This window comes from Patagioenas fasciata, chromosome 11 (assembly GCF_037038585.1).
Source record: "Patagioenas fasciata isolate bPatFas1 chromosome 11, bPatFas1.hap1, whole genome shotgun sequence".
In the NCBI taxonomy this organism is placed as follows: Eukaryota; Metazoa; Chordata; class Aves; order Columbiformes; family Columbidae; genus Patagioenas; species Patagioenas fasciata.
In genome coordinates, this window is record NC_092530.1 from 7,862,404 (window position 1) to 8,100,961 (window position 238,558).

General features: G+C 48.0%; 6 protein-coding genes and 1 long non-coding RNA gene across 18 annotated transcripts in view; 3 read left to right on the top strand and 4 right to left on the bottom strand.

Moving 5' to 3' along the window:
- The window catches only part of LOC136106455 (brain-specific homeobox/POU domain protein 3), a 2,882-nt gene extending 287 nt beyond the window's left edge, over window positions 1-2,595 (top strand). Inside the window, exon 2 of the mRNA XM_065846789.2 lies at window positions 441-2,595. Within this exon, the coding sequence (XP_065702861.1) occupies window positions 441-1,346 (906 nt within the window). The 3' untranslated portion in view covers window positions 1,347-2,595. The remainder of the gene's footprint in view (window positions 1-440) is intronic.
- A 95,230-nt stretch (window positions 2,596-97,825) lies between these two features.
- On the top strand, window positions 97,826-112,367 carry LOC136106203 (endothelin receptor type B-like). The gene is made up of 8 exons (XM_065846396.2): window positions 97,826-98,137; window positions 102,677-103,204; window positions 106,357-106,469; window positions 106,964-107,168; window positions 107,831-107,980; window positions 108,720-108,853; window positions 109,487-109,595; window positions 110,560-112,367. Exons 2-8 carry the CDS (start codon window positions 102,755-102,757, stop codon window positions 110,707-110,709), a joined length of 1,311 nt encoding a protein of 436 aa, XP_065702468.1. The 5' UTR covers window positions 97,826-98,137; window positions 102,677-102,754; the 3' UTR covers window positions 110,710-112,367.
- Window positions 108,298-116,980, bottom strand: LOC139828831 (uncharacterized). Its single transcript, XR_011740829.1, has 2 exons — window positions 116,011-116,980; window positions 108,298-109,727 (listed from the first exon to the last, which is right to left on the bottom strand). It is a non-coding gene; the product is annotated as an uncharacterized lncRNA (long non-coding RNA).
- Window positions 116,981-117,292: 312 nt separating this feature from the next.
- LOC136106247 (DNA-directed RNA polymerases I and III subunit RPAC2-like) lies at window positions 117,293-126,235 on the bottom strand. Its single transcript, XM_065846500.2, has 5 exons — window positions 126,112-126,235; window positions 121,448-121,545; window positions 119,493-119,569; window positions 117,836-117,918; window positions 117,293-117,497 (listed from the first exon to the last, which is right to left on the bottom strand). The coding sequence occupies exons 1-5, from the start codon at window positions 126,148-126,150 to the stop codon at window positions 117,450-117,452; spliced, it is 345 nt and encodes a 114-aa protein (XP_065702572.1). The 5' UTR covers window positions 126,151-126,235; the 3' UTR covers window positions 117,293-117,449.
- Window positions 126,236-126,249: 14 nt separating this feature from the next.
- On the top strand, window positions 126,250-148,339 carry VAMP7 (vesicle associated membrane protein 7). Of its 4 annotated transcripts, XM_065846497.2 has the most exons (10): window positions 126,272-126,369; window positions 128,693-128,811; window positions 129,913-130,060; window positions 132,993-133,151; window positions 136,125-136,182; window positions 136,746-136,883; window positions 141,032-141,122; window positions 142,690-142,757; window positions 145,218-145,310; window positions 146,456-148,339. In XM_065846497.2, the coding sequence occupies exons 4-10, from the start codon at window positions 133,006-133,008 to the stop codon at window positions 146,522-146,524; spliced, it is 663 nt and encodes a 220-aa protein (XP_065702569.1). In that variant the 5' UTR covers window positions 126,272-126,369; window positions 128,693-128,811; window positions 129,913-130,060; window positions 132,993-133,005; the 3' UTR covers window positions 146,525-148,339. The 4 variants fall into 4 exon arrangements, with proteins under 4 accessions (XP_065702567.1, XP_065702569.1, XP_065702570.1 ...); XM_065846498.2 differs by lacking the exon at window positions 129,913-130,060; XM_065846495.2 differs by lacking the exons at window positions 128,693-128,811; window positions 129,913-130,060 and having other exon boundaries at window positions 126,250-126,369.
- Window positions 148,340-150,504: 2,165 nt separating this feature from the next.
- On the bottom strand, window positions 150,505-177,484 carry LOC136106554 (SLAIN motif-containing protein-like). Of its 3 annotated transcripts, none has more exons than XM_065846927.2 (9): window positions 177,335-177,484; window positions 174,096-174,817; window positions 163,412-163,548; window positions 160,242-160,391; window positions 156,844-156,984; window positions 154,094-154,411; window positions 153,760-153,897; window positions 153,327-153,645; window positions 150,505-151,567 (listed from the first exon to the last, which is right to left on the bottom strand). In XM_065846927.2, the coding sequence occupies exons 2-9, from the start codon at window positions 174,794-174,796 to the stop codon at window positions 151,501-151,503; spliced, it is 1,971 nt and encodes a 656-aa protein (XP_065702999.1). In that variant the 5' UTR covers window positions 174,797-174,817; window positions 177,335-177,484; the 3' UTR covers window positions 150,505-151,500. The 3 variants fall into 3 exon arrangements, with proteins under 3 accessions (XP_065702999.1, XP_065702998.1, XP_065703000.1); XM_065846926.2 differs by having other exon boundaries at window positions 150,505-151,570; window positions 177,335-177,483; XM_065846928.2 differs by lacking the exon at window positions 160,242-160,391 and having other exon boundaries at window positions 150,505-151,570.
- Window positions 177,485-178,915: 1,431 nt separating this feature from the next.
- On the bottom strand, window positions 178,916-215,700 carry ZNF185 (zinc finger protein 185 with LIM domain). 7 transcript variants are annotated; one of them, XM_065846622.2, is made up of 30 exons: window positions 215,622-215,700; window positions 212,901-213,039; window positions 212,268-212,327; window positions 210,390-210,428; window positions 208,874-208,948; window positions 208,012-208,086; window positions 207,316-207,396; window positions 205,751-205,834; window positions 204,727-204,765; window positions 203,853-203,936; window positions 202,196-202,270; window positions 201,485-201,565; window positions 200,985-201,053; window positions 199,051-199,134; window positions 196,621-196,665; window positions 196,168-196,254; window positions 195,249-195,332; window positions 194,647-194,745; window positions 192,997-193,095; window positions 192,239-192,352; window positions 191,246-191,326; window positions 190,934-191,035; window positions 189,809-189,967; window positions 188,060-188,149; window positions 186,784-186,885; window positions 185,292-185,360; window positions 182,577-182,657; window positions 182,115-182,217; window positions 181,439-181,537; window positions 178,916-180,647 (listed from the first exon to the last, which is right to left on the bottom strand). In XM_065846622.2, the coding sequence occupies exons 1-29, from the start codon at window positions 215,644-215,646 to the stop codon at window positions 181,439-181,441; spliced, it is 2,424 nt and encodes an 807-aa protein (XP_065702694.1). In that variant the 5' UTR covers window positions 215,647-215,700; the 3' UTR covers window positions 178,916-180,647. The 7 variants fall into 7 exon arrangements, with proteins under 7 accessions (XP_065702694.1, XP_065702695.1, XP_065702693.1 ...); XM_065846623.2 differs by having other exon boundaries at window positions 182,577-182,654; window positions 189,809-189,970; XM_065846621.2 differs by having other exon boundaries at window positions 189,809-189,970.
- Between the last annotated feature and the right edge of the window lie 22,858 nt (window positions 215,701-238,558).

A 238,558-nucleotide genomic window follows, 5' to 3' on the forward strand; every position in this document is an offset into this window, starting at 1 on the left:
GTCGGTCCGGCGGGCTGGGGGCTGTCCCTGTCGCCGAGGGTGCTCGGAGCTGGGAGAGGGAAGGCGGGGGAAGAACCGGGGGCCCCGTCCCTGGCTGGGGGGGAACAGCCGTCCTGCCCGCTGCCATCCGGTGAGCAGGGGCTCTGCGGTACTCCCGCCGGCTCCCTTCCCTGCTGCGGCTGCTCTCTTTTTTGGGAAGGTGATCCCGGAGGGACGGGTGGGTGCCCAGGGACTGACATCCTGCTCCTGGTCCTCTTATTTAGGGGGAGGGGAGAAGCGGGTTGAACTCCGTTCATTTTACCTGTCCCAGGCACTGCTGGAGGGGCAGAGCGGAATCTCTGTTAACACTGCCTTCCTTTTAATCCTCTTCCACTTTTCTGGTTTGTTTTTGCTCCCACTTTTATTCCACCCCCCTCCCCCTTCCCCCTGGCCCCATCCAGATCCAGGGTAACATTTTTGCGGGCTTTGATGAGACCTTGCTGCGGGGTGCTGAGGCTCTGGCCGCTGTGGATATAGTATCGCAGAAAACCCACCCCTTCAAGCCAGATGCCACCTACCACACCATGAGCAGCGTGTCCTGCACTCCTACCTCATCCTCCGTCCACCTGCACCACCCGTCCGTGCTGACCACTCACCATCCCCACCACCACCACCACCAGCCCTCCCAGGGCCTGGATGGCGAGCTGCTGGACCACCTCAACTCTGCCCTCCCGCTCGGAGGGGTGCCGGGCCCGGACGTGGGCTCCACACCTTCACACCCTCACTCCCACATGTCGGCCATCAACCACATGGCCCACCACTCCCAGCCTATGAACATGTCCCACCCCCATGGCCTCGCTTCCCACGCTGTCATCTCCGGCCCTGAGACGGAGACGGACCCCCGGGAGCTGGAGTCCTTCGCCGAGCGGTTCAAGCAGCGGAGGATCAAGCTGGGGGTGACCCAGGCAGACGTGGGCTCCGCGTTGGCCAACTTGAAGATCCCCGGGGTGGGCTGCCTTAGCCAAAGCACAATCTGCAGGTTTGAGTCCCTCACCTTGTCCCACAACAACATGGTGGCCCTCAAGCCCATCCTAGAAGCGTGGCTGGAGGAGGCTGAGAGGGCTCAGAGGGAGAAAATGACCAAACCAGAGATCTACACAGGGGGTGACAAGAAACGCAAGCGCACCTCCATCGCTGCCCCTGAAAAGCGCTCACTGGAGGCTTATTTTGCTGTGCAGCCGCGACCTTCCTCAGAGAAAATCGCTGCCATCGCTGAGAAGTTAGACTTGAAGAAGAACGTGGTGCGGGTCTGGTTTTGCAATCAGAGACAGAAGCAGAAAAGGATGAAATTTTCTGCCACCTACTGAAGAAGGAGCTGGGAGGGCGGTGCGGGGAGTGCCTGTTTCCCCGGCTGACCTGCCACAGTCCTGGCCCCCAGCCCCTCCGAAATGGACAGGGTTTGGGGTTGTTGGCTTCTTTTTTTGTGTGTGTTTTAAAAAAAAAATTGGAAAGAAAAAAAAAAAAGAAAAAGAAACCTAAAAAGGGGAAACCTGCCCAAAACGAAGCAAGCAGTTCGGTGCCTGCTCCTCACCCACGGGCAAAGCGGCCCTGCTGTTATGACTGATACAGACTGCTTTTGTAGATAAAACTGGAAAAGAAAAAAAGATGGAGAAAAATGAAAAGACAAAATGAAAGGCCGAGGGGGAGTTGTGGGGTGCCCGGAGTCAGGGCAGCGGCAACAAGAGCCTGGTGGGTCTTTGTTGCAGCTCCTCACCCCTTCCCGGCTTGGCTGGGGGGCAGGTGGGGGCTGTGGCACCACTCTCTCCTTGGTACCTGATCCTCTTCTCTCCAAAAATTAAGAATAAAAATTAAACAAAAAAGAAAGCAAGCCAGCTCGAAGCTGCCCTGGATGGCTGTAAATACAGAGGTGCTGGTCTGTTCCCCCGCGCTCGCTGCCAGGGTCCCCACGCACACACATGCACACACACGCACTTGCATGGTTTTGTTCGCTCTCCCCCGTCCCCAGCAAACCCATCGCATTTTTGCAATAACCTTTCTGTTTCTACCTCATCGGCTGAATTAAAAAAAAAAAATAAAATAAAATAAAAAAGAGGAGAAAATAATTTAAAAAAAGATAAAATAATAATAAAAAAAAAAAAAGGAAAGAAAAGAAAAGAATTGGCGCGTCCCTGGAGTCGCGGTTTGTTCGGGGAAAACGGAGATTTATTTTGCTTTGGTTTCACTCCAACTGTTGGCTATCCGTATTATTTCACTGTAAAATATCCTACGCTTCGACAATCATGTCATTCGGGCTCACAGGAGCGGCGGGACCGGCCTGGGGCCGCGGGGGTGCCCGAGCATCCCGGCCTCAGCGCTCCGCGGGGGCAGCCGCCTTTGCAAATAGTGAACTCTGCACTTTCTAAGGCAAGAATACTTTTTTTTTTTAATTATTTTTTTCCTTTGCGTATTTAATAGAGAAATTTACCTTCGTTTCCTTTTTTTTTTTTTAAATTTTTAATTAAACGATACTTCGTTTCGCTGTGTGTGTGCTGAACGAAATTTGGTGTCTGTGTACGCTGCAGCATTTCAAAAATAAATCATGCACGTTTTACCTCACCCTCCTGCCTCCTACAGTTACTGGGTCCGCCGGACACGGCTCCGGGGACCCCTCCGGCCCGGGGTCCCCCTTTCCCGGGGTGGCTCCAGACCATCCCCGCCGGTTCCCGTCGGGGTGGGGGACTCGGCCCTTCCTCTTCCGTGGGGAAAGAAACGAAATTCAACTAAAGACAACGAAACTCGGGGCAGAGCTGCTCTTCCCCACTCGGGACGCAGCGGGAGGTTCTCCCCGAGCGAGAGCACCGTGTTTCGGCCACACCGGCCGTTCAAGCGGGGTCTGCAGCAGCAGGTTGGGGGGTTTCTCCCTTTCCCCGCCCGGGACTAAACCAAACTCTGTGTATTTTGACGCCACACGTGTCGGACCCGGGGTGGGTTTTGCTTTGAAGCCCGGACCGTGCTCTCAGGGGCTAAATTCGTTGGCCGGGCTCGGGGCGAGCGCAGCCGCAGCGCCCCGGCTCTCCCGCAAACGACTGCGGGGACGGGATGTGCCCTTCGCCCCCCATTCCGCCTTCCCCGGGGGTGTCCCCCCAGGCAGCCTCTGTCACCTCCCCGGCCCTGACCGAGCTGCCACTTGAGACGGCTGAGACGGGATATTTTAACGCACGGCTCAGCTCATCCTTGAGTTTCATCTCCCGCAGCCGCTCGCATCGAAATCTCTCCCGAAACAAATTTAAGCTGTTCCGCAGCGGGTGTGTGTGGGGGACACGGTTCCTCGTGCTGTCCTCTCTGTCCCGGGGGAAGGAGTGGGTTTTGGTTTGCTTTGTTTTTCTATAACTTCTTCGAGGGGGAAAAAAAAAAACAAACATCAAAACGCAGGGATCCGGGGGGAATGGGAGTGCGATGCTGCACCCCGATAACCGGGGCCCTGCAGCGAGACGGAGCCGCTCCCGAATCGGCGGATCTTACTGGGCGGGGGGGGACGACGACGGCGATAAATAGACTGAAAAGAGGGGAAAATTGCGCAGAGACTGAAATAACTGTCGGAGGAGCCGCTTCGCCTGAGCTGGCGGGGCAGGTTCTTCGGTGACGGGCAGAGCCCTGCCTGCCCTGCCTGCACCATGGGACCGGGACCAGGACCGTGTCCCGGGCGGCGGCGACTCCCGGGGCGACCCGGCCCGGCCCCCCCGGCCCGCACATCTGCGACCGCACGGTTCTATTCCTGGGCTCTTCGCAAACCCCATGCCCGCCTTTGTTCCTTCGCTCCGTTCCTGTTTTTTCCATGAAGCGAAAAGCGCATTTTCATAAATAGACCTTGGCCAAGTGCTGGCGATGAAATTTTAATGAAGGCTGGATGCTGAGTGCTGCCCGGGGGGGCCTTGGAGAATCAGCTCCGCACAGCATTAGCAGGGCCCTGCTCGCTCTTCCCCCTGCTTTTCCCCAGCTCTCCCTCGCAGACATAACACACTCCGGTCTGCCGCTACTCCTGCCTCGCAGCGTCCCCCCCAGCCGCCCCCTCCTCAAAGCAGAGACCCCGAGCCGTGCCCGGGGTGCAGCGATGGGTGGCAGAGTCTCTGCACCGGGCAGTGGTCGGTGCCCAGTGCCGGCGTCTCGCAGGTCCTATTTTGCCTCTGCTTTTAAAAAAAAAGTTTGCAAAGACAAGCGATGCAATATTTATCACCCGCGATCATAAAAAGGCGAGTCGGTATTTCCCAGGCACAAATGCAAAGCACTGGGCTCAGGAGCTGGAGCGGGACTGGGCCGCCCGGGGCTCCTCCGCAGGCGGGGGGCAAAGCCCTGGTCCCCTGATGGCGCTGCAGCCGCCAGGTAAGGGGGGGATGGGGAGATCCGGCTGGGAACTAGAGCAGAGGATGGGGCAGCCCTGGACAATGAGCTGCTGGAGCCATGGCCAGCGGCTCCGGGGGCTGGGAACGGGGGGCAGTGGCTCTGGGAGCGGTGATGAGACCTGATGAACTCATCACACACGGGGGACTGGGTAGGAGGGTGGCCTGGGGATTCATCTTGCTCCTGCTCCTGGGGATTCATCTTGCTCCTGTTCCTGCTTCAGCAGCACCTGCTGTGCCCAGGTCAGGTGTGAGGCTCTGGAAGGCCCGAGGGGATAGTCCAGGAGGATGTTGAGAAGGGCCCCTTTTGCATCCCAGTCCCTGCTCCTGAATAGCCACCTCCTGGGCACAGGTCTGGGAAAAGCTGCTGCTCCTTCCCAGTAGAAGGTCCAGGGGCCATGGCAGCCCAGCGACAGGTGCCAGCCCTGGTCTTGCGTCTCGGTTTCTGTGTCCAGCTCCTGCTGCTGCTCACCAAGTTGCCATGGTCGGGGAAAGGTTGGGGGGCCAGGGTGGCGAGGGAGCCCATGCCAGCAGCTGAGGGGCTTCCCAGGTGTCCCTCCTCTGGGGCAGCACATGTGGATCTTACCCTGAGCACTCAGGCACAGGCTGGATACCTAAAGGGAACCCAAACCTCTCCAAATTCAGACTCTGCAGTGCATTTTGCACAGACCGATGTTGGAGGAAAGTGCTGGACAAGGAAAACAGGCAGAGCTTCAGAAAATGGAAAAGAAATACACACACAGAGGTGTCATGGGCACATGCACACTCCCTGTTCCTGGAGTGCAAAAGACATCCCCAAACCATGACCCTACAGCCAAAATATCATTAAAAGAAAGGAATATTGATTAGACTGGATATTCAGCTCTCACATTTTTTTTTTTTTCATTTGAGGTTTGATATATGAGCTAATCTTGAGATTTATCAAACCTGTCACTTTGGCAGCAGATCCACCTCTAAGGTTGCCTGTTCACCCACCACTGCTGCGGGCCCAGAGCTCAATGAGGAGGTGACAGCCACCCCAGAGGACTTGGTTCCTAATCTACCTCCAAACTGGTGGAATGGATGGGGTGGGCCAGGTCTTCTCCCTTCCCCCAATACTCCAGATGATTCATCCTGGCAATTCAAAAACATCACACACAGCTAATTCAGCAGGGACTTGAGCCTTGCTACAGAGGCACTTGGGATTTTCAAAGTAGGGGTGCACAGGTGAGTGTAAACCTCTAGGCTCCAGTTGTGGTCAATGAAGAGGAACCAAGGAGTCTACAGTGCAATTCTAACATCAATTTCTGAAGCGGGGCAGGTGAATAGTACTCTGGAGGCATCTTACTTTCCCTAAAGACTGTAAAGATGTTGAACGACCTGCTCAGATGGAGACATGTATAAATGGGGATGTGGTAGCTTAGCAGAGATGAGTCCTAGCCCTGGTGCTGCAAAACCTTCCTGAGAAAAGTTGCCCACCAGTTCTGAGCTGCTGAAGCTCTTAGACATCGGTTCTTGGAGCTCTGCCCAGTGAGCCCCAGGAGCTGGTGTGTGACCCTTTTACAATACAGTGCTTACTTCCAGGCTGTTTAGCTCCATGCCATGCTCTTGTATACATATATATATATATATATATATATATATATATTTTCTGCTACAAAAGCCAAGACTCTCCAAGAATTTGGGCATCTAAGCCCTTGAGCATATAGATAAACGATCCAGGCTGGTGTGTCCCTGCCACCACCCACCAAAGTGCGCAGGAATATGATTTAAGTCACCCATGCTCTGCTGAACTGAGTCTTGTCATTCCAGGCAAATGCAGACATGTTTGCAGAAATCTTGGGGGATGTACTGTTCCTCCTTTATGTTTTAGAATAGAGTCATTTAGGATGGAGTATGGCTGTAACATCGCACCAGATCCCTTTCGCTCCACTTTGTTTCACAGGCATAGGGGCCAATTTTAACTCCCAAACTGCAGGCTGACAGTAAACAGTGCCAGCACAGCTCTTGTGTCAGCACCAAACCACAGGGCCAAGGTACTCACTTCCCCACTGGGAAGGGAAACAAGGCAAAGAAGGTTGTTGTTGATAACTGGATTGTCTGGGGCCCATCAATAGGTCCCATCTCTCCATTCATGGAGCTTACAGCTCTAGTCCTCATGCAGAGATTTAAAGGATGTGACCACCACCACCAGCCATCCCCAGCAACAGCAAACAGGCATTACCTGACCCCAGAGGAATAACTCCCGACGGCACATGTGTCACTGAAACCAGCCCATAAAAGAGAGGAGGGATACATGCACCCCTTTGTTCAAATATTGCCAGCACGTCACAGCTTTGCACTCAGCTTTGGGTCTGGAGGAGAGAAAATGCTCCATGTTCTTTAAAAGATTCCTGCCTTTGAAAGCTGTACAGGTAAAGGGTGCCCCTGCTGACGGACTCTCTTCTATTATTCTATGTGTTTTAGTGCACTGCAGAGCAGATGTATTTTTAAAGAGGCCAGTGCTTGAAGTAGGTTCTGTTCCACTACAGGGGAAAAAGGAGTAAAGCAGTAATTACAGCCTTCGTAGACACCCGAGCAGAGTGGAGGACAGTCGGGCTTGAGGGAGAACCCAGAAAGAAGGCTGGCAATTAGCTGTCTTTGGAAAGAGGTTGGGAAATGGGGCAGGGTACTGCATAGAGCAAAGCCCATGGTGGACTGCAGGGTAGGGGAGGAGGCAGAACAATTTTCTCCATCCCCAACAGATCAGTTTCTCTTCACAAGTAACAAGTCCCGTGTCCAGCCATAGGTTTCTCACCTGTGCTCTCTGCTCTCTGCTACCAAACCCTTCACCCAGCTTGTGGAAGTTGCTGGGGATTTTGGTTGAACAGGAGGTGCAGGATCAGGTGCCCCTGTTGTATGTTCCCACCAGAGCTCAGCTATACCAGGTGAGGAAAGGTCTTTCTGTGCTGTTGGATCAGGTCAGGGTATAGGGGCAGGGCTAAATGTGGTGACCTGTTCTGAGGAGAAGATGAAACATCTCAGTGGGCCGAGGAGATGCACAGGGGAAGCCTGGGGAGAGCTCCTGGTGTGGGGGAAAGCTAAGATTGAGAGGCTGGGCTGTGTTACTGTAGCCTGACACTCAAATGTACGTCAATATTCACAGACCTCAACTTTTGGTCCCTCATATCACATTCTGCACTGCAGAAATTGGGCCATTTTCCACTCACTCGGGCTGGTCAGAAGAGGGTAGGAGCTTCAGAAAGCAGCAGAAAAAGCTGGTTGACGTACACCCTTGAGATATCTCCCACTCTCCATTTCCAAGGACTAAATTCTGAGTTTCCTCCTCTTGCTACCAAAACGAACAGTTGGAGTGCTCAATCTGCCTGCAATGTGAGCAGTTTTAACACTTGACTGTAGTGTGCAAAAACAGAGCTCCATCTTCACACACTCATCTCAGTGTCAATAAGGGATCCTAGGGAAGACATAAGTGGTGTTTGGTTTGTTGTTGTTGTTTGGTTGGTTTTGTTTCATTTGTTTTTGTAGTTGTTGTTTGTGGCATGGGGTTTTGTTTGTTTGTTTTTGTTAAAGAAATACTTCCAGAAATTTAATCTGGTGTTTTTCTCATGCAAAGACTGAGGTCTTGATTTCACCAGTCCTCACCTACAGGAACAGCCCTCTGCTTACCAGCAGTCCTACTGAAGTCCTGTGGGAACAGTCCCTCATTTTTAGCTATAAGGTCTAAGGAAGGGCTGTGAGATTTGGCTTTGAATCATCGGGTAGATCAGAAAGTAAAGAAGCTCACCGGGGATTTTAGAAGCTTTGGGATCCTGGAGATGGAGACATCAGAGACAAAATCTGTATTTCATCTGCAGCATCTCACCAACATTTCCAGCACCTATAGGAAGATAAGAGCTCTCTGAGAAATATTAAAATGTCAACTAAGAATGATGTTTTATTTATACCAAGCAAGGAAGATATTTGTTTTGCACAAGCAAAAAAGCATATGTTTTTGTATAAAATCTTGTTCAGCTATTACAGAATCACAGACTGGTTGGGGTTGGAAGGGACCTCTGGAGAACATCCAGTCCAACCCCCTGCAAAAGCAGGTTCAACAGAGCACATTGCGCAGGGATGTGTCCAGGTGGGTTTTAAGTGTCTCCAGTGGAGGAGACTCCACACCCGCTCTGGGTAGCCTGTCACCCTCAGAGTAAAGAGGGTTTAGATGGAACCTCCTATTCTGTGACTGCCGAGTTGTGACCTGTGCACCAGAGGGAGTTTGTTTCGCAGAGCGTGTTATCAGTGGTCATACACCACAACCCTTGTCTCAAGCCACTCAGCAGAAACTCTGCCTCATGCATCCCCAGCCCCAGGAAAGCACTTCCCTGCCTCTCAGCACATTACTGTTGGCTGAGCAGTAGGGCAAAGCCATGTCTGTTTCTTCCATAAAACAGAGAAACCAGCTCAGGAGGAAATGTCTATTGGCCTTGCAATATGATGGGGGAGTATCCACTGCACATATTTGTCCACTGGATCTTGTGGTCTATCCAGACTTTGAACCAGCTCCTAACACCAAGATTAACATTCAGCGCAGAATTTTTCCTGTTGTTGATCAATATTTGTGCTTCATACCTTAGGGTCCCAAGTGAGAACAGCGTTGAGGATCCTCAGATTAGAAGGACAAAGCCATTGTCCCATTTTGCTGACAGAGACGAATGCAGGGCTGGGTCAGGGTCCCACTGGTGGCAGTGGAAGTTCAGGGCAAGAGTGTTGTTTCATACAGTCACCAAAATCAGTCAATATAATTTTGGAGGCCTGTTTCCTCACTCTGGATCACATCACAAATTAATCTGTTCCTTGTCATACCTGCCTTTTGAAATTCTGTCTTCCCTCTTGATCTTCTCCCTCCACCCCCTCCATCGTCTCTTCTGCTCTTCATCTTTCCCATCCAGGACTCTCAATCTTGATCATAGAATCACAGAATAGAATCAGAGAATAATTTTGTTTGGAAAAGACTTTTAAGATTGTTGAGTCCAACCATTAACCCAGTGCTGCACAGTCCACCTCTAAACCACATCCCCAATAACCTAATCTATGCATTTTTTAAACCCCTCCAAGGATGGTGACTCCACCACTGCCCTGGGCAGCCTGTTCCAATGCCCAACAGCCCTTTCCATGCGTTTGTTTTTCCTAATATCCAGTCTAAACCTTCGCTGCCCTCTCACATGTGGTCCAGTCCACTTGTTATAACACCAAGGATCTTGACTGGCACATCCCACGGGAAATGGTGGCAGCATGTCCCAGGCTGAGCGCAGCTCCTGTCGTGTCATGGTCTGTGGCAGCTGAGCTAAGAGGGGAGGCAGTGTTTCCTTCCCAAACCCACCCAAACTTCCTGGTGTGGGGGATACTCACATTTGGGGGGTTTCACTTCTGCTGTGAGGACCACTTGCTCCTTCAGAAGGACCCTTGAGTGCAGACCTGCTCACACCTCCCTGCGCAGAGGGAGCAGGCACTGGACAAGCCCAGTCTCTGCTCTGGTCCCCCCTCTCCTGCAGGAGAACCTAAGCTGGTCCTCAAATCAGGACCGACTCAACAGCAGAGGCTCACCAAGGGAGTCCCAGGCTCCAGTCCCTCCCATTAGAGACCCAAATCTCCCCGCAGGGAGCTGGGGTGGCAGTACAGCCTTCCCTGCACAGAATAACAGCTTCTGATGGCTCTTCCCGGAGATGCAAATTGTCATTGCCCAGGTTTCTCGCTCGCAGGCTCCGCTCAGCATCTCTTATGTAGTGTTTCAGCATGATACATCTCTCCTGCAGCCAGAGTATGGGAAAGCTCACTACCTCCGGGTTCTCGCATGGATTTTTTCTTACCCTGGCTGTGCTGTTTGGTTCAGATCTAAGTGAGCTTTTCAAGCGCGCTGCCTGTATGTCTTTATTAAAAGACACAGCTTAAGGAGGGGGGCTGAGGGGAATGGATCAGCTCTAGATGCACTCCATAGCCAAAACCATGGGAATCTTCTACTCTACAACTGTTCACAGCCCACAACAGCTGCGCGGTACAGCCAGTCGGAGCAGCAGGACACGGGGTCAGTTCTCTGGCCCATGACTAATTCATCACGAAGTGCAGCCCCTCTGCTTGTTACCTTTGTGCTGCTGTCTTCTCTGGTGTAAAGGCAGGTGGACAGACAGGGACACGTCCCTGAGGGGTGTGAATCAGCCAGGGGAGCAAGGGGGTGATGGGCAAGCTGATTGAAATGCTGAGTTGTGTTCCCCATGGCTCATGGAGGAGCCCAGCTCTGTTGGTATGACAAGTGGTCAGTCTATTCATGACACCAGCTTATGCAGCATAGATTTCCCTTGGGAAATGTTGTGCCCTGAGTCAAATTTTGTTCTCAGCTACCTTGAAATCAAGGTGATCATTTCAGGCAGTACTGACATTGCTGAAAGCCAAGTGTCTGGGAGTCCCTCTGCCTGTCCCTGAGATCTACAGGTATCTCTGGAGCTCAGGGACCAGCACACAACGCTGCCTGGTCCCTGGGAGGAGGGAGTGAGCAGGGTCCCAATGGCTGGGCACGGACCTCCAGCCTTGGCTTCTTGCAGAAGTTGCCAGGAGCTGTTAGTGACTGCAAGCAATCAGAAAAGCAGGCTTGCCTTTCACCAGAGAGCTGATGTCCCGTCAAAACAATACTGCTGCACCAGTCTGGAGGAGGACACGGACTCTGACACAATTATGGACTTATCACCATACATCGACGCTCAAACCCTGCCAAAAGGCTCTTGACCTTCTGCCACTCCAGATTGACCCTGAAGTCCAGTTCAGACATAATGTTTTCCATTGCTTGTTGTTTGGAAGAGTGCTGTTAAGCAGCTGCTATGCTCTGCACCAGAAGCAGCTGCATTAAGTGCTTCTCTTGCTGGGGAAAGTGGCTGATTTTTGCCATGGTGGCTGCGCATCCCCCCTGTGAATGACTGGTTGTTGTAAGATACTAACTGAGCCAGCCACATGCTTCATAATGTCAATTGTAGTTCAGTGTTAATTATTTATGATAAAACTTCATAATGTGTTGTTAAATGGGCTGCAGGATATTTTGGTTAAATTAAGGAAACCTTAAAGCTCCCTCTGTAGGGCCTTGCTCTTTGTGCCTTGCTGAGAGCAAAGGTTCAATTAAAGCTTAGGCGTTGTGGCCTCTGCCTACGGCCTCCAATTATTGAAATCATGGGAGTGTGGACATCAGTTCAACAGCTCAGCTCCATTGTTTTCAGCAGTAAACTTCTAGATGAAGTGTTTACTAAGATGACCTCAAAGCCAGGCCTGCAGAGGGCCTGAAACACCAGTTGTGCTGCCTCCTGGGCTTGGGTTTGCCCCATGCACACACCACATGGCCATGCAGCTGTGCTTCAGGGTGCCTGAGGACACTGCTGAGGGGACAATGCTCTCATAGACTTTGCAGTGCCTTTGCATGGTCACATCTGGGTAGGCAAGTTGTCCTTGGTCTCCTACGTGGACTGGTCCAGCAGCCTGATCTCTGTCTGCTCCTACAGCTTGTGGATGCAGGGAGCTGAGCCAACCTGGCAGTGACAGCCCTGCTGCTGAAGAGAACTGGCCTCCAGGCCACTTGTCCTGTCCTTCTTGGGACACCAGTCCTCCATCAATCTCCCCAGAGCCACCTCTGCCAAACAAGGGAGTGAACACTCGTTCTACATGGCCCTGTGAAGCTTGGATGCGTGCAGTGGCCCTTGCACAGAGGTGGGGATGGATCATGCTTCCACCAGCCCTGAGAAGCTACTTAATCAATACACTTATTCATTAAAATCCTTAAGTGATCTGGAGTCCTTTTGAAGCAAAAGACACCAAGATGTGTCCTCCTCTCACCACTCCTTAGGTAAGGGGATGCTCAAGCAGATCAAGCAGATCACAGGGGCCTCACTGAGCCCCAAGAGGGGACTTTGTTCTTACTGTAAGGAAAATTGCAAAGAACAGGGAAAGCAGACCTGTGATCAAAACCAGCACTCAGGGACCAGACCCTGCACTCAGGTGGCCACTCTTATACTGGCTTTACTTCAGTGCCTGCTTGCTTTAAATAAGGCTTGACTATTTCTAACCAGAGTGGACAAGAGCTCCAAAGAGGAAGGAGAGGTCCTGGGTGCCTGTGTCTCCTTCCTCTGCAGTCTTGCTTTCCCAGAAGGATGAGGTTCACACCTTACACCCCTAAACAACCCTGGACCAAGGCACATTGACTTGCATGGAGTGGGAGATAGTGGTCTGGGAAGGTCTGAGCATCGGCCAGCTCTGCTAGGGCAACTCTTCTTGACCAGCACTTTCTGCACAGCTCTAACAAAGAAATGCCACTCAGGTTGAAGTCAGGTCCCCACAAGCCTCTCCACACTCCTTATCCCAGCTTTCATCCCCTCTCAAACCACCGCGATTGCTTCCTCAGCAGCACTCGCACCCTGGACCTGCCGGCCCGCACCCCTCAGGTTCTGCACAGCTCTTGCAGCAGCTGCTTTGGGGACCAGAACTGCCCCCTGGATGGTCCCTGAGACAACGTGGATGTTTAAGCTTGGCTCTAACACCCTGCCATGCTCTAATTGCTGTGCTAGTGGGTAACAGGGGATGGCCCCTGTGCTTTCTAAAAGCAAAGGGGTCCTGCTCAACCCTACCAGATAATGTTAGCTGGTGTGTATGCAGTAAGGAGTCATAGCTGGGCAGACTTAGCAGTGTCCCTGACTGATGCTCTGCTGGACGTGGAGTTCACTTACCACCCTGGGATGGGGTTTCTTCTCCACTGTGTCTTATCCTGCCACCTTGCCAGGAGCACCCTTCTCAAGTACCGGAATTGCTGCACATATTCAGGAGTCCAACATGCATTTGGGATCTGTCTGGAAATCAGACGCCTCAGGGTGAGGTGTTGTGTGGTAACTTGAAGTTAAGTGTTTAATGGGTCCATACACCCCAAAGTTGCATGGGGAACTTGAACGTAAGCAGGGACTTGAGGCCAACTCTCCTGCTTCCAGCCTTGCTTTCACCTCATTGTTTGGGTTTTTACTGGGGCTATAGCTTAGCAGGACAACGTGTTGCATCATACCCTCTGTGACTCCTGCAAAGCCCTTTGCAGGCTTTGCAGACGGGCCACTTTGCTCCCAGACCATCTTCTCTTCCTCATTCATGTACAGATGTGCTGGATTTTACTCTCACCTGATCAAGTGCTTCTCAGTGAATGTCTAAGGAGCTGCCTGCAGGGCCTGTAGCTCTGTTCGTTTGTTAACAGTGCTTTGCTCACCAATGGGTTAGACCAAGCTGTTCCATCTCCCTGCCTGGAAAGGGGCCAAAGCCACAAAGTCCTCTCAGGCTGGCTGGGTGAATGCACCTTTCATCGATCCCCCTGCAAACAGGTTCAAGCACAAGTGCTCCCTCTGCTCGCTGGAAAGCCTATGGGGATGCAAATGAAAACTGAAGTGAATCCCATGGTGGGCTTCACCTCTGCAAATACCTTCACATTTTCACAGTGGCCTATTTGCTCTAACAGAGCACGGTATCTAGACTTGGCTTTAAGATACCCTAAAGCCTCCCGTAGGCAATCACCTGCAGCTCCCAAACTTATCTCGGCTCCCACAGCACCCTCCATGTTGAGCACCTTCATGACATTTTGCTTTTCCCCCTGTTTGCCCCCTGGTCCTGTCGTATGTTCAGTACTTGTGCCGCTGTGTGAGGCTCAAAGAAAGGAGGTGCTCTGGTAGTTGCACCAAATTCCCTGCATCCCTCATCTCTCCACAGCCCACAGCTGAGCACAAACTCATCTTTGATATCACGTAGTGCCAAGGGATGTACCTGTGCAAGGTGTAAGTACTTTGTGGGTGGCTTTGGGTCCCCATGGGCTGTAAGAGAGATGAAGATGGTTCTTGTAGCTCAGTTTGGGAGAAGGATGACTCAAACCAAATTAGGCTTCTCCAGTATCAGAGTTCTGACACTGAGAGTGTGAGGGAGGAGTGAAATTTCTAGGACCAGGAGATGAAAGGCTTTTCTTGCTTTCGGTATTTTTGAACGATAGTTTAAATAAGTCACTTCCACTCACAAGGCCATTGCCATCCAAATCTCACATCCTGCAAACAACATGTCCCTGCAAACCTGATCAGCTGACTGTATATACCGAGTATACACCAAGCCTTGAATTTCCTTCATTGCACCAGACAAAATCATGTCATTTTGCATCAAATTTTAATGCCTTCTGCTCTGTGTGTGCATGAGAATAGGAGAAATGGACTGCTGTGGTGCCTCCTCGGCAAAATCAGGCCTTGGGAAAACCCCAGTCTGCAAAGACATGGACCGGCTGATGCGCTTTCTACTTTCAGGTCTTCCACAGCATCCCTCCTTTTATGACCCTTCAGATGCTTCTTAAGCCACCATCTCATTTCTCTCCAATTTTGTGCTTTCAGAGGTGATGCCAAGTCCGCTGTGGCTGGCTCTGTGGAGTCCAACTCTGTAAGCATCCTTTATCCTGCCAATACAATGAACCAATGTTAATTTTCAGGGTCTGCTTGTGCCTCTCCCCTGTGCGGAAGGAGTTGAGCTGGCACACAGGGAAGTCAGAAAGGAGCGTGAAAAAGAAGACAGCTTCTGTCTTCCTACGAGGGTCTTGGTCCAATTAGAACCATACTGCGCTGGCACATATTTATGAGGGGATGGAGTCCAGGCATTGAAAAGGAGAGCGGATATTTTCCTGGATTTGTGATGGAGCACCACGGAAGACCATTTCTTCCTGTAGCTGTTCCCAGTGTGGTAGCCTTCCTTGTAAGCACCATTTTGCTCACCTGATAGCCTTGGCCTTCTCCTGCTGCAGGTTACACCCACAAGGTTCCCAATATCTTGAATCCTTTGCCATAGGTTTTCCGTGGGAGCAGAAACTAACCCAGTAAAGCATACCATGTTCCCAGCTGGAGAGCAGGGAAGGAGATACGGTGGGGTGGAAGGACCGCAAAGGAGTCTCTCATCAGGTCAGTCTCACACTCTTTCTCCAATTGTTTAATGTCTTGGAGCATCTCAAAGCTTCTATGAAGCAGTGGAGGAGGGGTTCCTGCAGACTTCTGTCAGCAGAGTAATCTCTTGACCCTGGAGGTGAGACCTTTCTAAGGCTGACATTGCTGCCCTGGCACACCCAGGTCTGCAGTCACAGACTTGTCAGTGTTTGTGCTCCTGGGTCCTCAGCAAGACATGGTGTTACCACAGGACCGAATCTGGCTGGTGATGCAGAAATAACCCCCCACCTGTAGTGCACTTGCTGTAAGGGCCGCAGCGATCCACAGTGATTTTTAGATGCTCTGGAGACTTTTTTTGAAGCCTCATTAAAGAAGCCAATTGACACAGCTCTGACGGAAGAGGCATTTTGAACTCTTACTTGAGTATCCCCTTCAGCCATGCTGCTTCTTTCTGTTCTCCCACTATTTATTGCTAATGTATTGTATCGACATGGCTTGCTATACTGCTCATGAATGAGGGAACGTCTCTCTCTCCCCTGACTGATGGATCAATGTCTTTCCAGACCAACATTCATGCTTACTATTTTTGCCAGTCTTGCTGTTTCCCTGTTCTTCCTACTGCCAAGAAAAAGCCCTTGATAGTAGAGATTTGGGTCAACACCATGAGATGAGACCTCCCCTGTGTGGATGAGAGCATCTTCTGCAAAAGACATTGATCGTAGCATGATGAATTTGCCCATGGAGCCACTACAGTGTCTGCTGGGGTCCCAGTCCCACAGTGATGACCACATTTCTACCTTCCCCGCTTTTTGTTGTGCCATTTAGTACTGGCACCATTAGCAATTAGTCAGCTGAACCTGAATATCCCTGATTTATAAAGTATATGAAATTGCAGATAGTAGCAGCAAACCTAAACAAGTTATCACCTCTTCTGCTATTACTAGAGTACTTGCATCCAAAGCATCAACTCTAACCACAGCTACTGGCTGAAAAAACTCCCTGTAGGAGGTATATAGCTATCACCAGCAGACTGACTTGAAATGCCTAGGGCCAGCTAGTTTAAGTGTCCAAAACAGCTGAGCACTCAACTGCTTGAGCACCAAAGTTTCTGGGAATAACAACCCCCAGAAGTGTGGGTAGGGTGGGTGCCGGTGGTGAGTTTCAGTGTTGAATCAGTCATGAGTCTAGTTGTTATCAGACAAGAGCATCTCTAGATCATCTGTGCTCCCTTTGTCACATCAGCCTTCATATACGTCCTGCAAGGACAAAGTCCCTTGTGCATGGCACCCTATTTTCACATTAAGTAGCCTCACAATGCAAAGACAGTCTCTTCTGACAGGCCATAAACATAAATAAGCCAGTTGCAGAATGATGACCCTTTGGTGTTACCACGTTTATCTATCTGACCCTAGCAAACATCTTCAGGCCATCCCTGTGGAAACCACTGTTTAGCTCTGCTTCAGCTATTTTTTTCCTCCATCCTTTCCTCCCTCAAATCTCCATTCATCTCTTGCCTGATTTGGCAGGTCCACCGTAGTATTCCCCAAGATAACACAAGAGCATCTCCTCCGCCACTGCTATTTACCCACCTGATTTGTTTGTAGTCAGCATCAGGAGAGCGGGTGATGTGGTGGCATCACTCTGGGACAGTGCCTGGGTCTGACCTGGGGGCTGTGGCTTGGGGAGGACAGGGAGAGAGGGGAGATCACCCCGCGAGGGGTGGAAGGGAAGCTGCCTGCCTTTTTCTAAGCACTGATGACACACAGGTGTTTGCTGGCTGGGTACAGGTCACAGTATATCCGACTCTTTGCTGGACGAGCTTGGAGTCAAGGCAGTCACTTGCATGTTGCGGACCATGATCACCTGCGTAGAGGATTTGCTAAAAAGCTGGTCCTGGGCATCTTTCCAACGGTGGGTGCACAGAGGAGTGAGGACTTGGGATGAATGGCAAGGAGTTGCTTTCTGCTCTCAACGCAGCCCTCCACTCAGCACAAGGCAGCTCGCTCGTTAAAAGCAACCAGCACCTGGAAACTGAGCACAGATACAAGAATCCACTTAAAACAAACGGAGAGGGAGTTGTGAACGAGTGACTGTGCACTTTGCAGGGAATGGAAATGCAGCTTGCCTCTGCGCCAAGCCTTGATGGCTTCATTCTGCTTCGTAAGGCTCTTAGCTCCTGCGGGCTGGAGCCAGCCTCCCTCTGGGGGCTGGAAAAGGAGGAAGGTGGCCTCCTGTAAACCATTCCGAATATCTAACTCAGTAAAAAACTCTCGTGTTCAGGGGTTTAAGTTCTGCTGTAGGTTATGACAGCCCTTGGAGGGATTCAAGTGAAGCTAAACGCTGCCAAAAAGCAAATACCTCGCCAGTGCTCCAAGCCCCACTGCAAAAGCACAGTCGCTGCCTCCGTATTAACTTTTTACAGAAAGAATAAAGGATCCAGCAAACATTTCCATACGAAGGTCTTCCGCCTGCATGGCTCCCTTTGCTAAAATCTTCATTAGATAGAAATTTTCCCTGATGGCCTTAATTTGTCAGCTCTGAAACCTTCCCATTAATAAAAGGAGATCTCCTGGATGCCAGGGAAAGAGGGTTGGGTATGAGGAGTGCTGCAGAATTCGGGCTGCTAGTTTTAATTACTGCATGGTGCCCCAAATTAGGGCACTCACTGGCCCTAGGGAGTTTTGGCATGAAAGCAGCCCCCTGAAATCACCCTGCTAAGTCCCTCCTGTCCTCACTGCAACTCCAGTGGGGGGACATACCCCTGGAGATGTGTCTTCAGTGTATCTACACTACTGTGACCATGGTTTCCTCCACCGAGCCTGAGCCCAGCTGCAGGCTGAGGTCGCAGTATCAGGAAAAAAAGCGTGGTCATGGAGGCTGCCTCAGCACAGGAGGAGGTTTGTGGATGCTCCAGCTCTGTCCAAGCCTGGGACATAAGCTCTATCCCTTTCCTTTATCACAGAAATGCTCCTGGTCCAGCACCTGAAGTCCTGGTTTATCCCTCTTAATCATGAACCTCAACATATATGGATAATTGGGGAAGGAAAGGCTCAAAGCATCCTCAGAACACTGCAAAAGAAGGGTTCCTGTCTTCACTCTTATCTAGAAGAGGGTGGGGGCCTGGGCAGTTGCCAATCTGTGCTTCTGTGATGGACAAATCTTTCCCTCAAACCCTCACCTTGGAGCAAAAGGACACAATCCTGGTGATGTTTTAGCACCTCTGAGCGCAGTCCAGCCCTGTCCGACAGGGACACCTTCTTTTCCTACCATCCTCAACTACAGACCACTCCTGCTTCCTTCCCACTGAGAACATTTACATGGCCTCTGTAAGATGAGCCTGGAGAACGGCAAAGGCAGCACAGCAGCTGCCTGATTTTGACTCTGGTCGGAGAGTAGAAAATGGCAACGACTCCAGCAATGGCCCCTGGTCAGTTCCCTGCGTGCCCCACTGCGACCACGGAAGATAAAACATTGCCACTGCCAGTCTCAGCCCCCACCCTGTCAGAGGTGTCAGCCTCTTCTGATTTTGGAGGGCTCTTTCCTTTCTTTTTCTCTTGCCTTTCTCTTTTTTCCCTCAAGCTTTTCTCTTCCTCTTTTTTTTTTTTTTCTATTTTTCTCTTTTTTTCTTACCCCCCACCCCCTTTGCAGCCTCTGTTCTTCATCCATTATTTAGGCTTTTCTGACTGTAACAGCAACATTCGCCTTGTATACCTTGTGTGGGGTTTAAAATATAGATAAAAGCAGAAGGTCAGACTTGAAACACAGATTCTGACGGTTGCTGCTGACTTTGTCTGGAAGCTACAAAATCTGGAGCTGTCTGTGCCCAGTGATGGTATCGGTACAGTTCGTTGTTGTTTGTTTGGGTTTTTTATTTTCCTCTGGTTGATATTCCTGCAAACTGTCTTTGCATTTGATGTTTTCATTCAGCCTTTCAGTTTGTAAAAGTTCTGGGGCCTGGCTTGGCTTCAGGATGGGGGAGCTGGACTCATACAACTTCTGATTCGAGGCTGTGGGTCTAATCTTGACCCAGCATGGCAGTGCCTGCAAGTGCCTTTTGCTCCCCTGTCCTAAATGAGCTGGAGAGGAATAGGCAGGTGTCTCCATCCAGGATCCAGCAGTCTCTAATTGGGACCTCCGGTAGGAGATTCAACAAAGCTAAGGACTTTCCCTTTCAATTATAAATGCCCATGTTTCTTTTATGTCTGCTTTCTTCAGCCGTCGAAGCAATTGGATTTCGAGGACAAATGTTTGCCGGAAACAAATTTCAAAGTCGATGCGTGAGCAGTTCCAGAAAACATACTTTCTATTTGAACACGCAACAGTGCAGCCAAGGCATCCTTCCAACCAGGAGACAGAGATGTGCCATGTGGGATAGCCAGCCAACTGCAAATGAGCTCCAATTTTGAATATTCATGATGGATACGAAGATCTGCTAATGAGACTGAGTACAAGTGCCGAACAAGGAAATTGCTCACTGGCTAGAGATATTCCTCAAGCGTAGGGAAAGAGGTGAAAATCAGTGAACAAGACATGATGATGCATTATTCACTATAGTCGCAGTTCAAAAATACACAACATTAGGAACCAGGAGGTCCATCCTCCTAGAGCCTAATATCTTTAAGTTGCTTGTATGTGATTCCTTTATTCACTTTACTGATGCCTGAATGTGAAAGCTTCATGGAAGACATCTGTTCTGCAGACGGATCTCAGTGAAGAGTCTCCATCTTTTGATGGCTAGGAGTCCGAGGGAAGAAATCGCCTGTTAAGCACTATCAGATGTCACAGCACAGAGCAGCTTTTAAGGGCAAGAACAGCCCACTGTCTCCAACAAATAGTCCCCAACAGGGACCATCCAAAGGAAGAACTGCAGTTAAACCACCAAATATGATGGGTTTGCTCTATAAACTTAGTGAGAACGGGATGAGCAAACCCTCAGCTGGGTTGCTGGTAAGTAGTAGATGTCTGGCTGCTTGGTCTTTGAGGCATTGCTTCTTCTCCGGGATGGGGCAGCAGGTGAAGAGGATCCTCAAAAAAGATGCTCATTTTTCATGTCAGTGAGATCTATGCAGGTAGAGAAACTCACTGAATAAGAGTTTGAACTGCTCCCAGGATTGACTGAGTGCTATTTTAAATTAACAAGACACTGATGGAGGAATGTCAGTCATGCCAGCCAGCACTCACCAGGACCAGGGCAGGAGAGTGATATCCTACATTTTGCTTGCTGTGAGGTTAATGGGGTATGTTCTCCCTCTACACAGTGTATTTATAGAAAACAATAGGATTGGATCACTTAAAAACGGGCCCAAGACTTCCAGTCACCAGCCAAAACAGGAGGTCTCTCAAGAGCTGTCTCTCTCCATGACCAAGACCCACACCCTTTATTATCCCTATTAGTTGGCTTAGGCAGCACTTGACTTTGTAGGGCTCTGCAGCTTGGGTGCAAGTTTCAGCCTGCTGTGTGCCAGCAATCATGTAATAGAGCTAGATATTTTAATGGCAGGTATTGTTAAGATGTCTCCGTAGCCCATCTGGCACTCTCAAAATAACTTTTTTTCACTCTAGCCCAAGGGAAAATGTATCTGTCAGGATAAGGGCGGCTGTGGTTTCCTTCCAGGCATTGTCATTATCCAAACAGGATTTAGAAGGAAACAGAGAAATACTCATCAGTTTTGATGGTCATTAGATGTTATGGGGTACCCTTGGCCCCAGTGAGACTACGACAGTTGGGGTGAGTGAAAAAGGCTGGATAGTCTTGTTCCTCAAAGCTAGTGACTACAATCTTTGTGTCTGAAGAGTATCACTCAGCACCCTCTAAAAGTCAAACTGTGCAGTAGATGGGGGATATTTGGAGGACAGATTGGTCTGTGCTGAGTGGTTATAGCAGCTCTGGGAATGGTTGATGAGACACGATCCATGAACGAGCCCATCACCAAGGAGTCATGCTCCTCATCTCAGCTTCCTGAACGTGGACTGTTGCCTTCACTGTGCCTACAACTACAAGTCATCTGGCAGAGGCATTACACAGAACACGAGGGAGAAGATGCACGAATACAAATATAATAATTTACAAGAAAAATAGACAAAAAATTGCATTATGTACCCCCAAGAGCAGCAGTTGCTGGCGAGACAGCATCTCTGAACTGGGGGTCCACAACAGCACTACATGGATTGAAAATAGCCTCTTATGGGTTTATGGGGCTTTAAGAAAGCCATTGTGGAGTGTCTCTAAAATCCTTAAGATGGTATCTTGAGTGGGGATTGAGTGGGGATTTTCTTAACAGGTTGGTGAAGCCCATCAACAGGCTGGTGAAGCCAGTTCTACGATTTACTCTTCCCAGGATCTTAAACATCAAAAGGAAATAAAGGCATTAGAGTTTCAATAAATCCAGGAATCACAGTACTGCTAATCAGAACTCATTAAACTGACAACACCAAACTCAGAAAGTTTGGATTAAGAATACAAGACTCTCTTTATCTATACAAACGTCTCCTTTCAGATCTTACTGAATTCCTGGCCTCAGTGACAGGCTGGCACTGAATAAGTATCCATTTTTAAAGTGTCCTCTTTCACCAATGTTCAGAACATTTGGGAATCCATTTCCATTCTGCTTCTTTGAATGTTCACTTTCTGACACCTAAAGCTAGGTGACTATCCTCTTGCTTAAACACCGACATATAAAAACCACTGAATATCCTACTGCTCCTGACAAGACCGGAACTGCAAGTGCCCAGTGCTCTGGGAAGGCAACCTAGAATTTTTACCAAGAGGACTTTCCTCTAGGTTTTGGTGACAAATGTCCCAAGCTCAGCCTCACGCTTTTCTCCTGCTCCAAATCCTGACAGGTACCAAGCGCTCAGTGCTCCTGCTGGTGGCTGTGGCGACTGAAGACACCACGGTTTTCCAAGATCAGGTTCTCCGCATGCAGTAATCTCTCAGAAGCCCGATAGTTACTTTTGTTTTCTTCCACTGGTCCTGTCCATTTTGCCTTTGGCAAGCATTGATTTTCCACAATTCCCCGAAGCCCTTATAAAGCAGCTGCCAACACGGGTTCCCTCGTGGGCCACTTCTTTTATTTGTTGAACAAAAGAATCGTCAACATTATTGTCTTCAGTGATGTTTGGCGAGTGCAGTCTGGGACTAGGATGCCGAGCTCCCTCTCCTGGCTGCCGGATCAAAAAGAATAGCTGAAAAGCCCTTCGTACCTAGCAAATCTGAATTGCCGCACTCCGGCTGAAGAAGGAAGAGCCCTTCCAGCTGTTTTGCAGATTTTCAGATTTTGACACTTTTCCTCCCCATGAAACATGTTGGAAAAATGTTCAGGTGGAACATTTTGGAGAGAAGTATTAAGTATCTGTGTGCTGAGCCTGCGTCCCCTTTGCTCTCATCCATCACTGTAAGCAAACAGAGCCCCGTGGGCAAATAGCACTGATGGTTTCTGCAGGAAAACCACTCTTGTCTCTCACTGTCAATTGTTGGTGAAATTCTAGTCCGCAAGGAGAGTGTGGAAAAGGACACCCACATGTTGCTTGTACTGGTTTGTCAGGCAGAGAAAATCCCTACTTTTCTTCCAAAGGGAGTTAACTGACCTCTTAAGTTCCTGCCCAAAATCACACCAGCTCTCATGTGCACAATGGAGAGTGAGCAGAGCAGAAGTTGGGATGAAGGGTCTGAACCATCACGAAATATGGCCAGTGAAGGTCAGATCAAGGTGGCCCTACTGGGTGCTGAAGGAAGCTACAGCAGAGACATGGTGTCTGCAGGACCAGCACAACCTAATGGGAGGCAAGGAGCAGGGAGCTCAGCTGGCTCAAATGCTCAAAATCTTTGAATTAGTGTCACAGCACAGGTGGTAGACACAACTGAGTTCTATGAGACCACTAAATATCACCAGCTGACCTTTGCTGTCTCCAAATCATGACTGTTTTCCTCTCCCTCTAGCAACATGTAGTAGTCCAGCACAAGCTGCAGACTCAGGAAGGAGTCTGGTTTTAGACTTGAGCTGGGATCCTACAGGAATTTGGACTGAAAAGCTCATGGCTCTGCTTTTACAATGAGGGGTGAAAGTACTGATGTCTTTGTCTCCCCACAGTTCAATTACATGACCCTCCAGGTAGGTTCAGGTCTAGGGAGAACAACAATACTTGCTGTCTTTAGAAGTGGTAGAAGTTTCCTTTGGTGACACAGGTCTAGCAGTTCCCTGGGACACCATATGGGTTTGCCCAACCACTCAGCAGTCTCCATGAATTATGTTTCAGCTGTCTCCCCTCTCCAGCCTCCACACCCAAGCAAAATTAAGGAGCAAGTAAGCTGTGACCATGCTCCAAGAACAAGTGCCATCATCCTGAGAGCTGTTTAGAAAAAAGTTCAGGCCAGGACACTGCCCAGATATTCCATGGCATAGAAATGAACTGCTCTCATCCACAAACACAGGTGAGACACTCAATCTATGTGTTCCAGACCATTTGTCATCATTGACCACAAGGCATCAGTCTTAGCATAGCCAGAGGATGGGCCAGTGCTCTGCTGGACTCCTCACATGCATCAACATACCCATGAGTAGAGAGTACCATGTACACCTTAGGTAAACCCATGATCACCACCTTATTTGCCACAATCTTCTATTTCTTTGAAGCAACTTCATTGCTTCAACCATGTTCTCAAATAGGACCTGGAAGAATAAGGAGAGGTACAGACAGAGGTAACAAAGATGGCTAGAGGTACACAGTTGTCTGCACTTTAGAGCGATCAAGCTGCCATCCTTCTTCCATCAGTTTTGCTAACCTTGTGGCATATAATGGCCATAAATCCTCCCACTCCTCTCCTGCAGCTGTCCAATACCCTACACCTCTCAACCCTTCTCCTTCCACTGCGACAGCTCACCCTTATCCACCTGCTTTATCCTCTGTCGCCCACCTTAGGGGGTTTTGGGCAGAAAGGACCCAATGAGAGGTGTGTGAACGAGCTGGAGGCAGGTGGATGTTTAGGAGGGGAATATGTGCTGGTCCTGGAGCTGGGCTCAGCCATGGCAGACTATGGCTCACTTTCTCCATCTTCAAGACAGATCCAGGTCAGGCAGATCAAATGGTGGGTGCTGATAGCACAAGATGCAACACACTCTCACTGATGTCTTTCATGGCCAAATCGTACCTGGGTGAGACTTGTTCTGACAAGATGGGAAAATGAGCTTCACAGCGTGGTGACGAGCAGCTCAAAGGAAGAAGAGGTTTCCTATGAAAAAGGAAAACGAAAGCTCAGCAACAAGGTCACCTCCACTGCCTCAGGCAATCTGAGGGATGACAAAAGTTGAGACATGTAGCACATTGGCAGAAGACAAAAGCTATCCCTGGAGGGTAGAAAGACAGGGGTAATGCACAGCATACAAGAAATTTAATGTAGGGAAAGCCATAACGATTGCTGCCATTTAAAGGACACACTCCTGTGTGGATAATGTAGCATAACAGTTCACAGGAACCTTGACTGGGATTCTTCAGGGTCATTTGTGCTCCAGACCTGGCACTGAATGCTTGTGACTACTGCTGGTGGGCAGGTGGCCATGGGGCACCCAGGAACACAAATAATTGTGGGAATTTGAATCTTGTCTCCAGGTCTGCGCCTTGTTTCCACTCTGCCCACACCATCCAAGTCCATTGAGGATGGATGGGAATTCGTAGCGAACCAAAACCAAAGGCTCAAGGGGCCTTTCCCAGCATCTGAGATGCATCAACAAGTACACAGTGAAATAGCTTGGCTTTGTCCAGGCTCTAGATTATTTATCTTTCCTGAGGGCTTGCGACTGTCCCTTTCCGCAGATCTAACAGTTTCTAAGACCAGAAGGGTCAGGGCAACTGCTGTCTTGCTTGGCCTAGGAGAAGTGCAAATGGCCTTAAAGCAAACAGCACGTGAGATGCAGATGGCTCTAACACGAGAGAACAGCTGGGTTGTGCACAGGTTTTCCAGAGCCATGGGGAAAAACTGAATGAAGGGTGTTTAGATCCATGCTGCAAGTTTTAGCAGAGCAGAAACCAGGACATTATTCAGTGCAAAGTGCTTGGCACAGACAGAGTATGTAGGAATATGTTTCAGGGCAGTGTCGCGGACCGCACCAAGATGGTGCATCTGGAGTTGGAGTCCTGAGAGAACAGGGTGGCCCTCATGATTTTATTGCTGGGAGACAGACTCACCCGAGCGCTGCTCCAGAGCAATGAAGACAAGCAGTCTCACAAGCGCTGGTTCAGTGCTTCACAGCCGCGGGTGCTCTGAGTGCGCTGGTGCCAGTGCCTTTCTCCAGCCTCCCGGGGCTGCGCTGGCTGCAGGCTCACCCAGCAGCACCCGCTGAGCACCCTTCATCCTGCAGCCTGTCAGCACAAATGTGCCTGCAAAGAGAAGTAGCTTTGTGTTTCTGATGGAAACTCGGGAATGGAGGATCTCACCTCACAACTGTCTGAGGACAACGGTAAAGGCAAGATTTGCACAAGGGAGGTGGGTTCTGAACAGCTGTAGCATTTCAGGGGAATTTGTTCAGGCGCCTGGATGACTAAGCAGCACTAAAATCTTCCCTTATCAACCACATTCTTCTGAAATCCCTCTCGCGGGTGCCTGTTTCACTTGGGATCCTTGAAGATCCCATCACAAACAAAGGTGTCTTTCAGCTTCAAATAAAAGAAGAGTTAAAGTTATGTGTGGGCAGCTTGGAAGCTGGTACCACAGCAATATCTCTCAGTGAGGCAGCTGTATTTCCCCTTTCTATCACATGCATTTAAAAGCTTTTAAGAGAACAATCTATCCCTTCTGCTGGCAAACCCAGTGCTGGGCTGTTCTTTGGGTTCTTAAATCATTTTAAAATACAGAGCAATATTGTTTTAAAAGCCTTTGCTCTCTCCCGGCTGCAGGAAACCCCAGTGCACCTCAGCAGAGCTCCTTGCACTTGTGAGACACCAGCTCAGGGGCTTTTCTGGGGATCCATTACAAGCCAGGAAAGGGCTGGGCACTGCCTGACAATGACAATGCATTGGTACAAACAAGGATTTTCTTGCTACGTCATTTCTAGACACTTAACAGGACTGCATATGTAGCCCAGACATTCCTATTTTTTGTTGTTTAATATATTAGACCTCTGCTCAAGGTAATATTTTACATTTAAGCTGCTGAAGCACAAGAGTAGGTGGCTCAGCTGCAAAATTCACCTGCAGAATGTGTGTGCCTGAATTCCTGGTTGTTCAGACAGAGGTTGGGTTGCCACGTCCTTTATCCTGCCATTCTCACACAGATTTTGATTTCAAGCCCAGGTAATTCCATTCTCACACTTTATCCTTTGCGCAATACCTTGCTGTGTACTCTCAGATAGAGGAGCAGGGGAACAGGGGTGGTGAAACGGGAACACTGGGAAGACCCAGAGGGCAGTACCCCCTTTGCAGGGAATGGGAGTGCATCTCCTATTTCTCCTTCCACTTGCCAACATCTGAAACTCGTGGCCATTTCCAGTCCCTTTGGCAGAGCTCAGCAGTGCAGAAGCCTGTACTCTCCTCCCCAGCAGAGTCAGACACCCCCTCCTACTGCCAGAGGTAGAGTCAAAGTTCAGTCACTGGAAAAAACAACAACAGCCACCATTTTGCAGACTTCTAGATAAATTTACTTTTTGCAGACTTGTTGTAGGCAAGTTTGGGACCTGCTGCTGGTCAGTTTAAACAGCAGGCACAATGTCTATGGAAGGAAGAGGCTGGAGCCAAGGACATTGGCCTGCACAGCCAGAGCAGAATTGCCCCTGGCTGCTATCCCTCACACAGAGTCACAGCATCCCAGAATGTCAGGGGTTGGAAGGGACCTGGAAAGCTCATCCAGTGCAATCCCCCCATGGAGCAGGAACACCCAGCTGAGGTTCCACAGGAAGGTGTCCAGGCGGGTTTGAATGTCTGCAGAGAAGGAGACTCCACAACCTCCCTGGGCAGCCTGGGCCAGGCTCTGACACCCTCACCCCAAACAAGTTTCTTCTCAGATTTAAGTGGAACCTCCTGTGTTCCAGTTTGCACCCATTGCCCCTTGTCCTGTCACTGGTTATCACCGAGAAGAGCCTGGCTCCATCCTCCTGACACTGCCCCTTTCCATATTGATCCCCAGGAATGAGTCCCCCCTCAGTCTCCTCTCCTCCAGCTCCAGAGCCCCAGCTCCCTCAGCCTTTCCTCACACGGGAGATGCTCCACTCCCTTCAGCATCTTGGTGGCTGCACTGGACTCTCTCCAGCAGTTCCTCAGTGGCTGTCCATGCCAGACCATCCAAGAGATGTCATCCTTGTGTTTTTCTGACATTTCCCTTATTCTTGCTACACAAGATACATGGGAAGGTGACGGAAGCTGGTCCCCAGTGCAACACAGACACCACGTCCTCATCTGCCCAGTACATCCCTTACAGGGGAGTCAAGTCCTTTGCCTACTCACCACCCAGATGAGGAGAAAAAATGCTGGCTGTTTTCCCACCAGGCTGTCAAACAGCCTTGGACTCAGCTCAGGAAGGAGGGAAAGGAAAATGTGGCCTTTGATTTTTTATATATTTTTAAAATTTTTTTTAGAGTTCTGGGTTCCCGGGACAGGCCCGCACGGCTGCTGCCTCCCGGGGAGCCAGGATGCCTGCGCAGGGCAACAAGTGACCCTCAGAGCAGGACGGCTGAGGCACAGGAGCCTCTGTTTCCATTTTGTTTCCAAAATCACAGCCTCCTTGTCTCATAGAGGTCAAAGCTCTGTCACCAGCTCGGGCTGGAAAGGAGGCAGGAGGAGCCCTGAAGGTTAACAAGGGAGAGGAGCAAGAGCACGTTTCTGCCAAGTGTGGTCCTTTGCAGGGAGTGAGGAGTCTACTGCAAACACAGCACAGCTGAGGGCCTCTCCTGCTTGGCCCTGGGCTTTCCCGCACCCCAGGTTGTTTGCTGCGTGACGTAAGGGCCCCCTGTCCCTCCTGCTCCCCTCCGAAAGGGCTTTGAGCTGGTCCATCTCTGCCCGAGCCCATCTCTGAGCTGCTGAACTTTCTCTGGGCTCAGCCCCGCCGCTGCCAGGGATCCTCCCTCTCGTCAGCGCTCGCCACTTCATTTATCTGCAGGATCAGTTGTAGCCGTATTGATTTTTCCTCTCTCCCTCTCCTCACTGTGTTTGCTTTTTGAATTATGCAGCGGTGCAGTTTTTCCTCCTTGCGAAGAGCGAGTGAATTGCGGAGGATCAATTGAGCCCTGCCATAGTTTAGTCAGGAATCCCCAGTAGGGGCCAGAAGAGAGAAAGGAGAAGGGAAGATAATGAAGACAGGGTCGATCAATCCAATCGTGGTGCAAAGGAAAGAAAGGAAAAGAAGAGAGAAAGGGGTTTGAATAATCAGTCAGTTTTCCTCATGCAGTTCTCAGATCCCTCAGTCTCAATCAATAATCAACTTTGACACTTATTGCTTCAGAGACAAACACAAAAAAATCCCCCTAAACTCAAATAATGTTGTGCTTTATAGCATGAGAATAGCCAATGATGCCCTGGTAAAGATGAGGATAGGGATAAGATTTCTTCCCCTTCTTCGTCTTCCCTTTTAAAAGGACATATTATGAAGGCTGGCTGGATCTTGACTGAGCCAAGATGAAAGGAGTGCAAACAGGGCTTTTAGTAGTTTTGTTGTTGCAATTATTTTGCCAATAGTAATGATTTCAAGACAGGACGGAGGATCTTTGATGCTGTGCTGGTGATGTGGAGAGGTGGCCAGAGAGTTGCTGGGTTTGTTCCGGCGCTGCATGCAAATCTAGAATGAGTCGAAACCTCCCAGGTGTAACCAGACATTAGCTTTGCTTAGCTTAGGGTGTGCAAATGAAACACAAGAAAGTGCCTTAATGAGGCACAGTGACCACAGTTACCATCTGCACGGTGGGACAGCACACAGCAAGAGATACCCTTGACCATTTCCCTCGGTGCTGTGCCTGGAAAGCTTCACCGGATCCCTTTGGGGGACCAAACCTCTGAGTTCTCCAGGCTTTGGAAATCAAATCTCCCCAAAGTCCTGCTAAGTGACCTGTGGGAGACCTTGCCTGTCTTGGGGCTGCCTTATTTCTAGAAGGACAGGCTGGTTCTGTTTTTAATTTCAAACAGCACAGCACAGGTCAAATTGTAAAACCATGGGAAAACTTTGGAGGACCACCAACATGCAGGCTGTGGGATGTTCATCTCCGCAGCTCCACTCCCAGCTTTTCAGTCCCATTGAGAGTAACACTCTGGTTTGAATCCATATGGGCAGGACAGAGCAGCTAGCTTGAGCTCACAGTGGCATCAAAAAGTTGGGTAAGCATGGGTAGGAAGCCTGAATTATTGACCATGGATGCTTGGTCTTTATATCAGAGACTCCTGGCAGAAGACAACTGAAATTCCTACACTCAAATGCATGAAATTGGGCCAAGCTTTTCTTTCCACGAAACAATTTTAGCCAAACAGAATTTTTTTTTGGGGGGGGAGGGGTGTGTGTGTAAAAATGCTGGGAGAAGACCTTTTGCAATTTTCATAAGAAACACTGATAGAGGTAGTTATTCTTCCCCTAGTCATCCATACTAGACTTGACAACCAGGAGTTATACTACCCATCCCATTCAGTGTTTCCCATGATGTGGAAGCTAATTTAGTCCCTCTTTTCTATATTCACCTGTGCTCTGTAGGAACATTATAATCCCTGGGACTCCTCACCCCGGCAGCCTGACTTCACCCAACCAGTTCAGAAGTTGCTAATGAGAAAGGCAGAGCCTGGCAGACGCGAGGTCAAAGCTATTGATGGGAGGTCAGGACCGGAAAGAGAGTGGAGTTAGCAGAAAAATAGTTCAAATTCAATGGCCTCTCTAATTAGACTCAGATTAATCTAAAAAAAAAGAATTCATTTTTAAGATCTGTGTTTCCACCACCATTTGCCCCATCATTTTACTGAAGGATCAGCACACGGATCAGTCTACTGTAACAAATTAACCCTTGGGCTAATAGGGATGGAGGTGCAGCTCAGTGCTCCCCAACCCCATCACGATGCAGGGGAGATCTCCGCCTGTCTGCTACCCCTGCACAGGGACACCCCTCACTGACCACACAGCACCATGAACCTCCATGGAGCACCTCCTACCACAGCATCCCTGGCACTTCTACTCTGTGTCCTGCAGCCCACACAAACTGAATCACACCGGTGTCTGTAAGGTCTTGACACACCATATGGCTTTGCTGGTCCTTCCCACCCTGCGTATGAATAGTGCATGGACACAGCTGACCAGACGGGTGTCACGTATAAAGGTAAGACAGACATCCTTGATGCTTTGTTCAAATACAAATGGAAAATGAAGCTGTTGAAAGATTCACCAACAGTTTGCACACAAGTGTCTGCAGGGGGGGCTACATCCATGGAGCTATTTGCTAAAGTTTGCCATTGCTGCCCACTGCACCCTCAGAAAGGCCTGCTTTCCCATAGTGCCAGAATCAGGGTGCAGACAGGGAAGACTGAATCTTTCCCTTTCACCAGTTTAGGCACAGAGATGTTTCCTTGGATGTCTTCTGTCACATTTGGCTGCTCCTTTCCCAGCTGGTGGTGACCCCTGGCATGCAAGATGGCTCAGTCTATAGGGATACGTAGCTTCAACAGGCTTTTCCAAGTCAACCTTCCCTCTTAGCTTATTGCCCAGTCCCTCCACTGAAGGAAGGTCACCTCCAGCCCATCCTGGGAACGTTAATCACTGGATTACAGACATGGGAGGAAGGCAGGAGGCCAGGCTGGTCCTTGAGCAACATTACGGAAGTAGCTCCTTCCTCGCCTCCTCCCAGAAGTTGTTCCACATTTTCTGCTAATAAGGGCACAGGGAGAGAGAGAGACAGAGAGAGAAGAGGAGAAAAACTGCTCTAAATTATTCATCGACAATATCATTATGTGTCATAACAGTGTGTCTGTGATGGGAAAGAGTGAGTGTGGCAGGGGCTGGGGTAGCACAGTCCAGGCTGCACAATAGCGAGATCTGATTAAATATTGATGTGCACTAATTGGCTACAGGGTTTCAGGACAGCTTGGGCTTTGTTGGGATCATTTGTATTCTTGCTTTGGAAATGGACCCCCCCACACACATAAACCCAACATTTTCATGTGCAAGTCTTCTCCCTCCTCCTCTTCCTCCTCCTCCTCTTTTCACCCACCCTTGCTCTATCCCTTCCCCGCTTCCAGTCTTCCTGATCCCCCTGTGTGTGTACAAATTAACATGATCTTAACCTCTCCTGATTTTGTACAGCACTGACATGCTGCCAACACCTCTGTGCAATTAGGCTAAGCTTGCAGAACTGCTTTTCGGTGCAGAAAACAGACCTTGCCCTTGTGGACTGTCCTCTCTCTCCATCTGTGTCTGGCTGCTTCTTTTAGTACTTCTCTTGCTCTTGCCCTCAGAGCAGGTGGAAAGCCCTTCCCAGGCATTTTTTCCTTCTGAAATGCTCCAGACCTTGAAGTGGAGCCTCCTATGGCTTGAACCCATAATCTGAGTGCAAGCCTGGGAGATCTGTGCACTGTGAGAGAGAGCAGCTTGAAATTTATAGGCCAGGTCATTTCAGGGTTTAACTTAAACATCACAAAGTCTCCAGAGTTTGGGCTGCTCTGCCCACAACTCCAGCTGTTCTAAATGTCTCCAACAGATCCGTCAACCGGTGGTATAACAGTAGGTTCCTTCTGTCTCTCCTTTCGCATCTAATAAGCAGGTTCCTGCAGCCTCAGTCCTCTGCCCATGAGCTGTTCCAAGCCAAGAGCTCCCAACCACACATCAGCTTTTCAGCCACCGGGACCCTCCCTTCAGGATGCCCCACTGAGCCTCATGATCAGCCTGAGGTCCCTTCACCCTATGGTGTCTCGATAAGAGACTGGCTGAGCTGTCTGGAGCCAGTGACTGCTCCCAGCAGAACAACCCCAAAGACAGGGATACTTCCTGCAGTGCTTCATGCTCTGCTAAACACCTTTATCCGGGATTTTGGCATTTTAACAATGTTGTTTGCAAAGAAGAACATCAAAGTGAACATGCCCAGCATCAGATCAGATGAGCCAGAGACATAGCTATGGAATTAACTTGAGCTGGTGACTTTTTGTTTAGCTCTTTAAGCTCCTATTTTTCGATAGGTGTTATTAAAATTTTAAAGAAAGAATGACATGCATGATCTACGCCACCTTTCAGCTGAATGGCTGAGAGGTATAGTTCGGGGCAAGGTATTTGCTAAAGGTATTTCCCAAGCTGCTTTTAAATAAATCAGATGGCACAGAGTGAGGTGAGGACTGGACGAGGCACCTTGGAGTTCACGTTCATTTTCACTGAGGACTTGCTTCCACCAAGATGAACGAGCTGGCTCGCTTTGACAAGTAACATTGGAATAGGATTTGAGAGGTGTGGGCCCGATTCTTAGCTTTGTCACTGACTTGTTGGGTGACTTGGGCATATGTCAATATTCCTTAGTTCCCTTAGGATTTAGCTACTTTGTAAAATCTGGACTATCTGCAACCCAAAGCTATCCTGCATCTGATCGACGGAGGAGTAACAATCTGAACCAGCCAGACACAGTAACTGGGGAGAATTTCCCCATGCTTTGTGTTGTTATCCATTTCCCATGCTTCCCAAGGAGAATAATTCTATTGAAATGTCTGTATTCCACAGAAACCTTCACTCAAAAATCTTATTAGAATTGTTACCACTTACCCCCAGAACTGTGCAGTTGCCTGCGCAGGAGATGTACCAAAAACTGAGAGGTGTACCCCAAAACAGCCGTTCACTCTGACTGTTTCAGCCCCTGCCTGGAAAGCCAAGGGCTCCAGCTTCAGCTCCAGCTTGTGTTTGTTGGAATATGCAAGAATCTTGTACATAGCCCAGATGAACCATAGAGAACTGATAATTTGTTAACACCCCCATAGTGTCTTGGAGACTGCCAGGCACTAAACGAAAGACTTTAATGGTGCCTGCAAATCTGAACAAGGACCCAGAAATATCTCCTCTCCAGTAAGAGCTAATTAAGGATTCTCTGAGAAATGTTTTTTGCACAGACAGTCTGAGATTATCTTGAGAAAATGAGTAGTGACTACATTGGTCTGAAAAACACCAGCTCTGCTTTGGAAACATCATCCTTTCCCTCAAAATCTCACATGTTGTTAATTTTAGGGTCACCCTCTGCAAAATGCTTGCCCTTTCTGTGGTCATGTGTGGTTCTGAAGGAGCAGGATGCAGTGTTTCAGACCAAGACAAACCAAAATATTTTCTGAGCGGTATCTCTGGTAGATTTTTCACCTCTGATTTTCCTATAGAGAACAGAAGATTTGAGAAACAGAAACTCTCATTCGAATAAAGAGAAAACTCTGGAGAAGAAGAATCCAGTCCAAGTACTTGCATGGTGAGGTATTTTTTTCCCCTCGTTGAAGAGCAAAAGAGACGAACTGCTAAAAAGCCATGATAATCCTGGCTGGATTTTCAATCCTGATTCCCACCGTTGTATCCTCGCCCAGTACATCCAATGGAAGGACACAGGTTTAAGCTGGTCTCTGTGGAAGGACACAGAGTCCTTCCACTGATGTTAGTGCAAGCTGGACTGGTGGAGAAGTTGGTGTTTCCACCTACTTAGAGAGAATTTTCCCCTTCCTTACACACATGCACAGGCACCCTGTAGGCACTACAAAGCCCAAGTCTTTTTGGTCAGAAGTCACTTTTGATTCTGCCCTAACTGAAGAAGTATGATTCATTAAGAACTGTCTTACCAGGAGATAAAGTCACTTCCCATTCTGTTGAACAGAGAGGAGTAGTCACATTTATAAATGTAGGAGTAGTTACATTTATACAGTCCTAAAACTACATTTGGCCCTTTGAAGGCAACTGCAAAGGTGATGTGAAAATGAGTTTGACACCCCTGCTCTTGAATGTCTTGTTCATCTCTGTGCCTTAAGTGACTCCTGCTCCAAAGCCATGAGTTTGAAGTGTATCTAAACAGACATGGGAAGTGGTGGATTCTCCATCTCACAAGGTCTTCAAATCTGCCACAGTGCTCTGCAGAAAGATATGTCAGAGCCCGATGAACAATCAGGCCCTGAGGAGCATCTTCTTTGGTTCTGCTGAGTCCAGGACCAGACACAGGACCTAGGGAGGTACCAGAGAAGGCAGGCAGAGATACCTCCCCATGGCACTTTCCCTGCCTGCAGCAACATTTGGCTTGGGCATTTTCTCAGGAAGAAGTAGTATCTTTACATTTAATTCTCCCTGGTGAATCTCCATTGCCTGATTTGACAAATCACCTTCTGAACCCATGTGTCGAGGGTTAAGATTGCGGGGTGACAATCAAACCCTGGCAGATGTATCGTTAACCTCCTCTCCCCGCCACTTCCCCCTTTTGCCCCTCCCTCTCCCCCCTTCCCACTCAGGACAGGCGATCGGGAGGGAAAGAAGGACAGAGAGGAGAGAGTTGGAAAAGTTAAAGATGTTTTACTAATGCTACTAATAAGAATAGGGAAAATAACACAAAATAACGAAACCAATCTTGTAAGTCTCAGCAACTGCAGAGCCAGCACCCAAAGTCCTGGACTGGACTCTGTAGCCAACCGGAGCTGGATTCAGTCTGTCACTGGCCTCAGTTCACAGGGACGACCAGCAAGGTCCTCTCCTAATGTCAGCCATGAGGAAAAAAGGGAAGGAAAAAGGGGCGAAATCCTTGTGATCTCCCACTTTTATATGAAGTATTCACGTGAATGGGATGTTATACACAGTTGGTCAGTCTCTCGGTCATCAGTTTCTCGTTGCCCCTCTTGCGAGATGTCCATCCGTGCTTATCAATAAGTTTGCATTCCATTGCTAGGTTTAACCAAAACATGTGTTGGGTTCTCCAGGAAAATGCAGCTAACATGAAGGCTTTAGCTGACAGGCAAATTCACCAAAAGAGAAACCTGGTTTTAACAAAACCAGGACACAATGCTGACCTGTACCGTGAGTGTTGCAGCTTCACCCTGCCACACGAGTTACCATGTCCTCTTGTTTTGAACCTGCTGGCTGCACGTGGAGGGTCCCTCAGGGAGCTGGTGGACAGCTATTGCCGTGTCCAACCTGCAGCTCTGGTGGTTAGCGTGGAAAAGGAGAAGGTGGGTGATGTGCACGTGAGGGACTTGGCCAGCCACCGGCTGACCTGGGTGAAAGCTGAAGTGCCTGCACTCTTGGCTTGGCCTGTTTGTTCTCTTTGCTTTAATGATCCTTCTCCCTCTTCTTTGAAACCCTTTGCATTATTCCTTATAGGAATAAAACAAAAAAGAGTTTAGTTAGTTGGTTTGTTTATTTATTTAGGACTAACCCTTCCCTCCTTTCCCATGTTCAGTAGCGCCCACTTCAAAAGTGGCCACGTGTAAGAGTCTCTGGTGGATCCCACGATGTGGAGGAGATGGAGAAAGTGCCTGATTGATTATCAGAAAGGAGCTAAGCGAGATGAAAAATAGAGTGATGGGATTCTTTTTAAAGGGGAACAGGCCTAGCGCAGAGACTAAAATGTCATCAATTTTTTATTAAACAGAATCTTTTCAATAGACAAAATGAGCTCTTCTGTCCTCACTCATTCACTTGTGGGTTTTTTTCCCCTATTTCTGCTTGCCAGCGTTGTCCCCCACATGGGGAGATTCTGCTTTTCCTCTTTCCTTCATGGTCCTGAGTTGGGTAAGAGGCACAGGGTTGAATGGAGATCTGGACTCCAGATTTCCGAATGTGTGTTTAAGGCTATTACTGGTCCACCAAGCATTGAAATGTCCCTAAAGCTACGGTGATGGCTTCTTATCAAAATCCCCGTACTCTTTTCTTCTGGAAGTGTTTTCCCTGATCAACACAAAAAGCCACCAGCAAGGACAGGGCTGGGGAAAGCAAGGTCTGCTCTCCACATCTTCTGAAGAGCTCCTGGGTGTCCATGACCCACTGTTTCCTGCTCCTGCTGGTGGTGAATGAGATTTTCTGTCTCTTGTCTCCTACACCTCCTGCCCACTAATTTAACAAGACCAAGGCCCCTAGGAGAACTTTCAGTTAAAAAAAAACTTTTGAGATGTAATTTTTTTTTTTTCCTATGGCATCTTGCTACCTAGCATGGTAGAGCTCTGGGGTGTTGAAAACTTCTTTATTATAAATATCTAAATTTGTAGCTATTCCCATCCCTTTACTCTGGAGCAAGCACATCTTGAGGATGGAAAGAAGGATGTGCCACATGGTGCTGCTCCTAAGAAGGTGGGGGATACCAGGTTGGCACTGGTAGGTCTGTGTCTGATAGGGGAGTGTAAGAACAGCAGGAGCTGCTGCTGCACTGGAGAGCACTCAAGAAAAGCCACAGGAATGATTAGAAAACATAAAGACTGGACTCCCAGTGTTCAGGCTGGATCATCAGAGAGATATTGCCAAGATGAGCTGACCAGGTACAGCAAGTGCCAATAGCAGAAAAGAAATGCCTTGGCAGAGAGGTGTAAGTTATAGCTGTGGAGTGTGCACAGGTCAGGAAGTGACGGCTGATGCAGAGATTAGTCAAAATACCCTGACACCGATGTGAGTGACAGCTGGAATCCTAGAATTCATCATCAGGGAATATTGTGTGCCTTAGTGCTGGTATAGAAGTCAGAGGAGTAAGAAGAAATGCAAGGTCCTGCTGTAGGAAGGAAGAAATCCCTGCGGCAACACAGACATGTTCTACTGGAAATGTCCTGGGGTCCTGGTATATGGCAAGCTGGACACGAGGCACCAGTGTGCCCAGGTGGTATGAAAAGGCCAGCAAATCAAGGGAAGCATTTTTCCTTCTCTACTCAGCACTTGTTAGACACTCCAGGACAGGAAAGACCACACACTGGACTGGATTCAGTGGAGGAACACCAAGATGGTTGAGACCTGGAGTATTTGCTCTCTGAGGAGGTGTTAAGGCTTCAGCCATCTCAGAAGCTGCCATGCTTCTGATAGAAGCTTTCTGATGCTTACAGGGAGGTCATCGAAAAGATGGAGCCAGGCTCTTCACAGTGGTGCACGGTGGGAAGGTGAGAGACAATGGGCATAAGATGAAATGAGAAGTTCAGACTGGATAAAAGTAAAAAAAATCCACCATAAGGTTGCCCAGAGAAGTTGGACAATCATGCAAGGCCTGATTGGATCAAGTCCTGAGGGTCATAACTGACCCTACATCAAGCAGGAGTTTGGATTAGAGACCTCGTGAGGTTCCTTCCAGCCTGAATTGTTCTGTGATCCTGTGGCATAAAGCTATGAAATCCCCGTGTGCATCAATAGCAGCGAGGTGGGGTTGCATGGCTGCTGTATGGACTGAGGTCATACTTCTCCAGGGCAGTTGTTTGGTCAGTGTGGCAGAGACCACAGCTTCTGCGGGGGATTTGGTCTGAGGAGGAGGAGAGGAAGGAAGAGGCTGGTGTTTGGTCTGGGGTGTAGTTAGGTAGGGAGAAATGGATTGTGGCATGGAAGGGGGAAGGAACTGTTGGGGCAAGCTTCAAGATGGGAGAGGAGCAAGGAACATTTTCTCCATCAAGAGTAATTTGGAGGTTTGCTGCTGACTCTTGCTGAAGGCTTCCTTCGGCCTCAAGGCAGCGCTGCCTGGGAACCCGGGAGCTGCAGGCACGTGGGGAAAGCAGTTCCACTGCATGATGCTTCCCAGGCCATAGGGAGACAGCAAGTGTGACGTGTTTGTGTCAGAGGTTCAGAGCAAAAGCTGCAGCCAGACACAAGATCCAGCAAGAGAGATGACCCTGAAAAGTAAAGCAGAAGGCTGGAAGGAAGTAGACAGCAAACAGAGGTAGTAGAGGCATGGGAGGCGATGAGAGAAGGGGATGGAGAAATCAGAGGGAGGCAAGCAGGATGAACCCATCTATTTCCAAGCAACCCAAGGTAAGACTGACTGGGATTCAGAGCGGCTTTGTGCTCAGCTGGCATCACAACATCGCTGGAGATGCTTTAAAAGTCACTTCCCATGTACTATAAAATATACATATAGTGCAGTTCCCCCACTTTACTTGTCACCACGTTACAACCTGTACAACAACTGCTTCTCCTCCCAACCTCTGCCTTGCTTTCCAGTGGGAATTCTTTACTTGCAGGTTTAGAAGCAGGTCCCATCACCTGGGCAGCTCAAACATCGCTCTGTGCATGTGCTAAAAGGTTAGCAGAGTGGTACAGGCTAAGAGGGGTTTTGGTAAGCACCTCCATCGAGGCACGTCAGAAGAGCTCAATGCTTCTCTGTCCATCTGCAGAGACAGCTGTCTGTCTGCAGCAGCTGGCATCTCAATGGATGGCTGCATCCCGGCCGGTGTCTCTCTGTCTGTCCTAGGCGGGTGGGCAGAAGACAGCTCCTTCAGTAAAAAGGCCTATGTGGGTGACCACGATTTATTCTAACACATGCTTTAATTTATAAACCATCCCACTGGTTTTCTGATGCTCGTGCATGATAAGGTGCAGCCCAGCCTCTGAGTCAGATCCGCCTCTGCAACCACCAGCACAGCATTTGCTGCAAGTTGCACAGATCAACACTGCATTTATACGCTTCGTTCAGTACTAATTGCCACTTAGCAAGGGATTTAATAAGAAAGTGTCATGCACTTGTGTTAAAATCACCGTAGTGTGAGGAAAGCTGCTTAGTGGCAGATACGTGTATATGTATGTGAGACTGGTTTGGAATATTTGCACTTGTTGCTGGGGAAAGCCTCTGTAGATGTGAATACAGGTTTCTGGTCCTTTATCCGTGTGTGCTGGTGCACTGAGGGGGTGTATAAGTGTGTGTGTGTTTGTGTGCATGTCTTTGTGACTCTGAGTGCTGCTTCCCAAGCTGTGGGGAGACAGGGACACTACCAATTTCAGCTGTGCACTGTATGTTTGTGTGCATGCAAGTGCTGGGCTTCCATATCGGGGAATATATGCGTGAGTAGTGGGTATTTGTGTGCCTGTGCAAGAGATGCGACACTCAAGGAGGCTGGTATTTCTCACAGGGGCTGCCTCTCGTTTGCTACGTTACAGCTTTATCCATGAGCTCCCAGCATGGAAACCTTGCTACGACTCCAGAATGTACCAGAGAAAAAAGCTCACTGACAACAATGCGTGTTTAGGATCCATTTACCAGGGGGATTTTTTCCCCCCTTCTCTTAATCCCTCTTGAGCTGAGCGAACGTGAGCAAAAGAATAAAAAAAAACCAAAAAACACCACATACAATAAAGAAAGAGCAAGAATGAGGCAGAAAGAGGATTTCCTTCAAATCTGCTCTTTCTGCCCATGATGGAGTCTCATTCCCATAATCATTTTGACAGGTGTGCAATGGTTGAAAAGTTGGGGGGTACAAGGGCGAGGCGGGGAGGGGGAGCACCAGAAACCCTCTTTCTTGGCGCAGGCGGCCCAGTGCGCCCAGCGCGCTGATTAGAGATGACAAGCACACCTGCCGTCTCCGCCGCCCTGCAATTAAAGCCTCTTTGAGGTCCCAGGAAGTGACCGCATTAGAAAAGCCCCTCGCAGCCAGCTCCTTAGCATATTTCCAGTGTCATTAGCGAAGCGGCAAAGGCAAGGCACATCGGCGGAGGGCTCTGACATGACCCGTGCTCCCTTCCCGCTTGGGGAGGGGATGCAAAGTGACTTTTAAAGAGGAGTCTCTTTTTTTTTTTTCCTTTTTTTTTCCTTTTTTTTCCCTTTAAATTTTATTTCCAAGCCCCTCTCACTGCTCCCTCCCTCCTGCTCTTGGAAATGTTCCATCTTCTCCAGGGTCGGCAGGGGGAAGGAAGCCAGAATTCATTAAAGACAGAAAAGGACTTTGCTAAAACTGGGCGGCTTCTGGGAGGAAAAACAATTCTGGATTCCAGTGTGTATTCTTGTTCTGCTCCCTGCTTTCCCTTCTTCCTCCTCTTTTCTACGTCCTCTTCCTCCCCTCTGTTAGCGCCCTGTCCTTCTGTCCTCTCCCACATTCTGCTCTTTACATCACCCCCCCAGGGTGTCCCTTGTCCGGCTGGTTGTGGCCATTGTGAGTGGGGGGGAACAGATGGTGACTGCCCAGTGCACAGCATGGAGACCTCATTGGGAGCCAGCTTGCAGCACCACGTGAGGCCAGCGCCACGGGCACCCACAGCAGGCACCCAGTCCATCCACCCATCCTCCAAGGGTAGCCCAGCCTTGCAGCTTCTCTCCAAGAAAGGAGAAGTCCCCAGGGCCAGACCCCTTTCCCCTCAGACACAGGCGATGGGCAGGACTTTCCCTGAATGTCCCATGGGCTCACATGGCTATGAAGGTCTAAAGGAGCTTTATGAGCTTGTTGTGCCCCCAGGCCCTGTTTCCACATGAGCTGGGAGGTCCCCAGGAGGAATTTGTCATTGGTCCTCAACCTCCATAAGACTTCTGGGGAAGGGAGACTGTGTCCCTTGAAATTTCTCTAGTCTTCGTCACAAGTGAACTCTTAAACCCATCTCAGTTCTGAGTTCCAAACCCATTTCTGTCCTTACTCCTTTTGCCTTCTCTCCTTGCACCTCCTGAGCTTGCTCTGGAGACAAGAATCTCTTGCTGTCCTTCAGACCGAGCATTTTTTGCCATTATGTGGAAGATGCTTGGGAGAAGGTGCTTTCCCTTCCCTCTGCAAGCCTACTGTCCCTCTTCAGCCTTTGGCCTCGCTGAATGTCTTCCTCGTGTCCCTCCTAAAGCAGCGCTGACTGCAGCATCTCTTGCTTGTGTAGGCACCCAGACCTTTGGCCAAAGAGGACCCACCACGGCCTTCTACAGTCACACCTACCCCTCCAACACTGAAGGATGGGGCTGTGCCTCAGCAGCACCAGAGCTGCGAAAGCATCGAATCACTCGACAGCATGCAGCGGGCAGGTGAGTGTGACTATAAAGTGTAACAATCCTGACAATAATAAATAATGCACACGGAGCTTTCCTGCGAAAGCATTCAGGGTTGTTAGACTCAGCTAAGTAGCCTAGGCCTTGACAGCAGAACAAAAGGGTCCCTCAGGGACCATTGCTGATTCCTTTGTGAACAGTGGGGATTAGCAAAGCCATTTTAGCAAGGTGCTGATAGGTTCTGCAGCTCCGGAGTATCGGAGCACTGTGCAGACTTTAATGGATTCATGCACGCAGCACTGCAGACGTGGGGTAGGGGCTGCCTCCGTTTTGCACAGGCAAAAAGAAACCATGCGGCAGATTAAATAACTTCAAGAGCAGAGCCCCAGCGCCGTACCCTGGCATGACTCAGGGCCAAAGCAGCAGCTGATAGAACTCTACCCAAGCACACTTCTTCAGCAGGTAGCACTCACTGTGGAGCAGCATCCAAGGCAGCTCCACCTCGGTGGTCCCCAGCCCTCTGATGATTAACATCAACACAGCCATGCCTCTTGGTGGCACCTGAGCAGTAAGACAGGACTGTACAGTGCTGTGACATCTCCCCAGTGCCACCAACTCCTTAACCTAAATTAAGCACGTTATCTGGGGGTAATTATTTTGGTAAATGATGTGTCTGGCTCTGCTAACATCCCCTTTGGTGTACCACTCTGCTTCCAAATATCACTAGCAATCCTCTTGGACCTTTTCCCATCCAAGACTGAAGGTGGGCTCAGAGCAAACTGGTCCATTGTTGGGGTGGGAATGAGGGGTGAGGAGATTCCCTGGCCCTTGTCTGCAATGGAGATCATAACAGGGAAATAGAATAATAAAAACTGATTTATTGAAAAGCTTCAAGTTTAAATATTCTTCACCATTATTTCTCAATTCCTTCTGAGCATATTTGAGGAAATAATGAAAATAAAATACTTCAAGCACGTGCCTTGAGGATTTCCCTTTGCAACACTATTGCATTGAGGACAGCAAGCACTAGCTCCAAGACTAACAGACCCAAACTGTACTGAGTGAAAGAAGTGGAGGGAAAGCAATAGCTGTGAAAAGGAACACGACCATGTCCCTAAAATAATGGCACCAGATGGCTGGTTTTCATTAGTTTTAGCTGTCCCACAGACATGTACAACAAACACTTTGTACCCACTTTGAGTGCAAAGGTCTGTATTGTGTCCTTCATAATACTAGTGACAATATCCATAATATGACAACCCCACCAGCCAGCTAGTAAACCTCCTGATCCTCCATCCTGGATGGTCTCTGAGTTACAGGGTGCCTGAAGAAAGTTTTCTAGGAAGGACACGGAGGGGTGTTTTACGGGTACAGGGAGGTACAGAGAGGAAGGTGGCCCTCAGAGCAGATATAACTCTACAAACACCCTATGTGATGATATTGAGCTTCTGAGAGCTTTCCCCAACCCACGGTATGCGGTTTTCAGCCTTCTAATGGGATCTGACTCCCAGTCCAGGCTCCTCTGAGAGCAGAGCAGTGCCCAGGTGCTCTGTGTCCCACGGCCGCGGGTGGGACTGGAGGCCAGCACAGCAGGTCCCCTAGGGTGGCTTCAGCTCATCTCCCTCCAATGGTTCATAGTGAGGGCTCTAAGTCTAAGCTGGCTGGTTCCCTTGCCAGGGAACCTTCTTAGGGTGTCCCTGCAGTGACTGCTCTCTCCTTAGATGATCCAAAAAAACAGAAGGTTCAGCTGCTCACACGCCTTTGGAAGAGAAGAGGTGAATCCCACCCTCCCAGGTCCACAGACACCCCCGTTTACAGCCACCTCTTGTCACCACTATTGCTTCTGCAGGAAAGCTCCCTAGGGAGCATCCTTCACACACAGGCAGGAGGGGATGCAGGGATGTGTGTCCAGCAGAGCCTGCTGGTGTGCAGCTGAAAGCAATGGGTGATACCTGGAGCTGCTGCCGTGTCTGCGGAGCCTGAGGCTGGGCAGCAGATGTGCTTGTCCTTTGCCTGCTACTGAGTACACTGGCAGAAGCAAAGGGGACAGAAAGCTGAGTGAGAGTGGGAGATGGAGCATAAGGTGAGCAGAGAGTAAAGAAGAGGAAAGAAAGAGGTGAGCAGAAAAAAAGAGAGGCTAGAGGAGGGGCAAACACTGCATAAGGAGTGAAGCAGAGCCCAAGGAAGAGCTCTGAGCCCACTTCGTCACTCCAGGTCCCCCCAGGGGACAGGTATCTAGACTGCGGAGCAGGCGAGTGCTGTTCCAAAGTAATGGTTAAATCAATGTGTTTACGGATGATGACACTAGAGTGACACACAGTGGAGAAGCCTCATGAAAAAATAAACAGGTAATAATCACACTGCAATGTGCACACTCTACTTCTCATTATTGCAGAAAAAAAAAGCCCACCAGGGTTCAGTGCTTCAGGAGATTAACCATTCCCTCGCTGGAAGGGACCTCCCCAGGGAGTGCTTGTTCTCAGAGAGGTCTCCAGCTCCTGACCCCCCCATCACAGAGCAAAGGGGTGCAGCAGCACTTGCAGTCAGTCAGAGCTCACTAAGCACAAGTTGAGGGATGCGACTTATGGGAAAGTGCAGAGAGGAGGTGCTCACAGCCTGGACAGGCAGCAGAAAGGCTGCAGCTCCAGAAAGGGAAGGCAGCTCCAGTAAGAGCTTGCTGGCCTCACACAAGAGGAGCTTCCACCACTGTTTCTGCGCAAGACAGCTGCTGCTGTGGGCATCGCTGACCTCCACATCTCCCCCAAAGCCCATTTCTGTAGCCATGGCTTCCCATGCACACACGGGCTGGCCCTGGGGACCTGCTCCCACACATCTCAGTGCAAGTACAGACCCTCTGAGTCAACTTGTTTCCTCAGATCCTCCTCTCTGCCCTCCTGCCCCAGCTGCCCCCAAGGTCACAGAGGTCCTCTGGCCAAGTGAAACAGAAGGGGGATCAACTTTTTACATGTGCTATTCAATATACTCATTTGCAGACAACTTGAGGAGGAACTTCCAATGAGCAAATGGTGAATAACACCACTTGGCTGAGTCAGCAGGAGCAGTGATTCACCTGTGAGAACCTGGAGGCAGCTGGGGAGAGCTGGTGAGGGCTCTGTGAGACCTCCAGCACCAGCGACAGACTCTCTCCATAAAGCAGTGGTCAATTTAGATCATCTCCTCATCCAGACCTACCAGACCACGGCCACCTCTGTGGCCGGGGAGAGAAGCAGGAGTGTTGACTTGAGGTTGTGAATTGATCACCCATAGAAAACAGATTGACCTGTTGGATCGTGGTGCCTTTTCTTGACAGTAACGTGGACACAGAGCCTCTGGGTGGATTGTTGTTTGTTTGAAGCCTTGGTGGAAGTAGGTGGTCCAACCACAGCCCTCACTGTTTCTCCTGCTTCAACCCCAATAGGGAAATTACAGCAACAAATATGTTCTATGCTCTTCTTCCTGGGAAATGAATTCCTGGGCAAAGTGTTGCTGCCACTGCCCTGGACTGCTCATTCATTCAAAATTCGCTTGATATATAGAGAAAAGGTGGGAAGGGAGTGCTTGCACCCGTGTGTGCCTCGGTGTCCTTCACAAGTCCCTTCACTGGGGTGTGCTGGCAGGAAAAGAGAGTTGCTTTGATTCCCTTGCTGTTCAAATCTCCACAGCAAGAGACAGAAAAGCCCCTAGAGATACTAAGTGAGTGTTTAACGAGTTCTGTGGAGACTCCACCTTTCCTAAAGCTGTTCCGAGAGCAGCCAAACTCTTCTTTGCTGTATACTTTAATTGCCTACTCTTCCTGTGTTTAAGTGAGTAAATGTTATATATCCCCTGTATGTATTTCCCATTAGTGTCAGCAGGAGACACGTAAAGTTGCTCCGAGTGAAGGAAAAGCCCTAGAGGACTCTATGAAGTGAACATGATACAGGAAAAATATTCCTGGGCAAACAGAACTAAACTCGTCCCTTCTTTGCCACAGGAAAGCTTGAAAGGAACCGCTCCTCATAGGAGCAAGAGATCTCCCTCCTCCTTTCCAGCTGCAAATCTCCTAATCTGTTTTCTAGAACCTCCTTATCTCCATTGTCAGATATGTTTAGGGGTCAAAAAGTGCACAGAGAAGATGGAAGCTGGTGTTACATCAGTGGGCAAAAGCAGCCCAAGCTCAGCTGGAGGAGAACCCAGTATTCAGTAGCTGGGAGGGCAATTTTCTATGACTGTGCACCAGATTTACCCACCACCATTCAGAGGTGAGGTCTCTGAAAACAGCTCAGCACCTTGCTAGGGTGGGAACTGCAAACCAGAAGTTGTCAGAGAGGAGGAGAGGACAGAATATATGTCCATGTCAAAGAGCTGGCTGCAGCTACGAGGTGTATCAATCCATTTCTGGTGCAGCCAGAAGGAACAGGAAATCACCATCACCTACTTTACAGTACACAAACAAGGGACACTTGATAAAATTATCACGTATTTGAAGAAAAATAGTTGTTTTCATGCAAGAATGGAACTCACTGCTGCAGGCTTCCAGTGAGGCTGGAAGCACAAATGAACTCAACTATGTGGTTGGTATGTTGGAGAGAACTACTGTCACAGGGCAGAGTTTGTCCGTCCCCTGCTTAGTCTTGCCAACACGACTGCTTTTGTTCTGAGTGTACGTATCTGTGAAGATGCTGGCTGTGATGGTTTTGCACCTGGGGCAACAGCCAGCTTACTCAGGGTTGCGGTTCTCTGTGGGCACACCGACAGAGTGGGGTATGGAGACAGCAGTGGGAAGGGACAGCCAGCATGGTTCAGCCTCGTTTGGTTGCAAGCAGCCACGTAACAGGTCTTGCAAGCATCAGAAAAGACCACGGAGCACATCTCTACACCCACAACAAAACCCACCTATTCTGCAGGCTCCCCAACACTGTCACACACTCCAACAAGCTTAAAACTTGTATAAAATAGTACAAGTCAGCACATCTGTGTTCCATGAGGAGAGAACAGGAACCTGTGGGCACCACAGTTACCTCAGGGTGAGACAAAAGCTGATGTTTCTTGCACTGCCCACTCCCAACTCTCTGCCTGCTGTGACTTCAGGATATGAGATCTTTACTGTGCCAGGGAACATTTAGGTCTTAAACATTTAGAGGAAAACATGGAAAAGCCACCCAAGCTACATAGTGAAAAGGGGAAAAAGCCTTCCTACACTTAAAAAAAAGATCAACAGAAACACTGAAACAAAAACACTGAAACACGGTTTGAATTCAGTGTAAACGGGATGTGAAAAGGCAGCAGTCTCCGCTTCATTTCCCCATGGTGCTCTTTCCTCCTTCATAACCTGTTATTACCAGCTTTACTGCAAGGGGTTGAGATTCAGACAGCATAAGAGGGAGCTCCCATCCCTACCTCCTCCATCCCCTGCTTTGGCAGGGCAGGACCTCAGTTCGGTGGCTGACAGAGAGGGCAGGAGGCAGGGGGTGACAGCAGCAAGGTGACAGTGCAAGCAGGGACAGCACTGAGAAGGGAAAGGGGATTTCTCTGCACTCAGTCTGTCCAGGCATTTTCACTTCAGCCTTTCAAGAAAGAGTGGTGAGGGTGCTGAAAGGTGGGTGCTGTCTTCCAAGTGCTGTCTCCAGAGGGCCTTCAAGCACCAGATGTGTCCCCTGCCCACACAGCAGTTTTTCAAACAGGTGTGTTGAGCTAGGGAAGGGCATCACACCAGCCTCAGGAGAGCCTGTGTCCTGTACCTCCCGTAAGGATCGTCTGGACAGCATGGACAGGGGCAGTGAACCGTTACCTCCATTGCATGCAGTCCAGTCTTTGCCTCCACCCAGAGTAAGCCCTGCATGGCTATGAGCAAGGGCAGAAATGGTCTCTGCAGTTCACCAATGCAATCCCCAGTGCCATCATCAAGGCTGAAGGACACCGTCTCTTCCCCTGCCTGCAGCTGGGAAGCTGTGTGCCCATCTCTTTCCGCTAGTCTCATTTCTTGCATCTGTTGACTCTGGAACAGCTTCAAAGTGTCAGGGCTGGCTGTTCCCCAGGGAGAAGGAGCGTTTTGTAAAATGTTAACCGTGTCCCTATTCATTACGAAGCTGTGAAAGGTGCACAGCACAGAACAATTGCTTTGCTCCTGCATGAAGGGAACAGTTTCTCAGGTTGGTTGGCCAGGACAGGCAGCTTGGGCTGATCTGAGGGACACGTAGCCCTTTCCCTGCAGCACACACACCGCCCTGGGCACTGCTCCCCAGCCCCTTGGCTCCCATGGGGTTGCTCTTGGCATGGAAGGATGGATGGAGAAAGCAGCTGAGCTGCTTCTCCTCCACCCAGCAGCATGTGGGTGGTGAGGGAAGGGAAAGGGAACAGAGGAGGAGGTTGAACTACAGCTCCTTGTTAGTTTAACCAAGATAACCAATATTAGACACAATACTATATTTTTGCGCAAACCATCAGCCCTTGCATCTAAGAAGTTCAAATACCACCATGGTGTATGAGGGCTTGGGGTGCACCCCTAGGTCCATGCATGGGCCACACTTAAACTTCCGCTTGCCAGCAAAAACACGTATGCAGAAGTGTGCCCTCTGCTTGCTTGGCTCTGAGCTCTGCTCACACTCCCAACAAGCACATGAGCAGGTTGGCTTCATGCAAATTCTCAAGACAGGCATGTTTTGCCCCAAATCACTGACAGTTTCCACCGACAGGCAGCAGAACTGGCTGTAGTTCTTGGTTGCAATAGAAAAGCATTTTTCATGAGGAATTCAGATCTTGCCCTAAATCTGTCCAGAAGAGAGCCCGGATGTGAGCATGGGGTTGCACTCCTGCATGGCTGCAGTCTAGGCTGTGTGATGCCTGAGAGGACACACACTATTGCCCACTCCAAACCATTCTGAAGGGTTGATCTCATTGCCTGAGGTTCCCTCTGCTCACTGCATGGGATCCTTTGACTCCAGCCTCAGACTTAGATATGGTGGGGGAGCTCTGAAGCCTATGGAGAGGCCTATGAGCCACTGAAAAGCAATGGAAATCCAACCACACCGTGCCCTGGAGCACCTATGTGAGCTCCTTCGGGAAGGATTTTGTTAATGCAGGAGGGATTACATCAGCAGCTCTCCTCTGCAGCACTACTTTGTTTGGGATGTTGGACAAGCAGATCAATCAGCCTCAATCCAACCCTGAGGAGTGGATAAATGTTTCTCACCTTTACTGTGAAGACTGGGAAACTGAGGCACATAGGGATTTAAGTGGCTTTAAAAGAAATAAGAGGGGGAAAAAAAAACAAGAAGATAATCACAGAGCAAGTCAGCCACAGAGAGAGGGGATTAAATGCAAACCTCCCGGGTGCCAGCCATCATCCTGAACAACTTTTATCTGCTGCACGGGGCTCCTTGTTTCTGCCACAGTTGCAGAGCATCGCTGGTCCACAGGCTGAGCACAGCTCCTTGAAAGATGGGCTGAGTCATGGGCAAGTGGGCAGAGGACTCTGGGACAAGGACACACGGATGGGCAAGACAGATGGACAGAAGAGCTAAACTCCATCTCTGCCCAGGCAGGAAGGGGAAAGCGGGGAGGGAAGACAAGGTTTTGTTAAGACAGTGGCTGGACCCTCAGGACTGAGAGCTCATTCATATTTCAAATACCAGTTAGACAAACAAAACAAGAACCAGAGAGGCAAGCAAGGAGCCCGTTTGTCATATCAAAAGGGGTTTCAGTGGTACCTTCCTTGCCCTCCTGTCCCCTTGAAGTTTGTAGCTGGGGGGGAGAAGGGACAGCTCCCTCTCCAGCCGAACGGCTCCCTGCCACAGCTGGAGACGGCCTGTGTGTAATTAACCTCCAAGCCAATCCCCCAGTGGTGGCTGCCAGGCAGATCAAAGAACTCACACATCTTTGTCTGAAACCGGCAGCCAAGGGGAGCTGGGAGGAAAGCAGAGTAGGGGTGGGAGAGGGAGCGAGAGCGCGCGCGTGTGTGCTCCTAATTGATAAAAAGGGAAAAGCGTCTTCCTCCGAGAGATCTCAAGCCCCATCAAAATGCAGGAGAAGAAGAAGAAGGGGAAAGAAAAAAAATATTTCCTCTCCCTTACAGAAGCATGCCAAAATCCAGCTGCTTTCAACAGAAGAGGTGGTCACTGCTATGGGGCCAGGGCTGTATGGAGGGGGCATTGCTGGTTGTGTCGTTGCTACTGCTCGGCAGGCACACGAGCTGGGCTGCCGGCTTCCAGATTTGCACATGGTGGGAAGGATGGAGGGTATTGATCTCTTCTCCCAAATAACAAGGAACAGGATGGGAGGAAATGGCCTCAGGTTGTCCCAGGGAAGGTTCAGATTGAATATTAGGGAAAATTTCTCCCTGGAAAGGGTTGTGAAGCATTGGAACAGGCTGCCCAGGGCAGTGGTGGAGTCACCATCCCTGGAGGGGTTGAACAGACGTGGAGACGAGGTTCTCAGGGACATGGGCTAGTGCCAGAGTTAGGTTAATGGTTGGACTCGATGATCTTGAGGATATCTTCTGAACAAAATGATTCTATGGTTCTATTTCAGGTTTGCTGTGGGGATCCTTTGCAAAGCAAGGATCTGCAGGAGCACTCAAAGGGATGAGGTCAGCCATCTGCCTCATCTTCTCTTGCAGCACCAGTAAAAAGAAAGATGAAAACTAGCAGTCTGTACCCAACCTTGCATGTTTTGCCATGGAGCTTGTTCAATTTGTTTACCACCTAACTGCATGTTTTGGAGAGTGGCCACCGATGAGCTCCTGGCTGAAGCTCCAACTATGGTTCTTGACAGAAGGAATCACCAGATGTGACAGATGCCAGTGTCTGAATATGACAAAAGAAAAATGGTGGAGTGAAGGATAGCTGGATTTTACAGGTGATTAAAAGGGGGCAGGTGTGAGAAATGGTTGGACTTCGCAGATAACTGGAGGGAAGTATTGGGGGACTTCCTGGGTTGGACTTAGGACAACAACCCAAAACTCTTGTTCTGACCACAGCACGAGTGTCTAAGTTGCTTCTGCAGTCAGAATGACCAGGAGGGAGCAGGTTGTCTTCACCTGCTGGCAGGACAACATATGATGGGACAGACTGAGCATCCTGGGGTCACCAGGCATCTTCCTAATAAAATCTAACACAGAGACTCTAGACCAGAGGTCTTTCCTAGAGATTCACAGGCAAAATACACCTCACATTGCTTCACCCAGCCAAAAACGAGGCATCTGAGTCTGAGCATCCTTTTGCAACCAGTGGAGGAGGGACAGCAGTGCTGCCCAAAGCTGATTCACCCTGTATTGGGAGTGCGAGACCAATGGATAAAAACACCTGCCAAAGGGACTGTTCTTTTTACATCAATTGAAAAAAAAAAACCTGGACTCACCCAGAACTGGAAGATACACGATACATCTGTACCATAGACCGCGGGGTTTCATCAGGTTGCTCCTGAACTTGGTCCAACAGTTTGTATTTGGCTAAGCCACAATTTTAATAAATAGCATATTCCTTGATCCACAGGGTTCATTGAGGTTGGCCTTTTCTTTACAAAATGCCAAGGGCATTTTACGAATGTCCACACCAGTGTGTAGAGATGTAGACACAAAAATGCAAGAGCCTCCATATGGCACCTCCTCAAGTGCAGAGAAGCTCTGTAGCTATCGGCATCTTAGATGGTGCATGTATTTACCTCAATAACTACTCACATTGTTATTACACTTTGTTATTTTGCTGTGTGCAAAGTCTCACTTGAGAATAAAGCAACTATTTTGGTTAAGTTTTTAGTTGTATTTTTTAAAATGCACTAAATAAAGGAGTTGAAGTAAAAATCCAAATTTTTTACTGCAATGAGAATTGGGGTGAGCATCAGCCCAGTGTCAACTCTTTTCAGGCAAGTGAAAGTCAGTTCTCAAAGACGAAGAGGCCAGATTTATCATTTTGGTTGGCTGTGATTTCCAGAGCAGGAGTCTCGTTGTGGAAACCTCACATTTTGCTTTGTTTTGGTTTTAATTCAAGAACACACAAGTCAAAGGAGGAACTTGCTGCTGATCAGGAGATGCAGTATTTAGATTGTCAACATGGGCATGACTGAGAGGGGAGGAAGCAGGAGTTTTTTTGTAGATATTGTGCTCTGGAAATACACAAAGAACTTTCAAAGGGACTACGTGACCTGATAAAAGATCATATTAAAACTGGGCAACATGTCAGGTTATGTGCACAATGTGTTAATCAGAGTCCTTCCACTCCTGGACTGTGGCAGTCAATGCTGAAGAAGGCGATGCCAACACACTTCAAAACAAAAGCAGCAGTCCGAAGATTACGCAGCCTTTATCACTTGGATCTGAAAAGATGGAGAGCCTGAAACCAAAAGATGTTGCTTACAGAAATACACAAATGAGTCCTCAGCATGTCCCTGTGCATGTCTGGGGGGGACAGGACTCAGCTTGGGGACAGTACCTCTTCCTCTGGTGCTTGGCTTTCCAGCTGGAGGAACTCACAGGTCCATTCTGCATCTTGCAGCAGGGTGAGGAAAAATGGTGAAACCCCAACATGCATGGAAGATACGTGGTTTGATGGCACCCAGGAGCATGCTTCGGCTTGTCAATATTTGACAAGATCCAAACTCCTGGCTTGATCTAGAAGAAAATGTATTTCCCAGCTCAAAGTTCTCCAAAGCATGGCAGCTGAGCCTGGGTGTAGTGCAGCTATCCGGTGTGATAGCCATGTCTCAGCCCAGAGGAAACCAGGAAACTAAATCCATTTCTTGGTAAAAATAAGAGTTTTTCTGCTCATAGTTTTAGGACAGAAACCGTTGAGGTAATAAAAGCAAACAGAGGTTGGCTGGGGTTTTAATTATTCCTCAAGCCAAATCACTGTAAGGCTTCCTATCAGAGGCTGGCTCACTACAGGAAAAGTCAGATTATAAAGAGGAAAAGGCAGACCAATGGGATAGTTCAAATTCATTTAAAAACTTAAAGACTCTGGAAGGCCACTTGATTTTAGCAAATCAAGTCCTGAGGTTTCAAAAAAATAGTATCTGTCCCCAGGAGCACAGTGGCTCCCCAAACCCATGCTGTCACAGGTGGAAATCTGAGGTTGCTCTGGCTGACCAAGGGATAAAAGCTGCCTTCAGAGCTGTGGGCAGCACAGGATGCACAGCTTCGCTCCCCCAGAGCATGAGATATCCTTGCTGTGCCCTGTGCACTGCAGGATATAGGGGGGCACCCCAGAAATACCTCACTTAGACCATGGGCCAAGATGATACTCACAGGTGGGACAAAGCATTTGGGACCCAGAGTCCAGTGTGAATGTCATGGATCAGCCGCATCTCCAGTGTCTGCAGGACGCACCAAGAGAAAGGAGATGGGTAATAGACACAATCAGTGGGAACTGCTTTTAGCCATAAGAATTCTGGAGACCTTGCTTTTGCTGTCAAAAAGTCTTTTTAGACTTAGTCAGGTTTGGGTTAAGCTAATACTCTTGTTCCTTTGAGCCCAGAGCAGCTAATGAGGCTGTGATCCTGCTGCTTTTTTTCCTCCTGTGCTCATCCTGCTGGTGTCTCAGCCCCTATTCAGTTATACTGCAATAATATATACCGTAAGGCTTTCCTAAGCCTGCGATTCCCCCAGGCAGATTTTGTAGAGTATCCATTTAAAATTATATTAATAAAATAACTTTTACTTAATTAAATCAATTATTGACTAACCCATATGCTCAGCGATGCTCACCGGCTGACCGGTCTAAAATGATTGGATTTTCCGGCTTACCATCTGACACTGAGCGAGGATTTCAGATATTAGCTGGCTTTCTGAAAATCAGTGCTCTTAAGTGGTGAGCAGCCAGGCTGGTGGTGAGACAGTAGCTCGTGCCTATTCGGATGACTTTTCCTGGGCATTTCAATGGACGTACTGGGGTCAGGTAACAGAAGGTTTTTGCAGGTCCTAGAATTCAGGGCTGCAGTTCTTTCACTTTATGGTAATTCTGCAGTAAATTCATTATAAAGCTTTCTATTGAACTTCATAGAGCTGATTTTTGGTCTGAAGACATGTCCATGGACGACAAGAAAACCAGGAGGCAAGCAGTCTGCAGGTTATTGCAGCATGTAAGAGACTGGGGTTTTTTGGGTGTTGTTTTTGGTTTGTTTGGTTTTATTTTCCAGAAGTAATTTTCATGCCCTAAACTAGCAAATTCCAGGGGTTCCTTAGCATTTGCACCATGGAGTTATTTTGGCTGATCATTTAATCTCTTTTCTTCCCACGAACAAGACTCATACTGCCCAAATGTCTCATTTCAGGATTTCTGTTCAAAAAGAGCGTTTGTATTTCTAGATTCACAAGATGTCCCTCCCCAGACACCCTGAGCGTCACCTCCCTTGTCTACCCCGAGGGCTCAGCACCCATCCATGCAGCCGTGACTCAGATCCCACACCCACCGGCTTCCAGCAGGGTCACCAGATAAAAGACCACTCTTGCTCCCACCATTTTGTAACAGCACCCTAAATTCTGTCATGAATCCAGCCCTTTGTTTCTGCAGCTCATGCCTGCAAAGAGATGAAAGATGCTCCAAGAAAACAAGTTTCTCTGTAAGCAGAGGGACTAATGAAGCCAAATTCCCCGCAGGTTTGCCTCTTGTAGTTGGAATCTCTGATGTCTGGGTGGTGTGAACTCAGACTACAAGATACCCCACACCCAGGGCTTTCCGACTGTCTTTCTTCTCCCAGGTGGATTCTCCAGTGTCTCATTAAGGTTGAACACGTTCTGCAGGCTTGCCCTCTCTCAGGCTGTTAGCAGGGTTTTGGTGTTACATCTGATTGCTATATTTCATTTTATCTTTTTAGACCACATTTATCAGCCACAGCTAAATGTGGTCAAAGCTGGCCAATGAGCTCAAGTGGCACCAGGTGGAAAGACGTGGTAGATGCACACACAAAACTGTGTGTTTGCAGACACCTTTTTTCTTTGAAAAACAAATTAAAAGTAAGCATTCTGTTTATATGTGCCACAAACTTGCATATGATTCCTGTTTCAGGGTGGCCCAAAACCAAATGGACACAAATTTTCAGCTCACTAAATTAATATAAGACTCAATATAGTTCAAAGCACGCTCCTCTCACTCCCTCCAGCTCACCAAGGATTGCAGCTCAAGCAGGACATAAAGACAACAGTACCCAGAGCCCCATCTCAGCACCAGCATCTGCAGTCACATCTGGTAAAACAAAAACATGGACTTGGGAGAGCAGAATAGATGAAGATAGTGAAGAAAAGATCTGTATGTGTGAGCATGTTTGCACAAACCAGCACACACGCACAAGGTGGATCAAAGCTGATATTCACCCATACACCTCATGCAGTGGATAGTGCGAAGTCAGCGTGGGTCTACCCGGGTTCACAGTGTCCAGAAACACTACTTGTTGCACTCTCACGAGAAACCAATGCTGAATTGTAAACCTGGCTGAATCTTCTGGTGAGAAAACAGAAGTGCACACAGGTTTCAGCAGCAGTGTCGGTTCCACTGGAGAGCTGTCCCTGTTGCTAGAGCAGAGCAACGTGGCTGATGTGTGCGATGTGTGCAGATCAGGAGGGAGTTCACTGTCACAGGCAGCGATGGTGGGGTGTAGCCCTTCCACTGGGGAGGAAGGCATCAGTATCAAAATCAATACCTCTTCTTCTCAGGGAGGAGGATTATCTAAGCAGGGAGAAGTGGTTCCCTTGCAGCTGGTTGATTTTGGTAATCCATTATTAATGCTTGAGTTACAAGCCTGGTACTCTGAAAGGTCATGTTGGTATAAGAGCACATCAATTGTTTCCAAACATTTCACCCTGCAGCACCTTTGCTGTGGCCAGGGGAGTTAACATGGCAATTCTTGTTAACCTTTGTCTGTGGTTTCTCTCTATCAGGGTCTCCAAGAAGCTTTCTTCAATATGCCATGATAAAATCTTGATAAAAGAGCAAATATCAAGACTCAGTCCATCCCTTTGGGGCTGCATTTCATCCCTGTCAGAGGGAAGAACCTGCCGAGCAGAATTTTGTTGTCCTTGCCACACTGAAGTGTTGGTTACTGAGCAATCTCAGAGGGAACCAATGGCATTAAAGACAGGAAACCTGAATGAAAAACCTAAGGATGCAATCAAAAGGAAGAGGAGACTGAGGGGTGACCTTATTAATGTTTAAAAAGATATATGGAAAGGGTGAGTGTCAGGAGGATGGAGCCAGGCTCTTCTGGGTGACAACCAATGATAGGACAAGGGGCAATGGGTGCAAACTGGAACACAGGAGGTTCCACTTAAATATGAGAAGAAACTTGTTCGGGGTGAGCGTGTCAGAGCCTGGCCCAGGCTGCCCAGGGAGGCTGTGGAGTCTCCTTCTCTGCAGACATTCAAACCCGCCTGGACACCTTCCTGTGGAACCTCAGCTGGGTGTTCCTGCTCCATGGGGGGATTGCACTGGATGAGCTTTCCAGGGCCCTTCCAACCCCTCACATTCTGGGATTCTGGGATTCTGTGCTGAATTTGGATGAGGTTGTGGTTTGGTTTAGGAGTTGTGATACTGTTTAGATCCAGACTCAGCAGTCTTGACATCTAGAATTCATGTGGCTTTGAAACAGATGGGTGAAGCTATCTTGCATCATTTACTCCCATAAGTTTTCCACCCCTTTGAAAGTATGTCTCCCAAGAACATCTAACATTTTCTGAGAACAGCCTGTATCACAGCATGGAATAGCTCCACACCAAAATCCCAAACCCAGATCCAATCTGGGAGCTCAACTTTGAGCCTGCAGCTCAAACCTGTCTTTACTATTGGCCAGTCCCAAGGAACCTGAGCTCTGAGAAAGGTTATCTGAAATTTAGTTGAGAAAGTGATGCAGACCTCAAAGGAGCCCTCGACTGATAAATAAATAAATGAAATCAGTCAATAGTCTAAGGAACTCTTTAGAGTCAAGCCTGGAGCCACAATGGGATACTAGAGAAGTTCCTTCACTATGTTTTATGCTGGTGAAAGATTGCCCTAAGCTGTAAGACTCAGCATAGGACAGAAAATACTTGCTATTTGATGGTGTGTCAGAACAAAATGTTCTCCTCTAGGCAGACAATTTCCCCTTGGCAAGCACAGGGCAAGGCTTGCTTTAGTACTCAAGCTACATGCAGGACAAGTGCCTCACCTGAGAAGGACACTAAATAGGTGTTAACATATTCAAGGGGAGCAAGTGGTCCTCTGAGTCACCAGGTGGATGAAGACTTCTCTCCAATGGATTTGTGTTGTGTGACGAGACTCTCTAATATCTAATTAACTAGAAGGAAGGCATTTGGGGTATTCAGAGCCTCTGCTGGGTAAATATTCAGGTGTCTCCTGAGGGCTGGGCACAGACTGTAGTCCTTTCCCCAGTAAGTTAATTCATGAGACGTTTTTCTCCGTATGGCTGCTAGTTTCCATGAAACCTGTGAGAACATAATATTGTTAAGATCTGCATACTTATGCCAAATCTGTAAATCTGCCATGTAATAACTGTTGTTATGGTGGGGCAGATGTATGTGCATCCACACAGAGAGATAACATCATGACACGGGCAACATTCTCACAAAATAAAGATAAAACTAGCACACTTCTTGCAGGAATGTTTGCAAAGACGAAAATTACTCACTCCAAAGCACATTTACAAAGTACATCATTCTGTGGCTGGCCTTCCACTCAGTCAGGGTGTGTGTATGTTCCTCTGGCAGGAGAACCTTCTCAGGGCATGGAGTTGAGTCCCTCATCCAGTTCCATCTGAAACAGGCAATGTGAAGGTCATGTCCTGGTGGAGAATTCATTTCAGACAAAGCGATGTTCAGCCAGTTTATTTCAGAAGGGTGCAGGCTGGCAGCTGAGACCCGACTTGCACACACTTGAAGATGCTGAATGGTGGACATGCAATAAGGATTTGCACCACCACAGAGCTCCTAGGGCTTACTCTGTCCATAGGTAAGCTTGAAACTCTCTTGGCTTAAACTGCGCCTCTCTACATCTCCTCCACAAATGTTTCCATTATGCTAGAAGCCATCTCACTCCCTCCTTAGCCAAGGAAGGCAAGGTCTGAGTGGTGCAGCATCTTATGCTGGTATCATCAAGCTGAACACCTAATAAAGGGCAAACCAACCAACACTGAGCTAAATTGGGCACCAATGATGGGCAAGGTCACCTCTGGGAAATGCTGAAAAACAGGCAAGACAGACTTTTAGCTGGGTGTGTTATAGGCTTGATCCAGCTTCACAACAAAGGACAAACTTTTTGCAGTCTCCAATCAGCATAATTCGCTAGAATTTTATTGAGTTACTAAGTTCTCCCTCTACAAAAGCTGTGGACAAATTCCATCTCCATCGACATTTCATGCTTTATGCTGAACCTTGTGAAGACAAGAGTCTTTGCTCCAGGAAGTGATGAGTGGACTTTGCCTATGGAATCCATATGGGATGGGGAGATGATCTGAAGAGAGACACCAACAAAGCCCCCTTTTTCCATGGAGAAATAGAAAACACAGGTGAGAATAAATTCCAGCAAACTATATGAGCAAGAGGGCCTGTCTCCATTTTAGCGGAGGGGCTGGTCACTTTACCAATAGCTATGCTGAGAAATATGCTTTTATCAATAGCTGAATATACTCAAGCCAGCATTTAAATGACTCACATTAGTGTCTCTCTTGCCCCTGCACCATGTCACGAGGTCACCTGTCGCACATGTTAATGACCCCGAGGGTGAGAGAGTGGTTTCTGGTGTCTAGCCCACACTCCTCTTTATTCAGTCCCTGTGCATGCCCCAGGTTTTCGCCCTTGTCACTTATTTTATTCTGAATCCAAACACTGCCACACAATGCACTTGACCTTTGCCCTGGAGGGAACACACTTGGGATGAAGGAAGAATTTACTCTTTATTCCTTTCTAATTCTCGTTGTTACTATACCATCACAGACAAATCCCCACTTACACAATAGAAATCAAGTCGTCTGTTCTCACTAGTTCTGGGACTTTCGACAGGGGTTCCTTCTCCTGCCACAGACGGTCCAGCTTTCACCCATGTCCGGTTTTAACATTCTACATCTGTCCCGATTAACCCTCGTCACAATGTGGCAGCAGCTGCAGAAGGGATGAGCAGGATGGCTTTTCTGTCCCCACCACCCTGGTTGTGAACCACAAGAACCTGGCAGAGCCAGAGCTGCCTTGCACTGCATGCGTGGCACATTTCACAGCCCAGCACACGACTCTTTGTTTTTTGCAGGGGTTTCCTGGGACTGTTCATTTGCTGTGGATGTGTGGCCAGTCTAGGGCGAGCTCTGGGCTGCAAAGATGGTGTGGAGGACATCCAGCTTTCAAAACAGGCACTGGTCTGCACAAGGCATCCATCTAACCAAAGTGCATGGTGACCTAAGGAAAAATGGCAGGTCCAGGCTCTGCCAGAAAATGGCCATCACATCCTATTTCCTCAACAGTCCTGACTCCTCCTGCTTTAAATTATGACTTAACTGAGGAACCCACGTTACCTGAGGCTTCCTTTCTGGTTGGAAGTTGATTCTGTCCCTCTAAGATACACCTTGGAAGGTGCTCCTATTTTTCAGAGTCTCTAGCAGGATCTCCAGGGCATCCTTCTTGCTCTTCTTTGGGTGATATGCTGAGACGCAGACTGGAAAAAGTCAGTCATTTCACTGAAACCAGAAGAGATCCTCTAGGATGATGCTGTTCTGAGAGAGTGAAGGCAATGGGCTAGATGATGGTGCTTTTTTAATTGGCTTCAACGCTTGAAAACTGGCACGGGAACTGATGACAAACAGAATGTTTCAAACTGTTTTTTCGATGGAGGTGAGTTCCCAGCATTTGAAAAATGGAGAAGGATGTGAGGGGAAATAAAAGAGATTTTCCTCACATGCTCTTTTATTTTTCTTCAGCTTTCAACAGTGCACTGAAACCTTCAGGTTTCCTTACTAGTGGGACCCTCCCTCCCTGATTTCATGGAGAGAGCTGGATTAGACCAGCATTTCTACAACACACCTTGATCTCAAACTAGTACTAATCTGTATGGAGTCCACACAGTGATAGACTCATATTTACTCACTTTGAAATTAACCTGCTCCCAGAAGTAGTAGCTGTACAGATGCAGAAGGTTCAGGTCAGGCTTGGCTCATCCTTCCAAGTCCCCAGTGCACCTTCAGACATTCATCTGCTTTAGGTCATCAGCAATTCCACCAGGTAACTGGACTTCACATCTTCTTGTTATCTATTTGTGTTACCACCTTGAAGTTGTATAGGTGGACTAAAACCTACCTGTACCAAGAGTGTCGCAAATCCTGAGTGCCAGAGATGACTCCTAAATCAACGAGCATCTACCTAAATGCATAACAAAAGGCAGAAGATGGAAGAAAACTGATTGGAAAAAAGCTCAACCCATGAAGACGGTACCCAGTCTGGTGAGCACAATAACAGCACGATCACTGTCACAGTGTCTGAGCAAACAAGAGTTTGCAAGAAGACAAGGAGGCAGCTACAGTGATGTTTATAGAGAGCTCCTCCAATCTGCTGGGACTCATCAGTCTCCACATCAGATGGAGGGGTGGGTGGGAATGTCCCAAATATCAGCCCATACCTGCACCAAACCAGCTGATGAAGGGACTTATGGACTCCCTGAATTCTTAGCTGCCCATCATCTACACAGGAGACCCCAAGGGAGACTCAGTTGGAGCCAAAACACTTAACCCCCTGAAAGACCAGTGCCTGTTTTCCCAGGGAACCAGAGAACAGCCTTCTACAACTAACAAGCATTTACTCATCCTTTCTTTTTCTTTTTTTTTTTCCTTTCTGTTGTGTTAACAGAGCATCTAATGTGACTAAATAGGACAACCTGCTCTCCTTTCCCCATGAAAAAGAAATGATGTGCTTTCTCTTGACTACCTTCCCCCTCCTCCTGGCACTTTTCCCACCACGCAACTCTTGGACCTCTCCTCCCACGGGCAGACCTCATGGAGGGGCCTGGGAACCTCCTCCAGCCACACCACGGTGGCGGTGGCCGTTGCCTTGAGCCAGTGGAACACAGTGGAGGCAGCAGTTTGGGGGAATCAGAGGAGGGTGGGAAGAAGGATGAAGGGGGTGTGTGTGTATGTAGGGGTGGAATCTATGTGCAGAAAGCAGCCAAGTGGCAGCTTACCCTGTTAAATATTAATCATCTCTGCTTCTGCAATTTCGGCAATGCGTCTAGGCCCACCACTGCTGAATATTTCATTAACATCACTCACTTCCAACTGCACTTCTCCCACTTTTCTTTCTCCCATAGACCCCTCTCCCATCCCTGCCCCCCCACTCCTTCCCCTCCCATTGCCAGTGCCGGCCATGGCCATGACATCCATCCTCTGACCGACATCCTTGGGTTCCCAGCGCTGAGCACCTGCTCTGTCCACAGTCCACCGATCACGGTGTCTACGTGGGGAGAGAGCGGCCGTTCAGGGGAAGGAAGATCATCAACTCCTCCGGGAGAAAAATATAAGTGCGCATCAACAAGTCCCGTGCTAATACATGAGGCAGGTCAGGGCAGAAATGCTGACTCTGGGCTGGGAGCTTTTTAAACCACGTAGTCTGTGTTTCTTCATCACTGGCTTGCTTTGAGTACTTTGGGAGTGCAATCAAATGTGCCAGGGTGAGCTTTGTTTGGCCTGTGCAATTTTCAGCTCAAGTCCTCACTGCAGCTTCCCCCTGCCTGCTTTTGGCCACTGATGGAGAAGAGCCCACATGGTGTGCAGTGCTTTGGGTGGCTGCAACCAGCGAGGGCACTGGCAAGAACTGGGACTGGAGAAGGACCATGCAGGAGATAGAAGGGTCTGTCAGGGAAACCAAAGCAAGACAGTTTGCTGATGCTCTAATCCAGGCCTCATGGCTCAGCGTGCAAGTTTACCTCTCTATTTTCCCCAGACATAGGTGACTCTTACTAAAACCAGCTGCAAATCTCTGTCTCTCCCTGCTCCAAACCCTTCTTTTCCATCCATTATTTTCTTCTGTTCCACTCTTTCTCTTTTCTTCATCCCAAATCCTTACTCTTTTTCCTGTCTATCATTAAATTACTTTTAAAACATAAACCAAATCAGTGATTTGAAAGTGCAGCTTGACCTTTCAACATTACATGTTTGAACAATTATCTCCTCCCACTAATTCAGATTTAATAGTTCACATGATTCCAATGTGATTATGAGGAGGCGGGATAAACAAAACAGGCTAATCGGGGTCCAAACTACCTCTCCCCCTGGCACACATTGGCACCTAACCCTCTGGTGGAGACTTCTTATGCTGATAGGGAGAACTGCAATAGGTATGGACTCACAGCCTGCCCACTGAAACATCCAGATGGGAAGCATTAAAGTCTGGGCTGGTCCTCTCTCCTTCACTACCATCCTTTATTATGAGTACATAGAAAAAAAATGACTTGTAGCTTGTTACCTGTGCCAGTCAAAAGCCAGGCATCTAAGTCACGTTACATGAGTCCCATTTCTCTCCACTGGCTTGGGATGTCTAACTTGGACTCGGACATCTAGTTTTCAGTAATCTCACGAGAGGGGACATAAACCATCCCAAGATCTAGCCTGGGTGAAAAGAGACAAACAGGAACAGATCATTATATCTGAGGTGAGTGAAAGGCTCTCTGCCTGCCATTGCTTCTATGGAGTCAAAGATCAGCTGGAAACAAAGCCGGGTTAGCCACCGCGTGACGTGTATTGACGTCATTGCTGATGCTATATGACAGTTGACTACTTGCTCGGAAAAAGACATGCAGGCATCAGTCAGCATTAGATGCTCGTCTTCCAATTACAGAAAGTACAAATCCCAGGCAGGTTTTAATGTATTATCTGTCAAGAACAAAAATATAAGTTTTTTGATAAATAGCAGAAGGAATGCCTCAAGCCAATGGTATGTTGCAGGAGAGGGTTTTCTATGCAAATTTCATTAGGGGATCAAGATATTCCTTTTGTGTAATATATGAAATAAAATGCGCACTAGAGAAGCCACTTGAAAATACTGAATGAGATAACTCGATCTGATTAATGTAGCATGCTTTCTTTCCCCCTTTTTATTAAAAATTCACAAGGCTTCCCATCCCTTATCTCAATTAAGCAACTTGTTTGTCAGGATTATTTGTTACGCATTTTCATAAACATTTGATGAATTATATGCAAACATCTCACTAATGTATTAACAAGGCTGAGGTTTTAATTACACAACACTCAAGGAAAGAGGGCTCAAGGCTCCTCCAGTGAAGTTAATTGTGCTTCCTTGTGTGTCTGTGCATTGCAAAGGGTATTTTCCTCTGGGGGAAATCACATTACAGTCTGCAGTGGCAACATACCCGCCCAGACTCTCTGCTAGCACCAGCTGGCCGAGCACCATTGAATTCATCCAATTCAAGAGCTTCACTAGCTTTTGCTAAAAGGCTTCACCTTCAGCTCAGACTTTGACAGTGAGAAGTTGGGAGTTGAAACAATCAGTTTTACATCAGTTCTTATTCATTGTTTGTCACACGGAGATGACATTTTTAAGGGACTTCCAATACAACAGAAGAAGAGACGTGCTTGGTCCATCCCCTTGAACTTCTCAGTTTATGAAGACAATGGAAGTTTCGGGCCATCTGCTGTCCTGGTCTGCTACATAGTCAGTGTAGAGATTCAGGCATAACATCAAAGATGGTCAGACTTAGGTCACCCCTCTGGACTGTCTGTGGAGCTGGGATATTTTGATGTTAAGGATAACTCACAACCTGCCCGAACTGAGCTACTGTTGTGAGTGTCTGAGTGTTTCACAGCCAATCCAGCTGTCAGCTTGGGTGAAGTTCACAGCCAGGCAGGCAATGCAAAAGTGGCTGTCCAGGTCTGACATGCCAAGCGGTGAACAAGAGAAGCCAGGTCATGGGACAAGAGACTGACTGTGGAATCACAATTCGTGTATCTTGGAGTATCCAGACCTGGTGCTGATGATTAATCCTTACTTTGCCTTTCTGTACACTGAGATTGATTTAAGAACTGTGAATGGAAACCTGGACCTGTTCAAGTCAGTGTTAGCTTCAGCTCTAAATCTATGTTGCGCTCAACTGCTCTGAGCCCACTTTAACCCTGATTTTCTTCATTTTCTTGAGACTTGATGACTAGTGCCTTCCACAGCTTTTCAGCAAGGGACACCCAAGCTGTTCAATTTATATCCATTCTGCTGAAAAGCAAAATATTGTCATCTTCATGGTTTCCTCTGTCTTATATCTGTCACCAGAATTAGGTGAATCTGCAGTTCCTGAGATGGGTCTAAGAGCTTTTCCTACTCACTGAGATATGGAAGGTTAGAGGCATGGTAACTCCTCTCCCTCAGTCCCAGTTACCACTGCCTGATACAGCATCTGCTCCACGTTACTGGACAAAAGAGGCTGAACAGTGCACTGTCCTCCTGTTGTCACTGCAGCTTCATCCGTCCATGGTCTTGGATCAGTCTAAGACAGAGCAGAGAGTCAGGCTTTTGGTCACAGTTAGTCTTTGGAAGGTTTAACAGACCTCGTGTCAAAGAGTGGTCATCACGTCACCTGCCACAATAGACATCAAGCTCTTATTTTACATTTTCGTTTATTGATGACAACTCAAGCAAGGAGAAAGAAGGAGAGGGTATTTTGAAGGAAGGAAGGAAAGCCATGGAGTAACTCAGTCCTGGGCGATGCCTGGAGGGTTGCCTGGTACATGCTCAGAAGAGAGGATTTCCCCCTTAGCTCCCATCGTAGTCAAACTCATCTTTCCTTAGTCCACACTTAAGAGGAACTCCTGCAGAAACCTTTTCTTGCATTGTGTCACCTCCTTTCTGTGTTTGAACAGCACTTCTTATTTCGATGGATGTCTCTAAATAGCTCATCCTTGCCTACAAGGCAGCTATTCATTAAAGGCTTCAATATCTATTGAGTTTTTTTCTGGGATCTGGGCTTCTACAAAACCTTGGCACTGAGGTTTTCACTCTAAAAAATCCTAAGTCAAAACTGAAACATTCTTGCAAAATCATTTGATTTTGATTTCCACTGGCTTTAGAATATTTCATTTTCTAAAATTAGTTTAGAAGTCCCTGAAATTCCACTTAGAAATTAAATATTAGCTTTGGACTAATACTCATGACAGCATTACTTGTTCAATATAATTTCTTTCTGTTTCTGTTGGAGTCGTGCTTACCTCATTACTTGTTAGGACTAATGACATGTCATGACATAGTATGATATGATAACATGGCCAACCATATTATTTCTTCTATTTTTAACATTATTTTAAAGCTTCTGATCCTATTTTCTGTTCTTTTCATTTTGCAAATTGGAATATTTGCAGTGTTTGATATCCTTATTTTAGCCAGACAACAATTTCAGACACTTTTTCTAAAATCAACTGCTATCCTAATTAGTACTGAGCCCTTATCGCTTTTTCTCTTTCAGAAGTATTAAAACATCAAACTGTTTCATTAGGCCAGTGAATGTTACTGCTTTTGATTAATAAAGTGAGCATGTAATGCTAATTAGAGTATTAGCCATTCATTATTGTGTTATTTATTTTGTGACACATAACCAATAATGGGTTTTGCAGGACTTGCTCTAGACATCACTCAATTCTCCTGCAGTTTTGTCACGATAACACATGCATTTAATTCAATTACAACATTAAACCAAAGGAGCAAAAATTTTCAGCGGTGTTTGAGACAAAATTAAAAAGTAATAAGTTGTTTCAAGAATCTTATTCTGCAGACAAGGAATTCCCTTTTTTGAGCACAACCAAACCAAGTTTTGAAATGCCTGTATTCCCCGCAAAAGGACATTGAGTTTTAACCGCACTGATGGTGATGCCACCAGTTTTGCCAGCACAGAGACACCTTCAAAAGGCCTCATCCTTCTCATGGCTGGGATTAAAAGATGGAGAGGGGCAAAACGGGTCCCTGCATCTTCCACATCCCCCTCCGTTCCCTCCATCACCTGGGCACTGGGCCTGGTCAGTCCCGACCGAGAGCAACAGCTTCTGCCTGGGCGCGAGCTCCGGTTCTCTTCCCCACTCCCAAAGAATATCTGTGGTAGCCAGTGAATACAAATCAAGGCAGTAGTGTTAATATTCTCATTACATTTAGATCTAATGGGCTTTTTTAACATTCAGAATCAAAGGCACTTCGCCACTAATAGATATTTTTATACTTCCTAAAAAAAAAATTAAAATAAGCTGTGCATCTCCTTCTACTCTTCCTACTTTTTTTTCATTATTATTTTTAATTATTTTTTTTTATTTTATTTTAAGCCAGGCTAAACCACCAGGGAAGGGCCGTGCCTATAAACAGATGCCACTCACAGAGTGTCTGGGAGCCCTTCACATCATTAGATGATGGTGAACTTTGAACTTGTGATTTGGAGGCTGCGTTTGCAAGAGAGGAGGAGGAGGAGGCGGGGAGGAGGCCGGGGTGGAGGCTGGGGGGAGCTTGATGGGGCCTCTCTGGTGAATTACTGGCCTACCCAGCACAGGAACGCTCAGGACTTCAAATCGGCTCCAGTCACTTTGAAGCTCCTCTCTCTTAATCTCTCTCTCTTTCTCTCCCTCTCTCTCTCTGTCTTTTCCCCCCCTTGCATCTATGAATCATTCATGTCTTTTTTTTTTTACTTTTTTTTTTCCTCCGTGGTTCCTCTAGGAAAAAAAAAAAAAGAAAAAGAAAAAGAAGAAAAAAAGAGAGAAAAAAAGTATGCACACGCACTCACACAAAGCCCTGCCTGTGTTTATGTTCTTATTGCTCTGAGTAGCTTATTATCACCAATGTTGAACAAATTACTTACATGATGTTTGCAATGTGCTGCCATCCCTCAGAGTGATGCTCGTGATGGGGCCGACTATTTTGTTTTAAATGTTAATGTGCAGCGGGGCACCACGTTCAATATAAATACGCGGTGAATAGTATTTACACAGTGCATGGAGAGGAGCCCGGCCCCAGCACTGGAGCTGCCAAATGCCAAGATGAGTTTGCACACGTGTTTGCCAAAGCCAAGGACCCAGCGACTTGGTGCACACACAGCGACCACAGTCATAGAATCATAGAATCATAGAATGCCAGGGATTGGAAGGGACCTGGAAAGCTCATCCAGTGCAATCCCCCCATGGAGCAGGAACACCCAGCTGAGGTTCCACAGGAAGGTGTCCAGGCGGGTTTGAATGTCTGCACAGAAGGAGACTCCACAGCCTCCCTGGGCAGCCTGGGCCAGGCTCTGACACCCTCACCCCCAACAAGTTTCTTCTCAAGTTTAAGTGCAACTTCTTATGTTCCAGCTTAAACCCATTGCCCCTTGTCCTGTCACTGGTTGTCACCGAGAAGAGCCTGGCTCCATCCTCCTGACACTGCCCCTTTCCATATTGATCCCCATGAATGAGTCCCCCCTCAGTCTCCTCTTCTCCAAGCTCCAGAGCCCCAGCTCCCTCAGCCTTTCCTCACACGGGAGATGCTCCACTCCCTTCAGCATCTTGGTGGCTGCGCTGGACTCTCTCCAGCAGTTCCCTGTCCTTCTGGAACTGAGGGGCCACAACTGGACACAATATTCCAGGTGTGGTCTCCCCAGGTGCAGAGCAGAGGGGCAGGAGAACCTCTCTGACCTACTGACCACCCCCTTCTAACCCACCCCAGGTACCATTGGCCTTCCTGGCCACAAGGGCCCAGTGCTGGCTCATGGTCACCCTGCTGTCCCCAGGACCCCCAGGTCCCTTTCCCCTACACTGCTCTCTGATGGATCATTCCCCAACTTACACTGGAACCTGGGGTTGTTCCTGCCCAGATGCAATACGCTACATTTGCCCGTGTTATATTTCATTAAATTTTTCCCCGCCCAGCTCTCCAGCCTGTCCAGGTCACGCTGGATGGCAGCACAGCCCTCTGGCGTGTCAGCCACAGTCATGTGGGAAAAGTACTTTTTACTTTATGTAGGTACATATGTCCCTGGGGGAGGGGCTTGATAGACCTTGGGGAAGTACCCGAGTTTCACTGCAAGCAATCAATGTGATACCTCATCCTGAAAATTAAAAACCTGGACTTGTATAACATCTCTTTGCTTCCAGACAAACCCAGGAAGGGGTTGATCCCATGTCTGGGCTTGGTCCCATGTTTGTGATTGCACCTATGTTCACCTTTAGTCTTTGCTAATAGAATGGTTGAAGGTGTTCTGTCAATGGGAGCAGTTCCTGGCCTGGGCCACCCCAAATGCTGCTTGGACCTGACCTTGGAGAGCACCAGCATGCACGAGGCCAAACCAGGCCAGTAAGTGTGCCAACACATGCAGTCTGACTTTGGGTACAAATTGGAACAAGTGAGAATCCACCATGTCTTCACCAGGACAAAGGTCCACATGCACATCCTATGAGTATTGCACCCCTTTGATAGACACAAGAAGCATAGGACTGGCTCCTGCACCGAAACCGGGGTCAAGTAGAAGGGGGAATGAGAAACAGTAAAGACCTTTTGCAGAGGGACTTTCACAGGGAGGGATGGAAAGCCCATGGTTCCCACAGGAGGAAGAGGGGTTGGTAGGTGGGATCAGGGGGATGGATCACCCCTGAGTAGGCAAGCAGCAGTGTGACTACAGCAGCAAGGGAGCCTTAAGGAACCAACACTGTTTTTTTCAGAAGGATCCCTTGGGTCTTGGCCACTCCAGCACCTGTAGATTTCACTTGTTCCCTTCTTGTGGTTGCAACCGACACGTTTGTAGCAAATGGCAATAACAGTCCCACCACAGCAAGCCTGAGCCTGGCAGCTCACAGAGCTGAATCAGAGAGAGACCTGCTCAGCAGCTCAGCGCCCTGAAGAACGTGAACAAATAGGATCTGCTGGAAATAGCTGACTTTCAGAAACCCCACCACCTGGTTGAAGTCATCAAACTAAACACAACTGCTCATCACCATCCTCCAAGGCTTGTTCAAACGTCCGTATGTTGCTCACATCTCTCATACTCCCCTTCTCTGCTCTCTTACAAGTCTAATCCTGAACTTGAAAGAGACTGGTCATGCAACATCATGTTTGACTCCTGGAGCACATCTCAGGTCCTCAAAGCAAAAAGACACCCCAGAGAAAGAGGACAAAGGACACCTCATTTGGAAGCAGAGGAAACTGAGGCATGAAGGGTGGATGTGGGTTGGTCAACACCACCCAGCTGGCTAGCGGGGTCGGGAAAGAGTTAGCCCTGGAGCCTGGTGTTGTACTGCATGCCGCTGTGAGGCTTGGAATGGGGGCTTCACTGCATTTGGAAGGAAATTCAAGAGGATACGCAGCTTTCCTTAGCTCCTGGAAGGCCTAAGTAGATTGATGTGGGGTTAATATCATTGGATGGAGACTTTAAAATGCAGGGGGCTTTGTAAAACACTTGTTTCCCCCCGACACCTGGACTTGGCAGCAACTAGGTCCTGATGCACTTAAGCATCCAGTTGACTTTGAGATTTCAGCCTCTGAAGCCCAGGAAGCTTTGTAGATATTTGCTTAATGATGTCTCTGAAGGGGGGAAAGAGCATTTGCTGTCACCATGTGCCTCCCAGTCACTTCTAGGATCCCCAAGGGCTGGTTGGTGCGATCCTATTTCTAGAATGAAGCCCAGTCTAGATTAAGTGGTTTATCCATCTTGACACCGGGAATCCCTGGATGGGCTGAGATCTGAACCTGCATCCCCTGCTCCAAGGACACCTCTTGGTCATATTTCTAGACCACATCCCGAGAGATGTCAGTAAAGGCCACACAGTTATACATGCCCTTCCAGTCCTCCTGCAATCTCACCAAAGGTTTTTGGTAGCACAATTTACCCAGCCCCAGAAGGGATTCCTATGTTCCCGCTCTCTGTTCAGAACTCAAAAGGAAAAATCTTTCTCCAGCCCAGCAGAGCCAGTAACATACACAGAGGTTTTATTAGAGGAGATATATGACCTATTTAATATGAAAAAAATAAACAGCTTTGGTATTAATAATAAATATTTAGGGCTCATTCCAGCTGTTCTTGTATAGCTCTGCAATATACTGTTTACCATTGATTTTGTTTCCCAGGAAAGTATTTCTACTGATGCCATGGTGTACTGATGTACACCCCCCATGTCTTTATTCTGTCTTTATTATATATATTTTTTGTTACATTTAACATAATAAGTTTTCTAAGAAGTTTAGGGCAATAAGTGTTATCACAAAAACTGTTAGAGGCCACCCACCATGCGTGGATAATTTATCTCCATCTTGCTGGCTGAATCTCAAGCACAAGATCCAGGCTCACCAGACTACACAGCCCAGAGAAGCCAATATGAGGATGTAAGGGGGTGATTTGATCAGCAGCAGATTTAGTTAAGGCCAAGGCAGCGCTTCCCCACACCACAAGCACACTGACTGCGGAGCTCTGTCACGGGATGTGACAAAGTCATGAATGGAGAGAGGACACACACATTCGGGGCAGAGACTTGTAATGTCCCAAGAAAACCTGCTGGCACAGGACACCCTAAACTCTCTGTTGCTGGAAGCTAGAAAAACATCAGGAGGATTGCCTTTAAATACACAGTTTTCTTTTACTCTTCTCTACACAGCTGTGACCCGTAGCAAGTATGGGGAGACATGCACGGGGATGCACACACCAGGGGCACGGCAGGAAAGTGGGCAGACCACTTACTCTGCCTGGGGATGGGCACAGAGAGCTTAACAGAGCAGACATTGTTTGGTCTGTGCTTCTGGATCAGGAAACAGCTCCTGTCCTGTGCAGGTGAGGCTTTGAGAAGAGACAAGGAGGCTCCTGGAGGCACAGGACAGAGTCGTTTGAAGTAAACTCAGAGCCTGCCATAGCTACTGACATGTCCCCAGTCTCCCCAGCACTGTCATCAGCCACCTGCCTGCTGCCTTCAGCCTGTAATCCAGCAGGCAGAGCTTTCCTCTGATGCCTGTCCTCTTCTCCAGCACCTTCTCTAGTGAGGTGGCTGCAGAGCAGCGGATGGTCAGCCTAGAGCTGTATGACCCCTCATGCTGCTGTGGTAGAGCCTGGGGCCAGGAACCCATTTCTCCCCTCTCCCAACCTGCCCATCCTTGGGAGAGGGCTCGAGCATCCTGTACAAATACACAGGGCACAACGCCATGGCAAGGCTCACAGTGGTAGAAGATGCTACACCTACATCTCCCCATATAATTTGCGATCGGAGCTCGACAGATCACTGGGAGAAACAGCCTGCAGAGCATCACTCAAGAGCTTTTAATCACAGCTTCGGAAAAGAAAGCTCTGTTCTCCCCATGCTTACAAGGATGGGCAGCTACCCCCAAGCCATCTGGTCTACTGCTGGGCATGGGGAAGGAGGGAGGGACAGACGGACACCTCCCGCCGAGCCGCTTCGGGCAGAGCCGGCTGTGGGTCCCCGGCCAAGCAGAGGGCACCAGCTGCAGAGCCGGCTCTGCAGAGCGGGGGCAGGGAGAACAGCAGTGCTGTTTGTCCCCACCCCAAAAACCAACAGAAAAAGGGTTTTCCCTGAGAGCACTGGAAGAAAAGTGTTCGAGTGCTGGGCCTGAATACCAGCACCTCCAGCATTAAAGAGTTATTACATTTCCTAGCCCTTCGCACTCCAGTCGCTTTAACCTAGATGGAAATTTTTGGACAACTCGAGCTTAGTTCCTGTTTGAGCACCAGATTGAGAAAAACTACTTTCCTTAAACTTACCTATTTACATGAGAGCCAGGCACATACCTCCACAGGATGCCTTTTCGGGAGAAAATGTGATGCCCTGGGAGGATGCACAGAATGCGAATCACACCCACATCTTGGGAGAGAAAACTGGACTGGGAGAGAGAATACACAAGGGTTAAACACCTGACTGCAGGGGAGGCTCCTAAAACTTCCCCGCTCTCTGCACAGTCGGTAAATACATGAATGGCACGTGGGAAAGCATCAGATCTTCCCAGGCTATTGATTTTTGACTTCTATTCCCTTGGCTGTCGCCCGACTCATTAGCTTTGGATCAGGCAGCCTAATCTGACCTGATTCTTGGATCTTAGGCTGAGCTGTCTGAATAAAAGTCTTCTGCTGAGCCCTAATGCACTGTCTAATGGGCCATCTGCAGCCTCCAGGACCGGGGGATTGCTGGAGGCTGATTTAGGGCTCTGTGATATTGGTGTCTGAGGGTTTCTTGGGCTGGGGAACAGGTTCCCCACACACATTTGCAGCAAGGCACAAGTTTGGGTCAAGGTTAAAAACAGGCTTTGGAAATAAAGCTTCAAGTGCAGAAGGGACCCTGAGCTCATACCCTGGTGTCCAGAAGCCACTAAGAGGCTGGTGCCAAATCCTGCGAACACCCAGCATCGCTGGGCTGACCTGGGCTCTGGCACACAGCTACAAACCTGCCACAAACCTCAGCTTTTGGTTCCGCTTATCTTTAGGCAGAACCAAACCAGACTGGTAGACTTTTTTGGCAATTGGATTAAAAAAAAAAAAAAAAGAGAGAAGGAAATATGCTGAAAGGAGCTTTGATGTACAAAAGATGAACAGCATTGGTTTAGACCAAGCCTAAGCTCCATGTCCCAGCTTGCTGAACTTTCAGGCAAGTAATGTTCAGATCACCTGCCCTTTTTACAGGTAATTCATTTCTACAATTTGTGCCTCAATTTCCCCACCGACCAAACAGAGGTTACGCTCCTCAGGTCTCCTTTTGCTTTGAGATCTTGAGAAACACTCTGTGAGGGTCTTACTGCAAGTTTCCATCAGCAAGCCATGCTCTTTGCATGGCTCTGGGCCACCAAGTCTGTCCTGCATAGGTTTGCGGGCAGCACTGTGGTCTCCAGCCTTGCTCACCCCTTTGCTTTGTTGGTAGCTGCTGCACGGGAAGTTTATCAACCAGCAGGTGCTGCCAGCAAGATTGCCTGAAAATTTGGACCAGGACTGGAAAATTTGCTCATTGCTATTAATGAAAGCATTCCAGAAACAGGGAGCTGGGGGCAACAGCCGGAGGCCAAGGCAGAGAAAGGAGAGGAGGGAAGGGCAGTCTGGTGCAGCCAAGGCAATCATGTCCCACCAAGGTATTAGGGCCAGAGGGCAGAGGATCCTCTGTCCTACTTGGGCCAGACCTTTTGCCCTCGTTATTCAGCTGTGCTGAGCATCAGCCATCTGCAGAGAAACCTCTTGGTGCACCCACCTCAGCCCACCCCTGGCCCCATCTCTGGGACACGCTCTGACCCTACATGGACATGAGGAAGATTTTCCTTGAGTCTTGGGTTTTAAGTCTTCATCTGTGCAACTGACGCAGATGAGCCAAAACACTTCTGGATCATGAGAAACTCTTGTCCTTTCCCTCTATCCAGGGCTCTCTCCTTTTCCTTCTCCACTAGCTTTCAATTATTTAATTTCCCCTCCCCCCCACCAGCATCTGAAAGCCAAGCGTCTTAAATACAAATCACCTCCAAATCATTACGTGCAGGACCTTTCAGCCCTCTTCAGAGCAATGGGCTCTGAGTAATGAGCTCTGCTGAGAGTTTGCTGGATTTCACATACAACAGATGTAAAAGATGGGGCTGGAGAAGGGGGAGGAAAGGGGGAAGGAAGCCAAATGCAGATGGGGAGATGAAATATTTGCCACTCACCTTTCCCTTCATCTGCAGCAGGCAGAGGAGGTTCAGGTCCTTCTGCACTTCTGTGATCTGGCTCCTGAGCTGGGACGCAGCAAACAGGCAGGGTGAAGCTTGAGATTTAAACCCTGAGCAACCCAGGTACTCGAGCATCCTTCTGGGGATTGGGGTCCCACTCGGGACCTTGTGACCAGCAGACCATGAGCAAGCTGTCATCTCCCAGGAGTTGTCTTCCGCTTCCTGCTGCTGCAGAAGGAGATGTTGAGGCATGGGGTTGTCCAAGATGCCAGGACGGGGGCTTGGGTCCAGCTCCTCTTGCTTTTTCCAGGTGATGCCCAGGGTGACAAAGCCTGCACAGAAACCTCACTGCTGAGACACTGTGGACAGGGAGGAGAAATGGCCACAGGCCAGGCTGATTCCAGAAAAAGCTCAATGCAGAGATAGACAATCCCTGAGCTCACCCAAATCAGTCAACTCCATCCACTCATGGGACTGCCACAGACACCTCTGATAGCTGGGTGCCTCTCACAGGTCTCCATCCCCGGTTTCTTTGGTGCAAATCCAGGTATTTTGGGTGGAAAAAAACCTGGTGGAAGAGACTCACGTTATACCATCCTGCCCTCTCAGACTGCATCTACACCTCTCTTGCCATGAACTTTCCAGGTGGGCATTACTCCGTGGGCACTACCTTCCACAGCGCTCCACAAACCCAGGGAGCAGGATGGCATGGGGGTCAAGGTCACCTGGGTCAAAAGAGGCTTTGCACCCAGATCTAGGATGCCACAGGCTCAGGTTCTGAAGATATCAAACGATGCGTGGGGTGGTTCCACCTCCATGCACCAGCCTTCGGCTGCCAGGAGAGAGCAGCGTATACGACAGCCAACATGGGCCTCTCTGCCATGAAAGCCGGCTGTCCCCATGTCCCTCAGCTCCTGGGGCTCCCAGGACACCAGCAGGGACCTGCTGTCCCCATGGAGGAGGGGGAGTGTGGCTCTGCTGCCATCCCAGCCCCTCCACTGCTCATTTTAACACCCAGAGCACACGGTTTTCTCCCTCCAAGGGGTCTCCTGGCCCCTGCTGTCAGCAACCAGAGCTTTCCTCCTGCTCCAGCAGCACCGAGCACCAGCAAGCTCCCACACACAGACCAAAACACCCTCCATCACCTCACGTGAGACCCCAGTCCCTGGGGCTGGGAGAGCCAGACCTGGCCAGGGCTCACCCTCCCCTTCCTGCCTGTGGAAAATTGGGGATGGGGGGGGAGGAAACGAGAGCAAACCCTTTCACCACAGACTTCAAAGTCATCGTCAGCAGGAGCCTTCGGAACAGTTTAAGTACAAAATGAATTGTTTTAATATTTAATCAGCCTATAATAGGCCCGGGGATCCCAGTGGAGACAGTTTGCAGTTGAAAGGATGTCCAAACTGTGTATCACCCTCCAGAAGGGACAATGGTCCTGTAGGAGCCCCTGCCCCCCAGACACATGTAAGGACAATGTCCTCTCTACCAGCTCCCCTTGATGTGGCACAGCACCTGGGACCGACTCCCACCCACTCACTTTACGTATCCTGTGGTCTTGGGAGCCATAACCATAAATCCTCATCCTGGAGGATAACGATTTAACTCTCTGATGAGCTCAGAATAAATTCCAGCCCGCTCTCCTCCCACTCTGTAGGACCCTTCCAGAAGAGTCAGACCCCCTTAGCACTCCCTCTTCCCTGTGGGTTTGTGGGTGCACCCAGGCATTCAAAGGGCAGAGTCCCAAATGCTGGCATTACTCAGGCTGGGAAGAAACCCTTTGACTTTCTCAGAATTGGGGTTCTTGGATGTGCAGGGAATATAAACCAGATTTGGCTCAGCTCTGCCTTTCATTTCCAAGATCAAGTTGTGGTCACTGCCGGGGTGTTGTTACTGCAGCAAGTCCAGCTCCCACAAGTGGGGCTCAGCTCTGGTCCTGCTGCATGCCCTGCCATAGCCTCACCTGAAAGGAGGGATGCCAAAGGACAGGCAACACCAGAAAGGTCCTTTCATTGCCAGTGTGAGCAGCCAGGCTGCACACCAGTCCCCCTCTCCCTTGCTGGAGTCAGAGCAACACCTTCTAGCCCTAGAGATCAGCGGTCACCGTGCGTGGGATTGCTTTGTCCCCTACAAGCCTTTTGCGTGGTTCAGGCACAGAGCATCCTGCTCCTTTTGCAGGCTGGGAGCCTCCCAGCAACCTCTCCAGGGCCCTGAGGCAGATCTGAGCCCCGGTCCCAAACCCTTCCTCAGTGACGTGCACAGGAGGGACACAGGGTGCTTCTGCCACTTTCAGCTGCCTCTTTTTCCCTTGGGAAACAGGAAAAGCTTCTATACCCACCAGAAAGCCCAAGTAATTTGCTCAGTGCCAAGTCCCTGATCCACCATCACACTCGCAGACAGAGGCTCCTCCATTCCTCGTTAGCACTCGAGTGTGATCCTAAGGCAGGTCTTCGTGGTTGTGCGATTCACCTGCTCGCTCCAGGAAACTGAAATTGTCGCTCCTAACTTTCTGGAAATCTCTAATTTAAATCGTCCCAGCTTGGAAGTCTGGAGTAAAACACCCAACATAAAAATCACCTCCTGTGCAGCAGCTCTCAATATGCAGCTCCAAATGCAGCAAGCTCTGCTTTTGATAGGGGACGCTAGATATTCACATAAACGTCAGTAGCAGTCTGTGGATGTGAGCAAAACGGTACTCAGACCCTAGCAGAGCTCTGCTCATTGCTATAAACATAACTGTTTGCATCTGACAAGGACTGTGACAGTGAGAAACATGTGCCATCTCCAGCAGGCTTAAGGGCTGTGTGCTGGCATCTGGCAGAGGAGTGCAGGGAAAGGTGTTGTTTTCATCCCAAGCAGATTTCAGGAGTCAGCAGGATCGTAGGCTCAGTCCCTGCTGCCCAGCTGACCGAGGCCATAAGGGGTTGCCACCATCTCAGGCTCCCAGAAAGCCCATGTAGGTGCATAGATTGGAGGAGGAAAGGAGCCTACACTGCAATAACTGATGAATTTACTGCTTCTTACCTTGGCAGGGGGGCAGGTTATGCCCTGACACCAGGATCTGGGATCCCTGCAGGCACTGCCAGACAGAATGGGCCTGAGAATCAGGGAGCAGCCACGGCACGAGCAGCAGCAACTGGGGGGACCAGACCGGCTGGTGCGGCCCTGCAGCCCATTGCAGAGGTGATCTGTCCCCAGGAGGACAGTGCAGCACAGGTGTGCCCAAAGCTGCAGCAGAAAGAAACAATGCCTGCATTTTCACAGCCTTCTCGGGAGGGACACCTCCACCTCAAAAAAGAGCATTCCCCAGGATGCGGTGTCCCCTCACCAAATGATACTTTTGGGGGGAATCCCTCGTGTTACCCCACTCCAGGGCACCCTGCTGGCCCAATCATTCAGGAGGATGCTATGAGAAGGATTCTGGGGACAAATAAATAAGACTAAAACCATTATCAATCAGGGTTATGCTTCCATTAGTTGCCCAGAGAATCCTCTGCCCAGAAGCAGCCGTCACCTCACAGGTTTCAAGTTACTGCCGTTTAGCTCTCAGTAACCTGCTGGATGTAATAAATAACTCTGTGTGCCCTAGATGGTATATATGGGACCATAAAACATGCAGAGTTATTTTTACGGTGTTTCTTGTAGGAAGGAGGAGTCAAAAAAAAGAAAGAATACAACTAAACTCTCATCTACCGGCAGAAGTGGATTGGAATAAGCGCTTTAATCACCTTCCTACCAGCACCATCTTCTGGCCAACACCAGCCCCTTGCCCTGAGGCTGGAGGCAGCTGGAAGAGTTGTCCCCGCTCCCACTGCTTTGGTGGCACACAGGATTCCAGACCTTCTCCCCCTGGGCTGGGGACCTGGGGCACGGCCCCAGCAACCAACACTGGGGCAAAGCAAAGCCTCCCACCGCGGTTCCTCCAAGCCACTGCGTGGGTTTCTAACTCAGAGGTGCAGTCGCTCCACCCTGGTAAAAATCCTGGTGAGGTCAGTCAGGGTGGCCAGAGGAGATGCCCGGCTGTGCTCACCTCCACATGCTTGGCCATGGAAGGTTTCCTCACCAGCAGGAGCCAAACACCAGATGTGTCCATCTGCCATGGCGGGGGAAGGAGCAGACGCCGGTGATGCTGGTGCTGCTCCCTGCACGCCAACAGCTGGAGCCCAGGTAACGGGTGCATTTGGAAAAGGCTGTTTATTACCAGTCTATCTTGGACTCATTTAGGATAAAGGGAGCAGGGGATCACTTCGACAGCTGTGAGGTGGTCAGATACTGATGTGTACCAAAATATTTTTTTAATGCCTTCAGGTTTAATCAAGTTGCCAACCAAACCACAGTTTTGATTTAATTTTTGCCTTCTAACCCTCTGTGTTCTGTCTCAAACCAAACAGAATATTCCATGAAGTCCACCCATTTCCTCCTTGCTTTCAGTAAGTTCTTACATTTCTCACTGTCTTGCAGAGCTGCAGGGTCACAGAATCCCAGAATCCCAGAATGTCAGGGGTTGGAAGGGCCCTGTAAAGCTCATCCAGTGCAATCCCCCCATGGAGCAGGAACACCCAGCTGAGGTTCCACAGGAAGGTGTCCAGGCGGGTTTGAATGTCTGCAGAGAAGGAGACTCCACAACCTCTCTGGGCAGCCTGGGCCAGTGTTCTGTTACCCTCATTGAGAAGAAGTTTCTTCTCAAGTTTAAGTGGAACCTCTTACGTTCCAGCTTAAACCCACTACCCCTTGTCCTACCATTGTTTGTCACCGAGAAAAGCCTGGCTCCATCCTCCTGACACTCACCCTTTCCGTATTGATCCCCATGAATGAGTCCCCCCTCAGTCTCCTCTTCTCCAGCTCCAGAGCCCCAGCTCCCTCAGCCTTTCCTCACACGGGAGATGCTCCACTCCCTTCAGCATCTTGGTGGCTGCGCTGGACTCTCTCCAGCAGTTCCCTGTCCTTCTGGAGCTGAGGGGCCACAACTGGACACAAGATTCCAGGTGTGGTCTCCCCAGGGCAGAGCAGAGGGGCAGGGGAACCTCTCTGACCTACTGACCACCCCCTTCTAATCCACCCCAGGTACCATTGGCCTTCCTGGCCACAAGAGTCAGCACATTACTGCAGCAACCTCCCTTTCCACCTGCACACAGGGCTGGATCTACTGTATCACAGCATCACTGCCCTCCAGCCCTCCTCAATCACAAGGGTTTAACTGCAATTAGCTGATTGTGTTTTTCTTCCATCAGCCCTGCCCTTCAGGAATGAAAAAGAGGTAATTTTGTTGGGGAAGTACTCACTACTCACATACTTTCATGTTCCTGGGACATTGCTCAACAGCTCACAGTAAGATCTTGCTTCAGCAGACAGGAGGGCAGATCTTCCAGGGGTGAGTTCAGCCACCAATGGAGGTGGCTCTTTTCTTTGAGGAGTAGTAGAAGGTGTAGATGGGCTTCCACCATCCAGAGCCAGCCACAGAGGGACCCTAATCTGAATGGCCAGTTATAAGACCAGGACAGAAAGGGCATTGGCAACACCAATAAGATATGGAGCTTAGTGAGCTCTGCCCACTCAAACATGGCTCCATATGCTTGGAGTCTTACATGTGACAAGTGTGGACACAACAAGAAGAGCCAAGCAAGAGGCTGGTGGCAAAAATGAAGCTGCTTGACCTCATTTTTCCTCCTGAGAAATCCCACTGATGAGACAACTTTTTCCTCACCCCTCCACACCAGTGGGTTCTGGGGTTTCACCCTTTGTCACATCCCAGATGCTTTTGCTTTAAATCCTGATGCCATCAGAAGTATGAAGCAGACCAGCATCACTTGAGGGCACCAGGAAGGCATCCAGCCCCTTCCTGAGCAAGCTGTAGGACTGAGGCTTCAAGAGAGCCCCACCAGGCCAAGTCCATCCCACATTCCCCAATCAAAGGACCGTGGTGGTCACCATCAAGTGATACTGCACTCCTGCTGCTGAAATGCTCCATGGGACAAGGACACCCTCTCTCCACCTCCTGTGCCCATGTTCCCGGACACCACTCCCCCTGGGAAAATCCAAGGAGCACCCAGTGATCTTTTTAGGGTTCAGAAACACAAAGTCAAGTCTCCTTTCCCTCCTACATAATTTTTCCCTTCAGGAAGTAAATTCCTGGCAAGACCAAAAATAACTACCTGAGCGAGGTGATGACCAAAGCAGTCGAGTCAGGGCCAAAACAAGCAGCACTTGTCTCAAAATAGCTCCAGCAGCATCCCATTTCCTGAGGGGGAGGGAATGGCTCCTTGCACAACCATCGCTTTTGTTCCCACCATGGCAATCACAGAGCAGCTCTTCCAGCTTCATGGGAAAGGGAGAGGAGGAGTCTTCCCATGTGCTCCCCTTTGGCTTGATGCTTGGTACTCCTGGCACAGCAGCTGGTCTCTCAGGGACCCCATCAGTCACCACACACCCTCCAGACCTACTGTCCTTTAGCTTGAAACTGGGTCTAGAAGGCACCAGCTTCAGCCTTGTGTCTTGGCCTCACTGTCAAGCCAAGGACATAGATACAAGGGATCTTTGCCAGGTTCTTGGTGGCCTCTCTGCAGAGGTGCCCAAGGTGGTTCAGCAGCCCAGATGACACCAGGCAACAGCAGTGGCCAGTCTCAGCTTCTCACCATGCCCACACAGGGTTCATTGCAGCTGGACCAAGTAGCTCTGTCACATTGCAGCAGCAGCCACTGGCAGGTTTAGAAGGTTCCAGACTGCCTCATTCACAGAGAGGACCTAGAGATGCCCTCATTCCCAGTCCCACCTGCCACAAGTGCTATCAAACTTTACAGATACACACACAGTAACAGGCTGGTGCCAGAGACATTTCCCCAACCCTGAAAAGCAGTATGGCCTGATCTATACAACTAAACCCTCCACAGCAAAGTCCATATCTAAGCTGCATATTGAGACCCTCCCAGACCCCCACCAGCTCACAAAGAACACCTGGCAATTGTTTGGATGCTGCTATTTGACCCAGGTGGAAATCAGGCCAAGCATGGTTTTCACTAATTTAACAGGCCAAACAGTTGCCTTTTAGCACCTAGAAGCATTCATTAGCACCAGGATTTGTTTGTACAGACACAGCCAAATTCTGCAGTTCTGGGAAACAGAAAAGACCATAGATTCATTTTAACAGCTGAAGCATCTCTAAATTTCAAGCTGTCCAATAGCAAAGGGAATTTGAACTCAAAACATTCAGTTTAGCTTTGTTTTGCCTGGAAGCACAAATGCTCCAGTCCATCAGTGTTTTCATGGTGAGGACAGGGCTAGGACTGGCTCTTCTCTTTGGAGATCCTGGCCAGCACCTGCTCTGCTTTTGGTACAAAACGTGCAAAATTTCGTTCCCTGCAGCCCTCTTTGGTCATGCCTGGCCCTGGTTCAGGGTCCAATGAGCTCTCTTTGCACTCCAACAGAAGTGAATGAAGGGATTCAATTCATCTCACCCAAGGCAGACTCCAGGGCATGGGGAATGAGTTGCAGTCAGGACTTAGAAGTCTCCCCTTAACCAGAGTACAAGAAAAATTCACACTGCCTAATAGAAAGGAAAAAATGGGTACAAGTTGCATACAAAGTCCTGTGGGTGTGTGATTGTTCAGCATGTTTGGGATGGACCTTACACCCACCTCCCTGAAAGACAAAGCCGGAGGGCTGTTAGAAACTCCTGCAGCCTCCTTGCTTGGCTAGCACAGACTGGTTTCATGGGATAGACAAGCAGCTCTTGACCCGTACATAGGCTGTCTTTAGCCTTTGCAGACCAGCTTTGAGAGGAGCCAGAGCCAAAGGATTTCAGCCCAGTATGGTGTCCAATAAGTCCAGCAGCCTCCAACCACCAGGTGGACATGGTCCTTCTTCCCCTCAAAGACCCCCACAGCAGGCAGCCCTCCAGTGAACCATCAGCTGCAGAGCTGAGGACAAAACAACTCCACAATTTCCAGGGGATGTCCTAGAATCATAGAATCATTTTGGTTGGAAGACACCCTTAAGATCATTAAGTCCAACCATAACCTAACTCTAGAACTAAACCATGTCCCTAAGAGCCTCATCTAGATGTCTTTTAAACCCCTTCAGGGAAGGTGACTCCATGACTTCCCTGGGCAGCCTGTTCCAATGCCTGACAACCCTTTCCAGGAATAAATTTTTCCTAATATCCAATCTGAACCTCCCCTGGTACAACTTGAAGCCATTTCCTCTTGTTCTATCACTTGTTGTTTGGGAGAAGAAACCAACAACCTCCACGTTACAATTTCCTTTCAGGTAGTTGTAGAGAGTGAGAAGGTCTCTCCTCAGCCTCCTTTTCTCCAGACATAAAGGGTCACACTGAGAACAGGGCAGCTCCATAGACCACAGCAGGGCTGTCACACCCCACCACAGCATCACACCTGACACACACCTGCACTCCCACTGTACCACCTCCTGATGCTACGGTGCCACATCCGTAAGTTACACAGACACAAACATAAGGGGAAAGGCCAAGCACTCACAGCTGGATGGACACAGAAGACAGCTAAGCCATGTCAGGACACCAAAAAAAGCACAGTCAGAAACTATGCTGTCCTGCACTCTGCTACCGGTGTTCTCTCCTGCCACCAGAGCACATGGGAAGGAATCAGGGGTGTGTGGGGCTGGGATCCCACTAACTCATGTACAGTGCAGCTTGCCAGGACCCCTTTAGCTTGTTGCCATTGTCACCACCCCTCCACCCCAAGCAGTTGGACCTCATTGTTCGTTAGTAACAACATCAATAATTTCCAGGAACAGAGAGAGAAGAAAGGCACAAGGAGTTGTTGCGCCACCTTTCTCGTGCACCCCATGTGTGGGCTCTGTCCCAGTCCAACAAACACACACATGAACATACCAGACAGACACTGGGACTTACAGCAATCCGGGTCAGGCTGTGGCAATGACCCCATATCTCTCCATACAGACAGGCAGGATATGAGCAAACCAGAGGCTTGGAAAGAAGCTAAACTCTGGGCAAATGTTCTGGAGAATGAATTCCAAACAGTCCTTTCTTCTCTCCAGTTCAATGACACATCAAAAGAAGAGACTCATGTACTGCCAATAAAGCTGAGATAAGCCTAGCAGACCATTGCACTTTCAAGGAGGGCTTGGGGTGACATTATCTCACTTGAGTTTTAGCTTCTGCATTTTTCTCCCATCACGTGGCTGTGACCCACTGAGATGCTTCTGCTCCTGCCCATTGTCTCTCCACTGCCAATATTTTGCCCAAAGTTTCCATGGCTGCTCCTAGAAGGAGAGCTAATGTGAACCAAGGTGTTCAACAGTCCTGCTGGAGACTATGGGCCCAGGGTCACATGCTCTCTGTCCATACTTCTCCCAGGCTGGGATATCAAGTAAAAACCCCTGTGATTCCTGTAACAAAAGCCAAAAAGACACTGACTGGTCTGATGTTAGATGGCTCAGCTTTCTCACAGGAGACACAACCTTCACCCCTCAGAGGCAGGGCCAGACCCCACAAAGCAATGGCAGCTCCCAACAGCTCTGTTGGAAGTGTGGGTCTCTGCACCTTGCCCACAATTTGAAATGCCCATGCAGTCCGCACTTGGTTGTCGTCACCTTGACTGTCATGGGAAAACAGATACCAGAGACGTCTCTGTCCGCAATGTGACTCCCATGGAAATCATCTCATGGAACAACCAGCTCACATTGAAGCTCAGTCTCCTCCCTGGCCCCATGCAGTGGAAGAAGCAGGAGGAGGTATTAATGCCCCATGAACTGCTGACTACAGATTGGGTGTTGTTTGTGGGCACAGCTTATATTATGTTATATCTGAAGAACTGACTTACAGTGATTTATTTGATGGGGCTTGCAAATTAGTTTAGTTATACCCAAAATAGTTGTAGCTATAGGTTTGATCCCCAAAGGCATGACAACCCAACAAACTGATGTTTGCAAACCTAATGCCCAGCATCAGGCAGCAAGGAGGTGAAATCGAGGAGGCAGCCCTTGATTTCACCTGAAATCAGCATTTGAGGTAAGCAGGGAAACAAAAGCCAATCCAGCAAAAGCAATGGGTAACGTTTTTTGCTCTGTTAACCAGGACAACTGGCAGCTGCCTGATACCTGACAGGACAATCCGAGGCATCTGGAGCGACAGGTGCCAGCAGAGGGTCACTGCCAGGGAGAGCAGACACTGCCTCTGCTCCTTCACCCCATGATGGTGGGTGCAGGGGAGCAGCTCTCCAGGTTTCTGCCCTCCCTAACCCATCTCTCTGACCCTCACCCAACCCTCACCTCTGGCGTGAGCATCCTTACCATGACAAATTCATGATGGGCAGACTGATTGCCCTGCAGCCACCATCGCTAGCTGCCACAGGGCCATCGCACTGCGAAGGGACACCAACCATTGCCCTTCTTCTCTGTTTAATGGGAATCATTTGGAAGCCACACAGGGATTTGAGGCTGGCAATGCTTGACATGCTTCCTTTATCAGTGGGGGCGTCTGGCAGGAGAGGTTCCTGGGCAGGGAGGTTCTTTTTTAGATTCTCTATGTTTCAGGGCAGAAGGCTAATTAGGTAGTAGGGTAATGAGCAGTCATTAAATCTGCCTGCACCATGCTGTCAGCATAACAAGGGCAGACCAAGAAGGTTAAAGCTGGGATTCTTGTGTTCCCATTGCCTTCAATTAACCTTTCCATGTCTTTGCAACATTCTGGGCCCCAGAGATAGGTTCTGGGTGCCGCTCAGAGGCTGTTAATTAGCAGAACACAGAAACAAACTTTTCTTTCAAGTAACTAGCATGATCGTTTTGGCTTTCAGCTTAAAATAAACAGGCAGGACCCAGCTTACCCTTCAAGCAATGCCCCATCAAAGTTAGGGAGGGTGAATTAGGTTTCTGGGGTTTATTTCAAATTGCTATTCTACTCTTGCTTTCACCTCCTCCAGTGGAAAGTGCTGGCCACCCATCTCAGCCCTCCAGCAGTGAGGTCCCTTTACTCTGCATCCTGCAGCACTGCATCTGTCCCCTAAAACTGGAGGGTAGATGGGTTGTGGTAGGAAGGTGTTCCCACCACTTCCTCCTACATCCCTGAAACTGTTGGTCAATCAGCCTTCCAGAGTCTTTAGGGTGTCCGCAGGGCAATTCAGAGCCAGTAGATTCAGAGCTCCCATTAATTACCAAGCAGGGGTAGGATCTTAATTCAGTTACCTAAAAACAGGTGATGACAATGACAAACATGTCTGCGGGATATACATGAATAGCAGACACATCCCAGGGAGTCATGATATGAAAGCTCTCACTTATCCACAAACCGTGGAGAATTACCCATCCAGTATTGACACCACCTCCATGATTGGGACAACACGTTAGGTGTACCAAACTGCACAGGACTGGGAAAAAGCACCTGGCTACAGAATTCAGTTGCTCTAATGTTTACTTTTGCTTAATCTTATGCAGAGTATCTCCTCCTGGGTTATTCAAAGAGGGAATGGCAGAAGATGTGCCAGGGAGGGTCAGTGGGACATGAGGAAAAGGTTCTTCCCCCAGAGGTGCTGGACACTGAACAGGCTCCCAGGGAGGTGTCACGGCCCAACCTGACAGTGTTCAAGAAGAGACTGGACAACGTCCTCAGGCACACGGGGTGACCTGTGGGGTGTCCTGTGCAGGGACAGGAGTTGGACTCCATGACCCTTGTGGGTCCCTTCCAACTCAGGACATTCTGTGATTCTGTGACTTCATTCTGGAAGAAGCTGCTCCAGAACAGATAAACTACTTTTTAAAGTTTGGCAGGCTGCACCCTGCCATAGCAAAAACTTTGAATGAAAAGAATTGCAAAGCATTTGGATGCAACCCTTGTATGTCAAGACATCTTCATCCTAGCAGGTTGTAAGAACAAGATGGACTAAATATCAAGTGAGTTAGGTAGAGCTGATTGTGCATGGAGGCAATCTGGTGGAGTAGATGCTTTCTGGGATTCCCTGTTGCATAAAATTTCCTGCATGTGAGGAAGAGCAGGTGAGGAAGATCAGAGAAGACTGGTGGTGATTTACAGTGAAGGAAACAGAAAAGAGCCAGGAAAGGTCCAGGTACTTTCTTACAGTGATAAAGTTCATGGCTCAGTGTAGGAAGTGCTGTTTTCTCCTACAGCTTTTTATCACAGCACCAAAGCAACTTTCTTCCACTTGACTTTGACTTCACCTGCTCACTGTTGGTGCTCTTTCCTTCCCCATCTTCAATCTACTTACAAATGGGTGGTGAGACTCCCATGGCATCCCAGCTCTCTGAACGAGGTTCTTCCTTCTAGAGGCTGCCAAAAGAACCCATAGAGATGTCTCACCTGCTAGCAAAGTGAGTATTTTCAGGGTCCATGGAACATTCATTAGTGGAGAGACATCACAGCATGAAGGAACCTCCCATCATTGTACGTTTAGCAGCCAGAGGGCATGAACTATTGCCCACATGCTGCTTTCCTATCTTAAATCCCAAAGGAGATCTGTAGGCAACAAATGAGAAGTGTACGCAAGAAAAGCCTCTCCTCATCAGTGTGTAGCAGCAATAACCTCGTTGCACAGCTCCTGAGCACAGGAGCTCACAAAGCTCCCCAGAAAATAACATTTTAAAAGCCTAAAGATGGAACATTGGGAGCATTTTCAAGATGAAACCTTCCAAAAAAGAAAGACATTTCCTTTCCCTGTTTAACTCTCCTGGTTGTGGGAGTCAACGGAGCGCGAAGAGGCTTCCTGAGACGGGATGTCCCCACACAGACTGTATTTAACTCCACCATCAAGATGGATCGGCCATGCTGAGGCCCCACGCTGGGGTACATCTACAGTCACATGCATTGCTTGTGACCCAGCAGCTCTCCTGGGACGTGCCCCCATCCACAGAGGGCCAGTGTCTCGCCACACAGAGACACTATTGAGAAGCCTCACATGAAACCAGTCAGTCCTAACACGCATGACTAGGTTTTGTCTCCAGGCCTTCCTTGATTTGCAAGGCAATTCCTTTTTTTGTATTTTTTTATTTCTTTCTTCCGTTAGTTTTACTCCAGCAGGATGAAAACCTCCTCTGAGCCCCTCCATACACCCGTGTCACTTGACTCACCCTGGACTCTGGAGGAGAGTTTCACGTTGCTTCTCTCAGCACGTCCCCTCCAGAACAAAGCCAGCAGGGACAAGTTGGCCACTCTGGTTGGAGTAGGTACTCGTAAACATAATGAGTGGGATACATAGGAGAGCTACCAGGGTTACCAAATGGACTTGGATGTTAGGAATGGAACTGAGGACTGCAGTCAGCATGAAGATGACCTTGGGACATTTAAATGGGATGTCTACTTCTGCGGATGAATGGTTTTTGACTGATGGCTCATTTATGAAGCCAGCTTTGTGCAGGTGCACTGAATGCTTTTCCCACCTCTCCCTTCAGGATAACCTTGCACCAGCAAGGTAATTACTAGTGGGGATGAATAGGTTCATGCCAACTCTCTTCTTTCTCAGACTGTTTTGGATACACTAATTTCAAGTACCCAGTGCCTGGCCCAGAAAAGACTGTCACAGGCTGTGGCACAGGGCTGCTTACCTTCAAGGCTCTCCCCAGCAGCTGGAGACGTCCCAGTGGCACAATTCAGCTGGTGGTGTGATCCCCTCACAAGGCTCCTGATCCATTTTCCATCCCTGATCTACTTGCCTCTCTGGGGTGGCTCTGTAACTGACAAGCCAATAAAACTCAGCTGGTGTTACACAAAGCCTAACACTCCTCCAGATCCCTGCCAGAGGGGCACTGCAGACCTCTTAATGTAAGGCCAGATCTTCTTTAGGCAGTGGGGACTTCCAGGGGCAGAGATTTATCAATTTTCCTTGATGGTATTCATGAACTTGCTTTTCTTCTAGCAGGGTTCGGTTTCAAAGGGTGAGTTTAAAGCCAGCACATGTTGGAACAGGCCATTTGTAAGTTACTCACAACGTACATTAAATTCTGGTTATTCATGGCTCATCCCTGAGCTGGCTACCAAGCTGCTGAAAGTTATCAGTCATCAGCAAAGCCCAAAGTGAAGAAGGCCTTCAGTTCCTCACTGTGTCTTTGGCTTTTACTCACTTTCCCCAGGGAAAACCAAAGCTTAGATTATAGGAAAAAATTGTCCCCTATCAGATATTAGAGGAAGTGATAGATATTTGTGTTTTCTTCTGCCTTCTCTTACTTCAAATACATTTTTCCGCTCACTTTGAGGCATTTTGCACTTTACCCTTTCTGACTTCATTGCTGGTAAACAGCCAACTAACACTGTTTGTCTGCACGCTGCAGCAAGGGGGGTGGCATGAGTTCAGTGTGGGGAATCACATCAGTCTTGCTCTCCCCATAATTTTAAAGAGTTTAAATTATATATTGTTTACTTGATCCATCTCCTACTGTGTTTCCTCATTCCTGTTTCCTGGAGAGGTCAATGGCACTTGAAAATGAAGCCTTGGAGGCTCTTCAAGAGGAGCCAATTATCTTGATATAATTATCTGCAATTAGTTCAGGAGCAATAACCCATTTGTCCAAACTTTTCTCAGAAGCTTGTTAAGCAGAGTGAGGGAATGGAAGGTAGGAGGGACTGGGATATAGCCCAGAAAAGTTACCACTGAGCTTCTGTGTCCCGTGGCTGTTGTTGCTCCTCTGCTGGGATTGTCCTGCCAAAGTCAACGAGGATTTACACCAGCTCCAATTCTCATGCTGGCAACACCACAGGAGGATCTGGTGATCTCCCCAGGTTCTTTGTGGGCTTTACATGAAGTGGCTGGATCTATGGTTGTACTGACAGTGATGGGATTTATTTTAACTGACTTCTAATACCCCAGGAAGATTGGTCCTAAAGTCAAAACTTTCATATCTTTCACTTCTCAATCTGAACTACTTAGATGAAACAGATACTCAAAAATATATGAAGGTAATAAACAACACTCAGATATAAAATTGAAACTCAAATCCACTTTTGTTTTCTAGCAAACCGATAAAGTTACTGTATAAGTACACAAAGGATTACTTAAAGGCTATAGCGACTACACAGGGCAGGACAGTTTGCTCAGCTCTATAGAGCCCTATAATATCATCAGTTTTAAAGCCAACAATATTTAGAATTCAATCAAAGAGCTGGTAAAGGGAAATGAATACACTGTTTACAGTCATGGTAGCCTACCTTTAATCAGGTTTGTTAGCTCACAGCATCAGTGCTTCCAATGGAGGTTCATATGAGATGTCTCCAAAACAGCTCAGGGAAATGCACCTTGTGACATAAAAAACCCAAAGGAAAGAATGCTGACAAAAATAATCTTTCTGTGTTAATGTACTAAATTTCACTCCTTTTCTTACACTTCCAAGTAGCATATTTGCAACAAGGTAGCCAAGGTGATCTGGCAGATGTAATTTGGCAGTACCCTCTCTACTCACAGACAAAACATCATTCTGTTGTTTCATTGAATAAGACATCCAGAGCTCCCGGGTTCCCCAGTAGGAAATGCTTCTGAATCCACAGACCTGATTAATGCACAGTCATTAAGGTAGCACAGCTATTTAGGCTCAGTCTGCAGAGGTTACACAGCCACACATGAAAAGAATTAATCCTCTAGTATATGTTATAATATCGGTTCACGCATACACAGTCAGCATCATCTCCTGTTTGTACCTCACTGTGAAGCCCCACGCATGGATCAGAAGCCCACCTGGCCAACCTGGAAGAGCTCAGAAGCTGCATCTCAAATCATGGCTGTGCCAACCTTGCATCTCCAGACTGTCCACCAGATGAGCTATGGACCAATCTATGAACCCCTAAAGGCACCACGGTCCCACATCTGCCCAGGAGAGCGGGGACCTCCTCGATGTGGGAGCTGTAGCTGAGGCCTGGCTGAAGAGGGGTGTTCCTCAGACAGCACCAGCACTTCGAGGGATGCTCAAGCTGAAGTCACCTCCCATTTTGACAGCAGCGACGCTGCCCCTGAGGTCCTAAAGGGTGGGACTGCACTTGCAAATTGGTACTGCTTCACCAGGAGGACCCAAAATTCTCCTTTCCATCTACCTACACACACTTTTAAAACAAACAAACAACAAAAGAAACTTGGTAAAATGTGTTGTGTCATCTGGCGTAGGATTTCACCAGTCTCTTCAGCTCTACTCATCCCACAGTCAGACACAACAGGAGAGTAAACATTTAGGGGGACCCAGAGAAGATGCTGCCATGGGCTACTTTTGAAATGCATTAAAACAGACCAGCCTTATGAATGGCTTTTAACCTGAAACAATCACACTCAAAATGAGCTGAAAGGCTCCCTCTGCTTTCTCAGGGTGGAGAAGAAAGATCAAAGTTCTCCGACTGTTTACTTTTATTGATAGGGTGCAACTACCATCATTAGAGGTGTGTGGGAGGGGGTTGTTCGTTTGGTTTATTTTTGGTTGGCTGGCTGGTTGATTTTTTTGTCTCACACTTTTGTTTGGTTGGCCACCATCCATTACCTGTCCCAGCCTGACACAGGCCAAAGCTGGTTGAGAGAACAGGTTGGCACAGAAGCCTCCATTCAGTTGCAGGGCTCCATTATCAGGGCAAACCTTGACAAGACTTGAGGATTTCTTGTTACTGGATATCAGAGGATGTTTTATCTTCTTTCATACTGTGACTTTTGTCTTTTTTCCACAGACTTTTCCAAACTAAGCACCACTTACCTGTCCCCCTGCACTGGGCTCAGCCAGCCATTTTAGTTTTGTGTTCTTCACTTTGTAGGAACATCAAAACTACAATGACAACTCTCCCAGATGAAGAACAAGTGTCCTGAGTCCTGCTTGTTCACTGGCTACCGTGTTCGCCAGTAAAACCAGTCAATTCCATGAGTTAGACCAAAGACCTGGACCTCAGTCCCCCAGGTCTGGGCATACCTGATCACCAGACTGTTTCAAATAGGCCTTTCTCCTCCTACTAGCACATCTCCTCTTCATACAGATAACTAAATACTAAGTCCATCAGAGAGCCAGGCTCACAGCAGGAAGATGCAAGTTCAAACCCACAGCCTAAGTTCAGCAGAGGACTCAATGGTGGGTGCTCTGCTGCATGCACAAGGCTACTGGGTTTGCTCTCGCTGAAGATCACAAATCCCTATGGGGACAAGAGAAGACTTGTCACCAGACCTGGAGGACTTTCACAGAGGGTTCCAATTTTGATGAAAACCAAGGCAAGGGGTTGGGGGAATCATCATAAAAAACCAGGTTAACCCATATATTCTAATGGATCTAACCGAAAAGCCCTAGTAGAAGCAATGCAGAGAGGATACTGTTCTCACATTATTTCCTACCCAGAACCTTACTACGTCCCTACCTACAGACCTGCAAGGCAGGACCAAAGGTTGGATGGTTCTCAGCCCTTTGCCTCTCACTGACAATGCCAAGTTGGCTTGAACACCAGCCTAATGCCTGTTAGATGCTTCCCCTCTGTCTCTAGAGAATCCTTAGGATTTGTGGGGTTTCTGGAAAAACAAGTCCTCTTTCTACCAAGGTTGGGATCAATATCCTCCCATCACACTGGTTTCAACAACATCTTTGGACTACAGAGATGTCCACAGTTTCTGGGACTTCCTTAAAGGCTCCCTTCACCCATGAGGAGTGCAGTTATCCTGAATCCTGATGGCTCGCAATCAGGGCCTGCTTTTCAGGCATCTGAAGAAGAAAAGAGGCTTCTGCTCATCGCAAGCCCCGCTTTATCAAATGTCAAGCAGGAAGTCACATACACACATGCAAAATCAGACTTGACACTAGGACATTGGAGACAACCTTCAAAGGGAAGAAGCTGGCAAGCATCGCTATCTTCTTTTGACTACCATCATGAAACTCCCCATGCCTCACAAATCAGGGCTGCAAATGCCCTGTCAACCCCAACTAGCTTGACTTCGGCTGGCCCCAGCTGATAAGAAAGTTATGAGCAAAAATACATGAAGTGCAGGGTCAGCGTGGGCTCGTGGGAACAGCAGTGATCTGGCTCTGCAGCGCAGAGATGCTTTCTGAGACAGCCCCCCCTCCAACGCGAAGGAAGGGTCCCAGCACCTCACAAGCTTTAAACAAGTCTGTTCTTCCACCCACCCATCCTGACGGGTGGGAAGGGACTTGGCTGCAAATAAGCACATACACACAGGCAGACCAAAATACTCAAACCATAACTATTTTCTAGCCCTTTGCAAAGGAGCACAGCAGCAGAGTTTGGTGGGACCCAGCCTCGAATCGCTGGAGATTTTGTAGTGTGGGGTCCACGCAAGATTACCTGTAGTTCCTCTTGGGCTACAGGCCAGGGGTGGGGATTATTGACAAAATTATGGGGGAAGTGGGTCTTTTCATCCCACTGCTGCAAAGCTATCCCAAGCTAATAGAGCATCTCCTTAGACTATCTATTAAGCACACACACACAAAAAATAAATTAGTAGAGGGCAGAGTAGGTGTGGGCACCATTGTTTGCTCTATTTACTGCCCGTTGCTACAGCTGGTTGCACCAGGGGTTAAACCTGGGATATATCAGCCTGGAGAGGGTCAAGGGTACGACAAAGTTCAGAGATCAGCAGCACCAGAGAGGTTGACAAGAATGAAAATATTTGCTGCAAAAAGGCACTGCTGGGAGGATGCCAGAGCTGTGCTCCAGGACTCCAGATCTCTCCAGCAAAAGAGGCAGGGTAAAGTGAATGCTGGCAGCAAGATTTAAGCAGTATGACCAGAAATGCAGGCACAACTTTTTCTCCTTTTTCTTCTTCTTCTTCTTCTTCAAATAATGCTAGCGAAGATGTCAGTTTGGGAGTCAGTTTCTGAGCTTTTGAAACCAGCATTCCTAGTATCCCAGAACTAACCCCGAGCCTTCCTGGAGGATCACTGAACAAAAATACACTGAGCGTTTGCCCAGTCACAACCCCAGAGCAGCATATTCCCAAAAGGGTTTGGTTGTGCAGGTCCCCAGCAGTCTCCTCTCCAGAAAGTTTTACCTGTCTGAACTCCTGAGGGACTGTCTCAGAGTTTTTGTATCCAAGTGCCAGAGGACAGCCACTGTACCTGACATCTGCACAAACATCCTCTCATCCCACGCATCCCTGCTTTAGCGCTTGTTGCTTCCTACAGCGCAATCCCTGCATTTGGGGTAATGCAGACTCACATTCTGGGAGATACAGGAGCAGGGAAAAAGGGTACCCCCTGGGTAATTAACAGGATTAATTTAAGTCAGGCTCAAAGCGATGTTGACTGAATTATATTGCTTCCCATGAGCACCATAACTTTTCATCATATTGTGTTTCAGAGTGGAGCACAGAGCAGACTGGAGCGAGCAAGGGAGGGCAGGATCTGCAGGAGGACATGTGGATGTACCTGTGGCAGGGCAGGAGAGCAAAGGAGGTGGAGGAGGAGAGATGATGGAAAGGAGCTGGAACGGGCAACAAGATGGTCACTGGCAGATTCCCATTGCTTCCTCAAGGTGAGCTCAGGAGGCCAACTTGGATGTAGCTTCTTTCTCTAGAGATAAATTTCCCCACTCCCCACAAAGTCCTCTTCTCCATCCCTGCTCCTAGAGGCCCACCTTTACCACAGGGCATCGTGCCATCACCAGGGCACCACAAGGACCAGCAGGTCCCTCAAAGAGAGAGAGCCAAGGGGATACCCCAGGCAGCAAGGCAGAGCCTCACCACCCAGGGACTGTCTTACAGCACCTGAGCAAAGTGAGTGTAGCTGGGCTGGAGAAGGCAGCCAGGTCCAACCAAGAGTTGATATCATTAGGTAAGCTTGTGATGACAAAACACAGTTTGAGATCAAGCCACACACGGGTCAGGGTATGGCTCAACAGAGCCCATGGCTGAGCACAGGCATAGCTAGGACTGAGCTAGAGATTAGGGCTCCTACAGCTGGACTGAAATAGGGCTCCAGGGCCCATGGGTGGGGGTGGAGGTCTCAGGTGAAGCTGTTCAGGGTCAGTAAGACCAATTAGTGTCCTAATGGTCCTGACAAACAAGTCCACCTCAGGCCTGAATATATTTTAGGGTGAACAGCTGCATTCATTTTGCAGGCAGCTGAAGGGTGTGTTTGTCTCCATATGTTAGGTGGGTGTAAGAGGAACCTCTTAATGATATTTTCAGCTATTTCTCTGCTGTATGACCATACCTGTATGATCTGATCACTCCACATGATCACACACAAAAAAACAGAGCACAACTGACTCTTTGAGGGACAATTCCAAACTGATTTATCTGCAGGTTAAATCCAGTGATTCAGGCTCAAAGCAGAAGTCATTATTGTTCTTTACCAATGCTTTAAGGACTGCTGTTCCAGTGGCTTTGATTAGAACACCCTCAACATGTTCCCATAATTGGCAAAGCTATGAGGGATGGATGCCCTGGTCTGTGCCTCTCTACAAACTACAAAGATATGCTGATCACACCAGTAAGATGACTTCTTGCTGTGACACAATATCATGGGACTTGGCTTTACTTTGGTGTTGCAGCTTTAAACAGTTGAAAGTTAGCTCCCAGGCAAGGCCATGCAGTGGGATGACTGACTCCAAGATGAGCAGGACAGCTGCAGATCAAAAGCCAGGAACAAACTCCATTTTAGACCAGAGCTCTAGAGAACTACTTCCTGTGAGTATCTCAAACTGGGAATGCTAGACCTGAAGTTACTGGTCAAAGACAGTCCCAGAGTGCACAAACAGCCCAATACTTGGTTGCCATTCACTTTATCTTGGGCTCACTTCTATAATAGTAGCACTCTTTTGGTTAAACTCACAAGACCTTTGCTATGATCTAAGAAATTCATGCTCCTTAGGTTTTACCTATTAGGCCTTTTGTCTTGTGATATTCAAGTACCGTACGGACAGGAATAGGTCAGGTAGGAATAGAAAAGAGCAGGAGGCTGATGAGGTAGGTGGCCACTGGCTGATCCAAAGCCTGTGCTAAGAGGAACAAGGGATGTAAGAGGATGAACACTTGCCAAATCAAAGACATGAATCAGGTACTTGAGACATCTACACTCAGTGCAAAAATGTGATTGTTCCACACCTTAGCTTCTTGCATAGAAAATAAATTGTAGAAGCCTTTAAAGTTTAGCTGCAGAGGTAAGTTTTCAGAGCACATCCTTCCAGCAGCTCGCTAAGTTAAAAGCAAAAGGTATGTGCTCTTTCTCATGATACGATAAGGCTGTGGCATTTGTTTCGTTTCAACACAGATCTGTCTTTCTTCTCAACGAATACGATAAGCATTAGTAGGAACACTGATGGATGATGGTCTTTAGCAGGATCTCAGGCAGATGCTCTCCCAAGGACTTGAGAGTATGTCTGATTTCCAAATGAAATCTTAGCTCCAGGCTGCAAGTCAATTGACCAGGCTTAAAGGTAGCATGAAGACAAAGTATCAGTCTCCTTCACATCTAAAATATCAATGAGGAGTTGGTGTTTTCCTCAGTTTGCCATGCACAGCACTAGCCAATCTTGCCAAGCCACTTTCTGTGCTGCTTGCATGGGAATCAGTTAAGCGCAAGTGGCAGCAGAAGGACAAATAAATTACACTGGACATGTCATCATTAAAATGGAAGGGCACTCTGTGCAAAATGGATGCCATGAAGCTGTTCTTTGCCTGCACAGTACTGCATTGCTGTTGGATTGCACCATGGCTTAATTCAGATGCAGTTTCTTCATTCTGATAATTTAAGTGACCCTTAACATCAGCCTTGAAAGTGAATTGGGTTTCGAGGACACTAGCTGACTGTACAAGAAGATTGCTGTTTTCCTGGGGGTCTCTGAAGGGGGCTGGAGCCATCCTTTGTCTCCAGCAGAACAGAAAGGCCCATTCAGTCCCCCTGTCACATGCAGAAACATGACTGTCCCAGAATAGGGCTGCAGGATACCTCCCCAGTGGGGTCAAGAGGAGAGGTGCCATGTGTGCTCTGGGAAGGGAGCCACGGAAAAGCCACGGCCCTCCAAACAAGCCAAAGGGTTAAAGGAGGCATCGACGGATACGCCGCGACTTCTGCCTTTGGGGGAAGTGAGCTATTTGGGGTGTGTGGTTCCTGATCTGTGTGGGCAGTGTGAGTGTGCAGAGGGGCAGACTCAGTGGAAGATGGAGGTCACCTCCTGATGCCCTTCAAAGACACCACCCGGTCATGAACTTGTTTGCTCCCGCCCTGGTCCAGACCAAAGTCTCAGCCTCCATGTCACAGGCATCCACCAAGGTATAGAAATGCTTCGTTGCAGTCCAGAGTTAACTCCAGGACATGTGCTTGCAAGTTGGAGACATCTACAAGCATTACTGAGCAAAATGGAGGGAGTACCAGCTGACTGACCCTGAAGCAAGGCCAGACATTGGGTGTACCCATCCAGTCCAGACCACTACCCTATGTTTCCATCCTCAGAGGCTCATGTGGTCTGTCACTTGCTGAGATGTGACGGGCAATGAAGACTGAAGCTGGAGAAAAGAAAGAAAATGGCCAAGGCTAATCACTACGTGGGAACATCAGCAAAGAAAGTGAGAAACAGGATCCTCAAGCAGACTCCATAAGCAGCCTTCTACCCACCCCTCCCAACCCCCCTCCGAAAAAAAGCGTGACAATTACAAATACAACATTCAACTCAAAAAGAAAAAAATCAGATCCCTCAACACCTGCCTATCACATGTGTTGCTTCTGGCACCTGAGCTGGTTAGACCAAAGTGCTGTTGGGGACATGTCTGTCCACATGCTGTCACATCTCTCTCTACAGAGCAAGCGTGTGCCAGGACTTCAGAAGCCACGGAGAGACAGGAGGGTGACAGATCCCTAAGATGGAGTCTCCAATTTCGGATGCTTAGTAGGATGAAGAGAAAAGAGTCTGAATGGAGATTTTGTCCTCTGCTCCTCTCAGTGAAGAGTTGTCTCTTATAAATAAGGGTATGCAGTAAATAAAGACATGAGAGTTCCATGGATTATCCACAGCTCCGATTCATCAAATCTTTAAGGAATCATGGAAGTGGTTCATTGGAGAAACACATAATCTGCTTTCACACGAAGAAGAAAGAAACTTCCCAAACAAGCAATACAGACTATCTCCACCCTATTTACACATCCTGACCACTGAGAAAAGCTAGGCTGGCCAAATTCTCTTTGGCCCAATCTCAAGTTGAGAGGGAGCCTAATCCATTCTTGTGCCTGGATCCGCTCAGGAGAAAGGCTGTAACAGGGTATACATCAAACAGTATTTTATTGTGAGCTTCTGCAGTTTTCCCACAGGCAGCAGAGATTCTGCACAAGTTCACCCATGATCCCCATAAAAAGGGCTGAAAAAGGATAGTCACAAATTGGAATGCGCTGGAATCAATTATAAACCAAAGCAAATGTAGCTCCCCGTGTGCAGCTATGCAGCCAGCCCCAGTGTCCCCCAGCCTCAGGGCGATGGCAGCCACTCGTTTCCCTCTGAGTTTTGATGAATCTAAATTGTTTGGCAGTTTTGTATTTGTTGTTGTCATGTCACACATGCCTAAGTGGTCTGTAGCTGGTCACACAAAATAAGCATATAGCACAGAAGGCTGTCTCCAGAAGCAAATTGCAGCAGATTTGCTACAAAAATCCTTCTACAGGATAATCAAGGGCAGAGGAGTACCTTTACATGACTCTGTTGGTTTTTGAACTTACTAGGTTATTATAAAAAGTGACCCTTTTCTCTTTTTAATTACCACGTCCAGAGAGTGGACTGGATGTGCATGTGCTCCAAAGGCTAAAACTTTCAGGCAGAGGTAAGCAAAAAGAAGAACAGAGTAGAAAATAATAAACATTTCACCTGACATTTCCAATATCAGGCATATTTAATTGGCAGGTACATTTTGAAGATTGGTAATGAAAAGCACAGCAAGAAAAGCAATTAGACGAGATCATGGCTTGAAGAGAAAACAATATACAAATAATATGATACAAGTAGGAAAAGTTCAGAGATGGACAATGAGGGTGAGCAAGGCTGTGAGATGGCTGCCTACAAGAGATCTACATTATTCCCAGACAGGGGCAGGACTTGGCATTTCCCTCTGCTGAACTTCATGAGGTTCCTGTCAGCCCATTGCTACAGGCTGTTGAGAACCCTATGGATAGCAGCACAACCTCCTAAAGTATCTGAGAAACGTGATCTCGTTCCACTTGAGACGACTTCAGTCTGGGAAGGAGTCTGAACCTATTCTTTCTGTCCCTGTTTTGGGGCTAAAAGGGCACAGGGATTCCAGCATCAAAGTGAAGTTGCCTTGACTTAGTAGAGGTTGCACCATGACAACAGGTTTCTGAGCCATCAAGGACCCCAGAGCAAGGTGGTTTGGCATTATTCTAAATAAATAGCCTGCCACACACCAAATACATCTCCCATTCCTGAGAACAGTGAGGTTCACAGCATGGTGAGGAAAGAAACTCTCGTCTGTAAATGGATGAGCCAAGGAGGCTGGGAGCGGCTTTGTCCACAGGGAAAGAGGCTGTGCAACAGCATGAATTGTCTACAGGTTCATACAGTCTGGAGAAAGACAGGAGGAGTCTAGTGAAAGCATTGCTTGTGAACTTATGCTCAAAGGCAGGCGGAGAGCAGATGGGAGTCTTTGAGCCAGAACCACGTCCAGAGACCAGACTGGATGTGTGGCTGATGGAGGAGGCAGGTGTGACCCTAAGGCAGCTCAGCCATGGAGAGTTCTGCTCTGTGTCTTGAGCAACCAGATGCTGCTTTTCAGGCAGCTCAGAATGCTCAGAAACCACAGCAAAATAAAACCAGCGCTGGCATGTGAAAAGGCACCAGTGCAACTTCTGGTCTGAAACCTGTTCCCAGCCTGCTTCACATAGAGCAGGGCTCGGGGAGACTGCGTTAGAGGGAAAAGTGGGGCTTGTCCTTCCCCAGCACCTCAGTGAGGGCTTCTTAATGTCTGTCCTCTGGAAGGGAAACCGCAGGTCCCCTCTGCCTTGTACTCATCCTGCTCCTGAACATTGCCTCCGAAGCTCTGTGTGGAGCTGGCTTTGCATAGCCTGGGCAGAGAAGGCTTTGATGACTCTTTTCCCCAAATGTGGTTGGAGCTTCAGCCTCCTTCACCAGAGCACAGCCACGGGGCTCCTCCGAGCCCTTCACTACAACACGCTGAGCAGGCACGTAGCGCTAGGGTCAGCAGCTTCCCCCAGCTTCCTCCCTCCCCCTCCAGCTTTATTTGTTTATTATTTTCATCTCCTTCTCAGAGCTCTCCTGTGTTCCTCCTGCTTTGCTCTCCTCCTCCATCCCTGTCCCGCGCTTCGCCTATTGGTTGCAGGGGCTGCGCTCAGAGGGAGCCCTGTGATTTTCTATATAACCAACTGCTCCATTCACAGAGACCTCGGCAAGTCACGAGAGGGACGAAACATTCCCCTGAGCACGGGTCCAGACACAAAAGCAAACTCCAGGATCTACAACGCTGCAGTTCTCCCAGGGCCTGCAGGACATACCCAGCTGCCCAGGCAGTGGGAAGGAGCCGTGAGAGGGAAAGAAACTGATCCCAGGAGTATCCAAAGTTCACGGTCACGACGAAGGTAACTTAACTCCAATGAAAAGCTTTGCTGCTGTGCACTAATTTGCAAACAATATGATTTCTTGCTTCAGGGTGAGTTTTTGCACGTTTTTTCAGATCCCCCCCCACCAGCCCCCACTCTGGGGGAGGTATTGAAGGGACAATGGTGCCTGAGCAAGTTATAACGGATGGGCAGGGAGAGGGTGCATGAGAAGAAATCCGACACACCTCTGGGGGGAAGGTGCCTCTGCTTATGGACCAGAGTGGGTTCAGGTCAGGGAAGCAGCTGGGGATATGGTGTTATCATCTGCCTTTCTACCTCCTTTCCCCTACCCATGGCATTTTTGCTGCAAGAGATGTTTATCTGCAGAAAGGGTCTGTTTTGCATTTGGCGGAAGAATGCAAGCAGAGCTGCTCTTGGAGGCAGCCTGCTCTGCTACGGGCAGGACAGCAGGCAGCACGTGGTGGTGGGAGAGGTTGGCTTGAGATGAGGATACCAACTGGGTTGTGGTGGGCTCTCCTGGGCAAGAGGAGTCCCAAGCCCCCTGGCACCTTTCAATCGGGAGCAGGCTGTGCAGGGTTATGGCAATGCTTTTCTGTCTTGTCTCCTCTCTGGGAATCACTCTTCGATGTCCACATCATGACTCCAATGGTTTCAGCTGTGATTTGGACTCAGCATAACATAAGGGGCATTTGCACTTTCATGCATCCAAGCTATTTGCAAACAGAAGAGCCCCAGCAGGCAGGTGGGATGAGGATGGTCCCTTCAGGCATCGAGTCATTTACCCAGATAATCAGCAACATGATCGAAGCTCAAAGGATTTGCAGTCAAGCAATGCTGTCTTTGGCTTCACCCCTGCTGAGCACTGCATGAGCTTCTTGGCTCTCCCATGCCTCAGTTTCCCCCACAAGTGCAAAAGGGTTATGCTTTCAAGCACTCTGAGATGTGAGAGGCAGCATGGAGGGCAAGAAGTAAATAAGTTGTTCAACAAGAGAAAACAATGCTGCTCTTTTACTGAATTGCTGGATTTTTAGGCAAGATCAGGAGAAGTGAGGTTTTTTTCTTCAGTGCTTTGCAGCTGCTCTGTGGAGAAGATGGGCAGGATCTAGTGAGCCATGTCCTGTGATCCTTACTCACATGAGTTCTTCTGCCAAATACCCAGGGGCTGAACAGCCCGCACCAGGCTCTGTAGTCGTGGGTTGGAGAGAGCAGATAAGATCAGCCCCCTGCTGCAGAGGGCACAGCAAACAGCTTTCCAGGGGTGCTCTGGTACCATCTGTCTTTCTCCAAGCCCCCAGGCAGCCCTGCGGGGCAGACGCTTGTCTGTGCCACCCAAACTGCTCCCCGTGAGCCGCTCAGACCCTCAAACAGCATCTGAGAATTCTGAGCTGGGTCTGCCCTCCCCTCTGAGCTGCATTCTATGGGCATAATGGGAAGGTGAGGAGGGCACTGGTCAGGGCACCCACCCATGGGATAACTGCCCCTGGTGTAGCCTGGGGCAGGACAGAGAGACGAGGACCTTAGCAAGGGTGCAAGCTAGTGTTCCTGCACCAAGCCAGAGCAGAGATTTGCACTCAGGTGTCCAATGAGTCAGGTTTGTGCTCCTCCATATTATTTATCCATTCTCTCCCTTCCCATCTTCTCTCACTTCCCAACACAGCTGGGTGCCCAGCACCTGATCAGGAGTCACAGCTGAGAACGACATCAAAAAAGGTCAGAGCAAAGTCCACCGGGGTCATCTGTCTCCAGGAGAGCAGGCGGAGCAGATGCTCAAGTAAATATCAGGAAGAAGGTGGTGTTTGAGAAGTTTGTCTGGTCATAAGGTCCCAGATTTGGGAATCAGCTGATTAGGGATGTGCTGAGACAAGGGAGGATACGAGGACTTTTGTAGCCACCGAGGACCAAGATTGTTCCAGCAAACAGGTGGTAAGATTCCTCTCCACACACTGACTGGTGACAACTTTGTGAGACCTCAGCTCTGACCAATGCATCTCCAAAGGGTCTTTTGTGGAAGGAGGTTCCCCCTTGTCCAGGCTCCTTAATAACCAGCTGTTCTGCTGCATAGCTTAGTCCCTTCCCATAGCATTTTATACTGGTTATCCAAGGTGACAAGCTGGCATCAGCAGGTGGGACAGTACCGGGACGTAGCCCCCAGTGATGGACCCACGTGCCTCCCAGAGCAGGGCTTTTACAGGCCGGATATGGATTGTTTCCTAACTGTCATATGTATACTCTTCTCTAAATGCTCTTCAAGTCATTGAAAATTGCTCTTTTTTTTCTTTTTCTTTTTCTTTTTTTTTTTTTTATTTTTTTCAGCCAGAGGAAGGCAGATAACTTCATAATGCCTGTTCTGGCTCACACCAATGCAGCTTATCTGCAAGATAAATTTGCAAAGCTATTTGAGTCTGCACAGATAAAAGGCACAGAGAACACACAAGACTGCTGGGCACCAGGCGTGAATATTTTATCAGATAGAAGCATGATTATAGTGACCTGAAAAGCAATGGGATCTTTAACTTTCTTGTGATGAAACTGTATCCAAGGTGCCATTAAAAGGATTCAAACCAGAAATGAAACATCTTTAAAACATGGTTGTTTTAACAAAACTGTTAACTGTTTGTTAACTGTTGACTCTATATTTCATGAATTCTAAACTGTGACTGAAGGGATTTTGTTATTTTATTGCCTATATTTGAAAAGTAACTGGGAATAAATTTGAAGCTTCCTCCTAACATTGCTTGTTTACAGTTTAAAGTACTGAGAAAGGACATAAGAGGGTCAGGAAGGACTAAGCCTGATTTGGACTTTGTGTCAAGAGCAGTGGGGTGAAACTGAGAAAAGAGTAGGTCTGGCTAAGCTGGTTTGTTGAGAAAGAGTTCAACTTCATGCTCATTATGCTTGGAGTCTTCCAAACAAGCAGAAAGGCACAGGCGTTTCTACAAAGCCTGGTCTGAGCCTATGACACATGAGGAATGCACAGCTGTATCTGAAGAAGATGTGGCTGTCCCTGGTGGGACTCGTGGTTGGCTTGGCCATGCTTTCCCAGTGGGAACACCGTGCTCCCACCGTATATGCATTGCTGGTCCTGAGGTCCCCCTGGTCCTGGGCAGGGGGAACTGCGCTGCAGCCCAGGCGTGTTGTGGCTGAAGGGTCCTGGGGAGCAGATCCCCGGGGTGCAGCTGGTTTAGGCTCAGATCCCAACTCTGCCTGGTGGAGTCAGAGTGCAGAACGAAGTGCCACCCCAGGCAGACACCCCAATCCCTGCCTAACTGACTTCCCTGGGGCAGAGCAAGTCCCAGGGAAGCCCCAAAAGGCTCCTGTCTCTGGTCTAGGCACAGCAATCTTTCCTCCCTTCAAAGCTATAAAGTTTCATAGTTTGAGAAACATGTTCTTCTCTGAGAAACATGTTCTTCACCCACTCTAACCAGGAGACCCAAGATCTGTTAGTCAGTGGCACAGTCAGTGCTGGGACACAGACTGGCAGGGTGCTGACTTCTTCCACCCCTCTCTGGGCTCTCTTCCCACTGGTGGCCGTATCTGGATCATCCAGAAGCCCCTTGCACAGACTCACATCATGCCAGGACACTGCTTTCTCATGTGGTTGTAGAGCAACAGCATAGCTAGTCCTGCCTGAAAGCATTGCCTGAGATTTGCAAAGCAAAACTCACTCTGGTGATATTTATTAGTAGTTCTCCAGCCTTGGTGAGCTTGAGAGACCTTTTACCGTGCTCAGCAGTCAAAACTGCAAACAGTACAGGGAGATTTATATGCCTGAATATTGAGCTGAATGGGCACAGTGGATTTGGAAAGGAAGTGGTTCAATTAACGACAATAAGGATGGGGAAGGACGGGCTGTACCGCTTGCACATAAATTGGAATAAGATATCAGGTATCAATACGGCATTTCTGGAAAAACCCTTGTAGTATTTTCCCATCATAGTTCCCAGCAAGGCTGTCCCGAGTCTTTTCACTTTGCAGTGAAAGCTGGTGTACAGCAGCCCACAGGATCCGCTGCAGAGTGGGATGGTAGCGTTGCTCCAGTTTCCCCATGTCATGAACTGGGAAAAAAGGCCCACTTGTTCTGTGGACCCTGAGACAGGGTTTGCAGAATCGCCCAGGTGTGCAGGCATCAATAGGGCAGGTGCCCCAAAACTGCTGCTTGAAACGGCTGGCAACTAAAAGAGAAGTGTGGTGTGGGCATGAAAGAAAAGTCCAATTTGCCATGTGAGCAGCTATAGCAAGTTCAGAAGGTGCAATAGCTCATTCAACACACCTATTTGATGAAAAGCAAGTGCCCTCATTTGCTGAAATGCTGTGTAAAAGGCATAAGATACTGTTTGTTTTCCTTTTAGTTTGTTTTACTGAACAGGTTTGTTTAATTTTAGCAGCAAAGATTCCCACCCACAGTGGTCAGGTGTTTTGACCAAATGGGATCTAATCTGGCATTATTTCTGATTGTGATGACAGACTTTGTCCAGCCATTGATTTCATTTAGTCTTGTCTCATCCCTCCTTCCTCTGCTGACCAAGTTCTCTCCCTTGTCCCTTTCTCCACCTGCAGACCCAACCAAGACCCAACCAAGGACATCCCGTAAGCGTTGCAAGGACTTCTGCACCCAGCTTTGCCATTTGGTCCTCAATGGCGAGAATCCCGGCTCCCACCACTCTTGCCATTTTCCTGACTTGCCTCTTCTCCAGGGCCCACAGCCAGACCCCACAGGCCTTCCAGGAGAGCACCGTCCCCTTCGAGGTGCTTAGCCAGGAGCAGGCTTATAGTCTGGTCCAGCCAAGCCTGTTCCAGGATGCCAAGCTATCAAACATCTCAGAGAGCCTCCCCAGGAGTACCAGCTCTGAGCCACCCCTGCTGCCCGTGTGCCTGAAACCTGCAGATATCAGACACATCTTCAAGTACATCAATACCATTGTGTCCTGCACCATCTTCATAGTGGGAATCATCGGGAACTCCACGCTCCTAAGGATCATCTACAAGAACAAGTGCATGAGGAATGGGCCAAATGTCCTCATTGCTAGCTTGGCACTCGGAGACCTTCTCTACATCCTCATTGCTCTGCCCATCAACGTGTATAAGGTAGGTTCCATGAACAAGTGCCGCGGCAGCCTGCCTTGGTGCTCTGGGGAATATCTATCCTCTGCTCTCTATTGTAGGCTCCATTTTTGCAAGGGAGAGGGGGAAAGTGTTCTTGTTCTCCAAAGGAAGAGAAAAACATAAACAGACAAAACTCTGAGATCACATTACTGGGAAAGCAGAGGTGTTCTCAGCTACAGCTGTCTTGCGCACACACACACACACACACACAAGCACGCAGCCTCCCAGATCTTTTAAATCGCATTTAGAATCACAAGAAAGTAATCACTTGCAGTCTCCTGACATTACAATCCAGCTGAGCAAAAATCATTGCTCTTGTGCACTGGGGACACTTCTCCCAGCACAGTTCAGTCAATCAGCCTCAAGCAAATATCTTTTCTATTTTAGCTAAACGAGAAGACTCACCCAGGAACAAGGAAGATGACTGTATTATGAAACAGGGGCTTTTTTCAGAGACACTGACCCCTAAACTAGAAAGAAGACCCTAAACTAGAGAGAAGAGGCACAACAAATACTCAGGGGAACCTGAGCTCTGCATGGTGTGGAGGCAGAGAGGATGGGGCAGATGTGGGCAGTGGACCTGAGACCCCAGCTAAGAGCAGAAGATGTGTCAGATCTGTGAGATGTGTCTGGGCTATCACAGCTCTTTCCTGTCTATTGTTTGACACAGGTTTTGGTGGGCTGGAGCCAGAGGTTACTATGAAGGGTTGGAAAGGATGCCATGGGGTGAAGGACTTGAAACTTGGACAGATTTGTTCGTCAAAGGGAAGTTTTAGCCTGAAAAGGGGAAACTGAGTAGCAGAAGGGTCCTGAATGGAGCAGGCTGAGTGGCAGGGGAAGAGGGCAGAGAAATTTGCAGTGGGAAGAAGTTGGATATAATCTGACAGTGAGAACAACCAGATGTGACTTGCAGAGAATCTCAAATCACTGTGAGTAGACACCCTTCAAGTGAAAATGGATTGAAAACTATAAAGGTTTTTTAGCTCAAAACAAACAGGTTCTCCATGATGCCCACTGTAACAAGAATATGGAACCACGCAGAGCGTTTCACTCATGTGCAATAAAACAGAGTAGCTTGGGGCCAGTAGCACAGACCCAGGGGAAGGTTTCACCCCACGGGATGCAGCACATCTCCGTTTTCACCCCATGGGTACCCTTTGCTTTGAATAAGGCATGATCTGTTCTGCCCAAGCGGGGAGACACGCTCTGCGGAATGTGGCTGCAGCGCCAGCAGCTTTCCCAGGGATCACCTCTGCCTTGCATGCATTGCACAGGCAGAGGCTGTGGAGGCAGCCCAACAAACATGGTCACAGCTGAGCCCCCCAAAAACCTGAACAGCAAAGCCCCTCCAGTACTTGTCCCCTGTCAAAACAAAGGGAGGGAAGATATACATTTTAATTCTGCCTTTGCCACACTTGATGGGAAATGCACTATCTGGCCAGGGAAAGAATTTGGGTCGTGCAACGTACATTTAACAAGAACAGAGTAACAGCAAAATATATGACAGGCCTGCCTCCGTGGGACACAAATGCTCCTCACCTTTGGGAGATCTGGACTGCAAAGTCCATCCATCATGGTTACATCACCCACAATATCAGGGCAGTTGGGTTGGTTTTAGCATGCGTTCCCAAAGAAACAAGGCTTGTACAACGGGACTGTAAGAACATGGGTCTGACAGCCCATCCCTTCAGGAGCTGTTTGCCCCATTCTAACAAATTTCACAAGTCTCTGTTGTAGGAAGGTCCTACATATTAAAAAAACAAGGGGGAATGTGGGACCAGGTGGAGGCTGTAGGAATGACCCCACGGAGGAAATCTGGCAGATAAATGGGTCACAGCCTCTATAAGCAGCTCTGCATCTTGGCCAGCCAAGAGCTGGGGTTGCACTGAGCTTTGTGCAGAGTTCATGGCTTAGACCAAAGACCTCATCTACAGCACACCTCCTGTTCACGGAAGCTGCTGGCTTGGAGACACACGTGGTTGTCTCTTGGAGCTGCAACTAGCACAGCTTGCAGCCAACACAAAGAAGAGTCAAGACATTTTGTCCAGGCTAAGGACAGCACCTTGCATTGGTGTTGCCTGATTTGTAACAGGAAAACTGGGTCAAATCTCCAGGGCTGGGACTCCCTGCTCTGACCACATCTATACTGACATTTCCTAACTGATGTTCAGGATTTCCCTAGGCCACCTGAGCCACCCTTCTGTCTCTCTTGCTTCCAAACACCTCCTGGAGGAGAAACTGTTGCTTGTTTAAGAAGGCCAAACTGACTTTGAGCAACCTGGTTCTAAGAGTAGCCCAGTTCCTTCGTGCTGTGTCTTCCTCACGACATGGTGACAGATGAGATGGGTGGACAACCCGAGCTTGCAGACCAAAGGAAAGGGGAGGGTTGGCTGGTTGCCTTCACCTGAGACTCTGATTTCCAGGAAAGCTTCTGGATCGATTTGTCTTCTTGCTGAGACCAGACTCAAGAGCTTATACGGGGGAATGGTTCTGAGTAGGGGTAAGCTTAGGATGGGCTCCAGGTGTCACGGGGACATAAGGGTTGTGAACCCTGGCTCAGTCTCATTCTCATGAGTGAGTGACCTGGATTTTTGCTGCCTTCAGGATATTTTGTCCCCACTGCTACCCTCTGCTTGCCCCAGCTGAGCCTGGGATCACAGAGTATGTGTTCTATAAGGAATCTAAGTGTGGTAGAGGGTCAGAGTATGATAAGGGCGTAAGACTATTTTACACAGCTTTGAAAGCCACCTGAAAGAAGCTGTCCTTGCTAGATTTTGGCTCTTTCAGAGAATTAACCTATTTTCCCTCTGAAAGCAACCCAAAGCCCATTGTGGCATTTAGGATTCAGATTCATCCCAAAACACTCAGGGTATGGATTCAGAACCTGGTATCTGGATCATCCTTCCATCCGTGTGAGAACTCCTCTCACCATGAGCCCTTTGGGAAACAAGCGGTTCCCAGTACAACACAGAATACTGGAGAGTGCACACAGTGTAATCCCAGTGGAGGTAACCTCAGAGTGCTTTCAGCTGTTCTTTGTGGGCTTCTCACACCTTGTGGGTAACCACCTGCTATCACGGGAAGCCGGACACGCTTTGCCGAATCAGGCTGTTAACCCTGTGGTTCTTCCCCAGCTCTTGGCAAAGAACTGGCCCTTTGGTGTGCAGGTGTGCAAGCTGGTCCCCTTCATCCAGAAAGCCTCGGTGGGCATCACGGTCCTCAGCCTTTGTGCTCTCAGCATCGACAGGTAAGAAACAACTTCTACACCTGCACTGCCCGGCCTGACCCATATTTGACTATAGCATGTCCCTTCTTTGTAACCAAAAGGCAGACTGCAGGGTGGCTTTGTCCCAGGCCAGGTTCAGAGATGGGGACAGGGTGCTGTCATGTAGAGCTGAAATCCAAAAGGAACTGACTCTGGTGACAGAGTAAATCCTGTGGGAAAATGTTGAGGGGAGGATCATGATGTGCTGAAGCAACTGCTGAGGTGGTGGGGAATGGTGACACCTCCCCGACGGCAAGTAGACATTGGCCAAGGGTAGCCTACCATCACATCCATCCATTGAGACCCTTTCTCTTGTCTTTCCCATTCCACTGAAGGGGAAAGTTCAGAGGTGGAGGAGGAAGGTGTAAGGGAAAGGGCCTTTGGGGTCATTTCTGATCTGCACTTTCTCAGCCCCTTCCTGATGGTTTCTTTCCTCACTCCAATCTGCTCCTGTTGTATTCCCATGCGTTGGGCAGGTACCGAGCAGTAGCGTCCTGGAGTCGGATCCAGGGGATAGGAATCCCCATGTGGAAGGCAGTGGAGGTGGTGTTGATCTGGGCAGTGGCCATTGTGCTTGCAGTCCCCGAAGCTATCGCCTTTGACATGGTGGAGCTCAGCTACTGGGAGCAGCACCTGTGGGTGTGCATGCTGGCCTCCGAACAGAAATCCAGCTTCATGATGGTAGGTACTCTGTCCCACCGCAGCTGCAGTGCAAGGGAGCGGGGGACACAGGCAACCATTCTGCTTCTGTAGGTGGCTTCTCCTAATCATCGGGGTGAACACAGGGAGAGCAACATCAGACAAAGCACAGAATGCCCAGCATTGTAGTGACATGGGGCAGACTTGCTTTGAATATGGGGCCAGAAAACAGGCAGCTGGTCCTCAGGCAGTGTCTTGTCTTCACCATCCACAATGGAAGGTCATGACACATCTTGGGAAGTTTCAGAACCTGCCACACTGTCCCAGAAGGCCAAAGAGCATCTCTACAACCAGTCTGCATGGGTAACATTTATCACAGGGTCAGCTAAGGGTGAGCAAGGGAATGAAGACCCTTACAAAGCATCATAACTTATCCCACCATGTCTATCAAATAAGCTCCTTGCCACTGTCTCTTGCCCAAGAGTGCTAGATTGGGCTGGCAGCCAGATGTAAACCGGCCTTTAATTCTTAGGTTAAACATGTGTTCCAGCCTTGGGGTAAGATAATCCCGTGTGCCCTTAGCATGTTACACCTTCACACATCAGAAGAGTCTGATACAGATCAGCATCAGGGACCGGGTCAGTTCATGCCCCGGTTACCCCTTTCCTTCTCCAGCTTCCAGTTGCTTTTTCTTTCATATGCAGTTCTACCGTGATGTGAAGGACTGGTGGCTTTTCGGCTTCTATTTCTGCCTCCCTTTGGTATGCACTGGCATCTTCTACACCCTCATGTCATGCGAGATGTTGAGCAAGAGAAATGGCATGAGAATTGCTCTGAATGACCACATGAAACGGGTAAGAAATCCAGGAAGGCTTTTTTTCTCCCAAACAGGAGGGATGCTGTTAAAGGAGAGAACACATACGAGCTGACACAGGCTGACAGTGGTCAGTGGATATTGGCACGTGGATGTAGATTCATGGATTAAAGCAGGGAGATGGGCCTTCAGCTCTACAATCTCCAGTCTCAGGGACAACCCAAACCACCAGCCTTATGGCCATGGGCCAGCTCGATTTTCGATTTCTTGTGGTCACTTATCTCTGGCTGTGCTGTGCCAGCCCAGATCAAAACAAACTGGACCAAATACTGAATGCGCCACATCACAGAGAAGGGATGCAGGGAAAAGAATAGTTTATTGTCCCCCCACACACTCTGCAGAACAATCCCTTGAGGCAGACCAGCCAGTTGTCACAATAATACGGTGTGAAGGGTGGATGGATGAGGCTCCCATGTCCCAGGGAGTATCACCCCAGCAAAGTCACCAGGAGCACTGGTGGTAAGGGGTGTAAAGGCATCTGGTCCATGTTGTGCTGCCTGTACCCTACCACCTTCTACAGCCTGGATCTGAGAGTCCTCCGCATGATGCAGGATTTGACAGCTGCAGGTTTGGACTCAAAAGGGGTGCCCAGCCCACATCAGATTACAGAAATTACTTGAAGGGCTTTTGCTCATCATGGGGAGATGGTGCTTTGCTCCACCCGCTTTCCAACACTCAGCCAGACCATCCCTTCTCTCCTGCCCACCTTCTCCTTGCAGCGCCGGGAGGTGGCCAAGACCGTGTTCTGCCTTGTGGTGATCTTTGCGCTCTGCTGGCTGCCGCTCCACCTCAGCCGCATCCTCAAAAAGACCATCTATGACCAGACGGACCCCAACAGATGTGAACTGCTCAGGTAGGGGCAGCAACAGGAGGGCACAGTGCTGGGAGCCCCCGTGGGCACCAGCAGAGGTTCTGCTGGGCTCATCGCGGGCTGGTGGAGTTGCCTTCCAAACACCTTTCAATAGCTCCTTTCTAGGTGGCGTTGCTCTCCTGAGGGGCACAGAGAAAGGGTGCGGGGAACCGTAAGAAGAGAAGAAATTATATTTTGATATGTCTCTATAAAGCTATGGTTTAAAGAGGTCTGCTGGGCAGAGAAACCTTCCCTGCAGGGCTGAAGGGACTGCCGCACACCTGAGGGCTGTGCACACTTGGTGGCTGCCTGTCTTCGTCATCTTTCGCTGTCATGCCAAAATCCAGTTCAGGCCAGCCGCCGCTGCTGTGCTTGAGCTTGAGAACATCAGGGTCACAGAGGAAATCGGATCCCATCCTCTGGGTTTCCTCAGGAAATGCTCTTCTCAAGAAAAATATTGCACAATTTGCCCAACCACAGGAGGCGCTGCCTTGTGTTCACCTCTATGGTGTCAGTCACTGTCCCTCCATGGCAGCAGGTTCCCAGGCCAGGGAGCTGGCAGCATTTTGGAAACCTTCCCTCAGTTCTCCATGAGCTTCCAACACATCCACCCTCTTCTCTCCCCTCCCTCCTCAGTTTCCTCCTAGTGATGGATTACTTTGGGATCAACATGGCCTCTCTCAACTCCTGCATCAACCCTGTGGCTCTCTACTTCGTCAGTCGGAAATTCAAGAACTGCTTCCAGGTAGGCTGACCCCTCCAGAGCTCCTGGCAGTGGTGAACATTCCCAGACGCTGGTCCCAGGGGCACGAGCTCTCACAGACCAGGCACGGCACAGCCAGGGGCACCTCCATCACACCTCTGTGGACTTCTGTGCCTATGAGATGAGGAGAAAGGTGGACAGTGGTTTGGCAAACACATCCAGCAAGCAGCAGCAGAGAAGCAGAGATGGGTCTGGACCTTGCAGTTCCTGGCTGCCACACAAATGCCCCATCAGGGACATGCAGGGGCTGCCAGCAGCCCACAGCCTTCCCCTATTTGCTCATACACTGATAATATTTCTCCTTCCAAATTTTCCCCCTGCCAGGTGCTTCTCTTCCCAGCTTCAAGTACACTAGAGCTTGCTGCCCTGCTTTGAGGAGGCTTTTGCCCATGCAGGACCTAGGACAAGCCAAAAAAGTCCCTGTCATTCTGAATCAGAAACTTCCCCACAAACCAGGGACTGAGCCTGCTTAAAACTTCAAGCACAAGTTATTTGGAGATAACTTTCAGGAGTAGTAAAGCCTTGAGAAAGGAAGAGGATGGGATGGGATGGGATGGGATGGGATGGGATGGGATGGGATGGGATGGGATGGGATGGGATGGGATGGGATGGGATGGGATGGGATGGGATGGGATGGGAGTCACCTCCCAGCTGCTGTGGCAAAAAGTTGAGCCCAGCTAAGCATTACCCGTATTTTCTGTCCCTCAAGGACAAGGAAGCACAACTGCAAAAGGTACCAAAGATTTTGGTATCTTCATTCCCAATCCACACCATCAGAAAACCTGCTCCCAGTAGGTCTAGCAAGGCTCAGAAGTGCAGGCTGCAATTCTCAGCCTGTGGCATCGCGCAGGTTGACTTGCCAACATCAGGAATGGAAGGTTTCCTCCTCTATTACTCTGTAGCCCACACTTGTAAATCCTCTCTCCACCTTCTTGTCTCCTTGCAGTCCTGCCTGTGCTGCTGGTGCCAGCGGCCAGCTCTGAGCATCACACCGACAGATGAGAAGGGCTCTGTTGGGAAGTGGAAAGCCAACGGGCAGGAGTTCGGGCTGGACCAGAGCAGCTCCCGCTTGAGTAACAAGTACAGTTCCTCCTAAAGCGATGCCACCCGCGGGGTGAGAGGAGAAGGCACTGTGCCAAGACGGCAGGACCCCTCCATTTCTCTCGCCCGGCCGTTTCCTGGCTGGGCCTGAATCATTTTTGCCTTCGTGTCGTAACCCACCTGGAAGAAGCTGCAGCATCTCATGGACCCCTGGGACTAGCTCTGAATGCAGCCTCTGAACCACGTCGATCTGTCCTCTGGTCAGGGGGGGAAGGGGGTCCAGATCCTTATAGGACTTTTCATTTCCTTGTAGGAAAACCAAGTGACTTACAGCCATTTGTCTTGGGTGGAAGTGTAGGGTGGGGAGATTTATGTGAAAAGGGAAGGAAAGTTGAGATGTGGTCATTTTTAGATGGATATCAGATAAGGAGGAGAGGGAGAGGACCCTAAGCAACAATTTCCAGCTCAAAAAGCTAAAGAAAATCTTTGATAATGTCCCGTATCTTCTCCTTCCGTTGCTGGGACAGTTTGTCCCTGGGCAGAGAGCCAGGATAAGATCCAGGCACCATGTAGGTCTCATAGATCATAAATGTCCTGAAATCTCATTCTGTTCCTGGTAGTAAGAGACGGGCAGTAATTTGGCTTCATTGTGTGACCAACATGACCTGGGGAGCCCTAAAATCCCCTCGTCTCTTCACCTTTCCCTTGGAAACCCACCCCAGGCTCCCCATTTGGAGATGATGTTCATCCCTCCTGTGCATGGCACAAGAAAATGATTGTGTGTGACTGCGGCTTAGGGGACCTTGGCAGGAGGTAGTGGCAGCGTCCAGCCAAGCCATCGGCTCCAGCTTTGTCCCCGCAGGGACAGGTGAGCTCCTGGATAGCCAAGTGCCATTGCTGGCCCAAGAGGCTGCTCTTCCAGGGAAAATCTGCAAGGCCAGGCAAGGGAAGGCAGAGGTGGCTCAAACCCGGATAAGTCTGGGACCAAGGAACCAGCCCTCCTCTTTCCACTCCCCCCCATAATCTGGAAGCAGCTAATTCTCTCCCTGACACAAGGGAGAGGATCCAGATGTGCCCTTCCTGAAGAGCATCCAGCCTTGATCTGCAGTCTTTGGCAGCTGGGACGTCCTCAGCTGGCTCCTGGGAGGGGGAACACCTGCAAGGCCACGACTTTGAAGTGAAAAAAGGGTGTTCTGCATTTTGGTACCTATAGTTCATCTTCCTGCTGCCCACAAGGCTGAGCTCCAATGGGGCAGTGGGGCTGGACCCCAATGTGCCTTCACCACAGCACCACAACACCAAGGTTCATGCCATTTGTAAGGGGGACAGAGATGCTCATCCTCGTGGTCAAACTGAGGTGGAAAAAGCAATGGGAAAGGTCCGATCCCAGCTGAAAGAGCTGCTGGAGCCAACCGAAATATGGCAAAGAGCTTTCACAAATTTACTGTTTCAAATAATTAATCCCCAGATGCTTTTCCAGTATGTTTTGTACAAAATCGTGCTTGCGTCTCTTGGCAAAGCTTAAAGAAAACCTGTATGAGAAAGTTTTAGTTACTACTTTTTTAATGATTTTTCATTTTTTCTTCCTCTCTTTTACTTCTCCTTCTTCTTTCCCATTTTCATCTTCTCATAGAGGAAAAAAAAATAAAATAAAATAAAGAGGGGAAAAAGGAAGAAGAAAAAAGACCTGCAAATAAAGCAAAACATTTTCCAGGTGTTGGGGTTTTTCTTAGCTTGGCTTTCACAAGTGCAAATGTTTTACAAACAAATCACATCTCTGAAAGACAAAAGGGTTCCAACGCAAACAGAAAGACTGAGGAATATCCAGAACAGCACATTTTCTACGAGCTTACCTACCCGCTAGAGCAGATTTGTCTGTATCAACTTGGCAGTGCTGCTGCGCTCTGCCCTAGAGCTGGCTGCGTTTTGTTGGTGGACAAATCGACCCAACAGAGAAACCTGACAAAGGCCGAAATGTTCCAGCGCAGACATCTCCGCAGAAGGACATTTTTAAATGATTGTTCTTATAAAAGCAACCTGAACCCTACGTATTTCTATACTTGTCCACATTTACACGCAAACAGATTCTGTGACTCCAACACTTCATACCACTCCAAGGATGTGGCAGTACATCAAGCCTAATGCAATGTCCCACTCGAATTCTGCCCTACCCCAAATTGTGGCAAATTCAGTTCCAGATGGCCCAGCTGCTTGGTTGTCTTGAATGAAGCTTGTCTTCTTCTACCCACCAGCGCCTGCTCTTCCAGGTTGCAAGCAGCTGGTATGGAGGGATCTGCTTCAGGTTAACATCCCCACCACTGCATCTCTGTTGGTACTACCTAAAATCCATGTACTCATGGGGGTGCCACTAATTACAAACATCTCATCACTTCAAACTGCTTGTGGGGCCACACACCATGGAGGTGGCAGATCAGTTGTCAGGGCAAGAAGTCCCATAACAGGCAGTATTTTGGATGCTAACAGCTAACTGGGATGCTCTGACCCTGTGGCTACAGTTTCCCCACACACATCTGAAATGGCTGGTGGGAAATGGTTATGGGTTGAGCCACCATCTTTCTCCCTTGGGATCTGCACTGGGTTACACAGGCCTGGAGCGTAGCCCCGGCTTGTGGGGACCCCACTGTGGGAGTCACACAGATGAGAAACACCGTGTGAGCAGGGGACTTGCTTGCTGGGGATTCATTCAGTCAGTGCCCTTATAGCCTGGACAACCTGGTGAAGGTTCTTCACCCAGAGGTGCTGGACACTGAACAGGCTCCCAGGGAGGTGTCACGGCCCCAACCTGACAGTGTTCAAGAAGAGACTGGACAACGTCCTCAGACACATGGGGTGACCTGTGGGGTGTCCTGTGCAGGGACAGGACCTGGACTCCATGATCCTGTGGGTCCCAACTCAGGACATTCTATGTTTCTGTGAATTCTGTAAGACTGACAACTCCAGCAAGCAGAGGATGCTGTGGGTCAGGTCTGGAGATCTGTCAGGTGAAGCTGGTAAGTCTGGGTCACAGTAGGTAATTCAAGGCCAATAGACGTGCTGAGCAGGGCCAGCTCCGGCCCCAAATCAGCACCAGAGACAGGCTGATGAGTACACACACATGCAATGAACGTGGCTTCCTCTGTCCTGCCCGTCTCTGCCTCCTGGCACACACATTGCCCCTCTGCAAGCCCAGGTGCCAGTTTTCAGGTGGCTCGTTCCAACCTGACCCTGTCACATGGTTGTCCTTAATTAAAAAGAAATAATGACAAATGAACCGGAGGTGCCAGAAGACAGGATCCCTTGGGCAGAGAGGCGGGAGAAGCAGCTTTCTTTAAAAACAAGATCGTTCCAGACCCAGGAGAAGCGCAGACACCAGCTCATTGTACCAGGACATGGGGGAAGGAGATACCATTCTCCAGAGGACGGGGTTACCTTGAGGACACAGGTGCCGGCTAAAATGCACTCAGTACCTCAAAGAAGCACAAGAGAGCATCAAGCTCTGCATGTCCTCCTGGTTAAGAAGCCACAAGTGCCCAAAAGATGAAATAGCAAAGAAAAAAACAGAAGCTTAGGAGTTTACAGCTAGAGAGCTGTCCCTGGCTGTTGCCACCCTTCTTGCTGCAAAATAAAGTCAGTCCCAACTGGTACAAGTCAGTCTTATAATGTTAAAACAGGAGCAAAACATGCAGTCATTGAGTTTAGTGCCTACCAGCAGCCAGGCAAGGGTTGTTCTGCCTTTTCCTTGCACCACACGTGGGAACAAGTATATTTAAATGCACAGCGCCCATTCATCTCTGTGAAGACTGAAGCATCTTGACAATCAAAGTGACCTTTGGTAATGCCATAAGGAGCAGCATCTCAGGCTCCAAAGAGCCATAATCCTCTCCTAAGGACAGGCAGAACAGCCAGGACCTGCTAATATTCACAAGACAGATACCAATTACAGGCACACAGGGGAATCCCTTTACCTTACTTAACCTTCTGGGCCCTAAGTGGCTAACATCTCTTTATATGCTCCAAGAGCAGATTTAATCATATCTACATTAGCAGCTACACTTAGATCAACAATTTAGCCTTAAATGGTTCAAAACCAACCAGGCTCAGATCTGCACATTATTAATATTGCAACAAACAGACTGCCATGAATTCATCCCATTGCTATCACTTGCTGCACGTCTGTTTAACAGTGACTCCAGCCTCCTTTGGTATCGCTTCCCCCCCTGTGTTTTCCTCCCAGATGTCTCCTGTTAAAACCAATGTCATAAAATATGACCAAGCATGACAGTGGAGAGAGATGAGAGAGCTGAGATACCAGCTAGAAACTGCACCTTTTAAAATCTCTTACATTGCGTTGGCATCCAAAGAGCACTTTTCCAGCCCTAAAAGGTCTCCCTTAGGCTACAACCAAGACCAGGACCAGCTCTTATTGCCCATTCCTGGGGAAGAGCTGTATGGCTGTGGGCTCCCTCTTCCTTTGCTTCCTCAGGCAGAGCACATCCAGGAACAGACTAATCCTTGCAGCTCAGCTCAGGGAACATGGAGATGACCCACACTGAATCCTGGGCTCAGTTTTAGGCCCCAAATGCCAAGAAAGGCCTTGAGGTGCTGAAGTGAGTTGAGAGAAGGGAACGGAGCTGGTGAGGGGCTGGAGCACAAGTGTGATGGGAGCGGCTGAGGGACCTGGGGGGTTCAGCTGGAGAACAGGAGCTGAGGGGAGACCTTCTGATCTCTGAACTGCCTGAAAGGAGCTTGGAGCATCGAGAGTGTTGGTCTCTTCTCCCAAGTATCAAGTGATAGGACAAGAGGAAATGGCCTCAAGTTGCACCAGGGGAGGTTTAAGTTGGATCTTGGGAAAAATTTATTCCTGGAAAGGGCTGTGGGGCATTGGAACAGGCTGCCCAGGGCAGTGGTGGAGTCACCATCCCTGGAGGGGTTTAAAAGGTGTTTAGATGAGGTTTAGTGCTAGAGTTGGGTTGTGGTTGGACTTGATGATCCTGAGGGTGTCTTACAACCAAAATGATCCTACAATCCCTTGGGTGTCGAAGGCAGTGACCAGCAGGTCAATGACCAGCTGGGTTTCAAGACCTGATAAATATTTTCCATGACACCTGGGCTGACCCAGCTCCTGGCTTCTCCACCCCCTGACCAGGGAAACTGCTTCCGTCCTTTTTGATGTCTCCCTCTTGCTTAGGCTGGGGGTTTTTCCAAGCAGAAGGTCCCCAGGCCTATGCTTGCACCCATACCGGGAGGTGTGACAGACACCGGGCTCAGCCCCCGCTTCCCCACGTGCCCTGTGTGAAACTGCGCTTTAACCACTCCCGGGTTCCAGCACACAGCAACCAGCCCACACAGGACTCACCAAAAGCAAAGCCACAGAGCTGCCCACTACGGATGTGGGACCACGGGCACGATGGATCCATTGCGGCAAACTGAGAGGCAAAGAAGCCTGATGATGAAATGTAGGGTTCAGCTGCCTTCTTGGCCTAATCCCTGTGAACACAAACCCACCGCCAGCCTGCCAAAGAGACCAGATCTGTCAATTCGTATTTGAAAGGATGAATTTTATAGAGAAAACCTGACATTTTACATCCTCTCTCTTATTCTGCTGTATGTTAATAAAACATGTCAGTGTTTGAAATAAAAAGCCCTGGGTGTTTCTTATTAAGCAGCTGGGGGGCTGCAAAATCCGCTAAATACTTAATTGAGTGTCAGCAGGTTCCTTTGGTAGCCGCAGACCTCCACCGAAGAGACCAGCGGCGTCCCCCCTGCGCAGAGCAAACCAGAAAGGTTCACAATCTGCACGGAGCAGAAAAACTCCTGCAATTTCATGCCACATTACGCCCAACAAAAGGCTTTCGCTTGGCTTTCCGCCAGCGGATCCCAGCAAGGCCGAAGCTTCAGCGTTGGGGTCTGCACTTGCCTTTGTCTGCGTTCTTTAGAGGGTTAAAAAAGGCAAGCGTTTTTTTACTCATCTCGCCCCCAAATGAGCAGAGTATCATTTTATAATGATCTGTTTAAAAAGGAAGGTTGGCTGTATCTGTTGAAGTCAACTGCGCTGGTGCCAGCGGCACCAGGACTAAAGTCGGGAGAGGGTGCTGTCTCTCTAAGAGCCTGAAGTCACACAGCACTGAACCCCTTTGCTCCGTGTGGACTCTGGGGCAGAGTAATTCTGTGCACCAGATTACCTGCAAAATCTGTGATCTGAAAAACCCGGGCAGGAAACAGCAACAACACAGGGGAGGAAAAAGAGGGAAAAGGAAGGAAAAGGAAGGAAAAGGAAGGAAAAGGAAGGAAAAGGAAGGGAGGCAGGAAGGGAGGGAGGAAAGAAAAGGGGGAGGGAGGAAAGAAAAGGGGGAGGGAGGAAAGAAAAGGGGGAGGGAGGAAAGAAAAGGGGGAGGGAGGAAGGGGGGAAGGGAGAGAGGAAGGGAGAAAGGGAGGGAAGGAAGGAGGGAGGGAAGGAGGGAAGGAGGGAGGGAGGGAGGGAGGGAGGGAGGGAGGGAGGAAGGAAGGAAGGAAGGAAGGAAGGAAGGAAGGAAGGAAGGAAGGAAGGAAGGAAGGAAGGAAGGAAGGAAGGGCAAAAAAGCTGCCTCTTAGATACCACTTTGCAAACCCATGTTGAGCTGGACACAGTGTCACCTCTGTGGCATCAAACTTCATAAACTTTATTATCACAGAAAATAGAGGTTTGCATCAAGGCAGTCATTAAAAAACAAACAAACAAACAAACAAAAACTCTTGACACGGGGAATTTGACACACAGACGTCACACACATCCACGGGGACTGTCATCCCCAAATGCTATTGCATCTCTTCTTCCCTCTGGGCCCTGAATTCTTTCATGCTCCTCTGCAAACAAGACCAAAGGACAAATGTTAACTGCATATATATCTGAGTGACTCACATACCACAGTGCAACCACCCTGGTCTGAGCTGTGACTTCTCTGTCCAGTGCCTGGAAAGGCTGACGGACCTGAGAAGCTCCAGGTAGTTTCAGAAGTGACTGAGCTTGACGGTCACTCCAAGGGAAAAGAAGCCAGGCCAGGCCGCAGGGCAGCCAGAGAATGTCTGAAAATACTACCTGGTTTTTCATGTCAAAATACCCACAACACAGGTCCCAGCCCACTCTTCTCCCCACTGAGACCAAGAGATACAAAAACCCCTGAGCTCTTCGGCAACAGTCTCACCTCAAAGGTGTTGAGGACGTGTTGGCAAACACCCATCAGGTCATTCAGCCCTTTCCGGAACGGCTCAACAGCAGGAAGGGTCCCTGGGGGAAAGATGTGTTAGTGAAATGGGTTAGTAGCTGTTACCACCACGTCCAAGGGCAGTCCCTGTGATGGAGAGAGGCTCTTACAGCCCATATTTGTCCACACACTTCCCTCCTCCCAGCCCATCACCAGCAGCCTGCGAGCTGAGCTCAGTGTGGTGGCCCAGGCTAGAGCAGACAGCTTGAGCACTAATTCTTTTTATGGAATTAAAGAGTCAGCAAGCCAGCACTGGGCCCTTGTAGCCAGGAAGGCCAATGGTACCTGGGGTGGGTTAGAAGGGGGTGGTCAGTAGGTCAGAGAGGTTCTCCTGCCCCTCTACTCTGCCCTGGGGAGACCACACCTGGAATATTGTGTCCAGTTGTGGCCCCTCAGTTCCAGAAGGACAGGGAACTGCTGGAGAGAGTCCAGCGCAGCCACCAAGATGCTGAAGGGAGTGGAGCATCTCCCGTGTGAGGAAAGGCTGAGGGAGCTGGGGCTCTGGAGCTGGAGAAGAGGAGACTGAGGGGGGACTCATTCATGGGGATCAATATGGAAAGGGGGAGTGTCAGGAGGATGGAGCCAGGCTCTTCTCGGTGACAACCAGTGATAGGACAAGGGGCAATGGGTTTAAGCTGGAACACAGGAGGTTCCACTTGGATATGAGAAGAAACTTGTTGGGGGTGAGGGTGTCAGAGCCTGGCCCAGGCTGCCCAGGGAGGTTGTGGAGTCTCCTTCTCTGCAGACATTCAAACCCGCCTGGACACCTTCCTGTGGAACCTCAGCTGGGTGTTCCTGCTCCATGGGGGGATTGCACTGGATGAGCTTTCCAGGGCCCTTCCAACCCCTCACATTCTGGAATTCTGTGATAAAGTAGTTCCTTGCTTCCAGAAAGTGGCTTCTACATACCTGATGCTCAAGTGAACAGCCCCAGGAGGGAAGGAATGAAATAAAACTGTCCCCCTGGGCAGCAGACAAAGCTGTGGAGCCTGGACGGAGGGCAGGGCACTGAGCTGAAGGTTGGTATGCTGGGGGGAGTGAGCGACTGCAAGAGGCTCAGAGTTGTCAGTGTCTAAAATCAGGGAACAAAGTCCTCTTTGGGAGGCAAGTCAAAAGACAGCACAGACTCATGAGGCTCTTCAAAAGAGCTGCGGCTCACAGGCTGATGAGCAAAGCTGCAAGACAGCTGAGAAGAAGCAGTAACAAATTCTCTTATTGCAGAGATATATATATATGTATGCCAGTGCACTTTGGCTTTGCTTTCCAATCCCTGTGGCTGATTTAGGGGCAGATGGAGCACCCATCACCTCTGACAGCTCCATCCCAGCACTGCAGTTCAGTGCCTGCTCCAGTCAACCCAGGTACCTGGGACCAGAAGAGGTTGTGGTCTCCTCCAGCCTCCACTGGCTCAGCCCTACTGTTGGGAAACAGATCTGTAGCATAATGGCTCAGAGCAGCCTCTCCAGCTGAGCAACAGGGCCCAGCAGCTCCAGGTGGGCAGCAGAGAAGGAGGAGAAAAGCGCCTTTCTTTATTTCAATGACTCATGGTGGAAAACTGACATGAGCAGGGGGAATCACACAAAGGAAACGCACACACCTCTGGTCTGGATGCGGAAGTTGATCTTGCTTTCAGAGGGGTGTGTGATGCAGTAGCCACAGAACTCCACATCAGGGCTGCAGAAAGGGAGAGAGAAGAAGAGAGCAGTGAAACCCAGGCCAGTCCACAGCAAATCTCAGGAAAGTCAGAGGCTCAGGATGTTCCTAAAATGACTGAGTGTCTCACAGAAGGGATATGCTGAAGGGAAACTACCTGTGTAACCTTATTCACACACCCCTGTCTGTCTCTGAGCTGTAGCTGGAGCTTCCCAGGGGAAGGACATGGCTGGCAGGACCACAGGTACCATCCTGGCACCTGCAGAGTCTGACCAGGGGATCCTGGCTGCTTGGAAACCTCCCTGCACACAAACCTGCTGCAGTTCTGCTGGGCGAAAGATGCTGATGGGTCTAGGGCACTGCAGCAATTTAGGGAGATGGTCTGCAGACTGCACGGCATCTGCCTTCATAAGCTGAGGCGGTTGGTAGAACCTTTGTGCACCCAGCAGAAAGAACAGTGGCAGGAAGGCTGCTGTTCTTGTCGTGGTGATTTCTCAGAGGAATTCACACAACATTTGCAACGCAACTGTCATTTGAGGTGATGCATTGAACTTCCTGCTGTAATTCTTCCGAGGCTTACCAGTGATCTTCACAAGCCCTCAGCGCTGCCCAGTTCGATAAAAGTGTGCAACCAGGGTAAAACTATTTGTATATTTCGATGGGGGCAGCAGGATAATTAATTCCCAGCATCAATTCCCGCTTAATACTGGCTGTTCCTACCCTCTTTTCTGACTGTGCTTGTCCCAGAAGGAGACATAGATACTGCCTGATCACATGTATTTGAATGGAGATGCACATCATCTTACCCAGAGCCAAATAAGACGTTCGGAAGTCTTTCACATGTCAGACATTACGTTTCCTTCATAACTAACCATCCAGGAGCAGCAAGGGCTGGCTGTTTCCTAAGGGCTGGTGAGCTGGGAGCCATGGATAGTAAGGCAGAGGAGATGGCTTGAGGCCGTTTCCTCTGCTCCTGGCGTTTGTTCCTGGGGAGCAGAGCCCGACCCCCCTGGCTCCAAGCTCCTTTCAGGCAGTTCAGAGATCAGAAGGTCTCCCCTCAGCTCCTGTTCTCCAGCTGAACCCCCCAGGTCCCTCAGCCATTCCCATCACACTTGTGCTCCAGCCCCTCACCAGCTCCATTCCCTTCTCTCCACTCGCTCCAGCACCTCAAGGTCTGTCATGTCATGAGGGGCCTAAAACTGAACCCAGGATTTGAGGTTTGGCCTCCCCAGTGCCCAGCACAGGGGATGGTCACTGCCTTGGGCCTGCTGGCCACACCAGTGCTCGTACAAGCCAGGATGTTGGTGGCCTTTTGGCCACCAGGGCACACACTGGCTCATGTTCAGCCGCTGTCGACCCACATCCCCAGGTCCTTTTCTGCCAGGCAGCTTTCCAGCCGCTCTTCCCTGAGCCTGTAGCATTGCCTGGGGTTGGATGATGAGGAAGAGCTGAGATCAGGTCAGGAAGTCAGTCTGTGCATCAGCACCCAGGTAAATGGAGTCTAAAGCCCAGTACAGGCTGAGCTAGAGACCCATACTCCTAGAACATAGCTCAGGAGGGACTGCAAGCCCTGAGTTGAGCTCAAATGGGGCTCTGGGACCCATGGGCAGGGTGTGGGTGGAGGTCCCAGGTATGGCTGGTCAGGCCCATTAAGGGCGATCAGTGCTCTCAGGGTCCTGACACTAACAGCAGAAGGGAAAAGATAATCCTGTGAAGAGAGGCAGTAGGTAAGGAGTCTTTGGCACCGTGTCTGGTATAAAGACCCTAACAGAGGTGCACAGAGGTAATTACTGATCATTTCCCTCGTTCCAGTAACAACTAAGATGCAGATGAGTAAAGAGAAGGTTAAAGTAAGAGAAGAGGTACCCTCGGCGATGCCAGGCCAGAGGCTCCACTTACTTCTTCATGACCATGTATCGGAGGGAGTTGCCGAGCGTGTGGTCCTCGTCGTGCAACACAAATGTGACGCAGTTTCCGTCTGTCCCATCTGCCTGGACCTGTCACAAATGGGGAAAGAAGAAATGCTCTAAGGCTCTCTGAGGTAAGGAACGCCAGTCTCAGGGTGAATACAGTGTTGTGCTCAGCTTCACCAAGCAATGGGGGGAGTGGCAGGTCTAGCTGGGCCACCTCTGTGTCTCACATCTCAGCTGCTGTGGTGTGAGCAAAAGCACCATTGCAGCGGAGGGAAAGGTGCAAAAATTACAGACCTCAGAGAAACCTCTCCCCAGTTACCAAAGTGCCTGTGCACCCCTCCTCTTCACAGGAGAGGAGTCCAAAGCAAGCTGTGGCTTCTGCACCCATGGTAGAAAGAAGCTGGGAGTGACAGTTCAGGTTGGTGTCGCCCCACGTCCCATCACCTGTGGCTAGACAGGAACGAGAGGGAAGGACAGCCAAAAAATCCCTGGGGAGGAATTCTGCCTGTCAGCAGGGAAATCTTATCCCAGCTCAAAACCAAACGGAGCTCTAAGCCCAAATTCACATGCTCACGATGAGCCCACCGGTGAGCCCCCCATGTAATGAACCCTGCAATGCTGGCAGCCAGCCCCTCATCCTCCTGCTGCTTTTGGCTCAGGCGCCTGAAAAGAGCTTTACCAGCTAACGCTTCCTGAGAAGACCGGTTTGGGATCCCCTCCAAAGCCAACAAGTCACTTAATCACTTAGCTGTCAGAGGGCTGCTGAGCCTCTGACCTCTCCCCGGGCTCACGTAGCCACCGTGGAGCCTGTCATGCCCAGACACCCCCAAATCGCTTCCTCTGCTGGCAGCAGAGAGAGGTTTCGAGGTGAAGTGCGGAGCCAGGCTAAGACAGCGCTGATCCCTTCACATCCTGCCTGTGGCCAAATCCTCAACTGCTCCAGGGGTTTTATAACCCCCCACATTTCCCCTGGGGTAGCAGCTGTCCCCTAGCAGTCCTGTCCCTCTTTTTACAGGCACAGTCGCCATGGGGAATTGACTCAGCAGTTCAGAAGGGAGATGCAGACTGATTTCTGCGGAGATTGCCCGGACCTGCAGAACGATGCAAGGGCAGGTGTGACGCAGCAACATCACATCAGCATCACATCAGCATCACATCAACATCACATCAACACGGGGGATGCTGGACTGACAGGGTCTGACTCGCCTCCCAGCACATCACAATCCACAAATGAAGTGGTGGGTCTTGCTGGTGATTAAAATAAGACACAAAAAAAACAAAACAAAACCAACAAAACCAAAACACCACCTTGCCTTGGCATGGAATGAAAACGTGAGATTTGATACAGGTCACTCGGGCAACCAGCGGCACTGGTGAGACACCTTGTCTGCTCTCCTGCCTGTGAGACCCAGCACCCTCCTCCATCTTCCCAGAAGCAGCTACGGGCCACAGTTTCTCCTATTGTGAGGCTTTGCAAGGAAATATTTATTAAATTTATTAGCACCAGTCACACCCAAGAGTTTGTTTTGTCCAAAGACTACAGGCTCAAACAAGAGCAGACTAACTCGGGAGGCACGTGTGTGCCAGGACAGGCCACCTGGTCCCAGTCTGCTCCCTGGATCCAGGCACAGGGTTGGGAGGGTGCCCGGGTGCCACTATCCCAAGTGCACCTCTCGCCCCCATGAGACAGCTCTGTTCACTGGGACAGTGACGCTCCTGCAATCTGGTCACGCTAGGGGAGTGAAACTGTAGCTCTGGTGTAGCTCTGCACACTTTGAGGCAAAAAGATGCTTTTTCAAATATTTCCAGCTGAGTTACAAATGTTGCATAAAAACGATTTGAAAAATAGGATAACTGGGAGTTTAACACACGGTGCTGAGAGTTGCACTGACTTCAAACTGCTTTGCAGAGCTGAAGGAACATGCGGGCGTAGGAAGGAAGGGACAGGATGCTTCTCTCACACAGCTGGGCCAGCTTGTGGGGCTGCAGCAAGTGCCTCAGAGCAGCAACCCGCTGAATTTAAGCTGCCCCTGGCTCCTTAGGGCAGCGCAAGTACCCAGCACGTTGATCCGGCAGATGAAAGCCATAAGGAACGCAGCCATAAGGAACACGTTGTGTTGAACCTGTTGGCTTCACAGGGACTCAATGCCTCTCTCCTTGTTCCTGTGGAGAGTCCTTGGATACAATTCTGGATCTCAGCAGGACCATAAGCTTCACTGCTTCTCAACAAGCCCACCTGGTCAGGTATCTTGTCCCTGGTGCAGGTGCTGCCTGATGCTTCCAAGAAAACCAACACATTCCCCTGAAGGACATATTCCTCCCCAGTCCCTGTAGCAATGGGGTCTGTGCCCTGAAGCAGGTGGCTCTTGGGGTGTTTCTGACTCTTAGATAAGAGGTGTCCAGGTATTCCTCACAAGAAAACTTGTTTTCATGTGAGCCAAAAGCCCTGATGCCCTGGAAAAAAGGCCTTCTGCTTATCTGGTGTTTTTCTTCTTTGGGCACACAATGATTTGCTTTTTACCAAATTGTCTGCATTCTTGGATTACGATAGAGGCAGAAGGAAAAGCTGATGAGATCTCAAGGCTATGCAAGCCTAAGAGCTGCAATCTCATGTCACCCAGAACCTCTCCTGCTTGGAGGGGCTGTGATTTACATAGGTGAATTATTTAATGTTGTATTTGGTGCTGAGGTGGACACATTAGCACAACACAGATCGATGGGATCAGCCAAACATGAAGTGGGTGTGCAACAGTCCTACAACTCCCTTGTTCCTACACTCACTGCAGTTTATGCATAACTTATCTTTTACATCAGAATATACAGCCCTTTGCTGGTCTTCATGAGCCAGTGTTGCTTTCTACGTGCCTTCCTCTTTTGTCACGTACTGCATTCCTCGTCAGGGAATCGCCGGTTTGTTGCCAACTGCAGCTCTTCAAAGATCCATTCCATTCATCACATCAGACTTGCAGGATTAGGATTGGGCTTCCTGGTGCAATCATGACTTTCAGCCTGTGCCCTGCACAACTGTGGAGAAGAATAAGGCTCTACAGAGCCTGAAAAAAGTAACTAGCAGGAGCCAGACTATTGCTAAGAGACTCTAGGGTCTGTTGTGCTGTTAGGAAAAGTTTAGGGGCTATAGATTGAAAGATTATGGAAAACCACTGTATTAAGCCTTCCCTAAAGGCAACTTGTAAAATCAGGCAACTTACAGAGCCCACTTTTTTCTCCTGTACAGCTGTCCTGGTGCTCAGGTCTCCCTACCTCCCACTGACAGACAGACAGACCAGTGCACAGAGCACCCGATGATCCTGTGTCACAGAATCCCAGAATGCCAGGGGTTGGAAGGGACCTGGAAAGCTCATCCAGTGCAATCCCCCCATGGAGCAGGAACACCCAGCTGAGGTTCCACAGGAAGGTGTCCAGGCGGGTTTGAATGTCTGCAGAGAAGGAGACTCCACAACCTCCCTGGGCAGCATGGGCCAGGCTCTGCCACCCTCACCAGGAACAAGTTTCTTCTCATATCCAAGTGGAACCTCCTGTGTTCCAGTTTGCACCCATTGCCCCTTGTCCTGTCACTGGTTGTCACCCAGAAGAGCCTGGCTCCATCCTCCTGACACTCCCCCTTTCCATATTGATCCCCATGGATGAGTCCCCCCTCAGTCTCCTCTTCTCCAGCTCCAGAGCCCCAGCTCCCTCAGCCTTTCCTCACACGGGAGATGCTCCACTCCCTTCAGCATCTTGGTGGCTGCGCTGGACTCTCTGCAGCAGTTCCCTGTCCTTCTGGAACTGAGGGGCCACAACTGGACACAATACTCCAGGTGTGGTCTCAATTCCAGATGTGGTCTTCCAGATGCGGTGTCAGCTCTCCCTGTCGCCGGGACACGGTGTAAGCCCAGCTGGGAGCCTGCAGCCCTGTTAGCGTGAAGTGCAGTGCCATCTACTGCCTTCAGCCGCCTGCAGCCGGTGCTGGGCATGGAGAGAGGGGGCAGGAACTCCTGCCACAAAGCCCAGCAACATCGAACGGGTGAAGGTGGAGACAGGACACGCTGCTGGCTGCGGCTGGTGGTTAAAGCCATCCAGGGCCCCATGTTACACAAGGCTGAGTAGTTAATCTTCAAAAGGCAAGGTTTGTTTTAGAAAGCGTTAGCCCTAACTAGCTTTAAAATAGGTTAGTCCTGGCCTCTGCCTGCTTCTGCACCCTCCAGGACAACCTCAAACACCTAAACCTCAAGAAATTCGACTAAAAGGTGCGTCCCCTTCTGTTCCAGGGACACCACTCGTATGCTCAGCTCCTTCCTCGCCCTGCTGTTCGCAGACGCTGAAAAGAGCGGCTGCTCCAGCCAGGGAAACCCGAACGGCTTCGCGTCTCGGAACGGGCCGGGTGGGTCTGAGGGCCCAGCCCCGGACCGGCCGCTCCCCGCCGGGCTCAGCGGGCTCTTCGCCGCTTCCCGCTGCCGGGACGAAGCTCCACCGCGGGGATGCGGCGGGGGACGACCCGCTGCGGCAGCTTTCCCATGCATCTGCCTTCGCTAGCATGATTTATTGCGACGCCAAACCACCCCCCTCCGCCCCATCGCACTCAGCGGGCCCCGGCTGCCGCTGCCCGGGGGGATCAGCGATTCGCCGGGCCCCTCAGCCGCCCGCACCCACCGTTTCCAGCGCCGCCTTCCTCTCTCCCTCCTCCGCCATGGCCGCCCCGCAGCTCCCGGCGGGCCCCGCGCGGCGGTACTACAGCTCCCGGCGGCCCTACAGCTCCCGGCGGTACTACAGCTCCCGGCGGTACTACAGCTCCCGGCGGCCCCGCCGCGGTTCCGCCGGAAGCGTCGCGGCTGCCGGTGTCGGGGTGGTACCTGCGCGGTACCGAGCGCGGCTGCGCTCAGCGGGCGCTCCCTCCTGCCGCGGCGGCCGGTGAGCGGCGGCGGGGCCCTGCGGGGCGGCCGGGCCCCTCGGGGAGCCGCTTGTTGACCTCAAGCGAGTGGCGATGTCTCCGGTTCCCCCGGGGCGGGCATAGGGCCGGGCCGGGCCGAGCGGGCCGGGGGGCGGTGAGGCCGGGCCCACAAGGCCGCGTCGGTGTGGGGAGGCCTTGGCCGGTATCAGTACCGGTGTGGGGCTGGGCTTGGGGGCCCGGGAGCGGTTTACGGGGGAAAGGCCGTGGCTGCGGTGCTGTGGTGAGCCCCGGGGCGTCGTGGTGCCCGTGTAACGCGGGGTGAGGGCTTGTGTGGGTTTTAGTGATGAGTGATTCCAGTTACGCTTGTTGAGGGGGGATGCTGTGGTCGTGCTTTGGGGCGTGCGTGTTACCTCTACACAGATGCTTATTCAGTGACTGCCGTGTTCTGTTTCTTTACACCCCTCCTAAAACATATTACACTGTCCTCCAGAAAACTGTTGGGCCTGGCGGAGAAACTGGATTAATTTTATCAGGTTGTTTGTTTCTGTAGTGATGGAGCAGGGACACTTGAATTAAGCGGTGCAGGCAGAGAGGCAGCTGAACTTCTGTGAAGTTGCTGCACAAATGGCATCCTTCTCCAGCTTAAAATGAACATATAAACCACAGGGCTGAATGTTGGAATATACTTTAAAGCAATAATAACTTTGCCAAGGAGGGGAAAAGGGAAGTCTGGGCGACTTTCTGTTGAAGTCACCATGCTTAAACGATCTTCTTATTGCACTCGGGCAGTTTGCAATGTGCAGGGTTGCAACATCTGCACTACTTTCATATGTAAAGCCAGTAACAGTGTGATGTCCTTTGTTTTCTGTAAAAAGAATTGCTTTAAATATAAGAAGTATCTTCTTGCATTGCTCGTTGGTGCTGAGGCTGTGACTCTTCTGGAGAAGAAGGACTGACGAGCTGCCCTTGGCTGGTGAGGGCAGTGCTGCTGACAGAGGATGGGTGCAGTTTTCTGGGTTCACTTCTTGCTCCAGCTGTCCCAACTGCCATCTGGCAGTTTATTCTAGATCTTCAGTGAAGTCAGAGCAACAAACAAGTTGTTTTGTGTGCACTTCAAAATAACACATCATCCTTCCTGAAAGTTTTAGGTACCACATTGGAGTTTGAATCTGTCTCTCCGTCTCTCTTTAAGATGCTGCAGGCTTTTCTGTGCCCATCTGTCAGCACAAGGCCTCGCAGACAGCAGCAGACTGCATCTTGCAGCGTGACTTGCAATGAGTAAATAGTCATTGCGACGCAAATGCAATACTCGGCTCACCTTTGCGCTTCATCTCCATTAGCTGCCAAATGCTGCAGGCACTGCTTGAGGAGCTCTTGGGATCCGTGGTGTGTTTGGGGTGGCTGAGGGATGCAGCCTTCTCCCCCCATCCCTCCTGATCTGGAACCTTTCCAGGCAAGACCTACCTGATATCTCTACATGAGTTTTTCTTTTAAAAAGGTTTGGTTGTTGCTACTTCCAGCCATTCAATTTTGTAAGCTTACATAGAAAACTGTTGTGGTCTCTCAGTTGTACAAAGAGATTGATTTTAGTGGGTTTAGTTTCTGATTATTTTGTAACTTCTGAGGTGGGATGTTCTCTAGCGGTTTAATAGATTTGTATTACCGACAAAAATAATACATGGATTCTACAGGGCTGCATGAAACACTGCTTAGAGAGACAAATATGCTCCTTGTTAAGCTGTTTTACTTCATTTAATCTGTTCTGCTGGAGACAAGTGTCATGGCCAAATACATGGCTGTTGTCTCCTAATTTAGAGGGCTGTGAATTCAGTGAGTTGATTTCCTCCTGTCACAGGACTGTGGGGTCCTACGGTGTCACCTTCCTTGGGGCACTATTGAACTCTCACCTCACTGATGCAAGTTCTGCAAATACCTGATATTAAAAGAACTGAGATTTTTAGAAGTTGTCTAAACCGCTTTATAATCCTCAGTTTGAACCTGGAGTTCTCCTGCTCTGGGAATTAAGGTGTTTCTTTGCTTGTGGGCTTTGTAGTTCTGAGCTTAGTCGCTCACTACCTCGCAGGCTGCTGGTCTTTGGCAGGAAGAGGATTTGTGGGTGGTTTTTCTTTTACAACTGTTCCTTTATACTGATCCTGTTCCCTGAGTGACTGCAATGAGGAGAGATTGGTTTCTTGATGCTTGACAGTCACCTGATTGATTGCTCAAGAGGCTTAATTGTGTTTATTGTTGACTGCGACCCGGTGTTGTACCGCGCACCGACACTGCAGACAACTGTATGGATCTGAATGGATGTGATTTTCTAATAAGTTTCTCTTGCTTTAGTTCCTGTTGTTGCAGATCAGTGTGCGGTTGTAACTGTTCACAAATTCCTTGACTTGTGCTGCTCAGCAGTTCCTCATTGTTCGGAAAACTAGGACTGGGAGCACCTGAAGAGATCGGGAGTAAGTAGAAAGCAGAATCAAGTGCAGTTTGCATCTTCTTGCTAAATTAGTCAAGCTAAGGTGTAGTACAGGAGATGAGTCTAAGCTTGTAGAGAATCACTTGGGAAGGACTGGACAGTTCAATTTTTTAATTGAAAAAGAGCTGCTGGCTCTTTGATCCGGAGAAACTGGGAACAGTTGGAGGGCAGTTAATCATTTATTTTTACAAGATCAGAATCAGCCGTGTGGCTGCCATTGGCCATGGTGTGATAAGCAGGTAAATTGAATTATCCGAGGTTTAGCTTTGTTTCATCTTTGTCTGTAAATACGTTGGGTCTGTGTTTTTTGCTTGGCTTCTCTTCTGCTTCAGCTTCTGCAGGTGAAGGTGGTGGCTCCTGCAGGAAGGTTCCAAGGAGTTACTCATTCTTTTTTGTTTTAGCTCTGAGGAATCCCCATTTCTGCTCAATCTCATGTCCAGGTGCTCCTATCTTAGTGATGCTGTGAGCATCAGGCTAAACCTTTTGGTCTCTTCAGGTCTGTGGAGGGGAGACTTAATGATTAGTAACTTACTCAGGTTGTGTTTAACTAGAGGCAGGCAAGCCTCGATTTAGAGCACTAGAGTCCCACATTGTGACCCTCAGACTCACACATCTGTGGCGCTGTGCTTTGAAGAGCTGCGAGCAGCTTTTAAAGGCCAGAGGCAGCAAAATATCACTTGAATCTATGGCTACTTTTCTGCTCTAAAGCAGGAAGACATCTGGTTGATGCAACAATTTAAGGCTGGCTTTAAAAAAAAATATATATATAAAAGCAAGCTCTGCTAGTTAGCAGGCTGACCAGCCTGTGGGCTCTTCTAGATGCAGCTCTCAGGAAGGAAGTTTGAGTTTTCTGTAGTGGGACGGCTCTAAAATGCCGCGATGTGATCTGACAGGCGGGGTCGGCGATGCTGGAAGGAAAAGGTTGTGGTCGGGCTTCTAAGAGGCTTTGCAAATGACTTGGCTCTCTGCTCGTCATGTGATGTTCTTGGTAGTTCAAGTGTTGCAAGGGACGATGGAAGCGTGTTTTTAAACTGCTTTATGGTCTAAACGGGCCTTTGTGTAACTCTGAATTGTTCTGTACCAGAGGCACAGTGTGGTGGGCAAGAGCAGCCCTAAAGCTGAAGCCATAACCTGGGCTGGACTCTGGATCTGACTTGGGCCACCTGCTCTGCTGCTTGAAGATAATACTTGTTCTTCATAGTATATCTCCCTGGAAAACAAAAAATCCTGAAGTAAGTGGTTGTCAGTGTTGTGGCTGCACTGAGGCCCAAGGAGGGTCCAGCTCTGTGGTGACTGGTGGATGCCTGGGGAAGAGTGCAAGAGCAGAAGCAGCCCATGATAAATTCTTAGGCTCCAGCGAGTGGCTGCTTGGTGATATTTAATAGTAATTATTTTCCTCTGTCAACTTGCCAGTTACTTTCTGAACTCATGTGAACTCTTTTCCTCCACAATAACATGTGGGAACGAGCTTCAGAGGGTGCATTGTGTGAAGAACCGGTTCTGGAACTTCATGTTCATTTTTATGGTGCAGATAGTGAGTGATCATGACTTTCTTCTCTGCTTTATGTTCTTTCTCCCCGGGTATCTTTGCGCTGAGGAATTTCCCTAGAAAGTGTGTTAGGTGAAAAACTGTTACCCTTGCTTCCCATATTCTGTGACTTTCATGATGTTCTTCAGGTGGACATGGACACTACTTAATTGAGTGTAATAAGCACCACCTGTCCTTATGTTTAAAGGTCATCTCCTCTTAGGCGTAAATTTTATGTTTGTTTCTGCAATGCTGACAGATTTGATGTTAGAGGACAGTTGTGAGCCTGCAAGCCAGCACACCCGCATCTGTGGGAGGCGACAAACCCAAACCTCGCTGCCTGTTGTCTCTTTGCACTGATATTTATAAATAAACCAGAGCTGGCTTCAGTCTGGAAGGGAGGGGGACAAACCCCAGTTCCTTCACCAGTGAAGTCCGTTGCCTTCTGTTCCCTTCAGCTCTGAATCCCTCAGTGCTCCTGGGTGGTTGTGTATTCTCTGAATAAATCCACCGTTTTATTCTTTTTTCCCCCTCCAGTGTTGAGCTCTTAAACCTGTGGGATATGGCCTGAGTGTTGCTGGCCAAGCCTGTTGAGCTCCGACTGACCAAGTGTCAAGGTGTTGATTGCGGAGTGACAATCAAACCCTGGCAGATGTATTGTTAACCCCCTCTCCTCCCCCTTCACCCTTTTGCCCCTCCCTCTCCCCGCTTCCCACTCAGCACAGGCAATCGGGAGGGAAAGAAGGACAGAGAGAAGAGAGCTGGAAAAATTAAAAATGTTTTACTAATGCTACTGATAAAATAGAGAAAATAATACAAAATATACAAAACCAATCTGGGAAGTCCCAGCAACTGCAGAGCCGGCACCCAAAGTCCTGGACTGGACTCTGCAGCAACCGGAGCTGGATTCAGTCTGTCACTGGCCTCAGTTCGCAGGGACGACTCACAAGGTCCTCTCCTAATGTCGCCATAAGGAAAAGGGAAAAAGGCACGAGATCCTCGTGATCTCCCACTTTTATATGAAGTATTCACATGAATGGGATGTTATACACAGTTGGTCAGTTTCTTGGTCACCTGTTTCTCATTGCCCCTCTCGCGAGATGCACATCAATCCTTATCAATAACCTCGCATTCCATTGCTGTGTTTACCAAAACATGTGTCTGGTTCTCCAGGAAAATGCAGCTGATATGAAGCTTTAGCTGACAGGCAAATTCACTAAAAGAGAAACCTGTTTTTTAACAAAACCAGGACACCAAGTGAGCCCTGATGCGATGGGGCAGCGATTGTATCAGCGTGTTAACGGCGCTGCCTCCTCTGCCACCTCTTCCACTGCTGCGTGACCGTTTGTGCATCAGTTCAAATGGAAACAGCAGCTCTTCAGGGCAAGTCTGTCTGTGCGGTATCCAGCAGGACCAACCCACGATACAAAAGAGATCAATCTGTCACTTCAGTCGGTGCCAGAGGGGTGGAAAGTCTGGCTGTTCGTAGCTTATGTTTGGTCTTCAGATCCTGAAGCTAAACCACTGCTTCTCTGCTCTTGTACCTATTTCTACAGAGATCTCCAAGCTACTTGATTGCATTGATGTAGGTGTGGGATATTTCCAGCTGGAATGCAGATGTTTCTAGACACAGGCAATATTAAGGGCAGTCAAGTGCAAAGTGAAAAATAAGATTTTTTTGATGTTTGCAGGGTCAAAAGTCTTCCTAAGTCTTTCCCGGGTAGAAAAGAGGCTTATGGATGTACTGGATCAGCTGAGCAGATGTCACAGCTGTGGTCTCACATGTTAAATCTTGGGTCTGTCAGTAGGTTAATGTGATGATACTTGAACTGATTAAGCACGTCCCTTTATATGACAGCAGGCAGGTTTTCCAGCTCTGGAGACTTCACAGAAGTCTGGCCCTCAAACACTTGCACGCTGTAACCTGTCCGATTTGATACATAGGCAAGAAGGTTGATTTGTAGAAAGGGTGTGTAGCTGAGGATAATTGGTTTGCAAATGCACCGTCTCGCTTTGAGAAGCACAGATTATTTGCTTTTACAGAGGTCTGGGGACAACATATGCTCAGTGAGCGTCCCTGGACTATAAAAAGGGGACATGTGTGATGTGACTGTAACAAGGGGCAGTTTATCTGCTTCGGTTCGATAGCAATCAGAGCTGAGGCCTCACCCCCGAGCAGTCATGTGTTGGGATGGTGGGCTTGGTCTGTATAATCAGCTGCTGTTAACGAAGCTGCAAGACAGTGCCTTCCTTTCTGGACTGGAGCGTGGTGCCCACAGGCTGTTCTTTCAATCACAAGCAATAAAAACCTTAAGGGTCAGTTGAAGAGCAAAATAAGAGTACTAATAGCTAGAAATCTAGGTGGAAACAAGGCAGGCAAAACTCTTCATGGGGTGACTTGACTGTAGGAGACCAAGCAGTTGCAATAAGAAAAACCTTCTGGAGGTTATTGTAGTCGCGGTGATGAACAGAACCTAAAAGGGGAAATGAGAGCAGCTTTCTGATAACAGTATCCTGTCAAAGTATCGAACGAGTTTATGCCTCCCGTGCTGTTGAGGGCTGAGAGAACAGTTTAGATGATGGTGCTTTATCTGCCAAGGAACACAAGGCTAATTCCACGGTGCTTTTATTCGCAGGTAGCGCGGAGCCATGGCTATCCTGTTCGCTGTGGTGGCGAGGGGCACAACCATCCTCGCCAAACATGCTTGGTGTGGGGGAAACTTCCTGGAGGTGACGGAGCAGATCCTGGCGAAAATACCGTCTGAAAACAACAAGCTGACCTATTCACATGGGAAGTGAGTAATGCTCCTCTGCTGGGTATGGGAGGAGAGAGCAGTGAACGTGCGCGAGGATGGGAATAAATGGTGTGTAGCCAAACTCATACTTGGATGTGTTCGTGTGCTGCTACATACACAGTCAGCTCAATAGCTGCTTTTTTCCCCCAGAACTTTGCAGCATAACCGTGATTTGAATTTAGCTTAAGCAATAAGTACCAAGGCAGCTGGTATGAAATGAAGTTTTATTTTCCTACATTCCAAAGTGAGCTGCAGGGTGCACAGCTGTGGATATCAAACTGTTGAAGTCTTTGGTGTTTGGGTTGTGGAGCCTTTTGCTGGCTTTTCTCAGGCTTGAACATGGCTTTAGGTAAAAGTGTCACCCTTCGCAGATCACTTGTGGATCCTGGTTGCTTTAAGATAAGTTGTGCTGGCAGATGTTATAGAGTCATCCTGAGCTACCGCAAATCCAGTCCCAGACTCGTACAGATCCCAGAACAGCCCTTGGTTGGTATAGACAAGATAGAGGGATTAGATGTTACATCAGTTGGAACTATGCTGATTTATTGCACGGCTGAAGTAGGGAAGTCAGCGTGCTGGCGTGCAAACTAAAGGAAGAACCGTGGACAAAGTGAATTTAGAAGTATTAGACCCCATATCAGCTCTGTTTTGGACTTGGCAGCGTGGCTGGATTCTCAATACTGCCCAAGCTGTTGTGTTAAAGCTGTTTTAGCTGCATGAGGATTCGAGAGAGAAGAATTGGGGTAGTCTTCCCACATCCTTCCCTGGCTTGCGAGTAGAACCTGCCTGCACTGTGCTCTGCAGTACTTTGGATCCTGAATATTCTTTTTATTATTATTTTTTTTACTACTGTAATTTTAAGAGTACGGTCCCGTTCTTTTGTTTTAACTTTGCTGTTCAACCATGTACAAAACTGAGTTTTAGGAGTGCTGTGGTGCATTTTTATAAATGAACAGTTGAATTGTGGTAGAGATGGGCTTGCTCTTTGCTGGGAAGCCCTGATAGGTGACTTGTGAAGCATGCTGCGAAGTGTAGTCTTTTGCTCATTAATCTCTGTTTCCTTAATGAGGATTTAACAAACGTGGCAGAAGTTGGCTGCAGTTTGTGCTTGTTCTGCTTTGCGTTGTGCTGTTAAAACACCCAGGTGCCATTTTGCAGCTCTGGGCGTCTCTGCTGAATTTAGTTCCTTCTGACAAGTCTTACATTGGCTTTTTTCTGTGATTTGAACAGCCACCTCTTCGGTCAGCATCTCCCAAACCTGCCGGCCCTCTGGGAGAGTGGAAGGAAGAGTTTCCAGCCCTCGTGTTTGTGGGGGGATTCCATATTTTCACACACACGTGCTTGGAGCTGGCAACTTCTTCCTCCTGTCAAAAAGCAAGGCCTTTGGTTTGTGGTGATACAGAATAGCCTCTTTTTTTCCTAGGCCACAATAAATGGGCAGAACATTAAAGCTGTGAAGCTGAAGGAGTCTGAGGAGTTATCGTCCTTCCTGGCTCTAGGGTTTTGGGGACCCTTCTGCGTGGCAAGGGTCCCAGCCTGTGAGCTGGAGAATTGCCCTGGTGTCTGTCTGTCTGGGATCATTTCTCCTCTTCTGAAACAGCTGCTTTTAACTTTGAACTTCTTAAACTCACTTAACGAATTCTTTCTGTTTTTAAGAAGAACTTGTGTGTCTTTTATACAATCTCTAAGGAAAAACAGCCCTCTAGCATGAGGAGTTCTTGGGGTTATTCTGTCTCTGCTGTTAAGATTCTAGAAGCCACTGGGGAGCTTCCAGGTTAGTACCAGACAAGCTTTGTCTCACAATAGGTGTAGCTATGCAGGGATTATTATTTTTTTAATGAGAACAGACCTTCAGGACAGTGAACTAAACCCAAGTTTGAAAGCGACTGAGCTGTGCCCTTAGAGCTGTACAAGAGCTGTGCAGCGTGTGCATTAACTTGCTTTTATTCTGGAGTTTGTACAAGCTCAGTGGGGAAACCTTTGCAAATACAGATATCAAAGTGATATGGAGTTTTTAATGAGAAAAGAAGAAGTATTCATGTGGCCTTTTTGCAGCTCTGTTCCTATTTTCTCCTGCCATACACATCAGAAGAAAACACCACCTAATGGAACATCAGTTGGTGGTGTGGGGGCAATGCAATATAAAAGCAACAGTTGAAGCCAGTGAGTTGGACCAGAGCACTCTGATCAGTTCTGGTTTGGGTTTAGCTGTGCACAGGCTAAGGGGCTTTTTTTCTGGTGGGCCTAAAATAACAGCTTGGTTTAATTTTGATAGGAAAATATTGCTTTGAATTGGTTTGCACTGTTTTTCAGGATGCCAAGGGTTGCATTTAACTGACATCTGTGTTTGCTTAGCACCACCGAAGGCATCTTTTCATGAACAGTTAACCCAGCCACATGATTCAAGCCTGTTTAGCCTGATTATTGTTCTATCTAATTCATTTTCTGCTGTGGTTGCTTTTGTCTCAGCCTTCGCGATGAAAACCAAAGGCAGCATGACCCAATGGTCGTACGAACAAGGCTAAAGAAAAGAAGCAAGTCACTGTGTCATCGTATGTGAACTAGTGCATGGATGCTTGTATGCACCTTAGACATAGATCTTCCCCCTGGGTATCCCATCAAGGTTTTGTTTCTACAAGTAACCACTTGAAGAATGTGGAACTGAAGTTGTTTGGTAACTAAATGTCCCACAAAGTTCTTGCCAGGCACAGGAGCGCTGTGAAGTGTGTGAGGCCAGGGGTTCTTTAACATGTAGATGGTTTCAAATTCAACGTAGCTCATAGGAATGGAGACACACGTACCTCAACAAAGGTGTCTGGGATGTGTTGGAATCTGTGTGATTTCCTGTAGAGTAACTGGAATTTGTTCTTCTACTTCTCCAGCCCTCGGAGGCCATGCAGGCACTAGTGTCTTCTAGAAGATTAGTCCTATGGCCGCTCCAAAATTGACCTTTTTCGTTTTTCTTTTCTGCAGTTATCTGTTCCATTACATCTGCCAAGACAGGATCATATACCTCTGTATCACAGATGATGTAAGTATTTCGGTTACAGCTATTGCCAGACAGGCTTTTTGCGGGTTTTGTCTCTCTTCTGTATCTGTATGTCAGAGAACATCAATAGTGGGTGCTAATCTGAGATGCCTTTTTTTCCCGTTGGAGCTACAGCTTTGTGTTCTCATCCACATCAGTTACAGCTTGGAGCTCTAATGCATTTGAATAGTTAGTTCTTGGGTTTGCCCAGTTTCCCTCTGAGCATCCCCAGTGCAGTAAAATCCAACCCTTAACTGTCAGTGAAATACACATCATTGTCCTCAATTCTGGAAGTGTTGAAGCAAAACCTTCTCTCTCACTGGGAAGAGGTACCAGGCGCAGAATTAGAACTGTGGATACCTCAGTCAAGTCTGCTACCAACCAGGAAGCCGAGACTGAAATCCGGCTGCTGTTCAAACCCCGGGATAACCAGTCAAATCCCACCGTGTTACACGCCTGTTAAGAACTCATAATTACAGTTTCTCTGCCACTGGCTATGTGCACCATAGACTTCATTGTTCCCACCATGCCACAGGTCTGGACATGGTCTGCTCTCTTCCTTCTAGGACTTTGAACGATCCAGAGCCTTCAGCTTCCTGAACGAAATCAAGAAGAGGTTTCAGACCACGTATGGCTCAAGAGCACAGACAGCCCTTCCCTATGCAATGAACAGCGAGTTCTCCAGTGTCCTAGCCGCACAGCTGGTAAGATCTGTTGCTAATTGGGCTTTCCCTAACAAGCCCAACTTCTCCCCAGAAATTCTCCTCGTGTTTTCTCACTGGGAGCTGAAGCGCCGTGCTGAGCCTGGGTGCAAAGCCAGGGGAGCTGGTTGTTCTCCCAGCGCTTGCTCTGCAGCTGGTTTGCTTCACTGTTTGAGTGGTAAAAAGTGGGATAATAGTGATGCTTTAACTGTTTGTACCACGTAGCTGCACTGGAGATTAGATCTTAATGGTCATGTTTGAAATGTCAAACCCAGTGCAAGCTGACATCACTTCCACTGAAAGCAAAACAAACACGTTACTCTGTTTCTCTTAAACTAAACTTTAGAACTTGAGTATCTAGTAATCCCTGACTGCCTCTCACTTCCCTCGTCTTCACGGTGCGTCAGTGTCACACTCCTGGAGAGAGATGGGGCATTCGCTTACGGATTACAGTCGAGTGTTATACACAGAATCTTGCACAGAGCTCCAAGGACCTCATTCCCAACACAGACAGGAGGTTCAAGAGCAGGATAAATGACTCGTCAAAGGTCCCACATTCTCTTCAGTTGAGATTTGCCTTGGGACCTTTCCAGCCTCCAAATTAAAAGTGTCAGGGCGTTACAAAATTGACGGGGGTATCCTTTTCGCTCTCAACTTGCACTTCTCGGCAGAGGCTGTAGTGATGTTCAGGGCGATGCTGGATTCCAGGTCTAGGGACTGGTGGCACTGCAGTCCTTGCCAAAAGAGTTTCTCCAACACTAAAACCAAGTTCCAGATGTTGTTAGGGAACACAGAGAACACTGACGGTCTCCTTTTTTTGAGGAATTTCCAGGTTTCAGAAGCTACTCTGGCTCTGTTCTTGAACTCCTGAAGGGAAATGTTGGGCTGGAACCTGCTTCCCTCTTGGATCACAGACGAGTTACATGCTGGTTTTGCCCACCCCAGGAATCTGACGCAGCCTCGATGCCACCGTCCTGTTTTCACAGAAGTGCTTTGTGTGTTGTATTTGAGATGTGGCAAAGCCCACAGCTGCCAGAAAGATCTGAAGTGGTTGTATGGCTTTATCCGTTTGATTCACAGCAGTATGTGGATCTAATTTCTGCGGCATTTAAGTGCACAGCATAACGTTTGTATTTCCCTTCAGCCATCTAAGGAATGAGATGCATTTCACAGGGCACTTTTTCTTAACACAGTGCTGGCTTGATGTGTAACCTGGGTTTGCAAGCAACACCCTGCTGTGCTTCAGGGGGTGGTTTGTGGGGGAGAGGAGGAGAAAAATGTGTATGATTGGGCTGTTCTTAAAAATATGAGCTGTTAATGTGGTGGGAATGTTGGAGTTCCGCTCCTGCCTGGTGTTTGGTCTGCAGTGGTAAACGTCCACGTGCAGAGAAAATGGGCCTGGGGAAGACACAGCCCTGTGCTAGATGGAATATCAAATTAAATGAACAAAGTCAGATGGAGAATAGAGAAGGAATAAACGACTGCCCTGTGACTCATATGATCAATAGCCCTATTAGTGCACAAAACCCCAGGCTATATGTTCTCCTGCCAGGAAAGTGTTTTAAATCTTCTGTTGAAGACTCTTAAGAGTCCTTATTTGACTACAAACAAGTTCATAACCTGAGCAATGTTGTTTTGGGGTTGTTTTTTTTTTTTTGTTTGAGACCTCCCTTGAATTAAAGATGAGATGTTCTGGGAATATTGGCTTTCAGAGATTGTACACAGTCTGTATCTGGGGCAACTGCAACCGGTGCAGGTGTTATGGTGCAGGAGGACAGGTGCTTTGCTGCTGACCCAGGAGCACAGCTCTCGTCCGTATGTGCAGAAACTGGGTGAGTTCTGTAACACTCTCCAGCAGTTGTGGTGGTGTGTTGAGGTGCAGGGTGAAGGTGAAGCAAGGATTTATTTAAATGAATGAATGAATGAAATTTAATGAAATATAACAAGGGCAAGTGTAGAGTCTTGCATCTGGGTGGGAACAACCTGTCGTGGTTGAGACGGACAAACGACATGGACCAAGTTCTTCCAGGATGAAAGTAGTAGATGCCATTTATTGCCACAAGTGCATTTTTATACAGTTTTACCAATTCATGTGTCTCTTCACTATTGGTTACAAGTTACAGCAGTAACATCTCATTGGCTAATTTTGCTATCATCAGTGTTACTCTTCTATTCCCTTCTCTCTCACGGGTACATCCTTAACATCTCCGGATACTCCTTTACTCCCATCTTTCTCATGGGTAGGCCTTCATATCTTCAAGGCTAATTTCTGTTCCCATGCCCTCCGTCAGGGAATCCACGGACCCACCGTAGTCCCCCACAACAACCCTAGGTTCCAGTATAAGTTGGGGAACAACCTGCTGGAGAGCAGTGTAGGGGAAAGGGACCTGGGGGTCCTGGGGACAGCAGGATGAGCATGAGCCAGCACTGGGCCCTTGTGGCCAGGAAGGCCAATGGTACCTGGGGGTGGTCAGTAGGTCAGAGAGGTTCTCCTGCCCCTCTGCTCTGCCCTGGGGAGACCACACCTGGAATATTGTGTCCAGTTGTGGCCCCTCAGCTCCAGAAGGACAGGGAACTGCTGCAGAGAGTCCAGCGCAGCCACCAAGATGCTGAAGGGAGCGGAGCATCTCCTGTGTGAGGAAAGGCTGAGGGAGCTGGGGCTCTGGAGCTGGAGAAGAGGAGACTGAGGGGGGACTCATTCATGGGGATCAATATGGAAAGGGGGAGTGTCAGGAGGATGGAGCCAGGCTCTTCTGGGTGACAACCAGTGACAGGACAAGGGACAATGGGTGCAAACTGGAACACAGGAGGTTCCGCTTAAATTTGAGAAGAAACTTGTTCCCAGTGAGGGTGTCAGAGCCTGGCCCAGGCTGCCCAGGGAGGCTGTGGAGTCTCCTTCTGTGCAGACATTCAAACCCGCCTGGACACCTTCCTGTGGAACCTCAGCTGGGTGTTCCTGCTCCATGGGGGGATTGCACTGGATGAGCTTTCCAGGTCCCTTCCAACCTCGACACTCTGGGATTCTGTGATGTGCACTTGCACTGTTGCTGCCTGATGTTTGTGTAGGAGTTAAAGGAGCCGCTTGTGCCCTCGGTGATGGGCTGAGGTGATGTGGAGCATGGAGACTGGCACAAAGTTCGTTGCAGAAACTGTTCCTTGGCTTATGCAGCAGAGGGGAAGCAAGAGGTAATAATGCCGGTGTGGCTTCAGAAGGTCCCAGTGCGTTGTCTGTAATAAATTAGATTAACTTTCTACATGTGATGACACTGAGTTTTTCCTTTGGAGAATGGAACTGTATCAAGTGATGACTCATCAAATCGTAAGCTCTTCGTGGCTGGAAAAAGCTTAATGAGTCGCCTTATCGGAAGAGCCAGGCTGTCTTCAGATATTCCTCTCCAAATCCCAGCCTTTCCGTTTCTCTGAAGCATGAGAGGAGCTGCCTACTGATAGAAACCCAGGCATCAGCTAATAGCAGCTCGGTGAGGACGGAAAGCTCTTTCCTCACGTGGCTCTAAAACTGGCTGAGCTGAGCGCCCCATGGATCAAACCCTCCCCGTGGTGCGAGGGCAGAACTGTTCTGCACCCTTCTTCTAGAAAACTGAACTCTGAGAGGATGCAAAGGAGCTGTCGCATTCGGCACTATAGCCATTAATTATCACCTGAGCGTGTGGATGCTGTTAGTGGTAGAGACTCTTGCTTCTCATGTTGTCAGAAATGGATGCAAATCGAACACATATTCAGAAGAAAATTGGGGTTTAAGTAGCCACGTGAGTGGTCATGAAGCAGAGCAATTGTGGTCAGGTCCTGGCCCCTGCTGTCAGTCTCCTTAGATGGTCTCTATCTAAAATAGAGGGTTTTTTGTGAAGGTCTCCAGATGTGAGTGAAATGGCTACAAGTGTAGAGGAAAGCAACAGTTTATCTGTGATTTTTGCTATAGAGACCTGTTTCCCTGGGCAGAGGTGACTTACAGGGAGTGGGACAACAGAAACCGTGGCTGACGGTTTGATTGCAGAGGACCTGTGATGAGAGCAGGGACTTCAGACTGATCCAGAAACAGCAGAACTGATTTGACTTCACCTCAGTTTCCCTCCTTCGGTTCTGCAAACACCGTGGGACTCCTTTAACCTGCTTTCACTATTCCTTTGTTACAGAAATACCACTCGGAGAGCAAGGGCACTGACCAGGTGGCAGAGACGCAAGCTCAAATCGATGAACTTAAAGGAATCATGGTTCGAAACATAGGTACGTGGCTTCCCACGGCCCCTCGCCTGCACAGGCCCCCGGGTGGTTCTGCAGGAGCCACCGACAGTGAAGCTGATGGTGGGGTGGCCATTTGTGACAGAACGAGCTGATGAACAAGGGGCTGGGGGAGCATGGAGGTTGCAGCTTGTGTTGAGCGTGGCTGAGGTGGCCCATGGGCGTGAGGAGCACTGTTGGAGATGAACTTGCCATGGGGTGAAGCTGAGGGTTTGGCCAGTTTGTCACTGTGGCTTTCCTGCAGCTGCCATGATGAAAATCCTCCTCAGTAGCTTGTATTCTTTTTGTGTGTGTGTCAGACTCTGGTTTGGGTTTTGACAAGTCTGACTGTTTAAAAATAGAGGGTTAGATCTGGAATTGACCATAATTGAGCCGGGTCTATCTGAAAACGTAGCCTGTGTGATGTGAGACTGTTTGTCACCAAGGCACCCTGAGGTTGGTTAGGGGACAGCATGGTCCAAAACAAACTATTATTGGGTAAAAAAAAGGTACAGCAGATTGACCGGTGGAAGATGGGGTTTTAGCTCTCCAAAGTGACTTGAATACAGGTTCGGATATCAGTTGAGGAAATTATTAAGGGGCAGCAACTAATACAGCAGGAGATCCACAGAGTGCATGCACGTGGCTTCACCAAAACAATGCCGGAGCCGGCCCTGAGTCCTGGAGTGAGGTTATTGTAAAGGGATACACATATTCGTATTGAGTATGGAAAGTGTACACTCGCAATCCTCCGAGGAGAAATACACGTGCAAATGTGCATGGAATATTACACCTGCTTATGTGGAAGCACGGGAGGAAAATACACTCCTGATTATGGGAGGAAATAATTTATACACGTGCTCATATTGAGCATGGAGAGTATGCGTGCAAATGTGCACGGAAAGTATAAATACACATGCAAATGTGCACGGAAAGTGGGTACACTGGCAATCCTGCGAGGGTTAATTTACTCATACCCATGGTGGCGAGGCAAGCGGAGTCTCCATCCGGGGCGGGGGGGGGGGGGGGGGGGGCAGTGGCTCCTGGCGCAGTGGCTAAGGTTGTAACTCCAAGAGATCGGGCGCAAGGGGCGGAGTCTCGACGAGGACCCAGTTTTTATAGCCTGATCAGACCTGACTGTGGGCATTCCAGAAGCTTCTCTGCACCCCCACACTGGCTGTGGGTGCCCCTGAAGCTTCCAAGCATCCCCCAAACTGGCCATGGGCGCCCAGCAGCTCCTGGCGCCTCAGCACTGCCTCCTTCTCTCTCCTCACGGCCCTGGCCAGGGGCTCTGGGGTCAAACAAAAGAAGCTGTTGGCCTCAAGCAGCAGAGAGAAGGAGATGGGTCTGCACCTTCCATATCGAAGGAGGGAGGGGGAGAGAGGGGGGTTTGCATCCTGCCACACTGTTCCTTAAGTCCCATTGCATGGCAATCTCTGAAAGGCTGAGAAATACTTGATGGCTGAGAAGCCACTGCTAAGAGCTCCTGGTTTGCAGTTGGACTTGGGGACTGGAAGCAGCTTTTTGCACTGAGATTCCACCTACAGATTTGGATTTTTGTTTCTTTCTCCAGACCTTGTGGCACAAAGAGGAGAGAAGCTGGAGTTGCTGATTGATAAAACAGAGAATCTTGTGGATTCGGTAAGTCTGGGGAGGAACTTAGAAATGGGGAAATGCTGTTACTGCATCCGTTGTGCTTGTCAGGGAGTGATGGAGGTGACAACCAGGATCTAGAGCCACTTCTAAACAGACACCGAAGCATCTAGATTTGCAGGTACTCCTTCCCTGTGCTAGACACAAATCCTGTCTTATTACCTGCTTTCCATATAGCTGTTTCACAAGCTGCACCCCAGCCTTGGAGCTCTGTTTAAGAGAATTAAGGTGTCCTGTGCACCTCAGTTCTTTATCTTGCCCATACCAGTGGGGTTTAGGGGTGACTGCTGAATACCAGGATGCACTGATGGCCCAGGGCCGCCCCGTCCTGGTAAAGAACCGTCATGGACTTGCTCCTGTTTGCCACAACCAACGCTCAGGCTAACGCGCTGCCAGCACAAGTGCTCGTGTTTCTTGTCTTCATCTCTTGTGCCCAAGGCGCAGAAAATCCACTCTTTATGTGGAGCAATAGGAAGGTTAAAGATCATAATTAAAATTCTCTTGCAGCCTGGTCTGAAGTCAACTTGATGCAGGTAAACTGGCAAAATGTTAATCACAGAATCCCAGAGTGTCAGGGGTTAGAAGGGCCCTGGAAAGCTCATCCAGTGCAATCCCCCATGGAGCAGGAACACCCAGCTGAGGTTCCACAGGAAGGTGTCCAGGCGGGTTTGAATGTCTGCACAGAAGGAGACTCCACAACCTCCCTGGGCAGCCTGGGCCAGGCTCTGACACCCTCACCAGGAACAAGTTTCTTCTCCTCTTTCAGTGGAACCTCCTGTGTTCCAGTTTGCACCCATTGCCCCTTGTCCTGTCCCTGGTTGTCACCGAGAAGAGCCTGGCTCCATCCTCCTGACACTCCCCCTTTATGTATTAATCTCCATGAATGAGTCACCCCTTAGTTTCCTGTCCTCCAAGCTCCAGAGCCCCAGCTCCCTCAGCCTCCTTCAGCTCGGGAAGTGTTTTGTCTTTCTTCTGGGAATCCCTAGACCTGGCTCAGCATGTCCCTCAACCCAGAGGAGCGCCAGGATCTCCTGTATGGGACTTGTGGAGATCCAAATGTCTCTAAGGTGACAAAAAGTATTCACGCTTTAGAGAGGTTGTAAAGATGCTTGGAGCTTACCCAGTCAGAAGTTCTGTCCTCCAGTTTAAACCTTCCTGGCAAGACCTGGTCTGACCTCAGGTAATGGTTTAGACAAATGGGCTGGGATTCCTTCAGCAGTTAGGCTGAATTCAGGTACAAGCCCTCCCAGGGAACACTGGTTCTTTGAAACCACGCAGAAAATGAAGGAGTGGGATACGCCTCTGATGTGGTGAATGTTGCAGGAGATCCAGGGCTGAAGTCCTCCACCTTCAGTAATGGTCTGTGTTCTACCACTCCTGTGGGAGCCTTCACCACCAGAATCTTGTAGATAAACCAAATGTGTTAGAACCCTCCTATGGGTTCTAGGGCCCTGTTTTGGGAGGGAGGTCTGAGGAAGCTGGTGGTCAGTGTAGCCCTGTCCTCCAGAGAATGTGTGTGGGCTGAGGTGTGTTGGTACCCAGCAGTTCGCATCCACCCATAGAGACTGTACAGCTCAGCAAGAGAAACACTCGCAAAGCTGAGCGTGGAAATCCACTCGGAGTCAAAATGACGCTTCTCTGAAAAGCCTGGGGGGTGGTTTGTCAGGAAAATGATGGTAACCAGCAGAGTGTGCTGGTGAATTGGCTTGTTCTGGCTGTTCAGCCTTTGTCCGGGAAGGCGTCTCCTTGCATGAGCCGTTCAGAGAGAGCGTGAAAATAGTTGTGCTGAAACAGCCCGGTGGGCGTTTGAGGTCGCGTGGTGTGTTTAGAATGGGTGGAATTGGGGTTCAGAGGGGATACTTGGAACAGAACAATCGCAAGCTTTCCATAAAATGCAGGAAGCCTGACTACTGGAGGAACGTTCTGGCACTAGGGGACTTGTCTGGCCCTGTGGAACTGCAGGCAGTAGCAGCAGTGTGGCTTGTCTCGTGTTGGCAGGTGTAAGAAAGTTGCGTGAGATATGTTGGTGATAAGAACAGTAGTTCCATAAATACTTTGGAGCATTTCAGTTCTCAAAAGGTTAGAAGTCAAACAAGAACCCAACCAGCAGTACTCTTAGGTGAACTAATCCTTGTGGGCAGCCTAAGGCCCTAGTGATGCTCTGTGTTTAATTCCCCAAGCTTAGCCTGGGTAGGCACAACCCCGAGCTGGTGCTGGACTTAACCTCACACTTTATCTTGCCCTTGAAATAATCTGGGAAAATTTTGCCTTCATGCCTGTTCAGTTTTGTATTGAAGTGCAGGAGTTAAATGGCTCTGGAAGAGATAACTGCAGTGGTTTGGGTTATTGGGGATGCAGTAGCTGGAAAAAGCCTCTTCATTTGGCTTCTTGGGATGCAGCGTCTTTTTGCAGCAGGGAATTAATTAGTTGTTTTAATTTCTCTTGTAGTCAGTCACTTTCAAAACTACCAGCAGGAACCTTGCTAGAGCCATGTGTATGAAGAACCTCAAGCTGACCATCGTCCTCATCATTGTATCAATTGTAAGTATGGAGCACAATAACCTTTAAGTCAGGCCTAATTACTGGAAAATACCAATAGCGTATTATTGTCTTTAGACCCACGTGTACCCGGCTCTGTGCCTGGAAGGGTCCTGGCTGTAGAACAGGGGCTTTGATGGTGGTGTGGAAGGAGAGGAGCATCGTGCCAGGCAGCTTTTCTTGGCAAGGCAATAGGAAAAGCTTTCCAGACTGTTCTGTCATTGACAGCTGCCTCACTGCTCTGTTAGAAGCTGAGCTGTTGAGTGTACAGCTGCTCTAAGGGCTTCTTAGGCCTTAGTCCTGTTATTATCCTGTTATTTAACTTTTAAGTAGCTTTTTTTGATATGCTCGTGTAACTCCAGCTGGTAATAACTGCACCCAGTGCTAACGTGAGGATGGTGAGGTGCAACTGCAGGGTTTGTGTTTTGCAAGAGGACAGTTCTGATCCCCATGTTGCTGCAAGGTTGTGGAGGAAGAGGCTCCAAAACCAAGTGCTGGAGGGCATTTGACAAGTTATTTCATAGATCACAGAATGTCCTGGGTTGGAAGGACCCACCAGGATCATGGAGTCCAACTCCTGTCCCTGCACAGGACACCCCACAGGTCACCCCGTGTGTCTGAGGACGTTGTCCAGTCTCTTCTTGGACACTGTCAGGTTGGGCCGTGACACCTCCCTGGGAGCCTGTTCAGTGTCCAGCACCTCTGGGGGAAGAACCTTTTCCTCATGTCCCACTGACCCTCCCTGGCACATCTTCTGCCATTCCCTCTCCAGAAAGGGTACAACAAAAATTGTTATTATCATTATTTGTGTTACATACTTATAGCAAGAAGATTTAAATGTCACTTCAAAAGAAAAGCTGAGAGCAGTGTTGACCACAAAATTACCATGGGTGTATGATTGTGCACAGGCGAAAGGAAGACCCAGAAGTAAGAGTGACTGGATTTCTTTCAGTCTGCTGTATTTATCACCGCTCCTCCAGCCTGGAGTCAGCTATGCCCAGCCCTTGGTTGACAATATACATAACCACAGTCAAAGGGTTTTGTTACCCCGGGGTGTCCAGGCTCGTGTTTTGGTTGCCAGGCTGCGTCAGCGCTCGGCCAGAGGACGGCAGTGCAGTGTGTGCTGAAGGGCTGTTCTCTTTCTCCAGGTGATCATGTACATCGTCCTGTCGGCCGCCTGCGGTGGGCTGGCGTGGCCGAGCTGCGTGCAGAAGTAACTGGAGGCGCTGGTGCTGGTCACTTGGAGATGAGAATCACAGGAGTCTGAAGAAGCAACCTACAGAATAACTCTTAATCTTTCACTACTGACACCTTCTCATTCTTCCATCCCTCCAGGACTTCAGACTTGTTTGCCTTACCACCCCAACCAGGCCCAGCTGGTCACTGTGCAGCTGGAACCTCAAGAACGGGCTGGTTTAAATTACTTGAAGAGATTTTTTGTTTGTTTGTTCCTTTTTCTGTCCCAACTACAACCTTCTCAGCTGGGTGGGCACAATGTCCCGCTCCGGAGGGTTCCGTGCATGCTGGCCTTGTGTCCATGTGGCTTTGCACTTGGGTGTGAGCGTGCGAGGGCAGAGCAGCGCTGCTGGAAACTGTCCTGCCCGGGGGAGGACGAGACAGGTGTATGTGAATTTCCACTTTTTACAGCTCCCTACACCTTCAGCCTCTTGTGGTTTCAACACGTCTGGGTTGTCAGTGTAGCACTGGTGGTAACAAAAAGAACGGCTTTTGAGCTGGGGCTTTACACGCTGTGAGGTGCGAGCGCCGCTTCTGTATGAAACCCCATTTCCTGGAGGATTTTCTGCAGGTGGCAGGAGAGGCTGTTGGGTCACCTCAGCATTTTGAAACGGCTGCCTCTTCATCCTCACTTCTTCCTCATCTCCTCCCCCTTAATTTGTGGCTTAAACAGTAAAGGAGATGGTTGCATATAGTTAAGGTTGCAGTAATGTATCTGCTTTCTCACGTTATTTCTCCTGTTCTTCTTTTGAGGGTGGACTAAAAGGAATTACTAATGTTATCACTTGTTAAAGTGAAACTGGGGGCCAGTGAGGTGTCAGGTGGCTGCTGCTTGTGCTTCCACTCTGGAGGTGTGTGCGAAAAGCAGGACGGAGGATGGACAGAAGGTTGGAGCTGGTGGCCGGGCCGTATGGTTGGAATAGAAAAGGCCCTTTCAGAGGATGCAGTAACAGGCAAAGAAAACAAAACCAAACCCAAGGCTAATAACCAAATGTAGGGGCAGGTTTGTTGAGGCTGTGCAGCTCAGGAGCTGCGTGTCCGTCCGTCCCAGCTGGACATCCAAGCTGGCAGGCCAGGCCTGGCTTATGGAGCTAAGCTGTTGTTGCCTAGGGTGAGGGGTGGAGGGACTTTTCTTGGATCTTACAGGCTCATTTCTAAGAGAAAAAAACAGAAACAACAGAAATCGCATAAAAGCATCAGATGATCTATAAAGATGCATCTTTGTGGCCCAGGGAAGTGGCTTCTACTGGTGGCTGGAAGCTCTTGAGGTAGAGGAAGGGGAGGCTTAACCTGGGACTAAACTCGAATGCTTGGTTGGTGCCGTGGGCTCCCTCCAACACAGGCTGGATGTGGAACTGCTGCTCCTCCACCTGCTTCTCTTGGTGCATGTTAACTGACCACGGAGCTTTCCAGCAGGTAGAAGAGTTCTAAAAACTGTGTGCTTATTTGGATTTTCAGCTGAAATTTAACTAGGGGTAATGAGATCTGGATATCCAGGTGGCAGCGGTTCTGCTCAGCACTGCGCTCACTGGCATCTCTTTCCATTTGTGTGACTTGAATGTAAAACTGAAAGATTTCCTTCCTTTTACCTCCTGCTCTTGCAGCCGCCCACAGTTCCGTGTACGACTGTGCATGTTTTAGGGATTGTTGATGTTACTGTGTTAATTTCTATGATTTGTTGTCTTATGTACAAATACTTTTTAAAGAAAGTTACTTCCTTGCCTTTTAAAGGATGCACTGAGGCATTAGTGTAAAAACAAAGTTAACTTGATTTAAATAAAATTCCTGTACAGAAAGCAGAGTTCTTTTGTGCAAGGTGGGACCAGATGTTGGCTGGTGGTGGCAACTACTCTGGGAGATGGTTTCTGCGGTGGCTGCAAAACCTGCCAGCTGGGGCAGGGGTCTGACTTGGATTTGGTGATGACAAGGGCACGGAAAGTCTGTGTAAAAGCTCTTTTTAGGGTGATTTTCAGTGGTTTAAAACCCCACTGTCCTGAGGGAGATCCCCAGCAATGGCTCCTTTCCTCTTCTGGAGCCGCAGCTGCAAAGAAGCCACTTTTCTCAAAGAGTTTATTGTACAGACTTCATCTGCAGCCTTCCACCTACCTCGGGATGGTTCAGTGCTGCTGCAGTGTTTCGGAAGCAGCTCATGCATCGCTATGAGGGAGTTGGATTTCCTCTTAAACTTGCAGAAACTTGGGAGTTCAGTTGATTGTTATCTTGGTTTGAGGCCATGTTACAGTCTAATGATACCCGCCAGGCCTCAGGATGATCTGGAATGTAAAAATCTGAAGGAAAACCACTTTGTGTGAGATCAGCTTAGAAAAAATGAAAGGATAAAACTTAGATTAACACCTAATTAGTTCTTACAGAGCTGGGTTTTGACCAAGACCAAACCCAGTTTGCTGTCAGTATTAGATTTGTATTTTAAATGCCCGTGAATTCAAGCAGAAGCTCAACTCAGAATAAGACCCTGGTTGAGTTTTACTTCTTTTTAGCTTCTGGTTTGCCTAGAAATGTGTATCCAAATTTGTATCTCTGTAGACATCCATTCTGGGATTCTTCACAGAAACAGCATCACATGTCTAAGTTTAACTAGACTATAATCTTAAACTATTTAAAGAGTTTACTTTTCCAGGAAGTTTTTCTTCTTTACCTAGCATTAAGTATCTGTTAAGTAACTATTAAATGGCACAGCAGCTGCCTTTGGGATGTAGACCATTTCAACAGCGAAAGGAGAGCTCTCAAGCAGAAATCAAAGTGCTGTGTTGCTGGGTTTTATCTTTCTGTGCAATGGGAAGGTAAGTTCACTGTGACCAGGTCCCAGCGTTTCTACCAGGCACAAGTATTAGAAAGGAACATTTGCCATTAAGGACAGCGCTGTAAACCTGCCGGGCTTTATCAGGGGAATAGCAGGAAGGCTCTTTGTGTAAAACCAGTTGTCTCTGACACTTTCACATGTGGAAGGAGGTGTTTGTTTCCTGAGAATGAGCAATAGCTCTAGTTGTCTCCTCTGCCTCTTCTCTCAGCTGTAACAATGCTCAGCACCTTTGTGCTCTCCCACCAAGGTGGAACTGGCTCTGAGCTTTACAAAGTAGAAGTAGACCCTCTCAAGTAGAAGAGGGTCATTTCAACTTCAGGAAAATAAGGGTACTTGACAGTAAAACTGTGCTATTCATTAGGATGAGCAAATGGAACAGGAGAAAGAAACCCTTTTCGGTTACTTGCTTTACAGATGCATCTCAAGACGTGAGTGGGTGATGCAGGAACAGCAGTTTGATACCAACACTCTTCTTTTTCTTTCTAAAACAAACTTGATGCACAAAGTGACCTCTGCTGTAAAGCAGCCCGCAGGGCTGCCTGTTTGCAAGGGTTTTTTTCCTCTCTTTCTGCTTAGGCTGTTTGTGGATGGTCACCTAGAAAATACATGAACACAGAATCCCAGAGTGTCAGGGGTTGGAAGGGCCCTGGAAAGCTCATCCAGTGCAATCCCCCCATGGAGCAGGAACACCCAGCTGAGGTTCCACAGGAAGGTGTCCAGGCGGGTTTGAATGTCTGCAGAGAAGGAGACTCCACAACCCCCCTGGGCAGCCTGGGCCAGGCTCTGACACCCTCACCAGGAACAAGTTTCTTCTCATATTTAAGTGGAACCTCCTGTGTTCCAGTTTGTACCCATTGCCCCTTGTCCTGTCACTGGTTGTCACTGAGAAGAGCCTGGCTCCATCCTCCTGACACTCACCTGGTGTGAATTAAGTTCTCCTTTGCTAACACCCACCTCATTCATGAAATCCAAGATTTAAGGTAAATATCAAGACTGGGACCATAGACTTTCCCGGGAGACCTATTTACCTATGGAGAGCCTTAAGAGCTGAAATGCAGAAGCAGTTGGTTGTGAAAAGCCTCATTCCTAGCACAAAAACCACTCAGACGTCAGGCACACCAGTTGAATAAAGCAGATCTCTTTCAGCACCATAACAGTTTTATTAAACTACGCTATCAAAATCACATTGATGGCAGGGAGAACGTTGCTATCAGTGCATATTTTCTGTACTAAGACTGTATTCATAGCATCCAGCACTCGCTGAGGAAAAGGACACTGAGTATCCTTCACAGCCAAAGAGACAGTAGAAAACTCTTCTACAAAAATGAGGGCAGTTGGAAGAGAGTGAAGGGAAACATTTCAAGTCAAATCAGTCAGGGGGGTTATTGGTTAAAAGTTCACTTTTAACCGGTGGTTGTTAGTTCTGTGTCTGAGATAGGAAGATGCTGATCAACAGTTTTCAAGTAGCATCACCTGTTCACAACCCCACACAAATATTGTGTACTGCTCCTTCACCCGGGGCCTGCGCTGCACACACCTGAACACGACAGCTCAAAGTGTACTACAGTTATAAAAACCTGCTTCATCTTCTAGAACAAACAATAAAAAGTAGCAGAAATACATTCTATACAGACGTAAAAAAAAAAAAACCCAAAACAAAACCAGTTGAGTTTCAGACAAAGTACAACAGGTTGAATTTAAAAAGTCTCGTTTCTAACACCTATGTAACTATTTCTAGTCTCCCCAAGCCGCTGCTGTGCAATGCGCCGCAGCAACGGCCCAAAGCTGCTTTCTGGCACAAACAGGACAAGCAGCACGTGTCCTCGGGAGCAGGACACCTGCCAAGCTCTTGTGTGACAAACCTTCCAAAGGGCTGCAAGTAGAGGTTTATGTGAAATAAGGCTCTTTTCAGTCTTCACAGGAAGACTCAGATTTCAGCAACGTTTTGAAGAGTGAAAACACAGTAAAGCAGTCGGCTGCTCCGCCAGGAAGAGGATGGGCTCTCGGCAGAAGGTGAGGACAGGAACTATATATATATACATCAGCCTGCACTGTGACGGGTCTTTCGCCATTTCCCAGTGAGGTTTTCTCGCCCAGCCAGCTGGGGTCAGTGTCACAGCGCTGTGTTTGGCAGTGTCAGTAACACCCGTCCTTCCAGGAGTCGTCATCCGGGGCCTGCACGGTCTGTGCTGACTGGAGAAATCTGCTGTGAGAGACAAAAATAAGTCACTCATGGCGACGAGAAGCAGCCCCGGTAAACTGTTGATGTGCACGGGAATGCTCGTTAGAGGGTTTAGTTTACCCTGGGCTTCTGCAACATCTGGTTTTTGGCAAAGTGAACATCTGTCTGGTGCAGCTCCATGTCCCACACAGGACAGACACCACAGTTCAGAGAGATGAAGGGACTATAGTGACTATTAATGGCTCCTTAAACACAGCCACGTTGATCTTGCTCTGCTCAGTTATTAACACTGTTATGGGCATTTCCCCCAAAAGAAATATTTTTACTTGCAAATATGGCTAAACAGGTGAAAGATACTTAGGTTGTATGTAGAGTTCTACTACAAATTAAGAGTTTAAAAATTCCCTTTTGAGGGTTTGGTTTTTTAGTAAGTAGATACAGTTCAATTTATTGAAGGTCACAATGGAGGGGATTGGACTGGATGAGCTTTCGAGGTCCCTTCCAATCCCTGACATTCTGGGGTTCTGTGTGACATTACAAATCAACAAGTGCTTATGGCTTATTAGTCTGATACTGAATCCACTTGACTTCCCTCGGTCATAAAAGTTCATGCTACAATTGTACTACAAATAGCTATTAAGAAAAAATCTCTTTTGACAATTTGGTAGCGGATTTACCAGATTTACCAAACACAAAAGCACAGGAGATGCTGTAGGACAATGGGATAAGAACACACTTTGCTACAATGGCATAAAGCTGTCACAAAGCACATTGTTACGAGCACTTTAGAGGCCTTACTCTTTAAAGATACTGAATATGTTCTAACTAAACAGCTGTTGCTTTAGATGATCCACAACCTCCAGCTATCCACTGCCTAAATGTTTAGGAAGGTAATAATAAAAGCTAAAAGCTAGAAATAAATGTCAAAATAATGAAGTCCAAAGACCCATTGCATCTTTCTGGATTAACACATGGCCCCTAAATCAGTTCAGACCTGTGCAAAAAGAACCAAAATGCTAAGTTTTTGGAATTATATAGGCCCTGCTTTCACTTTGTTGTATGAAACCGCAATGATACAGAATCATGATTAAGATAAGCCTTGTTATTTTGTCCTGCTTTTCAAACACTTCTAAAAGCCATTAGGCCTTGGACAACACCCACCTAGAGTCCTATCTAAGGACTAAGGAATTAAAAACCACACCAAACTTATTTTACCAGCAGTGAAGTTACAGAAGCACCGAAGCAGATCACCTGAGAAGATTATTATATTGGTAGTCGAGTCTTTCCCCTTCACAAAAATAGATGTATGCACCAAATAAATATGGGCCATAATGTTTGTGTTTTTAGAGAAAGAAGTTTGAGCCTATGGCTCTTCATCTTCCTGGATAATTAGCTTTGTTTTTTCTAAAAAAGCACTTATTTAAACAGATGGAATACTGAACCATTGAATGGTTCGGTCACAGATTACACGGTAAAACAGGGCATCTCACCCAGAAGCTGATGAGTCCCAACCTGTCAGTCCACACGTACGTTCACATGATTTAATTTTAGCAGCACTGAAATCAACTGCAACACCTTGCTTCTTGACTGGGGACCCATAAGTCTTCCAGTTAAGTAAGTCCTACCCTTTCTTTAAGGGCTCCCCACCCACAACCCCACATCTCAATCAGTAGCTCTGACCCAACTCTACGCCCACGTCGCACTTGAAAATCCGAGACGAACGTCACTTTATGAAAAAGCTCCTAATGTGCAGTCTGTGAGGCTGAAGTCTCACGCTTACCTCTTGGATGGTGGTGTTGCCTTGCTCTTGGGCACCGAGGTTCCTCCAACAGATGTGCGTGCTTTAAGGGGCGCATTTTTTGCCACAGTGACCATGTTGCTGCTCCTGGTAGTGCAACTGTTGCTGGAAGAGCCTGGAGTAAGCAAAGCCGCCTGTGGTTTTCGAACTCCACTGACAGCACTTGTATAACCACAGGCTTTTACTGGCTGCCTGGGTGTTAAGAGAGAGTTTGTGCACGCAGCTGCTTTCATCGGTTGTCGCACGGTGAGGGGAGACTGCCCGGCAGTGGAGGAATACCTGAGCTTACTGGGAGCCAGACCTAGAAATGGAATGACAGAAGGAAGACTAATGCATTAACAGTATTTAAGAACACTTCAGGGTACCGGTTAAACAGGCAAAAGGAAAGCTGTGTGTACAGAGACACGGCGCTGACCTGCCGACCGCTGCTGAGTTCTTGGAATTCGACTGCTTGGCACCTGCAGATCTGACTCCAGGCTCCGACTGCTCCGGACAGACTCCAGCGTTCGAAGGCTTGTCCTGGCCAGGTTGGGCATGCTGTGGCGCATCTCCTCTGAAATCAAGAGCAAATTGTCTTTTTTTGCCACTTTCAGAGATGCATAACGGTTTATACTATGTCTTGATAAACATACGCACTTAAAAGCAGACAAGTGTGTAACTAATTCCAATAAACAGCAGCTCTTCTGAAATGTGTATGTCAAAATTATTTTCAGGGACTCATCACAAAAGCACACAACTAGCTTACTTACCTTCGCTGCTCGCATACTTGAGCCGGTCTTGCATCGGACTTTGCACCGACCTCCGCGGGGGACGGATCCGGGAAGTCGAGGACCTGCCATAATCTGCACTGGAAGAAGGCGACTGGCACCGGGGCGAACTGAGCGGAGACGGTGAATATCTGTGAGCGCTGCGGTACGACAGGGAACAATCGTAATCGTCCTCGTCCTCCAGGCTGTACGTGTCGAACTCCTGGTCGCTGTAGGTGCCTCGTCGCAGGGAGTGCAGGGAGGCGCTGGAGCTGCGACGCGAGACAGAAGCAGAGCTGGAGGCGCAGTCCTGCCGGAGGCCTGGAGAGGGAGGGAATGTGGCTCAATCTCACCATGCTTTAAAATAGAAATTCCCTACCCAGTTGCGACACTAATTGACAAGCAATGATTTAATCAGTGGTTCATTTCACCTTGGAAGGAGAGTCAAGTTAATTACTGAAGACACTCACAGCTTGCGGAATCTCTAAACTGGAGCAGTGTCACCCATATAAGTACTGTTTAATTAGAGCAAAGAGTTAATATTTGAATTGACCTGAATTACTCCTTACGACACATTCACAAGCAGCTGTGGTTGTGGACTATAGATCGCCATGCAGGCTCTGTTTTGTTAGCTAGGTACAGGAGTCTAATTGACAGTATGAGTTTTTTAGTTCAATTAATTATGCACCCACCAGCATTTCACATGTCGAAACAAAGATTTGAACTTCTGCTTCCAAGTGAAAAAACACCTGCTTTTTATTGACACCTACAGCATATCTGGTTGGTTTACTTACAGGTTCTCCCCCAAACGATGCCTTTAAATCTTCCTGCCTAACAAAATACAAGTAACTTCTTGCCAAGAACTGATTTGCCAAACCAGGTGAAGGGAGTTTAGTTTTTTTAAGTGATCATAAAGCATAAGAAAATATTCAAGTTTATTTAAAAAATGCCTTGATTTGCTTTATTCACTTTATTACAATGTTTCCTCAGCTGCGCTCGGGTGTAATAAAGTGATAAGAAGATATTAACACCTTTTGCTCTCTTTGGTGTCTTATTCCAATTCATAGATCGTAGTATTTTTTTTATTTATAAAGGCACAGTAAGTAAATGTTCTCCAAAAGAAAAACAGAGAACTTCATTCTCTATTTCCTGTAAATCAAATTAATGATTCATTTGCACAGACCAACAGAGCCAACCACATTTTCCCACCTGGATCTTCAATTAGGCCCCCATCCAAATCACACTGAAGTCAATAGAAACTTTACTGAGGGTTTAATGGGAACTGGATCAGGGCCCTGAAATCCCCACACACTGCGACACAAACGTGTTTTATGCTTAAGTTAACTTTGCAGAGCTGTCTCTGAGCACTTTACCAGAGCAAAACTGAAACTGTCATTTCAGCTCTTTCTGTTGTATTCAACACAGCCGTGAAATACTACTTGCACTTTCTGTGAAATAAAGAATTTGTCAAGTGGAGCCCCCTACGACAGCTTCTAATCTGATTTCAGATTTCTGCTCAGAAAAGCAAAAATTTACAAGCAAAAAATGTTGCTGGGTTATTTTTTAGCTGGTTCCGTTCCCCAAACCAATGCACAGTGCGATCACGCAGGTGCTCGTGTTTGCTCCGGTGAGGGGCAGCAACCAGATGGGCAACTGGGAGCTGCTGCTGTTTAAACTGCTGCTATTATGAAACAGTTATTGATGAAACTTCATCTGTTCTTCAGAGACAATCCGGGATGGAGTATTTTAGAGTGGCAAGTGTAGAGTCTTGCATCTGGGCAGCAACAACCCCAGGTTCCAGTATAATTTGGGGAATGACCTATTAGACAGCAGCGTAGGGGAAAGGGACCTGGGGGCCAGGGGACAGCAGGGTGACCATGAGCCAGCACTGGGCCCTTGTGGCCAGGAAGCCAATGGTACCTGGGGTGGGTTAGAAGGGGGTGGTCAGTAGGTCAGAGAGGTTCTCCTGCCCCTCTGCTCTGCCCTGGGGAGACCACACCTGGAATATTGTGTCCAGTTGTGGCCCCTCAGTTCCAGAAGGACAGGGAACTGCTGGAGAGAGCCCAGCGCAGCCACCAAGATGCTGAAGGGAGTGGAGCATCTCCCGTGTGAGGAAAGGCTGAGGGAGCTGGGGCTCTGGAGCTGGAGGAGACTGAGGGGGGACTCATTCATGGGGATCAATATGGAAAGGGGGAGTGTCAGGAGGATGGAGCCAGGCTCTTCTCGGTGACAACCAGTGACAGGACAAGGGGCAATGGGTTTAAGCTGGAACACAGGAGGTTCTACTCAAATTTGAGAAGAAACTTGTTCCCGGTGAGGGTGTCAGAGCCTGGGCCAGGCTGCCCAGGGAGGTTGTGGAGTCTCCTTCTCTGCAGACATTCAAACCCGCCTGGACCCCTTCCTGTGGAACCTCAGCTGGGTGTTCCTGCTCCATGGTGGGATTGCACTGGATGAGCTTTCCAGGGCCCTTCAACCCCTGACACTCTGGGATTCTGTGATTAAAGGGCACTTAAGTATCTAACAAAGTGGGCTTTTGGAGAACACTTTAAGTGTAATCTTGAGAATGTTACACAACTGCTAAGTTTAAGTGGCAGTTTGGGTCTGTAGATGTTTAAAGGAAGCCCCTGCAAATTACAAACATTTCAAGTGATCTACTAAATAATTTTTAACTGCGGAGAGAAAAACAGTTGGAATCCACCTGCATTCCTCTACAATTCTAAAACCGTAACACAAGGGAGATTGCTGTCACGTACTTTCTTCCTGAAGACGTGCCATAACCTGGACATCCGTCAGGTCCTGCAGTTTATACCCCATGGAGATGGAGTCATCAGAGGTGCTCAGCTCACTGTCCACCGACGACTGAGAGCTCAGTGCAGAATGCATGCTCAGATAACCTGCGGCAGGGAAGGACAGACGGACAGAAAAAGCATTGTTATCCCCACACTAAACAAGAGAGATTATTCCACTAATAAAATCAGTGCAGTTGTGCAGCTGAGGTATGGGTGCTAGAAAATAATTAAGAAGTTAGAAATTACTTGAGAACGCAATGCTCGGCATTTTCACCTGTGATCTTCAGCAGGCAGAGTGTGTGCGGAAAACATTGTGGACTTCTGTCCAAAAGGTGGCAAAGGGATGTTTGGTAATTTTGAGCATAGAAACATCCTTCAAAAGATCAGTATTATCCCTGCCTATTTTGAGAAAGGGGTAACTACCGATCTAGATATTAAGCACCAAAATTATTATTATGTATTAATATACAAAGTGCTTGCTAGGGCATTGGTGAGCAGTCATAGGAATAAAAGGACCCAAATGGCCTTCAGAGTGCAGTACCTCAAAAATTCATCATGCAATCTGCTTATGCAAAGTAGAGTTTATACTAATTTCCTCCTCCTTATTCCTGAGGTTCATCCAGTTTTTTTCCTCTCATCATAAACCAAACTCTATTATGGGCAAGGAGGTCATGAAAAACAAACTGGAGGGATCTTCTCATACATCAGGCATTAGAGAAGAGTACTGAAGAATAATAATAAAAGTATCATCATAATCATAATTAAGTGCAAACTTTTACCTGTTAGCACCCTTTCTTAAGCGAGTCAGTATTTTCCATGGCACGAGAGCACCACTACTGCAACTGAACTGGGGAGATGAGAACGAGCCGTGGAACTGAGGGGTTACCCAGGGACTTGTGTTTCAGATGGGGGAGTAGCCCAGTGCACAGAAATTTTATAACTACCATATGGCTTCATGTATATCTATATATACACACATATTTTTTTAGACACATAAGACCACGTAACTCACAGAGCTATTTTAGGAAAGAGTACATCATTACTGTAAAGACAAGGTTGCAATTAGTACTATATAGATTTAGACCCACCAAAAAAGAGAATATGTAAAGCCATGATCTGACAGAAGATCAGATAAAGCTGGTAGATATGCAAGAGCCTCAGAACACTTTCAACTAGAGTGGACTTAAGAAATCCAAATCCTACTCAAGCAGGGATTCAAGATCATCACCCGAACAAAAAACAACAAGTAGGCTGTAGCACACCAGCCGACAAATCAAGAATGTAAGTCAGCCTCCCAAAGCATCTATAGGATGTCATTTACCATTGACTTTTACCTCAGCTCACGTGGTTTTGATGGCTGTGTTCTAAGAAGTTTTGAAGGCCGTGCACCTACCGGATAATTCTCAACAACGATGCTAGAAATACAACATTTTGTCTGTTCTCAGCCACACATCTCAAAAACACTGCTGAGCAACCCTTGCAAACAACAGTTAATTCCCTTCAGGTAGGAAAAAGCAGCAGGTACCCAACGTTATTTCTTCAACCCATTTTGAAGAGCAGTGCCTGATGACACCAAAACCACTGTTTTGTACCAGCGAGCCTCAAATTCCTCATTTGAAAAGGCAGCAAGTTATTCTGGTTTCAAGACGCTCGCATAATAGAGCAAGAAGTGCAACTGTAGCGCAAAGGGTGCATGTGTGCACGTGTGTTGCACAGATTCACACCCCAAGTCAAGACACTCCAGTATCAAGATCGAGCTCCTGTGCAATATAATCCTGGTTCTTCCTTCCAGTGACAGGAACAGATATTATAAGCAGTTGGAATCACATGAGAGCAAGGAGGAGGCTCTAAAATGAATAAGCACAGGCTTCCTGCTGTAACCAGCACCCTCTTTAATACTAAAAGCTGTATTTTAACGCAGCTGTATCTTGAACACAGCTTTTTAAAAAGCCAAGTTCCCAATTCCATTGTGTGCATTTAGTTTGGCTGCTGCACCTCAAATTGCAGGTTTACTTAGAAACAGTCACGAAGGGAAAGAGAAACATTCTAGATTTGAGTCAATTTAAACTTTAAACTCCTCTTAGCACGTACACACGTCCCAAGGGAAGAGCCACCAACCAGCTGAAGCGAACTCTCATCGTTCTACCTGACAAAGCCTGTTCTACACTTGGCTTTTTATGTGGTACCCTTGACAACTTCAGATTTGCAGAGCAAATGAAGAAGCCTCCAAGTTGCACAGAGACTTTGGTTTTACACATTGGTAACAGTTTCTGTGCAAAAAGGTGCTTAGACTGCCAACCAACCTCATATTAAAAACAATAAGTTGATTTAGGGATTTTTCCCTGTTGCAAAAATAATCAGTCCTACGTGCATCATTTTGGTTGCAAAACAGAGATAAGTGTTAATTTCTATGTATAGCAGGAAAGCAGCAGATCTGAAAAGCAACCTGCAGCTGTGACAACATCCACATGCAACCCTTTTTGATCTTAAAAAAAAAAGGTTCATTTAATATCAAGTTTCAAGGCAGAAATGGTTAAACGTGCTTTATGTTTTCAAACATGCAGATTAGGATATAGCAATTTCCACCAAAAAAAAAATATCAAGGAATTATTGATAGTAAAGCCAAGAGGCAAAACATTTGTTCCAGGAGAGTGAGCATGAAATGCATCGAGGATAAACAAAGCTCCTGGAAGAGCCTACACGGGCTCCTCAGGCCGTAGTTAAATGCAAAGGCAGCCCTGAGGCCGAGCCATTTAGGAGAAGCCTCATTATTGTACCCACAAATACAAGCTTCTAATAAGAATCTTGTATAAGTTGCCTGCAAGGTAGGAAATCTTACTCCAAACACAATTAAGTCTGATGGAAAGCTTTTGTTACTTTGCGTTTCGCTGCCCACTCGGCCAGTTTCAAGGCTTCTCGTGGAGGATGTGCCTTTTATATCGAAGCACGAGGCTTCTTTCTGTTGCCTGCATTAATATTTTCAAAAGAAACTTCACAAACTCTCAAGCCAGCAAACTGAATCCAAGTAACTTCATGAAGTTAACGCCTACATATGATAACACAATTCAAGAGCAATATTTCCTTTGCCCCAACAGGTGTTTTCTATTTTAAGTCACTTAAAATTAGTGCAACTTACATAGAAAGTTATAAAAACAAACCCATGAAAGAACTAGAAGACATTTAGAATGCAAGGATGTTTTCTCTCACGTAACAAATGAGACCTGGGGCAGTAAGTGAGCAAATTAAAAGGAGAAAAGCCCATCGGGAGATTCACGTCTCTTGGCAACTTTTCCCTGTGTCAATTAGTACTACTCCTTGCATTTTAAACACCACGGGTTTGTGCTGCTCTACACATGCCATACCTGAGCTGCCACAGGTTAGTAGTGCTTTGTTAGTCGATTTGAGATGCCCGGGAGAGTTTAGTGCATTGCTACAGGAGCCTGGCTCTGTATTCAAGTTATGTGCGCTGGGTGATGCCAATGGACTGCAATACAGGTTTTTCCATCTACTGGCTAGAAGGGAAAAAAATACAAAGAAAAAGCCAGAAAGGTTATTAAATTATTTTTAAAAGCGAAGAGCATAAGATAAAGGAACAGATCAAACAAGATTAACTGTTGTGACAAATGTACTTCAAATCAGACATCAATGGTGGCAATTACAAGACGTAGGAAGCAAAGCAGTGCCTGCTCCCTTGCACATGCTCCCCTTTAACTTGTTTTGTCACTTCTGAAGAATTCCAAGAATAACTGCTGACAAACTTGGCTTTAAAGAAGCCATGCGTTTCTGAAAAGTTTCGGTGCTCGTCTTCTGTCCTGGTTTTGTTAAAAACCAGTTTCTCTTTTAGTGAATTTGCCTGTCAGCTAAAGCTTCATATCAGCTGCATTTTCCTGGAGAACCAGACACATGTTTTGGTAAACACAGCAATGGAATGCGAGGTTATTGATAAGGATGGGTACAGCTCTCATGAGAGGGGTAATGAGAAACAGGTGACCAAGAAACTGACCAACTGTATATAACATCCCATTCATGTGAATACTTCATATAAAAGTGGGAGATCACCAGGATCTCGTCCCTTTTCCTTATGGCTGACATTAGGAGAGGACCTTGCGCGTTGTCCCTGCGAACTGAGGCCAGTGACAGACTGAATCCAGCTCCGGTTGCTGCAGGGTCCAGTCCAGGACTTCAGGTGCCGGCTCTGCAGTTGCTGGGAGTTTCCAGATTGGTTTTGTATATTTTGTATTATTTTCTCTATTTTATCAGTAGCATTAGTAAAACATTGTTAATTTTTCCAACTCTCTCCTCTCTGTCCTTCTTTCCCTCCCGATCCCCTGTCCTTAGTGGGAAGGCGGAGAGGGAGGGGCAAAAGGGGGAAGTGGGGGAGAGGAGGTTAACAATACATCTGCCAGGGTTTTGTTGTCACCCCGCAATCAAAACCCTCGACATCTTCAAAGATGACTGTTTTCTTAAACATCTGTCGCATCGACACCCTGCCTTCATTTTAAAGAACTCCATTGAACTTCAGGTTATTTTGAATAATAATAAAAGGAGAGCAAATCAATATGAAAAACCAACATTCTGAAATATTTATTCAGCACACAGACTCACATATGAGTTGGTGAAATGATCCAAAAGAAGCCAGGTAGCAAAACTTATTGCATCCATGCTTAGTGATTTACTGGAAACAAGCAGCTACTATGCTATGGAAATGAATCGGTCTGTGATCTGTAGATACTCAGGGGGCTGCAGAATTGCCCACCAAACCCTAAGTGTTGAGAGGAAAGGAGCTTAGAAAATGATGAAGATTCATTATATGCACTCCCACAAATATAAACTCGGACTATTTTTCATTAAAAAGGAGCGACAGAGTACAAATAAAGTTTGATACATTCCAGACACAAAGCAAAGAATTAATCAAATGAATCTTCATTCAAATTTTTAAGTGCGGATGGTTTATAAAAGTAAATGAAGTTTGTTCTCAAACTCATTCAGTTCTCTCGAATCAGGAATTTCAAGGCTAAATTCAAAATAAGCCTGATTATGAGCAGTGCAAGCCACTGTAATTTACATTGTATACATTATATTGTACCCATTTACATTGTATGTACATTTAAAAATCACTTAGGTCAAACTACTGGTCAATCTGAAATCAAAATTATTGCATTCACATGGAAGACAAAGCCAGCCAGACAACAACTTTTGTACCAAACTGCGAGTTATATTTTAGCAGTTGATACCATCACTGAACTTCGAATCATTAATTCTCTCAGAAACTTCACTTTTCCCAACCCTGCTGACCCCAGCTTTTGTGTCTACGTGTCCATCGGTCAAACCAGACAGCTGAGGTTGCAATGTGTCCTGCTCAGCGGCGCTTTTCAATTACCAGTTGTTAGAAGAAAATAATGTTAATAAAACTAATCACCCTCCAGCTGCAAAGTGAAGCTATGTGGTATAGAACGCTATAAAATATAGAAAGCGATTATTTATTCACTTCAAACCCCTCAGTGTCTTGGCTATGAGAAGTAGCCCAGGCAGGAGATCTCCTCCAAAGGTGATGTACTACAGGTATGTAGAAATAGAATAACCTCCTGGTTTTGTAAAGAACTCTGCACCTATTCTAATGGTTCTTGGTCAGTGAAAAGCTAAAATGGGATTGGTCCTTCTGCGCTCTGAAAAAAGAGAAGAAAAACAACCCTATGGCCCCAGAACACTAACTATGTGACTAGTGAACAGAACCCTCCAGAGCATTTTCGTTTCAAGCAGATTAATTATGGGGTTTTCTCTCAGTGGTTAAATAACACAGCTAAACATCACCATAAAGTGCTTTTATGGAATGATAAAACTGGAAGAAAACCTAGGTTTCCAAAAGTGACAGCATTTCTTCAAGTTACAGGTTTTAATGTTTTGGTATTGTAAGTTTTTAGTATCAGAAAACTATTTTGCTAAGGTAATAATACTAATGGTAAGATTGTTAAGAATAAGAAACAATCAGCAACACTAAGAGTCTTTATAGAGCAAAAAGCTGCTATAATAGTTTCATATGATTCTCTCCCCACAAGCACATTTTTTCCTCTACATATTTTTACCTTAAAAAATGTTTAAACATTAAAATAGTCAGAAAACATTAAATATATTTTAGCTTTTAGGCTCTGAATATATTAAAAAATACAAAGTAAGGTGATCAATTTGGCAATTCATTTGAAATGATTGTATTTATGTCTTAAAAAAAAGAAGAGTCAAAACATTGTAGCTCGGTTTGTTTCATCTATTACTTAAAATCAGCAGTTTTCTTAACATTTACAGAATGATCTCTTATCTTCAGCAGTTGAGGCATTACCAATGTAAACCAAAAGAAGGGAGGTTTTTATATAGTGACAAAGATGGCTGTACACAAACGTTTGTTATCTCTGCAGATATTCTCCACTTCAGCAACGACAAACTTCATGTCTCCTTTGCTTTACTGTTTCTCAGTAACATGAAGTACCCAAGTGGTAATAAAAGACACTTGAAGCAGCAGTTATTATAGTGTACATACCTTGGTCGAGTCTGGTTATAAGAGTTCGGCAGGCTGCTTCTGTTTCAGGACTGGGATTGTCCAACACTTGTCGGCACCATTTTAAAGGCGAATCTGTTTTCTGATCTGTCGTAGATTTTCTTGGTGACACATAGAGCCTTTGCAAGGATTGAAAGGAGAGGAAAAAGTGCTCATTAACTCAAAGCTTACAGCCAAAGTAGCACTTACTAAAGTACACGTAAGAGTAAGCAATAGAAAAGTTATCCAAAGATCTACTTTCTCAAGTCTGACTGTTGTATTTTTCATTAAACACCCCCAGCTCTGGATATTCCACCTGTATTGCACTGTAGGCCACAGTTGTCTCCGATCTTCTCACAACAGCTCTGAGACACTGAACGAACACCACAGGGTGTCCTCACGGATTTCAGGGATAAATCATTTAATTGGAAGATTTAGAAATTTTCAGTCATTTAGGCAGTACAGCTGCATGCAAGTTTCCTTTTTCACAGAATCACAGAACCCCAGAATGTGAGGGGTTGGAAGGGACCTGGAAAGCTCATCCAGTGCAATCCCCCCATGGAGCAGGAACACCCAGCTGAGGTTCCACAGGAAGGTGTCCAGGCGGGTTTGAATGTCTGCACAGAAGGAGACTCCACAACCTCCCTGGGCAGCCTGGGCCAGGCTCTGCCACCCTCACCCCGAACAAGTTTCTTCTCAAATTTGAGTAGAACCTCCTGTGTTCCAGTTTGCACCCATTGCCCCTTGTCCTGTCACTGGTTGTCACCGAGAAGAGCCTGACTCCATCCTCCTGACACTGCCCCTTTCCATATTGATCCCCATGAATGAGTCCCCCCTCAGTCTCCTCTTCTCCAGCTCCAGAGCCCCAGCTCCCTCAGCCTTTCCTCACACGGGAGATGCTCCACTCCCTTCAGCATCTTGGTGGCTGCGTTGGACTCTCTGCAGCAGTTCCCTGTCCTTCTGGAACTGAGGGGCCACAACTGGACACAATATTCCAGCTGTGGTCTCCCCAGGGCAGAGTAGAGGGGCAGGAGAACCTCTCTGACCTACTGACCACCCCCTTCTAACCCACCCCAGGTACCATTGGCCTTCCTGGCCACAAGGGCCCAGTGCTGGCTCATGGTCATCCTGCTGTCCCCAGGACCCCCAGGTCCCTTTCCCCTACACTACTCTCCAGTAGGTCATTCCCCAACTTATATTGGAACCTGGGGTTGTTCCTGCCCAGATGCAAGACTCTACACTTGCCCTTGTTATATTTCATTAAATTCTTCCCGCCCAGCTCTCCAGCCTGTCCAGGTCTCTGATGGCAGCACAGCTTCCAGTGTCAGCCACTCCTCCCAGCTTGGTGTCATCAGCAAACTTGCTGACAGTCACTCTATTCCCTCATCCAAATCGTTGATGAATATATTGAATAGTACTGGTCCCAGCACTGACCCCTGAGGCACTGCACAAGATCCAGGCCTCAACTGGACCCTGCCCCGTTGACCACAACTCTCTGGCTTCTTCCCTTCAGCCAGTTCACAGTCCACCGCACTACCCGGTCATCCAGACCGCACTCTCTTAGTTGAGCTGTAAGGATGCTGTGGGAGACTCTGCCAAATGCCTTTGACACAGTCTCTTCCTTTTTATTGTAATGTTAAGTAAGTTCTCCTAAAGCCTAAGTTTATGACAGTTCTAATACACCTAGCATTGTTCTGCATAAACACAGAGGATTAGCCTTACATACAGGCAGATTTAATCAACTTATAGTATTGGATTATTTACAACTGATCTTGTGTAAAGTAGCTTAACTATTAATTATTTTGTAAGCAGAAAATTTCTCTCAAGACAGGTCAAACAGTACAGGAGCCAGACTGAAAAGCAAGTCAAATACTTTACTCACATACCCCACATTTGCAATTTTAAAGTCAAAAAATCCCAACAAAGAAAAGCATCCTATATTTTATCATCTTTGCTCTTTAGCACCACACTTAGAACTTTGGCATGAGGAAACAAAACAAAACACAGTATTGTGTACATATAAAAGGTAAATGGCTTTTAATTCTTGCATATCACTTCGAGCACACCCTCAGGTAGAGAGTATCGAGATCACAATTACTCAATAGCGCCAGAGAGGCAGGAATAGAAACAAGAAGTGTCGTCATTAACAGAATCTGCCCACAGATACAACAAATTCCCTGTATATAATAATATGTACCTTACTTTAACATTAGAATTCCAGTGAAGTAATCTTAATACGCATATTTACTATGAATGCATTGGTACAAAAACATATTTAATATAGTATTCTGCTGAAGTCATTCAAAGCACCATAAATAGAATTAACGGGTAAGAAACTAAGCTCTGTGATGATGAACTTAAGGACCTGTGTTTCTGGAAAAGCCTGTGAAGTGATCACCTCTCAACTCAATAAAAAAGCAGAGAGAAAATTTCTGAAAGCACCAACTTCTTTTGGTCTTGTTCACAAGACCATGAAGTTCTTTCAGTTGAAGTTTCAGACTACTGAAGTTGTCCACAATGTAATTTCTTAGAATTAAGTGTGCTAGAAGAAGAAGAAGAAGAAAACTTGAAAGCCCTTGAAATTGTATAGGTATTGAGTATCTTTCTAGAAGGGATATGCTGTGAGACTAAATTCTGAGGGATGAATGAGGTGGTGGATGCCCCATCCCTGGAGACATCCCAGGCCAGGCTGGACGGGGCTCTGAGCAACCTGAGCTGGTGAAGATGTCCCTGCTCATGGCAGGGGTGGTACCGGGAAGCTGAGAAGGTCCCTTCAACCCAAACTGTTCTGTGATTCTATGAATGCCCCGGAACCTGATGGAGAAGTTTCGCTGTCGTCTGCAGACATGAAGTCCAGCCCTCAAGCCCATCTGTGTCACCAGGCTCTGACAAACTGCTCCCATGGCCTTTAGCAAGCACAACAACTCTGTACCAAGAAAATTACCATCAACAGGCTTCATGGGTCCTAACCTCCAGCAAGAGAGTTCTTCTGCACACACAACTGGTATTTTTTTCCACCATCACCTTCTTTGCAAGTACCAGTCCGGCACCGCTTCACCCTGTGAACCGCTTAAATTGATGCAAAACCCCCTTGGTCACCAGCAAACCAGCTACAGCCACATTCCATTTACACTGCTCCCAACAGCCATCCTCATGCTGATAATATTTCACCTTCCTCGGTGCAAAATCCAGGATTTGAGCATAAAATGATCATGACGATGGTTTTAAGATTTCAAGGGATGCCTGCACACGCTTCAGCTGCTTCCTACTCTCTCTTCCAGCAATAACTTGTGACACTCCTGCAAAATGCATCGTCTTTCTGCTCCAGTTACTCGTCCTCACACAGACACCTCATTTTCAAGAAATTCATAAAATACTCCTTTCCCCAAGAAAATCACTATAAATCATCAGCTATTTCAGTAATTATCCCATTAATTTCTAAGAAAAATACAGAAACATACTACAGGACTCTCAGTTGTTAAGTGTCCTATCTGGGACAGCAACATTTGGTAAAATAAAACATAGGGACAACTGCGATATTTAAAATACTGTACTGGCATCAAAATGTCTACCTAACCTATTACCCTGTCTACTTACCCATTTCCAGGTAAGGATAAGCACAGAAACAACTGATCAATCCAAACGCTGTCTCCAATTTACATATCTTAATAATATCTCTGGCCAGACCCATCTTTTTCAGGGAGAGAATTCAGTCTCTTTAGTCGCGTCTCATACAGAAACTTTTTCATACCAAGCTTTACACAAAATCACATGCAAATAAAAAAAGATCCAAAAGCTAATTTGCTATTGACAAAATAATGCTGAGAAATGTGATTACAAATATCCCTGAATGTGCAACGTTATCTTTTATGAAAGAGCCCACAAGCATCTCCTGCTGCTTTTCTGCACGGGTAAATGAGCATTACAACCACTCCAATCCAATAAAACAGAGAAAGCAAAGTGCTCACTCTCTCTGGATTTATTTTTCAGTTCAGACCAAAAAAGCAGCAATAAAACCATCAAACAAAAAGAGGCCAACAGCCTCCTTAGGGCAGGTCACGCTGTTCTTCACATATTTTAGGTTAAGGGAGAAAATCCTGCTCTACTTCAGCTGGCAGTTGTTCTACACAGCGCCTTCCACGCTTTCAACTGTGCTTCTCCTCAGGACCGTATCAGCTGAAAACAGGAACACTTGTTTGATTGCTAACTTCTCCAAATGTGCCGGCACAGCTTGTTCTTCTGCAGCACTGCACACCATCAGCTGAGAAACCAAAACCACCAGGTGAACACAGTGTCACATTTCCAGCGGAACTAAACCAGGCTTTCTTCTGAAAGAGCTTTATGTGATAAGCTAAACTCACTCTGCTCTGTTTAAAAAGATGCAGAATGTTATTTCTGGTAGTTTTATCCTCTAAGGCTGTTTGATTTGTCAGGTTAACATAATCCAATAAGCACTGTAAAAAATGTACTCGGGCACATCATTAACTATGGACACGGCTGCCAATTTATGAGTCAGCCAAAGTCTTTTGGGTTTAACAAACACCCGATTACTGAATAAGCTTTACCTCACATTCTGTTCCTACAGCTCAGCAGTTTGGATGTGAAGCGTGTTCTGTTTAAAAGGCAAAAGGTTATGCTTTGAATATTTTCTTTTGTCAAATTGCAGATGACAATTAAGGAGTTATTTAGATAGTTACAAGGCCTAATACAAAATTTAGAAAGCAAACATTTGCGCATATATTCTCAATTTTCTGTATATGGTTTTGATGCGTAACTTATTAAACATGAATGAGATTTTCTCCAGCTTGTGTGGGGGAACCCTTCCATAAAGCATCTGTAGTTTCTGCTTACTATGTGTTTCCCTTTCCCGTACAAAATACTTTATAAAATACACCTCTGTTAACAGACAGGTAGTTTTAGTCATGCAGCAAGCACGAGATTTGTTTCTTCCATTAAGAATATATGCACTCAAAAATGAATTTGTAGAATTCTTTGCACTTTATTCTGACATGTTCCAACCTACTAAAACCAGAGCATCTTCTAAAGATACTATTTTTCATTTGGTGCCAACGTCACAGGAGGATTAATGGGAGTTAACAGCCACTATTGTTTGATTTTGAAAATGCTGCTTTAAATAAATAGCCCAAGAATCTAGAAAACATATGACAACTTTCTCAACTTGCACACTGTACCGAAAAACAGCATTTAGCAACACATCAAATCAGTTGTAGGAGTACAAGTCAGTATTGCCTGAGAATTTAAGACCCTACCCACGAAGAATATTTGCACTAGTAGATATATAGATCATAAGAAGATAATTCAGGCTGCAGAAAGATCTATAACTAGGCACATGAGTAAATTAAACTGAAAGTAAAATGAAACTGTTTATAAGACACGTGCTTGGTTTATTGTACATCTTCCACAGCTCTTAGCACCAATAGCTACAGCAGTACCAAAAAGGGCAGATGTTACACCCATTTTCAAACCTTTGAATTATATACATCAGTGAAAGGACACAGAGACCCAAGGTAGCTAAATATGTATAGAAGAAATTAGATTTCTAAAATACAACCCCAGAAAGTGCTAAGAAGGAAGCTAAATTCTTCTATAAAGTGTGTGTTTCAAACAGATATTTCATTTTCCTTTATGTATCTGACTTCAGAGTTGATTTTTTAGATTTATTACTGTGCTTACGCTGTTCTAGTGTCAAATTTAAAGACTACTGTTGAACAGAAATACCAACACCGACAACGCAGCGTTGTGGAGTGGAAAGAGGTCTTGAAATTATAGAAACATAAAAGGAAACAAGGGGGAAAATCCTGTGGAAAACACTCCACAAAAAAAAACATTACAGTATTAGCTCAAGTAGAGGTTTGAGCCTTTATTCCCAAGAAATAGAAATTGGAAAGAGAGAAACAAAACTACACTGCAAAACCCAGAAGAGGCAGCTCTCTTTTTCACATCTATCTAGTGACTAATCCTGCTGAACAAAATACCAAAAATCTCATCACAGAGTCACAGAAGCTCTAAATACCTTATTAGCTTAAGCTCATGACACAGCCAAGCATCTATAAAATGATCAAAAGGCACCTTGTGGGACAACTTAAGAGTTGTATTATGCAGAGGGGTGCTGAGCGGCTCTGGCAGCAGTCCTGCTGCAGCAAGGGGCAGAGGCACCCAGCACTCAGGTTACTATCCCCGCTCTTTGTTTTACACAAAGAACCCTGAGCCAACACCTCCAACATTTCAACAAAAACTCAGACATTTTAAGCCTCCGCCATCAAAAGCAATTTAACCTGAAAGGTCAGATTTTGCACACAAGCAGGTAGATATCTTTTTCCTTTCAGATGACTCAACTCTGGCACTGGCAATTACTGGAACAAGGACTCCTGACGGTCACACAGAATCACAGGATGTCAGGGGTTGGAAGGGACCTGCAAAGCTCATCCGGTTCAATCCCCCCATGGAGCAGGAACACCCAGCTGAGGTTCCACAGGAAGGTGTCCAGGCAGGTTTGAATGTCTGCACAGAAGGAGACTCCACAACCTCCCTGGGCAGCCTGGGCCAGGCTCTGACACCCTCACCGGGAACAAGTTTCTTCTCATATTTAAGTGGAACCTCCTGTGTTCCAGTTTGCACCCATTGCCCCTTGTCCTATCATTGGTTGTCACTGAGAAGAGCCTGGCTCCATCCTCCTGACACTGCCCCTTTCCATATTGATCCCCATGAATGAGTCCCCCCTCAGTCTCCTCTTCTCCAGCTCCAGAGCCCCAGCTCCCTCAGCCTTTCCTCACACGGGAGATGCTCCACTCCCTTCAGCATCTTGGTGGCTGTGCTGGACTCTCTCCAGCAGTTCCCTGTCCTTCTGGAACTGAGGGGCCCAACGGTCACGTCATCATAGAGTTGCACAGAGGGTTTGGAAGGAGCTCATCAACCCAGACACCACACAGAGCATCATACCTGCAGCTGGGACAGGCGGGTAACACGCTACGCAAACAAGCTAGTCAGGAAATGGTTTTGGTAAGTCATCTGTACATCAAATAATGCAACCGAGCTAACTGACCCATTGTTAAAAATACGTCTGGAAGGTTTTTATAAGGTGATCAGTCTGGGAAAACAGTTTGCAAATTACTGGTTTTAAGTCATGTAGAGTTTTGCTGGCAAGGAAACACCGCAGGAGGAGGTGGAGATGGAGGCAAAACCAGGCTAACCCAGTAAAAAGGATAAAGAGCATTACAAAGTGTAAGGCTTTTCACCTCTGCCATGTATTTCTCTCTCTTTCATCCAATGACGCATTAATAAGAACAGTTTAGACAGGGTTGGAATTTGAATCATTTCATCCTAATTCCAAGTCAAAATTCTCTCTCTGAAGTCTTACCAGGAAAAAAATCTGACAAAACACCAAATGAGTAGCACGGGAATGCACAACAAAATGCTGACCACAAATCACTGCACAAAGAACAATGAACTAAACATACAAAAGACCACAACTTAATTCTTATGTACAGGGAGTACCTAAGAAAACAAACAGGAAGCCAAACAAGGTACCGCTATTGAAGGCATATCTTGTTTTTTCCCTTCTGTAGAGGTAACAGCCTTTCCACAAACAGCTCAGGAGCTGCTCTGTAACGTAAGGGAATGAACCGGTGACCAGGAACGGGCAAACAGCCATGAAGTCTGAGTGAAGCTTCATGCTGAGCTCACCAGCATGGGAAGCTGACTTTCCCCTGGCTGCGTCTCCAGGATATTTACAATTTTGAACAGCTATTCGAGAAAGTGACCTAAGAAACCAAGTCAAGGGACAGACACCAAAGCAGCAGAGTTACAGGTACCTCATGTTTCACAGGAGTTCAGTCGGCGTAAGGTTGTTTTTCAAAACAAAACCTTTGACCACATGAATATTGCTGAAGCCGAGGGAAGCTGCACAGAAACGTTTGCAAGTTTGACCTGAATAAAACCAATAATTCGAAAACAGTGCAGAAACAGAGACTCTGGACCTGCGGAGGAATGTACCAATTCGTCTGACCCACTCCCTCATGCTTCAGGGCAATAGTTTTTTGCTGTAAACACTTCAGTTCAAATAGCAAAATCCACCCAGCAGAATTAACTACAGGTTTCAAGCCTACTAAGTCATGAGTACAAGCACAATACCACAATAGAAATTACCCTAAAGTTTGGGCCTCTTCTTAAAACAAGAATGACGTGAAGGTACAAGAACTAAAGCTTCTCTTTTTGAAGTCTTCCCACTCTCCACTCCCTATTTTAAACTCTTTCATACTTTAAAATATAAAATGAGTTCTTCATTTTCTTTAAGGTATAAACCATCATCGCCTCTACTAGATAACATTAAACAAAAGGTCAGTGAACCAAAAATACCAGGCTGTTAAAATTCATCAATTCAGCAGTGACAGGAAAAAGCAAAGCCACTGTGCATTTCTCAGAAATTACCAAAAATTTTAAGTATCAAAGTACACATAATATGTTCCAAAATTAGCTACAGTTTCCCCCCCTAATGTATAATATTAAAAAAAGGATTGCAAATATAACAACATAGTAAGCTATTCACTTTGACTAACACACTGTTTGACACACTTAGATATTACTGCCACCCAGGCAGTACAAAATTCCTCCAGTCAGCAATGCCACCAAGTTGATCCTAAATCCATACAACACTAAGATGGGGGTTTGTTGGGTTATTTTTTTTGTTTTTTAAAAAAGTCCAATGAATGCAAGAATATCTGCACAGACAGTATGTGAGACGTGCTTACGAAGAGAATTTAGGATATTTGGCAATAAGCACAGCCACGCGCTATTGACTGTATTGATCATTATTCGTTCCCCGCTTGAGGTTTAGTTGAAGAAGTCTAGAACAAGAAGACATTGCAAAAACAGCTTCTTTTTTACCAGGTTTGTTCGATGAAAGGAAAACAAACCAGACAGAAGCAATGCAACATGATCAAAGGGAATTTATGATAACACAACTTGCACAAGACCTCCATAACACCACCGTTATCTAATCTCCTTGGAGCGCCTCTTTTTAATCTGTTAGCCTGTATTAACCGAATTTGCCAAGAAAAGAGAGGTATTGAAAACATGAAGGCCTAGTGAGAAGGGCACCTGGTAAAGAGGAACGACCTTATCAGCCACCAGCTCAAGGGGAGGTTAATAAACTGAGCCTCTGTGTGCAGAATCTCTCCTGACTGCACTGAACACTATTCACTGCCCATGGAAATCTCAGAGTCCAACTGGTTTCTTTACCAAGTCAGTATAATTTGAAGAATCTCTCATGGCACAGGCTATATAAACATGAAGATAAACCTAGCTGTTTTCATTAACATGGAAATAATGGAGCATGTCTTTCAAATTCAACCTGTTAAAATATGCTCTTATCTGGTTTGAGGCTTTTTTTGAAAAAAAAGAAATCTGCCCAAAATGCTGTTTAGGTATGCTAAAGAGTTTCAGTGATCAAGTTAGACAGTATTTGGGTTTTACAAGAAAGCTTACAAATAGAAATCACGACTGGCAGCAGAAGTTAAAAACAAACGAGAAGCCACTTGTACCATGTGCAGCCAGCAGAGGTTTGCAAATGAACCTTCTGAATGCCCAGAAAAAGAACACATAAGAAACTCAAATTTGAAGAACACTTCTAACTTTATACATTCCTTTCCAAAACTAACACTGCTAAGTCACTCTTCCCTCAACTGTAATCTCAAAAATACTTTACCCTGTTTTTAATATAACCTTGATTTCAACTTGAGCTGACATCACTGCGTTGCTGAACTCCATTGCATTAACAAACGTTTACCTTCACTTATAATGGCTAATGAATTTTTAGAGTTTAAGATTTGTTTTGTATTCAGCAATGCTATTTTTGCCTCCAGATTAATCTCTAGCTACGCAATTTCGAACCGCAACATACAGATCCCCGAGGCTATCATACAATGTCTCGTAATTGAGAACTCCAGGTTCAAGTCACAGCCATTGCAGGCGCTGGAAGTGGCTTCGAACTTTAACCACCTCTGGAAGGTCAAGGGAAATTAATCTGCTGATTTATAAAACAAGTTCTGAACAAGGCTGCTGGTGGAAAGTCCTACAGTCAGGTCAGTTAAGGACGACATCACCAAACTGTTTCAGTTCATGTCTCTCAACGAAAGAAACAGGTTAACTGCAGAGAAACAGGTTTCAGGAAATTGAAATTATGTGTCGTCTTAGATACGAGTGAAAGCCACAAATTCTAAACAGTCTAAGGTTTCAGTCTGTGTTTTACAAAACTCTTCTTCAAATATAGTACTTGACAGTTATGTACAAAGTTTAAAAACTCCATTATTCACTGATTACACATAAATCATAGAATTGTTTTTCTTTGAAACGACCTTCAAGATCACCAAGCCCAAATAAAGTAACACAGACAGAAAGTTTTCCGTGCTTGCTACAGCAGCGCCAGGAAGAAAGGAGGAAAGACAAGCCTCATAGTTGAAATGATTTTTTAAAAAGACCCATAATACTCTGGCTAAGTGGTCTTAAAGTAAGAATAGATGATAATGAGAACTGCATTCTTGCTGCTAAAAGTCAAAACACTACAAAGAAATCACCTTATACCCTTAAAAATTAATGCACGCCTAAACATAGAAACTCCCAACAGCAGCAGCCTAAGTTGCAGGTATTACTGAAGTTTTGAGATACATACCAGCAATCTTCTTCTTCAGTGCAATTTTCAAGTTCTAACACTGTCACTTCATCCAGATCTGTGTTATTTGAAAGACTTTCTAGATCTCCACATTTCTCTTTGGGACTTTGTTCATTGATTTTCACTGAGGAATCAACACCCGCAATGACCAGGTTTCCCATAAGCTCTGTGCTATCGCTTGTATCCACAAGTGAGGAACATCTGATTTTATCATCACTCTTCATTTCCACCTTACACACATTGGAAGACAATTCCTCAGTGGCACTGTTGCAACTGTGTCGCATTTGGGCATCTATGTCTTTTTTTAAGCAGTTGTTCTCTCCTTCTTCTTTCCTTATTTTGCTTAATTGGTTGTGCAGATCTGCCATGATTTGCAATTCTTGCTTCTCAGTTATGGCGTTGATGCTGTTATTGATTTCCATCCCGTTGAGCCCAGGGTTATCCACAGCAGTGTGGATGTCACTCTGCGGGTTTGTCCCAAGCGTGTTCCTGCTGCTCTTCATTCTCGGGTGCTGATTCTCTATCTCCAGCCTCCTCACCAGCTCCCGCAGCTTCCGCACCTCCTCCAGCTCCGCTCCAACCTCCTCGGCCGCTGGCTCCGCGTCAGGGCCCATGGTAGAGTTTGCCGTCGAGTCTCGTCCTAAGTCAGGCTCCAGAGCACGATCCTGATGGATAACTGGGGCATTTCCAGGAACTACCATCACCCAAAACACACGGCTTCACTGCGAGACATGAAAAACATATGAAAGCTCCACAAAGACACACAATACTTTAAGTAAACGCGAATTAAACACCAAAAATTCTGATTTTTGTGAGCATTAACACTGGGGTACAAGGTGGCTGAACTTAATCAAAATCTATTGAAAAAGAACAACTGAAATTAGTATGAAGCATTTCAAGCATAAATTACTCATTTTAAATAGCTAGGATGTGCAACTATTATGCTACAAATGAGACTGTATAAAAGGAAGCTGATTTAATCATGCACAATAGTTTAGTTTCCATCTGTTTACAAACAAAATACTGAGAAAATGACTGAGCAAAGTCAGGAAACATAATTAGTAAGGTGCTGACGTCAGACAATGACAGCATTAAGAAAATGGTAAAAACATCCTTTGTTCCTTACCAGGTTTATCCTGCAAAACCAGAAAATACTTGAAAACATTTCTGTATCAACTTATACCAAAGACTAATGACAGGAACTGCAGTTACTGTGTACACAAAAATACACATAACAGGTGTCTTTACTGGTATATTTTCCTGTTACAGCTGAAAAGAGGCAAGCCCTCTGATGCAAATACAGTGAAAAACAGAAAAAATAGATAAATACATCACACCATAGGTCACATCTTCCAATAAACTTCATAAAATGAAGTCATCTCTGCTTTTCCTGTCTTAAGTGCAACCTGTGGTTGTGTTGACCAAGGAAGAGCCCGCTGAGCATCGTCAGGCAGATTTAAACTGCCTGGGTGTTCAGGCTTCCCCAAAGCCACAAAATAATGCTGGTGCATTTAACACACACTTTTACAGCACTTACAGAATATTAAGCAAACACTGATTTCTCCCTACACTAGTGATTTACACGAGTTTTCAGTTTCAATGGGTGCATTCATTTCTGAATTGATTCTTCACTGAAAAGCCCCTAAGATGAGACTGATGTTCTACAGAGTAAGTAAAACAGATTTCCCTTAAAAGAAATCCTTCTTATTTTGCAGGAGGGCAAACAGACTGACAGACAGAAGAGGGAGACGGACAACGCAGCCAATTCAAAATTTAAAAGATTTGATGCAGACTTTGCAACTGCATTTGAATGCTGATTTTTCATGGCTCTACGTGTTCTTCCTTCCTCTCTTTGCTGTCTGAAAAATTCTCCTGTTTTTAAGGCCTAACTGCCAGCAAGTAGAGGAAACCACAAAAATTAAATGTCACATAAGGCACACAAAGCAAGGAAGGTTAAAAATACAGACACCCCCCCGCATACACACCTCAGCATCTCCCTATTGTAACAGCACTGAGTAAATTCCCGTAAAAAAAATACACTTTTGTTTGCTTGTTTTTGTTGTTTGGTTGGATTTACTTGGCAGCTTTTTAAATTTTGGTGCTCTACATACAAGATGAAAATTTTAAGACGTATTTCAATTAATAATGAACAGGGACAGCACTTAGGAAGAGCTACAGGTGAGCAGAGCTGACCGCATCACACTTTAAACACAGATTTCAAAACCATGCCTATAAGAAGCATTGCTGAAGTCATTCTGACTTGGGGAAAAGAAAATGAATTTGTAATTACCAAGCAACCTGATTCCTACTCATAAGCCCACTTGGACAAATCTCCTTGCATGCATTCTCGCTCTTATTAAGTCATCCGATCTCTCAATGAGCAACCAAACTAGCATGATTTCCAAAGATACTTCAAAACGAATGCTCAGTACCTCGCTGAGGATGCACCCCTGGAGTATTTAAGAGTTCTCCTGGTAAAGCAAAAGACAATGATCCAGGGAAGGGGGAAATAATGAGATCGCTCATCCGAAAAATCAGTTCCCCTCCAAGGCTTAAGAGCAGCAAAAACTGCATTTTCCTTCCCACGACCGGTAAGTCTAAAAAAAATCTAAATAAAGCTCCAAGGATACAGGAGGAAAAAAAATACATATACAAATTTGCAAAAGTTAATTTCATTGTATAATGGGCTGGAAAAAAAAAAATAGGAAAAAAAGGAGAAGCCACATTTCAGGCCATTCCTGTGTCAGAGACAATAATTTGGACTTTTTCAGACAGACATCCGGGTTTCTAACGGCCGGTTAGCGGGCTCCCCTCAGCACGGCCGAGATGCGGCTGGGGGGCGAGCACCCGCGCGGCCACTGACCCCCCTTCCGCCGCGGGCGGGCGGCGAACCCGCTTCCCCACAGCGGGGAGGAGGTTCCCGCCTGGACAGCTCCCGGTGCGCGGGCACGGCCGCGCTGAGGGACGAACCGGGGGAGGAGGAGGAGGAGGGTGAGGGCGGGGAGAGGGTCGCAGCCGGTGCTGTGTGGAGAGCGGGACCGCCGGGAGGACACTGCGGCCCGGTGGCGGGGGTGCGCTGCGCGAGGAGCGGGGCGGCGGGGCTGTGAGGGGACGGAGAGGGTCGGGCGCGACCCTCACAGCGGGGCTCGGGCGCGGCCGGTCTCCGCCGAGCCGAGGGCTCCGGTCACCTGGAACCTATCCCTTCCCTTTCCTTCCTCTCCCTTCCCGTCTCACGGTACCTGCTGCGGCCGCCGATGGCCGCCGGGCGCCCGCTCCGGCGCCGCCACCTCCTTCTCCACCTCCTCCTTTCTCCGGCGCCGCTGCCGCCCCGCTCAGTAACGGCGGGAGGGAACCGCCGCCGCGCGCGCATTCGGGCTCCGCCTCCTCGCTCGCGCGCGACGCCGCCGCGCGCGCGCCCGTGGCCGGGTAAAGGAAAGTGTGGGGAGGCTCGCGCTTCTGCGCATGCGCGGGGAGGCGTGAGGTGGCGGAGGGTCCCGGGGGAGGGAGCGCGGACCCGGCCCGATCACAGCCGGGGGGTTCGGGGCGTCCGGGCTGAGAGGCGCCTTCCCCGCCGGCCCCGAGCAGCCTCTCCCCTCAGCGGCCCTGCCCTCCGTGCACTGCGAGAGGCTGCGGGAGTTTGCTGGGGCTTCCTAAGAGCACTGGCCCAGGCTGCCCAGGGCGGTTGTGGAGTCTCCTTCTGTGCAGACATTCAAACCCGCCTGGACACCTTCCTGTGGAACCTCAGCTGGGTGTTCCTGCTCCATGGGGGGATTGCACTGGATGAGCTTTCCAGGGCCCTTCCAACCCCTCACATTCTGGGTCCCAGAACTGGACACAATATTTCAGATAAAGAGATCATAATTCTTTTCACATGCTCCTCCAAAATGTGTATGTTGGACCCAAATACACCCACTGGCGTCCGGTGATAAGTATGAGCTGTTTTCTTTCAGTCATCAAGGACAAGTGCTATAAACACTGTTTTTTGTTATGAGTCGGCTGGAACATCCAGTCTGGCACTGACCCTCCTGAGAGTTGTTCTGGGAAGGTTTGGTCCCTGCAGAGATGCTGGGTCTGCCTCCACCTCTGCTCCCTCACCAGCACCCACCGTGTAGCCTTTGCTACACTTGCGTGGTTTCACGTGAAATAACCTGGTCGAGGTCCATCCCCACACGCAGCCAGATCCATGGTTAAATAAGATCCTTCGTGTTTGTAGAAAATAGCATGACCTCATCCATGGCACAGGAGAAATCTGCATGCAGATGACCCTTCGTCCACAAACATGCGGGGATACCAGGAATCAGGAAGATTTATATCTTTAATTACTTTTTTTGTTCGGGAGGGTGGAGCTGGGAGGGGTAGCTCAGCAATACTTAAGAGTGCAGGCCAAAACAAAGCACATTGTTTTTAGAATAGCTGCAGGTTCCTTTTGGGTGATACATGTGTTTGTGGGGGAAAAAAATGCTGTTGAACCCTTTGTGATGATGCTACACCCTGGTGCCAACAGGACAGCAGTTCTCAGCCTGCTCCTGGGAAATGTGTGAGGAAGGCATAGGCAGGATACCAGAGCAGCAGTCCAGATCTCTGGGTGATTTTTGAAGTATCAGATAGTGTATTTGCTGAACCAGTTTGCTGAACCCATCCCTTCCTTCGAGAACACCCTTGTTGGTACCGTTTCTCCCCTCTCATTGCCGCATCTTCCAACAAAGCGTTCGGTGACTTTTACTGACAGTCATGCCCACAGGCCACTGAGAAGCAAAAAACCGACACTAACCGTCAGATCAAAGGGCACGCAACAGGAATGTGTGAAACGGTGAGGAAGCTTCACGTGAGTAAAGATGGTTTATTAGAGCTGTATGCTGAGGTTAAACATTTGCTACAGGGAAACGCGATGCTGAGATGAGACAGTGCAAAATGTATGATGGACAAATCCTGTTCCCCGCAAGGCCACACACCCATCAGGAACTCTGGACTCAGCGAGTTATTTCTGCAGATCATCTTCTCAAAGTGCACCTGTAGTTACATCTGTTCTGGTATTTTAAACAATCACCCTTCAACCGTGACATAATGAGGTGTTTAACAACTGCTGTACCAGTCATTCTCCACCACAGGCACAGGTACCAGAAAGAAACCACTGGCTGTGGTTTACCAGAAATGACCAATTTGAGGGGGATGAGATGCTTTGTGACGCTCCTTAACATCTTGGTCACTCAGAAATGTAGGTATGGTACAGTGGCCTAAAAAAGGCAAAGTAGCACTCATACCATAAAACACTAACTTGCTAAACTTTTGTGTGTGTGCCAGCTTCCATCGCTAAGTGCATGAAGAATTATCTAGCTAACAATAGTCTGCATTAGCGCTTTTGCCATTACCTATTTCCATGTAAGAGCTGTTATAGAACTGACTTGGGTGCTTTGTGGACATTCCTAGGGCTTTCAAAGAGAAAGCAGTAACTCTCTGGCCACATTCAGAGCTGTTCTGTTAAGGCATAGAGCCTGACTTTCAGGTTTCGGTATTCAGCTTTTTCAGCATTTGAATTAAGGGCTAAAATTATGTGATTCTGACTTTTAGTAAGTACAACATCTGCTAGAAATTCAATTTTGTGAGTGAGCATTTGCAATATACATAATTTCCAGCAAGAAGAGAGGCACTACAGCAAACCTTGGCAAGGTGGGGGGAAATTCAGATTTCAGTCCAGCAGTGCTCCTTGTCAGGAGAGGCAATTGAGATACCCATTCTCTGGCACATTTTGTATGGCCATGAGATGTCAACCACCAGAGGCCACGTTAAAATATCAGGTGAAGGAGAGTGTTATCTGCCCGAACAGCCAGCAGACACATGTGCTGCTGCAGCAACCCACTAGGGAGTAGGCAGGAAGGGGAAATTAAAGCTGACACACAATTAGAGTAAAGTGAGTCTGCGAGTGCTCCTGAAAGCCCATGGAAAGCAAATGGAGATCAGGCAGAAGCTATTTCCAGGCAGAATTTGGGAGTGAGAGGAGCTGAAATAGGCTTTTGCTAAGAACTAAATTCAAACCCTCCCAAGAATCCAGATTTCGTGTTTAACACTCCTCATATCTGCTTGTTTTGTGGCAGCTCACACACACTAAGCTGCAGTCAGATTGCAGAAATGAAAGAAAAAAAAAACAAACAAAATGAACAACCACCAAAAAAACTCCAACAAAACAGAAAAGGTTTCTCGTAATAGCTTAAATAGACCTAAGGATTTCTGCCTGACTTCCAACACAGGGAGCACTCTGGAATCTTAATGAAGTTAAAGCCAGGCGGAGGGGCTCGGCACCTTTGGAAAATCAGCCCACTTATCTTTGTAGATGCCACTGCCCGCTCCTGTTAACATTGGCACTTGTACCCAGCTGGCAGCACAAACCAGCGGATGATAAACTCATTCATTGTGATGAGGCAACAAGAGGGAAAATAACTTGAGGAAAAGTGGAATAGCAGAATTGTGCTTTCTTAGCCAGGCAGGAACCGCCAGATACATTCCGACACGTGCTGAGGGCTTTCCCCTGGCTGCCTTCTCCAGCTTTGCAAAACCCTGCAAGCAAACAAAGAGAAGGTGAAGGCAGGAGCTGGGTACCGCACAAAACACAGTGTTACACAGGTAAGTGGAGCAGGTGAACGTGCAGGAATGGGACGAAAAAAGCTGAGCAGTCACATTGCATTAAGAGGCAAAGAAAGCAGCCGCATACACAGTGGGGCAGGTGCCCCTTTCCCTCCTTCTCTCTGTCGTGATCACTGACCCCAGTGCAGCGACGGGGTTTCTGATTGCTTCTGTGGTGACTCCTGCCCCATCCAGATAACCAGACAAAACCATATGCAACCTACTTCCTTGTTGATTTGTTAACAGAACGTACAACTCTTTAGTTTGCCCAGCAGTGTTCACTTCAAAGGATCTTTATGCGGAGCAGTAACCACACCTGCCACTGACATGCTGCCCCCAGCCCCCTGCAGCGCTGAGCCCAGGACACAGGAAGAACTATTAATTACCTGCTAGGAGGAACTCTTAATTACCTTCAGAGAGGACTCCCAAGCTCTAAGGAACATTCCTCTCACCACTCAAGTCAGGCCTCTGCTTGTCTCCCCCACGTGAAGCTAACACAGCCTCTTTATCACATTATGGGCAGAGATTCTGGTTCTAACTGAGACCCCTGGGACCAACTCTAGCTAATTCTGCAACAAGGGTCACTGCTTCCCACTGAAAAGCCACAGGAAAATCCCTTTATGTGTCACTCAGTACATGTGCGGGTTAAATGTTCTTCATTCAGTAAAGTCCATGAGCGCTCTCTCATCCAGCCATTTATGCTGACACCATGAAGGGGCACTCACCTAGAAGAGTTTCTCGTAGCACTTGTCACAGTGGACAATGTCCCGGTGGATGAATATTTTATCCAGAAGGTCTCCCATTGCTTTGTGGCAAATTCCACACTGCCAAAGGGAAAACAGGGTGGTTGGACAGTGAATAAGCACCACACAATAAAGACAGCACGGAGGGGGCTGAGAAATGAACAGTGTCTGTTATTTTATGAAGATGTGAGAATGCCAAAGTGTGACCTAGTTTGAGGCTAAACTTTTCTACAGCAGACAAACGCCCCTGCAGGCTTCCTCCTCCCACACTCACCATTTCCACAGACTTTACTTGTAAATGTTGCAGAGGTTGAGAGATTCAGCAAGACCTGCAGTGGGGCATAAAGGCCAAAAAGCAGCAAGTCTGCCACAGGGACATGAGGAAAGAGGGTGCTGCTATTCTCCCCGCTGACAATAAGGAATTCTTCTTGTTCTAATACACATTTATTTGAGAAGCTGAAAAAACTTTTGCGTACATAACCAACACCTATGGCTGCATGACTTTGTTTCATCCCGATGCGGATGCAAGGATTTGGCACACACTATATACATTAGTCTGAAAGTCTGAGGATGGAATTCGCACCAAGATTCCTCCTCCCACCACTCAGTTTCACAGCAGCACACAGAGGGCAGTCAGTAGTTAAGGGATTTTTTTTACCCTGAAACAGTATTCGTGGCAGCAGATGTTCAGATGCTCTATTATGATCTTGGGGCAGTCTCGGATCTCACGGCTGCAGTAACTGCAAACAGGTTCACTGGACCTGTGAAGGAACAGGAGAGTGAATTCCTCTTAACACAAACTGGTTCCAGTCCCAGTGCTGGTACCAGGAGTTTCTTAGCTAACACCAGCACTGCTCTCCATGAGCAACCTGCTTCTGCATGTGTTTGACTGTGTCCAGTGACAGCACAGAGGGACACATGTTATCCCAGGGATGCAGAGACCACAACAGCGGGGCAGTACAGATCTTTAAGTCCATATCACTGTATTTTCCAAAGACCATTTACAGTTCATGCAGTTATTTCGTCAAACAAACATTAATATTGTAAAAAAGCAAAATCTTAAAGTAATTTCTGCTTAACAACTTGCTGAAACCCCCAAGGCAGCCCCAAACTGTCCTACCTCTGCAGGGGAGCACTGGACAGGTAGCTGTGGTGGCTATAGGGTGCTCGCTCCGAATCGGTGAAATCCACAAGGCTGCTACTGGAGACAGAAGGAAATATCAGCACTTGGCAGTGATATATGGGAAAAACATCTCGGATGCAATCACTAAACACTAACCTAAAGTCCTAACTGCAATGTCCCAGTTGCCTGTTCCTTGGAGACAAGGTTGGTCCTTCCTAATCAGCTCTGAAAAGGAATTTCCCTAATGGAGAGGGCTGCCCTGAGAGAGTGGAGCTGTCAGCAGCACTATCTTTGCTGTATTTATGTATAACATCATCTCTATGTTCCTGCTCCGGTGGGGGGTTTGGACTAGATGATCTTTTGAGGTCCCTTCCCACCCCTAACATTCTGTGACTCTGTGATTCTGTATTCACACTGCATGTTCTCCATAGGGGCAGCAATATCCTGCTCCCTGCCCCACACCACAGTCACTGTACCTCAGGTCAGCCCCAGAGCCTGCTCTGGGCTCAGCCTGGCAGAGAATGTTTGCAAGGAGCAAGCAGAGACAGCAAAGAGCTGGTGGCCCTAGAACCTGACTTCAGAGCACTGAAAAACGTCTCTGGCTGCTGCTGTCGCCATGGGGAGAGGTGGGATGTGGGCAGCATGGCTGGGAAATGGGGACATGTACCCTGAAATGAGGTGGCACAGGCACACAGCAGCTCTGCCACCCTGTCACCCTCCGTGCCAGGAGGAGCAGGGCATGTTAGTCCCACAGGAGGGTCTGTGACCATCAGCTCAGGAAGGGGATGAGAAGACCTAACAACCTTGACAAAGCAAAGGGAAAGACACCGCTGCCTCCTGCTCTCTCCCTCCTCCGGTATGTTCCCGACCACATGCTCCCACCGCCTTACTCCTTGCCAGCCATCAGACCCCTCTGTGAGCCAGGTTGTGTCATCAAAACAGCAGAAAAAGCAAGACTGGGTGGGCTGGGAGCAGGGATAAAAAGTGGGGGAGCAGGAGAGAAGGGGGAGCAAGGGCTCCTCTGTCAGCAAGAGCCACAGCTGTGCTGCCCAGGGGTTCACTGCGTCCCATCAGCAGGTCTGGAGCTAGGACAGGCACAGGCTGTGGCCCAGACCATGGGGACCAACGTATTTTCCACCGGCTGCGAGACATGACTGGCAAACCCTGCACTGGCTGCTGGACTGGGAACCTCTACTCTGCCCTGGTGAGACCACACCTGGAATATTGTGTCCAGTTGTGGCCCCTCAGTTCCAGAAGGACAGGGAACTGCTGGAGAGAGTCCAGCGCAGCCACCAAGATGCTGAAGGGAGTGGAGCATCTCCCGTGTGAGGAAAGGCTGAGGGAGCTGGGGCTCTGGAGCTGGAGAAGAGGAGACTGAGGGGGGACTCATTCATGGGGATCAATATGGAAAGGGGCAGTGTCAGGAGGATGGAGCCAGGCTCTTCTCGGTGACAACCAGTGACAGGACAAGGGGCAGTGGGTACAAACTGGAACACAAGAGGTTCCACTGAAAGATGAGAAGAAACTTCTTCCTGGTGAGGGTGGCAGAGCCTGGCCCAGGCTGCCCAGGGAGGTTGTGGAGTCTCCTTCTCTGCAGACATTCAAACCCGCCTGGACACCTTCCTGTGGAACCTCAGCTGGGTGTTCCTGCTCCATGGGGGGATTGCACTGGATGAGCTTTCCAGGTCCCTTCCAATCCCTGATGACCTGTGATTCTGTGAACCTGTGAAATCCTGCCCCAAATACACCCATCAGTAAAACTTCTCTGGCCTCACTGGTGTCCCGATGTTTACATATGGACCCTATAAATAGCAGCTATTTTCATGGCTTACTAATCTCCCAAATCCTGAACTATTATGCAGGAAAAGGCACAGAGCACACCCTTGGTCTCACCCAGCTGAGTGTTCCCTCTCTGCCTTCTGTTTGCCTGTGGCTTTTCAGATGCTGCAGCTACGCTTATCTTTGGTTGCTGACATCTGCTTTGCCGACCTACGGAAAAGGCTGGAGATTTATGGGGTGTGTAATCAGCTACCCCTGTCATGCCAACACAGCACTGAGGGAGGACAAATGCCAGCAGGGAGGCATCAAACTGGGTGTTAACTGGCCGCCCCATCAATGGAAACACAAGGTACATCAGGCCAAATTCTGCTTGTAGTCACATTAGTGTCAACCTGGAGTAGCTTTACTTAGTTTATGTAGCAGAATGCAAAAGACTGAAGATTTAAGCTTGAAAATGATATCTTTTAACTTTTTCTAACTCATAAGTAACCTTTTTGAGTGAGAACCTTCAACCTCCACATTTTTTTCACCAATTCCAACAACTTCCCTGTGCAAATGCACAGTGAAGTCTGACAGTACCAAATATGCAGCCTAAAAACTTGCAGCGTAGTGTTTTCAGCCTGCCAACCCACTCAGAGGGGAAGTTCACCCCTCCACCAAGGGCTGTGGAACAAAAATCCTCCTGTCGCCGCAATGGGACTGCAGTGATATCCGTCTGGGTCCCCAAAGCAGCGCTGCTGCCTTAGCAAAACTCTCTGCCAAGCCAATGTAATAATCCCTCCAGGGCTAATTAGCTCAGGCACAAGAGCATGCTGACGCGGTGCTAACGGCTCCAGCTCGGAGCTTGCTCAACGCATGTTGGCTGGCAAGGCCACGCGTTGTTGCTTTGCACACGTATGTAGCCACACGACTGCGTCTGGACACTCCTCGTACCTGCTGTAGCGTGGGGAGGCTGATAACTCGCTGCTGTTCACGTACTCCTTCACAAAGAGGACCCCTTTTCTAGGAAGGGATAGAAACAGAACGAGAAGCATTTGCATTAGAAAAGGCTGGAGCCGATGAGAGACAGCGCGAGGGACCACATGTGTGCGCTTGGATTTGTAACGTATGCGTGAAAAGACAGAGTGAGATGCTGTTGTTCTTGAATAAATACTGAATATCAAGCATTGGTGCTAATAAGACCTAATGTACCCCTCTAATTAACCCACCAAAACAAATCAAGTTAATTAAAAAGAACGGGATGGATAATATAACTCTTTCATCTAGTTATCCCCTGTTTTGCAAGGATAAGTCTTTTTCAAAATCATGTCAGGATTATGCACACAATAAGTATTTAGAGAGCTTGCGGTTCTGCCCATTAACATCAAAACCCTACTGGCACAGCACACAGCGCCTGTTTAGTCACTGGAATATCTCCAGCATTTTCACCCATTATAAACTCCTGCTGTTTTGTTTTGAGGATGTTTTTGCCTACAGAGCCGACCTTTCTTGCCTATTCCTCCCTCTTTACAATGTTGATTTCAAAATGACATGCCCCCATCTGTCCGTCTGTCTCCAGCTCTGTCACAGACCAAGGGGAGATGCTGTGCCCACCGGCTCTCTTCCCACAGCCATGACATGAACTAATCAGGCTCTTTCTCCATGGTGCATTTTCATTGCTGCCTGTAAGCTATGGTTAATCCTCTCTTGTACATGAGCAAACTAAGCCATGTCACAGCAAAGGAAAGAAAAGAAAAGCTTTTTTTATAACTTAGCATAGACACTTCCCATGCCAGGCATTTCAGATGAGTCTCCTACTTGGGCAGGTGGTGTGATAACCAGGATGTAGCAAGGCCAGGAGGACACACATATTGACCATGCTGACTTTGAATCCCCTCCCTAAATTGCATAAAAGCCTGCAGTAGTTTTCACCTTTCAGGCGGGCCTGTGGAAACCAGAAATCCCAGAATATAGCTCTGACCTGATAGTTGCACTGTGACAGGACACACTCTTCTGTAGTACATGAGAGATCAGGGTCCTGTGCCAGGCCCACCAAAATTAGATACACTTGCTGGAAAGTGCTCACTTGCTATGATTGACAACAAGGCAAAGAGTCTGTGATGAGTGTATACGGCATGAGGAGCTCTTTATGTCCCTCCAGTTACAGTGTGTTATGGAATATTCAGGATTTTGCCACACTAAAGAGAAATCACACAACTCACACAGTAAGCTACATCCCAATCTCTAAAAATGGGCACCTGGAGAAAAGTACCCAGCCCAGCTCTCATTTGGGTGGCTCTGGCCACCATGGCAATGTCTGTGGCTGAGAAATGTCCCGTGGCCCAGATGCCAAGCAGCAAAGCCTGGCTTATCTTCACCAAATAGGACAGCTGCATGCAAAACCTGTATTGCAGCGGGAGGATCGTGACCACCCTTTGCTCTTTACCCGGCAGTGCTGGAATCGGGCTGGTACCCAGAGGCCGCTGGGCTGCTGTGCGGGAAGGTGGGAATTGGGCTGCAGATCCTCTCACTCGACCCTGAGAGAAGCCTGTTGAGAGAGAGAAGAGTCCATGGGCACAAGAAACGTGAGCCATGACACGATCCAAGCTGGCAGCCACGACCTGCCGCTACTGCTAGGAGGGTAGTTTGGGAGAGTGCAATATTAAGGCCCTTAAACATAGAGATTAATTCATCTTCATCATGGACCAGAAATGCTCCTCTTTCTTTTTACGTCTGCCACATAATTGCACTACTTCCCTGGAGAAGTAATTTGGAAAAATCTCATTTATAGGGCCATGGGAGAAAAGATCGAACAAGATCTTCAAATAAGTACAGAGTTTAAGTGAATCACGTAGCCTGAACGGGAGCAGCTACGGAGAGAAACGGCACACAACATATTGCAAGGGAGGAAGAGATGTGGGACATGTTGGCCAAAGTCCAACATAACTATCCCCAGCATCACCATCGCCAAGTAAATAATTTCAAAAGCTGCAGAAGGAAGAAGACAGCAAATCCATGGCTACTAAAATGTCATCGGAAAATAGCTCTGCCTACCCACTCAGCAGTGAGACCTGTTAAGTTCGCCTTGCAAGGATGAAGCTGATCTTGCCTGGAGCCAGTCCTAGGCTTAATCAAGGATCTTGTGCTTCCTGTTCACACCCACAACATATTCCCCTTTACAGAGTCAACACTCAGACCTGCACTGGTGCCTCCATACAGTGCCAGACCGCACGTGGATGCACTGACACTGCCGCGAAGGGCTGCAGAACACCCAGGGTAATGGTATTCCTTATTGGATACCTCCCACCCATTCCAACAGCCTTGTTCTGGGACCAGTTCGGTCATTTAATCATTGACATTCTGGAGATAATTATTATCTCTCTCAACACCCCTCTTTGCTTTTAGCTCTCTGGTTTTCTGTAGCCTCTGCAAAGGCTGATTTCTCGTCAAGTCAGGGCAGCCAGGAACCAGCCCTTCATTCTTCTGTCACTCTATTCTGGCACCCACGTGGTGAAAAATCCCCAGAGATTGATGTATCACAGACCCTGTGCTGGGCAGCTTTTGCTAGGAATAGTTTAAGAGTAGTTCTGTGCCTCTAGATCACACATCCACTCCCTAGAAACATTTCATCTCTCCTTCAGCTCTTGGCTTTGCTTCCTAGCTTCTCTTCCTCAGCAGTTTCATGGAGGTTTTCCTCACAACCATCAAGACTACCCGTTTACCTGGTGCTGTTATAGTTTAAGCTGTCCATGTAGAACGGCACCCTGTGGCTTCTCTGGGGAGTGGTGGTGTCTCTGGGAAGGGATTCGTAGCTACGAAAGGAAGTGACACAATCTCAAGCACTGAACTTGGGCACATGAGGGATTCTCACTAGTGGTGAGAATCTCGGCTGTTTCCCTGCTTAGCATCAAAATCACCCACGCACCACAGCCATCCATGCAAACCACACCTCACTGCACACACTTAGACCCATGGAATTATTAAGAAGTGGGTCAGGACACTCCAGATACGGAATAAATGTAGCAGTAGGGTTGTTCTTTGGGTTAACAGGCCTGGATTCCCTTTGCTTCCTTACCGTCCAGCTATGGAGCTAAATTCACAGTGACCCCTGGCACTAGCGCTGTCATATCTGCTGTTCTTAGGGCTGCTTCTCTCATCATAAACTCTCCCTTCGTAATCTGGGGCAGGTCTGGCAAGGAAGCGCAAAGCCCTGATTACATTGTACCAGGAGTCACAGGAGTCCTCATGTTGCCTAAGGAATGTTTTTTCTCAGCGATCACTATCACAGTGCAGTGTCCTGCTCTGCCCCTTTCACCTGTGCTGGTTCTGCAGCCACAGGATGCACACAAAGCTCTGACTCAAAATCTAACACTCAAGAGTAACACCGAAGCAGTTCAGAAATTGATATAGCTTCAATATTGTTTCCGTCTCCTCTCACCAAAACCACCACTGCGCCATCTGCACGGGTGAACTCCTGACCCGCTGGCCCATGGGGTGTCAGACCTGCAGGTTTTTACTTTTCTAAGACAGATTCATTATTGGAATGGCTTTAACCTATGGGCAGAGCTCAGGCTCTTTCAATAGGGAAAATGAGCTTATAGTTTATGGTCATTCTTTTCTTGCAATTGCCCTGGGGCACAGATTATGTTTATGTTGTATATCAGCGCTTTGATCCTGATTAAAGCTTCAGGCAACTGTATAACTTAATGTTAAACAATGCTGAAAAACACTGCAAATCGATGCTGCATTAAAGAGAGAAAGAGGGACAGACTAAGCTCATCCTAAGATGAGGAAAACCCTGCTCTGGGCAAGAACTGCATTCAGTCTATGATATAAACCCAAGGGGAGGAATGGAGTGTGAGTTTCTTGCACTCCAGAAAGACGTGTCAGCATCACGCAGTGATGGGCGGGTGATAACAGGCTATGAAGTACAATAAATGTCTGTCCCATTTTTTCTAGTCCTAGTCTGCCAACGCCTCCAAAAGCAAATGAGAGCTTTGTGACACCAACTTTCTGAAAAAAAGCTAAAAGGGTGAAGTCTACATTCAGATCACATGAACGGAGATATGTATATCATACATATAATCACACAACTTGTCTCTTATGTCATTCGGGGTCATGAGAAATAAAGAACAGACAGCTCCTGAATCATCGTTTCTGCAGCTACAGAGGAGAAGCAGATGTGGTCTCTACACATCTGTCAGGTTTCTGGGCAGCATGCAGGTGGTTTGACTACAACCTGCCAAGAAGTCTGCAGTATTACGGAGCAGTTATGAGCTTCAGCCCTTCATGTCCAAAAAATTATCTTGTTCCATGCATTGTGAGACCTGGCAATACTGTTGCTCTCTCTGGGAACAAAATCCTGTTCTGACTTCTTGACGCAGTGATTGTACAACCTGGACCAGAGCTTCTGTCAAATAGTTTGGTGCCAGCAGCTTTCCCTGTCTCTACGTCCCATCCCAAGCCCTTACCTTCTGCTGCCGCTGAATACTTGGCTGTCTACGTAGGACGGTATCCTGTGACTGGGTGCTGACACGCCGGTGTGAAAGGGCTGGCGCTCCATGCGCAGTGGCATGGGATGCTGGGTCTCATATGCACTGAGCGCGCTCTCTTTTGAGCTGAAGTTAGACCTGCTAAAGAATTAGAGCCAATTTGACCATAAGGCAAATGACTGTATTTGCTATGACCAGCTCACATGAGTGTTCAGAATTTGCAGAGGCTGGATTGTGCCTCTTTCTACTCACAAGAAGAAAAACCATGGTGTTAATGTGTTCTAAAGGTCAGAGGGAATGGCAGAGGACTGCACTCCTTCCCCTCACCTGCATGAGCTGAACTCCCAGCACAATGAAATGCTGCAAGATTCAGCAGTTCTCTGAGTTGATTTGCTAACTGAAATGAAGTACGAACAACCATAGAGAGTCATAGAATAGTTTGGGTTGGCAGGGACATCTTCCCAGCTCCCCCAGTGCCACCCCTGCCATGAGCAGGGACATCTTCACCAGCTCAGGTTGCTCAGAGCCCCGTCCAGCCTGGCCTGGGATGTCTCCAGGGATGGTTCGTCCACCACTTCTCTGGCCAACCTGGGCCAGGCTCTCACCACCCTCAGGGGCAACAATTTTTTCCTCACGTCTGGCCTGAGTCACCCCTCCTTTAATTTAAAACCATCACCCCTTGTCATGTCACAACAGGCCCTGCTAAAAAGTCTGTTCCCATCTTTCTTATTGGTCCTTCTAAGTATGGAAAGGCTGCAACAAGGTTTCCCCAGAGCTTCTCTTCTCCAGCTGAACACCCCAACTCTCTCAGCCTGTCCTCCCAGCAGAGCTGTTCCAGCCTCGGGTCATTTCTGTGGCTCCTCTGGCCCCTCTGCAACAGGTCCATGTGTGTCCTGTGCTGAGGACCCCAGAGCTGGACACAGTGGGGTGGGATCCTAAACCTAATATTCCTTTTGTCAATATAATTTGATTAGCATACCCTGGGTGGGCAAATTTACACAGGTCCAGGACTTCAGCCAGGGTTGTATCAAGAAGCAGGAATGGCAAAGAATGAGGATTTGGGAGCCAATGATGGGGAGGAACAAAGACACAGTCCCACTGTACCTGGCTGCCACTGGGTTGGGCTCGTTGTGTCTCCAGTCCCCTGGGCTCTCACGGTAACTCTCTGTGGTGGGGTGGGTTTGTTCTTCATAACCTGGAGTGATCCTGGCCAGGGAGGAAAAACCCTGTTAGCAGCTTTAGTGCTTGTGTCTAAACCTGCCCACTGCGGCGAGTAAATGCAGTAATATCATGATGATGTTGGTTTCTGAGTTCAGTAGCCAAGAAATGAGCAGTTGTTGCCAGAACAGGGCAACAGGGAGAACACCAGGTGTTTGAGACTACAGTAAAGACATGCCTGGTCCTCCGGCTCCGTACCTTTCCCAGGACGGGTCAGATTCACTTGCACATCTGGTCTCTGGAGGAACAATGCTGCTTTCTCTAGGCAGAGAGCTGGACCTGCCAAGACAGAGACCATTATAGTCTGCAGAAGTGCCACTGCACATAGAATTACTGTAGGATCATAGAGTCATAGAATCATTCCAGTTGGAAGAGACCCTCAGGATCATCGAGTCCAGCCTTAACTTCACTCTGGCACTAAACGATGTCCCTAAGAACCCTGTCTGTGTGCCTTTTAAACCCCCTCAGGGATGGTGACTCCACCACTGCCCTGGGCAGCCTGTTCTAATGCCCCACAGCCCTTTCTGGGAAGAAATTGTTCCAATTTCCAATCTAAACCTCCCTTGATGCAACTTGAGGCTGTTTCCTCTGGTCCTGGCGCTTGTTCCTGGGGAGCAGAGCCCGACCCCCCTGGCTCCAAGCTCCTTTCAGGCAGTTCAGAGATCAGAAGGTCTCCCCTCAGCTCCTGTTCTCCAGCTGAACCTCTCAGGTCCCTCAGCCGCTCCCATCACACTTGTGCTCCAGCCCCTCACCAGCTCCTTCTCTCAACTCACTCCAGCACCTCAAGGGCTTTCTTGTTGTGAGGGGCCCAAAACTGATCCAAGGATTTGAGGTTTGGCCTCACTAGTGCCCAGTGCAGGGGACAGTCACTGCCCTGGTCCTGGTGGCCACACTATTCTTGATGCATTTATTATATACTTATTGCAATATGTCTCTGCTTCCAAATGGTAAGGTCTAGACAGCAACTCCTGGCAGTCCAGCTGGACTGATGCTTCCAGCTAATTAGGATGTTTTCTCCCAGGCTTTCATATAAAATCATGGTAAGGGATTCACTCAGTACCACTAGAATCAGGCACAAAAGGGGAGCCTGGGAGCAGGTGTGATCAGTGTATATGTATGGGGGAAGACACACAAGAAATTAACCCTCATCCTACAGGAAAAGGCAGGGGGGGTCATTATCTGATTCCTTACTGAGTCATGCTGGGCTCATGTTCAGTATGTTCCTTGGACCTTGGAGGCTCTGGGTGGACATCATGGTCAGGAGGTTCTTGTCCCTTCTCAGTACGGTTGATTGAGTCTGTAAACCTAAAATAAAGATCTTTGCTTAAGGCTTTGAAGAAAACTTTCTGGGGTGGGTAGACATCCATTCCCTAGACAAGAGCCCGCAGGCATGGAGCAGGAGACTGTTTGGCCAGAGCTATTCTAAACTGCCCTGGTACCAGCCTGATGGGTATCATGTATACAAATCCCACTCTGGCTTGCAGGGTCACAACTAGAGGCCTTTCATCTGAGATTGTCGCAGAAGGAAAACATTAGGCATAGGAGAAAGCACTCAGAATTTCTCAGACTGACAGATGCTTCTAAAACCTCAGGACACACTCACACATGATTTTGCAGCATTCATAAATGCTTGGATAGTACTTGCTGAGGTCTCCAGGCAGCAGAAGCTACTGCAGTACCAAGAGAACCACGGTGATGCCCAAGGACCCACGTCACGTGCTGTCAGTGCGGAAACTGTCTCTTCACACACTGTGTGATCCTGTCTCATCCCACTGGCTTTTCCCACTAGCGCGGGTGGTAGTCCCTGTGTAATGTGCTGTCATAAAGTGCTTGCTCCTGGGTGCCAAGCAGAGGAGCTGTTCTGTGGTCTCAGTTACATTGGGAATGAATAAGACATGAAGAATTATGAAGTGAATAGAGACTGTCGGTAAGTCCTACAGACCACTTACCCTCCCTGGATCAGCTCTGGTTTATAGCCATCTGAGGCCCACGTGCTCTCATGTCCCCTTTCTCTAGGGGTGTTCCCCTCTTTCAAATCTTGGGAAGACCTGGCAAAGGAAAAAGAAACCCCACTCGTGGCTGTCAAGCACAAACACCTGAAAGCTCAGTTCAATGCGCACTGAGAAGAAAGAAGGTCACAAGGCTTTGGTGGAGGATATTCCAAGGGCTAAGCTGTAACCAGCACAATGAAGCGCTGACCTCAGCATGGCACGAAACACCGATTAGCTGCTTGGAATTCAATGGATGGGTCAAGCAGCAGCATTTTCACATGCTGAAATTAGCTCTTTAAAATACTCATCCAAACCATGTTTTCTCTAGACAAACACACTACTTTCTAGTGTAAAAGCAGACCTGCAGGGTATCGCAGTAGTTATTGAGGCTATATTGTACATCAGAATGTGTGTGCCAGGACATCACATCTAATCCAGTGTCTGATAACACCTGAGGCTGAATTTGAAATGTTCCTCTCTGTCCAATACTCTGCAGTTTTTCTGTAGCCAGACTCACTCATTCAGTGTATCCAATACCACTCAGCACAGCTGCAACTTCCTGTGCCTTTCTAGCTCAAACTCCCTTTTCTCAGGATGCTTGTTGACTTTGCGCTGGCTCTTTGGAGCAGCAGCCCTGCTGTTGCTCAGAGAAGAGCTGGATCTACTGGAGGAGGAGTTGTTCTAGCATGCTAAGTACAGAGGTGGATCTGAGAGAACCAGTTGGGAAATGGCTGTGCTGGAGCTGTGCTTCATGAGACTCAGCAGCTCCATTGAGCTCTGCCTTTTCCCCTGGGACAGGAAGGGCCATTCTGTCTGACAATACTGTTCCAGGAGAGGAGTATTAGCCAAGGAAACCTAAGTCATGCCTGCAAGGAAGAATGGTAAAGACATGGATGTCCAAAGAATGTTGGACTGAGGAGAAACGTGGCCTATTCCTAGTCCTGCTGCTAATTCAGGATGAGATTCAGCCATCCACGTACAGTTGGCATCTGAAACAGGCCTTCAACAGAGGTGTCCAAAACGATGACAATGACAGTTGTTTGGCTGGTTTTCCTGTGAGTTTTTAGAGATATTAGCCATCTCTGCACTAGGGTGCAAAACCCAAAGTACTCAAAAGCTGTACCAATCCACACAAAGGGACTCCCAGGAGTGCACCCTGATTGTCCTTACTGCCCCAGCTCCTATCCCGCTCCACACCTTGGGCTTCTCCCTGTGGGGGGCAAGGGAGGAGAAGCGGGTGATGCTCATATCCCACCCCAGGACTGGGACAGGATGCAGCAAACATCTCTGTCCAGGCTCATAAGCACAGCACAGGCGGAGCTGAAAGGAGATCAGAGCTGAACGGTGCCACCTGCAGCCAGGCCAGGAAAAAAAATGGGGAAATGTTAAATGCATTTGCTGTGTGGTTACAGCGTTCAGCGAACACAGTATGCAATTTCCTATTTCAATGGCTATTGGAGAAAGGAGCAGGCTAGACCTTGGACAAATGGCCCTTATTATGCTCTTCTTCTTGTGCTTTGTATTTCCTGAGCAACTGGTATTTCTGAGGCTTTCAACAATGAGAAAGAACATATTAGGAGGCATGGGGTCAGCAGGTCAGGTCCTTACGTTGTGTCATTCCAGTAAGGCTTGCTGTACGCTGGGACATCAGGACTGGTGTATCTGCTCTCTTGGGGGCTGCTTCTCTCCTCGTAGCCCAGGACAGATCTGATAATCAAAGAAAGGCCCATTACGTCTTTAACAACTGGCAAATTAATCATTGCACTAGCGAGTACTATCTCCTCACCAGGCAAGGCTTGTGTCAATCTGTACCATTTATTGTCCCACACCAGGTTTTTTTCTCTAGGGACCATATTTAGATGACAGTTGTATTTCATTGTATTTCATTCATCTGACACTCCAGTATTGCTGTAGCATTTCACTGGATTGTCAGTGGATGAGAAGGCAGTGACTTAACCCCACAAAGCACACAAGCACCAAGAGGAGAAAAAAAAAGGCTGGGGTGCTTGGCTCATGTCAAACAAGAGCGAGGAGGGATGCAATGCAAACCGCTTGGTTTATTTTGCAAGCTGCACTTTAAACCTCAGCACAGTTGCCTTTGTCCTTGGAACAAAAGCTGTGAAACGCAGCCTCTTTTTGTGCCTGCCCATTCAGATTTTCCTTAATCCTCAGTATGACTCATACACCCACTAAATTTACCCCACTCTTACCTCTTAAAGGAATATTCTGTGTCCTCTAGGTGCACAGGGGCTCTCTCAGTAGGAGGAAAAGGGGCTTCAGATTGAAGGCTAGACCTGTGAAAAGAAGGAAGGAATCTACAGCTTGATAGCTTGCCAAAGGCTTCATGGGAGACCTGTATGAAATAACAACACTGCACTTCATATGAGACCAGGAAACAGAAAGTAATTTTCTCAGATAACTGATTTTCCTTCAGAAAAAACATTTTCACTACCTCTAATCAAGAAGAACAGAGGCTGTTAATGGAACTAACACAGTTACTTGGCCTCAATTCACATGTCTTGGCTGGATACAAGACTTTTCTGGCCTGTCACCTGGGACAAAGTACAATATGAATAACTTTAGGGAAGACCTTCCTACATTACTAGCAGCAGCTGTAGGTCTTGGAATTTACACCATCCTACTGGGAGCTTGTGATCCTCCTCACCTCAGCTAGCAGGTCTGAAGACTTCATTTGCTCACCTCAAGTAAGCCAATACGTGGAGTCAGCTCCCAAAATAATGGACTAAAGTAAGCGAATAAAGCATCTTCAGGGAGATTAGTGTGTTTGGTGTCAACTTTTGCCTGATTCCACGCTTCCAACATTGTTAAGGAAGCAAGCACGCTTTAAAAAGCATGTGGAGTGGAGGTGCTTTTGATATCAATGCTAAAAGCAACGATAAAGCTGCTGAATTTGCTCCCAGGCTGCTTCTGTAGAAAGATGTTGATGTGTAACAGTGAATAGACAGAATGATATTCCCACTGTTCAGCACCCCAGGGTTTTCTGGCTCCCTTTGCTTTGTTGCCCAGTTTGGATTCTGCTTCCAGCTCTACTCTGGACAAGTTACTAATTCTCCACCTCACATGTGCCCTCTGTGAGCAGCACCGTGAGCACCAGCACCAAGCCCTGACCTTGCATGTTCAGACTTTGCATCATCCAGGCAGTGAGAGGTCTCGTACTGATGGTGCAGCTCATCTGTAGCATCTGCAGGTCTGTCCCTGCAACCAGAGTTGGACTTGGTAAGAGAGAACATTTTGTGGGTCTCAGAAGGTAGCTTAGCAAGTTAGAGAATACAGCAAGAAGTAAAAATATCAAACATGAGATTTCCTGTCCTAAACATGACATTTTTTCCTCCTTCCTGCTTAGCTCAGTAAATTTTCTGCAGCAGACCTGAAGGGCAGAGACATAAATTGAACCAGCTCACGCCAGTGCAAGGGAAGGAACTGTAAGATCTCAGTCCATTTGGAGCTTTGCAAGTGCACTCCCAGAACACATTTGTTAGGGCAGTATTAGGTCAGGAAAAGACTCACTCTAAAATCAAGAAGGAAAAGTAAATGTTTCACTGTTAATAGGTTTACACGTACTTTGGTGGGTGAAATCCATTGTTGGCTTCTGTGTGTTCAGGATAGCTGAAAAGGAGAGACAGCACCTTTAGAAAGCATCTTTAGTTTGCATAATGTCCTACAACTACTTTCTAATGCATTTAATAAAAAAGAGGAGGAAATCCCTAAAACTTCTCGGAGCTGTTCCTCAGTATTTTTCTACAGGACAAATGGTGAGAAACTTTGGGGCAATTCAGTGTGCCTGAAGTATGATACAAAGTAGCATTTAGGAACTCTGAACATCATCGACATATGACAGGTGCCAACGGTATGGAGTCATCTGGAAATTCAAGCCAGGACTCTTCCAGACCCAGCGGGATGTCCTACAGCCCACAGCTGCAACACCAGCACCTCCATCTGCACGCACAGAAGGGAAGGAGCAGCCCTGACGTCCCCTAGGAGCTGACAAAACAGGGAACTTCAGGTGTTTGATCCATAACCATATGTTTCTGTTCTTTCCAGGCTGTGGGTGGCGAACAGCACGCAGGTAGATAGCTCTCACTGACCTTCTCTTCTGCCTTTCCTCCCTCACTTCCACTTTCTCAGGCTGGACAGGAGCACAGCCACTGCTCTTTGCAGTTTGCAACCTTTCTTGATTTGTGAAACTCAAAATTTTTTCCAGTGAGGGTGCAGACTCCCTAGAAAACTATTTGGATGAGGGAATAGAGTGTACTATCAGCGAGTTTGCTGATGACACCAAGCTGGGAGGAGTGGCTGACACTGGAAGCTGTGCTGCCATCCAGAGACCTGGACAGGATGGAGAGCTGGGCAGGGAGAAATTTAATGAAATGGAACAAGGGCAAGTGTAGCGTATTGCATCTGGGTAGGAACAACCCCAGGTTCCAGTGTAAGTTGGGGAATGACCTATTAGAGAGCAGCGTAGGGGAAAGGGACCTAGGGGTCCTGGGGACAGCAGGGTGACCATGAGCCAGCACTGGGCCCTTGTGGCCAGGAAGGCCAATGGTACCTGGGGTGGGTTAGAAGGGGGTGGTCAGTAGGTCAGAGAGGTTCTCCTGCCCCTCTACTCTGCGCTAGGGAGACCACACCTGGAATATTGTGTCCAGTTGTGGCCCCTCAGTTCCAGAAGGACAGGGAACTGCTGGAGAGAGTCCAGCGCAGCCACCAAGATGCTGAAGGGAGTGGAGCATCTCCCGTGTGAGGAAAGGCTGAGGGAGCTGGGGCTCTGGAGCTGGAGAAGAGGAGACTGAGGGGGGACTCATTCATGGGGATCAATATGTAAAAGGTGAGTGTCAGGAGGATGGAGCCAGGCTCTTCTCGGTGACAAACAGTGACAGGACAAGGGGCAATGGGTGCAAACTGGAACACAGGAGGTTCCATTTAAATATGAGAAGAAGCTTCTTCATGGTGAGGGTGGCAGAGCCTGGCCCAGGCTGCCCAGGGAGGTTGTGGAGTCTCCTTCTCTGCAGACATTCAAACCCGCCTGGACACCTTCCTGTGGAACCTCAGCTGGGTGTTCCTGCTCCATGGGGGGATTGCACTGGATGAGCTTTCCAGGGCCCTTCCAACCCCTGACATTTGTGAACCTGTGAAATCCTGTGAAAAGCTGTGAAATGGACTGTAGAGACTGCCACATGCTGCCGTGGAACAGGCAGGAACTGAGCTGGTTTAGTCACCTTCAGCAGATCGCTGAGAAGTCCCCTCAGACTCACAGTGGCTGAAATGAAACCAGGGTTTTCTAGAGAGGGAGATGTGCCTGAGAGCAGCGAGTGCGGCACAGTGTGGAGCCCAAGCGAAGGAGATCCACTGTGATCTGGGGATCTTCCTCTGCTTTCCACAATATCTTAGAGTTAGGACACAATTATTCCTTGTCACTGAAAACTTAGTGTGCCACACAGAATGCGCAATTTCCTTTTGTGTTTTGGTTTTCGGTTGATTTTCTTTTTTACAGGGGTCTCTTGTTGCAAAAGTAAACAGGTAGGTGGAGGTTGGAGGCCTAGAGAGACATTGAGTGTGAACCTCTCTATACTGTAAAGAAAAAATAAATAATTAACAATTACATTCCAAAACTGGTTGACATTTGGGAATAACCCTGGAAAATGCAGAAGTGAACCACAAAAGTTGCTTTGGTTGGTTGGTTGGGGGTTTTTGCTGTTGGCTTTGGTTGTAGGTTTGTTTTTCTTGTTTTGTTGTGGTTTTTTTGTATCATAGAAACTAAAAAAAAAAAAAAACAACAACTGGAACAAAAGATCACCCAATTGTATTGAAGAGGGTAGCATTTTCTTTTTGTCCCCTTCCTTAAGCAAAATTTTAGAGAAAGAGCTGCAGTTCCACAAAGCACAGATCAAACCACATTTTGCCAGCAGTAAATATCCATTCCAAGTTTTCCAGACAGCAGCAGTTTCTGATTTGCACACTGCTCAAATCAATAAAGGAATTTCACACTAACTCTACCTTCCATTCGTGGAAACGGCAGTTTCTCTGGGCGCCGGTTCGTCCCATGGGAGCGACTCAGACTTTTCTTTCAGAGGTTTGTCACTAGAAAAAGGAAAATGCTAGTGAGATATGACCTGATGGCGTTTATATTGTATCATCCTAGATCAGCCTACTAACATTTAGTTAGGAGGAGCACCAGCCAGCTCTCCCTCCTACGGAGCTGTTAACGGTGCGTCTATCTCCCTCCTTCCCTGCCAATTAATCTCTCTCCAGTTCTGGGTGGTTTAAGTAATGAGGCATCCTTTAATTTCTCTGGGAGACTGACTCACAATTAGGAGCAGCTACGTGACCCAAATGACCCCAAACACAACAAGTGCATCGTAACTAGGACAGCCGTGCAATGACATACAGGATATATTTACGGGCCTCAGTTGAATTACCATGACAAAAGGCCAGCCTTTACCTTTTTTCAAGCACCCTAGACTTTGCTTCAGCCTCAGATATTGGTTTGGGAACATTTCTAGCTTTATCTTCACTGATGGAGGTGGAGGATGAGTTGCGATTAACTGTATTTGCTACAGAATCCAACCCTTCTACAGCTGCTTAAGCACAACAGAGCAAAAGGTGAGGCCATATGTACAACTCTGCCTGCTTCTGTCTAGACACAGCCTAAAATTCAGAGTGATAACACTGAGAACAAAAAGAGCCCGGTTAATATGGGGTATATTTGAAAAATCTGAAATGCTCCTGTGTGCAGTTCAGAGGATAAAGACTACTGGAGATAAGGGTACAAGGAGGGAGTGATCTCTCTCTCAAGAGAGCCATAAGTTTCCCTCAACTGCAAGTTCCCTGTCTGACCTGTGTCAGATCTCTGTCACTTAATGTGCCCAGCACCTGTACCCATGCCTTTAGGTTCCAAATTAGTTCCTTCTTTCTTAGGTTCTCCTCCATACAACAGAGCTTTCTAAACCTTCCCATTGTTCAGCCAGCCCTTCAGACTTTTCACAGGGTGCAGAGGACCAGAACCAACATTCGCAAGAGCCACCAGTGCCTGAGGTTCAACACATTCCTTGTAGGTGGAAGGGAACGGCAGTGGGAGGGCAATTGGAGAGGTAAAAAAAGTAAATCCCAGAATCCCAGAATGCCAGGGGTTGGAAGGGACCTGGAAAGCTCATCCAGTGCAATCCCCCCATGGAGCAGGAACACCCAGCTGAGGTTCCACAGGAAGGTGTCCAGGCGGGTTTGAATGTCTGCAGAGAAGGAGACTCCACAGCCTCCCTGGGCAGCCTGGGCCAGGCTCTGCCACCCTCACCATGAAGAAGCTTCTTCTCATATTTCAGTGGAACCTCCTGTGTTCCAGTTTGCACCCATTGCCCCTTGTCCTGTCACTGGTTGTCACCCAGAAGAGCCTGGCTCCATCCTCCTGACACTGCCCCTTTCCATATTGATCCCCATGAATGAGTCCCCCCTCAGTCTCCTCTTCTCCAGCTCCAGAGCCCCAGCTCCCTCAGCCTTTCCTCACACGGGAGATGCTCCACTCCCTTCAGCATCTTGGTGGCTGCGCTGGACTCTCTCCAGCAGTTCCCTGTCCTTCTGGAACTGAGGGGCCACAACTGGACACAATATTCCAGGTGTGGTCTCCCCAGGGCAGAGCAGAGGGGCAGGAGAATCTCTCTGACCTACTGACCACCGCCTTCTAATCCACCCCAGGATGCATGAAGTAGACTCTTTATGGACTGAGCCATGGAGGAGAATCCTTGAGGGAGGTGAAGGAAGAGTCCAGAAAAGTGACAAGTTGCGGCTTAGGCAGCAGATAATGCTCTTGGAGAGCAGCCCAGGACCACGACTGGAGAGATCCCATCTGTTTGAGACCACTAGCAGGTATACGCTATTGCTGAGCACAGTTACACCTTATGTTCCACAGCACAGATCAGCCTTTCTCAATTTCTTACCCATCCCCACGCTGTGACACAGTTTCAGATGAGGATTTCCCATTAGGGGCCTGTCTGTTTTCAACATTTCTGCAAGCAAAACAGCAAGAACAATTAGGTAGGGAAATGAGGGGACACAATGTGAGGCATAAGAACTGTGGGGCAAGGTCCTTGTTGGAAGTGTTCTATGTACAGTGTAGGGATTGGATTAAAATGAAAGCCTGATGAGTTTAGGAGACAGAAAGGTCTGCAGTTTTTTGGCTCACAAAGTACTGGGTAATGTTCAATCTGTGGGAGGCCCACAGCTTCCATCTGGATAATTTCCTCCCCGATTGCTAATGCTTTTGTATAGTGTTGCTTTTTTTAGATTTCTGTGCTATGGCATTTATTGTTCCATGACTGCACCACGTCCAGAATTATCATGTATCTGGGAAGATACCACCCAGCAGAGCCAAACCCACCAGTGCATCCTGCCCCTCGCTTTCCTTAGTGGAGCTTTAGGATGACACAGACAGACCTACCTGATTTCAGTAGAAGTGGAGATTCTCTCTGAAGTTTCACTCAAGGACGTGGTTGTTTGGCTCTTACTGCCTGTTTCAGGGCTGCAAGAGAAGACAAAGAAAAAAGCTGTCACTCCTGAACAAACCAGCTCCCCACTGCAGCCGGCCACAATTTGCCTGCATTGAAGTGTTCCTTTCTGTGAATAAATAAAATGGAAAACAAACATCACCGTTTTCAATACATTCACTTACAAAGTTATCTTCGAGAAGCAATTTTTAAATTAAAAACACTGCTATTACCTTCTGCCAATGACACACAAAGAAATAATGAACAAGGTCAGTAACCAAAGTACTGTTTGCAGTGCTGTGGAAAACGATTGCAATATTTTTTATACTATACTCATGAATTCAATCAATCAACATTGAAAGCAACTGAAAATTATTCCACTACACATATTTGGTGAGAAAGAGTTCAGCATGTTTGGGTTTCTATCTTCCAGGTTTTGAGCACTTCTATCAGGATGTTGTCAGATCCTTGCAGGACATAACAAGGATTTCAGACATAAAACCTTTTTAAAACAGTTGCCTGCATCTGAGAAAAGTCTCCCATGGTCAAGGCTGACAAATCTGCTCCATTGCACCTCCCAGAGAAGTCTCTGACCTACAGCTACACGTGGGCTGGTACAGCTGCAAAAGATGTCCATGAAATCCTGGCTGTGCTGTCCCACTTACCTGGAGGGAGACACTGCTGTTGTCTTTAGCTCATTCCAGGAAGACCCAACACTGTTTTTTCTTAGCCCATTAGTACTGGGGAGAAAACAAAGAAAAAAGAAAGTAACAAAGCATTAAAGACAGAAGATTTTTTAGGGGAGGGAGCTGGGTCTCCTGGGGGGGACCCATCCTACTTTCTGGCCCACAACTCTTGCATCTGCTCCCTGGCCAAACCCCACTGTGCAGGGACTCGCACACACGGATGTCCCTGTGCGCTGTTGCACTGATGAGTATCTGCCTTTCTGCTGAAATACTTGGTCTTCAGAAACTGCCTTTTCCTTTTTAACACAGCCGGAGCTATTTCTATCCCCAATGTTTAAGTTTGCACTGAAAATCAGTTTCCCCAGATGTATAGATTAAAGCTCAGCACATTCAGAAAACTGATTTCACTATGTGCACATGTGCACTATGTGAGGAAAGGAGGGTAAATGCTTCCCAGCCCCACCTCAAACATGCACCACAATGCTACCAAAATTCATGAGGCAGCTCCTTCATCCTGGAGAGAAAACATTTGGGGCTGAAAGGCCTCATGTGTTGGACTCTCTTCCAGGCTTGCTAAGGACCAGAGTGGCAGGGAAGCTAATAATGCTGCTGGCTGCCTTCAAGCAGCCCTTTTGAGAAGGAACAGCAAGCTGAATCCCAAATTAATCAGCCTGAAAACAGAGAAGGATTCTCCCTCCTAGGGCAAGCGTTTCCATTTCAGCCAAACACTTCTGGTCCCACTCAGTCCCACACCACGTGCCAGCTGTTCCTGACTAGTGCAGAGAGTGTCACTGCTGCCCCTTTCCACCAGAGATGGCCTGTCCCAAGGTGTCACATACCAGAGGCAGAACGCTCCAGCCCGTCTGTCGGGGCTCCGTAGCCTGTGAAAGGGGCTGGGGGCTCGAAACGAGACTGACATTTCCCAAAGATCAATTTAAAGATAATGAACCTCTCAAACCTCTCCGGTCACACCTATCTGTTGCTATCACGGTGGAATAATTAAATCTAAAGTCTAACAAAAGCAGGGAGCTGGCTCAGGGGACTGGAAATAATGAGATATTGAGTATTTTGTGTCTAGGTGATGGGGTCAGTTCACACAGCTAGTAAAAGAAAATCATGACAATTTGATGGCTGCCTGGTGGGCAGGTGAGCTCATCAAAACCTGTGCTGACACCTCCTGTGAGCTGCCTTTCCAGAAGTGCCGCCAGGCTCCTTCCTGTGGCACAGGAGCACCTCGTGGAAACAGGACCAGTTGGGCTGTGGAGCGCAATCAGGAGAGGGGATCAGTGGCAGGTTTACACCACACAACTCACATTAGAATTGGCACATAGTTAAATGCAGTTTGTCACCCTCCAGGACTGTTCATTGAGTACTTTATGACACTCTGGCCCTGTCCTCACGCCTGCCCATTTGTCTCACTAAGTTAGCTGACCTCGTTTTTCATTTTGGGTCTTTCCCTTCTTGCAAGAAAGGGGCAACTGGGATTTTCTGAGAAGTCTCTTTTGAAAAACCTTCATCTCTAGTTGCGTTCAGACAACTGCTAGCTGGCAGATAAATGCAGTTATCTGTAAAGATGGCAAATCCGTGTGCCCTGAAATCAGACAGTCAACACACTACTCCAGGATGAGGTAAATACCTGTTGTCATCTGGTGTAAACCTGTACAATCCAGACACAGTTGGACTCCTCCTCTGCTGTCCTTCCTCTTCTTCTATCTCAATTCTTTCAAAAGGCAAAAACAGAGACAAATATCACACTGTTTCCTATTCCCCACTGCAAGCTAATTCAGGCAGTGTACTCTTATTTTCCCTTAAGCTATGTGGTCTCTCTGTTTCCCCTTGAGGCAGATTTTTCCCTCTCCTCACACTCCCTGTGCTCTGCTGCTGGTGAGCACCTCAACTGGCTGAATGAAGTGAGATCTTCAGCCCAAATCAGGGGCATGTTGCTGTCACAGTCAGTTTACAAACAACCTCAGCTGAATGCCTGCATTCCAGAGAGCACCCTAGGCATCATTTCCCCATCATACTGACTGCTTTAGAAGTCAAATGCCTGAAGAGTATTCACCCTATTGGCTGGAACCAGCCTTCCCTGGAAGAAGAAAGACAGTGAACGAGTCTCTCCTTGTTTCAGGTTGCCCATAACCCAAAGCATCATCAGTACCATATTCATAGACTCATAGAATCATTTTGGTTGGAAGAGACACTTAAGATCGAGTCCAACCATAACCTAAATCTAATGCTGAACCATGTCCCTAAGAGCCTCATCTATGCATCTTTTAAACCCCTTTAGGGATGGTGACTCCACCACTGCCCTGGGCAGGAAGTTCTCGGTGTTTACACCGCTGTGGGCTCTCAAAAGCCAGCATGATTCAAACCAGAGCATCCCTTTAAGGGAAGTGCTCCTGCTCTGCTCTGAAACACCTGGGGATCTCCTGTCCCAGCATTTAACAGCAGCCTGGTTGCAGTACACAATGCACAACCGCAGCAGTGCTTCCAGAGGGTCAGTGACCTACCTCTTGGCAAACAAGGGTGGAAATTCTTGTGTTGGGCTGCTGTAAAGGAAGCATAAAGGTAACAGTTAGAAGGTTGGAGGTAGAGACACACCTTGGGCTGGAGCAGCTCCCAAGCCTCTGACCCATATGGTGCAACGCATTAAGGGTCACGTAACACCGTTTGGGCAGAGCTGACAGTGCCCAGCCATGTTAAACCTCTGCAAATTACAGAGCAGAGGAAATAAAAATAGAAAGAGCAACTAGTTATAACATGTGAAGAAGCTTCCCCAAAGGGTGTTTTTCATTTTATACCTTCCCGATGGGTGTTTTTCTTCCTGCCTGCAGATCTGCCTCCCTCCAGCCCACATGACGCTCAGAGCTTCTGAAGAACTACCAGCCAGTGCAAACACCCTTAACATCCTCACAAATCCTGTCCGAGAGCTTCTCTCATTCTGGGCACAGCCAAGTGATGCTGGTGCATCCTCTCCCTGCACACTCCCGCACCAGCAACCTCCTGGTGCCTCATTGTGTCACCCTGAGTTATGTCAAGAGGAAAGGGATTTATAGTGAAAGGGAACTGCAAAAGATCAGGATCTTGTAAATCTAGCTATTGTTCAACCACAATGTAAAGACAAACTCTGTTGCAAAAGGCTGATCCATATTGGATTAAGTTTATGTTTTCTTTCTGATTTTCCCCTTACATGCAACAAAATTAGAGAGAGCAGTATTAAGAACTGAGTCTGAACACTGAAGTCTGGATTTTGGGCCCCAGGGAATTATGGATTATCATGTTTTTTCTCTTCCTGAAATTTCATCCCTCCCAGTAACAAAGACTTCCCGAGACTCCTGGAGGATTTCCCCAAATCGGCAGAAACCTGCAGATATCTTGGGGACTTCTGGAGAGATAGCAGCTAAGCCTTCTCCGCTCACTGGACAGGAACCCATCACCTTCAGAGAGCCTTGGGTCAGGCCACCAGCCCCATGGGACCACCTTCAACAGCCTCTTCCCTGTCTCCTGCCTCACACTTGCACACTGAAGACTCACCCGTTGCTTTTCTTGGCCGCCGAGAGGACGTAAGCACGTTCCCTGCTGGCAGTGCGCCTCAGGACACTGTTGGCTGCCTCTGTCCTGGAAGGGAGGGAAAAGGTCACATTCTCCTTGTGCTGTTGGTTGCTGCCAGCTGTAGCCTTGAAGAGGCAACAGGTGAACAACCCAGGGGAGGCTTGTGCTAACCCTGACAGAGCTCCCAGGCTCTGGGTAGCAGAAAGCCAGAGGAGAAATGATGTCTCATCTTTTTCTTTAGTATCGTTCATGCTGAGCCACAGCACTTTCACATGGATGTAAAGCATGAGGCAAAAAGAAAAATCCCTCCTCTTCCAGAAGAGTTAAGACCTGGACTTTTGCAACATTTCATAACATGGGACAAAAACAATGGGACACAGGCTTTGTGGCTGACACCCTACATGGACTGCTTGTGTCTATACAGTACCACCAGATGCACCACAGGAGAAGGGCAGATCTCTGAAAGAACTTTTATTGGTTCATCCCCAGTGGGCAAATTACCAAGTTTTCATTTGTAAAAGTCTTGTATCTTGCCCTTCAGTTCCAGAAGGACAGGGAACTGCTGGAGAGAGTCCAGCGCAGCCACCAAGATGCTGAAGGGAGTGGAGCATCTCCCGTGTGAGGAAAGGCTGAGGGAGCTGGGGCTCTGGAGCTGGAGAAGAGGAGACTGAGGGGGGACTCATTCATGGGGATCAATATGGAAAGGGGGAGTGTCAGGAGGATGGAGCCAGGCTCTTCTTGGTGACAACCAGTGACAGGACAAGGGGCAATGGGTGCAAACTGGAACACAGGAGGTTTCATTTAAATATGAGAAGAAACTTGTTCGGGGTGAGGGTGGCAGAGCCTGGCCCAGGCTGCCCAGGGAGGTTGTGGAGTCTCCTTCTGTGCAGACATTCAAACCCGCCTGGACACCTTCCTGTGGAACCTCAGCTGGGTGTTCCTGCTCCATGGGGGGATTGCACTGGATGAGCTTTCCAGGTCCCTTCCAATCCCTGATATTCTGGGATTCTGTGAAAAGTATCTTCAGAAACTTGAGTGAAAGCAACAAGAACGGTGACTGCATCAGACGCAGATGTACCACATGGACAAAATACATTTTGCTCCTGGTATGAGAACGAGAGACCCATCTGGATCTGGACACAGATGTAGTCCCCAAGTGGTCCAGACTCAGAGATGCACTCGTAGGCTGTGGGAGGTGGCTCCTCCCTCCACTGCCAGCACGTCAGTGTGTCTCTTTCCTTTTCACATAGACACTACGCAGCGGATGGATTCCACAACCCATTTCCAGTTGCCAAATTAATTGGCGTATTCTGTCAGGTTGAATCATATCAGGCTTTTAATTATATTTTGTTGGGAGCATAGTTGCCTGTGGGCATAGATGCGCTCTGTGTAGAAATATCCGCTTATTATTATTTTATTGCAATCAGCCCTAATGGCTCAGCTGTAATCACCATTGAACTGACCCTCCCAGTAAGGAACAGTTAAACTAAAGTATGTCCACTTGTCACTGTCCCTGCAAGAAAAAGGTGGTTACCTGGAGGGCATACCTCTTTTTGTGTTCATCTGGAGAAAAAGGCACATCCTCCTCATCCAAGTCCACTGATTTTTGCTTGACATTATATGGAGCTCTGCAACAGAAAGGGAAGGGGAGAGCTAGGGTAGACTGTTGCAGAGGTAGCATGATAAAAACTGAAGGTAAATTCAAGGGAAACAGGTTCAGACCCTTGAAGTTTTGCACACAAGTGTGGAAGACACTTGTGTTTTTCATGCAAAGTGGGGTACACGTGTCCCCATAGGATTTTGTTTTCTTAATAGAAGGGTTAAGCCCAGAGGCTATTTCATGATAAATGCTCAGCTTTTCAGAATAAAGCCACGCTCTTTGACATGAAAAGCAGCGTAGGAAACGTCAGCAGTGCTGTTCTGCCACAAGGACCCTCTTTTGTCCTGGCTTCAGAAAGGCCAGAGATGCTGCAGACCACATCCCCAGGCTGCATCCTCCACTTTCTGCCTTCATTGCTACCAAGTGATAAAAGTGATTCCATACAGAGGCCATTACCACTTCAGGGAATACTTTGTGGTGCACACAGGCCTGGAGGTAGCACCGGGGAGTGCCTCAGTTTCCAGGGAAAGCTCTGCAGGGCTCAGCTGAAGAAGCCCTGCCTGGCCAGGCATCCATCTCTGGGGCTCAGGCGCTGCTGAGCCTGCACACGGACAGAAAGTGCTGCTCCCCTTGGCACACTCACAGTTTCTTGTAATCCTCAGTGGTCATCCTGTAGCCAGAGGGGGGACGGCCCAGGCTGTGGCCCTTCGCGGCAGAGCTGCAGGCAACACAAATCACAGCTGTTATCGTGACCCTCACCCTTCGCCACCCTGTCCCCCACGTGAGCTCATGCTCTGCATGATGGAGGAAAACAGGGTGATCCCGAAGATCCGCTCTCTGAATTCAGGGAATGCTGTTATATTTAATTGAAGGGCAGCATTTCCCTTATTTTCACAGCCTTGGACTAGGATTTGAGGTCTGCTTGGCTTCCCCAGGGTCAGTGTGAGTTGTCAGAGCTGATATGGGCACAGCCCTCTGCGGGACAGTGCTACCCCATCCCAGGATCAGGCAGTGAGGAGGAAGAAGACACCTTGTGGCATCATCCTTCTCCCCAGATCAATCAAAACAGGGGGAAAAATGGGGTTTCAACGGGTTTCACTTGAGGCGCAGCAAGGCATCTGCTTAAATGAGAGACATGCTTAGATCTTACTTACTAAGTGCCTCTCACAAGACAGGTTTCAAAAAACATAAAAATGAACCATTACAGCATTGTGATTTGTCCCCTTGTGATTTGTCCCCTGCCCAAAATTATTTGCCAAATTAACCCCAAATCCTTCAGTGCTTTCACAGCCAACTGCCATCCCATGGTGAAGAAAATATGGAGTTTGATGCCTTTTTTGCACATCTGCTGAGTGGAGCTGTTAGATGAACAGCCATGTCTTACAGCATTCAGCAGAGATTTAGCGGAGCTCAGCAGAAACAATGGCCAAAGTAAAAGGATGACTACATACACATATATATACAATGCTTAAAATCTTATTTTCATGAAGAAGACACACACATACCTTTTTTGTGCTGCATTAGAAGATGTAGAATCTGGCACAGAAGAGGTCTTATCGATGGTTCTTGTGAACACCCCTCTGGGGAGAAAAGAGACATTAAATTTTTTGCAGGACAGAGTTTGGAATTAAAATTAAGAGACCTGCAGCTACTCTTTGGCATAATAGTGTCTGTGTGTCCTGTCAGGAGGAAGGTGCTGGCTCAGGACTGCTAGCTGGAGGCTTGTATCTAGTGCAGTGCCACAGGGGTCAGTACTGGGGCCTGTATTATTCAATATATTCATCAATGATTTGGGCAAGGGAAATAGAGTGCAGTCAGCAAGTTTGCTGATGACACGAAGCTGGGAGGAGTGGCTGACACTGGAAGCTGTGCTGCCATCCAGAGACCTGGACAGGATGGAGAGTTGGGCAGGGAAAAATTTAATGAAACGGAACAATGGCAAGTGTAGAGTCTTCAATCTGGGCAGGAACAACCTCAGGTTCCAGTATAAGTTGGGGAACGACCTATTGGAGAGTAGTGTAGGGGAAAGGGACCTGGGGGTCCTGGGGACAGCCGGGTGACCATGAGCCAGCACTGGGCCCTTGTGGCCAGGAAGGCCAATGGTACCTGGGGTGGGTTAGAAGGGGGTGATCAGTAGGTCAGAGAGGTTCTCCTGCCCCTCTACTCTGCCCTGGGGAGACCACACCTGGAATATTGTGTCCAGTTGTGGCCCCTCAGTTCCAGAAGGACAGGGAACTGCTGCAGAGAGTCCAGCGCAGCCACCAAGATGCTGAAGGGAGTGGAGCATCTCCCGTGTGAGGAAAGGCTGAGGGAGCTGGGGCTCTGGAGCTGGAGAAGAGGAGACTGAGGGGGGACTCATTCATGGGGATCAATATAGAAAGGGGGAGTGTCAGGAGGATGGAGCCAGGCTCTTCTCAGTGACAACCAGTGACAGGACAAGGGGCAATGGATGCAAACTGGAACACAGGAAGTTCCACTCTAAGTATGAGTAGAAAGTTCTTCCCGGTGAGGGTGGCAGAGCCTGGCCCAAGCTGCCCAGGGAGGTTGTGGAGTCTCCTTCTCTGCAGACATTCAAACCCGCCTGGACACCTTCCTGGGTGTTCCTGCTCTGGCAGGGGGATTGCACTGGATGAGCTCTTAAGGTCCGTTCCAATCCCTGACACTCTGGGATTCTGTGACACCAAGAATGAGAAGGTCCTTCCTTGGAAGAGTAAACCTGAGAAAAGTCCCATAACTGGTGTTGATGACAAGGACAGTGGAATATTTTTATAGCATGATAATCTTCCCATGTGTGATCACTGTATCGTACAGGGATCAGATTTGCTGTTAACATCACCATCAAACTACCTGTTAAACAAAATACTCAGGACTGTCTCTTCACCAAGGTACTCCTTCAGCATTGTGATGTTCCTAACTAATCAGAGAACCCAAGAGATAGTCCTGTTTTTCATGCTTGTTGCTTCTGATCTACGTTTTCTTCCCCTAAAGCCCAAATATTAACATATGCCACTCTATACCAACCTGATGAGGTAACCAGATGGAGGCTTGGAGGCAGAAGACCTGTGCAAAGAACAGACATTAGTAAATTAAGAGACATGGAAAAGCAACAGCAGCAGCACCAGTATTAAAGGGAAATGTCCACATAGCTGTCAAGCCAAAATCTGCCTAAATGGGTCTTGGGTGATACCTCAGCTGCTGCACCAAAATTAACCTTGGGAGGGTTCTTTAAAAATCAGGAATCATCAGAACTAGCTTTATAAAAGACTTTAATAAGAAAAGTGAATTTTAGAGTTAGCAAGATAAAATTAGCCAGGCTGACGGTGTTTTCTGGCTCAAAATTATGTCCGTCAATTGATGGCAGAGAGAGGGGGGATTTGGTATAGTAGAGATTCTGGTTGTTTCATCGCAGGAAAACACCATCATCACAATAACTTCTCTGAGGGCCCATTCTCAGGATGGAGTGCTCACAGCTCCCAGGAGGGAAAGCGAAGAGACACCAGCAGGTGGGGATCTGGCCCCTTGCACCAGGGCAGGAGGAAGCATCCCTGGAACCTGCTTAGAGCTGTCTTGGAGATGTCTTCCTGAGAGCATGGTGGGGACCAAGATGGGCCTCAAGGACCTGGTTCCTATTAAATGAGCTCAGACTGGCTGCCTTCACCTCTGCTCATATACCAACCCCTCTTTTCCTGCCTGTCCAGATGCCCTTAGGATCAGAAGATAATTCAGGAAGAAAGCTCAGCAGGTCTCTAAGTCTAACCTCCTGTTCCAAGCAGGGTTTGCCAGCAGGTCTGAGCTTAGCAGGAAGGCAGATTTATGCTGCCCATCACTACATGCTTGAGGTGGCTGCCAAGCTCAGATTTACCCAGTTGCCTTTACAGGCACAGAAATGCAAACTCACTGCAAGCTTAGCCTGGCTCTGGAGCCCTCTGGATGGGATGAGCCAGAGGACAAGGAGTGATGAGCACAGCCCCAGGCTCTTGTTTCTGCAGGGTCCTTGGAGCAGGGACCAGCAGGCTGGAGCCCATCTCAGCCCCATTGCCCAGCTCCTCCCTGAGAACTCAGCTTTGAACAAGAGTTGCAGGGAAGCTGAGAAGTTGCCCAGCTTGGCATTAGGAACGCCTGTCCTCACTTGGAAGCATAAACAGATCCTGAATGTCCTGGACTCCCTGTCACTCAGCTTCTGTCAACTGGAGGCCCTCACATATTTGTGTGAAGATGCCCCTTCTGATGCCACATTTCCAATGTCACAAATGTCCCTGGTTGCACTTATCCTGTACCTGATAAAGCGCTGTGCTGCAGAGGGAGGCAGAAAGAGGCAGGCGCAGCAAGGAACCATCCTGTTCAATCGCAACAAGAAGTGACAAGATCTGGCACAGAAAAAGGGACAGGGAAATGCTCTCCTAGCAATGGCATGGCAGCTAGCAAAGAGCTCTCACATACAACTAAGGCCTTTCTAACAGTTGTATATTTTAGGACACCAGTCCTACAGGCTCCTGAAAAGCCCTCATGCTCTGGGCCTGAAACAAATGCAGCTCCCACACAGGGCTTTGCTTGCTCTGAGGAGCCCCCAGGCTTAGAGCAAACAGTTACTGCACCAGCAGCGGAGCTCATGTGCACCAGTAATCCTGGGCTTGAAGGCATGAAAGGTATCAATCCATCCATTCATGCATCTGGACTTTGCAGGAAGTAAGCCACACTCTCTACAAGGTGACACTATGTAGGACATTATGCTGGACGATGCTGGCTCTCCTCAAGGACTCTTTTTCAGCACAAGCGCAGCAGTGAGTGGTTATGAGGAGGTGAAGAAAGACCAGATGTTTTTTAAGAACCAGCGAAAGCAAGCATCAACCCCACCAGATAACAGAGAAGGGAAGCAACAGGATGGGTCCCCACAATTACCTGTCGCTCTGGGGAGCAATAGGTGTTGAGGCTGGGGATCCTCCACCCACCCGTCCAGACCTGAGTAAAGAAAAACCACAATGACATAATTAACTTCTATTCTTGCTGAGCTGCCCTGCAGAACATGGCAGTGATGTTTTCAGAGAGAGTTGCTAAGAGAGGACTGATTGGCTTGGTTTTGTTACTAATTAAAGAGAAGCTGGTGCAGATTGTGGTGTTCCCTGGCTCAGGGGTGGGTGTGTGACACAGCCCTGTGAGCTGCAGGGGGAGATGCAGACCTGGCTGTTTTATCCCTTAAACTTCCTCCCATCAAGATCTACCCCTTTGTTTGTCACTCCAGAGATGGAGAAACACAATCTGGCTTCAAAATATCTTTGTAGCTTTCCTGAGACTTCAGATCTGCCTGTGCTGCTGGATTCACACCTTCCAGGAAGGGCCATTTCTCAGAGCTTCTCCCCAGCCTGCATTTATATAATAAATAAACAGGAGCACTGCTTTCCTTTGGCAGTATCTTTTCCTGGCATCGTACAGACCCCAAAACATCCTAGCACCACATGTGCTTGTTTTGCAGAGTGGAGAACAGTGCACACATGGAAGAGGGGAAGAAAAGCATTCCTTGGTGGTCACACTTACAGCGGGCTGCTCTTCTTCTCGTCCTCAGAGTCTGAGTTATGGTGGTGGATCCAGCTCTTATCTCCTTTCAGGGTGGTGCGAACCTTCATCTGCTTGATGATCCTCCTACGGTCTTCATCCGTGGGTGGAATGACACCTCCTAGGAGAGGGAAAGGAAGGAGAGACGAGATGGGCTGCTGAGAAAGGGTGAGAATTCGCAGTGTCAGTGGGTGGATCTCAGAGAGGAGGGGGCACCTGGCCTCCTTTCCATCAGAGATTCAAACACTGAATGAGCCTTTTTATCCCTTCTAATGAAAGATGGGAAGAAGCTGTCATCCAAACTTCAGGATCAATTTATTCTGATAACCCCTCTACAGAGACTTGTACAGTTTTTTCTTTCCTGTCAGAAGGCTGTTTAATGAGTAATTTTCTCTCAGGAAGGCCAAAGACATTCAGTGGGTGGCCTGATCTCATATTTACAGAGCTGTGAATTTCCTCTGGTATTTCCCATCACATCAGCTCTAGCATAAGGCTTTTCTGGTTTATGGGAGAGGATGATTCATCTGGAGCATGAAGCTGAGCCCAGAGCTGGAGGTTAGAGGTAAGGCATGTCAGCTTTCTCTGGTGGCTTCTCAGAGTTGGAGGAGACACATCCTTTGGTTTCTTATTTCTATTCCAAGGTTCTGTTTCAAAACCATATTCTCAAACCATGTCTCCCTAATGAGGCGGTTCTGGCTCAAATCTGGGAAAAGTCCTGTCCTGTATGGTCTCTCTTTTGCTGTCCTGCGGCAGCTCTGCCACCATCCTCGTTCTGCTCCTTGTCTCTGGTTGAGGTGATGAAACACAACTGCATTCTCTGGTTGAGAAGTCAGCAATGGCCACTTAAAACATCAAATTAAAATGTGGGAAATTGCAGAGGGTCACGGATTAGGAGTTGCTAAGTCCTCCCAGTGAGAAAGAGATAGGGTGAAAAAAGTACAAGTTAATGGGGAAGAGTATTAAAGCTGAAAATATTGGGAGTGGGCAGGGATGGAGATGGGAGGCTGGGGAAAGGGGAGCAGTCTCTCACAACGGAAGAAAATGTGCAGGTGACTGATGTGAAGGGTTCTGGTCATCCTTGAGTATCAAAATCCTACTGGATCAAATTGATTGTAGCTGGATATTATTCTTAAAAAAATTTTAAAAGGCATTTTTACTGAGAAATTCTCCATTCAGCATTTTTCTAGGTGTTCCTGCTCTGGCAAAGGGATTGGACTGGATGGTCTTTCGAGGTCCCTTCCAATCATTCTAACATTCTGTGATTCTGTGTGAAATAGCTCTTCTCCCACAGAGAAATTTGAAGATGAAGACCAGATAAGGAAATCTTTTCTATATACTTCTGACTCTCTTCCATCTTTTGCCATTTTGGAAATGACTGGTAAAGACTGAAAACATCAAGATCGCTCTCCTCATCACACTTGGACCAACACAGCTCCTGGGTTTAGCAACATCAACAAGTTATTGCAGCTTTACAACATCTTATCATCCGAGCCAAGAGAACTGCCTGCCTGCACACTCTGAGCCTGTGGCAAACATGAAATAATCCAATTTAGCTACCAGGAAAGGAGGTTCAGCTAAGTCTCTGTATCTTGTGCTTGTGATGCACTAGAAGGCTGGCCAGAAATAGTTGTCACCGAGCAGCTGACCTGCAGTAAATCCATTAATCTCTGAAACGCAGTCACGTGTTTCGAGTGCGTGTTATGTAGTAGAGGTAGGATTTTAAATTTTTTTAAACAACTGGTCATATTGGATCGTCTCTAAGGAAAACACAGCTATAGCAATGAAGAGAATGTCCTTCCTCACGTGGAATTAGTTAATGCAGGGCCGTATGTATGTCAGGGTGCAGTTTAGGGACCAGCAGTAACACTCTTCATGGGGAGAACCTGGAAGGAAAAGGGCTGCTTCTTTTAGCACTGAAATAAAGAATTAAATCTACTGTCTAATGGATGAATAAGGCATTTCCACTCTTCTCCACATCACTCTTTCAGGTTATCTATGGATTCAGAAGCACCATCCCATCTGTTCACATCTAAAGGTCCTGTGAGCATCCATTGCTTAAAAACTAAACCTCAGAATCCGCCACAGAATTCTACAGCTTGGGCTTGTTCCTGGGACAACTCAGAGGAACTTGTAGCCCCAGTATGATGTTTTACACACTTCTTTGATAATAAGACATGATTAGGAGTTTATTAATAATAAAGGCAGACTTCTTTTTACTGTATGGACATTGCGCACTGCACAGGGGTGGTCTCCAGCCCACAGACTTTTGGGGTTTATCTCTAGAAGAGACAACAAGAGGGTGTGGGTAAGACAGAGGTACAGGGAAGCCACCCTGGTCAGCTGCTACGCTGGCTGCTGGTGCTGCTGTACTTTCAGTAGATGTTTCAAAGACAGAGAATTTTAAGGAGGGTCTTGAAAAGATAATAATATGGGAGTTTATTAGTCTTGCACTCATCTCAAAACCTCAGCCAGGCTACACGCTCTCCATACCTTCATGGATACTGAAATTGCAGCCAAATGCACCCAATTTTGGAGCTGCAGGTTGGAGAGGGTGCCAGAGAAGGAAGAGGTGTCCTTTACCCTTCGACACGGTAGACTGGGGGAGCTGAGCAGACGTTAGAGCAGATACAACCGAGCAAAGAGGGCAAAGCAAAGCCACGACAGTGGACAGATTTCCAACAGCTTGGGATGGAAAGGAATTACCTTTACTGACACCCAGGGACAACATGGTTCTCAGAAGCACCTTCCCCTTCAGTTATTGTTTGGAGACAACAAACCCCTGGAAGAAATGAAAAAGCAAAAAAGTAGATTAGTACTTCTGATATAAAAACCTTTGAAGTTATGTGGAAGGGAGACCATCACAACAGTGTCACAGCCACAGAGCCTGGAGGGTGGGGAGACTGCGGCATGTACACAGAGCTGTGATTTCTCCCCTTGTGTGCCTTCAGTGTCAAGGAGAGGAAAACTCAAAAGGGCATGTTCCCCACACTACCAAGTCTTCAGATTGGCCATGACAGATTCATCCTTCCAGGTCTGGGAGGAAAGTGGTGGAAACCTCAGCAAAAGTGCCCAGAGCCACTCAGGTGGGACAGACCTGGGATCTGTGTAAATCAGAGCAGCTGAGGCTGCTTGGGTGAACCTCAGTGGTTTTGTCTAATGGAAGTAGAACATAAAGGCTCTTGAGAAATTTCAGTTGGCAGAGACATTGGTTATTCCCCCAAGATACAGCAGAGAGAACGTCTTACTGCCTGTCTCAGAATAAGTTAGTTCTTGCTTCTGAAGGCAGATGGGCCCCTTCTTCAAATGACCACGGTAAAGCAGCAAGGAGAAACTCCTGGGTGTGCAACTTTGGAGATGATCTGAGATGAGGGATTTGCAGAGTGTTGATTGTTCGGTGATGTAGTTGAATCAAAAACAACCACAAACCAAAAGTCAGGAAAAATAATTCATTGTTTCAGATTCTGCCAAGATTTTTTTCATATATATATAATTTGTAAACAAACAAACAAACAAAAGAAAGCAAAACCCCTCAAAATAGATCCAGCATCTGATGGATTCAGCACCTGATGACTTTTTCAGGTACGTGGGATGAGAAAATCAAGGCCGGCTTTTACAACCCTCTGTTCTCTCCTTGCCAAAACTATCTGCTGAACCTGGATTCTTCAGTGACTATGCTGTTCATTAATAAAACCACCCAACCCTATTTGGGAGTCTGTGAATCTAAAATTAGGTTGTTAATATCTGCTGGTGGGCTTGTCCTTGCAATGTTGCTGCGAAGCCACACGCCCATTGGGAATGCCGAGCACTGATCTCACAGCATCGCTTCTTGGCAAAGCCCTTGGCTTGTCTCAGCTGAAGATCCACCTATGGCGTATCCATTCCTCCGGTTTGCACCGAGGCCGTGAGCAAGCTCTCTGCTATTACCCCAAGTCTCCCTCTTCCTTTTGCAAGCGCTCCCGAACATTAATTCAGCTTTCACCATCAGCAGACAGCCCACCTCTTTCCTTGTCCTTCCCAGATCCCCCTTCCCACACAAATTTACTTGACCCTGCTATTTAGAGAGAAATGAAAAGGGTAGCGTTGTCCCAGATAACCAAGTATTTCCAAGCTCTTCATGAATATCTTTATACTAAAGGTGGGAGACAGGGCTGCAGCCTGCAGGAGCACAGCTGACAGACCTGGAATCTGGAAACTTTGGGTTGAAAAGAAATCACCGCACCTTGGACCTGCACGCAGAGAAGCCATGCGGCTTCATTACCTACAGAATCTGAGCGAGGTGGGTTCGGACCACAGCCACCTTGCTAACTGCAATTCAGAGGTGTGCCTGATGCCCCCAACTTCTTAAATTCTCTCCTATTCCAGGACAAAATAAAGCTGAAGCAAGCAGAGGATGAGAAGAGGTGGAAAGGAACTATCCCAAGAGTTTGCTACAGCCCTGATCCAGGGCAAATGGGACATGGTTTAGTGCTAGATTCAGGTTATGGTTGGACTTGATGATCTTGATGGTCTCTTCCAACCAAAATGATTCTATGATTCCATGAAATCAGGAGCAGAAGTAGGTACAGGCTACATGCTGTCATATAACAGAGATATTTGGAAGCTGGAGAGCTCTTACCTATCTAGCAGCATAAATGAGAGGTGATTAACCTCCCAGCACAGACCTTTTAGAGGCACAAGCAGAGGTTTAGGAGCGCATAGGAAAGATTCTCGGGCAGGTCTGGAGCTCATGAAGGTGCAGGACTGAACTCTGCTCCCGGGCATGCACCACACATCTGCCTGGCACATACTGAGGGCACCTGCGAGAGTCAGTCCATCACCGCATGGACCGTGACAGCACCGCACGCCAGCCCTGCGAGAAACTACGTCGCTGTGTATTGCTGATGCAGAAACTGCGCTTCTTACTCGTGCAGTTCCCCTAACATGCACGCAAAAGGAAGGGAAGCCACAAAGGGTGGCACTCAGCATGTGTCTAAAAATGTGCCTGAACCTACATGTTGGCCAAGCCTTTTGCTCTGGTGCTGCCTTCCCTCTAACCGGCCCACATCGCCCTGGGAGGGACCGCAGCAAACACCGGCGAACTCCACTGATATTTCTGGCTTGACAAACAGGCACTGGAATACGCTAGTGCTGCTCGCTGGGCTTGGCTTTAGGGGACTGGGAAATGTTTTCCGCCAGCTGCTTTTTCCAGTGATAAATCACGCTCCGGGCCTGGCTGCTGCAGCTCTGGATGTTGTACCTGCCCAGTGGGAACAACCAGGATGTCTCAACTGGCAGAAGTGTCTGGGGTTGGAGCTGCTGTTCTCTGCCCCACTCCAGAACAAAGGAGTCCACAGAATCACACAGAGGCACCCAGCACCCGGGTTACCATCTCCGCTCCTCATTTTACACAAAGAACCCTGAGCCAACACCTCCAAAATTTCAACAAGAACTCAGACATTTTAAGCCTCTGCCATCAAAAGCAATTAAACCTGGAAGGTCATGTTTTGCTCACAAGCAGGTAGATTTTTCCTTTCAGATGATTCAACTCTAGCACTGGCAATTACTGGAACAAGGACTCCTGACAGTCACACAGAATCACAGAATGTCAGGGGTGGGAGCCTGGGCAGCCTGGGCCGGGCTCTGCCACCCTCACCGGGAACAAGTTTCTTCTCATATCCAAGTGGAACCTCCTGTGTTCCAGTTTGCACCCATTGCCCCTTGTCCTGTCACTGGTTGTCACCCAGAAGAGCCTGGCTCCATCCTCCTGACACTGCCCCTTTCCATATTGATCCCCATGAATGAGTCCCCCCTCAGCCTCCTCTTCTCCAGCTCCAGAGCCCCAGCTCCCTCAGCTTTTCCTCACACGGGAGATGCTCCACTCCCTTCAGCATCTTGGTGGCTGCGCTGGACTCTCTCCAGCAGTTCCCTGTCCTTCTGGAACTGAGGGGCCACAACTGGACACGATATTCCAGGTGTGGTCTCCCCAGGGCAGAGCAGAGGGGCAGGAGAACCTCTCTGACCTACTGACCACCCCCTTCTAACCCACCCCAGGTACCATTGGCCTTCCTGGCCACAAGGGCCCAGTGCTGGCTCATGGTCACCCTGCTGTCCCCAGGACCCCAGGCTTCACCAGAGTGGGTAATATTCCTGGAGGTTTTAGGATCCAAAAGTAGCATTCCACCTTGTGAGGGTCATTTAGAAACTGGGAGCATGGCCCATGAGTTTGGGAAAAGAGAAAAACCTCTCTGCTGGCAGCACCGAGGGATATCCGTGAATCTCTGGAGCTGCCTGTGGGCAAATTCTCCAGCTATATGCCACTGCAGCTATCATTTCAGGACAAATTCTCAAAACACCTCCAGACCTGTAGCACCACAGAAATGCACACAACACTGGAGATGAGCATGACAGCAAACAACCCCCTTCCTCTTTTACTGGTACGCAATGGTGGCCACCCCCCAAAAACCCCAGGGGTCCTTATATCTCCAGTCACCAACAGGCAGATCTCAGATTTTGAGGCACTGGATGAAGGACAAGTAGGTACAGCTGAATAATTTGTGACCTTTCCCACTCCTGTCCTCCACACAGCCCCAAACCGTTTCTGTCCCTCATTGTCCCACAGTCCTCTCTCCATCTCTCCACCACTGCAGAATCCCATTTTCTCTTTATTTTAACCCTATCCACCCTGACTTCCCTGTCTCTGCAATCACTTGTTTCCAAACACACATGCACCATGCCTACAAAATGAGGAGATCTCCACTTCTCATAGAAACCAAAACCTCTTCTGCCTCAAACCACATCCATCCATCTCTCTTGTAGTTAGAAAATAAGCTCTGCTGGGCTGGACACACCTTTTTGTCCTCTATTTATTCATTACTTAATACAAAGTGTTTTTATTGTGTGACTAGGAACATCTCTGTTAAAAGGACATACAGTCAGCCACCAAGCCACTATGCTTTAGATACCAAACAGAGCTGTTCATGAATACGTATTTTCTCCCAAACATTCACTATAAATATAAAATCCAAGACAAAAAAAAAATCCATTTAAAAAAAATCCCTATTCCCTCCCTATTTATACAGAAGATTTTCCTTCAGAAGCCCAGTGGGAGCCCTTTGGAGCCAACTGCCTCCTATTACGTGTCTGCACACCACCAATGCAACAGGCCCTTGATCCTAATTGGTACCATTGGATGCCATCGTTATGTAAATGAGCAATAATCCTTCTTCACTTCCTGATCCAAACAGTTATCACGGGCTCTGTCGCACCGTTAAGCATTGCTGGGTTTACTCTGAAACGCCTGTGCTTTGAAGGACCATTCCCTTAACACGCTTTTCCTGGACAACCCTACAGAGCTGCCTCAGGCCTGATATTTACAAAGTGGGATCTTGAAATGAATACAAGATTGGCTCACAAAACACCAGCTCGGAGAGGTGATCCCCCTCTGAAAAGTCCCAGCAAGTCAGGAGTTGCACCAGGCAGATGCCCATTTATCTCTGAGCAGCGTGAGGCTGTGCCTGCACCATGGGGCTTCACAGAATCCCAGAATGTCAGGGTTTGGAAGGGACCTGGAAAGCTCATCCAGTGCAATCCCCCCATGGAGCAGGAACACCCAGCTGAGGTTCCACAGGAAGGTGTCCAGGCGGGTTTGAATGTCTGCACAGAAGGAGACTCCACAACCTCCCTGGGCAGCCTGGGCCAGGCTCTGACACCCTCACCATGAAGAAGTTTCTTCTCAAATTTAACTGTTGTGTTCCAGTTTGAACCAATTACCCCTTGTCCTATCATTGGTTGTCACCGAGAAGAGCCTGGCTCCATCCTCCTGACACTCCCCCTTTCCATATTGATCCCCAGGAATGAGTCCCCCCTCAGTCTCCTCTTCTCCAGCTCCAGAGCCCCAGCTCCCTCAGCCTTTCCTCACACGGGAGATGCTCCACTCCCTTCAGCATCTTGGTTGCCCTGCGCTGGACTTCCCAGGTCTGCTGCTCCCGTGCCCTGACTCTGTACTGGGGCTAAATCAGCACAAGCACTATAATCCTTGGCAGTTATATTCCTTCCCAGTTATACATCGATTTCCATATGGACAGAGCCCTGGCACTTGGGCGGACAGGCAGCTGTGGTGTACAGCAGTTGGGATCTTACCTGGGCAGTGAGAGAGACATGACCGACATGAGCTTGTGAGCGTGACGTGCTAGAGAGACATCAAAAAAGGAATAAAAAAAACCTCCTAGACTGACCACAGTGCCAAAACCTGCCTATCAGAGGGACTTCTTCCTCAGCAGGGACCGCTGGGCATTGCTATAGGCAGTACTGAAGACACAGGTACGTCCATCCATGATCTGCCTGTGAAATGCAAAGTCTAGGGAAAATTTCTAGGTAGCACAAAGGACAGAATTCAGTTCCTCCTGCACCTTCTTACAGGCTTCTCCTGAGCCACAATAATTTAGTTTTCATCTGTTTTAAAAGGTCTGTGACTCATAGAGCCATGCGTGCTGTCCATGCAGGGCACAACAGGGTGCAAATGCAAATATAACCTCTAATACCTTCACAACAGTTCACAGTAACATCTGTGGGGCACAAACACCCCAGCACAGGCAGAGCACAGACACCTAGACCAGGAATGTATATGCTGAATCCTTCCTGTGGCTTAATCCATAGTTAGGCATTAATACATTATGCTTTTTCTATTCTACATACTTCCTTTTCCTTTGGACTCAGCAGAGTCACTGCAGGTTGGGATTTCTGCACACACAGCTCTGAATGGATGTTTCAAATGGTACACAACACTGGCACTTGTGTTTTTCCAGCAAGCCTTAGGAATGATATTTGGAGAAAGTTTTGGTTTTGTTGTTCTTTCTTCAAAAATAAAAGAAAAAAATTAGACTGGTAAATATGTGGCAATTTCACCACACTTTTTACCTTGAAACAAAATGAAGATGTGCTTTTCTTGCAGGAGTTTCTCTGTGAGAAACCTGTTGCTGGGAACACCGAGGGAATGAAGAGAACTTTTAAGAGCTGTCCCAATAAGCCCCAAGCCCAGTGGCGTGGGACACAGGGGTTATTAACACCCACAGCCATAAGGAACAAACCCCAAACCTGGAGAGCAAACACACCTCACTGCAAAAGACGCCTTGTAGGCTGAATCAAGCCAGCTACTGAATTTCTGAATAAATAACTTCACAAAAGCTCATCTGTGTAACAAGGCTTAATGGGTGGTAATGGAATCAAATTTCTTCTGTTTCCCAGGATCAATGCCTGCAGGAGTTTCCATCTTCTCATCCTTAAAACCCGCAGAGTCCTGCGCACAGCCTGCAAGAACAAGCCCTTACTGAAAATAGGTCTGTAAAGGCAACAGCCAGGATGTTTAGTCCCCAAGAAGTGAAGGTGTATCCATAGGAAATCATAGAATCACAGAATCATTTTGGTTGGAAGAGACCCTCAGGATCATCGAGTCCAACCATAACTTTACTCTAGCACTAAACCACGTCCCTAAGAACCTCATCTAAATGCCTTTTACACCCCTCCAGGAATGGTGACTCCAGCACTGCCCTGGGCAGCCTGTTCCACTGCCTGACAGCCCTTTCTGTGAAGATTTTTTTCCAAATATCCAATCTAAACCCCCCCGGCACAACTTGAGGCCATTTACTCTCATCCTATCTCTTGCAACTTGGGAGAAGAGACCAAGACTGTCCATGCTACAACATCCTTTCAGGTGGTTGTAGATAGCGATAAGGTCTCCCCTCAGCCTCCTTTGGTCCATGGTCCTACATGGGGGAGAAGCGATATGTGGGCCACTGGACAAGCAACTTAAATTCATCTCCTTTCCCCAGGTTCTCATGAGCCCTTTATGAGTCAGGATCTGACCAGCTTCCAGGCAATTAAACCCGAATTGCCTCTCCCCTCCCCGCGATAGCTGGTCTCAGGTATGTAGCACAGGTGGAGCTACGTGCCGGCTGTGCTAGAGAAGGTGAGGTTGATCATCTGAGTGATATTACTGGGAGAACCTCTGTTGATAAGTTGGGTTTTCCTTCTCCATCAGCTATGTAGGGCTGATTTCAGGGAGTAGCAGGGATGAATTTGACCCAGTTATGACAGCTTATAATTTCTTAATTCTGTAGAGCACTTTAAAAGCCAGAGGGATCTCTACGCCAGTCGCTCTCACCCCCTCCTGCTTTGCTCTCCAGCCCTTCCCTGTAAGTAGCATCAAGATATAGGAAACTGGCCGTCCGTCCCTAGGCAATATGAATACATGACAGCTATAGGTAGATATTTGAAATCATCTGTGATTTACAGTCCAACTCAGCCTTGTGTTTCTAGTACAACACAACCAGAACACTCTCACCGCAAATCCTATACACTGGCTGGTTGCAACTAATGCTCTGCTTTCAAACAGCAGCCTCTGGGATGTCCCAGGCAACCAGAGACACATAAAAATGGGTGTCACGATGGCTAAATTCCTGCTGACAAAGCACCCAACATGAGCACCCCAGCAGAAGAAATAAAAGTTCTGTCTGTGCAGGACTGAAATCCTATTAGATCGTGTCCATTTGCATGCTTCAAATGGAGCTGCCAGCTGAATCCATGCTAACTACTGATCCAAAAGCCCTGATTTTGAAAGGCAGCACCAAGACCCTTGACCAAACATGGTCCTCAAAATCACATGCAGGTCCATGTCTGGGAACCCCTGGGGTGGACGAGCAGCTTTGCTACAGAGCCCCCACTTTGGGGTCAATCTGCAGAATGCAGGCAGGATGGGCACAGTGTCTGCCACTAACTACACTGAAGGCACTAACTCCAAAGAGCCTCATCACGTGAATGAAAGCAATTACAAGCTATTTAATAAGGAAAGGGGAGCTGAAACCTTTTCTAGATTCCAATCTTCAGGGTGCGCCTGTCTGCAGGCAGGCAGCCAGCTCAGCTGGGCGCTGCAGTGTCCCCTGCCCCGCCTCGGGCATTTCAATCCCCTTTGAATTTTTAAGGCAGCTCCCAGGTTTGGCATTGCTGCCCATGGGGAGAGTCTCTGTGTCTCAGCAGCACTTCAGAGAGCAGCTCCGAGTGAAAACCCTCACCCTGCCAGGCAAGCCAGTGGCTGTGCTACCTGAAAGGAGCTGACAAGCTCAGTTTGGCTGCCTGGGAGCAGGTGACATCCCCATGCAACCACAACGGTGGGCACCATCCTCGGTGGTGCCAGCAGAGGAACCGAGAGGTGACTCAGGCACCATAAACTCCATCACCCTTCGCAGGGAGCGATCCTTATGGATTACAGCCTGTGGGTTAAAGGACGGAGTCACTACAGCCATCTCCGTGACTGTCCCCATGGTCACTGCTGTCCCCACGGCCATGGAAGATGCAGCTGGTAGAGGGATTGGATTATATGTCCTTGCCCACTCATACAGCCCTCTGTGAAGGAGCCGATGTAGAGCCAGACCAGCACTCTGCTAATGAATTCTCCAAGTGCCTGCAATCAGCAGCCCATCACTTAATTGGGAATGATTCTGCTTTCCATGTAAGCCACTTAAAAAGATGTAATTATACCCCAGGAGATGAAACACTTACTATTCTTTAAAAGCTGACTGCAGCTCCTATTACCTGCAAACGCACAGGAAAGAAAAAAACCTGCCAGCCATCCTCCTTTTTGGTGGCTCAACTGGAACTTTAAAATGTTAATAACAATTTTTTAGCCTGCTGTTGTCAGGAGTTTGTAGGGCACTTGCGGTAATAGCCTCTTTGCGCCTAATAGCTACCTTGCCCTCTGTTCATCTTGGTGATGAGCTGGACCTGACATTGGACCTAGTTCTGAGGACTAAATGAATGCCCTGGGAAAGGAAGCAGAGCAGCTTTGATCCTATAAATACTGTTTTCCTGGGGAGCGCCACAGGGCACCTTTAGACTCCTGTCCACACAGCCCAGGCCAGCCACCGAGTTCATGTTACAGCCGCCCTGTTCCTGGTGCCTCCTTCCCCGCACTCAGGACGGGATCTCCCTTCGATGTCCGGGGCATCGGGCTCACCCTATGGTGCACGAGGAGATGCTCTGTGCCAGGAAACCCTGCATCAGACCCTTTCTAGATGGGCACTGCACAGCTGACCCAGGCACTGCTGCCTTCCCAGCTCCGTGCAGTGGGGACTTAAACTCTTGGTGCTTCAACAGAAAGGGCATTAACAGACAACAAACTGTGTCCTGAACTTTCCTTCAGCCCAAAGTCCTGCACACAGTGACGCAGCTCTGGGCTCTGCCGCCTGCTATTGTAGCAGTGACCACCCGTGCTGTCACGCTGCTCCTCCTGTTTCTGGCTAAAAGCACAAAACTCCTTTGACCGGGTGGGAGCTTATGTCCTAATGAAGGCCTTGGCCAGTGACCTGAGTGCTGGCCCTCAGCCACAAACACAGCTGAGGTCAGTCATGAGGAAGAATATCCTGGTCTAACAATAATTGGTCCTGTTCTGACCTTCATAGTCCTCAAATTAAAATATATTTAAAGCTTGCAAAAGGTTTCAACCTTCTTCATTTGAACTTCCTAAACTCTGCTGAGAATTTAGTCATCTAGACTTAAATCAGGGTCCAAGTCCCTATTTTCCAGCCCTTATGGTGAAAGGTGAGACCTTGGTTTAACACTCAGCAGATCAAGCCCAATTTTTACAAACCCACAGGAAGGAAAGCCAGGGAGGAAAAGCTTCTCCACGTAGGTTAAATGCACCACAAGAGGCCATATTCAGGTTGCAGGATTGCTAATCCAGGTCTGTGTGCTGTCAGACTGCCCTCCAGTGATCTGGATTAGGCGTGGGTGCATCTTTGCATTTCTCTTGCATTAGCCAGAGCACACAATGCAGACGTTGTGCCCATGTTGTGCTTTTATGTCAGCTGTTAACTGATCTGCTGTGAAGCCAGAGCGGCGTGGAGACTGTACCTGATCTAGCATAAACCCTGCCAGGACAAAGTTAACCCCTGAAATCCATTTCAGCAAGGAAAGGAAATCTATGCTGGATCAGCGCTTTGTGCCCAGTCGCTGTGACATTTTTGAGCCAGCGTTCTTAAAACTAGATTTATTTCACCTTTGAACTCCGACTTGAAGGATGTCCTGTGCCTGGGAAGGACGGACACTTCCGTCCCACTGTCTGCACGTGGGGAAGCGAGCAGCAGCAGGGACTACACTTCAGGCTTCACTCTGTGAACTCACAACCTGCAATTTAGGATCTCATCCCACCTTGTGCACGCAGGTGGCTGAATGCGTTTGAATTTAGGATCTCATCCCACCTTGTGCACACAGGTGGCTGAAGGCGTTTGAAGCGGGAGGTTGTCAGACTCTGAAAGGCCAGACTCACAGCCTGGGGCACACTCTGGGACACCAGCTGAGCCTCAATGGAAAATAACAGGTATTGTCCTCATCTTGGCTCATAGCGTCCTGATATTGGCTCAGTGTTAGGAGTGACTGAATGGCTGGGAGCTTTCAAATGGAGATTAACTCACACATAACCACCCGCGAGCAGCGGAAAAGTTTATAATGCTAAAGCCCAATGGAATGGGCATCCATACAGGCAGGGTGATGAGTCCTCGTGTTTTAGACAACACTTAGCTTCTTGGAAGGACCAGCTTTTTACTCTTGCCTTCCCCCTTTTCCATGCAGTAGCTATTTAACACTGACACTGTTACATACTTGGTGATGTTTTAGAAGCACCAGGAGATTTTGAAAGCCAAGCTCACGAACGATCAGGAGTGCAATAGTTGAAGCAGACCAGGCAAACTTAACACAACCCTTCTAGCCTCGTGCAACACCACAGCTCATCGCTGCCCTGTTCGGTGCGTGCAGAGATGCTATAAGGAGAAGACAGGCTACAAGAGGCTCTTTTCACCACAAACTGCTGCTAGAGGTGTTTAAGGAGTCAGCTGGAGAGGACGGGTGGTTACTCTGCTTCAGGTGACACTTTATGCCTCTGACATGATGCTAGTCAAGTAATTTAAACTGCGTCACTGTCACCAAACTGTGCACCCACTTTTTTCAGGGTGCGCAACACTATGAATATGAACAACAGAAGCATCAAGCCCTTGCAGCTGCAGCAGAGCTGTGCAGGATCTCTGGGAAGAGCCTCAGCCCAGCACCACGGTTCCTCAGGATCCTGGTCACACTGAATGCCGCTTCTTCCCCGAGCACAGGGAAAAGAGAGTTGAAAACCTGCGATTGCCATGGGAAAACCTGCACAGAACTCACTAACATCAGCGACACGTTTCAGCCGTGTCCTAGACAACATCTGTGAAGCTACAAATGCACAATTGTAATTTCTTTACATTCACTTGCAACCACATACCCCACAAAAGTGAAATTTCAGTCCAACCAGATGAAGTTGGCAAAGACGTGGGCTATTGAAGCCAGGGAAGTGTGGCATAAACTTAATTAGAGCAGCACACAAACTGGCCTATCCCAAGATCATCTTGGGGCCCTGTTGTGCTGGGAGCTACACAGCTTGACCACCCCCAAACACAAAAACTGTTACTGCCAAAAATTACTACATCATTTTTCACTATACTGGGGATACAGTTTCATTACTCTAATTACAAGGCATTAATTCCTAATTGCTCAACTAATTTCTGTATTTGAAAAGGAAGGATGTAAAGGATGTTTACCGCACCCACATGCCATTGACCTTAAGCCTTGATGTCTAAAGATGAAAGCAAGAAGGAAGGACAAAAATTGTTTTGCTTTCAAAGGCCAAGCTTAGCATTTGCATCACAGACCCACAAACAGAGCAGGACAGAAAATCTCATTGAAGCTTCATGACATCGGAAAGTTTGCCAAGAAAAGCCAATGTTTTTGTAAAAAAACCCGAAAATCTGTCATTTGTGGAAATTTGGACTTCCAATTGAAACATGATAAATTTGGGGGAACAAATTTAATACTTTTTCTTTGGTTGGGTGGATAAAATAAATAAGCCTAAGAACAATGTTCCTATCAGTCTGATGAGGGAGGAAAGCTCTGCTCCCCAGCTTGTGGTGGAACAACCTGTCCAGCTGAACCCAGCTCGTCCTCCTGTTTGGGATCTGTCCTGGAGCTGCCAAGGGCTGAGCAGAGGGGTGGGGACGGGGAAATGGAAAAGACATTCACGGAGCTTAGAGGTAGGATGAAGCAAGGACTGAGGGAGGTGCTCGTCACCTCTGTACCAGCTTTACCACTCCCATCCCTTCATTTCCAGGGTCCTGATTTCATACAAATTCAGAGAGAAACAAAACAAGGCAGAGCAGGAGAGAGAGGAAAATCTCTATCTGCAGCCCTGGCCATCCCACACAGGTCCTGGGTTGGAGAGGCAGAACGTGGTGCATCTTACCCCAAGAGGTTGTCAAGGGTCAGAGGCTCAAATTTTAGCCATGATTTCCAGACTCTGCTCACTCCTGCCCACACACAGACTTCTCCCCAGTTACCTCGCTGCCCTGGCCCCTGCTTTACCCAGTAAATTAAGAGGGGGACAGATTTTAGAAAGATGGGGCCATGGGCAGGGAGGGAACTCAGTGATCAGCCAGGGGCAAGCAAAGACCAGTACCCAAACCTCCCTTCTCCTGCCTTATTTGTGCTCTGGTACTAACACCATCCCTACAGTACTCGAGTATCATTTTAGATCCACGCTTTGGTCCAACACCCTTCAGAAAAGAGCTTCATTTCCACATGCAGGAGGAGGATTTAAGGTATCGGGCCAAGTCTCCCTCATCCCCACCATAGCCCTGCATCAACAGGTTAGGGAAGGACAGCTCTCCTCTTTCTCCTCCCCCCAAGACAGAGGGAGCAGGTGAAGCAGGGGGGACGCAGCCCCCCAGCTGCCCTCCTCAAGGCACAGAGCACCAACCCTCTGTCCAGCCCTACCTGCGGTGGCTCCTCTGCTGTGGCTTCCCCAAAAAATACCAACGCGGAGCGGCCCACCAGCGATCTCCCAGCGCTTCTGCCCTCCAAGGGCTCGCAGCAGTATCTCCGCTCCTCCCTGGCAGCGAAGGTGGCTGTGGGCGAGGCTGAGTGCTTACCTGAGAGGGCTGGCTCCTGGAAGCCAAGCCTTGTTTTGAGGAGGAGACTTGGGTGTGTCCTGCCCTTCAGGGGAATCAAACAGGTTTCTCCATTCAGACTGCACGGCCTCCCCTCCCTGTAAGCTCTCCTCTGCATTCCTCACATTCTCCAACACATACTGTGTTCCCCAGCCCCTGCTGCAGTGGGACAGCAGAGACCAGCCCCCCAGCTCTCACCCCACGGAATTTCTTCTCAGACAGGCTTGTCCTACAGGAAGAGTCACAGGCGACCCCTGCTACGCAGGTAGCAGCGAGCCCTTGAGTCGGAGAGAGCCGCTTGCAGCAGTGGTACCCAGGGTAGCATCAGGAACTGTCACTGCAACTAGCACTCAACAGTGATTGTCTAGTCCTAAATAATTAAATGAGGTACACAGCTGTGATTATCGCTATTCACTGCGGAGGAAATTGCTAGGTACTCTCATCTGCTTCAGTTTATTTCACCTTCTAATTGCTGTGGTCACCCCGAGATCCCTGAGGCGCAGCTTTGTTGAGTGGACAGAGCAAAGACCCTTGGATCCACTTCTTGCCAGTTCCTAAAGATGGGTGGTTGGGTACGTGAGTTTAGAGCAGTTCTGAGAGGCCAGAGCCTCAGCCTGGCACTGCCCCAGGTTGGTAAGAAGGTGATGAAACCCCAGCCAGGTACCCATCCCCACCTCTGCACCCACCAGCACACACTTTCCCTGCCCAGTCTGTAGTCGAGATGCTGGAGAGAGGGGCTCCCGCACTCTCCCCGCAGCTCTGCAATGGATCTGCTGTAGGACAGTGAGCAAACCACCAGCGGGCTGGGCTGTGCTCTAACAGGGCCAATAACCCATCCCTGGCTCCCAGCAGCACAGCAAAGATAACGTCTGAAAAGCCCTGATGTAAACGTTGTTATTCCAATCCCAGATCGTTCTCTCCGATCTACTCACGCTGCAACACCAGCAGCAGCGCAGGCCCAGCTGAGCTTCATTCCCCAGAGGCTGAGATAAAGCACAGATGTAACAGTCACAAAGCCGCACCCGGAGCTCGGAGTGGGCACAGAGGGGTGTCCAGCTCAGGAAAATTGAAAATGTTTGAAGCGGGCTGTTTAAAATGTAGCCTGGTCTCCACCTCAGTAAAGCATCCTCTGTTTCAGGGCTCCAGCTGACAGTGCAGCTTTATTTTCAGTAACCCCTGAGTCATCCCATCGTTTGCTGAAGGTTCGTTCAGGTTCCTTCCTGAAATAATAGTGACTAATAGCCTGGTCAGCCTTTCGGGTACAATAGGTCCTCTGCCAAGCAAGCAGACGGGACACCCCAGGGTCTAAGGACTACGCTTTTTTTCCAGTGTGAACACAATGTTCCACTATGAATGTTCAAACAAAAAGAAAAAGGCACCTTAATATTAAAGCACCTTAATATTAAAAATCAAAATAAACGGATTAGGACATCCTAAAACAATACACAGAGAAGCTGAGTGTTGTTTTACTAGATGCAGACAACCTTTTTGTTGAATGAGCACATATGCAGGCTAAAACATTAGTTGTCCATCAGCATCGCTCCCTTCCTCAGAGAAGAGGAACAAAGTGAAGAATCGCTTTTCTAATTAACCAAGAGGAGATAGGCGCAGTATTCATTAACGTTTTGTTATTAGCTTGAAAGTACAGGTCCGAGCAAACGTATAAAACTTTCAAAGACAAGTCTTAAAGTCAGGGGTGTGGTGGCAGGGCAGATCAGCAGAGAATATATTTCCGAGCTGGCAGCTTCATCACAACAGCTTGGGTGCACAAGTTGTTAGTGAAAGACACCGCACAGCACGTAGCCTGGTGAGACAGGAAAAAATGCCACGCAGGACACTTCTCCTCCACATGAACTACCATTCCAGCCCTGCCAAACTTGACTCTCTAAAGTCTGCTCACCCTCCAGCCTCTGTGCTCAGCCGCCTGCTGCCATGTCACCCAAAGCCCCACTGATTCAGCACTGACCTTTCGCAGCCTTCCTCGTTTCAGGAGTCAGCTCCCTCACTGCTCCAGTCTGAAATCTGTACCGGTCCCACCCAGGGTTTTCCACGCTCCGCTGATCCTGCTGCAACGCTCCTGAGAGAAGGGACAGAAGGAGACACTTGATATCATTTAATTTAGCCATGGTTTTCTGGTGCAAACACTACCTACATAGTTTCAGCTGCTGACTAATGCAGTTGTGAGGAAAAAAGCTGTTGCACAGCAGCACTTGTGGAGGGAAGGAGAGTGTTTGCCTCCTTGCTGCTTTACATCACGCTGGCCACACGCAGCTTCTTGGGAGTAAAGCAAGAGAAGAGTTAAGACTTGTCTGGGAAAGCCAAAGGAGAACTATGACAGCGTTACAACTGCCACACGTGGACAGCCTGCACCAGAATAAAATGGACTGTATTCTGCTATATCTACTTCTTCTTTCAGCTAATATCCCAAGAGCATTGCTCCATCGTGGCAACACCTGCGCTTCCGCTGGTGCCTTGTATGAAAGGTAATTAATTGCTTATCATTGCAATTAAACCCGAGCCCTTTCCAGCAGCTCCAGTTGTCTCTTTCCCAGCTGTTTTGAAGCCCTTCACTTCAGGGGAGTCGCTTTCATTTCCACTGATGTAATTGCAAGGAGAATCAAGCTCACATGTTTCAGAGACTCACAGTCTGCACGGGAGGGTCACCAAGGGCAACGTCACGTCCCTAAAACACTGCACCCTTGTCACCGCTTAACACACGGCTGCTGAACGCCATTGCTTTTCCTGTGGAAAGAGTAAAGCAGGGAAATTCTTCTAGCCTTGGTTTTCGCTGAACAGGAGCAAAGAAGTGGATGCTCCAAAGGCTGCCCTGGGAACAGGCTCCCCAGTTAACAGTGAGAGAGAGAGCACTTGAAAAAGTCTGGAAAGAAGGAAATCTCAGTCTTCCACTCTGGCAAAACATGGAAAAGAATCTTCTGTCTTTCTCACATGGACTAGGACAACACCAGACATTAGATAACATGGGAAATGTACTGTATATCTATAAATGTGTTAATATACAGGTATTCTAACGCGAAACACAACTTTGTCTTTTATTTCCCAGTGAGGAGAGTAGGATAGGAACACACTTTCTTTTTTTCATTTTTTTTTTCCTTCCCCCACTAGAAAAGGCTTTTCATACTCTTGGTTCAGTTGAGCAGTGTAGGGGAAAGGGACCTGGGTGTCCTGGGGACAGCAGGGTGACCATGAGCCAGCACTGGGTCCTTGTGGCCAGGAAGGCCAATGGTACCTGGGGTGAGTTAGAAGGGGGTGGTCAGTAGATCAGAGAGGTTCTCCTGCCCCTCTGCTCTGCCCTGGGGAGACCACACCTGGAATATTGTGTCCAGTTGTGGCCCCTCAGTTCCAGAAGGACAGGAAACTGCTGGAGAGAGTCCAGCGCAGCCACCAAGATGCTGAAGGGAGTGGAGCATCTCCCGTGTGAGGAAAGGCTGAGGGAGCTGGGGCTCTGGAGCTGGAGAAGAGGAGACTGAGGGGGGACTCATTCATGGGGATCAATATGGAAAGGGGCAGTGTCAGGAGGATGGAGCCAGGCTCTTCTCGGTGACAACCAGTGATAGGACAAGGGGCAATGGGTACAAACTGGAACACAGGAGGTTCCACTTAAATATGAGGAGAAACTTGTTTGGGGTGAGGGTGCCAGAGCCTGGCCCAGGCTGCCCAGGGAGGCTGTGGAGTCTCCTTCTGTGCAGACATTCAAACCCGCCTGGACACCTTCCTGTGGAACCTCAGCTGGGTGTTCCTGCTCCATGGGGGGATTGCACTCGATGAGCTTTCCAGGGCCCTTCCAACCCCTCACATTCTGGGATTCTGTGAAAATAACCGTGGCCAACCACGCAGACAACTCACCTTGAGCGGGACATCTACAGGGCTGCCGTTTCACCCCAGTTCACAGGACCCCCACACCGCACACAAAGCTCAGTAAGTACATCTGTGGTGCTCAGCAGCTCCGGCAGTTACGGACAACCAGTCCCTAACAAGTCCTTGTGGTTTTATCCCAATTAAGCTCTTAGATAAACCACTCTTTCCAAAATATAGCTGGTTGTCACTCACACCAGCAGGCACAGAAACCCTGATTGGTGTTATTCTTCCTCATAATTAGAGGAGCATATTCAGTTTTTAATGACATGGTATGATTTCAAAATCACAGCAGTGGCCAGAGGCAGGAGTATTTTTGCCGGCAAGCGGCAGGGCTGCGTGACATCTGAAGAGCATCATGTCACAGGGCCACTGAAATGCAGCACCACCGGCTCACTCCAGACCAGAGGCTAAAAGAACGTTCAGTAAGTCTGCAGGGAAAGTCAATTTACTGCACTGTAGGAACTTAACTGAGTCAATCAGATCAGGAGCATCATCTCTCTAGCTTCTAGGAGAAGCTTAGGGATAAAGACTACAGATTTGTGTTAGGAATCCACTCAATATGAGTGTGTGTGCATGTAGGGAGAGTGAAACTGGGTATTTTGCTAATATATGTAGCAACAACTACAGTCTGATACTACTTTGAGGCTAACAAAACGATAACTTTTAGCACTGCAAGTAGCAGCAGCTTTTCCAAGCTAGCAGCTACAGGTTAAATACTGACAAACTTATGATGCTTCAAGGAGAAAGCTGCCAAGCTGGCAAGCCCAGCCCCATCTGCAAGGAGCACAGCTAACCTGCATACCTCTGGAGCAAACCCTGCATGTACAAAAATCAACAACAAAACGTCCCTTATCTTCATCAGTCCAAAAGCAGAATCCAAAAGGGGCATTTTTTTCCTCTGTCCCAGCTTAAAACCAAGAGGGTCTGGTTTGAAATGCCCCCACCCCACTGCAGATCTGGACCCCTCCTGGGGCTACGAGCCAAAGGTGCCGTTACAGCTGCCACCCAGGAGTGCTGGAGAAACCAGCCCAGCCCAAGGCAGGAGGAATGTCCCATTTGCTCCATTTCAACAACACAACCTGCCCAGGGACACACACACACTCCTGCAGCAGAGCCAGAGGGAGGAACAGGTCAGAAGAGCCTTTTTTTCCCCACCTCCAGTTAGGAAATGTTATTATTTTGTAAAATCTATAGGTAAATTTCGACCTGGAGTGTCTGATTTTACCAGGAAATGGATTGTCCTGAAGCTCTTTTCCACCTCTGATGAAGATGTTTCACAGTTAGCGCTGGTTGACGCTTGTTTCACTGCTGTTTATCTGTCTCCGTTGTATTCTCAGCGCACTGCAGAGCAGATCATTGGGATCAGCGAGCCATGAGAATTACATCACACAAGGAAGCTGCAGGCACAGAAATCACTCACAGGCTGGAGAGAATGCCTGACAACAGAAGACTTAAAGGACTCCAACTGTTCAGGTTAAAAAACAAAATTAAAACTAAAAAAAAATAAAATAAATAAGTGATTTTAAAAAATAAACATAAAAGGTTCAACCATAGTGTAGGAGAACTATCCAGGAGAGTATGTACGAGGTGCATTCACATCTAAGAAATAAAAGCAGAAAAACTGAGGACTGAGCTGCAAACTGGGCACTTTCCAATGAGAGTCTTTGTGTTTGGGGGGGGCTGGTTCGGGTTTTCTTAGAAGGGCAATGGACATTTAACATTGCCAGTGCTCTAGAACATCAGCAGATGAGCTCTCCAGTTCTTCAAGTCCAGAAGCTGTCGCAGAGGGGATCCCTCAGCCAAACCCCAGCAGATCACAGAATCCCAGAATGTCAGGGGTTGAAGGGACCTGGAAAGCTCATCCAGTGCAATCCCCCCATGGAGCAGGAACACCCAGCTGAGGTTCCACAGGAAGGTGTCCAGGCGGGTTTGAATGTCTGCAGAGAAGGAGACTCCACAACCTCCCTGGGCAGCCTGGGCCAGGCTCTGACACCCTCACCCCCAACAAGTTTCTCCTCATATTTAAGTGGAACCTCCTGTGTTCCAGTTTGCACCCATTGCCCCTTGTCCTATCACTGGTTGTCACCGAGAAGAGCCTGGCTCCATCCTCCTGACACTCCCCCTTTACATATTTACAGGCATTAATGAGGTCACCCCTCAGTCTCCTCTTCTCCAAGCTCAAGAGCCCCAGCTCCTGCAGCAGATGAGCCGTACAGAGGCAAGTGCAGGAAAGCTCATGGCTAGTGATGCATAAGGTTGGGCTAGCAGGTCAGGCTAGCAGGTTTGCCCAGCTGTGAACTGCAGTTATGCTTGTACCGTAGTCTCTTCTTGCCAGGGTAAATCAGCCTGCTCCAACCTCTCTTCTGCCATGGTCAGACTGCCACCATTTCCAGAAACAACCATGTTAAAACCAGTTTACGTAACTCTACAGGACATTCTTTCCCAGAGGGGCAGTACACACACTTTTAGAAACAGTGATGTCTGCTAGGTAGGAACCTACTCAGTTCTCAAAATCCAGGCAGCCAAGTTAACGGGAAGGCAGTTGTACCGAGTAGCACAGCAATCCCTGTCATTCCCGTGCCAGTGGTGGACTTCTGCCCAAAGGCACGCAGCCCTGACCGGTCCAGCTGGTATTCGAGCAGTTAATACAATATCTTCCTCAAAATTTTGGAGCATTTTCTGATCACGAAAAATCGGTCAATGCCACTCCAGAGCACTGAACTCCATTGGAACATTTCACGGTTTTTCAGCACCACATTCTCCAGGGTAACCCTCTGGCCCCCATCCTTGCAGGTGACTACCCGTCGATCCTTTGGGCCTTTGCCAAGGTGACAGAAAACCAAAGCCTCAGTAGAGACTGAGGTCTGATGAGTAGAAGGGCGTAAAACCACTACACCCATTTGTTACAAGGGAATCAAACTGGTTTTTCACGAGGTGTCATTATAAAGCACTGCCAAAACGCCAGACCTCACCTTCCTAATAGCAGGTGGCAGAACAAAACTCTATATCCTTACATATCCTTGATCATTTAGTGCTAGAATACAATAATCTCACCTGTGGTCGCGAAGACACACCTGCAGGAGCTCTCAGTGATGAGACAAAATGATCTTGTCAGCAAACGCAGGGCAAAAGAGGCTGCTGCTAATGCCAACCTGATGGCATTGCTAAGACAGTAAAACATGTGCAATCCGGCAGCAGAGGCTCCTCAAACATGCCCTGTTGCAAGTAGGGAGATGCCTATTTATTTCTCATCACCAGCTCAGCAAGCTTCCTCTGAGCTCCGAGGCAAACAAGTTGCTTTCCTTCTCCCGTAATAAGGAGCAAGTTGCACCATCACTTACATCTGTGGAGCTGGCACTTTCCAAAGTCTTGCACAAGCGCTAGCGAAACTTGGTAAACAATTCTCTCAAGGAGCAGAGTCCAGCCCACTCATGCTGTGTTTGGTTCTGCGGTGCTAAAAGGTGTGGAGACTCATACTAGTGCTTGGTGACCACCAGCATCAGCAGATCTGAACAACACCCACTGAGTCAAAAGGTGCCCCTTCCACAGTTTCATAAAAGGCCGCATTTGAGCATTGTGATGCATCAGAGTGTTTCAAAGTCACTGAAGCTACTGAGCTCCCACAGCGGTAACCACATGCTTGCGTGATACAAACGTTATCTTCTACCTGAAACCTCCCACACATCCACCTTGGGCTTGACTTCAGTTTGCTTCAGTGCCTTTTTGCTCACCGGATGTGCCACACAATTTCTGATCTGCTTTTCCATGCATTGCTCTTCTTACCTGTTTCAAGTAACTACAATCATGCCGCCCTTTTCCTTTTTGGCACTGTGTCTGGACAAGAGCTTCCCCCACACTCTAAAGGTATTTCTTAGACTGTAACACTTGTCCTGTTGTGATGTGTTTGCAAGAGGGGAAATGGGGTTCTTGGTTACCTTAATTCCACCTAGAAAAGCACTTTTATTCCTCTCTCTCTCCCCTTCCCTCCCTCTCCTTTCTCTAGAGTAAGCAACAGAAGATATCTCCTTTATCTCTCCCACTGCTTGTCAAACCAAAACCAGTCTCAGGTCAGCAAAATTAGGAGCTGCAGTATGAAAAAGCCAGGAAAGCAAAGTGAGAGAGATAAGAAGTTTAACGAGAGTGCCCTAGGAAAGTCTTTGAGGTCTTTAGCAGCTCATGTCGAGCATCACTGAGAACGACAGATTGCAACTGCAGTTGATCCTAGATATTTGGAAGGAAATTTTGACAATGGCAATTTTTCTGCTGACACACACACAAGATGCAAGTTGCAAAGAGGCAGCATGACAAATAAATCACAGGCAGGAAAGCACAGAAGGATCTTGCCGGCTTGCCCCAAAAAACACAAGATGGGACTTATACAGGTGCTTATTAGGATGAAAAAATGAGTGGAGAGGAAGAAGCTCAATCAGAGATAGAAGAGGCTATGGATGAAGCAAGTTTCCTCCTCTGTTGTGGTCAGGGTTGTAGGCACAGCAGGGTCAGCCAACAGCACAACAACAATCCCTGGTTACATGTTTTGGAAAACAGAAGCTGGTTGGCCTGCCAGAAGAAACACTGGGAACTGACCTAATTATATAGAGTAGCAAGTCAACCCAACTTCAGCGTGATGCAATGCTTCTTCCCATGCCAGCTCTGGGAAACCGCTCGCCCCCAAACAAGCAAACCTCCACTTTACCCTTCTTGTATAAGCAAACGCATGACGGAAACCTTATTGCCTGCTGCTTTTTATCAAGCAGACTTGAACTTCCAGTGCCTATTGTTTCTGTAGCATCGCATCTTCTGGTTATTCCCTTCACCTCTTACCTTAACAATCCTCCAAAGCCACAGGGAGATTATCACTCCCCTGGAACTGTGTCATAGGATTGAGGGACAGCATTTTGGGAACAGATTAAACCTGCAAAGAAGATCTAGCTGGGAAATGCCACCTAGAGGCCAAAATGTGCTTTTACTTGGTTTTTTTTTTTTTGACTGCAAGTAATCGTAGTGCTTGCTCCTTTCGCATCCATGCAATCCTGTTCTCCCACCACCTCTCTGTGCAAGGGCAGTGTTATCCCTGCCTCGCAGACGAGGAGATTAAGTTCTCTGCTGTGCTGCAGCACAAGGCCCAAAAGCAGAACCATCCTTTCTGTGCAGCACTAGAACACACCGCTCCTCAGGGCTTTTTGTACCCACCAGCTCGGGTTTAGCAGCTACACTTCCACTGCACATAGCAGAGGCGCGTCCGAATTGTCCATTTTCACAAAAGGCCATTCTTCTAATAGCTACGAGTTTAGCGTCAGCTGGCTACGTTACAAAACCTAGAAGAGGGCCCAGCTTTACAGAAAGGAGCAAGGAATAAACACACTCCAGTCCCTCCTCACCCATTTAGGCGGGTGAGATGCCTTTTACAAAACCTTGGAATAAAGCCACGGCCTCCGCCAGGTGTGGTTTCACCATAAGTGTTCTTTTTATATGCCACAATGTGGGTTTTTTTGGTATCCACTTAGAGAAACAACAAGGGAAGAAAGTATCTTTCTATTAACACCCAATTTGTGCCGGCATGTAGCAGAACATTAAGCTCCCAGATGAGGTTAAGGCTCATTGAGTGAGGCACTTCCCATACTTCTGAAATTGGAAACACCAAAACTCCTGGGGAGCCAGGAACCGGCACAGAGGAAAGTTCAACTCTAACCTAAACACTTCATTTAAAAACAAACCAGAACTGAAGTACTTAGAAAGATTATAGCATAAACTACACTTAATATAAAC

Excerpts from the sequence above, each read along its gene's own strand:
- LOC136106203 (XM_065846396.2), top strand. The coding sequence starts at position 102,755 with ATGGCGAGAATCCCGGCTCCCACCACTCTTGCCATTTTCCTGACTTGC. Across the intron at positions 103,205-106,356 it reads TGCCCATCAACGTGTATAAG|CTCTTGGCAAAGAACTGGCC; the intron begins GTAGGTTCCATG and ends GTTCTTCCCCAG. Across the intron at positions 107,981-108,719 it reads TGAATGACCACATGAAACGG|CGCCGGGAGGTGGCCAAGAC; the intron begins GTAAGAAATCCA and ends TTCTCCTTGCAG.
- LOC136106247 (XM_065846500.2), bottom strand. The coding sequence starts at position 126,150 with ATGGCGGAGGAGGGAGAGAGGAAGGCGGCGCTGGAAACG. Across the intron at positions 117,919-119,492 it reads CTTCCGCATCCAGACCAGAG|GGACCCTTCCTGCTGTTGAG; the intron begins GTGTGTGCGTTT and ends TCTTTCCCCCAG. Across the intron at positions 117,498-117,835 it reads ACGTCCTCAACACCTTTGAG|AGGAGCATGAAAGAATTCAG; the intron begins GTGAGACTGTTG and ends TCTTGTTTGCAG.
- VAMP7 (XM_065846495.2), top strand. The coding sequence starts at position 133,006 with ATGGCTATCCTGTTCGCTGTGGTGGCGAGGGGCACAACCATCCTCGCC. Across the intron at positions 136,183-136,745 it reads ACCTCTGTATCACAGATGAT|GACTTTGAACGATCCAGAGC; the intron begins GTAAGTATTTCG and ends TCTTCCTTCTAG. Across the intron at positions 145,311-146,455 it reads TCCTCATCATTGTATCAATT|GTGATCATGTACATCGTCCT; the intron begins GTAAGTATGGAG and ends CTCTTTCTCCAG.
- LOC136106554 (XM_065846926.2), bottom strand. The coding sequence starts at position 174,796 with ATGGTAGTTCCTGGAAATGCCCCAGTTATCCATCAGGATCGTGCTCTG. Across the intron at positions 160,392-163,411 it reads TATAACCAGACTCGACCAAG|CCAGTAGATGGAAAAACCTG; the intron begins GTATGTACACTA and ends TTTCCCTTCTAG. Across the intron at positions 153,646-153,759 it reads AACTCAGCAGCGGTCGGCAG|GTCTGGCTCCCAGTAAGCTC; the intron begins GTCAGCGCCGTG and ends TTCCATTTCTAG.
- ZNF185 (XM_065846621.2), bottom strand. The coding sequence starts at position 215,646 with ATGTTGTCCCTGGGTGTCAGTAAAG. Across the intron at positions 191,327-192,238 it reads CATGAGCCCAGCATGACTCA|GTCCAGCTCTCTGCCTAGAG; the intron begins GTAAGGAATCAG and ends CTGTCTTGGCAG. Across the intron at positions 188,150-189,808 it reads GTATTCAGCGGCAGCAGAAG|CTACGAATCCCTTCCCAGAG; the intron begins GTAAGGGCTTGG and ends TTCCTTTCGTAG.